This window comes from Malus sylvestris, chromosome 8 (assembly GCF_916048215.2).
Source record: "Malus sylvestris chromosome 8, drMalSylv7.2, whole genome shotgun sequence".
Classification (NCBI taxonomy): domain Eukaryota; kingdom Viridiplantae; phylum Streptophyta; class Magnoliopsida; order Rosales; family Rosaceae; genus Malus; species Malus sylvestris.
In genome coordinates this window covers 26702716-26939479 of record NC_062267.1, presented here as the reverse complement: position 1 = coordinate 26939479, position 236764 = coordinate 26702716, and the positions used below count along the sequence as shown (strand labels likewise).

At 37.9% G+C, this 236764-nt stretch overlaps 24 protein-coding genes, 2 long non-coding RNA genes, 1 other non-coding gene and 3 pseudogenes across 48 annotated transcripts; 16 read left to right on the top strand and 14 right to left on the bottom strand.

The window, feature by feature from the left end:
- Nucleotides 1-1099: 1099 nt before the first annotated feature.
- Nucleotides 1100-10104, top strand: LOC126631495 (receptor protein-tyrosine kinase CEPR2-like). The gene is made up of 4 exons (XM_050301616.1): nucleotides 1100-1714; nucleotides 2618-5319; nucleotides 5631-6040; nucleotides 7636-10104. The coding sequence occupies exons 2-4, from the start codon at nucleotides 2760-2762 to the stop codon at nucleotides 9994-9996; spliced, it is 5331 nt and encodes a 1776-aa protein (XP_050157573.1). The 5' UTR covers nucleotides 1100-1714; nucleotides 2618-2759; the 3' UTR covers nucleotides 9997-10104.
- Nucleotides 10105-10369: 265 nt separating this feature from the next.
- On the bottom strand, nucleotides 10370-14933 carry LOC126632127 (adenylate kinase 2, chloroplastic-like). Of its 7 annotated transcripts, none has more exons than XM_050302365.1 (6): nucleotides 13902-14932; nucleotides 12483-12611; nucleotides 11998-12144; nucleotides 11769-11827; nucleotides 11607-11681; nucleotides 10370-11028 (listed from the first exon to the last, which is right to left on the bottom strand). In XM_050302365.1, exons 1-4 carry the CDS (start codon nucleotides 14088-14090, stop codon nucleotides 11777-11779), a joined length of 516 nt encoding a protein of 171 aa, XP_050158322.1. In that variant the 5' UTR covers nucleotides 14091-14932; the 3' UTR covers nucleotides 10370-11028; nucleotides 11607-11681; nucleotides 11769-11776. The 7 variants fall into 7 exon arrangements, 4 of the variants coding, with proteins under 4 accessions (XP_050158322.1, XP_050158323.1, XP_050158324.1 ...); XM_050302366.1 differs by having other exon boundaries at nucleotides 11612-11681; XR_007626580.1 differs by having other exon boundaries at nucleotides 11612-11681; nucleotides 11952-12144; nucleotides 12483-14933.
- A 1252-nt stretch (nucleotides 14934-16185) lies between these two features.
- LOC126631876 (uncharacterized) lies at nucleotides 16186-23386 on the top strand. The gene is made up of 10 exons (XM_050302067.1): nucleotides 16186-16496; nucleotides 16583-16728; nucleotides 17659-17803; nucleotides 17888-18015; nucleotides 19298-19369; nucleotides 19658-19784; nucleotides 19874-19989; nucleotides 21138-21179; nucleotides 22099-22311; nucleotides 23083-23386. The coding sequence occupies exons 1-10, from the start codon at nucleotides 16370-16372 to the stop codon at nucleotides 23149-23151; spliced, it is 1185 nt and encodes a 394-aa protein (XP_050158024.1). The 5' UTR covers nucleotides 16186-16369; the 3' UTR covers nucleotides 23152-23386.
- A 319-nt stretch (nucleotides 23387-23705) lies between these two features.
- Nucleotides 23706-28538, bottom strand: LOC126631875 (probable alkaline/neutral invertase D). Of its 2 annotated transcripts, none has more exons than XM_050302066.1 (5): nucleotides 28341-28538; nucleotides 27257-27798; nucleotides 26440-26871; nucleotides 25166-25724; nucleotides 23706-24301 (listed from the first exon to the last, which is right to left on the bottom strand). In XM_050302066.1, exons 2-5 carry the CDS (start codon nucleotides 27638-27640, stop codon nucleotides 24006-24008), a joined length of 1671 nt encoding a protein of 556 aa, XP_050158023.1. In that variant the 5' UTR covers nucleotides 27641-27798; nucleotides 28341-28538; the 3' UTR covers nucleotides 23706-24005. The 2 variants fall into 2 exon arrangements, with proteins under 2 accessions (XP_050158023.1, XP_050158022.1); XM_050302065.1 differs by having other exon boundaries at nucleotides 27257-27702; nucleotides 28341-28537.
- Nucleotides 28539-29319: 781 nt separating this feature from the next.
- On the top strand, nucleotides 29320-39313 carry LOC126631494 (pentatricopeptide repeat-containing protein At1g71490-like; annotated as a pseudogene).
- Nucleotides 39314-43710: 4397 nt separating this feature from the next.
- On the top strand, nucleotides 43711-47180 carry LOC126633422 (uncharacterized). The gene is made up of 3 exons (XR_007627054.1): nucleotides 43711-43887; nucleotides 45535-45720; nucleotides 46839-47180. It is a non-coding gene; the product is annotated as an uncharacterized LOC126633422 (long non-coding RNA).
- A 2111-nt stretch (nucleotides 47181-49291) lies between these two features.
- Nucleotides 49292-53064, top strand: LOC126633419 (vacuolar protein sorting-associated protein 60.1-like). Its single transcript, XM_050304011.1, has 8 exons — nucleotides 49292-49461; nucleotides 49538-49679; nucleotides 50071-50222; nucleotides 51042-51135; nucleotides 51832-51903; nucleotides 51998-52109; nucleotides 52351-52511; nucleotides 52801-53064. The coding sequence occupies exons 2-8, from the start codon at nucleotides 49611-49613 to the stop codon at nucleotides 52852-52854; spliced, it is 714 nt and encodes a 237-aa protein (XP_050159968.1). The 5' UTR covers nucleotides 49292-49461; nucleotides 49538-49610; the 3' UTR covers nucleotides 52855-53064.
- A 5081-nt stretch (nucleotides 53065-58145) lies between these two features.
- LOC126633418 (putative methylesterase 14, chloroplastic) lies at nucleotides 58146-68679 on the top strand. The gene is made up of 5 exons (XM_050304010.1): nucleotides 58146-58696; nucleotides 65933-66172; nucleotides 66256-66399; nucleotides 67076-67210; nucleotides 67933-68679. The coding sequence occupies exons 1-5, from the start codon at nucleotides 58451-58453 to the stop codon at nucleotides 68203-68205; spliced, it is 1038 nt and encodes a 345-aa protein (XP_050159967.1). The 5' UTR covers nucleotides 58146-58450; the 3' UTR covers nucleotides 68206-68679.
- A 47-nt stretch (nucleotides 68680-68726) lies between these two features.
- LOC126633416 (regulator of nonsense transcripts UPF3-like) lies at nucleotides 68727-74970 on the bottom strand. 3 transcript variants are annotated; one of them, XM_050304007.1, is made up of 14 exons: nucleotides 74694-74970; nucleotides 73579-73685; nucleotides 73215-73310; nucleotides 73034-73132; nucleotides 72777-72856; nucleotides 72408-72485; nucleotides 71949-72072; nucleotides 70776-70861; nucleotides 70167-70650; nucleotides 69876-69974; nucleotides 69623-69741; nucleotides 69474-69529; nucleotides 69146-69281; nucleotides 68727-69056 (listed from the first exon to the last, which is right to left on the bottom strand). In XM_050304007.1, the coding sequence occupies exons 1-12, from the start codon at nucleotides 74831-74833 to the stop codon at nucleotides 69488-69490; spliced, it is 1554 nt and encodes a 517-aa protein (XP_050159964.1). In that variant the 5' UTR covers nucleotides 74834-74970; the 3' UTR covers nucleotides 68727-69056; nucleotides 69146-69281; nucleotides 69474-69487. The 3 variants fall into 3 exon arrangements, with proteins under 3 accessions (XP_050159964.1, XP_050159962.1, XP_050159963.1); XM_050304005.1 differs by having other exon boundaries at nucleotides 72408-72506; nucleotides 74694-74966; XM_050304006.1 differs by having other exon boundaries at nucleotides 69474-69526; nucleotides 72408-72506; nucleotides 74694-74960.
- A 762-nt stretch (nucleotides 74971-75732) lies between these two features.
- Nucleotides 75733-84277, bottom strand: LOC126633420 (agamous-like MADS-box protein AGL11). 2 transcript variants are annotated; one of them, XM_050304013.1, is made up of 9 exons: nucleotides 84049-84277; nucleotides 82273-82504; nucleotides 78185-78266; nucleotides 77361-77422; nucleotides 77026-77125; nucleotides 76875-76916; nucleotides 76746-76787; nucleotides 76103-76260; nucleotides 75733-75980 (listed from the first exon to the last, which is right to left on the bottom strand). In XM_050304013.1, the coding sequence occupies exons 2-9, from the start codon at nucleotides 82452-82454 to the stop codon at nucleotides 75977-75979; spliced, it is 672 nt and encodes a 223-aa protein (XP_050159970.1). In that variant the 5' UTR covers nucleotides 82455-82504; nucleotides 84049-84277; the 3' UTR covers nucleotides 75733-75976. The 2 variants fall into 2 exon arrangements, with proteins under 2 accessions (XP_050159970.1, XP_050159969.1); XM_050304012.1 differs by having other exon boundaries at nucleotides 78185-78269; nucleotides 84049-84273.
- Nucleotides 84278-96567: 12290 nt separating this feature from the next.
- On the bottom strand, nucleotides 96568-101751 carry LOC126633414 (putative pentatricopeptide repeat-containing protein At1g02420). 3 transcript variants are annotated; one of them, XM_050304004.1, is made up of 4 exons: nucleotides 99096-101751; nucleotides 98303-98351; nucleotides 97357-97541; nucleotides 96568-97281 (listed from the first exon to the last, which is right to left on the bottom strand). In XM_050304004.1, the coding sequence occupies exon 1, from the start codon at nucleotides 101599-101601 to the stop codon at nucleotides 99952-99954; it is 1650 nt and encodes a 549-aa protein (XP_050159961.1). In that variant the 5' UTR covers nucleotides 101602-101751; the 3' UTR covers nucleotides 96568-97281; nucleotides 97357-97541; nucleotides 98303-98351; nucleotides 99096-99951. The 3 variants fall into 3 exon arrangements, with proteins under 3 accessions (XP_050159961.1, XP_050159960.1, XP_050159959.1); XM_050304003.1 differs by having other exon boundaries at nucleotides 96568-97541; nucleotides 99096-99179; nucleotides 99262-101751; XM_050304002.1 differs by having other exon boundaries at nucleotides 96568-97541.
- Nucleotides 101649-104487, top strand: LOC126631493 (12-oxophytodienoate reductase 2-like). The gene is made up of 4 exons (XM_050301614.1): nucleotides 101649-101731; nucleotides 103605-103745; nucleotides 103844-103974; nucleotides 104285-104487. Exons 1-4 carry the CDS (start codon nucleotides 101649-101651, stop codon nucleotides 104485-104487), a joined length of 558 nt encoding a protein of 185 aa, XP_050157571.1.
- Nucleotides 104488-107086: 2599 nt separating this feature from the next.
- On the top strand, nucleotides 107087-108094 carry LOC126633421 (glycosyltransferase family 92 protein RCOM_0530710-like; annotated as a pseudogene).
- Nucleotides 108095-112435: 4341 nt separating this feature from the next.
- On the top strand, nucleotides 112436-114613 carry LOC126633417 (12-oxophytodienoate reductase 2-like). Its single transcript, XM_050304008.1, has 5 exons — nucleotides 112436-112619; nucleotides 113057-113197; nucleotides 113308-113438; nucleotides 113527-113703; nucleotides 113858-114613. Exons 1-5 carry the CDS (start codon nucleotides 112462-112464, stop codon nucleotides 114448-114450), a joined length of 1200 nt encoding a protein of 399 aa, XP_050159965.1. The 5' UTR covers nucleotides 112436-112461; the 3' UTR covers nucleotides 114451-114613.
- An 8028-nt stretch (nucleotides 114614-122641) lies between these two features.
- Nucleotides 122642-124481, bottom strand: LOC126631492 (uncharacterized). The gene is made up of 4 exons (XM_050301613.1): nucleotides 124405-124481; nucleotides 123920-124119; nucleotides 123497-123825; nucleotides 122642-123328 (listed from the first exon to the last, which is right to left on the bottom strand). Exons 1-4 carry the CDS (start codon nucleotides 124479-124481, stop codon nucleotides 122642-122644), a joined length of 1293 nt encoding a protein of 430 aa, XP_050157570.1.
- Nucleotides 124482-124611: 130 nt separating this feature from the next.
- LOC126633628 (small nucleolar RNA R71) lies at nucleotides 124612-124716 on the top strand. Its single transcript, XR_007627115.1, has one exon. It is a non-coding gene; the product is annotated as a small nucleolar RNA R71 (small nucleolar RNA).
- Nucleotides 124717-130905: 6189 nt separating this feature from the next.
- LOC126631262 (agamous-like MADS-box protein AGL12) lies at nucleotides 130906-139453 on the top strand. 2 transcript variants are annotated; one of them, XM_050301434.1, is made up of 7 exons: nucleotides 130906-131426; nucleotides 131633-131720; nucleotides 136305-136366; nucleotides 137083-137182; nucleotides 137258-137321; nucleotides 138424-138465; nucleotides 139135-139453. In XM_050301434.1, exons 1-6 carry the CDS (start codon nucleotides 131245-131247, stop codon nucleotides 138447-138449), a joined length of 522 nt encoding a protein of 173 aa, XP_050157391.1. In that variant the 5' UTR covers nucleotides 130906-131244; the 3' UTR covers nucleotides 138450-138465; nucleotides 139135-139453. The 2 variants fall into 2 exon arrangements, with proteins under 2 accessions (XP_050157391.1, XP_050157390.1); XM_050301433.1 differs by having other exon boundaries at nucleotides 130912-131426; nucleotides 137280-137321.
- On the bottom strand, nucleotides 134619-135443 carry LOC126631263 (uncharacterized). The gene is made up of 3 exons (XR_007626344.1): nucleotides 135249-135443; nucleotides 135073-135128; nucleotides 134619-134974 (listed from the first exon to the last, which is right to left on the bottom strand). It is a non-coding gene; the product is annotated as an uncharacterized LOC126631263 (long non-coding RNA).
- Nucleotides 139454-140128: 675 nt separating the features above from the next.
- LOC126632472 (suppressor of mec-8 and unc-52 protein homolog 1) lies at nucleotides 140129-149589 on the top strand. Its single transcript, XM_050302898.1, has 16 exons — nucleotides 140129-140353; nucleotides 140750-140960; nucleotides 142358-142510; nucleotides 142899-142947; nucleotides 143492-143575; nucleotides 144330-144433; nucleotides 144733-144819; nucleotides 144908-144961; nucleotides 145430-145525; nucleotides 146579-146706; nucleotides 147081-147207; nucleotides 147299-147358; nucleotides 147494-147601; nucleotides 147793-147893; nucleotides 148281-148332; nucleotides 149248-149589. The coding sequence occupies exons 1-16, from the start codon at nucleotides 140325-140327 to the stop codon at nucleotides 149344-149346; spliced, it is 1542 nt and encodes a 513-aa protein (XP_050158855.1). The 5' UTR covers nucleotides 140129-140324; the 3' UTR covers nucleotides 149347-149589.
- A 3143-nt stretch (nucleotides 149590-152732) lies between these two features.
- LOC126632474 (GDSL esterase/lipase At1g71691-like) lies at nucleotides 152733-154352 on the top strand (annotated as a pseudogene).
- Nucleotides 154353-154765: 413 nt separating this feature from the next.
- On the bottom strand, nucleotides 154766-156966 carry LOC126632473 (GDSL esterase/lipase At1g33811). The gene is made up of 5 exons (XM_050302899.1): nucleotides 156663-156966; nucleotides 156420-156544; nucleotides 156050-156298; nucleotides 155560-155818; nucleotides 154766-155251 (listed from the first exon to the last, which is right to left on the bottom strand). Exons 1-5 carry the CDS (start codon nucleotides 156934-156936, stop codon nucleotides 155025-155027), a joined length of 1134 nt encoding a protein of 377 aa, XP_050158856.1. The 5' UTR covers nucleotides 156937-156966; the 3' UTR covers nucleotides 154766-155024.
- A 1243-nt stretch (nucleotides 156967-158209) lies between these two features.
- On the bottom strand, nucleotides 158210-160156 carry LOC126630916 (uncharacterized). The gene is made up of 3 exons (XM_050301056.1): nucleotides 159756-160156; nucleotides 158862-158976; nucleotides 158210-158438 (listed from the first exon to the last, which is right to left on the bottom strand). Exons 1-3 carry the CDS (start codon nucleotides 159981-159983, stop codon nucleotides 158365-158367), a joined length of 417 nt encoding a protein of 138 aa, XP_050157013.1. The 5' UTR covers nucleotides 159984-160156; the 3' UTR covers nucleotides 158210-158364.
- Nucleotides 160157-162243: 2087 nt separating this feature from the next.
- LOC126633213 (pentatricopeptide repeat-containing protein At4g28010) lies at nucleotides 162244-166977 on the top strand. 2 transcript variants are annotated; one of them, XM_050303783.1, is made up of 3 exons: nucleotides 162244-164621; nucleotides 165006-165065; nucleotides 166380-166977. In XM_050303783.1, the coding sequence occupies exon 1, from the start codon at nucleotides 162397-162399 to the stop codon at nucleotides 164596-164598; it is 2202 nt and encodes a 733-aa protein (XP_050159740.1). In that variant the 5' UTR covers nucleotides 162244-162396; the 3' UTR covers nucleotides 164599-164621; nucleotides 165006-165065; nucleotides 166380-166977. The 2 variants fall into 2 exon arrangements, with proteins under 2 accessions (XP_050159740.1, XP_050159741.1); XM_050303784.1 differs by having other exon boundaries at nucleotides 165006-165069.
- A 247-nt stretch (nucleotides 166978-167224) lies between these two features.
- On the bottom strand, nucleotides 167225-168789 carry LOC126633214 (glucuronoxylan 4-O-methyltransferase 3-like). The gene has a single exon (XM_050303785.1). The coding sequence runs from the start codon at nucleotides 168623-168625 to the stop codon at nucleotides 167741-167743; it is 885 nt and encodes a 294-aa protein (XP_050159742.1). The 5' UTR covers nucleotides 168626-168789; the 3' UTR covers nucleotides 167225-167740.
- A 3974-nt stretch (nucleotides 168790-172763) lies between these two features.
- Nucleotides 172764-179086, bottom strand: LOC126632509 (nuclear pore complex protein NUP96-like). Its single transcript, XM_050302935.1, has 6 exons — nucleotides 178828-179086; nucleotides 175891-178479; nucleotides 174547-174670; nucleotides 174105-174253; nucleotides 173372-173469; nucleotides 172764-173212 (listed from the first exon to the last, which is right to left on the bottom strand). Exons 2-6 carry the CDS (start codon nucleotides 178417-178419, stop codon nucleotides 173017-173019), a joined length of 3096 nt encoding a protein of 1031 aa, XP_050158892.1. The 5' UTR covers nucleotides 178420-178479; nucleotides 178828-179086; the 3' UTR covers nucleotides 172764-173016.
- A 4120-nt stretch (nucleotides 179087-183206) lies between these two features.
- LOC126631847 (putative methyltransferase At1g22800, mitochondrial) lies at nucleotides 183207-194096 on the top strand. Of its 4 annotated transcripts, none has more exons than XR_007626477.1 (11): nucleotides 183207-183495; nucleotides 183679-183759; nucleotides 184310-184388; nucleotides 184981-185122; nucleotides 185217-185286; nucleotides 186112-186176; nucleotides 186275-186353; nucleotides 186512-186642; nucleotides 187454-187518; nucleotides 187628-187717; nucleotides 193729-193861. XR_007626477.1 is itself a non-coding variant. In XM_050302026.1 (11 exons), exons 1-11 carry the CDS (start codon nucleotides 183337-183339, stop codon nucleotides 193840-193842), a joined length of 1032 nt encoding a protein of 343 aa, XP_050157983.1. In that variant the 5' UTR covers nucleotides 183208-183336; the 3' UTR covers nucleotides 193843-194096. The 4 variants fall into 4 exon arrangements, 3 of the variants coding, with proteins under 3 accessions (XP_050157984.1, XP_050157983.1, XP_050157985.1); XM_050302026.1 differs by having other exon boundaries at nucleotides 183208-183495; nucleotides 186512-186599; nucleotides 193729-194096; XM_050302027.1 differs by lacking the exon at nucleotides 193729-193861 and having other exon boundaries at nucleotides 187601-187717.
- LOC126631848 (uncharacterized) lies at nucleotides 189135-224925 on the bottom strand. The gene is made up of 2 exons (XM_050302029.1): nucleotides 224086-224925; nucleotides 189135-189442 (listed from the first exon to the last, which is right to left on the bottom strand). Exons 1-2 carry the CDS (start codon nucleotides 224536-224538, stop codon nucleotides 189338-189340), a joined length of 558 nt encoding a protein of 185 aa, XP_050157986.1. The 5' UTR covers nucleotides 224539-224925; the 3' UTR covers nucleotides 189135-189337.
- Nucleotides 195333-198931, bottom strand: LOC126631845 (lysine histidine transporter-like 5). Of its 3 annotated transcripts, XM_050302022.1 has the most exons (9): nucleotides 198864-198929; nucleotides 198700-198741; nucleotides 197764-197954; nucleotides 197159-197542; nucleotides 196629-197028; nucleotides 196397-196502; nucleotides 196139-196230; nucleotides 195949-196017; nucleotides 195333-195801 (listed from the first exon to the last, which is right to left on the bottom strand). In XM_050302022.1, the coding sequence occupies exons 1-9, from the start codon at nucleotides 198897-198899 to the stop codon at nucleotides 195703-195705; spliced, it is 1419 nt and encodes a 472-aa protein (XP_050157979.1). In that variant the 5' UTR covers nucleotides 198900-198929; the 3' UTR covers nucleotides 195333-195702. The 3 variants fall into 3 exon arrangements, with proteins under 3 accessions (XP_050157979.1, XP_050157981.1, XP_050157980.1); XM_050302024.1 differs by lacking the exon at nucleotides 198700-198741 and having other exon boundaries at nucleotides 198864-198931; XM_050302023.1 differs by lacking the exon at nucleotides 198700-198741 and having other exon boundaries at nucleotides 198852-198920.
- LOC126631846 (uncharacterized) lies at nucleotides 213739-229047 on the top strand. Its single transcript, XM_050302025.1, has 3 exons — nucleotides 213739-214185; nucleotides 220818-220963; nucleotides 228228-229047. Exons 1-3 carry the CDS (start codon nucleotides 213924-213926, stop codon nucleotides 228903-228905), a joined length of 1086 nt encoding a protein of 361 aa, XP_050157982.1. The 5' UTR covers nucleotides 213739-213923; the 3' UTR covers nucleotides 228906-229047.
- A 206-nt stretch (nucleotides 229048-229253) lies between these two features.
- LOC126631844 (probable serine/threonine-protein kinase At1g09600) lies at nucleotides 229254-235143 on the bottom strand. Of its 3 annotated transcripts, none has more exons than XM_050302018.1 (8): nucleotides 233704-235143; nucleotides 232907-233191; nucleotides 232307-232624; nucleotides 231815-232042; nucleotides 231572-231669; nucleotides 231040-231139; nucleotides 230662-230949; nucleotides 229254-229856 (listed from the first exon to the last, which is right to left on the bottom strand). In XM_050302018.1, exons 1-8 carry the CDS (start codon nucleotides 234133-234135, stop codon nucleotides 229728-229730), a joined length of 1878 nt encoding a protein of 625 aa, XP_050157975.1. In that variant the 5' UTR covers nucleotides 234136-235143; the 3' UTR covers nucleotides 229254-229727. The 3 variants fall into 3 exon arrangements, with proteins under 3 accessions (XP_050157975.1, XP_050157976.1, XP_050157977.1); XM_050302019.1 differs by having other exon boundaries at nucleotides 230662-230946; XM_050302020.1 differs by having other exon boundaries at nucleotides 233747-233885.
- Nucleotides 235144-236764: the final 1621 nt, after the last annotated feature.

Below are 236764 nucleotides of genomic sequence, written 5' to 3'. Positions count from 1 at the left end.
AAACTGCAAGTGGTTTTTTAATACAATGATGAAAAAGTGTTGAATTCTTGCATAACGATATATTAGTTTAAATTCCATCGGTAATTAATTTAACAAAAAAACAAAAAAAGGCATAAAACTGATACACCGACGCATTAACGGGTAGAGATGCTCTAATGACAAGTCCTTATAAATGATTATCTCGCTGGACCATGTCGAACCAAGTAAGAGTGTCGCATCTAAATTCCAAATTTGTGTCGGCACTCGCTTGTTCGAATTAAATTCAAATCTTATGTGGGTTGAATTTCAATTACTAAGCATATCTCATTTCCGTATAATAATCACCAAGTCACACTTTTATATATAATTAAGGACTCCTTTAGTAATTAATCGTTTTTAATTTACATTTTTGTACTTGAGATATATGGGAAATATATTTTAGAAAGTGGAGATGAAGAAATGCTCATAGAATTGGTGTACAAAAAAATAAAAAGTAAAAGTAAAACCAAATTATCTATTTTGTAGGACCAACTCTACATCGAAGTTCAACAATCCCAATCGTCTATTTTGAAAGCCTCGATTCATAGATATCTTTGCAAAAATTCAATTCAATTCAAAACTATTTGTCTATTTAATTATCACAATGAAATTTCATTGTTTCTTATAGAACAAAGTATTCGTCGATTTATTTGAACTCAATTAGATATCTCAAATATTTCTAATTTGACTAATATTTTGCAAGAACAATCTAAGAGGTGCAACTTGAAAAATAGACGATTCAGATTGTTGAAGTTCAATGTGGTGTGGGCCTCACAACTTCTCACTTTGGTCGTTGAAATTAAAATATATAGAAATGGTCATCATACATCGTGTGATCAATTTTTGTCAGGTACTGTTTGTGTTTAATTTTAAATAAAAATATTTAAAATAATTTTTTACCGCAAAATATACGATAAATGGACACGATTCATGAATCTCTGTGATCCTCGCAAAGATGATCCGGCAAACATCCGGATTCCAATCATATCATGTAACAATAATTACTTTTTCGTGGTTTTGGAGGCCCTAGTTTCCAAATGTTGTTCATAAAGCATTTTTGTCTCTGCTCTCTCCATTATGGCCTCCCTCCCTCGCACCAGTCACGTAGATACACTATTACTCATCTCTCTATATCTCTCTCTCTCTCTCTCTCTCTCTCTCTCTCTCTCTCTCTCTCGTCCTTGCTTATCTCTTCTGCCTTCTCCACCTTCCGCTGTCTGTGTCGCTTGTTTTTCTCGTTTTTATGTGCTTAATTTCCTGAGTTTTACAAATACATACACACACACATAAAATTATTTAGTGCCTAGGTAGATGAAGGATTACTGAGTGGTGAGTGGTGAACTTAGCAAGCAAGAAACATGTGGGTAGTAAGGAAGGGAGTGTCAGATATCATCTCTCCAGTCTCCATCCATATCCATGGACCATCACCATATGCATGCACAACACCTGTTCATATATCCCATCACCCAAATAAACAAACAAACACAAAGTAAAGTTATATCATAGCATGCTCCTTCTGTTTGCCTTCTCTTCTGTATAATTTATTCCCCAAATTAATCCCGTTTGTTTGATACAATTCCCACCTGTTGTTAACTGGTCCTTCATCAGATGTGATGAGGCATTGGCTGCCGACACTTGATGCTAATTCCTCCGCCACATGATCTAGCACTCACTTGGATCTGATCGTCATCATCAGGTACTCTAATCTAATCATCTCTCACCTCTCTCTAGGTTAACTCTAAATATTTTTTGCGATTCTGTTGGATTAATTCTTTCTTCATTTTTGTAGTTTCTCAATTTATGAATGCCTTCTGCTTGATTAATATTACTAGATAAGCTAAAAACTACTTTTTGATTATTCAAAAAACAAAACAAAATTAATCCAAAGCCTAAATAATTTATTTTTATACTGGCAAGAAAATTTAGGAAATCCAAAATTAAGCTATTTTTCTGGCTCAAAACATCAAGTTTTTTTAACTTAATAACTTTAATTAATTAGTTGCTACTTGCAAAATATGACAGTATTGCTTTCTTTTAGTTTTAATAAATTAGTTAAGGCCTAAGTAAGTAATTCGATGAAATTAAAGCATTGGTTCTTGAAGTTTGGCGCAATTGGAGCTTAGTTTCTAAACTAAAGATCAGTGAGTATTGATCTCGGTCTTGTCACAATGTGAAACAGTAACTCTTTTGTGTTATAGGGTTAGAACTTTCATCCAAAATAAATGGTTTAAAGAGGCAAATAAGGGGCGGAAATTCTAATGGAATTATCCAAAACGACCATTGCTCCGCTGTGTGACAAATGCATGGACAAATCTCAGGGACTCAAGTGAGAAGTTATGTTAATCTCAGGTCTATATTTTTGGTTAAAAAGTCTTGTTATTAGTAAGTGTTACACTTATCATCTATTTATACCGTCATTTGTATCATCTCTCTAATAAGTGTAGGTTCGTCAAAATATGTAGGTTCCATTTCTATTAAAGATAAAGAGTTGGTACAAATGGTGATATAAATAAATGGTAAAGATAGCGTTTTTGTTAATATTATAAATTAAAAGAACAATGCAGTCGGGGACAATGACCCGTGGGCTTTTTCTGCACAGCTGTTTCCTTACGCTTCTTCCGAACTGGTTCAAGTTCAAAGAATGGCATCGGCATGGGGTAGCGGTGGTGGTCGCCAAATTTAAAGCTCCGTCGTCTCTAATTGACCATTTTACCCCTACTACATCCTATTACTACATTCCAATGGCATTGTACTTGCTGCTGCCGACTGTGTTCCTCCTCTGTTTGCTTTTCCCGCCATGCATGCCTCTAACGGTCGGAACTGAAACGGAAGCTGAAGCCCTCCTTGAGTTGAAGAGGCAGCTCAAAGACCCTCTGAATGTTCTCGATTCCTGGAAAGAGACCGCAGATCGGTCGCCCTGCAACTTCTTCGGAGTCGCCTGCGATCGGATTAGCGGGAAAGTGATTGGAATTTCTCTTGATAACAAGTCCCTCTCGGGTGAGATTTCGCCCGCCATTGGTGTTCTTGACAGTCTCGCCACACTTTCGCTGCCTTGCAACAACATTACAGGAAAGCTTCCTGCCCAAGTCACTCGTTGTGCCAATCTCAAAACTTTAAATCTCACCGGCAACAAAATGGTGGGAGCAATCCCGGATCTTTCTGCCCTCGGAAAATTGGAGATTCTTGATCTTTCTACAAACTCCTTCTCCGCGGCATTCCCATCATGGGTGGGGAATCTGACTGCGTTGAATTCCCTCGGGCTCGGGGAAAATGAATTTGATGAAGGTGAAATCCCTGAGGGGCTTGGAAACTTGACCAACTTGACTTGGCTCCATCTGGGGAATTCCCAGTTCAGAGGAGAGATTCCGGAATCTGTTTACAAAATGAAGGCACTGGAGACGTTGGATATGTCGAAGAACAAGCTCTCTGGGAAGCTCTCCAACTCGATTTCCCAGCTGCAAAAACTCAATAAGATCGAGCTTTTTCAAAACAATTTGACTGGGGAAATCCCACCAGGGCTCGCTAATCTCACCCTCCTAAGGGAATTTGATTTCTCATCAAACAAGTTTTATGGGAAGTTGCCTTCCGAGATGGGAAATCTCAAGAACTTGGTGGTTTTTCAGTTATTCAGGAACAATTTCTCCGGGGAATTCCCTGCTGGGTTCGGCGATATGAAACACCTTGTTGCAATCTCAATTTATGAAAACAGATTTTCCGGGGATTTTCCAACCAATTTTGGCAGATTCTCACCTTTGGAAAGCATTGACATATCCGAGAATCAGTTTTCAGGTGGTTTCCCAAGGTTTCTTTGTGCAAAGGGCAGGTTACAATTCTTGCTTGCTTTGGGCAACAATTTTTCTGGGGAGCTGACAGACTCTTACATTCGATGTAAATCTCTAGAGAGGCTGAGAGTCAATCAGAACCGTTTGTCTGGGAAGATTCCAGCTGAGTTTTGGTCACTTCCCTACGCAACAATGATTGATTTCAGTGATAACGACTTCAGCGGAGAGATCTCCCCCAGCATTGGGTTTTCTACCAGCTTGAATCAGTTGATATTGAAGAACAATGGTTTCTCTGGTTATCTTCCGCAACTTGGGAACCTATCAAACTTGGAGAGGCTCTATCTGAGTGGTAATAAATTTTCCGGTGAAATACCTTCCGAAATTGGTGCTCTAAAGCAGCTGTCATCTTTGCATCTTGAACACAATTCTCTGACAGGATCGGTACCATCAGAATTGGGATACTGTGTTAAGTTGGTGGACGTGAATCTTGCTTCGAATTCTTTAACTGGTAATATCCCACGCACGTTATCACTAATAAGCTCTTTGAACTCTCTAAATCTCTCGCAAAATAGCCTCACGGGTTTGATTCCTGAAACTTTGGTGAAACTGAAGCTAAGTTCTATAGATTTGTCGGGGAATCAGTTATCCGGAAGAGTACCATCTGATCTTCTGACCATTGGAGGAGACAAAGCCTTTGATGGAAACAAGGGACTCTGCATTGATCAATATTCCAGAACACGTACAAATTCTGGGATGAACATGTGTACTGAAAAGCCGAATCAAAAAAAGGTGCTTGAAAATAAACTGGTTTTGTTCTCGATTATAGCATTGGCGTTGGTTGCTGTTTTTGCTGGATTACTGCTGGTTAGTCATAAGAACTTCAAGCTTGGGGAGGCAGTTGACAGAGAAAATAATTTGGAAGCAGGGAAGGAGAAAGATCTGAAATGGAAACTTGCGTCTTTCCACCAGTTGGAAATAGATGCAGATGATATATGCGATTTGAAAGAAGAAAATTTGATTGGAAGTGGCAGTACAGGGAAAGTTTACCGCATAGATTTGAAGAAAGGTCGTGGCACGGTAGCTGTCAAACAACTCTGGAAAGGAGATGGCATGAAGCTTTTGACTGCAGAGATGGACATTTTGGGGAAGATCAGGCATAGAAATATACTGAAGCTATACGCTTGTTCAGCAAATGGCGGATCTAGTGTTCTCGTGTTTGAGTACATGGCAAATGGTAATTTATTTCAAGCGCTTCACAGGGATATTAAAAGCGGGGAGCCCGAATTGGATTGGTGCCAGAGGTATACGATTGCTTTGGGAGCAGCTAGGGGCATTGCTTATCTGCATCATGATTGTTCACCAGCTATAATTCATAGAGATATTAAATCCACCAACATTCTGCTCGACGACGACTATGAGGCAAAAGTTGCTGATTTTGGAGTTGCAAAGATTGCAGAAAGCTCTCAGAAGGGTTGTGATTACAGCTCCCTCGCTGGCACACATGGCTATATTGCTCCTGGTGAGTTTCAAATCTACGAAACCACATACATTTATCCTTCCATTGTTATGATATATAATTATACTTCTTATCTTAAAGAATGTATCGGAAACTTGTTAGTCATTTCACATATGTTAGCGTTGGTTTCTTGCTTCAACTATGCGTTAAGCAATTGCTCGGTGACAACTTCTACAACTCTAGAATTTTGATCTGCTCACCAGATTTGATGCTGCTTTAATTTATTTTTTTTTGCCGGTTTAATTCACTTGGGATTGTATCCAAAATCTTCACAACCTGCATGTGCTCAAACTTTTTGAACTAATTTCCTGCAGAGCTGGCTTATACTGCTAAAGTGAACGAAAAGTGCGATGTGTATAGTTTCGGTGTGGTGCTGCTCGAGCTAGTAACTGGCAGGAGACCAGTTGAAGAGGATTACGGTGAAGGAAAGGATATTGTTTACTGGGTTTCAACGCATCTGAGTGACCGTGAAGCGGTTGTTAAGATTCTAGATGATAAAGTGGCACATGAATGTGTCGAGGACGACATGATCAAGGTCTTGAAGGTTGCTGTTCTCTGCACTACCAAGCTACCGTCCTTGCGCCCGACAATGCGGGATGTTATAAAGATGCTTACGGCTGCTGATCCTTGCACTTTCAGGTCCGGAAACAACACCTGTAACGACGAAAACGTCAAGGATTTCTCACCCAGTACTGATGAATTGTCTCTTTTAGCAGTAGCTAGCTAATTGCAAGGTTCAAAAGGTAGATACATAGTGTTAATTTCTTCGTTTTATAATGCTTGTCATGTAAGTAGAGAATTTAAAATCATATATATGCTTAGTAAATGTTCCGTTATGTTTACGGGTAATGCTAGTGAGATCAATTTTGTAAACTAAATTTTGTAAATCATTTGGCGTGGTTGTTGATGATTGAATTATTACTTAAGTGTTGATTAACGTGTTTATTTCTTATTTGGTAACACATTATATAATTTACAAATTTGGTTTAAAAGTTGGTCTATCTAGCATTAGTACCCTAAGTTTAATAGTGTTCTGCCTTGCATCACCAAAGATGATGGTGGTGGTGGTGTGTGTGTCGTCTTACCTTGTTGTTCAATAAAAAAAAGTTGAGATTTCAACATGAAATTAACTCGTGATATGGGGAGTAATTTGGTTTCATATAAGAACATGCAAGGTTCTTTATTCTTGGATGTAAGATTCATACTCTCAACACGTGGAACACCTATCAAACCTTAAACGTGAAACATGTGTGACTATTAAGCTTCACAAGTAGACAGGTTTGCTCATGTGTGATGCCCAACGCTCACACGTGGTCCACGTCACATAATTTGTGTTATCCACGTGTAAGATCTAAAAATTTGTTACACGTGAGTGTGCTTGTTAAGTGTATGATTCTTACATTGGAAGAAGGACCTAAAAGCATCTCCAATAGACTTTTCAAATTTGATTATTTTATTGTTCTTTATTCATCATTATATTCATAAATTTTTGTCTTCTCCCTAGTCGCTGTGTAACACAATATTTGATTTTGTAAGAATAAAAAACTTAGGCTGAAGAGTGAGAAAGAGGTCTGTAAATTTGTAGAGAGAGAATAAGCTACTAAGTTTGACATTTACCTTCGAAGAGATTGCTGGAGCTTGATTTGTTGACGTGATTTTACATATTTAGTTGAAAAACAAAATTATAGAGTTTGTTCGGATGTGATTATCTAGAAATACATTAATATATTTATATCAAAGTAGAAAAAATAAATTGATTGCAAACTCTTTACTTATGAGATTCAAATCTAGAACCAATAACTTATAAACGTAAAAATTTCACTCAACTGTAGTACTAAACGGCTCTCATATTTTATTACTTTCTTATTTGTAAATAAGATTAAGTTTTGACACTTAGTCGTCCTACCATTCTTAGCAGGATTAAAAGTCTTTCCTGCTTCTTCTACTAGCTCAGATTAAGTCCGCTTTCCTATTTTGAACAAGCTTAGCAAGCAAGACTATCCTTTGTTGAGTTAGACGTAATCGAGTCTCTTAGTCACACGCTCGAAGAGATTTTTCAGTGTGATGGAAACACGATCTGGTTTTTCCATCGCTCCCACTCTGGTCTCTCTCACTAGAATTAGTCTTTGGTCCTCAAAAACTCCCTCTCTCAAAACCGTGTGATGATTCTGGTCTTGGTCTTCTCACCCCTACTCGTCCACCTTCTACACGTTTAAACTGAAGTTGACACCACAAAATTAACCAATCCCATGTCTTTAATTCTCCTTCTGCTCCTTCCTCTCCAATGAAATTTTCTGCATCCGCCGCCCAATTATTTGACTATCAAATATCTCTCTGCCGACTATGGCTGCTGCTTCTTATTCTTTAATCCTTCTCCTCATCACCTTCTCCTTGCTTACTTTCCTTCCTCACTCACTCTCCTCATCCACCGTGTCGATTTCCGAATCTTCTAATCAGACATTAATCTGCGCACTCATACATCCCCAAAACCAGAAATCCTTTCTCAATTGTACTGGTTTTAAGTTTCCTACAACTGCAAGTGGCAGCAATGGGGGCAGCGGCGGCGTTCAAATTCCTCTCGACAAGAATGCTTCTTCTTCCTTCACTGCTCTAGTTGCCGGAGATGGCTTCTTATGCGCCTTGAGGCCCCCACCATCTTCTTCCTCCTCCAATACTAATTCTACTTTGAGTTGCTGGAGGTTCTCTGCTAATGGCACGCACTTGTCCCACAAGCGCATCTACCGCGGTCCACCTCTCACGCAACTTATTGCCGGAAATTCTCACGTTTGCGGACTTATTCAGAATGGGACGACTAGTACTAGTAGTCGCCTCCAATGTTGGCAATGGCATTGGTTTCGCAATAGCACGATCAGTAGACACGAGTACGGATTTTCAAGCATTGCGGTGGGAGAGAAATTTGTATGCGGGGTATCACAAATCGGAAAGGTTACTTGCTTAGGAAGCAATTATATAGTGGTTGGGAAGGAGCCTAGAGCTAGTGGCAAGAATGTTTACAAAGCAGTGAGTGCTGGTGTCGGTCATGCGTGTGCCATCTCATCGGTCGATAACAGTTTGGATTGCTGGGGAGAAATGAAGGGTGAGAAACCTCAAGGGAGATTCACATCTCTGGCCTTGGGAGAAAACCGCAGTTGCGCTCTCCGGCCTAATGGAACAGTTGTTTGTTGGGGGGAAAATAATTTCAGCTTGCCTGAGACTCTGAAAGGTACTTACTTCACCGCAATTGAAGCAAAACGCAGCGTCTTCTGCGGAGTTTCATCATCCAACTTTTCCTTATATTGTTGGGGCAACCCAATTTTCGATGTCTCAAACAATTTCATGGTATTCGGACGTGATGTGAAGCCGGGTCCATGTACAGGTGAATGTCTATCATGCGGCAATCCGTTGCCAGTGCCCGTGCCCTTGCCATCGCTGCCACCAGAATCAGGAAGCAGTAAGTGGAGCAAAAAAATGATTGCTTTTCTTGTAGTGGGTTGTGTTGGGTTCTTAGCTTTGGTGGTGTCGGTATGTTTCTTTGACTTCAAGTATTGCAAAACTAGAGTTGGAGGATCCCGTGTTCATGACTCAGGCCCCTTGGATGAGCAGCCCCAGTTACAGGCCGAGCAAGGCGCAGCAGCAACGGCAGGGCCACCGGTGTTAGAGAAGCGGCTAAGCCATTTGGTGAGCATGGGCGCCAATGGGGCTTCCTTGGAGGAATTTCCACTGCAACTACTACTCGAAGCCACCTCCAATTTCTCTGAAGAACACAAAATCGGAACAGGCAGCTACGGCTCTGTCTACTACGCCACATTAGATGACGGTCGCCAAGTAGCCATCAAGCGTGCTGAGACGTCAGTCTCTTCATCACACGTTGGTAGCTGCACAAAGCGCCAGCAAGACCAGGACAATGCTTTTGTAAACGAGCTTGAGTCCCTTTCACGTCTCAACCACAAGAACTTGGTTCGATTACTTGGATTCTTCGAAGACGCAAAAGAGCGAATACTCGTGTATGAATACATGAACAATGGCTCCCTCCATGACCATCTCCACAAGCTCCCACATTCGACCTTGCTCTCATGGGCCAAGCGCATCAAAGTGGCTCTTGACGCAGCCCGGGGGATCGAGTACCTGCACGAGTACGCAGTCCCGCCAATCATACACCGCGACATCAAGTCATCCAACATACTACTGGATGACACATTGCTGGTCAAGGTATCCGATTTCGGCCTATCTTTAATGCGGCCGGAGGATGAAGAGTCGCACCTTTCGCTTGGTGCAGCAGGCACATTTGGGTACATCGACCCAGAGTACTACAGGCTTCAACACCTAACGACCAAGAGCGACGTCTATAGCTTCGGAGTGGTGTTGCTTGAATTGTTATCCGGTTACAACGCAATACACAGAAATGAGAACGGGATGCCAAGAAACATTGTCGATTTTGCCGTGCCGTACATTGTGAGCGACAAGATACACCGGATTTTGGATCCAAGAATTGCAGCTCCAACGCCGTTTGAAATAGAGGCAGTGGCATATGTTGGCTACTTGGCAGCGGACTGTGTAAGTTTACAAGGTTGTGACAGGCCATCCATGACTTACATTGTAAGTATCCTGGAAACAGCGTCGGCTTATTTTTTGGAAAACCCTACCCTCTCTCCTTCCAGTTCCACGACTGAATCTACGTGACGATGTAATGGTGCGACGGCATCATCAATTGTTGTTGACCAAAAATCATTCATTTTCTTTTCCTTTTTCCAAATTTTATGCATATATTGGACTTTTTTATTTCCTTAATTTTTTGGCATTTGCTGGTTTAGCTTTGAATGTTATTTTTTTCTTCAAGAACAGAGTCAAATTGGAGGAAAAGTATACAAAATACAACGTCTGCAGCTAATATATCTAGTATAAATTGATAAGAAATACCTAATAAATTAAGACTGAAAAGGAAGAAAAAGTATAATAAATACCTAACATGATGCTCACAAAAACAAATAGCGTGGTGCTATCTACAAACCCATTTTTACCTCTCACACCCTTCTTGGCAATCGGATCAAATGAATTGGAGAATATCAAAAGATAGAAATTAACAAGGAATGTGTGGGAAATGAAAACGCGTATGTGGAAGACAAAAACGGGTGTGTGGATAACACCACCCAAACCAACAAAGCTATCAATCTCTTCAATCTTCATTACTTGAACAAAACAAAACCCTAAACCCTTCTTATCTTCGTATCTTTGAGTGATGCAACTAGGTTGTACAGAAGATATGTTTAATTAACGTGTACCAGAAGAAAAATTGGTTGCAGATGGCCTTGCTAATTGGAGCTATAATTCGGATCTTGGGTATCAAGCGACCGTTGTATAGAAAAAACAAAGAACAATATTTCTCCATATTGCTCCAATTTTGATTCACAATATCCTTAAAAATAACTGTGGTCCAACAGATAATGAGTGTAATTTACTTATTTTCCTTTTTTTTGGGCTGACCTTTCCACAGGGCATGTAGAAGTTGTGTTTTCCTTCGCGGGAGATTGCAAGCATATCCCAACAACCAAATTGTGCACCAATTACTGACTTGGAACTAAACTTGTAAGGATAGAAGCACTACACCTTCTATGCTGCCAGAGATTCCCAAGTCGCCTTTCTTTTCTCAACAAGTCTCGTCAGCGCACTGTCGATTTCGGCAAACACATCCTCCTTGGTAACACTTCCATTAATCTGAAGCAAACAGAAGTACGCTCCAAGTTATATAACACAGTGAATGTCGATAATCCACAATCAAATTAATACAGTATTTTCATCATACATTATGCAATCTCGTCCAACGGTTGCCAGCAGAAGTTAAAATATAAAAGGCAAATTACACCAATAGCACCTGGATTTTAGGTCTTGTTACAGTTTTCCACCCGGAAAAAGAAAATTGAGTCACCCAACTCAGTTTAAATTTTATTGCAATGGGCAACCCACAACTAACTTTATTCTTCTTGTCTTCCAAAAAGTTGCATGTACTTCGCACATAACCCTTTCAACAGTGTTTGTACCAACGTATCAGAACTCAAAATACCCTTAAAAAAAGGCTGACCTGCGAATCATGCGCAACTTTTTGGAGGAAAAAATAGGAGGGGGAAGCACAGTGCAGCAAAATTCTAATTGAGGGGGCAAAACTCACTCAACTCTTTTCCAAGTGGAAATCCAAAACAACAGCTATAGTTCAGATTATATAAATACACACGTTAGACAGGGAAGGGGAGAGAGCGAGGGAGGGAGAGAGAGAGAGAGAGAGATTATATACATGCCTTACTTGTTATGTCTTCATACAATGAAAGTACAGCCTCCACATTCTGATGATGAGTGTTAAATCACAATTTCACCTTGTTGAAGTAAGATTATATAAATACAAACATTAGACAGGGAAGGGGAGAGAGAGAGAGAGAGAGAGAGAGAGATTATATACATACCTTAGATGTTATGTCTTCATATAATGAAAGTACCGCCTCCAGATTAATCGCAATTTCACCTTGTTGAAGTAAAATAAAAAAATAAATTTAGTCGCTAAGGGGCAATACTTGATTAGAAGCCTACACAGACTGTCAGATAATTAAGAATAACTAGTGAACAAGAGAAAAATGATAATCGATCACCTCGAAGTCAAAGTATTCTGAGTTGGAAGAATGATTTAAAATGTACCGTTTCTTCTGTATTGTCAAAACGTTGGGTGAGCCTTGACACTATCTCTTGGGTCTCTGGAGGAGAATACTTCAAATGGTATATCTTTCCAGTAATTGGATCTAACCTTCTTCCAACAACTCTCTCAACAAGAATATCTTCTGGGACCTGCAATGATTGTCATGGCTTATGAACTTACAAAAAAATAAAATAAAAGAACTAAAATATGTAACGATGCTTCTTCAAGATAATATCCTATATATGTACAATGTTCCTGAACAATAATGAAACACCAACAGCAGCAATTATTTTTATAAGAATGAAAAGATCCGGCTTAAAGCCTAATTCCTTAAGAGCAATTGCTTGCTATGAGCTCCTAGGGTACCCATCCAAAAGCCAACCTTTTTCTTGAGAATCTGGCTGCAATAGGTGGTCTTTCACCATCTACAGGATTAAAACCAAGAAATCATCACTAGCGTAGCATACAAATAATATATTTTCCCTACCATGACAACTATTTCATCTGGAACCAATTTTCCTTGTTCCATGTGCTCCCTTGCACGCCTTCCATTTTCACTCCCAGATGCAATTTCCGCTCCAAGTAAATCTCCAGCAGCGACATGCACTAAACCATACTGCAGATAGGAGGATGACTCGATTCAATCTGCTTTTCGTCATGAGAAAATCATGACATAAAGTGGCAAGTAGTAACATAAGTAAACAATGGCATACATTCATTAAGATTTGAAAACTTCTCCGGCCTCAAATTTTAGCGTTACAAAGGTACACACATTACACATACAATCATCCAAAATCAATCAATTGCTTTATGTGCATATCTATTATATCTTAGGCAAACAAAAACCCCTGATATCATTACTCTTAGCGGCTCTGCCTTGCCACACCCTACAACCTATTAAACAATAATAAAAAAAACAAATGAAATAAGAAATTGTGGTGGGAGGGTAAATGAGTACCAGGAAATTGGGAACTCTGCTGGAACGAAAGGGGACTACGGTTTGCGGGCGAGAGGGGGAGAAGGTGGAAGCGAAAGAATATTGGGAGGATCGAAGGAGCTTGAAAGGCTTGGACTTTGAATTGGAAGACAAAGAAAGATGTGCACAGGAGGGTTGAGGAGGAGCTTTGTTAGGCTGTGCTATGGCAGATGCCATTGCTTGGTGGACTACACTTACATTGCAAGCCATTCTCTCTCTTTCTCTCTCTCTCTGCGGATGGACTTCACTAGGGGTGAGTTCGGTTCCAATTGGTTCGATTTTTTGCCGAAATCGAAAACCAAACTGAAATTACTGTTCAGTTTGGTTACTGTTCAGTGCCCTTCGGTTTTTTGTTCAGTTCTGGTTCGGTTTGGGCTCAGTTCATTTTTTTTTTACCTGAATTTAAAAAAAATTATATACTAAAACAATCCAAGAGAATATTGTAGCACTTTGAAACAGCTGTTGAATCAAACACCAAACACTAAAACAGTCCAAGAGAATATTGTAGCACTTTGAAACAGCTGTTGAATCAAACACCAAACATTAAAACGCATACGTTTGATTCATAAATTGCTGTGTATAGGTATGTTAAAACAAAAATTTGTAGCGTTTCCGTATACATTTAGCTGAAGAATTGGTACTAAAAACTGCCAAACGATACTTACTTTACAAAATTATAATCAATCAAACAAAAAGTAATAGCAAAACAGACTACTGCAGAAGAGACACAATTGAAGCATCAAGAAAATCGACAATGGAACAAAGAGGATTCAAACGAATAAAATATCAGATATGTGCATTGATAAGGACACAATTAGTAGCAAAAACTATGTCTAATAACAAAATGGAATATCTGCTATTGATTCAGTCATGCAAAACAAAGGAAACCCAGATCATAAAACTGCAGTTTTGTGTAATCCAACAACGAACCAGAACCGCCCAGAAATCAGATATCACATTCCAAGGCAGCTGAATCGTGAGCTCAAAAGTAGAAAATAAACAGAGCCCAGAAACGTTGGCATGCATTACATTCCTAAACTTCAATGCACACTCTGGCTTCCCACCCTTCCAATACCCACCATGCATTACATTCCAAGAAACCATATTTCTCTCAGGCATTTCATCAAACAACCTACATGCAACCTTCAAATCACCAAATCCAGATATTTATGTACAATCATCCAAACCTACAACTCAAGTCAGAAATATGAAATTACATAAGTTTATGTGAAATCATCCAAAGCTCCCATCTTTTCTATTAACTAAACTGAACGTTTAAAACCCTAAAAAATTAGGAATTATGTGAAATCAGAAATTGGGCATTAATTAAAATCCTAAAACCCATCAACATTGATTCCTAAACATCAGAACCATGGTTGCATCATCGCTCACTTTGCCTCTCATTTGCCTCTCCATTTACAATCTCAACCTCTCTCACTAGAACTCTTCTCTTCTTCTTCTACTCCCTATCCGCTCTCCACCTCCTTCAAATCCAGCTTCTGCTGCTCATCAGGTTCTCCATCCCCCTCCTCCACCTTCTCTTTCAAATCCATTTACAGTGGCTAAAATGTGGCACCCCTTATTTTTTCCCACGACAGCAGCCCCAATTATAGTATGAGAAACAGAACAAGCATCAGAACCATGGTAGATATATCCTCAAATCTGCGGAGGAAGGACAAAAAGAAGTGAAAGAAAAAGTGGAGAAGAATTCATGGTAGTAGGACTGTTCATCTTCTTTGCTCATGAAAAGAAATCTTAGGGGAGGGTTGGATTGTTGATGACATTTTGTATTTATGCTTCCCACCTTCAAATTCATCAAAATCCTTCATTTACAAAAATCTTAACAAATCTTTGGCATTCTCACTGATTTATATGGATTTTTTTTTAAATTTTAATTGACTACTCATGGATTTAGATGTATTATTCAAAATCCCTCAAATCCTAATTTGACTAAATCATGATTTTCAAATCTTTTAAAACCCTCTTTCAAACTTCTTGACTAAACTCTGATTTTAAAGTCTATTAAAATACTATCAAATCCTAATTTGACTACACCCCTTACTAAAGTCATCTCCAACTGGGCAACCAAAAGGGCCAAAAGGTAGTTCTTTTTTATACAAAACTCAGCTCCAATGAAGAGTTGGGTCATAAAAATGTGAGACTTAGCTGGCCAAAATATAGCCAAATAGCCAGAGGACTGGCCGAACATAGCTAGCCAGCCAACCCTGAAAGTTGAGCCCAACTGTGCTGCTAGTTGACATCATGTAATCTTTTTTTTTCTAAGATGAAATTTAAAAAAAAAATTCTAATTTTTTCCCTATAAATATATGAGTCATTCCTACATCATTTCTCACATTCCCTTCATCCTTTCATACTATCTTAACTCATTTTAATGTCTAAATTATTAACGTGCAAGTAAAATTAAAATATTTAATAACATGAAACTTAAAAAACATTTAGCGATAAGTGATTCTCAAAATATGTTTGGAAACCTTATTTTAATAATGTAGTTTAATTCAACTAACCAATAAAATTAAAGAATAAACTTAAAATAATAAATTATTAAGAAGACAATAGCTCCTTTAGTTGAAAATTGTATATAAATATAATCTGATACTTTTTGTTAAAAAATAATTTCTTGCGAAACTATATTCTGAACCAGAATTAAAAATAACTCATTTAATTAAAGATGACCTAACTTTTCCCGACGAATCAAGCTGGACGAGGTGGGTCCGAGGATACTCACGAGGGTGAGTGTGTGAGTTAGACGGCGCCGTCGGTATCAGAAGGGGAACTCAAAACGCTTTTGCCCTCTTTAACTTTGGGGTGTGCTATTCACATACCATATTTTACTTCTCACACCTCCTTAATAATTTATATCCATTGATCTTCTTCAATTCATCCGATCCGACAGTCGAAAATAAAAAAAAAATATGTGAAAAGTAAAATGGGATGTGTGGATATCACATTCCTTAAACTTTTGTCACGTGCAAAAAGACTGAATGACCCTGACAACAAATTCATGTACCTTTTCCCCGGGATTGGATCCCCTCCTAAGCAATTAGTAGGGATCCTTATGATTCACTAACATGAAGCGTTGGATTTTGATCCAACGACTACAAATAAAGAATTCCTCTAAAGTTATAATAATTATAGCCGTTGAATTTTAATAAAATTCAACGGTTAGTGGGGGTCATGAGCATCCACCATTTTTTGCTCAGGAGGGGATAAAAATTCCCCTTTTCCCCTCCTCCGTCGTCAGTCCGTCAGTCCACATCATCGAGTGGGTGGGCGTGGGGAGTGACAGAGTCAGTAGCTCTCTCCTCTCGGCCACGTCACGTCTCGTCCCGTCCCGTCTCGTTCGGGGCTTTGGAATTTCAATCTCAATTGGAATATAAATGGGATCGTCGAGATTGAGACTGTTCGCGAAGGCCATTTGTGATTCCGCTCGTCATCGTCATCGTCATCCTCATCCTCATCGCCATCACAGGATTCTACATCCAACTCACGCTCACACCCTCAGCGGTAAGTTCTGAACTTTTTACTTTTTTTACTTTCTTTCTTTCAACCCCGAATTTCATTGCTTCGTCCAACTGGGGTTGCGGTAGCAGAGATGCATAGCTTGTCGAAAATGGAAGAAGAAAATGGCGAGGTGAAGAACAAGGAGAAAATTACCCGTCTTCTTTTCTGCGGATCACATTTTCCTGCTGCTGAAACCTACACAAGGGAGTATTTGAAAGACTACCCCTTTATCCAGGTCATTTTCCTCCTGCATTTTATCGTCCGCTCCCCCCTCCGTCGATCGATTTTATATATCTGACAGTGGCTGGCTCGTCGTTTCTGTTGCTCATCTTGTATTATACTGTAACTTTAGTCAATGTCGTATATTAATCTCGTCGGATTTGAAGAAGCAGTCCCTTGTTAAGAAAGAATCATCACAATGTTTTATACCGGCGAAACCTGATTTGTGATTTTGTGATTTCGTTGATTTTGTTGATCTGTTAGGTTCGATTCAGTGTGTCATGGTGGATGTAGCCAAAGAAGTATATATCTTGCTGTTTTTGTGTTCTTGTTTTCTATGTGAATTGTGTTGTTTGCGCTCTGAATTATTTTTTAGTTATGAACTGTTTGACTGTCAATTGTCAGAGCTATGAATACCAGGCTTACATAAAAGGAATGTAACAACCTGATCATGTGTGCATTTTAAATTAATAGGGAGTTTTAACGAAACACTTCCGGTACTGTTCACTTTTAACGAAAAACCACATTTATACCTTTCCCTAGTACTATTCACTATACATTTAAAAAGGACTTTTCATGAAAAGGGAAGTTTTTTTGGATTTTTTGTTAATTTTCCTAAATAAATTACTAGTACGTCTATCTATAATCATGCCAGTCCCCAAAATTACGTCTAAAATGTTAATATATGCTTGAGTAAACTTCTGTACATATATAATATAAATATTATAGATAGATGTAAAGTTTTTCTCAAGCAAATTGTAACTTATAATCTATCTATGTATCCATATAACAATCTCCCGTGTTTATTCTGCATCTATGTATCCATCTATCAATCTCCTGTGATTATTCTGCATATGTTCCACTATCTATCTTAGGGCTCCTTCCTGTGTATGTTCCATCATCGATTTCCAGTGCTCCTTCAGTATTTCAATTTTCACTATTGTAGGTAGATGATGTTCCCCATAAAGATGTGCCTGGTGTTATCCAGAATTACAGTATGTGTATCGTGAAGATGATGAAGTTAGATTCAGATATTCTCTCCCGTGCAGAAAAGATGAAGCTTGTACTGCAGTATGGTGTCGGCCTGGAAGGTCATTTTCATGTGGTTCAAATTGTTATAAAAAGAGCGTTTGTCTTAGGTGTCCATATTTACAATTTAAATTTATTTTCTTTAGGCGTTGACATTGATTCTGCAACTAAGTTTGGAATCAAAGTTGCTAGGATTCCGAGCCATGTAACTGGAAATGCAGCCTCATGTGCCGAAATGGCCATTTATCTGATGTTGGGCCTCCTACGAAAGCAAGTAAGTTAGGCTTAAACTTATTTTTAATAAACTTTTTTACTACCCTTATGATATTTCAAAAAAAAAATTCTAGGCATCATAGTGTTGATTCTGTTGAATGCTTTTGTCATGTCATATCCTTTCAATTTGATCATCCAAGGGGCCTCACTAATTTTTTTCCTTCGAATTTGGTCATCGCTTTTTTTTTTACAAATTTGTGAAATTCTGTGTTTGCATTCATCTCGTAGGGAGGGTTTAAATAGTTGCAAGAGTTGCCAAGCGGTAGCTAAACTTAAGGAATTTACATAAAGGAAGTAATCCTACAGCTAGCAATACAAAGAATGTAGACATAATTGACTATGAATTGATGATACAATTAACCCACCAGTACTAAACATCAAAGTACAGTCCAAAACTATTAACTATGCATGAGAAAATTTAAGAGAGTGCTGCCTTCCTATATGCATGCACATCCTGAAATTCCAATGATATTGATACCTACAATGATATCCCAAATCTAACTGTGTACCCCATAATCCCTCCAATCCACCCCCTAAAGATCGGCCAAAACCATCTTTTTTCTTTCCCTCCACTCCACATTAGCTAGACAATAGCCATCACACAGCAAGTCCACATTATTTTGACCTTTTTCTTCTCCACAAGAAAATTTATTTAAAATAAATGAAGCTTTGTTAGGAAAATGGTTTTTGAGATTAACCTTGGAGCACAATTCTTTCCAGTTTGAGAGTATGTTTTCAGTGCAATATAATCAGTAGAATTCTTGGATTTCTTAGAAAGGCTCGTTTTATTATCCTTTGAAATATTGCCCTGTTTCTTGTTATTATTCTCATTTATCTATCTTTGAAAGGATGTTTGGTATGGTGATCAGTCCTTCTAATAATAAAGCAGTTGTGTTGTCTTGCTTCCTTTGGTTCTTCTCGGACTATTTCTTGAAAATTAACATTTTGGATGGATTTAAATATATAAATAATTTTTGTGAAATTCATCTTTGCACACTATCTTTTGGCATCTTCATGTCATGAAATCTATTATGTTGAGACGGAATTTTATGAAATATTCTCTTCTGTTCACATTCATCTTGATTGGTAATTTGGATGCTAGTCATGTATATATTGCAATATTTCTGGCTTTTCTTGCAATTTATTTCTTATTTTATTTAATAAACATTTATTGTTCCATACCAAAAGTATACTTAGTGGCTCTCTTGAATTTAGTTTTTTTATTCTATTTTATTTTATATTCTTGTCTGCTCATTTTATCTGTAATTTTTCTACCATTGTAGAAGGAGATGCAAATTTCTATTAAGCTGAGGAAGGTTGGGGATCCAGTTGGTGAAACACTACTTGGAAAAACAGTGAATCTCTCTCTCTCTCTCTCTCTCTCTCTCTCTCTTCTGTGTTCTTTTTTTGTTCTTATAGCGGTTTTCAGATAGAAACTTTCTAGAATGCAGATTGTAGTTCTCGTGTTTTTCTTTTTTACTCTTATTATTATTCTTATGAGTATGCTCTTCCGCTAGAAAGTTTCGACACTTTACAGATTGAGAAGATCTGGAGGTTATGTTTAGCGCTTTGCAACTTGAAGTGTTGATTTACTCATGTTCAACTCAGTTTTTAAACTTGGGTTTCTTTGCTAACGCATGCAGGTTTTCATTTTAGGATATGGGAACATTGGAATTGAATTGGCAAAGCGCTTGAGACCGTTTGGTGTGAAAATTATTGCCTCCAAACGGAGTTGGGCCACACAGTCACAAGATTCTTGCCAATCAAATGGTATGTGAGGAGGCATAAGCTAGAACACTGAATTGTGATACTGAAGCATACAGCCATATAAATCACGGTTATATGTTCTAAATTTTCAGTTCAAAATTGTTCCACTGAGAATTTGGTTGATGAGAAGTGTGTCCATGAAGATATCCACAAGTTTGCAAGTATTGCAGACATCGTTGTTTGCTGTGTGCATTTAAACAGTGAAACAGTAAGATCATTGGTCATTTTTATACCATGTTTTCTGCAGTGGATGATGATTGTTCCTGTTGCACTTGCACCTTCTCAAGCACTGTGTCAACATGTCCAAATAAGTTTTTCATTACGTTCACTTGAGATCCAAATTGTGATCATTTGATATGGGCCAAAGACTGCTCTGGTACAAATTTATGTGGTTGCGGGAGAGATTGTGAAGGAAGAGACAGAATAGAAACCAAAAGGAAAAGACAAGATGCTGATAAGAGCACAGAAAAAATTATAGTACAAAGGTTGAGAAGTGAAGATAGAGAAAAAAGAGAGACAGTGGAGGGTTAACTCAGTTCTTTATTGTCAAATTAATATGCTGAAGTCCCCAGAGTAGATGAATAACCTGTAAACTCTAACAAAAAAAGCCCAATTTATATGCCCAAACAGAACTTTTCTTCTTGCATGTGTCAAAGATTATCTCATTGCTGAATGTTGACCTCATGTTACATTAAAGTATGAGCATTTGCAAGCTTGCAGCTTCAACCAATACCCCTTCTATTTTAGAAGAAGCGTATGCAAAGACTGTTAATTTCAGTTGCATTTAACTTGATTAAGAATGAAATAATTAGTACTTGAGAAAGGTTCGATGATAGGATCATTAAATGCCTGACCCAGATGGGATCATAAATGGTTTGATGTCTTCCTTGGTCATTTTTCCTTTCCACAAAACGGTTCCTCATCGTGGTCCATTCATAAGTTTCCAGTTAAATTTTTTTTAATGTCATCGGTTTCTCCCTCTTGTTTTGTCTCTCTCTAAACCTCGTTTTTCATTTTTTTTCCATACTCTTCCTCAATCTCTGTTCTCTCTTATTTTTTTCTATTCTCCATCTGTTGCATCTTCTGTTTTGTATTCTCTCGCTCAGATGTTGGTGATGTTATATGCAATCTGTGTCTGCTGCTTGTTAATTATGCCCTTAAACATAACCTCTATACTTTTTTCCTTTTCCTGTTATAATTTTTAGTTATGTATATAGCAAGAGTTTGTCAAATTAGATTTCCAAAATCGAATTGCATTCTATGTGAGATGGAAGTCAATATGAATTCAATTCCACTGCAGAAGATTCAGTGATGCTCAGTTGTCTGACTCCTACTTTTGCATACTTTGTGTTTCAGGTTGGCATTGTAAACAAGTCGTTCATATCTTCGATGAGAAAGGTTTGGTTTCAATCCAGTGTAGTTTGTTTGATAATCGTACTTCGTTTGCAATGACAGAATCATATTAGCAAATATATGATGTGTGAGTTTGTAAACACGAGCTTACAACCATAGATGTGTGTAATATATAGATCCCTTCTTTATGTCATAGGAGGCCTCCCACTGAACCTAAAGTACAAGTTTTTATCTGCAACCCTATGCACGAACAAGAGTCTAAAGAAATGAGGGATTAAAACTCTTAAATAATCAGGTTTCTGTTCAATTCAGAGCTTATAGAAATTTTTGGTAGAATTTCCAGCAGCCTTTGGTGCGATTATCCCAAATCTAAATGGCTTAAGCTCTTGCAAATGGTGGTTAAACCAACAGACTTATTGATTGTATCAGAGTAGGAGATTGAGTTCGGGTCCCTGCAACTGGAATATTTAAGCATAAGTTGAACTTCGTATATTAGGCTTTAGACTTAGCGGTACAAATAGAATATGAAAGCGTAACGTCAAAAGGGTCTAGTTGGAACCTCCTAAGATAAGTTGAATTTGACATGTTGGGCTGTAAAGGCAAACCAACAACCTTTATCATTTCATCAGAGCAGTCAAAACATCCACATTTTAAAGTCAGTTCTCCACGTGCGCTCAATATTATTACCCATTATAATTTATGTTTGGCTTATTCAGCCATACATAAGGAAATATGTGGAGAATATTAAATTCAAAATATTGTTCAAATGGAAGGACTGGCTTCACCCTTGCTCTTGAGTTCTTGAACATCTCATTAGTTGAGCTTAGAAGGCAGCTCCTTTTAAGCATTAGGTGTTTGGGGTTTGAGAGAAATTGGAAGACCTTTGTTGGGAGGGACAGTTTCGGTCTTAATTTCCTGTTATCGATTCTTGCTGTTGACCCTCATGTTTCTTTTTTCATTCTAGGGTGCCCTTCTGGTAAATATTGCCCGAGGGGGTCTCCTGGACTATGAAGCTGTTTCGTATAGCCTAGAGTCTGGCCACTTAGGTGGTTTAGGGATTGATGTTGCTTGGACGGAGCCATTTGATCCTGACGATCCAATTTTGAAGTTCAACAATGTTATCATCACACCTCATGTGGCAGGAGTTACAGAGTATTCTTACAGATCCATGGCCAAGGTAAGCAACCATTGACAAAACAGAATCAGCTCGCTCATTTTTAGTTCCACTACACTACTGTATGTCCAACAGCGCCATCATCTAGCGATCATCTTGTCTGAATCAACTATACTAGGCTACACCTTGCTATCAATACCTCCGGTGTCACATATGTCAATACTTCTGTTAGATGAGACAAGACGTGTATATAGGGATTGGTGATGGATATACACATCTTCTCTTTGATTATTTGGCTACTATTTTTGGTGTGGTCTTCATGCACAACCAAGTGACAGGATAATTCTTTTCCTCTACTGTCATTTGGGATCGTTTGGTACGCATGATTGGATTGGAATGGAGAACACTCGAATTTCAAGGTATACTGAGGGTGGAAGTGAATGGTTTTTCATTTGGAGGCGATTAAAAGTGGATTAGCTATGAAGTAAATTCATCCCATCTAATCCTACCATTCTAAGGAGGATTGGAATGGATAAGTTTTCTTCGCAAGTACTCCATCTTCTATCCTCGAAGCGGTCATGATTTTATCATTTCTCCTGTCAACATAATACCTTTAATTTAGTAGGTTACCCATTCCAATCCAATCAGGTGCACCAAATGAGCGCGTTGTGTCTTGGTCGATGCTTCTTAGGTTATAGTATGATCAGGATCTTTGTGAGCTTAGTTTGCAACCGTCAAAGATTATAGCTTCCTTTGAATCCAATGCTTATGATACGTATGTTGTCTCATCGGAGCCTGACTATCTTTTGTGGTGTGGTGGCTCAACAAATGCAGGTAGTTGGCGATGTCGCCATTCAACTTCATGAAGGGAAGCCTTTGACAGGAATTGAGTTTGTCAACTGAATCAGTTTAGTGAATATGGTTGATATTTTATTGCCAAGCTTTTGATTTGGACATCCATTTAAGGAGCGATTTTTGAGTGCCCGGAGCTGCCCTACACCACGTGTTATTGTACCGTTAGAGGGAGAATAAATTGGAGGGAATTTGTCCCTTAAAATGATCGCTTATCGATTTTCTACCTTCATAGTTTACTTGATATTTTCCGTAAGTTATTAAAATACATTTCATTTTTTTTTCATTAATCGTTAAGGACTAACTCCTCACCGTGGAGTGAAATTGTATCGTATGTTAGTTAGAGAGGTTGGGGGACTACTACAATCTATAGATTCCCCATCTATATTTTCTTCCACCTTCCTCCCCTTCCTTCCATACTCCATGGATGTCGTTGCCCTTCATCTCTATCACACATTAAATTCCGTATTTAAATTTGATTTTTCTTTTAGGTTAGCCAAACAAGAAAATTCGTAAATTTTAAGAATTAAAAATTTTGTCAAATCAATTTCCATCCAATTTGGAGTGTTCCTTAATAATCTAATATCCGCATCCAAATACAGTAATAGTATTGAAATCGTCCATGATATTATATTCAATACAATCCGAACAGCTCCTCTCTTGAGCTTATTAATTTTTTTAGGAGCCATTGCAGCGTTCCATCGAATTTTAAACATAAAAGGCCAAATGTTCAAATTTATTTGAAAACAATAAGCAGTCTCAGCACAGCAGATACAAGGGCTTACTACAAAGACAAACTCCCGAAAGAATTGTGCAGTATCTCTCACCTTTTGGTTTTCCTCTATCTTTTTTACTGCCATTTTGTTTAGCTTGTTTTTTTTTTTTTTTTTTTTTTTTTGGGCTCCTCAGCAAGTCCAAGACGACGATCTCTTAATAACGGGCTTCATTTGCTTGTCCTCTTCGAGCGAAATCATCCCCAAGTGTGACGGATCCTCTAGCAACATCTTTGCAACCAGATATCCTGCTATCGACCATGTCTGGTACTTCCTTGCTTGTTTACCAATATATCTTCCGAGTTTCCCGTCATAATATTCTGGCCAAGCATCTTTTAGCAGACGACTCTCAGCAAGCTCAATTGCCCGTCTTGCGATTTGTGGTCTTCCCGTTTTAATGCACGCAGCAGTTAGCATCCATAGAAGCACTGCACACATGAGAGCGGAAACAAATCCAACAAAGAAACAAAGAGAGGTTGAGAAACATCGTACACAATTGTTTGGTGTAATAATATTATACAGAATCTTTCCAAACAACGGTCTCTGAATCAAAACACAACAATTTGATAATCCCATTAGGTTACCCTAATGTTTAAATGAATGCTAAGCAAGGGAATCGAATATCTCAGGCACGAAGCCTGCTTGGTTCATTTACAAAATTGAAAAAATAGATAACTGAGTGAAATATACAAATACAACCACTATTTTCACAATAATTTTCCGAAAAAACAAACTTGAAAAAAAGAAAAGAAATATCAAACTTACTTTCTCGGGATGAATATTCAGTTCAGAAAGTAAAGATTTGTAATGAAACAAAAGAAGGCTGCCATTTTATACTACTTGAACACTGTATTTAAAATGTGCTTTTCAAAGATCATCCACGCAGAGAACTCTTCCATTACGTAAAACATCCATAGTGTTTCAGATGAATGAATGAATGCAGGGAACCTTCCATTCCTCAACAATGGAGTACGTGTAGTACTTCAGATGAATAAATCAAAACGCAGCATCCCAATATCCTTAATGTAAAAAGATGATAAGATGTACCCATGAAATAAGATGAAGGCACCCACCAAGGAAGAACACTTTTGGTCAAGTACAAAAATCAAGTGCATCAAGTTGAAGGGAAGGGAAATTTGACAGGGGTATTAGTAAAGAGAGGATGATTAGAAATAGTGTTAATCAATTATATGGTATCACAGTAGGACCGACTGACAGAACATTTACCATCACAACTATTTTTGAATTTTAACTGCAGCAATAACATAGAAACTTCAAGTAGAGGGGCAAACCTGGCCAAGATCCTCCATTATGGTAACTCCATCTGGTATTCTTGGGATCACAACCAGTTACGATTCGCCACTCATGACTTTCTATTGCTGGATAACATATTTTTAATGGCATTTCTCCAACCAACTCTTCCCAACGAGATTCAATGAGATCCATTATAGCCATTGATTGCTCTGGGGTTGCAAGAGAAGCTAGAATTGCAACACAGTTACCCAAAGCAAACCATCGAAAATCCATCCTTGCAGGACTCACATTGCCAATAAAGTAGCCACCACGGCATGGCATAAAATCAAATACCCAATCTGGGATGGAATCAGGAATGACATTGAACTTATTTACAGCCGTGTGTGAGTACTCTTCAGTCTTGTAACGGTATATGTCATTTAGTTGTTGGAAATCAAGCCAGAAGTAACCTCGCATGTGGTAACTTAAGGCATGCAAACGCTTAACAATTCGTTCTATGAATTCTTTTCCTTCTCCATCAGGTTTCAGCATTGACAAGGCACATCTCAATGCCATAAAGAACAAAGCTTGGATTTCAATAGGATAACCATAAATTCCCTGGATAACCATATAATGTGTAAAATAAGATACGATTTTTTTTTTTTTGAAGTACCATAATATTGAAATAAAGCAATCAGGCAGACAAGAAAACTTGAAGTAAGCTATAAACCTTCATAAACGTGAAGACTAACGGACAAGAATTATCCTTTTTCGTTTTTTCTCTTACTAAAAATAAATAAATAAATAAAATCACTCATGAGCTTCTCAACCTTCATCTATTGGGACTACAAATCATATTCACTTTTATTATGGGTGGAATTTAGTGGGCTACCCATCCATACATGTCAGTAAATAAGGCATTAGACACTAACAATAGAACCACAAGAACATGACTTTTGACGCTTTAAATATTTACAAATTTCTTTCTATGCTTGCGAACTGATTAAAGCCACTTTTAATCAATGTCAATGCAGCTATCATTGTTGTCTTCAAATAAAGAAAGCAAGCATATACTGCTAATAAATATGAGCCTAGGGACCCATAAATACGAGCCTAGCCACATTTAAACAGTGTATCATCTACTTGAAATTAAAGCTAGCAAAGAAACCACAGTTGCAAACCTGTAATTTTATAATGGTTAGGGACAGAAAGACTAAAGCTTAATGACCTTATGATAGCCTTAAAAGGACTTCCCAAGCTACTTCTCATGTCCATTGGTAATTAAGTTTCTTTTCAAAAGAAGAGATTCTTGTGAAAATGAAGTGCAACATACCATTCTACGATCAATCATGGAGCATCCATCAGCACAAAGCAATGTTGGGAACGTGTCAAAACCTTCTGACAGACATAGAGTCAATATAAGCCTCATTCCTTTTTGACAATCTTCTGTTTCCGCAAGAGATAAATCCCCAGTTGACTTTGTATATGCACGGAGCAGTATAATCCACCAAAAACCAGAGTCAACAGGAGCAACTCGTCCAATTGCACTCTCTCCGAAATCTGCAATAATTGTATCTGACTTTCGGATAGGGTCATGAAGAACTTTGAAGCTTGCTGGCATTGCACCTTCCCCGAGCTTGAACCTGTCTATTCTCTTTTCCCATCCTTGAAGCTGCAGGGTCTTCAAGAGGAAGTTTTTAACTATCTCTGGCTCACCATTCATTAGGAAAGCCAGAGCACTTGGTACAAAATCTCGGACAAAAACCTAAACAAAATAACAATCATGTCAAGATTTAATGCTCATTTAACTGAACACTTCAAACTTATATGTTTTAGAGCTTTGTTTGCCTTTCCCCGAGGGTGTAATTCATTTTTTTGTCCAATCTTTTGCCAACATTGAAGAGAACAAGCGACATTTGCAGAATCAATAAGTTTCTCAGCGTCATCACCGCACGAGTCTAATTAGATATTTCTACCGATAGCAGATACTAAAAATGTCTATCAATATAGAGAGCGATCCAATTTTCCGCAAGTTGATTTGCTTGCCAAAATTATTAATCCAAAAACAGATAGATTATTGCATAATCTCACACATAAATTGAAAATAAAAACAAAAGGCAGGCAAGGGTTGAAAATTGTGAAAAGTTTACCTGATCATAATTCAAAACTTCCTCAGAGGCATGATCGTATGCAGCAATAGTGCCCACAGGCTGGTTACGAAAGAAGACCAAAGAGCGGCGGAGAGCTTCCCATGCCTCGGCAACCATAGGGTGGGGCTCGAACGAGTTGCGAGTAGAGGAAGCAGGAGTGTCAAAACCAGACCTTCCACCGGGGGAGTAGGTGCTGTCCATGTTGTCCAAGCCGACTCTTGTGAGGCCAATGGAGAGCTCACTCAGTGACCTCTCGTCGAAGGACCTCTGCCTCTCAATGTTGAGCCTGGGCTTGTCAAGAAGGCGCGAGAGGTCATAGTCATCCATGTCCGAAATGGAGCAATGCGAGCTCACATTTCGTAGCCCAAAGTTGGTCCCTTCCATTTCCTTTGTCTGTTTCTTCTTCTACTTCTTCTTCCTGTTCTTATTTCTTCCTCAACAATCGACTGAATCAAATCAAATCAAATCAAATCAAATGACTTACTTCACTCTCAGGTCTCAACAAATCTGAAAAATCTTTGTGTTTGTGTTGTGATCGACTCCTACCAAACCAATTTATATCTTATTAGAAAAACAACAACAATCAGACCTTATCTCACTAAGTGGGGTTGGCTTTATGAATCATAGAATGCCACTGCGCTCGGTTTTTAGGCCAAGTCTTCCGATAGTTATATCTTATAAGAAAAAGCATACAATTTTCATGAAATCACCTAAAAATCTTTCAGAAATAAAAAAAAAAAACAAAAACACAGAGAAAGAAAGCAGCTCCTGTGAGTACTAATACGTAAAATATTATTAGAATAATTAATCATTTTTTTTTATAAAATGGATACAAAAATATGCAACAAAACCAAAAATTCCAGATTATATAAACATTCTCTAACCGATTAAATCATCACAGCAGAGAAAATTAAACAAATATAAGCTTCTTACAAAATAATAATAACAAATAATGGAAGATCAAGATCAACCAGAAACATCTAGCATTAACAAATCGACAAATTCGTATAAGAAAAACCAGATCTGAACCTTCTCAGCAAAAAAATGCAAATTAAGGAGAGACAGAGAGAGAGGGAGCTTATACCTCCGAGAGAGAGAAAGAAGTCGGCGGCGGCGGAGGAGTCTCCGTCAGTGTGATCGGGCGATCGCCGAGATTTCGCCGGGGACAGGTCGGAAAGATGACAAATTATTATTACTCCAGTATTATTGGACGAGAGGTGAAGGAGAAGGAGAAAAGAGAGAGAAAAAAAGAGAAAGTCGTTCCACTCCTCCAATTTATAGCGTGGGAGGATAGCCGAGCAGCAAGAGATGGATATCTCAGTTTTTTAACTTTTTTAACTTTTTCTTCTTTTTTTATTTTTTTGTTTTAATTTTACAGCGGAAAAGGACAAAAGGAACCGGGAATGTAAGAGAGTACACCGGGAATAGCCGGTGAGAAAGCACGGGTGATTTGCCGACGTGGGGAAAACGACACCGTTGTAGCCCGTCAGTGTCTCTGTCTCTGACCCAGCTTTGGACTTTCCCCTGCCCGCACTCCGCAGGCACGCCCGCCATCAACTTGCATTATCCGTTGGTCTTCTTTCATTTAAAACATGCATACCAATTCCTTCCCCACTATTATTCATTGTGGTTAGGTAAGCTAATTAAATATTGAGAAATAATTTAATACATGTTGAATATGACGGAAAGAGATCATGTCCGGATCTCTCCTTCCAAAACCTAAGGATCAAGTGATCTGTACCTTTAAAAATTTAATCCAACGGCTAAAAATTATTATAATTTTTAAAAGTTTTTACGAACTTATCTGTTTGTAGCCGTTGGATCAAATTTTAAAGGCTCAGATCATTTGATCCCTATGCTTTGGAGGGAGAGATCCGGAGAGGATCTCTTTCCGATTATGACAGCTTCAATAACTTACACAATTCGGATGATACAATTTTTTTTTGTCGAAAAATGACATTTATTAAGTGGAAGAAAGATTATAGGCCAACGCAAAGAAAGACAAAATAATCCAAATACGTTGAAAAATTTCAAATACAAAATAATCCAAAAACATTGGGAAAAAATTGGATGTAAGTTTTGGAAGGGAGCTGCAAAAGTCCATTGATGCTTGTAATGAGTGGAATTTATTTTGTACATGATTCATTGGTCACCATTTATGAGAAATTCTAACTTCTCGACGTTGCTCGCCGCTAATCCGACAAAATGGCCACAAGTGATTTAGTTTCTTGGAATGCAATGATCTCTAGTTATGCCTCCCAAAGGCATGTGGACGGACACATTTGAGTTGTTACCATTGCTAGAAAGTGCTTAAGGATAGGTATTTTCAGGGGTGCACTTGAGTTGCTTTCTCAAACGAGAATTTGTGGTATTTTATTGAACTCGGTAGCATTGACGATTCGTTTGAGTGCTTGTTTGCACATTGGAGTCAATAAGTTAGGGAAGGCAATTCATGGTTTTGCGATTCGTAGTTGTTGTGATGGGTATGATAATGTTAACAGTGCGTTGATTACATTGTATTCCAAGTGCAAAGACCTTAGGAAAGCGTATACTTTGTTTGAATTGATAGAAGATAGCAGTATAATTACTTGGAACTCCATGCTTTCTGGTTATTCCTGCATAGATCGAGCAGATGAAGCTTCATTCTTATTTAGGGAGATGTTGTATTCATGAATTCAACCTAACTATGTTACTATTGCTAGCATCATTCCCCTCTTTGCTCGGGTAGCAAATCTTCAACACGAGAATGAGTTCCACTGCTACATTACAAAGCGTGTAGCATTTGATGATTGTTTATTACTGTAGAGTGCCCTTATGGACATGTATGCCAGATCGGGTAGGTTTTTATAGGCTAAAAGTGTATTTGATTCAATGTCAAAAAGAGATGGGCTCGAAAGAGGGAAATAGATAGGGCCCTGTAAGTTTTTAGTTCATTGCAGGGGAATTTACACAAAAGGGAAAGAGGAATTCTCAACAAAAAAAGTGCTATCTGAACTGAACGCGAAAATCGTTTTCCATTAGACGGTTGTTCTCATAACTCCACTTTCGACTTGGATTATATATCCAAAAAGGTCTGTCTCCTAAAAAGATTATTCTAGAATAAATAGGCAATAGTTAGGAGAGGTGCGCCAGCAGCAAGCAGAAGCAAGGTTATTAGATACCTCAGGTAGAATATATCGATTTTTTTCTAGATTAGAATTTTTAAAAGAGGTTTATGGAATTATATGGGTTCTTGTTCCTATTTTGACTCTTGTAGTGGGAATCAAAATAGGCATACTAGTAATTGTATGGTTAGAAAGAGAAATATCGGCAAGGATACGACAACGTATTGTGCAACGGGGACGAATGCTAGGTTAGAATCCGATACTAAACTTTTAAAGGAAATCATGGTGGCATACGAATCACCTTATCTTGATACCATTGCAAGTGTAAAGACCAATCCGCATGATAGGTCCCCATAGGTCTTGACACAAGGTTAGAATTCTAGCTCTTCCAGAGTGGTATCTCACTGAGGGCTCGTACCCCCTGGCGAATGAGGCCTTCTTTGCCTTCCAACTAAGCTGCACATGAAAGGCCCAAAGCCAATCCCAGGGAACAATGAGCTTCACAGGGTATGCATGTGAAGACCATTTCTAGTCTATTCGTGTTAATGAAATCCATCCCGTGAAACACCGGCTAGCCTTCCAAGCTAACTATGCGGGTTCGATTCTCGCTACCCGCTTTTACTTCATTTTTTTTATTAAATTAATAAGAAATAAGAAAAAATAGAATTAAATATATTAAGATTTTTATTATTTAAAAAATTGTGAATATAAATTAATGTAATGCATCATTGAGCGTTTTCTCCTTGGCAAAGAGAAATTTTACCATTCCACTATATCGGCATTATATATATTTTATTTAGTATTTATAATATTTTATAAATTATATATTTTATTTTATATATAATAAAATAAATTGTTGATGCACAAAACCGGAGGGGTCTTGGAACAACGTAAATCCGACCGTGAATCTGCATGAATGTAAATAACACAAGATGTATCGTGGTTCACCCCAGGGTTTGGGCTACGTCCACACTGATATTGTATTTCTCTAAGAGAATTGTGAATGAGAGAACCTCTATAATGTAATAGGGGATGTGAGAGGGTTAGGAGTTGGCATCTCCCAATTGTGAAAGTGAGGGGTCATTTTATAGAATAAGGGTTCCTCATTTATTACATATTTGCCCCTCCATTTATTACATAATTACATTTAAGTCCCCGAGTATTTATATGAGATCTAAATACAGAGGCCCTAAGTATGGTATAAACAGTAGTCCCCTAAGTCTTCAGTCAAGAGAGTCTTTTGGCTGGAGACTTGAAATTCAGTCCATGTGTGGGCCGAAGTAACCAGATGTCGTCTAAAACTGATGCTCGATATGAGGCGGTGCCCAATCTGAAATGATGCTCAACTAGAAGTAGCACATGTTACGAGGCTGCTCTGCTTGTGGCTTATGTTGCCTTGGTTGGCTCGGCTTGTGGCGTTTGAAGGTGAGAGAGTCCTTTTTATAGAATAAGGGCTCGCTCCTCAATACATAAATATGGGCTAGAGTTGATGTTTGCGGCGAGGCGATTGCTCAGTAGGCGGTGATGCTCTCTAATGATGGTGAGGGAGTCCCTTTTATATAATAAGGGCTCGCTCCTCAATACATGAATAACGGGCTAGAGTTGATGCTCTCTAATTATGGTGAGGGGGTCACTTTTATAGAATAAGGGTTCGCTCCTCAATACATAAGTGATTGGTGCTTTCTAATGAAAATGAGGGAGTCTCTTTTATAGAATAAGGACCCGTTCCTCAGTACATAAATAATGGGCTAAGTCCCCCAAGTGTTTTTCATGAAGCCCAGTTGAGGCCCAATATATGGTACATAATGTAGTCCCCCAAGTCTTCGGTCAATAGAGTCTGTTGGCTGGAGATTTCAAACTGAATCCATGTATGGGCCGAAGTGGCGGTTGTTCGGAGGTAGTATTTGTATACCCTGTACTGAAGCTTTGTAAGTGAAGCTTTGAAGCTGGAGCTTTTGTAAATGAAGCTTTTGAAGTTAAACCTCTGTAAATGAAGCTTTTGAAGCTAGAGCTTTTGTAAATGAAGCTTTTGAAGCTAAAGCTCTGTAAATGAAGCTTTTGAAGCTAAAGCTCTGTAAATGAAACTTTTGAAGCTAGAGCTTTTGTAAATGAAGCTTTTGAAGCTAGAGCTCTGTAAATGAAGCTTTTGAAGCTAGAGCTTTTGTAAATGAAGCTTTTGAAGCTAGAGCTTTTGTAAATGAAGCTTTTGAAGCTAGAGCTCTGTAAATGAAGTTTTTGAAGCTAGAGCTTTTGTAAATGAAGCTTTTGAAGCTAGAGCTTTGTAAATGAAGCTTTTGAAGCTGGAGCTCTGTAAATGAAGCTTTTAAAGCTAGAGCTTTTGTAAATGAAGCTTTTAAAGCTGATTAACATGAGTGATGCTCATGAATGTTTATGTTGATTGACATGAGTGATGCTCATGAATGTTGACATGGGTGATGCTCATGAATGTTTATGTATGATTGAATGAGTGATGCTCATGAATGTTTATGTATGATTGATATGAGTAATGCTCATGTATAATTTAAGGTACTGGGCGTACTTTTGATCACCTGGTTGGTGGTAATAGCGGCAGGTTGCCGAATAATTTTGGAGTACTAGGCGTACTTTTGATCACTTGGTTGGTGCTATTTTGGGCTTATGGGCCTTCACCCTCCACACAACATTCCAGCCCATTTATTTTGGGCTTTGCCGTTTTTTATTTTTTATTTTTTATTTTTTATTTTTTATTTTTACCCTTTAATAGGGTTTATACAAATATCTCCGAAAGATATGAAAAATAAATTACATCATTCAAAAATAAAGAAAGTAAAACACATCATTCTGGTAGGGTGTTTATTCATTGCTTTTGCTTGTGTTTTTCTGCTGCACTCTCTCTGTCTCTTCACCTGGCAGACAGAAGGAATCATAATAATAGGAAAATCTTTTGCTTTTCTTCTTTTCTTTTTTCCTTTTTTCTTTTCACTTTTGCTTTGCTCTTTTCTTTTTCTCTTTTTCTGAAATATTCTTTAGTAACATCATCTTTTTCTTTTTCTATTCTGTTTCCACTGCCTTTAGACCCATGGAGAGACAAAAGAGACAGAAAAGCTGAAGCTCTCCGCATGATCCTGGAATTTTGAACCAAAGCACTTTGCCCAACCATTTTCTTTGCTGCTTTTCTCAGTTTTTTTATGATGATGATGTCGGCAAAACCTCAGTCCCTCAACACCTACAGATTCCCCAAAAACAGCTTGCTCTACAATCCCTCCTTGATCCAACCCACGGCCCGGGTGATCTTCCGGGTCATGAAAGTTTCCCCCCGTTGCGGCGACTCGTGTTTGAACAATCTCGTTGCCCGCGAACATCCCGTATGCCTCGCGGTAGTTCAAGGTGTACCAATGCGTCGCGTATTTTGAAACAACGTAGGGGGATCAGGGGTTGAACGACGTCGTTTCGGACTGAGAAGGCGGAGGGTGCCAGTGGCAACGACGTCGGTAGTGTAATCCGGGATTTCAAACGAGACGACGACGTGCGATTGGGCTGCGAGGTTGTAGACAGCGGCGTTAAACGGAAGAATTGGATTGAGCTGAAGTCGACCGGGGACTTGAATTTTATAAAGGATCGGTGAATTGGATCGGATCTATATGAGAGGTTTGAAATCGGGTATGGTTGAGGGGCTGATGGGAGAGCGGTGTCGGAGTGCGGTTTTGATGAAACCCCGGGAAAATGAGAAGTGAAAGCAAAGCACGAATGTATCTAGCCAGATCTTATGTCCTCAGCTTTTCATGGTTGTAAATCTCTCCATTCACTGTGACAACAAGCGACTTATCCTCGTTGTAGAGAGGTCGATCACCAAAGGCAGGGTCAATGATGGCCAAACTCTGATGAGCCAAAAAACAATCTCTATGCTGGTATAACTCACTCAAGTCAGGTCCACGGTGCTTCAATCTGCACGAAAGCTCAAGAAGTTTAGACCATTTTGGCGAGATTTTTCCTGCGGTGTTGGCAAACACGTCACAAAAAATACCGATATTTCAAATGGATCCCTCAAATACTCGATATAGCCTCTTCTCCGGTGGGCTTGAGCTCTCTTAAGGGCTTATGTTCCCTTTAATGTAGTCTACTGCCTTCACCTTTGGAAACATGCAAAAATGTGCTCCTGCTTTGCTTCTTAAACAAAGAGGCATAATAGAGTGCCAACCGTCATTTGGTCTTGATTTCATGCTGAAGGGTGGAACCAGGGATCAATAAAAGCCTTATCCAGATCTGTTGTTGGAAGAGTGATACTTATCACCGAGTGAATGAGCCAACGCACCCACCGCCGAGATGCAAAGCAGAGAATAGAAGAGATGAACGTTGAGGTGGTGTGTGGCTGAGATCCACACATTATTTTTCTTCTCTCTCCTGGTCCTGACAGAAATCAGCAAATGAAAGCTGGCGCAGATTCACGACGGAGGTGAAAAAGATGAAAGAGAACCGACACAACTTTTCGTATCGATTCCCACAAACGGCACCAAATGTTGATGCACAAAACCAGAGGGGTCTTGGAACAACGTAAATCCGACCGTGAATCTGCAAGAATGTAAATAACATAAGATGTATCGTGGTTCACCCCAAGGTTTGGGCTACGTCCACACTGATATTGTATTTCTCTGAGAGGATTGTGATGGAGAGAACCTCTGTAATGTGAGATGGGATGTGAAAGGGTGAGGGGGCTTCAGGCTTAGGAGCTGGCTTCTCCCAATTGTGAGAGTGAGGGATCCTTTTATAGAATAAGGGCTCCTCATTTATTACATATTTGCCCCTTCATTTATTACATAATTACATTTAAGTCCCCCGAGTATTTATACGAGATCTAAATACGGAGGCCCTAAGTATGGTACAAACATAAATAAATAAAATTTCATTTTTTTAACTTATGTTGTTATTATTATAGTTATACAATAATAATACAAGATGCTCAACCATTTCTCAAGACTATATAACTAATAAATGCTACATTCACTAGTAACGAACAGCAGGAATCGCATAAAAAATTTCACAATAAAGTTTGCCAATCCACCGGTGAAGATAAAGGTACATCCTAAGAAAGAAACTCTAGCTCAACAAAGGGCCATATAAGTGCGCTTAGCACATTAATCAGGCTGTGAAGTGAAGGTCACATGGGTTATGAGACGCGATTAAGTGTAGGAATTAGTGCTGGAAGCCCTTGTAGTAAGCATAAAATTAAAAGTAGCCCTAAGCTTATTCAAAGTAACTTATACTTCCATGATTGCAGGATATGAAGTCCAGGGTGCAGGAAAAGCTGCACTGAAGTTATTCGAAGAAATGAACTTGTTACATGTTGTCGATGCACAAAACCGGAGGTCTTGGTACAACGTAAATCCGACCGTGAATCTGCATGAAATGTAAATAACACAAGATGTATCGTGGTTCACCCCAAGGTTTGGGCTACATCCACACTGATTGTATTGTATTTCTCTGAGAAGTGAGGGAGAGAGAGAGCTCTGAGAGTGAGAGCGTTGAGAGGGTGAGGAGCCTTAGGAATTGGCCTCCTCCAATTGTGAGGGTGAAGGGTCCTTTTATAGAATAAGGACTCCTCACTTATTACATATTTGCCCATTCCTTTATCATATAATTACATTTAAGTCCCTCGAGTATTTGTACGAGATCTAAATACGAGACCCTAAATATGGTATAAACAGTAGTCCCCCAAGACGGGTTGTACATTTCATCACCTGGTTGGTGGCATGAATGGCTAGTTGCCAAATGATATTGGAGTACGGGTTGTACATTTCATCACCCGGTTGGTGGTAATAGCGGCAGGTTGCCGAATAATTTTGGAATACTGGGCGTACTTTTGGTCACCTGGTTGGTGGTAATAGAGGCGGGTTGCTGAATACTTTGGAGATCTAGGTGTATTTTTGATCGCCTGGTTGGAGCTATTTTGAGCTTATGGGCCTTCGCCATCTACACAACATTCCAGCCCATTTATTTTAGGCTTTGCCATTTTTTTTTGTTACCCTCTGATAGGATTTATACATATTACCCTCTGATGGGGTTTATACAGATGTCTCCGAAATATAAGAAAAATAAATTACATCATTCAAAAAGAAATTATCGCCATTATGTCTGCTTCTTTTTATCTTCTTTTGCTTTCTGCTTTTCTTTTCTGCTTTCTGCTTTTGTTTCCACCATCTTGAGATGATGGACCACGAAGGCTTGTAGCTATCATCGTCAATATTTTGGTCATGGAGAAGATATAATAATAAAAGTATTTGGTGGTCGGTTAAAAGCCATGATCAAAAGAATCTTTCCCAGTAGATGATGTCAAGAAAAGAAAACCCACCAGAGACTGTCTGTAAACCGAATAATCATACCTCATCAAGTTGACTCGGAGGTGGAGACTCAGCTCACTGGACAACTCGTACATCTGACCTAGACCTAACTATCAAGCTCCTTTTGCAACTGCACATCCTTCACTGAGCCACCCATGGAGAACAGAGTCTTCTGAATTCGGAAAACTTACCCGCCCATGAAGATGGAGCTCCTTTTGACAATAGCATAGCATCGATGATCATCCTAGACCGCACACATTATCTCAGCCACAACCAGCAAATCCAAAGACTGCTCTGCTCTGCGACTCCTTCAGCTTTTGTTTTTTTTTTTTTTTTTGCGTCCTGGGCTGGGCGGCCCAACCCTGTTCACCGCCCTTGATTTTCTCAGGTAGGGCATAATTGACGGTGAGGACTCGGCCGTAGAGCTCGACGCCATCTATATTGTCCATGGCAGCGGTAGTGTCCTCCCTATCTAAAAACGTGATGAACCCAAAAGAGCGGAGGTGACTTCATCCAGCGGCGTCTTTACGTCCTTGATGCCCTCAAAGGGTATGAATGTCGCGTGGAGTATCGACTTGTTCAACTTTTCTGCCAATCCTCCGACGTACATCGTGTTCTTCTACACTACTTACTGCGTCTTTCCCCCAATCTTCACAGTTCAATATTTTTTGGTAAATTTGCAGATTTGAGATTTTGGATTTGCAGCGAGTTTAGATCTGCGATTCGGAGGATTTGGTGACGGTCCGACCGAGTGAGGGCGGTTAGCTGAGAGACCGTTTGCTAGGAACAGAGTTTGAAGTAGTCCACCTAAATCCAGGAATGTAAATGCTCCGGTGCCGGAAACCAGAACTGACGAGATGAACATTACGGCGAAGCATATGCACACACTCTTTTTGGTGACCATATTCTCCAAAAATCTAGATTTCTGGAGACGAAACCGACGTCGGAGTTGTGAATTGAAATGCAGAAAAGCTATGGTTTGTAGATGACAAGATGTACGTGTGGAGAAAGCAACGGGCACGGAGAGATAGCAGAAAAGGTTTGGAATGCGTGCTGCGTGACGTCCTCGGCGATATTGACAGTGTCGAAATCTTCTATGGCGGCGTAGAGATAGGAGGGAGCCTTGGCAAACATGTGACCGTGCCGTTTTGCAAGCTGTCCTCCGAGAAGAGCTCCATTGGTGGAATTTCTGGGGAGCGTGAAGGAAGCTAAAACGGTGGCCAGGGGACGAGAAGGGAGTCGAAAGAGGAAAAAGCAGAGAAGGTGATAAAATAGCCATTGGTTCATAAAAAGGTTTTTGAGGGGTTTGTGTGGGGTAAGACCAGGAGAGTATGTGTTTGTTCTACTTACCCATTTCTGGGTTTCTAGAGAGAGAGATGGGACTAGGATTTTGGTTTAGTGTTTCTATGATTTTGCAGATTCACGGCGGAGGTGAAAAAATAAAAAAAGAACCGACACAACTTTTCATATCGATTCCCACAGACAGCGCCAAATGTTGATGCGTAAAATCAGTAAGGACTTTAGTACAACAGAAAGTGTTAAGTTTGTGACCTTCACTAGATTGCTCTGGTTACTAGTATAAATAAGTATGTAAATGGATAGAGATATGGAAGCAAACACAAGATCTACGTGGTTCACCCAGATTGGCTACGTCCACGGATTATAGGAGTTCTCATTAATTGTGAAGGGTTTACACAAGTACATAGGTTTAAGCTCTCCTTTAGTGAGTACAAGTGAATGATTTAGTACAAATGACATTAGGAAATATTGTGAGAGAATGATCTCTATTTATAGAAGAGAGTTTATAGTTTCATTCTAACATTGACACGTGTCGTGTTGTGATTGACTTTTGATGTTAACACGTGTTGTGCTATGATTGGCTTCTGATGTCAACACGTGTCGCGTTGTGATTGGCCTCCTGGTTGGAGTGAAACTCTTCTAGGTCCTTGACGGTATAACGTTGACCGGTGCTCAGTAGTTTCAGGATTGGTCAAGTATGGTACAAACACATGTAAAACCAGATCACGTAACAATGGTTTCAATCCTATCAGCTTATAGCCATTCCGGTCTAGTAATCCAAGGCCAAATATTGTTTGAAAAGATCCTGAGTGTATACAATATAATTCTCGATATAGAGCACTATGCGTGCATGGTTGATCTCTTTAAGAGGCTCGATCTACTAACAAGGCAAATGATATTTATCGCAAAGATGCCTTACAAGCCAGCTTCTGCTATGTGGGCTACTCCTATCAAAGCATGTCGGTTTCATGGAAATGTAGAGACAAGAGAATGAGTAGCTAAAAAACTGTTAGAAATGAAACCGAAAATTTTTGGTTACTATGTGTTAATCGATAACATGTATATTATTGTTGGTTGTTGGAATAACCTAACGAGACTGAGGGCTTTGATAAGGGACTTGGGTGTGAGGAAGGCGGTTAATGGGGGCGATGGATTTTCACCCTTTTTGGTGGGGGAGGGACACAACAAATCAACTAAGAGATGAAATTTATCTTTTGTTGGATGGTTCAATGGAGGTAATGAAAGATACTGATTCTGTTGTCGATGAGGATTTTAGTTCAGATTATGATGTTTTTGAGGATTACAATTCAAGAAAGAGTCGATTATACTTGAAGAGATAAGTAAAATAGAGAGTATTGTTGGAGATCATAAGTTAAATTGACTGGCTAAATTAGGTTTTTGACATTATTCACTAACTAAAATAGCAAAAGTTTAACAATATTGTTAAACCACCTAACTTCGCCCCGCTTGATGGTTTATAGTCTTAGCTGACAATGGTTTGAAATAATGTCAACCTGAGTGAATTTGGAACCTCTCCAGACTTTGGTATAACGAGCCTAAGGACCAAGAATCCGGGTCTTCGGTCTATATGAAAGAGAAATCGAAGGCTTTGATATGTGTGAAGTGGGCTAGCAAAATGAGTTTATGGGAACTGTCAGATTCAATTTGAGTGGTTCGAATTCTCTAGTCCTTAGACTTGAGACATTAAGATCCAAAGAAGATCTCTGTCCGACCTGAGTGATGTGCGTGGCAGCGGTTCGGGGTCAAAACCGAGGCTTGATGTCTACTCCTACTTTCTAACAATGCTCTTTTTTGCCATTGCCCCCAAATGACAACCCTCGTTGCCACGACCAAAACACACCCCTCACCCATCTAGGCACCACGGAAATGCATTGGCAAGAAACACTTTCATCAAAAACGTTTTCAGTAACTTTAAAAGCATTTCCAAACGAGTCCGATTATCAGTTTTGTGAATTATCTAAAACTACATTAATAAAAGGGTAAATTGTAGCAACGGTCCCTTAACTTTAACTCAATTAGAGCAATAGTCCCTCAACTAAAAATTCATTATCATTGGTCATTTAACTCATCGAAACATGCAGCTATGGTCCCTCAACTAAAAATTCATTACCATTGGTCCCTCAACTTTAATTCAACTGGAAAAATGGTCTCTTAACTTTAACCTAATTGGAGCAATAATCCCTCAAACTTTAACCCAATTGTAGCAATGGTCATTTCAATATAACTTATTTTGACAAAATTTTGACGAAGTTGACGAAAATGACCATAACTAAACGTTTTGATGAGTTGAAGGACCCCAATTGTAGCAATGGTCCTTCCAACATAACTTATTTTGACAAAATTCTGACGAAGTTGACGAAAATGACCATAGCTACACATTTTGATGAGTTAAGGTACTGTTTGGTACGTGGGATGGGACGAGACGCAGTGGGATGGAACACCCTTGTCCCACGTTTGGTGCGCTAAAGACAGTGGGACATGTTGTCCCACAAAACAAGTTTTGGCTGAATTTTCGTTCCACCTCCCCCCTGGAACGATTCGTTCCACCCCCGTGGAACACAAAATTTTAACATTTTAAGACAAAAATGTTCATTATCTTTTTCAATATTTACACCATCCAAATCATAAAACAAACCCTAATCCATCTTCTCTGCCGCTGCCTTTCTTTTCCCGTAGCCTTCATTTTCATCCTTGTCCTCTCTTCATCATCTCCCGTACCCACCGATTGCACCCAGCCAGCAGGCAACAACACGGAGCCACTTCTGTCGCGCTGTAGATTTACCCAGATATCTCAATTTTTTTTTATGCTCATTTTGTGTTTCGATTGAAAGTTTTCTGGGTTTTTGCTATATCTATTTGTCATCAGCTTTGATTTTTTTAATTACTGAATCTTTATGTTTGTAGATATTAATTTATTTAATCTAAATCAATTGATGACCCAACTGCATTTCTTAGCGTCTAGGAACTGGCGATTCAAGGTCTAGTATCCCCTACTAGGACCAGACAAAAACCCACCTCCCAACTTTGAACCATCCATCTTGCCACACTCAATCACAATGCCCTTCAAGTTTTCTGGGTTTCTGCTATATCTTGCGAGGTTGAACACATGGTCAATATTCTTAGTAACCTTCAAGCAATTATCCATGACCCTGAGGTCAGCAAGATGGAATTCATGGCAAAACATATCTTTAGTCATGTGCTAGTAGGGGTGGGTTCGAAAAACCGAAGACCGAAAAAAAGGGGACGGAAAACCAGACTGAAAAACCGAACCAAAATTGTCAAATCAAACCGAACCAAATTAGGTTGGTTTGGTTTTGGTTTTTGAGGTTCGAAAACCGAACCAAACCGAATCAAACTGAAATATATTTTAATTATAAAAAACACAAAAAAAAATTATAGCCAAGGAGGTTCGAACCCCTTCCCGCTTTGTTGAGTATCTTTCACTTAAACTAGTTTGATAGCAAGTTTTTTCTTGCTAATACCGTTATGAGTAACATATTTATAAAAACATGGATCATAATTGTTTAATAGGTTATCAATTCCCATCTTTCATCCCAATCCCAACTTTTCTTTAAGACTTTAACCATAGCCTCTTCGTTCCCAATTCCCATCTTTCATCATCCTCTTCTCTCTCTCTCTCTCTCTCTCTCTCTCTCTCTCTCTCTCTCTCTCTCTCGGTCTTCAATCACTCTCTTAAACTTTGTCTCTCATTCCCAGGGACGACCATTCTCAGTCTTAATCTCTCACACCTCACCGTCAACTTCTTCTTGCCGTTTGGAGTCTCAATCTCTCACACCTCACCATGAAACTCTTTGAATCTCAAATGTTCCGTCCATTATTTTATATAGTTTTAGAGGTTTGGTTTGAATGTTTGCTATCTGTGGTTTAGGGTTTTGATCGATGAAGGTTTTGATAATTAGGTTGGTTGTGTGCGTTAATGACCCCTTTTTTAACAGGTGAATTAATCGAAGAGATCTCTACTAGACCTAAAGCCTATGAAGAAGAAGAAGAAGAAGAAGAACCTTTTTTAACAGGTGAACCAATCAAAGAGATATCTACTAGACCTAAAGCCTAAGAAGAAGAAGAAGAACTGTATAGCAGGATACCTTTTAATGATTGCAATTCAATGGTTCACTATCAACATTACTGATATGAGCCCTAACTAAACCACCTATTACTAAGTATTAGATTTTATCACAAAATGTCTCGATAATATTAGAGATGAAATCCTTCATATCTTAATTATACATTTTTTTTGTTACATGCCGATGTGGAATCCTATTTTCCAACACATACCAAATCTAAATGTGAGTGACTATAAATTTCTTAACAAGAAAATTGAAACATTTTAGTTTTCTTTGGAGAAGTATTTAGTTATGTCTAATAATATAAAAATATGTGTACAATTTTTTGTCTACACCGTATTACCAGCACGAAACATCACAGTAGTGTTGTACCTGTACTCTTTCCTACCCTAACTTTCTCACTCTCTCTTAATCAAATAATTCTCAGTAAAAGTTTGAACTGAAAGTAAATTTTGATATAAATAGACTAGAACAAAGGCTAGTAAGTAGTCAACAAATTATTACTCTTGTTGTTAATTTCTGTGAAAGAATTAAAAAGGTGGATGTAAAAAAACGAAAAACAAATATAAATGCATCCAGAAAGATACTAATTTATAACTATTTCTCACATTTACACCATCAATCCCAAGAACAAAAAAGACCCTGTTTTTTAACAGGTGAATTAATCAAAGAGATCTCTACTAGACCTAAAAGTAGAAGAAGAAGAACAACAACAACAAAAACAAAAATAAAAAAAATTGAACCAGGCTGAAACCGAACAAAAAAAAATCGAAAAAAAATTGAACCGAACTGAACAAAAGTTTTGGTTCGATTTCGATTTTGGCAAAAAACCGAACCATTTTAAACCCAACCCAACCCTATGTGCTAGTGTAAAAAATATATCATAGATAAACATATAGGTGTTCAAATATGAACAAGTTCGAGAAAAAAAAAAAACATGTCCATTCCCGTTCAGTCCCATGCGTAAACATTGTATCAAACAACAGACAGAACAAGAGTAAGTTAGTCATTTAATCTTTTGGTTCCGTTCCGTCTTGCGCGTACCAAACGCAAAACGGAACAACCGTCCCGTTCTGTCATGTGCGTACCAAACTTAACAAGGAACATCTGTTCTGTTCCATCCCGTCTGCGTACCAAACGGTACCTAAGGGACCAATGATAATAGATTTTTAGTTGAGGTAGCATTGCTTCAATTTGATTAAAATTGAGGGACCATTGCTACAATTTACTCTTAATAAAACTTTATTTGTCAACCAAAATAGAGTAACAAGACAATTTTGTCTTCTACCACAAAACAAAATCATGGACAGTAAAGTAAATTCACACAAACTAAATTTTACAGTTTTTTTTCAAAGTCTCACCCAAAGGTGATCCTAACATCCTTTAATTTTGAAAAATAAAATATAAAAAACAAAACTTCTCTCTCTAATCCACATTTATTTTTTCTCCCTTTCTCCTTCTCATTTTAAAATAAAAATAAAATTTATTTTCACATACAAAGTGTGGGTTATATGCTAATTAATTTATAAAAAAGAAAAAAAAAACGTGTTTTCTTTCCTGGAATTCAATTTAATGGTAAAATTGGAATATTTGGTGAACGGCATTGCGGGGGCAAAGTAGAATTTTCCCACAATACTAATCCAAGGTCTGTTGTCTATCTAGGGGGACCCTCCCTACACACTGCATCTCGCCGTCTTCAGTCAGCTGCCGTCCGCCCCTCTATCTCCATCTTGCGACTGAGTTCCCTCCTCTCAATCTCCATCGCCACCGCTACCGCAACCACAGTATCATCTGCTCCGTCTTACTTGGTAATCAAATACTGTAATTTTCATTCCTATTGTATTTATGGATTTCGTTTGATTATTAAATTTTGTTTCTCTGGAAAGGGAAAAGAATAAACTGAATAGTTTTCAATTATTAATTTTGAAAACAGGCAAAGCAATATATATCTTTTTGTGATGATTACTAATATTAATCGGATTCAATATGCTTTAGCGTTAAAATTTACTGGTATGATTTGGGTCTAAAATGATATTGTATCTGGTTCATTTGCTTTTTGTTCTTGTTTTCGGTTTCGGTTTGTATGCTTTTGGTTAATTGTTTGTTTGGTTTCTTAATTCGAATTTACGGATTCATTTTTAAGGTGTTATGGGTTGATGATTATTGTACATTTGTGCAATTGTTTGTTTGTGGCCTAAATTGGTAAAAAATTGAAGAACATAAAACAATGGGCTCAGGGCCCCAACCGATCAAATCGGCCAGGTGAAGTTGATCACTTTGCCGATAGGTTTGGTTCGGTTAGGTTGTTAGTTTGCTGCCTAAGTCAAACCAGACCTGATCATGTTTAAACATTGGTTCAGGTGCGTGGTTTGGGACTCGTACCAAACTAATTCACACCTTGCCCAGACTAGTTTCTGGGATGTTGCTTGTTTTGGTTGATTGATGTCCAGCATCTCCCTCTTCTAAAATCCAACTGTAAGATTTGGATTGTTCGCTGACGCTATCTTTCTCTCTCTTTACCGTGTGGATAATAAAGAACAGAACATAACCTACTTAATTGAAAATACCAAACTGTTTCAGTTGGCGGCAGTGAGAAACAAATGAATGAGCAGTCATCCTTATGGTGATTGTGTTACCAGTTTAGTTATATTCAAGTGCTTTTATAGTGTCGTATTGAAGTTTACAATTTTACGGTTTAATAGCTTATGAAAAAAGTGCAACATGCCTTAAGAGGTCCTGGACATAAATCATTATTCATAGACATCGCCCTTATGTCCTCTTCCATATAACCTTGGCAAATGTGATTGTATTTCTAAGTCCTCGAGTTTTTTCGTGCAAACTAACATCCAACAAAAATGATATCTGAATCGTATCGTGAGACTTGGGCATCTGCAACTCTATAGCCAGCTCTTCTTCAATTAAAATAGAAAAAAATTTGGTGTGCATTTGATTATTAAGGTTTCTCAGTTAACCCATCATTGCCATAGTAGCAGCGAAATGTTCTGGATACCTAGCTAAATAGAAATCAACCTTCTTTCGATTTTGTGAACTGGTGAGATGATCCTTTCAGCAGAGAACAACGTACTGTTTGAGATTGGATTGTAAGTTTGACCATTAATTACAGTTACATAGAACATTGGACAGAATGCTAAAAATAAAAAAACAAACTGGAAACAATGCTTGAAATTAGTAAGTTATAATGTTAGATAATAAATGTACTCATGTTATATTCTCATTCTTCAAAGGCTGGAACCTTTTAAAGATTTGATGGGATTCTGTAGTTGCCCCCTTATTATCTGGTCCCTTGATTGAATATAGTTTTGATTTTATTATATGGTCCTAGAAAGTGGGAATCTGTAGGCTCCAGAAAATATCATGTTTTATCTTTGTTTTATATTTACTTTTATTGTGTGTTTCTTTGGACGTTTGTGTTGAGTGTATGCATTTGGTTGAAGAAAGTGTTACAGACTCTCAGCTAAGCAGAGGAATGGCATTGATGAGGGGAGAGCCACTAGTGGCAAAACTGGCAGCCTTGGCTAAGTATGTGGTCTTTCCTGGAGCCATGGCCGCAGCTGTCATCTATTCCCCTCCTGGTTACGCTCTCAAGAACGATCCTAAATCCACCAAATAAGACTAGCTCGGTCAGTACCATTTTCTCTGCAAGAGTCAGGTGTTTTTAATTTCTCTTGTTATGACTCTGATTTTATACCTCCATTGTGATTTGGATGATTTTGCAAGTTAGTGCTTTTTTGGCTTTACCTTTCACAACCTTCAATCATTTGTGTTGAGATATTACCCACATATATGCTTCATTATATATCGTTAAGGGCCTCCGGATGTGCTCAAGGTATTATAGGTTACGTGTTTTGTATGCATTGGATAAAAGAGAAACTGACCACTTTTAACACCCTCTGATGATGGGCATTTGATGTTGCTTTGGGACTCTCTTTATGTTTTCCTTGAGAATGGTGGTTATTGATATCAGAGGTGTACTTTGCCTCAACAAAAGCACAGGAGGAACCGAATTGGATGATGTCATAGACTAAGAAGACAATGAAAACAGTGAATGAATGATGTGCTTAATCACTTGGGAAAATGACTCTGCGTCACTGGCAGGGCAGGTGAATAACTTGCAAAACGCTGATTGAATAGAAATACAACAAGAAAGCCTGGGGTCAGCTGTATGAATCATATAGAACACCACTGCTTTCAGCGCCAAGTCTTCCATTAGCTCCAAGTACTATATGTCTTTTCTTAAAGTCTCTGTTCAAGTATTCCTAGATCTTCGTTTATCTCTTTTGCCTTGAGCCTCTGTCTCATAATCACATTTTTTAACCGGAGCATCTGTTAGTGTTCGTTTCACATGTCCGAATTTTCTACTCGAAAGAGAACCTAAATAGGATTTATTGCTTCAATTCAAGATTGAATTACATTATCTTTCACAGACGTTTTTTGTTACAAGAGAGAATAGTACCGATCCAAGATTCCTAACTAACAAAACAGCCAGTCACTAACTATGCTGCTGTTTTGGACAGAAACTAACTATGCTGCCAGCTGCTGAGGCGGCTTTATTTGCATAAGCAATCGGCATGTGACAATATTCATTTGAAGTTCTAAACAACCAAGACAACTATACTTGTATTTCTGCCAACATTAGTGGCACTTCTCCTTTAACGTTCTTTTTATTGCTTGTGGACATTGATACAATTCAGAAACTAAATGCCATACTGTTACTAATTGTGAATTTCCTTTTGTACAGGGGCCTACTGCATGGAAGGTGATGCTAGAAGGACCATAACTAAATACGTCTCTCCCTTTGTTCAAATTTGGTATGTAATAATCTGGGCTAAATAGTTGCTCAATCTGAGGGGTGTTTCCTGCTTCCTTTGAAGAACTTAGACCGCAAACTGTTTGGATGTACTTTCTCATTGTGGTTTCCCCGTTTGGAACGTACTCTCTACAAAAAACGCTTTGGATTACAATAATTTTTAGATAACGGCAGAGTGTAGAAGTGCTGCAAGCGATGATAGGCTCTCTGTAGACTCTGTTACTTGTCAGTGTTACTCTTAATTTGAATTCAAATGGTTACAGTTTTCTTTTACTTTTTTATTTGCGGGGAAATGGGATATGAACTTGGGACGCTGAAAGAGAAATACCACTAAACCAGTATCGAGTTGGCAATATTGTGGTTTTGTTTGAATCCGAATGCTTGGCTTATAATTGTGTGCGCTGTTAGGGACAGATTCTCTTCGGTTCTCACTGTTCGGAGTCTAAAGAACTGCTGATCCTAAAAACTACCAAGCCTACGTGGCGCGCAAGCCGAGTAATTAATAAGCTAATTATGTCATTCGATTGTATGCGGGTGTGCCAACTCGTCGGTCGAGCTCGACCGGGAAGTAAAATGTGTTGATGTTGCGTTGGGTGCGCTGCTGACTTCCGAATCTTGCGACTGCGGCCGAGGAAGGAACACGTCTTGGCCTTCGGATTCTAGAGCCTGAAGGCAAGGCTACTAGTTCTGCGAAGTTCACAAATCGTTGGCGCCGGATTCGGCCATAGTGATTATATTCGTAAGAGTATAAGCACGTTGAATCGACACCAGAGTATAGGGGCATAGATACTCAAAACGGATATATGTCTTGATGGTAAACGTGGTTCGGGCGTCAGAATGCCGAACTCTAAAGCCTACTTGTGAGTATCCATTCATAAAACAACTCAGCGTTTAATGTGCCGAGCCCTGGTAAATTGTGACGCCTCACTTCGCCGAGAAGGCTAATGAGATGATCTCTACTAATAAGGATTCGAAAATCCTTCTCGACCGAGACTTAGATAGATAACCAGTCGGCCTCGACGCAATGCTGTTTATCCAAACTGAAGGTGCTTCGCAATCGGCTGATTCTACGACAACAGTGTTCTTTATCCAAACTGAAGATGTTTGCCGGTTGCCTTCACTGTTTATCCAAACTGAAGATGTGTTGGAGAAAAAGAAACTAAAAATCTCAAAGTTATTGAGAGGTTTCGCGTAGAGCGAGGGTTTGCGCAGGACGATTTGTGTGTTGAATTGGATGAGATTTGAATGTTGTCCGCTGCACTGTATTTATAACTCACCGGCAGCCTTAAGATTGTCTTCGTAAGCAGAATAATAGGAATATTATCTTTCAGATATGCGCGATCCCCTGCGACCTGACCTTGACGACTTCATAGAAACCAATTGAAACTCAAATTCATAGAATTAAGGCTGATCTTTGGCATCTATCTGTGGCATTGGTTCAAGCAAGATGAAACCTATCCCATCACCCATCCAAAAGGCTATTCGTGGCAGACTTATCCCATCATAATTCCATTAAATCACATTTACCAATTGAATCCCTGAGACCACGTGCATGCACCCAACTTAAAACTCTAAATTCTAATTGATGAAATAATCCACATATTCCAAGAAAAGTCACGTGCAATAACCCCATCCATAAATTCCAAGTCAATTTGAATTGTACCACCCACTTCCATATTAGAAATAGGACACGTATGGGATTGCATGCACTTGGGGCTTGATACGATGAGCCCATTCGAGCTAAAGACGGATTAGATCATCTTTTCTCAAAACAACCGACTAGATATATCAACTATTAGGTTTAAATATCCTAGTTAATATTAAGAAATAATATCATGATTAAAATCATCATACTATTTCTCTATAATAACTAAAAGTAATTTCAACCACTTGTCATCCAATGGTCTAAGATCCGCTCATTCAACGACCTCGATTGCTTGAGTCGATGATGTAATTTTGGGCCCAAACATGAATAGGTAATCCAGAGCGCTCAAATTGAATTTGACGGTTTCTATTAGCTCATTCTGCTAGCTCACTTTACACAAACCAAAGGCTCATATCTCTCTCTCTCTTAAACAGTATGGATTGACTAATTCTTAAGCTTCAGACTGAAAGGTTTCTTGCATTTTTACAATTTAAACGTTAGCACATAACATTATTTTGGACAGAAAAGTGATGGAATTCAGAGTGTAAAGTGACAATATTTTTATTCGAAGCAACAAATGAAATAAAGTTTGAGTTTGATGAGGCGTTACGAAAATAAGCTTAATAAAAGGTTATATGAGAGGATTGACACAACAAGGTGGGTTGAATATTTGGGTTTGATAGAATTGGGCTGATTCGGGGTGACCCGACCCGTTTGTTTCCCCAAAGACGTTGCAAAGAAATAATGGAAAGCCAGCATGCTACCGCGAAAGATCCTCACTTTTCCAGCATCGAGAGAGATGAAATCCCAAAATTAATTAGTTTTTTAGGGCGGAGATTGCAGCAATTCAACTCAAAGTCTCTTCTCCCTTCGTCTTCCTCGGTTTTCCAGAAAGTTGCCATTTTCTTGGTAAGTTTAATCTGGATCTCTCTCACGTACTCTCTCTTCTAATCACTCTGTCTGCGTTGGCGTTGTTTGTGTTCAGTTGAAGTGCTTTTGGTGGAATCCGTCGTCGTCGGTTCAGAGGCGGGCAACAAGTAAAGTAAGGGAAGGGAGAGATGAAGAGGGTCTTTGGTGTCAAGAAAGACAAAGAGCCCCCTCCTTCTGTTGGCGATGCCTCCGATAGGGTTTGTTTCCCCTCTCTTTCTCCTGATTGATTGTTGGGTTGGGTATCACATAATTTAATTAGGGTTGGGATTATCAGCGTTTTCTATTTGTAATTATTTCGGGATTGGGGATTGGGGATTTCAATTTATTGCTTTAATATGTTTAGGTCTAATTAAACCAAAACGAATAATAGTAAAAATTGGGTAGTTGTAGAATCGATGGTTTTTACTCTAATCAAGAGCTTGAAGGTTTAGTCAAATCGCTTTCACCAGCTTCAGAATCGATAGCTCTTGTAACTAAACGCCATGCTTGGTTTCCGAGAAACTGCGGTTTCAATATTTAGCTTTTGTAGTTTCGTTTGGTATTCTTTCTGCCACAACTGTTGAGGAAGTAGACATTATTTTGTAACAGATCAATAAAAGAGGCGAAACAGTCGATGAAAAGATCAAAAAGCTTGATATGGAACTGAATAGATACAAAGAGCAAATCAAGAAGACAAGGCCCGGTCCTGCACAAGAAGCTGTTAAGTCTCGAGCCATGAGGGTTCTCAAGCAGAAAAGAATGTAGGTTCCCTGCCCCTTCCATGTTACGGGTTTATTGCTCCCCTCCGTGGTTTATCTCATATTTATTGCATGTCAATCGTTCTTCTTCATTCATATGAAATTTGCAAGGATTTTGAGATTGGTTTATTTTGACTTTGGGAAAAGCTAGGGAGTGACAATGATTAAACATTTCTATGACTTAAGAACGGTTGGGACTTGTGAGTGAACTTTAAGCTGTTAATTGAAGACAATTATTGAAAAAAAAAAAAAAAGAAGTTAAAAAACATGATGAGCAACTTACGGGTGCGCAATAGTGCTAGAAGAATGTCAAATAGAATACAAAGTAAGCATGCATGAGTCTGTACACACACTCAGTTTTCCTGGAGTGTCCTGCAGCTAGAAATCTGGCATAAGTTTACGGCATCTTTGCATGGTCTAGCCTCAATGAGAAAAAGAAATCTGTCAAATACAAACAATTATAGCATCATTGGTTCGTTATGTCCCGTAGGTTAGGTTACAATCTGCATGTGAGGACATTTCTGCCTAGTGCATGCCTTTTTTCAATATTAGTAGGCCATAATGGTAGATTTGCAAAAACATTGCGCTAAATAGTTTTTTTTTTTTTTTTTTTTTTTTTAATTGAAAATTTTAAAAATTTTCACTATTGATGATATCATTTTAAAATTTTTCACTGAATGATGAGATCGTTCTCTTTGGAATTTAGAATTATTGAGGTATCTGTTGCAACTTGTAAGGAATGGGGTGAATATACTACGTGAATCAATTTGCATTATCCTTTTTTCTTTGATGATTTGTGTAATTCATTGAGCTTCTGGACAGGTATGAAGGACAACGGGACATGCTGTATAATCAGACATTTAACCTTGATCAAGTTTCCTTTGCTTCAGAGGGTATAAAAGATGCTCAGCAAACGGTAATGTCTTGTTCTGTTAAGTTCTGTGATTAACACAATGTTTATTCATGTGTTGGATTGTTTTGATTTTCAAACGTGAGGATACGAGAATAATGAATGACATAGCTCAACAAATGACATTGTGTGATGAACTGCTTTCATTGTATTGGTGAAGCCCTTTAGCATTAAAGGCTTTTGGGGGGGGGGGGGGGTAGGGTACCCAGTCAGTTGTGATTATGACATGTATTTAGATGGATTAGATGCCTTCTTTCCTCTCAACAAGAAGTACCTTAAAAAAGAAAAGAAGAAGAGATAGGTAGGATGCCCAAATTAAAGGGTTAATTATTGATTTACATGCTGGAGTCACTCTATTCTACATCAAATTTGGTTGCAATGGGGATATACTAAATTCACCTTAAAATTATTGGTTTTCCTTGGTAGCGCCCCAAGGGGCATGGTTCAAGGCTGTTGAGGCGGAGCTTTTTCTGTCCCCTGATTGGAACCTGCTGCCTACCTCATGAGAGGTAGGAGATGGACCATTTGTGTCTGGGGAGGGTTTTTTTTTAGCTTATAACTATGTGATTGGTATAAAGTCTGGATTCCGTTATATTCATTCCTGGTATCCGTTTAGGTTTCAAATTGTAGATGCAATGGAGGCATATTTTCTGCCGTAAGAATACTTTTGTTTGGAATATAACATTGATATGTTTTACACAGATGACAGCTCTGAAGTCTGCAAACAAGGAGCTCAAGGGAATGATGAAAACCGTGAAGATTCAAGATATTGATGTCAGTAGTCTCTTTCTGTTTTTGTTCTCTTGCTTCCATACTAGCTACGTTTGAAAGCATATCTTTCTAACATGTGAATGCTCGATTGTTGTAGAATTTGCAAGATGAAATGATGGACCTGATGGATGTGAGCAATGAAATTCAAGAGACCCTTGGCAGAAGCTATAGTGTTCCTGATGACATTGATGAGGAAGATCTTATGGGTGGTAAGCTTAGAAATCATTTGAGTTCCCAACTATTGAAGGAAATACTGGCTTCAGAATTTCATACATGTTCGAAATCTTTCTGATCGATTTTGGACAACCAATCTCTAGACTATAGGCTAGGGGAGACCTTGTTCATCTTGTGCGCTGTTTAGTGCTAAGATCTATTTTGGTCACATTCAAAGCATCAACATATATGATTCTGTTTCCAATTGTCTTACCGTATTCTCAATTTGGCGTGCAGAGCTGGATGCTCTAGAAGCAGACATGGGTACGGAAACTGAAGCTGATGGGGTTCCCTCCTATCTCCAACCTGATGCTGAACCGGACTTGGATGCGGAGCTCCGCTTGCCTTCAGCACCCACAGGACAGGCAACAGCTCCGGCTGGGAGATCCAATGCCCAGGTATATGTGCCTTGATTTTGTTTGCTGGATTGGATGCTTACTTTGTGGTTAGAATGCCAAACGATCAGTCAAACTCTGAACTTTGTTTTTTACTTCATAACGTTGATGAACAAAAGAGGCAAGTCTTTGGCCTTGGCTGCCAATGATTCTGCATTGACATGGGTGGCGGTGTCGGTAGTTGCACTTGCATGTTATAAAGTTTCTTTTACAGTACTCACTGGATTGGCAGCATGCTCCACATCATTGTTTTCCGCTGTGCTAATTCTTGTTTAAAATCCAATGCTGGCAGGCTGAGGACGAATTGGGTTTACCAGCTGTCCCTCGGGCAACACTTCGCGGTTAGGGTTTCGTTGGCTCTATCATTTGCGCATGTGGGACGGGAGCTGGATGAAGAAGTAACAACGCTGTTATCAACATATTGTGCAGAAGTGAATATTCATTCAACTAGTGTTCAAATTCACGTATATTGTGGTTAGCTATTATACATGAACAGTTTGGTTTTCAACTTTTCATAATAAATACGATTGAGATTTATGACGATTAACGAAGATAATCACACATAAGTGTACTTGTCTTTGATTATATTCCTTCTAAAAAGCAGCGAAACAAGTACATTTCAGATCAATGGTTGTCGCGTCAATTTAGGCTCGAATCGGTTTGGTTCTGAACTGGACCGTACTGAGCCACCAGAAGTGGTGCCATAAATTCTCCGGCGGCCACCGTCGTTATGGCTGAAATCTTTTTTCGATCACCGGCAAATTTCATGTCACTATTCGATAGGGACTTAAGGTGCCGTTTGGTACGTGGGACGGGATGAAACGGAGTGGGACGAGGCGTTCCGTCTCACGTTTGGTGCGCCTAAAATGGGTGGAATGCGTTAATCCACGGGACGAGTTTTGGGTGAATTTTCATTCCACCTCACCCCCTTGAAATGACTTGTTCCACATCCGTAGAACACAAAAATATAACCTCTCCGTCTCCTTCTTCTTCCTCCTTGTTTCTATCCGAGGGCATCTTTGCTCCCTCTCCGTTCCGTTCCGTCCCGTCCCATTCCGTTCCGTCCCGTCTGCATACCAAACGAAGGGAACGAATGTGCAACTTTTTCATCCTCAATAGTAGTATAACATTACGGTTGGATGAAGAAATTTAAGATTACTAAGAAATTTTAAAATGACGGGATTTTATTTTCTAGAATTTGTGAATTTTCTTATTTGATTAACCTAACACTCCGTTTGGATGAAGAAATATAAGATTATCAAGGAATTTTAAAATGACAGATATTAATTTTCCATCATCAAAAGTAGTATAACATTATGGTTGGATGAAGAAATTTAAGATTACTAAGAAATTTTAAAATGACGGGATTTTATTTTTTAGAATTTGTGAATTTTCTTGTTTGGTTAACCTAACACTCTGTTTGAATGAAGAAATTTAAGATTATTAAGGAATTTTAAAATGACGGATATTAATTTTCTAGAATTTATGAATTTTCTTGTTTGGTTAACTTAAAAAACAATGGAATTTGTTATTTTTAAACTCTCACTCATAGAAATTGGGAAATTACACCTATTTACATAGAATTTAAACTTGGAATTGGAGGTCCCAAATTTCAATTTTTTTTTCCACGCGGAAATTCTAAATTTCTATATTTCTTAACCCAAACAAATATTGATGCATGACAATTTATAAATTCTAAATTTTGTCAAAATCTCAAGTTTATTTCCCTTATCCAAATTTAGTGTAACTCACACAACAAAACATAATTGAAGGCAAAAAGGTTGCACCTATTGCTAATTGTAAAAAGTCAATTTATAGTCAAATTTAACTCCAAATGTTATATCATCCAAATGCACATCAAATAAGAATTAAATATGTTGATGCACAAAATCAGTGAGGACTTCGGTATAACAGAAAATGTCAAGTTTGTGACCTTCGCTAGATTGCTCCGGTCACTAATGTGGATAAGTATGTAAATGGATAGAGACAGGGAAGCAAACACAAGATGTACGTGGTTCACCCAGATTGGCTACGTCCACAGAGTAAAGGAGTTCTCATTAATTGTGAAGGGTTTACACAAGTACATAGGTTCAAGCTCTCCTTTAGTGAGTACTAGTGAATGAATTAGTACAAATGACATTAGGAAATATTGTGAGAGAATGATTCCTATTTATAAAATAGAGTTTCTAGTTTCATTCTGATATTGACATGTGTCATGTTGTGATTGGCTTCTGATGTCAACACGTGTCGCGCTGTGTTTGGCCTCCTGGTTGGAGGGAAACTCTTCTGGGTCCTTAACGGTATAACGTTGACCGGTGCTCAGTAGTTTCGAGATTGGTCAAGTATGGTACAAACAAAATATAACTTTTATAGTCAAAATGCAAAGTCATTAGAGATAAATTGAGTAAAATCTATATGGCCAAAAGTTATATTTGACTCTTAACTTTTCACTTACATTGGAGACTGAATGACCCTATCTTTTTAGGTCCATTAGAGCATCTTCAATGGAATTCTTGAATAAGAACAATCATCATATAAAATGAGTATAAAATAAACATAGGGATAAAAATGAATCTCTAACACTATGTTTGGATGAGGGAAATAAACTTAGAATTTAGATAAAAGTCAGAATTTATAAATTGACATACACCAGTTCCCTTGTTTGGATTTATAACATAGAAATTTAGAATTTCTGCGTGGAAAAAAAACTTTGAATTTGGGGCCTCTAATTTCCAAGTTTAAATTCCATGTAAATAGGTGTCATTTCCCAATTTGTATGATTGGAAGTTTAAAATCAACAAATTCCGTTTTCAATTCCATTATTTTTTTAAGTTAACCAAACAACAAAATTCACAAATTCTAGAAAATAAAATCCCTTCATTTCAATTTCAGTCATTTTAAAATTCCTTAATAATCTTAAATTTCTTCATCCAAACATAGTGTAATGGATCAAAAAGGGAGTCCTAAAGTATAGAGACTCACTGGATACATAGTGTATGTCCTCATATGTAAGGAATGTATAGGGACAACTTTGAGTGGAAAACTGAGCCCACAATCTTGATTGTAGTCTTTAATGCTTTTAATTAATTAAAAAAATGGTTAACATAAACAAAAAAATGTGCATCTTGAGTGGAAATTGTACCCACAATCTTGATAGAAGATTTTTCTTTTAATGCTTTTTAATTAATTAAAAAAGGTTAATATAAGCAAAAAATGTGTACTTAATCAATTTATCACGTAAAATTGTAAAAACTTAAAATTTAAAGATTCTACTATAATCTATACAAAAAAGAAAATGATTCTACTATAAGAACTCTACCATTGGAGACAATATTCTTTTAGGGACACAAAGATTCTCATTAAGTCTTTAAATTAATACTCAAAAGTGGTGGTGGGAGTCCCTAAATAGGAACTTCTATTGGAGATAATCTTCTGACTTCCTCATATTAAGTCATATATAATTGTAACCTTTTAGGTCCATTACGAGCTCAAACTATTTGGTATATGACGCAATAAGGATCAAGGGCCTCAAAGAGACAGGGGTAGTAACCTGAGAATCACTCAACTAGGGGTAACAGAATCACTCGACGTCGCTAATCGTGGATTCACTCGACACAACCAAACATCACACTTCATTTAAGGAAGGAGAAAACTCTCTTCTTAGATTACTTGTTTTTTTAATTCACTAAATCACTTCTTAATCTTACATATGGAGCCCTTTAAATAAGAAGATACATGTTCATTGATACAATAGATAATTAAAACTAAAGAAAACCTGTTACAATGCAACCTAATTAAGAAAGCCTTAATCATGTTCTTTGAAGAATGAGAAGTCACATCAGCCATCATAACTATTTGTGGTTGTACCAAATTATCATTCACTGCATCATCAGTGTATTAGAATATCTTCAAAAGAGATGTAAAAAATCTTACATACTATCTTGATAAACAAAAGGTGGTTTTCTGGTCCAAAAAAAGATGCCAAAATCTTACATAGATTGATATTCTCCATTTTATTGCCAAATTTGAAGGCATTGTCAATATTATTAATATTATTATTTTTAATGTTGGGCCCACATATTTCTTTATTTTCTTCACTTATTGATTATTTCTATTAAATTATGACCCATTTAATTTTATGAAAACTAATTAAAAGAGCTTGAAAATTTTGAGTTTTAATGATAAAGACAAAATAAAGGGTAAAGTGAATAGTACCATGATTGACTTTTTAGTGTAAACATGTGGTTTTTCGTTAAAGTAAACGGTATATGGAGTTTATTTGTTGAAGTTCCCCTTAATTTTAGGGAATTGTTATTAACACTCCAAAAATCACATTCTACACTCTAAACTTTTTATATTTGGAAAGAAAAATACACTTGCAAGGAGTATAGAATGAGATTTTTGGAATGACAATAACATTTCCCTAATTTTATATATAACTAAAAAGAATTTTAATTTGACAAGAGATTTTATAAATTGTTAAGTTGCCACATAAGCTATAAAATCTAAACTATATATTAATAGAACCTTAATTGTCAACCAAAGTTCCATAAAATTACCATTCTATTCTTCTAATCATAACTGAATAGAAATAACAAACATGATAGTAATGTAATTTTACACTAACCAAATTTTACTTTTTTTTTAAAGTCTCATCCACATGTGATTCTAATATTAAAAAAAAATCCCTTCGCACTCTCACGTTCTCTCTCATTCTCTTCCTCTCCTTTCACTTCAAATATATATAAAAAAAATTATCCTCATACACTTTTTATGTGGGCATATGCTAGTAAAATTTAACATTTTAAGTTGATATCTCTATTAAGATGCTCAAATATAACAGGAAGAGTTCGAAACTCTCTTTTCTTTTTAATTATTATAATAGTTTCGAATCGTCGCTCCTCTTTCTTTAGATACCTGTTTTGGTAGAGTAGAGGACTTAAAATCCTTGTGTCAGTGGTTCAAATTCACTTTTAAATGGGGCGAAGAAAACATACTTTGGGCAAGTGGTTCAAGTAGCTCAGCTAATAACCGGTAGTATACTTTGATTGTGGGCTATAGCTATCTCTTAAAAGGATGAGTGCTGCAGATCTGGCTAAAACAACGGATACGTTCTAAACCAATTAATTCATAACTTATTATATCACCCCCGATTCACTTCACTCCCTAACTAAGGCTACTCTCGGTAGGCAATGAAAGAGATATTCAATCAACCAAGCAAAAAACCAATAATTTCATATTCAATTAATAAATAATTTTATTGTTGACTTCAGAGAAGAGAACGGAGGCATTCGCAGCATAAGAGGACCCACCGAGTAACGCTCTTTCTCACCCCCTTTCCCCCTCTCTCCGCCCCACCCTTAATAATAATAATTTAAAGAAAATATTTTCTTTGTGTGTTTTTTTGGTCAACATGCATTTTCCGTTTAGTCCTAGTTTTGCTTATGAAGTCATCTTGTTTACAGCAGTTTTTATCAATAAATAATTGACAAACCAACTTTTAATAACTACGAGGCCACGTCACACACGGCCCACCTAACAGCGAAGTGAAGTTATCTTTTTACCAATTACCACTCGGTTCCAATTAATAGCTCTATTTCCGTTGGAGAGAGAGAGAGAGTAAGAGGAGAGAGAGAGAGAGAGAGAGGAGAGAGTATTTCATCGCACATTGCACAGCACACGTTCTTCTTTGTTTAATCCCAACCAACTTCTCTCACCTAATCTCTCTCTCTCTCTCTCTCTCTCTCTCTCTGAGTAAAGAAGAAAAAACGGATAGAAAGTTCATCAGCTTTGGTACCAAAGACTGCATCTTTACGGACAGACAGTTGCATCTTGCTTCACCAAGACATCATTTTCCAGGAAAATGTGCTGACTTTCTCCCATTTGCTGGGGAAATTCGCCGAAAACGAATCTGGGTTGTGCTTAGAATTGCTGGTCCGACAATGGGTAATCGATTTATTTGCATGTCAAAGAAGGACACCAAAGAAGTAGGATCGAGAAGCAAGAGAATGAATCGCTCGCAGAGGAAACTGGTCGCGGAGGAAGACTTGCTGCACAGGCAAGCTCTGTCTATGGTTCTTCAACAACATCAATCGTCGCAGAGGTTCGACGGATCCATGTCCAGGAGGATTGGGGGGTCCACGAGCTCCAGGAGACTCGCCTCTGATCCATTGACTAATGGGAAGCAGGTTGATTTCCACTTTTAACTTTTCATGGTTTTGATCTGTGATGAAAGTGTGTATTCATGATTTGATTTAATCAGCTTTTTGCTAAAGCTAAAAAGTGCTTAATCATATGTGAAAATCAACAGTTAATCAATCATCAAGTTGAAGAAATAAGTGGCAAAAGTAGGGAATTATTCTACTGCTTTACTATGATGGTTTGAAAAGTGCTTATTAAAAGTAGGTCTACTCTATGTGGATTGTGCTCTCATAGATCTTGAAATTTAATTATTCTACTGCTTTTCTTTACCTAGAAGAAAAAGTGAGTTTCAAGACTCTCACTTTCTCTTGATAACCATGCAACTTTTACTCATTCTCCCTGCATTAGCTAGTTGAGAGCAGCGCGTTTATGGTATCTAACCAAAATTAGTGGCACTAAGTGTGATTAGTCTGCTAAACCCTGGGGGAACTCGAACGAAGAATTCAGATCCTTCCGTTATGGACCAACTGAGTCCCATATTTTCCCCAAAGTTGCTAGCACCATACTGTTAAACAATTTTACCTCCCTTTTCAGGAGAGCGATATTTGTCTATAAAAACAGAAAGCAGTTACGTTTATATATGGATTGAAGCTGTCCTAAAAGATTTGGCTGTATGTCCCGGGATCGTCACTAAGCAAGATTCTGGAGGCACCTTTTTATAAATTGTGTGCCCTCTGTATGATGTATATTAGGTTCTGTCGGAATGTGTACTTATTGAACACTGAGAATAGAGTTGTTTGTATTTGAAATTTTGATAGCCGTGACATCGTCTGGTCTTTAATGCGTAACGTGTTTATGTTTTGTTTTGTGGGTTTCAAATTTTACACAGCGTAAGGTAATCCATTCGTCCTCTTCTAGAACTTAATAATGCATAACATGGTTTTTTTACAACTCTCAAAAGATATAGAGATGGGAAAAAGGATTTACACATGGTCTTTATAGATTTGGAAAAAGCGTATGATAGGGTCCCAAGAGACATTCTTTGGAGGATTTTAGAGAAGAAAGGAGTACGAGTAGCATATATCCAAGCTATAAAGGATATGTATGAAGGAGCAAAGACTGCCGTAAGAACTCATGAAGGACAAACCGAAAGCTTTCCCATAACTGTAGGATTACATCAAGGCTCATCCTTAAGTCCTTACCTTTTTGCGTTGGTAATGGATGAGTTAACAGGACATATTCAAGATGATATTCCTTGGTGTATGCTTTTCGCAGACGATATAGTGTTGATAGATGAAACTCAGGAAGGGGTAAATGCAAAGCTTAACCTTTGGAGAGAAGTGTTGGAATCTAAAGGTCTTCGCCTAAGCCGATCAAAGACAGAATATATGGAGTGCAAGTTCAGTGCAAATGGAGGCCAAAACGAGTTAGGGGTGAGGATCGGAGATCAAGAAATACCAAAGAGCGACCGTTTTCGTTACCTAGGATCTATCTTGCAAAAGAACGGAGAATTAGATGGAGATCTCAACCATAGAATACAAGCTGGATGGATGAAGTGGAAGAGTGCATCCGGCGTGTTGTGTGACCGCCGTATGCCACTGAAGCTCAAGGGAAAATTTTATAGGACGGCAATAAGGCCGGCGATGCTGTATGGCACAGAATGTTGGGCGGTGAAACATCAACACGTACACAAAATGGGTGTAGCGGAGATGAGGATGCTTCGTTGGATGTGTGGGCACACGAGAAAGGATAAGATTAGGAATGAGGATATCCGGGGTAAAGTAGGAGTAGCCGAAATTGAAGGAAAGATGAGAGAAAATCGGTTACGGTGGTTTGGACATGTGCAAAGAAGGCCTACTGACGCTCCGATTAGAAGATGCGACTATGGGACAGAGGTTCAGGGCCGAAGGGGTAGAGGAAGACCTAGGAAAACTTTGGAAGAGACTCTAAGAAAAGACTTAGAGTACTTGGATCTAACGAAGGACATGACACAGGATCGAGCACAATGGCGTTCTAAGATTCATATAGCCGATCCCACTCAGTGACTTGGATTTTCCAAGTCTCCAACCAAGAAGTTTTCCTCACTCGGGAAATTAAGGGAACACTACCCCAACCTACATGCTCCACTCAGAAAGTTTCAACATACAAGCTTCAACAAAAGAAAATTCAAAGAACTTAGCGAAGAAGGCTTTGGTGTATTTAACACAATACGTTGAAATGAAGGAAAGCTTATTTATTGATATCCCCGATAAGCTACAAATATGTACATATACATGAGTCAAAATAAACACACAAGAGGGAGCCTTCACAAAGGTTGCTTAGGAGAAGTCTCAGCAGTCGGTAGAGCCCCAGAAAGAGAAGGCACCGGAGGGGGATCATTTGGAGCCTCAGTACTGGACAGAACCCTAGAAGGAGGAGGCATCAGAGGTTGATCATTTGGAGCTTCATTACGCGGTACAGCCCCAGAAGACGAAGGCAATAAATGCCTTTGGAACAAACCCACAAATCTCTGATGATCAAGTAAAACCTGACCATCAGTTTCCTTCATCTGGTCAAGCTTCCTCTTCATGTTTGTAGCATAGTCATGTGCGAGCCGGTGCAACTGTTTATTCTCATGCTTGAGCCCTCTAATCTCCTGTTTGAGACTCATCACTTCAGCCGCCAATGATTCAACTTGGCGGGTTCGAGCAAATAGGCGTTGGGCCATATTAGACACAGAACCTGCACACTGAACACTGAGAGCCAGCGAATCCTTAACAGCTAACTCATCAGACCGTTTGGAAAGTAGTCTGTTATCTTTGGGAGTGAGAAGGTTCCTGGCCACCACCGCAGCGGTCATATCATTCTTCATCACGGAATCCCCAACGGTAAGAGGACCAGTTGGGGAGACGAAGGATGGGCGCCATATGTTGTCTGGAGAAGGCGGGGCTGCCTCTTCAACAAGGTTCAAGTCAAAACGACGGTCGGAGGGGCCAGACATTTTCAAAGGTGTTGAAGAGAGAAGAGGTCGGACAAATCAAGATCTTAGAAGTGCAAGAATGAAGCTTCTACTGGTGGAGATTCAAGTGTGCTTTGGAACTTAATGCCAGCCTCTATAAAAATCTGCACTCGACGGAGCTTCAGAAATCAAAGAGGCGCCTGCTCAGAAATCGAAGAGGCGTTTGCTTTCTCAAAAGTTGGGCTGCTTAGAGATCACGAGGGTTGATCTCAGAAATCGAAGAGCCGTTTGCTTTCTCAAAAGTTGGGCTGCTCAAAGACCACGAAGGCCGATCTCAGAAATCGAAGAGGCGCTCGCTTTCTCAAAAGCTGGGCTACCTAGAGACCACGAGGGCCGATCTCAGAAATCGAAGAGGCACCTACTTTTCCAGCCTTGTCAGCACCTGTCACACGCACACTCAGCTTTGCGGAAATTATGGGCATTCTGTCAAAGACTTCTGGGGAAGTAGAAAACACATGAATCTTACTGTTCAATCACCCACTTCCCACACGCAACAATAGCTCATGGGTACCACAGATAACTTTGCCAAAGTTCTCTGCCAAAGTTGAGCACGTGAAGCTTGCAGCTCTCACTACATCGCTCTGACCAAGAAGGGTAAAAGAATAGCAAAGAAACAGCACTAACAAAGTTTAGACCCATAAATTTTGAAGGTCTAGCTACCATATTATTACCCACAAGGGTAAAGGAACAGTACCACTGCTGGATAATTGGAAAGTCCATGTATGTCAACCTCTGTGCTTCGTGGTAAGGTAGACTAGCAAACATGCCCAACCTTTACTCACATTCGAGAAAATACTCCCAATAAGATTGCTTGCTCCAAAATCGAAGAGGCACCGTCCTCCGAATCTAAAGAGCCAGACTCCCAACATGACTACTTTCTTAAAAATCGAAGAGAGGGTAAAGGAACAGTACCATTGCTGGATAATTGGAAAGTCCCTGTGTGTCAACCTCTGTGCTTCGTGGCAAGGTAGACTAGCAAACATGCCCAACCTTTACTCACATTCGAGAAAACACTCCCAACAAGATTGCTTGCTCCAAAATCGAAGAGGCACCGCCCTCCGAATCTCGAGAGCCACTCTCCCAACATGATTACTTTCTCAAAAATCGAAGAGACACTGCTCCCCGAATCTCGAGAGCCAGACCCCCAGCATGATTGCTTTCTCAAAAATCGGTGAGGCACCGTTCTCCGAATCAATCGAAGAGGCGCTCGCTTTCTCAAAAGCTGGGCTGCTCAGAGACCACGAGGGCCGATCTCAGAAATCGAAGAGGCACCTACTTTTCTAGCCTTGTCAGCACCTGTCACACGCACACTCAGCTTTGCAGAAATTATGGGCATTCTGTCGAAGACTTCTGGTGAAGTAGAAAGCACATGAATCTTACTGTTCAATCACCCACTTCCCACACGCAACAATAACTCATGGGTACCACAGATCACTTTGCCAAACTTCTCTGCCAAAGTTGAGCACGTGAAGCTTGCAGCTCCCACTACATCGCTCTGACCAAGAAAGGTAAAAGAATAGCAAAGAAACAGCACTAACAAAGTTTAGACACATAAATTTTGAAGGTCTAGCTACCATATTATTACCCACAAGGGTAAAGGAACAGTACCACTGCTGGATAATTGGAAAGTCCCTGTGTGTCAACCTCTGTGCTTCGTGGCAAGGTAGACTAGCAAACATGCCCAACCTTTACTTACAGTCGAGAAAACAGTCCCAACAAGATTGCTTGCTCCAAAATCGAAGAGGCACCTTCCTCCGAATCTCGAGAGCCAGACTCCCAACATGACTACTTTCTCAAAATCGAAGAGAGGGTAAAGGAACAGTACCATTGCTGGATAATTGGAAAGTCCCTGTGTGTCAACCTTTGTGCTTCGTGGCAAGGTAGACTAGCAAACATGTCCAACCTTTACTCACATTCGAGACAACACTCCCAACAAGATTGCTTGCTCCAAAATCGAAGAGGCACCGCCTTCCGAATCTCGAGAGCCAGACTCTCAACATGATTACTTCCTCAAAAATCGAAGAGACACTGCTCTCCGAATCTCGAGAGTCAGACCCCCAGCATGATTGCTTTCTCAAAAATCGAAGAGGCATCGTTCTCCGAATCTCGAGAGCCAGATACCACAGACCACTTTTTCAAAGTGCTCTGACAGAGTTAAAACATGTGAAACTGGCAGCTCCCACTACCGTGCTATGACCAAGCAGGGTAAAGGAATAGCATTACTACTTGTTGTTAGGGAGACTCCTATATATGTCGACCTCCATCCCCAACGGACAGGCAGACCTGCAAAAATGCTCAACCCTTCATCATATCTGAGAGGGCACTCCCAACAAAGCCTTTCGAAATATTCAGCTTTCTTTCCCCCCGATAATACCTCTGCAAACAAGCTATACTAGAGCAAGAATATCTCATATCATCAGGGTTAAAAGCAAGAGTATCCCATATCATGCTTTTTCCCTGTTTTTTCTTTTGGCCTTGTTTTTACCTGCAAGACAAGGAGAAAGAGAGCAATCAGTCAGCACTTGGAATCAAGCTTCCAGCCAGGAACTGACTGCCTGGAACCCCTTACCTGATTACTTACCTGGCATTGCTCTCGAGTACTCATCTTCATCATCTTATGTTTCCAGGGAAGATTCCGCATCTGCTTGAGGAACAGATAGGGCAAGTGCGAAGGATACAAGGAAGCATGTGGAGACAAGCGTAACAGCACACGTGCCGATACATCCATTACTCTGTCAAAAGCAAAAGTATCCCATATCAGCAGGGTGGAACGTACTCTAGATTTGATGGACTTGTTTTGTCCCTCAAATTCTTCAGTCGGCCTTATACTCTGGAGGAAACCAGAAAACCCTCCAGCTCAGTTCAAGAATAAGCCTGTGGAAAGTTACTTCTTCAAAAGCAAAAGTATCTCATATCATCTCTTCTCATCTTTCTTCTCTTTATCCTTCATGCTGCTGCAAGATGGGGAGAAGGTGAACAATCAGTCGGAGCTCTGATTGCTTACCTTGTCTGTCACCTCTTTCAGCAGACCCCCTAGCTCGGCGACTTGGGGGACTCCTACTACATGGTTTGTATCGCGCTTGACCAAGCCTGAAACTACAAGTAAGCTTCAAGTGAAATTGATACATTACCTTGTGCATCTCCACCAGTTAAAGATACCACCCCTGGATGGAGGAAGAGTACTTCCAGAGAAGATGCCACATCTACCTATGAGACAGATAAGGCAAGTCAAGACGACACCACACTCCGATACTTAGAAGTTTCGTGATTACGAGATCATTCTCCCACAATATTTCCTAATGTCATTTGTACTAAATCATTCACTCGTACTCACTAAAGGAGAGCTTGAACCTATGTACTTGTGTAAACCCTTCACAATTAATGAGAACTCTTCTATTCCGTGGACGTAGCCAATCTGGGTGAACCACGTACATCTTGTGTTTGCTTTCCTATCTCTATCCATTTATATACTTATCCACACTAATGACCGGAGCAATCTAGCGAAGATCACAAAAAGCGACCGTTTTCGTTACCTAGGATCTATCTTGCAAGAGAACGGAGAATTAGATGGAGATCTCAACCATAGAATACGAGCTGGATGGAAAGAGTGCATCCGGCGTGTTGTGTGACCGTCGTAGGCCACTGAAGCTCAAGGGAAAATTTTATAGGACGGCAATAAGGCCAGCGATGTTGTATGGCAGAGAATGTTGGGTGGTGAAGCATCAACACGTACACAAAATGGGTGTAGCGGAGATGAGGATGCTTCGTGGGATGTGTGGGCACACGAGAAAGGATAAGATTGGGAATGAGGATATCCGAGGTAAAGTAGGAGTAGCCGAAATTGTAGGAAAGATGAGAGAAAATCGGCTCTGGTGATTTGGACATGTGCAAAGAAGGCCGACTGACGCTCCGGTTCGAAGATGTGACTACGGGACAGAGGTTCAGGGCCGAAGGGGTAGAGGAAGACCTAGGAAAACTTTGGAAGAGACTCTAAGAAAAGACTTAGAGTACTTGGATCTAACGGAGGGCATGACACAAAACCGAGCGCAATGGCGTTCTAGGATTCATATAGCCGACCCCACTTAGTGGGAAAAGGCTTTGTTGTTGTTGTTGTTGTTGTTGCTGTTCCTTTCTTTTGGTTTCTAGTCTGCTTCCTTTTCTAATTTTTACAGTCAAGAAACTTCTGCCATAGCAATTGACTACCACGAGGACGAGGTCATGCACCAGTTCATGTTCATCCTCCCTTGAATTGTTGGCATGATTACTGATTTCATATATTTTACAGGGACCAGAATTTTTGGAGAAGCTTACGTCAAAAAAGTTCGTTCTTGTACATGGAGGAGGATTTGGGGCATGGTGTTGGTACAAAACAATTGCTCTACTAGAGGAAGCGGGATTGCTTGCAATCACTTTTGATCTCAAGGGTTCTGGTATTGATCTCACAGATACGAACTCTGTAGCTACGCTGGAAGAGTATTCGAAGCCTTTGATTGACTATCTACAAAATCTTCCAGAGGATGAAAAGGTACAAGCTGATATGTTATTCATTCCTTCACTGTAAGCATGTAATATATTGTCAAATCTTCAATGCTTATTACTTTTGTGCAGGTCATCTTGGTTGGTCACAGTAGTGGGGGTGCCTGCGTATCTTATGCACTGGAGCACTTTTCACAGAAAATTTCAAAAGCAGTTTTCATCTGTGCTACTATGGTGTCTGATGGCCAGAGACCCTTTGATGTGTTTGCTGAAGAGGTAAATAGTTAAAAATGAACCAGTTCAGGCTAAGATCAGTTAAGCATTTGTTGTGCATGCCTGAAAATTGTAACGATTCAGCATATGCCATGATCACTTCTATAAAACACCACATACTTCATCCTTTTTCGCAAAATTCCTAGGTGATTGCAACTATTTTGTCCCATCATGTGCGTTGAACATTATATTGTTGAGAATTATTGAATCCATCCAGCAAAATTACTTGCATAAGAATTCCAATTGAACTAACAAGCTTATAATGAATTTGTTGTGTGTGGTGTCTCTGTAAATACATATATGGTAATGTTGCAATGTATACTTGCGGAACCTCCGCACACTGAAGGGGATGTTTGCATCCTTTCACCTTTGTTCTACAAAAATTCTCTTTATATTCCTACGAGTGATGAAGGTTATTGAAGTAACTTAGGAGAAAACTAGTTTTTCCTTTTCAAGGAAGCCATTTTCTTCCCCTTATTGGCATGTTGCCGCTTTATCCTTCAGTAGCAAGCCTGCCTCTTTCTCATGGGTTAAATTAAATTACTTGCATATTTCATTCTTTCCATTTACCCATTCTATTTGCTTCTAAATTTCGTGTTGGGGGTGCAGTTCGCTTAAACAGTTTCATTTCTATATGCTCTCCGATTTCGTGTTCTCAAGATGGAAATCTGTATTGCAGCTTGGTTCTGCAGAACAATTTATGCAAGGATCAAAGTTTTTGATTCATGGGAATGGGAACGAAAAGCCTCCTACAGGATTCATGTTTGAGAAAGAGCAGATGAAAGGGTTATACTTCAACCAATCTAATACGAAGGTATGTTTCAAGTTTCAACTAAAGTAGTCTAAGCTTTTCGATGTTTATATTATCTCGGTATTTTTTTTCTCATTGTAAACAGCATTTGCTTAAGTTTTGCAAATATTGCGAGCAGAATATTATTCAGGCTAAATGACTGTAATTGGAAGTAGGATGAAAATATGCAAACGGGAATGAGAGTGCAAGTGCAATTTTTTTAACACGTTTACAAGTTCACAGTACCTCCAAAATGTCAACAAATGTTTAACCGCTTTTTGTAATTTTTATTACGCCTTAGAGCTAGTTTGGTATTCTCTCTTCATATTCTGTGAAAAAGAAAACCATTGAGCTTGGAAGAGATGTTTGGTGCTAGTGCTAGATCTTTTTTTGTGTAGTCCAGAGCGGAAAGAGAAAAGACGAAAATGCTCTGATTCATTAAGTGTAGATAGCTCTCTCCTTACAGACCTTAGATTGCACGTAGGCCATTGTAATCTCCTGCTTATATGTAGCTCAGTAACTACGAGTCGATACCTTATGGCACGATTATATAAGCGAGTCTTGTTCGTACTTTATAAATATTTTGTAGCTCAGTAACAATGATTAGTCTCCATTAATGTTAGACAATAAGATATAGGATGTGTGGTTTTACTGGAGTTTCTTTACCGTCGTAGAACCTTATGTTTTTTTTTAAGTTGATTTAACGTGCCATTACATAATTTTAACGGAAGTTGGTTCATTTCCAGGATGTTGCTCTGGCCATGGTTTCCATGAGACCTATCCCACTAGGTCCGATCATGGAAAAACTGTCATTGACGCCTGAAAATTATGGAACTAGCCGGCGGTTCTTCATTCAAACACTAGACGATCGGGCACTTTCACCAGATGTCCAAGAAAAGCTAGTAAGGGAAAACCCACCGGAGGGAGTGTACAAGATAAAAGGGAGCGACCACTGCCCGTTCTTCTCTAAGCCACAATCATTGCACAAAATGCTGGTGGAAATTGCTCAAATTCCGTAGCTTCTTCACAAGTATCACAAATGGGATTCCTTTATTTTACCTTCCAGTTACAGAACAAAACATAGATGATTGAATAGTTCTCTACGAAGTCGAAGGCCGTAGTTGTATGTAGAACACGGCGGCCGAATTGGATCCTTCAATTTCTTTTTAGTTAGTATATAGATCAAAAGAAATTTTCTGGTTATTTTTTAGATGTCTCATGGTTTCATTGTGTTAAGTTGAGGGTTATATTCCTCGTTCTCATCTCGTCATCGCCGAGCATTACTCGCCGGTGGTGAGTTGAAGCTTATGCAGGACGGAGCTGCCGCTTTAATTTGTTTTGAGCTTGGATTGATCAGGTTTTAATTGCAGTTGGCTTTATAGAGGCTAGAATTTAAGTTATTTTCAACACAATTGGTGTTTGGTTGTATACCCTCAATGTTTGAGTACATCTTAAAGTGCAAAACCGAGGCTAAGCCCACCTCCTTCTCTTTAGTGTATATAATATCGTTTGTTCAAAAACAAAAAACAAAAAGAACAAGTGCAAAACCAAAGCTCATGATTTCTCCTCACGAAAGTATTCCTTATTACATGGTACCTATGATTCATCGTCGTCGTTCGGTACATAGAGGTGGATGTTCTTAGACACTACCAGTCCGCCAAGTACACACAACAATCGAACTGGAGTAATTTACGTGATGAAATTCGTCACCATTTAAACTATACATATGGCATAACGATAAAGTTGTAAACTGAAGATAAAAAGGCAACTATCTCCAAAGCTTTGGTCGCGTTTGCAGCGGTTGTAACTTGGAGCATGCTGCATTCCTTCCATCCGGCACAAATTGGATCATACCACAAGAAAATTTGGTCTGCAATCCCAAAAGGTAAATAAATAAATTCATGTGAGATTGCAACCCAGGGTTGAGAACCACTTCAAAATAATAACAAGTGGACATACCGTAATTTGGCACAAACAAAGCTCTCCTTTTACGTATGCCTCCATTTTCATGATGTCTTCAGTCGCCTTAAGCCACGATAACGGAGATGATTGCCTTGAACATATGACGAATAGTGTTCTGACTGAATAACGTGATCTGCTTTGAACAGGGTAGCAAACCATTATAATCTACGACTACCAATCACAAATCACAAATAAGCTATAGAACCTTGATTGAAAAACATATCCACCCCGATAAACAGTTGCAATAGCCATAAACTATGCATTTGATCTCATACTTGAGATGTATGTAGGACAAAACAAAAGATGCAAGTAATCAAGCACATACCAGCCTTGGATGTTCTAAGAACCCGACGATGATTTCTGAACCCACACTTGTTTCTGCTAGTGAACAGTGAAAGATTCTTACTACGTTCAGATAAAAGGAAGGTTAAATAAAAATAATATGGTAATCAACATGGCAAGAGTGATGCATACCTCAGAGGCACCGTGAACAGTAGCACCTCTTTTAGATGGCTTCCCCTCACCTACATTTTGAGAACCATCATCTTTCATACTATGGGCAGTTCCACGGCGACCAAAATGTCCATGTGAACCTAGACAAAGTATAAAAGTTGGTTTAGCAGAATTTTAACCACAAAAAACAAGTGTTATTTTAAAAATATCAACAAATAAATGACATGGGGTAAGTTCAGAGTTGTTAGTATCTTGCTTTGAAGATATAACTAACCATTCTCTACATGAGAACTATTACGTCCACTTGTAGGATTTATAACTTCCCCAGTCTTGCTTCCATAAGAAGAGTCATCCTTCCCTTCTCCATAAGGACCTAGAAAATCATGCACAGATTGTGAGTGTATATTCCTAGATGACAACTATCCAAAATTCCCCCATAAGACTAGGCTGCATTCATGCATTGAATTTTGGCCCGGGATGATTTAACACAAAAGTCATGTTCCTAAATTAGACCATTTATAGACTCACAAATGCCTGAGCATCCATTTACAGAAACAGCCCATACCTTCAATAGAATCAGAGAGCAAATGAGGGCGTTGTAACCCGGAGGATGGTAAATGCTCATCACTAGCATGTGAACTATCAGCACGACGAAGAGGAGCCCAAACACCACGATCAGGTCTATCCTTGTTTCGTGTATTTTTTTCTTGCCTCTCACTAACACTAGTTGTACCATGCGTGTCCTTCTTCGAAAATCTATCAACTGTTCCCCTCTTTTTATCCCCTTCAGAGCTCATTGAATTTAGTTCATTAGTAGAGCCATGACCATTCAACCCTAACCTTGCATTGGAAGGCCGAGATACTCGCTTAACATCTGCGTTCAGACTCTGAACTTTTTGCTGAGGCTGAGTTTCGGTTGAAGTTTGACTTTGGCGTCCCTCATTGTTTGAAAGTATGCTTCTGACCAATCTTCCATTAACCTCACGCCTTTGGTTCTGCTTCAGAGCATGTGAAACAGGAGAACTTCCAAGTTGTGACATACCCTCAGCCTGGGAAAAAAAAAATCACAACCTAGTCAAAATGATAAAAAGGCTGATATAATAATAGATCATGTCCATGTGATAAATTGAAAAACAGTATAATTATCCAAATCAACAGAGTCAATAGAACTTACAGGAGGTATTTCACGTTCTTTTCCTTTAAGAAGTAGGATTTTCTTCTTTCCAGAGTCGGAAATCACAGGGATTCCTGAAACAGAACCTTCATTGACAGAAATTTTAAGTTAGCAAACATAAAAACGCAGCAGAACAATATGAAAAATGACGCATATATTTTCTCTTTCTGGTAGCAAACATAAAAATGACGCATATGTTTTGTACCTTATTTCGGTTCTTTAAAAAAAAAAACATTTCATATAGTACTTTTCATATTGGAAACTTCAATTACATGATACATTACTTATCATTCTGCACTAAGTTAAATTTGCAGAGCTATCAAACTATTCTTTAGTTTAGGACTGTTCAAACTTACAATCAGCAATAAACACAACAATACTCAGAGGTAAATGGGAAAGTATCATCAAGAAAAATACATGGAAAACTAATATTAGAGATTTGGGACTTGTTGGAGAGGACGCAAGTGGGGATTCAAAGGGAATACATGTTTGCCATCATCTCAAACTAGGGCTGTAAGTGGCTTCAATTCAGCATGGATAAAGCATAAAGCGAGGTCTATATTTCAGCCAGATCACTAGAGTAATATCCAAATTTGGGTCCACACAACAGTTTTGAATAACTGACAACCGCATTCAAATTAAAGTAAAGTCCAAGAAAGAGATCAACTTCCAATGTTTTGAAACAATGTTTTCATCTAAATAAATGATTGCTCATATAATATTTCATTTAATATAAACTTCATCATTTAAAATTTAAAATCAAGTTCAGATCTACATCTAATGATTCTAATCAAGTTTACATAATCCTCATTTTGACCAAACTATAATAGGATTCAGAAACAAATTTGAGTTTGAACCGTCAGACTTTTTCTGTAATATATTTGAACCTAATTGTATTCAACCAATCTTTGATCTGGCCATTGAAAGCCCTATCTACATGACTAACCACTCAGGAAATTTGGGATTAGGTATTACTTCACACACTAATCGCATACTATGAGATATTATCATTTGCAACCAATGATACTGCAAAGAGTGACCAACTCGGAACTAAAATTAGAGGCACAAATTCCTTCATGCACATAACAACAGAAATTCACCAGTTGTTTTAAATTGAAAACATCTCCTAGGAAAAGAAACAACAAAGATCAACAGAAAAAGAATACTAAGTACCAATTTCATTTTCTAATGTTTCTTTTCCACTAGAACGAGCCAACTGATCCTCTCGCCTGGGCACCACATTGAAAGTGGACTTCTCCTTTCGACTTGTCTGTTTAGTACCGTCCTTCATTATGTACTGTGTCAACAAAAGGTCATTTACAATTCTGTTAACTTCTATACACATACAGACACATGTGGTCACAGGGTTAAATAGAAGAATTGGTAAACATAAATAAAAAACAACAAAGGGTCAAGGGTATATTTTGCCTCTACAAGGAGAAATCATAACTGAAAGGAAAGGTTCGTTGACAAAAGATGCCCTCAAAACCCCTCTTTACAGGTGATTATGAACATGCTCTACTGCAACTAAAAGCATGAAAAAACTCTCTACCCACCACCACAAAACATATTTTGCATGTTAAAAAGAATTTGACAATCAATTTAAAGTATACATATAATGGAGGCACATGCCTTTTTCTTCTCAGAGACTCGTTTTGTAGAAGGTGAGCCACGTTTGCTAACAGAGCCAGCCCCGACTCTTCTTCTAACCTTCCGGACAACAGGTGAAACCTAGTATCAAACACAATATTCAATACCTCAAAGGAACTGTAGATGAAAATAACAAACTAGAATGTATCTGGAGAAAGGATAAATGTTAACAGAAAAATGAAGAAGTAAAAATATTAGCTGTAAATAGTTAACAGATAATTTTATTTTTTTGGGACTGAAGCGATAAGTTGTTAAAAAGATTACAAGGAATTCTTAGTCTATTTATTATTTAGGGCTCTGTAATGTATTTTCAACACAAAAACATACAGAAAAACAGTGTAGTGCCATTACCTGAGTCCCACTTCCAATAGCTCGTTTCTGCCGAACATACTCCATGAGGGGTGTAACAATAGGAGCTTCTTTTGCACCACCTAACAAAATAACGGAGAATTAGTTCTCAATCTTGAGCAAAACAATTTGTACCGATATTCCTTCAGTAAAAATCTTTCCTCAAAACCAAAAAGAGAAGAGGGGATACTTTCCAGACTACCAAAATTGTATTTAAGTCCTAAAATGACATACATAGTGTCAGTAAATGCATAACTAACCAGCTTGTTCTGCTTCCTTTCTCTCCAGCTGTATTTCTGCACTAGGAAGATGCTCAACAGGCTTTGCAATATGTTTGAGGAACTCCAAATAATCAGGATCTACATTCGTCAAGTATATAGCAGTTAGTTGAATAATCCCGATAATGTTTTAGAGTACTATCAAACTAGTCTAACTTAGCACCTTTATATATAGTCCCTTCACGGCCATCCCTTTTTATACTAGGTTTTGGGACACGCTGTGAGGGTGCATATTCAACTATAGCCTTGAACTGAGCCCCTGGAAAAGAGAAAATATATTTAGTTTCAAGCTTCAAAAACAAAATAAGAATGAAATTATAATACCAAGGTGCACATATTCTTTTACATTGCAAGAATCAAGCAATACCCAACCAGTTTCTTGACAGGAATTTCTTTTTTCTCTCTTTCAAGTTTAGTATATAAGAGAAACAAAGAAAAATTCAATACATCAATATCACACAAACTCATTAAAACATTCATATATAAGAATATACCATGGTAAATAAACATATTTCAGTGTTAATTACCCTTCTCATTGACAAATATGTGTCCATCAAAGAATTCAGCAAACTCGAAAACATCTTCGGGTCGCTTGAAGTCTACGTAGGCCCGAGAATACCTCTGGTTCTTCTGACTGCAACATTATTTCCAAAGAAAACTATTTAAATGAGAAAACTCCTTCTTCTCCATTTCTTTGCCAAGAAACAAATAGGAAAACACAGATTCTTGCAAAACCAAACTTCCCCATCTATCATGAGTTCCACAAACATGTGATTCCACCAAAATTGATATATCAACCTGGCTACTCAAATTAAAACTTAAATAGAAAAAGGGAACTGTTATTGGCACACCAAAAATCTCTTTGTGCACTCCTCACAAGTGTATTTTTCTTTCTAAATATATGAAGTTTGGCGTGCACAATGAAACTTTTGGAGCGCTAATAACAATTTCCAAGAAGAAAAAAAAAGCAAAATTCAAATATTCAGTTTCCTTCTTGCCTGACGATTGTTTTTAGCAACTGAAAACAAAAGGGAACAAAACCACTTTCGACATTTATCTATCGAGATTAGACCAAGTATGAGAGTAGGAACTCTATGAGGAACTCACTGCCTATAAAACCCCATACATCCATAATACTGATTTATTATTGTTATCAACACAGTCACAGATCAAAGCTTAGTGGAGAATTTATTCAAATAACAGATGAGTCATCGAACGACATTCCATAATCATAACCAAAAACTCAACAAAATTAAATAATTAGCCATTCTATAATGCAAAAACATTTTTTGTTTCACAAATTTATCCTTTTCTCTTCCCCACTGAGCAAAAAAAAGAAAAATAAATAAACATATCACTACATAATAAAATAAGTTCAATCTCCCCAATCCACCTCAAAAGGGCCGAAAAATCCATGCTTTCAGAGGTATAAAAATGAATAACCACTTAAAATGCAACCCCAAAAAATGCCAGAAAAAAGCTCCAATTAAAAATAAAGAATCCACAAAAAAAAAAAAAAAAAAAAAAGCATAAATGAAAGCCCCATTCAAATTGAAATTACAATCCTAAACCTAATTTTTCTAAGAAACAGGAATAATACGAAAAAATGATTAAGAACTCAAAGGAATAGAAAAGGCATAACCTATTTTTTCCTGGACGGAAGCACAGCCAGTTGTAGCGGTCGGCGAGCAGGTGGTCGATTTGGCTGAAGAGATCGGACTGAGACAGAGACGGAGGCAAGTGCCGAATTAACACCTTCGTCCTCACCAATGGCTCCTTCATCTTCTTTTTTTCTCTTCCGATTTTCTTTTCCTTCTTCTTTCTACCCTCCTCCCCCTCCCTCCGTCTTTTCTTTTCTTTTTGTTGGGAAGTTTTGTGGGTTTGAGAGAAAATTGAGATTGGGTTAAGCTGAGAACCAAGCCCAGAATATTGGGATTGTGACTAGTGTAGTGTACAATGTCCAACCCAACTCCGGAACATGTGCAAACTCAGACTAGAGAAAAACTTACGTGACATGAGTCGCGTGCCATGCCAATTAAGCAAATATATTTAAGTTTTTAGGGCAACTTTTTCATTATCATCATCAAGTGTCGTAAAATTCACACTTTCATCCTTAAAGTTTTATTTTTATCTCATTTCATATCGAAAGTTACATTTTTCTCTTAGATTCATACTTTCGTTAGGTTGACCGTCAAGAGCTTCACTAAGGCGTGATGTGGCGCCTATGGACGATGATCGTGCCCCAAGCGGACGATGTCTATGCAGAATTCTTTTTTTTTTTTTTTTACAAAATTAAAAAAAAAAAATATATATATATATATATATATATAATATAAGTTAAAACGTGTTGTAGAAAGTCGTAGTTGCACAGCTGCATCCTTCGTGGGACAAAAACTTTGCAGAATTCTTTTTTTTTTTTTTTTTTTTTGCAAAATAAAAAAAAAAATATATATATATATATATATAATATAAGTTAAAACGTGTTGTAGAAAGTCGTAGTTGCACAGCTGCATCCTTCGTGGGACAAAAACTTTCCAATCTCAATTAGAAAAGTTTTGTGGGTTTGAGAGAAAATTGATATACTAGTTCTTGCTAGCGTAGATAACGCCATGAGAGAAGCTGTGAGAACCTCTCTACTTATTTCATCTCATGTAACGAATAGTTCATCATCACTGCCATAATTAAGCTAATTAATTTAAACTTATTGAATACCAGATCATAGTGTAGTAGTAATTATTCTGGGTAGTACTGGGTACTAAACCCCAAAGTCATATTACAATCCTTACAAATACATAATAAAGCTAGTAATTAGAAAAGTTGTTCAGCATAAGAGAAGATATATCATCATTATTATCTGGATATAATTAAGATGATTGAGGTAGCATTTCATGCATTTGAAGATTCTGCCTTCAAAAAGCTAATTAGTTACCTGCACGTAAACACAACAAAATATTAAACTCAAGAAGTCAAGATACAAATTTTCTGTTTTATTAGTAATTCTGTAAGAATTAAAGTATATATGTAAGGAGAAATTAGTAATTTAATGATTACCCAAGATGGAGGTTCTTCTTGTCTTGCTGTGGGAAGGTAGCTCCTCCACCCTCGATCATATTCTGGCTAAAGAAATGGCGAGAAGCTAATGCCTGGATTGCATTCATCTCTGACCCAGAAACCATGTTTGCTTGTTGAAGCCTCTCGACTTCTGATACCTGATCATATATCCATCGGAAAATTAAACATCGAATATATATATATATAGACCCTTTATGTAAAGGGATTCTGCTTTTTGAAAAAAAAAAAGGTTATTACGGGGTATAGGGCCAACTCCACAGCGAATTTCAACGATCCGAACCGTCTATTTTGTTAGTCTCAATTCATAGATCATTCTTGCAAAAATTCAATTCAATCCGAAATTTTTGATTTAATGAGCTAGTAAATGTTGGAATATTGTATGTACATTCCATTAGTTGAGAACTTATATATATATATATATATATATAACTTAAAAGACTGCATGCATATCAGTTATTTTTAGTGCTTTAGTGGTTAAACATGCATGTACAGATAGCATCAGCTGATCGCACAGATGGGAAAGTACTTTCTTCATCTGATGATTAATTAGTTTCGGCATGCATTTTGATCAAACCTACTACTTAACGTATACGAATGCTAATCTCTGCGCATAAGCATTTACCTTAGTTCGAAGATAAACATTTTCGTTTTCCAGCTCAATCTCCTACGTACATAACAGAAATAATTGAGGATCGTTAGGGCATTCACTTCACAGAAAGAGGGCAACTCTTCTTAAAAGTAAAAGGTTTACCTTTTTCTGGAAGTACTCAATCTCTGCAAGCAGCAGTTCATGCTGTTCTCAAGCATCAGGTACAAGCATACCAGGGAAAATATCGTATAATCAATTGCGAGGAGAGGAAAATGAAGATGGCCAATTTCTGAGTGAATTAATTATTAATTACCTTCTTGGACCTGATTCTAGTAATGCCTCGTTCAAGCCTATTCTCCACCTGCTTTAGTTCTTTCACAGTCAGAGTGCTCAAGGCATCTCCCATTAAGTGCCTACAATTAAGCAAACAATATTTGTATTCATCCATCATATATACATATTACTGCAATATACTACCTCGAGGTGCAAGCTAGGGCAATTCTATAGAGTGTACTTTAACTTTAAAACGTGCTGTGCCATTCTTGTTGTGTGTGGTAACCTTAAATTATATACTAAATGTAATAGTACTCTTCCAGTTCCATGTACAACTTAAGGATTGATGAATATATAGTGGAGATCGAGGATCACCTGTTAGAGTTCTGCAGCATTTGAATCTGTTGCCTCAGTTTTGCCGATTCCTGTTGATAATACTGCATATCGAGACCAAAGCAAACAAAATGCATGCATGAATTGTTAGGTTCATATATATCCAGATCTTTATTTCAAACCTTTAGAATAAGTGACCCAAAACATAAATTTCAACTCTGCACGTTGGATTGTTTCAATTATGAGCCGTTTAATAACTTAGTTTTTATTTTTTACTTTTTTGTAAACTGAAGCTCATCTCATAATTACTTTCAGTCTTCCATTTTAAAATGAAAATAAAAAACTAAAACTTGAAAACTCAAAAACTAGCTTTCAATTTTTAGTTGAAAACTGCAAAAATGAAAGTATTAACCAAACAAATTTTCAGATTTTCAAAATAAAAGCTGAAAATGAAATGGTTTTCAAACAGCCCCTTAGTTTTCAAATTAAGAAATGAATCACTTTACTTAGATTGTAAAGAGAAACTTATTTTAAAAGATCGAGGGGGAAACCTATTTTTGATTTTATTTTTCATGTGAAACAGAAATCGCGGTTGTTACAAAATTAACCGAAAAGGCATGCAGCAAGTATTACTGTCAATTTGACAAATGCATTATCCAAAGTAAGTTTTAAGTTCTAACCCATTAAGTAGACGAAATATAAATGTATCAAACTTCAACAGAAAGTATATACAAGGTTTATACATGTGTGTATTTATATCTGGAATATACAGAAAAGGCATGCAGCAAGTATTTTAATATACACACACATATAAAATATCTGGTTCGGCCTAAAAACCAAAGTTAAAAATACATAGAGAGATATACCTGAGCGTTAATTTCAGTAACAGAGGATGATCCTGTGCTATCTGAACATGCCTTCTTGTACCTCTCTATGGTGTTTCTTATGCTGCTGCAGGTCAAAATATTTAAGTTGTGAAGTGTCAACAGGAGATGCAGATGTGAAAACTCAACTTCTTTTTCAAATAAATTAATTTCAGATGAATCCACAAAAAGGAGCTAGGAAGTAAAAAAAGAGTTGATGATCCAAAGAATAATTACTGTACTGCATATCGATTCATAACTTTGAAAAATTCTTTCATGCTATGTGGGATTAATAATTACTCGTACTGTATTGATTCATAATTTAGAAAGTTCTTTTCATGCTACGTGTATTGGATGACCCAGATTAGTTTGAATTATTATTGTAGTTCCGTGAATTTAGATTATTCAATATTCTTAGCATTTAATGCTATGTAGCACTGAAGTGACACCCCATAATTTTTTTAAGGAGAAACTAGGAGATAGATATATAGTTGGAAATTGCATGTTAATTTTAAATGAATAAGGTGATATATATGACCACATATATAAGAGTTGTCAACGAAGTTCAGCTTATAGACTTTTAAGAGTGATTTCAAATATATAAAATAGGGATGTGCTATTCACACATCTCGTTTTACTTCTCACACACCCCTTGATAATTTTTGTCCGTTGATCTTCTTCAATTCATCCGATCCGACGGCCGGAAATTAAGAAAGTGTGTGAGAAGTAAAATGGGGTGTGTGGATATCACATCCCATAAAATATTATTAGATACTGTAAATTTCTATTCCATGACAATAAATGAAAGGTCATCTTTAATCATGGATGATTAAACGTAACCCTTGACTATATACTTTAGCCCTTCAAAAATTAATATTTTAATAAAATGTAGGGTTAAATTTTTCCAACTTCAACCATACATGGTTAAATTTTTAGGAAAACTAATAAAAGGGCTTGAAAATTTTGAGTTTTAATAATAAGGACAAAATAAAGGGTAAAATGAATAATACTAGGTTTGACTTTTTAATGTAAAAATGTGATTTTTCGTTAAAATAAACAGTATCATGGGTTTTTCATTAAAACTCTCTAAATTTTTCCATCTTAACTTGAGATGCATACGTTGGGGCTCCAAGGGGCTTGAGGCTTACTATGTACTCTATCCTTAACTAAATTTAGTCCTATTTCTTTTTAGCGTATTCATTTTAGCCCTTAGTTCAAGACGAAGTTTACCTAAATTCGGACTATTAACACTTGGCTGAAGACAACCTAAATACTAGGTAAAAGAATCCTCACCGGATCCGGATCCTTTTCTTGAGGATCCGAGGGATCCCGTGATAATGATTGTTCATCGTACATTGTGTGATCAGTTTTCGTCAGTTTTCGTTAAGTACTATTTATATTTAATTTCAAATTTTAAATTTCAAATAATTTTTAATCATACGATGTACGATGAACGAATATATTCACGAAATCTCTTGAATCTCCAAAAAAATAGATCATGACACGCTCTAGAATATGATTCATTCCCATCACATTTGGTTTTGTTCAATAAAAAAACTTTAATTGCAAAAGTAACCTCATGCGATTGCTATGTGTCAAACACTGAAGAGGGGGGGGGGGAACTGAAGGTTTTGTTCAATAAAAAAACTTTAATTGCAAAAGTAACCTCATGCGATTGCGATGTGTCAAACTCTGAAGAGGGGGGGAGGGGGGGGAACTGAAATTAACATATATATGTTCGTGGAGATGGGACATGAGTGAGAGAGAGGGCTAGGGCACACAGCCTTTAGGGATAATATATCATATTAAACAGGACAGCACTATATACATGGGAAAACGACGGAAGAGGGTCCTCTCAAGATTTATTTTACGCAGGATTTTAGAGATTTTTACATTTTAATTATTTATCATGTAATTAATTTTCGTTAGATACTTTTTATGTTTAATTTTAAATAAAAAAATAAATAATTTTTAATCGTATGATATATGTTAAATAATTAAAATATAAAGATCTACATAAAGTGAATCCGTATAGGATCCAATTCCTATATACATGCATGGCATGCCTCTCAAGTCAGTTCAATCGCTTTTGTGGAGGGCAATAACATATGCACTGGCCACCACGCAGCCATAGATGTCAAATCACAAACAAGACACTTCATTTTTCTGGCTTTGAGAAAACCTTCTTCTTGTTTAATTAATATTTTTCTTTCTTTAAAAATTAAGTACGGTACGCCGAACTCCCCATTATTCATGCAAACTTGCAAAGATTGATATGCACATCTCTTCATTGGATGCTATCTATATATATTAAAATTAAACGATTTGACATATAAACGGGAAATTTATAACATATATTGAACATTCTTGAAATATATATACAGCCTCTTCGAATTTTTCTTGTTTTAATTACCTCTTCCTAAATTACTTGAGATTCATATTCTTTTAGCAAAGTGACAAGTAAATACATACATATTTATGTTATTAAACTATAACTATTAGAACAAGGAGATCCAGTAGTATGTATGAAAGTTAACCCCTTAGAGTGAATACTAAAGTGAAAAGTTGAAGAAAATAATGTGCATGCGTGCAGATAATTAAACATAATTTCTTCACAAGAACATCAGAAATATATATGGACATGATAGATAACAATGCATGCAGATGCAGTCAGCAGAGTTATCAGTTCGACATCAACATCAACAGTCGAAAAAGAGTATGGGTGGATCATGGATGGGTCAGTTAACTTGTTCCATTCATAACCCCCACACTCAGCATCATGGCACGTGCACGCCACGCTTACATTATCAAAATAGAAACCCAGAACATAAAACACAGAGCTAAGAGATTCATATTCTTTTTGCAAAGTGATAAGTAAATACATACATATTTATATTATTAAACTATAAAATATTAGAACAATGAGATCCAGTAGTATGTATGAAAGTTAACCTTTTAGAGTGAAAACTAAAGTGAAAAGTTGAAGAAGCTTTCTTCTAAATTAGAGTACTGCGCTCAATAGCTAGATAAAGACAAACAGAAGGGTAGGAGGGTTTGAAAGCCAGAAATGGAAAGTTAAGACCGTCGACACGGTATCATGATCGCAATGCATGCCACAGCACAGACAGAGAGATTGTAATAGATTTGCAAAAAAATTTGGGTGCTCCGGAGTATAGGGTACTCTGGGTGTTTTAACCACTAAATCTTTATTTTTGTATTTTTAAACAAAGATCTTATGTTTAAAACATTCAGAATATCCTCTCGAGTGGATAATCTGGAGCACCCAAAAAGTCCCATAGATTCGTAAGACTAAGGATGAAGAAAAGGAAGTACCAAACGCACCCAGCACTGGATTCTTGTGGAACAAAGTAGGTCCAAATCAGTGCAAATGTTTCCTTTTCATTCACTTTTAGGTCTTTCAGAAAACTGTGACTACATTGGTACTATAAGTAACATATATACAACAGTACCACAAACACACATAGGAGAAAATTTTCATTGTGACGGAAACACAAATGGTACATTACGTGTTTTAATAGGAGTGGTGAGAAATTTTATTTTTTAAGTTATTAACTTTTTAGCACACATATCCCACTATTTATATAGTGACACGTAATGTACCACCCAGTATACCGCAGTATACCGGTCATACTAAAAAATCTCTCCCCACATATGATGTTGGATTTCTACTCATGCAACTCTATCATTCCCTAAACTATTATAATAGTTTCAAACTCTTCATCTTCCCCTAATATTAATAAATTTAAAAAAAAAAAAAAAACACATAGAGAGAGAGCATTAACTTAGATACATTGTGTGTTTCTTTTCTTTTTAATGCAAACCCACATAGACACAAAAGCTAATTAATAATTGAGTGTATATTTTGACAAGAACATAATCTTCAATATATATGTTGCATAGGGACGAGTGATATTTATTAATGACTTAGCGATCGAACGCATAAATTGTAACCATAATGTAATTAATTAATTAATCAAAGCATGCATGCAAGTGAAGAAAATAATTTATTAATTGATAAGTGAAGTGAAGTTAAATAACAGTTAAGGATGAAATTAGTTATAGGGTATTACTTGTTGTTAGAGTACTCGTAGAGACGGCCACGAGTAGAGAAGACAATGAGGGCAACTTCAGCATCACAGAGAATGGATAGTTCATATGCTTTCTTCAGCAGCCCATTTCTTCGTTTGCAGAAGGTCACTTGCCGATTCGTCGTGTTCTCGATCCTCTTGATTTCAATCTTTCCCCTCCCCATCTTAATATCTGATTACTTTGATCAGATCCAAGAACGAACCAACCTTCTGCCTGTATACATAAATGAATTTATACAATATTAATAAATAGGAAATGTATTGTATCAATTTCCTATAGATCAATGCTGCATGATTAATTAAGACAACAAGAATTAATTCAGAAGAAAAGAGCAGCTAGCATATGTATATGACTAAATAGAAACTAAATTGCTAAATAGAAAACCCTATAAATCACTTAATATAACAGACTGAAAAATAATTAAAAAAAATAGAAGAAAATCCTCTTTGAGATATCTCCTTCTCTCTCTTCTCTAGCTAGCAAGGGGAAAGATAACTAGTTGCAAAATTAAAATTCAGCAGAATGAACTCTGTACATACAACGATTAAGGAAACATTTTCTAATGGGGGTTTGATCAAATACTGAAATTAAAGAACTTAACCCACAAATGCTAACCTTAATTGATTTGACAATTTATTATGCATGACCTGACTAAAATGAAAACCCAAGAATTATTAATTCAGAGGAAAATGATTTGGATGTGTGTGTGTGTGTATATATCATGTAGAGGAAAAGAAGAAGAAGAAGAAGATGGTGAATCGGGTGATGGGATAATCTAAATACTGTAGATATTATTAAGGATTAATGCGTCAGAGGAAACAAATAACAAAAGAAAATAGATCAAGGAAATCAGACAAAAAGTTGACGAGATCTAGAAGTAGATCTCAACGGAGAAGTATGTAAGGTTGTAGACCACTCACAAAAAACCAGTTTGATTAATGCGAAGACCAAAAAACTAAAAAGCTCAAAACACACACACACACACACACACACATATATATATGCCCTATACACACTCTGGTACCAGAATCTACAACATGCTAGCTGAACAAGATTTTGGTAGTCATGCACCATTGATAATGGTGCAGCACCCTTTATTGGGAACTCTCTCTCTCTCTCTCTCTCTCAACCTTATGAGAGACACACCGTAACTAAACATATATACATATATATGAGGTGGACATTGAGCTAGCTAGGTCTGTGAGCATTAGCTAGATCGAAGTTAGATGAAGAAAACTGAGGGTGAAATCAAATTCAAAGAACGAAGATGAAGAAGAAGAAGAAGAAGGTTTTGCAGATTAAATAGAATTTACACCTATATATTTTGGAAGGCCAAAAGCCTAAATTTATATAAAAACGAAGTCTCAGTTATTTGGTTCTTGATATCATGTCCAATATGTACGAAAGAGTAATTAAAAAAGTTGACAGAAGAAAAAGAAAGTGAAGAAAGTCTGAAAGATGAAGCAACAGATCATGCATATGATCATATATATTGACCAAAAAAAGATCATATTATCATATATATCAAGAACACTAAAACCCAGAATTTCTATGCAAGATAAAATAAATAAAAGAGGAAGAGAAAATTAGCAACAACAAAAAGCTTTGGAAACACAGATCTATGAAATATGATATGATGAAAAATAATTATCGTAATTGGAAAATAAATTTGTTTTATATTTTTCCTTGGAAATGATGAGATGATTTTGTTTAAAAAAAGAAGAAGAAGCTGAGCTAGGTATCAGAGAGATCTTTACTCTAGGTTCCACTACTCCGTTGGATCTTCACCTCAGCTTTCGGAAAACTTCTGATCCCAAAGAAGCCAAAGCTTATGGGCAAGTCCTCTTTTCCACGCCAATTATAGCTTCTTTCTTACCTTGTCCAACTTTGATAGTTGTGTCTGTGTGTAAGTCGAGAGAGAGAGAGAGAGAGAGAGGGTTGGCCTTTTCCCGAAATGAGATACAAGATGTGGTTGTTTGAGCTGATTTGAACAGCTTTGCAGGTTCAAATTCGCTCCATAAACTGCAAGTTTTATTTGTTCAAATGTTAGTTGTTTATAATTATTTGGTGCAATTATTAAGAGCTAGCCTGACTAAAATGCCCTTCAAGAATGGAGAACTTATATCAAACGGATTCACTATTATCGTGACGTACATCTTGTTTCAATAAAACAATAACATGTGTAAGTTTTCAACACATAACGTTATATTATTGAATCCAAACATTACATGACAGTGAATCCGTTATATATAAATTATTCTCTTTCAAGAATATCTTTCTATCAATCTATGTTAGCTATATAGCTAGCTAATTAACTACTCATCACCTGTATCTAATGCTTGTGATGATGAGATTAAAGTGTTTTCTGGCGATCGAAATATATGTGGGGGATTCCAGAAAGTGCCAATGGAAATTTATTACCGTTTGGCAGATTAGGGTATGATGCTTTCCACGTACGTTTGCACTAGGCTTGTCAACAAATAGAAAGGAAAAAGAAGTCATTTCGAATACCACATCTAGTTATTAATTTTGTCACAAAAATCTGAAACCTCAAGTTGCGTAGTATTTATCGAGTTCAAATTCATGACAGAATAGTCAATTTCTCTCAACCATTTTTATTTCGTCATTAATCGAGACTTAGTGGAAAAGTTCATCGAATGTCTAAGTGTGTGGTAGAGCTATTCTCATTGCCTGCTTGATATGATTTGCTGCAGGTCTTGGTCAAAACTGTAGGTTCTTGATGAGAATTGAAGATCAAGAAACTAGGGTTTAGATATGATTGAGGAATTTTGGGTCCAAATTTAGCGCGGCATGACAAAGAAAGAATATCAAACGATAATGTTAAAGAATAATAAAGTTGTAATCCACTAGAAACTATGAAAAAACCTCAAAGTTAATTGATAGAAATTATGAAAGAAACAAGCCTAGCACCCTAAAAGTGGTATTTTTAATGCATGTTACTCTTAAACATTACAGGAGTTCAAATAGGAAAAACATTATAAAAAATAACAAATACTGAAACATCCTGATGAAATCTTTTGACAAAAAAAATAATCCTAAAATCTTAGAATCCTAATAAAACATTATAAACAATAGAATGCGGCCGAAAAACCCCATGTCATGGCATAGCGCTTTGGGTCTATTTAGTGGGCTACATGAGATTGAGTTTTTGAAATAGAATTGAATTGGCAGGAATATGTAAGATCGGACTTGTACTCATGTATAAGTATAAGTTAAATAACTCACTCTATTGTGGATTCATAACTCATCATGTCCAATTCTATCATTCTCCCATTTTGACACAACAAACAATGGACTAGTAGTATTCTTCTTCTTCAATTTTGCATTTAGTCAATGCGGAAATATTAATTACCCAAGTATATTGATCAATAAGAGTTCACTTAATACTTTGGATTAATGGTATTCATTTTTATTTGTAAATAAAAAAATTTTAAGTTTGATTATTGTCGAAACTGATTTCCAACCAAATCATTACACTTTGACATTCACTAGAAAATGGGACGTACACTATGAAATGGTTCTCGTGGTTTTTACGTGAAATCTAGTATGACGAGATTGCAGTATAAAACTCCATAAATAATATATATATATATATATATATATATATATATATATATATATATATATATATATATTGGCCATTTTACTTTGATCTACGAGCGAACACCCATATACCATTTTTGGTCACAAGCTTCCAATTATTGTGGGCTGCCTTGTATCATTTTTGTTGAGTAGTTATTAATAGCTAGCTTAAATATGCTGATTGGTATAAGATCCCTATCCTCCATAAATGGTGATCCATATATAATACATGATTGGTTGGTTTACTGCTCTTGATCATATGCTTACTTCATACCTTCTAATATTTGATATATTATTATGTACTTTTAATTTCTACTCATACATACATACATATTAATTATTCAAGCACTTCATTTAAAAATAAATAAATAAATTATTTGTATGTATAAATTATTAACAAATTCGTGGTAATTAATTTTCACCATCTAATGATATAATGGCATGCGGACAGTGAGAAGCCCTCATGATAAAATAGCCACTGTCACCATCTAATGATATAATGGCATGCGGATTCTATTAGTCTAATTGACAAACACTCGAGAAAAAGAGAGAGGGTGTCTGTTAAAGGGCCTCTGATGCAATGGCAAAGTCATGAATTATTCAATGGGTGGGCTAAGCTAAAATTATTACTACAAAATTAAATGCTCAATTTTTTTTTTTTTTGGCGTACATAAAGCTATATAGTAAACTTGAAAGTAATTATTTGGAGTAAGAAATTTGTAGTCTGTTTTCTAGGCTTGTAGTCTTCAAACTTTCTAATGAATAAAATGAGGAACAGTAACCGTGTGTGGTACAAAAGTTTTAATTTATCACTATTATGGCACGTTTACGTAACCGTAATCAAAATAGAGGAATTGAATTGAGGAGACGATTACTGTTGAAGTTGTTTACTTAAATGTTCTGGAATTGGAGTATGAATGAACTTTAGTTTATATAAGTTGTTTACTAATTCAGATGAATCGAAATATAAATCAATAAGAATATTGAAATGCCCTTATTATTTTTTATTTTAAGAAGAAAAAAAAAACATTTCATAAAAGTAATTTATTAAAGACAAAAATAAATTGCAATAAGTAGTAAGAAGAAAAGAGGTCAGAGCCCTCTTTGGTTCTCAAAACAGGACGGTCTCCGTCCTCAGGGATAAAAAAAAAAAATGTTCTCCGTCCTCTTTGGTTCTCAAAACAGAGGTGCGAAGGAACCCATATCTCTCTCTCATTCTGGGTTTTGTTAGAAACTTGATTCTCATGATTGTTTTGATTTGTATCATTGTATGTGGTTTTGTATTTGTTTGCACCGCCATTGCCGTTGGAGCTCACCGTGAGTTGATAAAGATGAAATTGCAGGACTCTGTGATGGGTTGGAAAGGTGAAGTTGTTGGGGTACTTTCGGATTAGCCAAAAATCACGAGGGTCGTTTGATAAGTGGGTTATGACAATTAAAATAAAATAGTCTAAATAATTAGTATTTCTAAGCTTAAAGAACTAAAAAACTCTCTATGTTATAGTCCAACGGAGTCTTGTATTTGGCTCCACCGGTACTCTGGTGCCTAAGTTAAAGATAGTTTGTGAGAAACTAAGAAGTTGAGAGTTTTGAACTACGCATGATACTATTTAATAAGAAGTAAAATACTTTATTAGTATTGACCAGTAAAAGGCAGGAGAGCAGTAACCTAACCAGTTATGGAAGGAAGTTCCACTTGCCAAGTGCAGGGCCACGTGAACATCTATACGTTTTAGGAAACCTTCAGCATCTGAATGTATGGAGCTTTCACGACCTTCATTTGTTGGTAGGGGTTCGTTTCTTGTACCTCTTCTTCTCTCTGTCACTCTCTCGCCAGTTATACTGAAAACGACATGCACTCATATTCACAACATGCCATTCGGATATGCGATTTTTCTACCGTGTTCCGGATAATTTGAACTTTTTAACTGTTAAATCTTAATAAAAAAAATGAAAAATTCAAGATCTAACATTTATAAAATCCGAATTTTCGGAGCTGTGTATAACTTTTGTTATGTTGTAGATATAACGGAGTTACAAGTCTCTTATGAATTTTTTTTCTTGATTCGGCTTTGTTTATGCTTTCTTCTTCCCTTCTAGTTTTCCTTTCAAAGTATTCTGATTTGTAAATGGAGAGTATAACTGACTGAATGTGTCTAGCACCAATAGCCACACCCACACTACAAAAAAAAAAAAAAAAAAAAGAGTCATTTGTGACCAACTTTTTCCGAAGGCCTACAAATATTCTCGGAAAAACAACTGTTTCCGATCAAAAAAATTATGCTTAGTCGGAAATATACCTTCGAAAAAGAGTTACATTGCCGTCAGAAATAGCTATTTTTTTGTGTGTTTTTCAACCACGAGCTGGTGGCCCAGTGGTCGGTTTTGCTGCTTTATATTTTGGATAAGTTCTTGCACATCTTCGTCCTCAATTTGTAGAATCGATGGTCAAGATGTACAAGTCAGGTTTTTTTGTTATTAGGATAGGTGAATTATTCTAGATCCATCCCCCGAAAGAACCGGACATGATAATTTTTCATCATCCAGCTCGCAACTTAATCGATCCAAAATTCAGTTTACAAGAGACTAGAGTTTTGGTTCGGTTTGGTTTTACCGATCCTTCGAATATTTGGAACCAATTTTGACTTCCGAAAGGATCAGTTACTAAAATTCTTCAGTTATTAAACTGTCGACTTTGAGCCAACTTAGAGGTGCAAGTTGAAATGGTGTTTTCGATTCCGAATTTTTGATGTGAATTTTTCGAAAGTATTATGAACTTATTCTGATAAAAAAAACTTCCAAAATATTCCCATTTTTATAGTTACTTAAAAAAAAATTATATATTTTATAATCAATTTTTTATATTTTATTGTTAGTTTTGCATACTAGTATACAACAAAATTAATTGAATTTATATATAAGTATATATCAAATATTAAGAAAGACCAATAAATTGCACTAGCCTTCATGCACGTGCTCACGCGTGTGCAGAAGCCATTTTTTGAATCACGGCGTGCTACGCGCGACTTACACATTTTAAATGTATTTATATGCGTAAGTTGACAAAAGGAAGGTCAAATATTTGAAGTAAATGAATAATTTTAGATCATGCTAGAAGAAACCCCTCATAAACCAATTAAAGCAGCTGAATTCACATAATAAAATCAGTCTCTATAGAATTTACATTAAGAATAGAGAAAATAATATTTAATAAACAATTGATTGAATCACATTATTGCTAGCCCATTGTGAGGCTAAGCTCACCCTCTTCCCTTAGTATAGATAATATCGTTTGTTAAAAAAAAAAAACAATCATTTGGCAATAAATTTAATCACATTACTATACGCGTGCAAAATATCTTTTTTATAACCGGCATTACACGCCTCTTATGTCACATCCTGGCCCGGGCCGGATCATTTCCCGAGCCCGTTCCACCACCGTAGCACAATATTGTCCGCTTTGGGCTTACCATTCCCTCACGGTTTTGTTTTTGGGAACTCACGAGCAACTTCCCAGTGGGTCACCCATCCTGGGAGTGCTCTGGCCTCATTCTCGCTTAACTTCGGAGTTCCTACGGAATCCAAAGCCAGTGAGCTCCCACAAGGCCTCATGATAGGTAGGGATGTGAATATACATTTAAGGATCACTCCCTTGGGCGATGTGGGATGTTACAATCCACCCCCCTTAGGGGCCTCACGTCCTCGTCGGCACACTTCCGGCCAGAGATTGGCTCTGATATCATTTTGTCACATCCCGGCCCAGGGCGGATCACTTCCCGGGCCCGTTCCACCACCATAGCACGATATTGTCCACTTTGAGCTTACCATTCCCTCACGGTTTTGTTTTTAAGAACTCACGAGCAACTTCCCAGTGGGTCACCCATCCTGGGAGTGCTCTGGCCTCATTCTCGTTTAACTTCGGAGTTCTTATGAAATCCGAAGCCAGTGAGCTCCCAAAAGGCCTCGTGCTAGGTAGGGATGTGAATATACATTTAAGGACCACTCCATTGGGCGATGTGGGATGTTACATCTTAAGATATTTTGAACGTGTTTAAAAATAGAGAAAATAATATTTAATAAACAAATTATTGAATCACATTATTGCTAGCCCATTGTGAGGCTAAGCCCACCCCCTCCCTTTTAGTGTAGATAATATCGTTTGTTAAAAAAAGAACAATCATTTGACAACTTGTTTAATCACATTATTATCTGCGTGTGAAATACTTTTTTTTATAACCGGCATTACACGTCTCTTAAGATATTTTGAACGTGTTTAAAAATAGAGAAATTGAATCACATTATTGCTAGCATATTGTGAGATACTAATTATAAATAAAAAAAATAAAAATAAAAACTGTACCAAAAAATAAATTATTAAAAAAGCATTGTTAAAATGACAAAAATGCCCCTACCTTATTTGATGCATTATTTGGGAATACCTTTTAAATTTTTTTTTTGTCACCTTTGAAGTTTTTTGTCTTGGAGGCATTTTTGTTCAAATTTTTTTGTTGATGCTCGGTGACACCAAAATCACTGTTCACCTTTTGTGTTCTCTTTATATACAGATGTGCAGAAAAATTAGAGTATATTCAAAATCTTATAAGATAAACAAATTTCCGAATTATATTCCAAAATTACTCCAATTAAGAAATATCCAAACTTGCCGAAAATTCCAAATTTGAAATTCGTGACCTGATCCAATCCTATTTCAAAATTTTGGAACGGAGATTGATAACATTGTATCAAATCCGATCCTTCCAAAAAAACATCCCTAAGCAGTCCAGTTTTGTATGTCGGTTTCGGGTTTAAAATTTGCAGCCCTGATAAATACACCGAACGTCCATCAGCTTCATTTGCGTGGGAATACTAATTTCTTGTATACCAGTCCCCTGCTAACATTGTTCGAAAGGTTCAAGGTACCTAGGCTAGCAATTACTAGTTTTAACATTGTTCTTTCATCTCTCTTGCACAGAACAGAAGAATCCGAACATAGCGGAGGTAGGTTGAATCGAAAGCCATCTCTACCATCATCCCCACGCAGACCCCCCAACAAGAGCACCAAATTCTTCGAATATGAACGATTTGAACGTGGCCCCAAATCTCCGCTATCAATTCATGTATTCTTCTGCTCTAGAATCTTTGCAATCAACATCGATAACCAACATATAACATATTTGCTGTTATTCAGCACAGAAAATAGGTAACAGAACAAAAAAAGACAACAGCCTAGCAAGAAAACTAATAGGTAAGTTGTCAAATTCTGGACAATGGATCGACCAAGAAACTCTATCTCAACACAATCGCGAGACATCAACACTTCTGCAAAATGATCTCTATGTTAAACATAACGCATAGTTAATCAAGAGTTGACGATATCATATTACATCAATTCAATCTGCTTTATTCTGCACTTTCAGAAGTACTTGACTCATAATGGGCTAGCAATAATGTGGTTCAAAATTTGCCTTTGGCGAGAATCGAACTTAAGACCTCTCTTGTGAGAGGAATACTACTAGACCCTAGTACTAAGTGGTGTGTACCACAATAAATTTTGTGGTCAGTAATGCACTCAAACCTGAGAAGATGGACTTTGTAACAACCTATGTATTCCCTGTACAGTTTCCTTCTAAATTGAAAACAATATTAACACTCTCACTCACCACAGTTCTCCCACTCAAGAATCTAAACACCTTCACGATAAAGGTCTCTGGGTATTGTAAAATGTTTTCGACACTCACAATAAAAAGGTCTGCTAGAATCTATATATAAGTGTAAAAGAGGATGTTTAACTGATTCCCCTGCTTGCTTACACATGCAACACCAGTTTACAATAACATGCCGTCTCTTGATAAAATTATGAACAGTCAAGATTCTCTAATGAAATGAAAATCTACTCGAACAACCTCTGAACGACTACTCTCCAAAGAATAGTGATCAAACCCCACAGAGAGACGAATAGTAACACTTGAAACCAAAATTTAGCTACCCTCAAGATCATTACATCATGATCTCTCCCACATGATCTAGGGGTTCATGAAACCTTACAATAATAACATCTCTCGTCACCAGATCATTCATATTCTGAATGATAATAGGATGCAACTAACGTAATATTAAATCTCAAACCCAAACCCTACATATACAACAACTCACCATCACATGTTTATCAGTAGCCATATTGTAAACCAGATAAATGGACAAGACATTTCAAAAGAACATCAGCATGCAACATGCCAAAAGCAAACCACTCTACGATTACGGAACCACAGATTTTAAAGGCAATAAATCAAGAAATATCTTCCCATCCCTCTCAAAATTCCATCCCAATGAGGGTCTCTAACCAAATCGTTTAAAACACACGATTGTGTTGTAACTTTAGTCTGAGAAATTAAAACACAGGGAAAAAATAGGAAAGGCTTGGGAAGAGACTATCAACAGGTCTGAAATCCCAGAGTGCAAAAAGCATACAAGCAACTTAAGTATCACATACGAAACAATTGACAAGAGAAAGAAATAACTTTAATTCAAAAAAATATTCCATTGCATGATATTTCATAATGCCAAACATCACCAGTAGCTGCCACTAGAAACTTTTTCTTTACCTAGATTACAACAGTCTATGAGTTCATTATCGCATTCAGCCCCAGTTGATATTGTTATTACTTCCGATTTCAGAAAAAGAGCATACCCCTCTTGATAGCAATTTATCTACGTAGAACACAACCGAATCGATCCTCACCAGCTTATTTTCATATATGTTACCTCTAGATTGAAAAATTACCTTGATTCTGTATTCCAAGACTCACAATCCAAGACATTCTCCATTCCTGACATCCTGACCTAGACTTGCTCATTTCATTGACATGTTTTTGACACACGAAACGTTCTTTTATCCTTTATTCATACAACATCTATCTAACCTAGGAATAAACATCCTGAATTCTTCTTCACAAATGCAGGTTGACAGAAAAAATAAAAACTTCGTCTCGCATGCTTTAAGATGCTCAATACTCACCATGTTCAGCTAATACCACAGATCTAAACTTTGAGAGTTAACATACAAGTGAAATGGTGTCAAACACATCAAGATCAGATAGATATTCGACATTCGGTCACTTAACGCTGCAATTCACCAGACAAATCCAGATCTGAGACTAGCCATTGTATTTGTGTGACATTATCTTCCTTTCCATATATTAGCAAATGTAAAAAAAGGTATCAACAGAAGATTACAGAAGAAAAATATGGATTAATTACCCAATAAACACGATCAAGGCCGCTACAACACACAATCATATATTGTAAAATTTACAAACCAACCAACCAACCTGGAGGGTGGATTGTGTTCATTGGGATCAATCATCAATCCCTAATGCCAAGCTCAACCTCGAGTTCATCGTCGTCTTCAAAGAGCTTAAGAAGACGGGCGTGTTGCTCTTCTCTCTTCTTCTTCTGCCATATCTTGAACAAGAAGACGCAGAAGCCGATGACAGCCGCCACTCCCAGCAGCACAATCACTGCCTTGAGGGCCGCCGACCCACTTGAAGCTTTGTCTCCGTTCTTGGGAGTTGAGGGCTCGTCTGCCGAACCTAAATCGAATAGGAGGCTAATGGACAAGAGGAGGAGAAATGGGATTTGCAGCTGCAGACATCGTTGGCAATGGCGGCTCCGAAGTCCATTCATGTCGTCTGTCGTGTTTCTCGCGGAACCCAAATAAAACAACGACGGTGAAGATGTCGTAAAAGTACAAATACAAATACAACGTTGAATTTTCAACTGCAATTTGGAAGTGGACGGGGAATGTTCTCCGTTGTTTCCTTCTAAACTTCAAACACTCCAACCTAATGAATGTAACGGGTCACTTCGTACAGATGTTCCTTTTTACAATCAGAGAAATTTTTTTATTACGATGGGAACACAAGTGATACATCACGTGATTTTATAGAAGTGATGAAAATTTTTATTTTTTAAGTTATTAAATTTTTAACACACATATCCCACTATTTATATTATGACACATGGTGTATCATTCTGTGTATTGGTCACACTGAAAAATCTCTTTTACAATTCGAAGTTCTAAAATGTACAAGTGTTAAGTGAGAATTTTTAGGGGATGTAATTAATTTGGATTTCAGAGGATTTTAATAGATTCTACAATTCTATATGGATTTTGACAGATTATTATGGATTTCTAATATATATATTTCTATGAATTTGTAAGAATTTCTTTCATGGGTTTCTTAGGATTTCTTTTTTGACTCCTACAACATAAATTTTTTTCTCAGTGCATAATCTGAAAAAGACATAAACATATATATTGATATGGAAATATAAACCAATCAAATATGTCTTTGTTTTTTCCCTTTCTCACTTGAATTGTGATTTCTTTACGAAAAATAATTTAACTAATCAAAACAAGTAGTGCTTCTTAAATCAAATGTCTCAAAATTAATCATTTTTCCTCAACAATTGATTAGTTCATAATGTGTTGTTCAGTCTAAGTACAGCTACCAATATAAATACGAATATAAATAAGCTTTGGAAGATGTTTGCACCCTTACACTAACATGATTACACGAAAAAGAACAGAAAGCTTGAATTGGCAATAAGATTCTTAGTAGTAATTTCCAAGAGTTCAATTAACAAGGTAAAATATTAACACCTTTAGATAGAATGCATAATCATTACAAGAATTGCAAGTAGCCATTAACACCTCCCATCAAAGCATTACAAGAAATACTATTACATAGTCCAAAATAAAGGAAAAAAATTCAAAAAATATTGTACAATTAAAAAAAATTCACGTTTGCAACTGGGATGGTGACGGAAGAACGTGAAAGGAAATCCAGTTGACAAGTTCTATGTCTGGAAGAAAATAGCGAGTGAGAAAGAAATATCAAGTTGCAGAATGGAGAGAGAGAAAGAGCGAGGGGGTTGAAAGGAAATCCCTTCTCAAATCCTACAAAATCTCTTATTGAAAGAAATCCTTCAAAATTTATGAATTTTTGAATACCTATAGATTTGCATGGACTCTATAAAAATTATTTAAAATCCTAGTTGACTACACCAGGATTCTAAAATCTTTTAAAATCCTTTAATTGATTACCCATGTATTTGAATGGATTTTTTTTTAAATCCTAGTTGACTACACCCAAGGTTATAAAAAATGTTAGGCGCTAGTTGGGCGGCAGGCTGGCGCCTAACGCCTAGGTGGCTAAGTGGGGTCTAGGCGAATGACTAGCCGGATTTAGGTAAATTTCTTGTATGTCTTGTAACTAAGTGCATATTGACACTTACAAAAAATTATACTTGTATGAAATCCAGAATCAAATTATTCTTCCCAAAATGCCCTTCACCTTCAATACTCTTTTCCATCGCTCCTGCGCTTCACCTTCATCGCCTGCACCACACTTTCCATCTCCCCATGTAGCCATGCCTTACTCCCCTGCCACTGCCTCACAAAACCTTACCCCCAAATCGGATTCAAGAATTTATCACCCAAACCCTAGATAATAAACCCACAAATCCAGTGAAGAAATCACTTAAAACCTAGAAAATCTTGAAATTGAAATACTTGGCAGGTAGAAAGGGTGGTGATTATGGGGTAAGTTGAGTGGGAAAGATGAAAGCGAGGGGGGAAAGGGGATGAAGGAGTTTTTTATCTTCTGCTATGGAAGATGAAAGCGAGGGATGGTGATTATGAGAGTCTGTTCGCTTGACTCACCACCTCACCATTTCCAGCATATAAACAACTCCCTTTCTCTCCCATTTTAACTCTTCACTTTAATCAATGTTCTAAAACGCGGCCTAGGCGGCGTCTAAGCGCTAGACGGCAATGCTCCGTCACGATTATCTCGAAATCGTTTACTAAATCAGCAAAGCTATTAAGCGGCGTAAGTCAGATGCCTAAGCAGGCTAAACGGTCACTGGGCGGGCTAGACGGAAGCTGGACGATCTGGGCGGCCTAGGAAAATACGATAGCCTACCTAGAAGCAGGCGGACACTAGGAAATCTGGGCGATGTGCGTCTTGCCGTCTCCTTTAGGTGTGACGATGGTCTATGAGAGAGAGAGAGAGAGAGAGAGAGAGAGAGAGAGAGAGAGAGAGAGAGAGAGAGTATGAATATGCAATTGCAGATATGGTGATAAGCAGACGACGACAATGGTTTTTGTTGAATTTGCAATTCTTAGTATATTGTAAATTTACTTAAATCCGCATAGGCGCTAGGCCCTAATCCGCCACCTAGCGTTTTTTAGAACCTTGACTTTAATCAAATTAATAAAAATAACTAATGAAAATGTTATTAAAAAAATACGGGAAATAAATAAAACAAAAGGAATAAGGGCATTTTAGTAATCATATTCATTTATATTCCGATTCAGGTGAATTAGTAAACAACTTATATGAATTTTGTTTCATTTTACTCCGATTCCAAAACATCTTCAACTGGAATCCGATTCTGACTCCTCCTCAATCCAATTCCTCTATTTTGATTACGGTTACGTAAACACACCATAGGTCTCTCTCATTTCTCTAAAAGATGAGAGATGTCTCCCAAGAAAATCAGAAGCCTCTCTCTCTAGAAACCGAAATAAGTCTCATTTATCTCCACCCTCTCTCACATCAACACAAACCTCATACCTGAGCCCAACTCACCTATTTCAGCCATCACAGTTTGCCAACGCACAATGGTAAAACACATTGATCTCTTCTCTACTCATTAATTTCTTATTTCCAACATACTACAAGTTTTCAAACTTAGACTTAGATAGGATTTTTACTCGGAACCTTTATAAATCCTCTATAATGTATTATCTTATAAACTTAGTGAATTACTAATTTAGCACGTTATATCAAAAATATTATTTAATTAATTTGTCAAGCATTAAATTATCGAGGTTTTATTGTAGCCTAACTAATTGAATGGATTATTACAGAAAGCGGTTTTTTTTCCCTTAATTTAAATACAACATGTAACCTCTTAGTACTACGGTCTAATAATATTCCTTTTCATTTGTAAGAGAGGTCTTATGTTCAATTCTCGCTAAAAACGAATTTGAATCATATTATTACTAGTCCTTGAGGCTAAGCCCACCCCCTTAGTGGATTCAAAAAAAAAAAAAAAAGACACAACATTTAAACGACAGACTTGCCAAAAAAAAAAAAACATTTATATGTTAATATGGGGTCAAGTTTCCCATCTAGCCTTGCTCTCCCAATTCAGGAAGACGGAAATCACCGGTTGGCTGATGCCTCTCATCCATCCATGGAGGGCACGGGGCATTGCTTGCTCTGTCAGGTTCTAAGTACGTACTGTCTCGCCTGCTTCCAATGGATGCAGGTACAAGTGCCTCGGCGCGCGGAAAGTTGTCTCACTGAGCTTTTGTACTGCTTCAATCATCACAGAAAAGCAGTTTTAGAAAATGACGCATAGCGAATGGGACAGAGGACCAGGCAGCTCACATGTAGATCTCCTATGCCTCATACTTTCGTCTGAAGGTGCCTCTGGCATTCCGCTGCATATGCCGGAGGAATAACTGCTCGTGCCTAAACATCCAGAATCGGCTAGTCCTTACTATCTCCCCCAAGGGACATGGGTGGTGAAAAGCTTTGTAGGATTCTGTTAAACCTGGATTTCATACTCCTTACTGACAAAGAAGAAGAATAGAGTCAAATATACGTACAAATTTATATTTTCGACAATATGAATGCAAATTTCAAAATCAGAGTTCAGAATTCAACATTTGGACGGGAAACAAAAAAATATTTGATCGATCATTTTGGCACATCCTCTGTTCATGCCAATGCCATATAAAGCTAACTTTCTTGAACACAAACTTGTAGGATAAGCAAAGTTAGGATTTCAACTAAATCATGTTAATTACATTATGACACAGAAAATTGCAAGTTTCACTGAGTTAATTTTGAGGAAATTAAGAATTACAAGCATGAAAAACTCAACTATCATTTTAAGATGACAGTCCACTAAATTGAATATATCATGAGCAGAGAAGTGATCTGTTATCTGCCAGTTGTGGCAAGTTAGTGATAGACAAACCAAAAACCAGAAAGAGAAAAACTTGTTATGCGGCAAAGATGATGGTGGATATGTAATGAAAGCAATATGGGGTTAGGATTCATAAGGCAGGCGGGCCAAAAGCGACAGCAGGTTAAGGGATGCATGCCACAAAATTCAGTTTCCAGTAACTGGATGACGGCATAATCTCTAGTTACATAATCAAAATCATTGGCCAAAAGACAAATCATGCATTTCAATCAATACTTATCCGCAAAAACAGCATGAACAAAATAATTCCATGTTAAAAGGACAATTTCAAAGTGTGCAGAAGATAAGAAACTCATTCCACCATAAAGGGAAAACACTGGAGAGGGAGAAAGGAAGGCTTACCGGAGTCAAAGGCATTTCCACTGTCATCTTTCCCATCTCCTCTAAATAACTGCAAACAAACCAAATCTTTTTAACCAAACCAACCCCAAAAGTCAGAAATAAAACTATGTGAATCTCTAACAATAAATCAGCAAAAAGATCAAATGGGTATACAATGAAATGGATATGCCACGAGATGATAAAACAGTCCATTTCACTTTAGCTAGGGACATCAGGAACGCCATTTTTTTTCGTCTGCATGTTAATTGACTAGCTAGCTGGACTTCAGATAAACCTTCTTCAACAAGCCTAGAGTTTCCATTTTCTCTACGACTTACAGTACTTCTAAGTTCTAACAGCTAGTATCATAAGAACTTAACATATTTACTGCAAATTTTCAATTTTTTAATAAGATCATGGACCAAAATGTAGTCAACTTACCCAATTAAATATTTACATAGATCATCCTCTAATTGACGGTCGCACTTGGTGCGATGGCAAGTGCCTTCGCCCATGAGCGGTAGGTCTCGGGTTTGAGACTTGGGAGCAGCCTCTCCATAAATGGGGGTAAGGCTAGCCGACATTCACCTCTCCCAGACCCTGCGTAAAGCGGGAGCCTTGTGCACTGGGTACGACCTTTTTTATCCTCTAATTGACAGAATTGAAATTTAAGGAGTGAATGATGGAAAATTTTAAAATCAACAGCAAACCCTTAAAACTGATGAATGCTGCTAGCCTAATGAGTGCAACTGTGCAACAGCGGGAAAAAAAACATCAAAACAGAACCGAACCAGCAATAATATCAAATCCTCACCTGTCTGGACAAACATAGTCCAAAGATCTATTAATATTCACTGAAATGTTTCAACTTGAACCGCTCAGCCTCGATCAACTTCAACTTCAGAATGCAGCAGCCAAACTCAAAATTAAACTAAATCAAAACCATCTGGAGCTACTCCAGTTTGATAAGAAGTCATTACCTACATCATTTAATCCATCTCCTCCACCACCCAAGCTTTTTATGCATCATCTTCATCGTAAATAGGAATAGGATTCTCTTCAACCTTGTGTCCTTGTAATGATATGGGTCATGATTTTGCTGGAGAAATTGTCGTACACCCATTGCAAAAGAAAGAGGGCTGTTTTCGGCCTTTTTTAGGCTTGAAAGAAAAGATGTTTTGGTGGTCCTGGGTTGTATCTGTGGCATATATATTTTAAGGACTTGTTTGCATTTGGCTAAAAACCAAGTTATATATCCAGATGCGGATTTATTATACCCTATGTCGCATCTCTGTAAAAACCAATTCTCTATTGGATGAAAGGGCTTATTTTTCAGACAGGTAACATTGTGCGCGCGACTTCTTTACAAAGTAAGAACATTGCAGCATAAACTGGCAACTTTACTCCTTTCAGACAAAAAAAAAACCTTCACAATCCACCTTCTGCGTACAGTAGCTAATGAATAACAGACACTACACAAATGTACCTGGACAAGGCCCAAGCAAACAAAAAAGTATGAATGCCTAATCCACATTCTTAGCCCTTGTTGCTTCCCAGGGCAAGCTTCTGTATCCCAATCATGTAAAGCACATTTTTTGATATATCAATCAGAAACATTTCTGCATCAATATAACACCGAACCCAAATCATGATTAGTTACCCACATACTTTTATATTGGATATGATTGTAAACGCGAAGTATTCATTGAGCTCTTTGAATTCTCAGGAAGATGGATTGAAGCACCGAACACTGCCATTTTCTCGGTCAAGTTCTTGAGGGCCTCATGCTTGTTTGCCAGTTCCATAAGCACCTTGATCCTTCTGAAGGAAACGCTACTAGGCTTTTGCCCCTTTTCTACCATCTGCAAGAAGCACCTCTCTGCTTCCACTAGTTTTCCCAAATCACAAAGCAAATCAAACAGCACGTCAGATACCAATATATAAGAACCGAAACCCTTCTCAATCATATCATTCCACAGCCGCAATGCCATATCCACCTTTTCCTGTCTCTGAAACAACCTGATTAGGAACATACAAGACTGTGTACTTGGTAAGCACCCAGCATGCATCATTCTCCCATACAAACTCCAAGAGCTTTGTAAGTCATTTGACCAGAAGAAAACCCTGAAGAACAAATTGTAAGTAGTTGCATTCGGACTCAAACCCTTACTCGCCATTGCATCCATCAACCCATAAGCATCACCAAGCCTCTTCGCGATGCAAAAATTCCTAATGGCCGCATTGTATGCAGCAGCATCTGGGTAGCACCCATACTCCATCATTTCCTTCAATAGATCTCCGGCTTTATCGGGCTGACCAACCAACCCCAATCCACCAATGATACTAGTATAGGTGATCACATCAGGTGATATATCCTGTTCTCGCATTTCCTCTACAATCTTAAATGCCTTGTCTACTTCTCTATTCTTACAATAAACATCAACCAAACAATTGTAGGAAACGACATCAGGTTTCACACCCATCTGCCTCATCTCCTCAAAGAACCCCTCAGCTTCCTCGGATGTCTTCCACCCGGACAGCAATATATTGAAAGTTTGCAAATTGGGCTTAAAATTTTGCTTGAGACTGTGATACACATTCCTAGCATCCGCCATACTCTTCTCCTGACAAAGAGTCCTCAACAAGGAATTGAAACACATTGTATCGAATTCAGGCACGAGCTTCTTGAACTTCCTAAAAGACTCAACGGTTTGCCTAACGGAGCAAACCTTAGCGATTCTAGCTAACACAACCATTACAGTGCGCGGGGTTATCAAATTTCGATCCTTATACTTAATGTCAACTAAGACCTCCCAAGTTTTGTCGAACATTCGACTTCGTCCTAGAATGTAAAGCATTGTGTCCAAGGAAAACTGAGTGTGGTAAAACCCTCTTCTGTTGCCGGTGTAATTGAAAAACTCCAAAGCCTGTGAAGGGTTTCCATGGCTGAACCGAACCCGTTTGAGAACCTTATCAATCAAATCATTGGAGAGAAAAACCCCACTCGATTTCAATGCCTGTTTCAAGTTTTTGGAACCAGCGGGGCAACTGAGTATGCGATAAACAGCCTCGACGTCGGCGGCGGTGGTTGAGCTGCCGCTTTCAGAGCAGAGAGAGCGAGAGAGAGCAAAACTAAAGGTGGGTACTTTCGGTTTTGCGAGGAGACGTACCTGAATAATGCCATCGTTCGACTTCCTTTGAAACAGCGTTGAATTGATACAACCACCCACCACCCACCCACCCACAGCCGCGAGGAAGACGACTGAGGTAGCAGAATGTCGAGCTGTGTATGCTGGCAAGGAAGAGAAGCTCAGTCTCATGGAATCGTTTATATAAAGGTTGTAAACGGAAGTCGGAAGGGGAAGAGATGGAGAAAATGATAGAAATCAGACGGAACAGAGACGCAGCTCAATCAGATTCGGAAATGGGAAGACCAGAGGAACCGAGGAAGTGAGAGGGAAAAGGGTTTGCGTTCTGGACCTGGGCGCGCGCGGCTACAGTGATGGGCTTCTATAAGCGGTTTCTTTAGCACCCATCAGAGTCATCCGACGGTCTAATTTTGTTCGCGTTATTAAGGTTGGTAAAGGTTGGGAATAAATTAGTTGCAAATTTGATATTCGAATTTAAAACTTATTACTTATAAGTTAAGAGTAATATATAGATATCTATCATACTCATATTGTATTCAATTGAGAGTGATATATAGATATCTACCTTGCTAATAAGTACAAAATAACCGTGTTTTCTTTGCTAACAAGGTAAACAAAATTGTGGGTCAAATCCAATTTAAGAATTACTGTAAATTTACATGCAACGACCGGCTTTTTATTTCACACATTTTCCTTTGTTTTTCTTAATTCCTTCTTTCTCCTTCGTTTTTCCTTTTTAACTAAGAAACAAAAACTAAAAAGCGAAACTGTTATCAAACGAGTGTTAGCAAACTATGTTTGTTGCTTGTGTTTACAAGTTGAGAGTGATATATAGACAGGTCCTTTATGCAAAGGGATTCTCATATTTTTTTTCTTCAAAAAATAGGGATTAGGTATGAGGCTCACTCCACATTGAAATTCAACGATTCAAATCATCTATTTTCTAAGTCTCGATCTATAGATCATCCTTGCAAAAATTCAATTCAATCTGAAACTATTTGCCTATTTAATTATCAAGATAAATTTTCATTATTTCTTATATAACAAAGTATTCATTCATTTCTTTGTACCCAATTAAATGTTTTAAACATTTATGATTTGGTTAATATTTTGCAAAGATGATCTATGAGATACAACTTAAAAAATAAACGATTCGGATCGTTAAAATTTGATGTTGTGTGAACCAACAAAAAAGCACCAACCGCATTTCAAAAATCACGAATAGTAATTTTTTATGTCTTGTTCTTACGGATAGAAATAGAGAAGTCTATGGGGTCCATAAAAAGGAGGGACAAATAGGCTTTGCCATGCCCTATAAGCAATAGCGCAACCTAAAAATACGAGTCCAAATCGCAGCATCGTTCTGCAACGTTCTCCAAGCATTCTTAGCAAGAAGAGCCGAATTCATCGGATGCATTTGTGACTAGTAACTTAACAGTTTGCATGACATAAACTGGCATAGATGACGTGATAGATTGAATCAAAGTAGTTCTACTAGCTTAGGAGGAAAAGGGATTCTCTCCCGATCCCTTCCTCCTAATTCATTAAGTCCAAGGATCCGGACAGTTGAAATTTGATTCAATGACTATAAACAGGGGCCCACTTTAAAAGTTATAATAACTTTAGTTGTTGGATCAAATTTCAACTGTCCATATCCCCGGACTTGATGAATTAGGATGAAGGGATCTGGAGATGATCAATTTCCGCTAAGGAGCACAAATGAGCTTTTTTATAATTAAAAAAAGAAAAATAGTAATTTTATCTTGTTTATAAAATAATACAAGTTTTACACATTAAAATAAACACAAAAGAGTTTAAGTAACTTCATCAATTAATTAATTAATTGTTGATATAAAATAGTACAAATACAGATGGTTTACAATTCGGCTTTTTATTTCACACATTTTCCTTCGTTGTTCTTAATTCCTTCTTTCTCCTTCGTTTTTCCTTTTTAACTAAGAAATAAAAACTAAAAAGCGAAACTGTTATCAAACGAGCGTTACAAAACTACGTTTGTTGCTTGTGCTTATGGTTTATTTTTTGGTTTTCTTCTTTAGAATTGTGTTATCACTGTTAGACTAGATAAAGATCATACGGTAAACGGATAAAGTTCCCCAGTCACATTCTGTCTTGCATTACTTTGTATAATTGACAATTTTCTTATTCCTTGCCAGAATTGTTTTGGCACCATTGACCAGACAGAGATTATACAACAATGTTGCTCAACCACATGCTATCTTATATTACTCTCAGAGAACGTCGAACGGGGGTCTTCTGATAGCTGAAGCCACTGCAGTTTCCAGCACAGCTCTAGGGTAATTTAACAAGAGTAGCTTTATAGACTAACAAACATTTGGGGGTGCTTCTTTCGTTTCAAAGTTTGATGACATTCTTGTTTCTTTAATATTCGAAGGTACCCGAACACACCTGGTATATGGACAAGGGAGCAAGTTGAAGCATGGAGACCCATTGTTGACGCTGTTCATGCCAAAGGTGGCGTTTTCTTCTGCCAGATTTGGCATGCTGGGAAGGTTTCTAATACCGGTGCGTTTCTCACTTTTACGGTTTTACCATGGAATGCTTTGTCAACATGATTACATGAGTGAATAATTAATAAACCATTGACGAAGTTTGATGTATAACATAATGGTGTACGCATCAGACATAATGTACGAACTAGCGAGTGATTATCCTGACACTTCTCTGCTTATATTTTTTCTTTGAAAAAATGGTGCAACTCTTAATTGTATAGTAATTCGCAACAAGGCATTGTAAGTCGAAAGAGTATGCTGCTGTGGATGTTGGTTACTTTCTTTAGACTTCAGATTGTGATTCTCTGTCTCCTTGCTTACAGGTTATCAACCAAATGGGCAAGCTCCAATATCTTCTACTGATAGGCCGAGACGATTAAATGACATTGATGATGCCGAATTCACGCCTCCAAGACGATTAAGGACCGATGAAATTCCACACGTTGCCAATGATTTTAGACTTGCTGCAAAGAATTCTATTGACGCTGGTAATGTTTATCCTACGTTGGCTAAAATCTTATGTTGAAATGCGCTTTTTTTTTTTTACCGTTTGATTTCTATTTTTTTTATAAATTTGAGAAGATGAGTTTTTGAGTTTTAATTTACGGCCATCAACACTGAAAGTTGAGAAGATGGGTTTGGGGGGTTAGGGTTTCGTTGTGTAGGTGGTGGCGAAGCCTCACCTTGGACTTAAGACTCCTTTCTTGGTTGAATATTTCAACGGAAAAGAAGTGGTTTTCCAATTTGAGAAGGATGTGAGTGTTCTCGACCACAAGTCATCTCTAAGTATACATCATCTCCACAGTAGAGCTTGGCAAGCTCATCCTCCACTGCTATGGGCCACACAAATTGTCCATCACCATTCTCTATACCTATGGTTTCTTCATCGATACCCTTAGCATCCCCGCCTAATTGCCTCATATCACAATATCTGCATGGAAAGAAAAGTTATTATTAGTTTATTTTCTATGATGTTTTAAGTATAGACATATGAAAGCATGTACTTTATGCTTATGCAAATACAAACATGGGGACATGGATATCAAGAAAGTATATGGAAGATTCATAAACAAGTAGTTACTTCACCAAATTATTCAATTGGGATTTTATTTTTTAAATGAGTGTAAAGATAAATTCATATTTCGAATTGGGTTTGTGAGGGTAATTTAGGTATAAAATTGGGTTTAAAGAGATATTAATTCTTTTATTAAAAATAATATGGATGTAGAGGATAAATTAGATGTAGAAAAAGATTAGTGGGTTCAAATAAAATATCTCTTTTGGTTTTGGTGATTCGTATAGGTATATATGTGCTTGTATAGATCAGCTGACCAAGTTTGGATTTAGACCTTAGATTGTATCCAGGTCTTCCTTCCTAGAATAAAATGTTTGTTGTTGGATTGATTTAAATGTAGCCAGTAAGTCAGAGAATGGTTTAAAATGTTTTGACTTCTTGTTGGATTGGTTTCAGATTCATTTTAAAAAATAACTTTCAAGTAAAAACAATTGAACCGAACCGGAAAAGCAGATCAAAATTAACCGAACCAAATACAAAAAAAAAAGGGTAAATTATATTTTACCACATTTGAAGTCTATTACAATCTCATACAATATCTTCAAAACATTTCACTTTCATACCTCAAGTACTATTTTATTTCAATATAATACATCCGTTACATTTTCCATCCATTGATCCGTTAAGAGTTGACATGGTTGCCATATTCGTGCAGAATAGCTGCCAAATTTGTACCACGTGACCAAAAAAAAAATTTTATGCATTAAAAATATTATAATAATTTACTCTATAAAAAAAATTTTAAAATGGGTTTTTGAACTTTAATCCTTCAAGAATATTAAAATTAAAAAAAAAAATCTGGTGTTAGATTAAATATTCATTTTAGTCCCTAATGTGTCCTTAATTCAAAATAATTAATGTGCATTTTATTTAATGTCTCCCATTAAATATTTAAATTTATTAATACACAAATTTTAATTTATTTTTTGACCAAAAAAGAGTTTTTTAATTTATTAATTTTATTTAACATTCTTCAAACTAGAAAGACTCGATTAATATACCTAAATGTTAGTACCGAAATGTCTGTACCAAAATATATGCACCAAAATGTATTAATATTAAATTAATGTACCTAAATGTGTGTACCAAAATTATGCATCGAAAGGTTAGTACTGAAAATGTATTATATTGAATTAATGTACCTAAATGTTTGTATCGAAATGTATGTACCGAAATGTGTGTACCTAAATGTATGTACCGAAATGTATTATAATGAATTTAATATACCTACATGAAGAAGATAAAGTACATCGAAATATATTGTACAACAAAAATTAGTTTATCTAATTGTTCATAACAAAATATATTACAATGAATGAAATGAAAATAAAAATTATAATGAAATAAAATTAATACATTACAAATTAGAAAGAAAAAGATAAATAATTAAAAAATCAAAATATAATTAATAAATGAGATTATTAATGTATCAAGGACTAAAATTAGATTTTGATCTTCTTCATGATTTTAATAAAAAAGTCATCTTTGCCAAGGATTAAAATGAAGTTTTCTATTTTAAAACAAAAAAGAACTTTAATGAAAAGCATTTGGCACTGTTCACTTTAACAAAAAATCATATTTTTACACTAAAAAGTCAATCCTGATACTATTCACTTTATCATTTATTTTATCCTTATCATTAAAACTTAAAGTTTTCAAACCATTTTAATTAGTTTTTAAAATAAAAAAACCATATTCCTTCCCCGACCCCTCCCCCTTCCCTGCAACCCAAACCCCTCATCCCACCCCACCCCCACCCCCACCTCCCCCTCCCCCACAACCCCCCAAAAAACCCAGCTGTTCACCTCTCCTCCCATCCAAAAAAACCACCACAAACTTCTCCGACGCCACCTCCACCATCTTCTCCCTCAGCAGAGGTCCGCCGCGCCCTTTGACCAAATCGAGATTTGGGTCGATCTCGTCGGCGCCGTCGATCGCCAAATCGATCTTCGGGTGAGCACCGAAAGGGGAATACCCAACTGGCGAGCTTGGTCCTCCGTGCGCTTGGAAGTCGGGACTCCAATAATGTCCTTCAATTCGTCGGATTTGAGGAGCTCCAGTCCACGTCACTCTGCCTACCGTGGCCGCAATTCACAATTCCAAATCCCATCCAGTCCAATCCAATCTGAAAAAGCATGAGCTTTGTGTGTGCACAATGCTGTGGAACTAAGCACCGGCGATCAAAGAGTGGATTATGTACCACTCGTGGCTCGGCGTCGAGAGGTGGTTCATCTACGATAACAACAGCGACGACGGGATCGACGACGTCGTTCGAGAGCTCGATTCGCAGGATTACAATGGCAGCAGGTAGAGCTGGCCGTGGATCAAAACCCAAGAAGCAGGCTTTTCCCACTGCGCTTTGAGAGCAAAAGACGAATGCAATTGGGTCGGATCAAAACCCAAGAAGCAGAACTGATTGCCACAGCTTTGGCCTGTCCGGGCTGACCTCTCAATCCTCGCTGGGAGTCACGGTCGGGTACACATGCCGGCTGCAGAGCCCGGAGCGGCACAAGTCGATCGTGCGGACGGAGCTGCTCGACGTGACTCTGCTCAATGTGGTGCACCATTTCCAGCTGAGAGAGGGGAATCGCGGTGATCAACCACTACAAGTACCAGGTGTGGGAGACTTTCAGGGCAAAGTTTTTCAGACGGGTGGCGACATACGTGGCGGATTGGCAGGAGGATCAGAATAATGTCGTTCAATTAGCAGGATAAGGTGCGTGGCGGTGGAGGCATTGTGGGGGGAGAGGAGGGATAGGGAGGAGGAAGCCATTGGAGAGGTGGAGGGAGAAGTGGGTCGGGGGAATAGAGGGCGGGGGTTGCAGAGAGGTGAGGGGGAAGGAAGGGGATCGGGTTTTTTTTTTAATATTTTTTTTATAGGATAAATTATTATAATATTTTAAATGCATAAGAAAACTATTTTTTTTGCCGGCATAAATTTAGCATTTACGTAAGTGCAAATGTAGCAGCTACATCAGCTTTTAACGGGTCAATGAGTAGAAAATGTAACAGATGTATTATATTGAAATAAAATAGTACTCGAGGTATAAAAATGAAATGTTTTGAAAATATTGCATGAGGTTGTAATAGACCTCAAATCTGATATGATAAAATGTAATTTATCCAAAAAAAAAATCTAAGTGAACAAAATAGTAATTTCGATTAGTATTTCGGTTTTAATAAAAAAAACATACATGGGCCGAATGAACTGCTGTTAAAATGTTATTAACATTTGTGAAAAAATAAACTTATTCTTATCCCTATGTAAAGTTCAACCAATTGATCCTGGTTGTTCCTTTTGTTCTCAAGATGTTGAAGCCATTTGACCGCATTTTTCATCTTCAGAGGATTAGAAAGGATAGTACACTTTTTGAGCATGTGAAACACCTATCGAACGTATGATGCCATTATAACTATGTCTTAGTTGTAAGAGAAAATCTCTTAATTAAAAAGGACATAAAACAAATGTATCTCTCCTTTTTGGTCAAAAATCTTATCCCTCCTGATCCTATCAATTTGAGAGGGATTATAGAAATTTCCTTAATATACTATATTGGATAATAATCAACAATCAAGAACAAAAATATGTATACAGGAATAAATTTAGAATGTACTAATAAACAATAAATTGCAACTAAGTATATTGACATAGTATGAATAAAATGAAACTCATATTACATGAAAACAACACTGGAAAACTTGACTTCTGACAAATGACTTTGTGGTTCTCTCAAAATGAAGAATGATTTTTGTATATTTGATTGATATGCAGATGTACGTATACATAATAATCATAAATCTATGTGTGTGGCTTCATCTTTTTCCCATATCTTTTCAAAGGTTCTCAAACTTCATTTGAAAGAATGAGTTCTTTTTAAGCCCAAATTTGCTCTTCATGGTCCATTTTCCCAATCATTTTATAATAATTATAAAATGTAAGCAACTGCTGATGGTGAGCAATATGAAACAGTGAGATAGAATGTAGGGGTGGGCACTTGAAACCGAAAGCCGAAATCAAAATACGAACCAAATTGAACCGCATTGAACAGTTTGGTTTTGCGGTTTCAAAATGGTTTCGGTTTGGAACCGAACTGAATAGGGGAAAAACGGTTTGGTCCCTCCGAAATCGAAATCGCATAATTTTATTAAATGTTAAATTCTAGAGTAAATTACATAGTAGCCCCTCAGGTTTGAGGTCAATTACAACCCCATATAACAACTTTAAAACATTTCACTTTCATACATCCAGTGCCATTTTATTTCAAAATAACACCTCTGTTAGATTTTTCATCCATTAGTCTGTTAAATGCTGATATGGCTGCCACATTTGTGCCACGTGGCTGCCAAATGTGTGCCACGTGGAAATATTTTTTTTTTTATTACCCTATTGAACAAAAAAAAAAAAATGAAAACCCATAATTTCATCCCGTGCCTCCCTCCCTCCTTGCACCTTTCATCTCTCCCTCTCCATGCCACTTCCTCCCTCCCTGCACCCTTCATCCCTTCCTCACCATGGACCAAACATTGCAAATCCCTACAATTCCACGTGCCATGGCTTGATACAAAACTCAGCAAATCCAAATCCAAAAACCCATTTAAAAAAAAAAATTGAAAACCAGAAACCCATTCCCCGGACCCTCTTCCCACTTTCCTCACTCTCTCTCTCAAACCCCAAACCCCCCAAATCCAAAACCCACACAACTCCGCTGGGTCACCACCGCCAACGCCTTCCTCCTCGGCGGTTTGACCCTCCTCCCACTCTCCTCACTCTCTCTCTCTCACCCCAAACTCCCCAGATCCAAAATCCACACAACTCTGCCCGGCCACCACCGCCGATGCCTTCCTCCTTAGCGGTTCGAACGGCTTGATTGGTTGAACCGGATGCTGGAACGGCGGCTTGGGACCTTAAAGATTGGAACTTGCGGGGGCGGGGGTGTTGGTGGTGGGTGGATGGAGGAGGCTGTGAGGAGGGTGAAGGAGGAAGGACAGATGAAGTGGAAGGTGAGTAGTTCGGTGGTGTTGGGATTGGGAGTGGGGATGAAGATGGTGAAGGGAATGATTTTTGGGAGGTGGAATTTGTGGGATTAGGTTGCAGGGAAAAGGCGAGGCTCGGGTTGGGGGGAAGGAGGATTTAACGGGAGTGGGTCGTCGGGGGTGGGGGGTGGGATTTGAAGGGAGTGGGTCGTCGGGGGAAGGGGGATTTGATGGGAATGGTTCGTTGGGGGGGGGGGGGGTGGGGGGGAGGAGGAGGTTGCTGCGCTAGGTTTCTGGGGGGATTAATGGGGAGGTGGGTTTGGGATTAATTGGTTTCTGGTTTTGGGGGTTGCGGGTAAAGCTTTCAGGGTTTTTTTTTTTAATATTTAGAAGATTAGATTTAAAAAAAAAAATTAAATTTTTTTTTTGCCACGTGGCAGCCTCATCAGCACAAATGTGGCAGCCACATCAGCATTTAACAGACTAATGGATGGAAAATCTAACGGAGGTGTTATTTTGAAATAAAATGGTACTGGATGTATGAAAGTGAAATGTTTTAAAGTTGTTGTATGGGGTTGTAATTGACCTCAAACCTGAGGGGCTACTATGTAATTTACTCTAAATTCTAATTGGTTATTTCATTGAGTCTATTTAGTATGGACTCAACCACATCATAACATGGCCACATAATCTTTTTCTTTTCTTTCTTCTAGTCGTAGTCTGTACTCTTTCTTTCTTTTACTCATTTGCTGCTCAACTTCATTCTTCATCTCTCTGTCTCTCTGTGTCTCTCGGTCTCCACTCAAAAAGATGATCTCGTCACACTAATCAATCTTAGCCACTGAATCAAATAGATATATCTCTATATATTTAAAGATATATTGCTTTAGATATATTCAAAGCAAATTGTTAATGGCAGTCAGATAGATATTTCAAACAAACAATACCTACTGCTTTAGATATTATTCACATGCACCGAATGGCAGTCAGTCAGTCAGTCAAAGGTTTGAAACTTGAATGATGCAAGTAAGTTGAATGAGTGCAATAATGTATGTGGTATGCATGCATGCTTGGTTGTGATTGAAGCCATGCTTGATTGAATTTTAATATTGTATGCATGCTTGAACAATGCAGTAATAGAAGACATGCACAATGAAAAACAAATAGTAAACGTTGCTCATAGAAGAGAATTGAAATGTATATCAAAGGAAAATGAAATGAAATACAACTAAGTAACCATAATAGTTTTCTCAAATAATGAAACCAAATCAAATTCATTTAAAACCAAGCCGAACCGAACCAAATGGTTTGGTTTCATTTTGATTTTAGCCTCAAAACCACACCGAACCAAACCATAAAAACTTGCGATTTTGGTTTTGATTTCACCCAAAACCATACCAAACCGAACCGCGCTCACCCTTGAATGAGATTTCTACTAAAAAAATCCAACATACTACCCATCTTCAACTTTTGAAGTTTGATATCATTTTTTTTTAATATTTTTTCTTCAACTGGATAGAATGACACACATAATTTAAAAGCCTTTTTCACATGTAAGTTGCCGATGACCAAACATTTTAAAAATGAAGAGTAATACTAAAAAGATTAAATTTACATATAAAATTTGTAGACAAAATGATATGTAACCAATATGAATAAGCACGTTTATTAACGTTTAAGTCATAATCCCATCACCAATTTTCATATCATTTAATTTATAAACTTTAGTCTCCCTTACTGTAATCATTTAAAAAAGGGATTTGGATCCTCTCCTGAGCCAATGGAGAGGATCCTTCTGATCAGTGATCATGGACGGTTGAATTTTTATCCAACGGTTATAATTATTATAACTTTAAATGGACCATTTTATTTGTAGTCGTTAGATAAAAATCCAACAGTTCATAATCACTGATCAGGAGGATTCTCTCTATTAGCTCAGGAGAGGATCCAAGTCCTTAAAAAAGAACTACTTATTCACACTACTCTTGTATTTGTCTGGACGTAATCTTGGTAATGATATGGAACCTACTTTTAAAAGCCAATTTGACCACGTCATAAATGTTGACTTTATTTAAAAATGACCCAGAATTATTTAGGATTACGTCTTTTGGTGGAGAAGAGATATTCTCCAGATCTCTTTCACCAAGATCATCGGATTAAGTGATTTGAATTTTTGAAATTTCATCAAACGGTCAAAAATTATTATAGATTTTAAGAAAATAAAATAGGTAGGCCATTAAATGAAATTTTTAAAGTCCGAATCACTTGATCCGATGATCTTGGTGTAAGAGATGAGGATCCCTTCTTTTTTTGGTGTATAACTCCCCGCGTGATTGCAAACGTCACCAAAACCCTCAATGCCATATCACCAACCACCAAAGCCAAGTGTTGCCTTTCATAATTGTCTTAAGTACGATTCTGCCCTTTCATAAGGCTAAGCTCTCAACCGACATGTCTTCCATTCATTTGCAGCACAACCAAAAGCAAAAGCAAAAACCAAGTGCAAGATCAAGATTAGGTCTGACAACGGATATGTCTGCTCAACCAGCACCTCCCACAATTCCTCTCCTTACTCCCTACAAACTGGGAAACTTCGATCTTTCTCATAGGTATTTTCTCTTCTTCTTCTAAATTTGTATGTCGGGTTATTTTCTTGGTGGATGAATTTGCCATAGTACGGCACTCCTCTGCTTAAAGAAAGCCTAGCAGCGTTTGTGGAAATTCCCACTTGGCTAACAAGAAATAACTAAGAGCCGGTTCGATATCTCCCATATCGCTTTTAGTTTCGTATTTCACCTCTATCTCTAACTAGAACTAAAAACGAAAGAGTAATCATACATGTCCCAATTTAGTTCGAGCGGTCGTCGCTTTGTATAACAAGTTAACTGGTTGTTCATCAAATGAAGTTGTTTGTATGCATTTTGATCGTCGCAAAAACCTTCATATAGTCGCGAAGAGGCATCTTATAGTAAGTTGTTGGACTTGTGAATTGGTAATGTGTTGCAATCTGCATTCATACTTCATGATTTCTGTCCTAAATTTCCAGGATTGTTTTAGCACCGCTGACTAGACAGAGATCGTACAACAATGTTCCTCAGCCACATGCCGTCTTATATTACTCGCAGAGAACGTCAAAAGGGGGTCTTCTCATAGCTGAAGCTGTCGAAGTTTCGGATACTGCTCGAGGGTGCGCAAACATATGATACATTTCGAGTAGTACTACTGTCTGCTTTCTACATTAATATTTGCAACGTCTGATAGGATGACACTTTTGTTTCCTTAATATCTGATCTGAAGGTACGCGGATATGCCTGGTATTTGGACAAGGGAGCAAGTCGAAGCATGGAAACCTGTTGTTGACGCTGTTCACACTAAGGGCGGTGTCTTCTTCTGTCAGATTTGGCATGCCGGCAGGGTTTCAAATAGCGGTGCGTTTCTCCCTGCCCTTCACCTTCAATGATCCCACATATTGTGTTGTGTTCAGGTTGTGATTCTAACTCTCCTCTCTACGAACAGGTTTCCAGCCCAATGGGCAAGCTCCAATCTCTTGCACTGACAAGCCACTGACCCCCCAGCTACAGTCTAATGGCATTGACGTTGCTGAATTCACGCCTCCAAGGCGATTAGAGACAAATGAAATTCCACAAATTGTGAATGATTTTAGACTTGCTGCACGGAAGGCTATCGAAGCTGGTAAGCAATCCTTTATTTAAACATGAAATGGTAAAATTTGCACAAACTTCAAATTGGTTTAAGCTTAATCTGCTAAATGTAGTAAATTAAGGGAATACAGGAAGGTACTTGAAGAAATGCATGACGAAAATGCTTGTCTGATATGTATGTATAGGCTTTGACGGGGTTGAAATTCACGGGGCCAACGGCTACATTATTGATCAGTTTCTTAAAGACCAAGTGAACGATCGAACAGACCATTACGGTGGCTCTCTAGAGAATCGTTGTCGATTTGCTCTGGAAATCGTTGAAGCTGTTGCTAATGAGATAGGAGCAGACAAAGTTGGACTTCGATTATCTCCATTTGCCGACTATATGGAGTCAGGGGATTCGGATCCTAACGCATTAGGCCTTTACATGGCGGAATCCTTGAACAAATACGGGATCTTGTACTGCCATGTGATTGAGCCAAGGATGAAGACACAGGGAGATATAAGTGAAAGCTCCGATAGTCTTGCGCCAATGAGAGAAGCATTCAAGGGTGCCTTCATCGCTGCAGGTGGTTACGAAAGGGAAGATGGGAACAAAGCCATTGCCGAGGGCCGTGCAGATCTTATTGCTTATGGTCGTTGGTTCTTGGCTAATCCGGATTTGCCAAAGAGATTTGAGCTTAACGCTCCCCTAAACAGGTACAATCGAGATACGTTCTACACATCTGATCCGGTAATTGGTTACACCGATTATCCATTCCTTGAAACCACGGTTTGAGTATCCAATTAAATGTGGAAGCTTGAACACTTGTACTTTTATACCTGTATACCTGCAGTGATGTTCTTAAATGTTTATCCTGTTACATTGAACATTCTCAGTTGGTTAACTTGGTTTGGTGTATTATGACTCGGCAAAAATATACATGCTGTTTTATCAAGAACACGCAAAAAGTTACTTTAACAACAAAGTAAATTTAGAAACATGCATCAATCTCTTTAGACAAATCTGAATCCCATCCGATTTTGTTCCTCCAATGTAACAATAGCATTTGGTAATGTACATGGAATTTGTACATGTATACATATGCACTTGCATTTTGAAACCTATTTACATTATAAACTAGTTTGACCCTTTGAATTATTATCTCAGTTGAAATTGACATTTTGAATTATTTTATTTTTTGGTAAATTAACTTCCTGAACTATTTAAATTAGTCAATTAACTCATCACCGTCATATTCGATGAAATTTTATCGTCTTTGCTGTTAAATATTGGCACGTGATTGTGAATGCAAATTTCCGTTGTCTCTTCCTTTGACAAAAAATGCACATGCAAAATAATAACACATTTGATTATGGCCACGCGCCACGATGAGGGGGGGTGGGCTTTTGGCCTAAGAATCTCGTATGTCAAAGTTATAATTTTGAAAATAATGTATTTAGAAGTTTGTGGGTAGCAAATGACTTAGCATTTTAGTGGGATAAGAAGAGTATTTATAAGAGAGTGGGCGGCCCTTAGGGTGAGGAGTGGCCGGCCTTTTATGGTGTACTTGGGTGACAGTTGCAAGATATTATGCAAAATAATATCTTACAATTAACATGGCAAATATTCCTAATTTAAATAGAAAGTTTTGGAAGATACTGATAGGATTTTTACTACTCATGTGCACGGGCTTAAATCTCCTATTTTACTTGCAAGAATCACAAGGTTGTTGTAGTATAAACTGATCTTGCAAGGTTGTTCTCCACAGAGATTATTAAATAATTCGAAACTAACCAAATAACAATTAATTATTGTAAAGTAGAAATTGAGGTGATTGATTTTGTAACCTAATTAAAATAAAAATGAAATTAATTAATTAAAATAAACAATCTGCAATATTGAAAACTAGACGGAAAAGAAAACAGTTTTGGGAGTAATCAAATTAATAAAACATTAGGGTTCCACCATCACCTAGCAATCATATGAACTTTTACCAATTATTTATGATCTACACATGCCACTTTGAAGGTTAGGTTTTCCTAATTTATATTCTACTTGGAACTTCCAACATAGAACGTATATCTAACTTGCAACCCATCCGGACGTTCGGATCAAATCTGAACATGAAAGACTCATTATGCTTTATGAAAACCCTTTGAAAAACCATGCAATCCTTAAGACGTGGTGTTCATCCTAAGTGAAATTACAATTATTAATCATAAGAAGCCATCGTCAATTTCAGGGAACCTTCCAACCAAAATTGCATCAAATTACTTTTTTAAAGATCCTAATGGTGATCAGGCATTAAGACAATTAGATAGTTTTTATCCCGGTGATTAACAATTCAAAGTACACATGCAATCAATCATAAGCAATTAAATAAAAATCACATATTCATGCTAAGACTCAAGGTTTCGCCCTAGCAAAAGAAATTAGTTCCGCATATTCATAATTGAAATCATATAAAATATATTCAAGAAAAGGATTAAAAGCACCTTCAAGTAAAAAGTCTCCAAAACCCTAACAATTCTCTTTGTCTCCAAAATTGCATAAAAGAAAGCGTAAAGAAATATGGTAGACGGCCAAGCAATATATCTGCTAAGCCTCCACACAAACCCTAGTCCCCCTAAAGACAAACATAACCCTAAATTAAAATAGTAAAAATTCGTCCAAAATCTGAACAGCCACGTTTTTTACCCATAAGCTGCTCCAAAACTGGCCCAATATAGCTGGATCTAATGTTTGGAATATTCTGAACACTTCTCCAGAAGGCCACAAACCCATTCGATGTCATCTTGAGCTCCAAAAACGCAATTTAAGCCCAAAAACGTCATTTTCCAGCACTGCGCACTGCTTCTTTATTTTATCGCCAGAAAATAACCGCTTGGTGGAAAAATCTCAAATTTTGATACGATCAAGAAAAGTGACTCACGAACGTCCTCCAACTGGAATTACTCCAAAATTCTTCCATTTGGTCCTGTTTTTCTCCAGAGGAAGTCGAAAGTCCTATATTGAAAATACAATTCAAAGTATCAAAATTCTTCCAATATATTAACCAAAATACACTAAGATTAGGGTAAAATATATAATATAAAATCTACTCATCAAATACCCCCAAACTTAGCTTTTTGCTTGTCCTCAAGCAAAACAAGACTCAAACAAAAATAAAAACTTAACAAACTAGACAACTAGCTAAAAGTCAACCAAGACAAAACTTCCACCTTCAAGTTGCAATCTATAGCAAATTTTAAAAACTAGAACATCTTTTCAAAAGTTCCAACTAATCCCACCACAGAGTCTAAGCCATTTAGAATCAATTAGAAAAGAATTCACAAACTTCCTTTGGTGTAAAGTGAACCAACATAGTTAAAGAGACTCGACTAAAACCCTTACCTCTCGTCATCTTTATTCATACTCGACACATACTAACTTCACATATATATTTTTCTTTTTCTTTTTCAATATTTTTCCCTTTTTTTTTCATGTATAACATTTTTTTTCAGTAACAGTAGTGGTCGTGCAATGTCGGTTCACTTAAGCTTTCGATCCAACCCATGTAACGTGCTTTAGGTCAATGACTCCCAAACCACTAGGGCTTTAGGGCACTAGGTGTAGAACACCATTAAGGACTTATTAACCCGAGCTGAAAAGGCTACGAAACCAACTAACCACCCTGCCCCATGCCAAAACTCTACCGTTTGACGTGAGAATCACTGCTGATTAGGCAGGACTAGCCCGGTTACTAGGCAAAACCTCGGGTGAGACAATTATTACTTTATTCACAATAATAACTGACTTTACTTAAAACAAAAATTAAAAATAAACTTAGACTAAAAGCAAGTGTTTCAATCTCACTCCCCACAAACCATGTTGGTGTGATGTGCAAAGTTCAAAGTATAATTCATGAATTAGTGTCTAAGCAACGATAAATAGCAAAGACTTTAATGTGGGATTAATCTTCACCATGTCCATTTGTTCTAACGTTTAAAATAATCTATGGATATTAACTTAAAAAGAATGAAAATTTTTAAACTGACACAAAAATTAAAAACCTAAAATGTTATGTCCCACCCCCAAACTTATTACACACTTTGTCCTCAAGGTGTGGAAAATAAAAGAAAATAAAAGAACAATAAAATAAAACACAAAAAACTCTAGCGGACAACACTATAAAAAGAAATAAAAATAATAATAAAAATAATGATCAAATAAAATAAAATAAAATAACAATAAATAACAAACAAAACAAAAATCAAAGAACAACGAACACCTGACTTGTATGCGAAACCAGCAGGGCATGCCAGGTTGTGGATTCCTTTGCTTGTAAGGCATGCAGCTGGCATGCAAGTGGAAAGGATGTCAGTCAAGCAGACCACGCGCCAAGCCCATGTGCACAGCAGGCGTGCACCTAAAATTTAAAACATTGGATCCCCTTTTGAGAAAGGCATGCAGCTAGCATGCAGATTTTAAAAAAAAAAATTGTTAGTCATCAAACCCAGAGCCCAAATGGCTCACTCCCCTCTCTGCAAACCGTGTCCTAGGGAGCATAAAAACTGAGGATGCACCCACGTGTCAGGCATCAGGCAAGGGATTTCCATAGGATTCGAATGGAACGGTTAAGATCAACTTTACTGTTCTGAAGGCTTTGTAAATCGCGAGTCTCTCACATTTCAATAGAGACTGAAAGAAGTCTTTCATTTCTCTCATGGCCCCCATTTCATCTCTGCATCACTCTCTCTCATGGCGTCTCAGAAACGCAAGATCAGTCTCTCTCAGTAAACAAACGGGAGAGAAGCTCTGTGTGCTTTCATCCCTCTTCATACAACCATTCCATTTTATTTTATTTTATTTTTTATTTTTCAGCCCTCTCTCAGTTTCTTCCACATTTGTCCCTCCTTCTCTGTTTTTTCCACATTTGTCCCTCCTTCTCTGTTTCTTCATCCGCACGAAACGTTGCATCCGTGTTGCAACCAACAACCCAACTATCGACACACCTCCATGTTTCTCGAACGCAACCATGACGACATGAGTGGAAAAGTTGATGTTTAGGAAGGTAAATCCCTGCTCAAATCTTGTGGTTTCATTTTCAGATTTATGTGTATGAGTGAAAGGCGGCGAGATCTAACACATGCATGACATTTTATTGGTGTGAGGACCCCCAATAGTTGCAAATCCGAGCCGATCTACACCACGCGCTTGTCTCTGCGGAAACCTGAAACCCTTCAGCTTTTATGTGTAAGTTGTGTGTGGGCACATGTTCTCGATCTGTTGATGTTGAAGGTATAACACGCATCCCTGCAGACCTAGAATGACTTTCACAATGTGGTGTGTTTTAAGTGATACATAACCTGGATCATGAAAATCAAAGTGTCATTAGTCTTTCTGTTGTGAACTGTGCAGGACAACAATCTGGTCCCGGAACAAAGGGAGAAAACAGGACAGCTCAGACAGCATAGATCCACCTCCCATACGAAGGTAAAACTAGTCCGGGGTTAGGATGAGTCTGATCTGTAAAAATGATAGTTATGTCCTAACATGGGTTCATTGTGTTGCTCTGTGTGCAGGGAATGTGGAGCCATGATAGAGCCAAGGAAACAGAAGTAAACACACAAGCTCAACGGATGAAAACAGAACAGGCCGCATGACCCAGATCGGTGCATCTGGGAGGTAAAATTTGAATCCCTGCAAGTGTAGTTGTTGTAGATCTGGTAATAATAGCTGTACTCAGTTCTGTGGTGTATGGATCTGTGATTTAATTGTGCTTTCTCCATGCATCGCAAAACTGAGCTGCAGAAAATTAACTGCTCTAAATTCTGTGTCTGTGCTGGATCTGCAACAATCACCCCCAAACTTGCATCTGTGAATGACTTTTTATGTTGACTGCTTTAAATTTCCAGCATAGGGTAGATGTGGTTGATGTGAACGTTAGATTTGCTGTTGGGTGCAGGATTCCAGCATAGGACGCGCTTTATTTTTCACGTTCGCAACCTACAATTAACCAATATGCGTTAAAATAAAATTAAATAAACTGGGTAAATAAAATCAACCTGCAATTTTTCATTTTTGAATTTTTCGTTTTTGTTTGTTTGTTTATTTGTATTAAAGAGAAAATCAAATGAAAATTAAAATTAGGAAAAAGTTTAGAAAAATTGGGTTGCCTCCCAATTAGCGCTTTATTTTAAGTCTGTAGCTAGACGTTGCCGAAGTCCGGTGGCTAGATCACTGGTTCCTTCAGAGTCAAAGACTCGTATGCAGTATCAAAGGGCAACTCCACGTATGGTTTCAGCTTGTGCCCGTTCACCTTGAATGCGTTACCTTGAGCTTCATTAGTTATTTCAACTGCCCCATGAGAAAAGACTTTAGTAACCAGATATGGCCCAGTCCAGCGAGATTTCAATTTCCCTGGAAACAACTTTAGCCGTAAACTGAATAGCAACACCTTTTGCCCTGGCTGAAATTCTTTCCGTAAAATTTGACTATCATGAAATGCCTTAGTTCTTTCCTTGTAGATGCGAGAACTTTCATAAGCACCCTAACGAATTTCCTCCAGCTCATTTAGCTGCAATTTATGTTGTTCCCCATCTGAGTCGTATGAAAATTTCAACTCTTTAATTGCCCAGTAAGCCTTATGTTCAAGCTCCATAGGTAGATGACATGCTTTCCCATAAACGAGTCGAAATGGTGACATCCCTATAGGAATCTTATAAGCTGTCATGTAGGCCCACAATGCATCATTTAATTTTGAACTCCAATCTTTACGTGTTGAACCAACTGTTTTCTCCAAAATGCGTTTTAATTCTCTGTTTGAAACTTCCACTTGACCAAATGTCTGTGGATGATAAGGTGTAGCCACACGATGATTAATTCCATATTTTGCCAACAAATTAGCAAATGGTTTATTAATAAAATGCGACCCCCCATCACTAAGAATAAAGCGTGGAATTCCAAAATGCGGAAATATAACCCCTTGGAGGAACTTCAGGACCACTGATCCTTGATTAGTTGGTGCTGCAACGACCTCGACCCACTTAGAAACGTACTCCACAGCAACTAAGATATATTGGTTCCCATGGGAAGATGGAAATGGTCCCATGAAATCAATACCCCAAACATCAAATAATTCAACAATTAAAATACTTTGCTGGGGCATCTCATTCCTCTTGGACTGGTTGCCGACTCTTTGACACCTATCACAAGCCTTGCACCAATTATGTGCATCTTGAAAAAGTGTAGGCCAAAATAACCCACTTTGCAAAATCTTCTTTGCTGTCCTTTTCTGCCCAAAATGTCACCCGCAAGCAAAATGATGAGCAAACTTTAAAACACTTTCCTGTTCAGCTTCAGGAATGCACCTGCGAATAATCTGGTCTGGGCAATACTTAAATAGGTATGGCTCATCCCAGAAATAATGCTTGACATCAGATAAAAACTTCTTTTTCTGCTGAAACGTTAAATCTGGATGCACTACACCTTTAACCAAATAATTAACAATATCAGCAAACCATGGTGTACGGAATTGGACTGCAAATAGCTGTTCATCTGGAAAACTCTCCTTTAATGGTAGGGAATCCTCTTCGGAAACTGTGGGAATAATTAATCTAGATAAATGGTCAGCCACCACATTTTCACAACCCTTTTTATCTCTAATTTCTAAGTCAAACTCTTGCAATAAAAGAATCCAACGTATTAATCGAGGCTTAGCATCTTTTTTAGACAACAAATATTTCAAAGCTGCATGATCTGTATAAACAATCACTTTAGCCCCAACTAAATACGAACGAAAATTTTCCAATGCAAAAACAACTGCCAACAGTTCATTCTTTGTGGTTGCATAGTTTAGTTGTGCATCATTGAGGGTTCGACTAGCATAATAAATAACTTGGGGAAGCCTATCTTTCTGCTGTCCAAGAACTGCTCCCACTGCATAATCTGATGCGTCACACATCAATTCAAAAGGTAAGCTCCAATTTTGGGCGGCTATAATGGGTGCTATAGTGAGGAGTGTCTTTAACTTCTTGAAGGCCTCCAAACAAGCCTCATCAAAAACGAAAGGAGCATCCTTAGCCAATAAATTACACAATGGTCGGCTAATCTTGGAGAAATCCTTGATGAACCGTCTATAAAACCCGGCATGGCCAAGAAAAGATCGAACACTTTTAACAGTTGTTGGGGGTGTCAACTTTTCAATTGCATCTATTTTAGCTTTATCAACCTCAATACCCCCGTTAGAAATCAAGTGGCCTAGGACAATTCCCTACTTAACCATGAAATGACATTTTTCCCAATTTAAAACCAGGTTGGTCTTAATGCACCTTTCAAGAACTAGAGATAAATTCTGTAAACATTGGTCAAAAGAATCCCCAAAAACAGAAAAGTCATCCATAAATACCTCAACTACATGTTCAACTAACCCGGTAAATATGCTCATCATGCAACGCTGAAACGTGGCAGGCGAGTTGCACAAACCAAATGGCATTCTTCTATATGCGAAAGTCCCAAAAGGACAAGTAAAGGTTGTCTTTTCTTGATCCTCAGGGGCAACTGGAATCTGGTTATACCCTGAATAGCCATCCAAGAAACAATAGAAAGCACGACCAGCCAACCTTTCCAACATTTGATCAGTGAATGGCAATGGAAAATGATCTTTTCTAGTTCCTGCATTGATCTTTCTGTAATCAACACACATACGCCACCCAATAGTCAAGCGAGTTGGCACAAGTTCATTATTATCATTCTTCACAACTGTAATACCAGAACGCTTTGGCACCACTTGAGTTGGACTAATCCACTTACTATCTGAAATGGGGTAGATCATCCCAGCATCTAAAAGCTTCATAACTTCATTACGAACAACCTCTTTCATAATTGGATTCAAACGATGTTGAGCATCAATGGCAGGCTTTACTCCATCTTCCATCAAAATTTTGTGCATACAAATTGAAGGGCTGATCCCTTTAATGTCAGCTATAGTCCAGCCAATTGCGTCTTAATAACTCCTTAAAATGCGCAACAATTTATCTTCTTCTGTTGATGATAAATCAGCAGCAATAATAACTGGCAACGAAGAATCTGCACCCAAATAAGCATATTTCAAGTGTTCTGGAAGCACATTTAACTCCAGTTTAGGTGGCTGTACCTTGGAAGGCTGCAATAGCTTTTTGGGTTCCCCCAAACTCTCAAAAACATGCCTCCAACGTGGGGGTTGAAAAGGAACACTTTCCAAAGCTGAAACATACTCAAAAACCTCTTCATCTTCTGTATTTTTATTCTCAAACCCATGTAACACATTTAACAATGGATCAGATGTCAAACGTGGCATAATTTCAGCATGTAATAAGCTGTCAAGCACATCAACACGCATACAATCATGCACATCACTTGGCCTTTTGGTAGCTTCAAATAAACTGAACACAACAGATTGATCTTGCACTCTAAGTGTAAGTGTTCCAGCCTCTACATCAATTAACGTTCTAGCTGTTGCCATAAAGGGATGTCCCAAAATAATCGGTGTTTGCATATCTTCATCCATATCCAAAATTACAAAATCTATATGAAGGTAGAGATTATCCACTTTAATAATTAGGTCTTCAATAATACCCCTTGGATAAGCAACTGAACGGTCCGCTAGTTGTAGAATAACTGATGTAGGCTTGATTTCTCCTTGTCCCAGTCTCTGAAAAACAAAAAAAGGCATTAAATTAATACTAACACCTAAATCAATTAAAGCACGTTTAAAATGAGAATTTCCAATTGTGCATGAAATTGTAAAACTCCCTAGATCTTATTTCTTCGGGGGCAACTTGTGAAGCAGAACAGCGCTGCACTGTTCTGTAAGAATCACTTTCTCAAAATCAATGAGCTTCTTTTTCTTTGTGCAAACATCCTTAAAAAACTTGGCATAAGACGGAATGTTCTTGATGGCATCAATTAACGGCAGATTAATCTGAACCTTAGACAAAGTCTTCATAAAATCTGTCAATTGTTGATCTTTAACTTTAGGCTTCAACCTTTCAGGATAAGGCATAGGTGGCTCATACACGCGATCCGCAACAATATTTTCTGCACCATTTTCAGAACTGTTAACTGGCTGTTCTGAATCTTTCGAATTGGCAGATTTTTCAACATTCCTCGAATCTGTTTTTGGCTGTGAAGCCACCCGCGAGTTTTGAACTGTTATCAAAACTTTTGCCGGAACGTAGAATTCTAACTGCCTTGCAATCTGCACCTCCCCTTGGATTAGGTTCGGTTTGGCTGGGAAATGTACCTGGTGCCCTTCTAGAAACCTGCAAAGCAATCTGCCCCATCTGTTTTTCCATGTTTTTCACTGTTGCCTGTAGATTTTGAATTTCTTGAGTGGTAGTATTTGCCAATTTTTCAATTGTAACCTCCCAAGCAGCCTTAGGTGCAGCAGGTTGTTGTACCTGCTGTTGAAATTGAGGCCTAGTGTGCTGTTCCTTGTCCCACCTTAGATTAGGATGATCTATTCAACCTGGGTTGTAGAAATTAGAATACGGGTCATATCTGGGGCGCTGGAAATTGTTAAATGCATTAACCTGCTCTGCTGTAAAATCTGGAGAAACATCTTTATATGGGCAGCTCATAAAATCGTGAGTTATCATGTTGCAAATACTGCAAGCAGCTTGTAAGGGCTGCTATACAGCAACCTGTGAACTTGGTATTCTCTGTAATAACATGTCAAATTTTGCATCAAGCCTTTTCTCCATTTTTTCAATTTATGCTGTAACATACGAAGAACCAGTAGACATCTCAAAAGCTGACCTAGATTGTGGCTGCTCAACTGCCCACTGTTGTGTATCTGCTGCCATTTTTTTCAAATAACAAACATGCCTCTTGTGCATTTTTATCCTTGTACGAACCTCCGCAAGATGCGTTGACAAGGGTTTTTGTAGTCATATTCAATCCTCTGAAAAATATATGCATTGGATTAGTGTTAATACCCGAATGTGGACATTTTCTAATCAACTCTTTGAACCGCTCACACGCCTCATGAAACTCTTCATTTGATTTTTGGGCAAAAGATAAAATCTGAGTTCTCATGTCAAGAGTCTTAGAAGCTGGATAATACTTGTTTAAAAATTTTACACTGAGTTGGGCCCAAGTTGTAATGCTTCCAGATGGGAGTGTGATGAGTCATCTCCTTGCTTGATCTTTCAGAGTGTAAGGAAATAAACAGAGCTTAATAGATTCGGCCGAAAATCTTCTCACCAAAATATTTTTGCACCCCATTAAAAATTCTGCAATGTGCATGTTAGGATCATCAGATGATAACCCATGAAACGTAGGTAGAATATTCAACATGTGCTGCTTTATTTCAAATGCAGACCTTTCCTCCACTGTCGGATAAGTAATGCAACTTGGTATATTTGTGGTATGGGCTGTCAGTGAATCACCCAGAGGCAGATCTGCCTCTGGAATAACGAATGCCATTATTTTGTGCTGTGCAGGTCCGCAGAGAATAAGGATTGCAGAAAAGTCTCCTGCAGTGAAGGAACTCCCTGCAAATTTTTCTCCCGGCGTCTCCTTCTTAAATTCTGCTCAAGTTCTGGATCAAATGGAATCAACTTTTGCACTGTTGAACGGGTGCTGACCATGCACATATTGTTAAAATCTGCACTGCTGTACTGTTGTAATCTGTAAAAATAAAATAAAAACGAAAATTAATTTTTTTTTTGTTGTTTTATATGTATAAACAGCAATAACTAATTGAAAATATGATTAGTAGGGATTATTTTAAATAATCCCCGACAATGGCGCCATTTTCTTGATAGGATTTTTACTACTCATGTGCACGGGCTTAAATCTCCTATTTTACTTGCAAGAATCACAAGGTTGTTGTAGTATAAATTGATCTTGCAAGGTCGTTCTCCACATGGATTATTAAATAATTCGAAACTAACCAAATAACAATTAATTATTGTAAAGTAGAAATTGAGGTGATTGATTTTGTAACCTAATTAAAATAAAAACGAAATTAATTAATTAAAATAAACAATCTACAATATTGAAAACTAGACGGAAAAGAAAACAGTTTTGAGAGAAATCAAATTAATAAACACTAGGGTTCCACCATCACCTAGCAATCCTATGAACTTTTACCAATTACTTATGATCTACACATGCCACTTTGAAGGTTAGGTTTTCCTAATTTATATTCTACTTGGAACCTCCAACATAGAACGTATATCTAACTTGCAACCCGTCCGGACGTTCGGATCAAATCTGAACATGAAAGACTCATTATGCTTTATGAAAACCCTTTGAAAAACCATGCAATCCTTAAGACGTGGTGTTCATCCTAAGTGAAATTACAATTATTAATCACAAGAAGCCATCGTCAATTTCAGGGAACCTTCTGACCAAAATTGCATCAAATTACTTTTCTAAAGATCCTAATGGTGATCAGGCATTAAGACAATTAGATAGTTTTTATCCCGGTGATTAACAATTCAAAGTACACATGCAATCAATCATAAGCAATTAAATAAAAATCACATATTCATGCTAAGGCTCAAGGCTTCGCCCTAGCAAAAGAAATTAGTTCCGCATATTCATAATTGAAATCATATAAAATATATTCAAGAAAAGGATTGAAAGCACCTTCAAGTAAAAAGTCTCCAAAACCCTAACAATTCTCTTTGTCTCCAAAATTGCATAAAAGAAAGCGTAAAGAAATATGGTAGACGGCCAGGCAATATATCTGCTAAGCCTCCACACAAACCCTAGTCCCCCTAAAGACAAACATAACCCTAAATTAAAATAGTAAAAATTCGTTCAAAATCTGAACAGCCACGTTTTTGACCCATAAGCTGCTCCAAAACTGGCCCAATATAGCTGGATTTAATGTTTGGAATATTCTGAACACTTATCCAGAAGGCCACGAACCCATTCGAGGTCATCTTGGGCTCCAAAAACGCAATTTAAGCCCAAAAACATCATTTTCCAGCACTGCGCACTGCTTCTTTATTTTATCACCAGAAAATAATCGCTTGATGGAAAAATCCCAAATTTTGATACGATCAAGCTAAGTGACTCACGAACGTCCTCCAACTAGAATTACTCCAAAATTCTTCCATTTGGTCCTGTTTTGCTCCAGAGGAAGTCGAAAGTCCGGTATTGAAAATACAATTCAAAGTATCAAAATTCTTCCAATATATTAACCAAAATACACTAAGATTAGGGTAAAATATATAATATAAAATCTACTCATTAGATACCTTTTGAATAAAATCCATAAGGGATTGATGAGGAGTGATGAGATGAATATGGAATAAATTCCATATTGACCACCTTTGATTCTTCCTTGATTGAGTCGTTATTGTTCGTTGCATGCGTTTGGGAATCCCGGTGTTCCTCGAGGTTAATCTCGTATTTTTCACCCAAAAATTCACATGTCGTCTCCATAATTTTTTGCTCCACAATGATCAGCACATGATTCAATCTTGAGGGGTAAACTGTGCTAGTATTTGATGGAAAAGTTGATGAAATTTCATCAAATTTGACAATAAGGGGTTAATTAACTGATTTCAAATAATCCAATGAGTTAATTTACCAAAAAAAATAATTTAAGGAGTCAATTTCATCTGAAATAATAGTTCGTGGGTTAAACGGATGGGTTGCTTATTTCAACAAAAGAGAATCAAAGAAGAAAAAGGTTAAAACCATCTTCAACACCTTCAGGAACTAGTGCGTCAAAATCAATTATTACAGTCCATTCCGCAGTCTCTCCCGAGTTCCTGACGTATATTTCTTACGTATTAATCGAAGTCCATAACCTCTCTGCTGGTTTTGTTCCTGGGTCCTCCTGTACAAGTTCATGAGCACCTTAGAATAGTTAAAGTAGTTTCTGCATCAACCGAGGAGAACATAGGCTTCTACTTAAGGCAATAAAATTACGTGTGCAGAGAAAACCCCGAACCGATAAAGCAAACTTGAAATGAAAACCCCTAACCAATAAAGCGAACTTGTAAATTTATTTTTCTCAAATTTGAAATGATAGAATCTCTATGACTCAAGAAGGTAGAGTCCCAAATAAGTTTGCGGCTTTGAATGGAGGAAGGTTTGCCAGTCATGAGGTGAGTCGTGCATGCTAGTATTAGGATACCAATATCAGTAGCCTGCATGAACTGGGCTCTAACAAAAAGGGTGGAATGTCTGTGCTATTGTAATGGTGAAGGCACTTGGCTAGAGGTTGCCAGCTAATGTCGCAAGCCGTGCACCATATTGGTCCTCAGATACAAGCTTAGTACTGTTGGAAGTGTGTCCTAAAGTCAATCATGAGATGATATTTTCATACATTTCTCATATTAAACTCATTTAGTTTAATCAAAAGGCAAATATTATTGTTTAAATCCGTCTTATTAAATGTTATACGCCAAACAATAAGTCCACGGTTAGGAGAAAGTACTAAAGAGTATAATCAAAATTAGGAATTTGAGTTGCATGAGTGGCATGATCTATTTTGTGTTTAGGGTCAAGAATAGTAGGAGAAAAGTGAGAGAATGAGCGATCAACGAATTTCCACAGATCATGACCTACAAGAAAGAGCTTAAGCCGACGAAGCCAGAAAAGATAGTTGGATTCGGTTAATTTGAGGAAGTGAGCAATATTTGGGATTTATAGGCGAAGAGGACGACACAGACATGCGGAAGCTATTGTTTGAGGAATGATCGACTTTAACAAAGAAGACACAAGTCTAATGGTATTACTCTTCACATGTAAGGAAGGGGTCTTATGTTAGATTTTCACCAAAGGCGAACTTGAACCACATTATTACTAACTTATTGTGAGGCTAAGCCCCACCTCCCTTGATGTAGATAATATCATTTGTTCAAAAAAATAAAAAAATAAAAAATAAAAAAACCAAGGAGGGGCAACACACAATTAGGGTTTTGGAAATAATTGGAAAGTCTAAACTATATACATATACGATGTAGAATTTGCAATTCTCACTGCTACCAAGTGTGTAACTGTGTACAACATGGATAATTATAAAGAATCTACAACTTATACACATTAAGGGGTAAAGCTTCAGAATCATTCTTAAATTAACCTGTCTTCTGTAACATAAAATCTAGCCATAAGAGCTAAACAGTTGATATTCACTACTTTGATTTTTACATATATATAAAAATTTATGTTTATCCAATTTTGTGATAGAATTACGGTTGATAATGAATTCAACATTGATGGGAGAAAGGGGTATGAACTTATAAGTAGTTGAGTTACTCCTTATATTTCCAATTAGTTTTATGATGGAACTTCAACTTTCTTCATGATATCAAAGTCAGGTTGTCCTACTCCCACGTATGAAGTTAGATGAAACTCCACGACACTCCATTTATGTTGTCCACAAGTGAGAGAGCGTGTTGAAATTTCGTCACACGTGAAAGAACACAAATGGGCTGAGAACATTTGCCACACATAGCCACTATAAGAACACACGTGAAACAACACAGAGAGCGTGTTGAAATTTCGTAGCATGTTGAAAATTTGCCACACATAGCTTTCCGGCATCTTTCCATCTCTTTTCTCACTTTAGGCTCTAGCTTTTATAATATTTCAACTTGAAAATAACAGATCATAGAGCACGAGACGGACCGAACGTGCATGCGACTGTTTAAGGTTTCACCTGTATTCTTTTTCAAGCATTTCAAGCTAAGGCCGAAAATGATGATGGAATCTTGGCTTACTGGTTCACACGAATGGCACAAAGGTTTAGTTAATTGGAAAAATAAAAAGAAACTGTTTTGTGCATAGTGGCATTATTTTAGTCTTATACTTTAACTTTTGAACTTTTGAAACCTATTAAGTTGCTGGGTGAGTGTGTTAGCAAAAGATTTCTGGAATCAAGCTTTACACTGCAAAAGAACAATATGCATCCACGCGGCGGCTATGTAAGCCACTTCATGCAACCTATTTGATCGCAGATGTCATAGGGAAATCTCTTTTGTATTGTATTGAACGTGAGGGATTTGACAGGATTATTCTTGGCTTCTAAGCTAAGATGAAGAAAAATAATAACAACTAAATTCTTCGAAATTAAAAATAAGTTCTAGGGAGACAGTGGAGAAAGCTGACCTGACGTTTGGAGTGTTTTTTTTTTTTCAAACAAAAAAAAATGATGGAAAAAGCAAAATGTTTAATGGATTTTTACAATACTCCATAAAATGAAATATTTCGATCTAACGATTAAAATACTCAGAACATAAAATATTCCAGAGCACTCCAATTTTTTAAGGATAATGCTATGTATTCACACACCGTTTTTTATTTTTCACACACTTGTTAATTTTTGTTCATTCTTCATTGATCTTCCTCACTTCATTTGATTCGACGATTGCAATGAGGATGAGTGTGTGAGAGAAAAAAATAAGTATATGAAAGAAAAAAATAAATGTGTGAATAGCAACCACTTTTTTAACTGTATAATAAGCTTGGAAGGCTTTAAACCATGCAAGGGTTTGTCACAAAAACAAAGGCAAATGGGTGAAGAGAAGGCCAAAGGGATGTGGAAAAGGAAGCGGCAAAAGCTAACAACCCAACATGGGCAGCTCATTGGTTCATTAGAGAGATTGATGAGCATCACATGAAAAAAAAAAAAAAAGGGCTTACAAATTGCATGCTGACTAGACTTCAACTGTCCCACAAATACACTTTTCCTTCAGCTGAGAGACTGTTGAATGGTCATTGGTCACCGAGGATACCAAATCCAGTGCTGCAATGGCCATCCAATGTGTTGGCCTACCAATGAGATGAGCGTGACATACTATATTTCACCTTTTTAATAGAGAGTGATTCTAGAATTTAGAGAATTGGATGATTTAGTATTGACATGTTTACAGAAGTTAGTGTTTTAGAGTACAAATAAGTTCTTGGTTTACAAAACAACGAGATGAACAAGTAATTCTAATCTAACCCTAAAAGTTAACAGAATTCTTAGATGAATTCACCTAACTAGTGAACACACTAATTAATGTAGGAATAATCAGTTTTAATGTGGTAATTAAAGATCTAGCTTCCAAGTAACGTGATCCAATAAATGTAAGTAGCGAGAGACTTTATTAGTTTGCGTTTCACATATAAGTAGTAGGGAGCCTGCAGAGAAAGGTTTTGTTTGTGCTGGATTCACATACTATATATTATAAGGTATTGACTAAATTAACCATTGATAGACAATGTGGGGTAATGTGATTAACTTTGTGAAATGGGGGGATTGAAATTCCGTTGGAGACAGAGAGCATGATAGAATAAAGAGAGATGATTATGTGAAAGGTTAAACTAATTAAATGATAAACAAAGCTCGGTGATTTGTGAAAGTAGGTGCGCATTATTCTTAATCATCGGTTGAAGATATAGATTGGAATCCAAGTAAGCTTATATAAGGCACTAAGCTCTTGATATTTAGAGGCAAACCGTACGTCAGTTCTAAGTTCCGAGAGAGAAGGATTGCAACAACCTCGAAGCTAGTTCAAACTAGTGGGAGGTTGTCTGCAGAGGAAATTAAACAGCCACCAAATTTCTGTATCAGCCATATATACACTTTAACTTTTGATATATCGATTGGTCGATATGGCTCGTGGAAAGGTTCAGATGAAGAGGATCGAGAACATGGTGCACAGGCAGGTTACTTTCTGCAAGCGCCGGGCAGGGCTTCTGAAGAAGGCTAAGGAGCTGTCTGTGCTGTGTGATGCTGAGATTGGAGTTTTCATTTTCTCCTCCCATGGAAAGCTCTTTGAACTAGCCACCAAAGGGTCTCAAGCTCTCTCTACCTATTTCTGTATAATAATAATGTATCTGTATAATGTTTAGCAGATAGTTTCAAACGCCCTATAATTAAGTGGTGTGCATGTACTCTTACAAAAAATTAATAGAATTGGAACTAATATTGTATTAATTTTAAGAAATCTAGCTTTTCGATTAACTCTGATTGATATTGCTTTGTTATTTATTATGGCAGAAGCATGCAAGGGCTTATTGAGAGGTACATGAAGATGAAGTCCACCCGAGCACCTCAGACAGAGCAAACCATGGAAACACAAACTCTGGTACAATACGTCTTTCTGTTTAATTTGTCACTTCTTTTCCAATTTATGTCATTTATTTGTTTCATCACACTGAATAATTCTCATATTTATTTTTATCAAAAAATAATTCTCATGTATATACACATAGTTCTAAGGAGAACACACACACACACGAATATTATTGTGTCATTCAGAGACGGAGCTAGAAAATTCTCCTAGTGGGGGCAATTCGAAAAACAACTAAGAGATCTTATTGTAGAATGGCTTATACCCAATATGATAATAGGGGTGATTTCAAATAATGATGTATCACAATCTCAATGTTACAAAAATTTCAAACTAGTAGTGGAAAGTGGCAAAGTGATGAGAAAATTTTTACTACAGATAGGCTGGGGAGAGGGGTTTGTAGGTTTGAATAACAGAACAAGAGCACTTTTGCTCATATAATATTTGATATGGAGTGAAGTAGAATGAATGTATGTTGGATATTAGATACTATATTTATTTCAAAGATAACGTGTATATATTTTATAACTGTATTTTGCAATTTAACAAACGAATTACTTGAGTGAGGACATCTGCCCCAATGAGCCTTCATTGGCTCCGTCCATGCCATTCATTATTATTCCTAAAGCTAGTGCAGCATCAGATGCTGGTTATGAATGATTCTTACAAGATTACAAAAATTAATTAAATGCACAACATACACGCTTAGCTAGAAAAATTAAAAGAAAAAACATATACAAAATAGCACATATATACATGATAATGTTCCTCAAATCACAACTTCTTTTTGAAAGGCCAAACAATATCAGACACCTAATTGCAGGAATCTTGAATATACAAATAAATACAAACTAAATATGCACACATATATATGCGAGTACAGTAAACTCAAGTGTTAACTAGTATTTTAATACATAGCTAACCACTCATGTTCATGTATGCATGTATATATGACATTACGTACGAATACATATTTCTAATTGGATAATGCTTGTGTTCCTTCGGGGGGAAACCTACTTATTCCTTCAATTTTAATTAACGTACGTAGTAGAAACTTCATAATTGCAATTGATCATACTCTTTACACTACAAGAATTGTAAGTATTAGAGGCAATTTTATTGGCATCTATTAAACATTATTAGGGGCATTTATCATAGATTTTCGCCCCCAAAAAGAAGGAGTGGCGAATAACATAATCGCCTCTAAAAGTGGCGTCACTAATACTATTTACGCACCTAATTATGATTATTTCCGCTCCTACTGCTTTAGATGCCATGCTGGCAATTGAGCAATAATTAAGCAATTAAGCAATTAAGCAATAATTATGATTATTTCTGCCCCTATTGTATTATTATGATCTCTACTAATTAATAAAACCTTTTTTGTCAATCAAAAGAAGGTGAAAAGACAAATTAATCTTCTATCACACCAAAAAAAATGATAGGCAATAATGTAATTTTACTGGTCCAAATTTTACTATTTTTTTATTGAAGTCTCATCAACAGGTGATGTTAAAATACCTCCAATATTTAAATAAATAAATAAAACCCAAAACCAAAAACCCCCCACTCCCCCCGTTCTCTCTCTCTCCCTCTCTCCTCATTTTCTGAAAAAATATGTTCATACACATAAAGTGTGTAGGCAAATATTAGTATTTATAATATTAACAAATATTAAATTTTAATGCTATAAATAAATAATTGGACCTGTTTTAATTGAAAAACGTTTTCATTCCCCATAAATGATATTATTAATAGGTTTATTTCCTGTTAAATTTTTGGGGAAACTTGATATAACTCCAATTTTTTGAGCCAATAATAGGAATAGTCCAATTTATTAGAATAGGTCCAATTCTTTAAATTTAATTATTTTATTATCAATAATGATCTCTTAAATGAAAAAATTTATTGTAAAAATCAAATTTCTTCCTAATTATCTCTTTGATTATTTCTTTTTATTTATTTGTTTGTTATTTCTTGTTCTTCCTCGTGCTTTAACCCATTTATAGATTTTATTTTAATTTTAATAATCAACCTATATCACAGGTTAATTGTATTTATCTACCTATATGACAAATTTTTTTTTCATAGTCAACCTGTCACAAATTAATGTATCTTGCTTGTAGGTATATTATGTTTTTTTCTACCTTTTAGTTAGGTTTTATATCTCACTTATAGGTATAATATACATTCATATATTTACTACTTGAGTTAGGGTATAATGTTTTGCAGATAGATTTATGTTAGTATATTAATTTTTTTGTTATAAGATATTAATTAGATATTTTGGAGTTGAAAAATGCATAATATTAAAAGATTTTAATTGATTTTAATATTTTTAGAAAATATAAAATGAGTATAAAAGAAATAAAAACATATAATTTATTAACTGGACTTACTCCTAAAAACTTTCTATGTTTTTGGACTTGGATCTAAAAGCCCCTAAATTTTTTTGGTTCAAATATAATACATCATCTGGAATCAATACCATCAAAAGTAGAATCAAAATTTACTATTCATTCAAAACTCTTTAGATATACAAGATTAAACTTCGATCGACACATGATGGATAAATACAAATAAAAACCAGAAAGTAGTACATAAGGGACTCTAGCAAAACTTATATCTAATCAACACCCGGTCTTTTTTTTTTTTGTCAAAGGATAGAATTGTATTAATTATCAAATACGAATGAAAACATTTACATCTTCTCCTGGAACATTAAACAAAAATTGAGGTCCTAATTCATCCCAATCATAGCTCTCACCATGCTTAAGAACGTATGCCACCATCATATAGGCTACACGATTGCATTGTCAAGGGGTAAAGATAAACTTCACCGATTGGATTGGAATGACTGCATTATATTCCAAATATCAACTAAATAGACCACCATCAACACATCAGCTTGCATCAGACTCCACCTCCAGTACCTCCCCGGACGCATGAAATCCCCTTAAAACACACATCTGCAGCCCATGTCTTATGGCTGCCGCCTCAGCCATATCTGATGACAAGAAGTACTCCCCACCATTTCCTCCCACCATCTTTGGAATTCCTGCAAAGTCGCGCAGGACCCAACCTACTCCACCTACCTTTGTTTCCTTCTGCCATGCCGCATCAGTATTTAATTTTAACCTGCCATGCCACAAAGTCGCGCAACACCCGGTCTTTTGATTCCCAACAACAAAATGATGCGTCTCCCATGATCAATTTCTACAAATACACCAAGATGATGCTTCTTCCATGATCCATTCTTTGATCTATTTCTGGGTAACAACATTTTCACACAAACAAGAAAAACAAAATCATATAAACAGATAAAATTAATGCATTATAATGAAAACACTGTTTGAGTAGAACTCACATGAAAAGAAACGAGGATAAACATCTACCCATCGCAATACGAATAGCATACAAAACCTGCAAAACAAACAGAAAAATCAAACCTAATTCATCCAATCTGGATTCATGATGAAATTCATCATCCAAGAGATTTATAACCAATTTCACTTCAAATTCTTCACACCCCTTCAAATATACCTGCTAAATAGCAGATCGAGAGAAAAAATATTTAATCAAACAATACTGAAGGGTAGCAATATTAAGAAGCAATGGAGAAGGAAATAAGAGAAAAAATATCTCGAAAAGAAAGAGAGAGCAGGACAAGAAAGATTAAGGAAAAGGGAGATGGGGAAGTTTGTGCCGTGAAAGGAGGAGAAATTAGGGGAGATTGATGTGCGGTTATCAGAGAAATAGGGTTTTGATGATTTCTTTTATTTATTACGTTAAGGAAATATACAAAATAATTAAATATAAGGGCATAAATATTCACATCCGCTCCTAATGGAAATTATTAAATTTGGAAAATATATGTTGAATTTAGAAATGTATATTAAATTAAAAATATATATATTAGAGGCTTTATCCGCCTTTAATATCTAAATTTTAATAGACGCATTTTTAACGCGTCTAAAAGTAGTAATAGAGGCAAATATTTATTTCTGCTCCTAATGAAGATTAATAGAGGCAAATCCACATATCCGCATCTAATCTAATGCCCCTAATAGTTACAATTCTTGTAGTGTTATCATCATCTAAATATCATATTTACAAAACAGCATTCAATCTAGAGATTATTTAGATATTCATATGTATCTAACAAATGAATGGTTCATGATGAGGAATGCTACTTGGCAACAAAAATGTCGATTGCTTTGAAATGCATGGATGACTAAATGATTTCCAAACTGAATAATTTTTTGCAGATATGATTTTTAGATAATAATAAAGAGTTTGAACGATTGTAATTATGAAGTTCTTATGGTAAAAAATATGTTAATCATAAGTGGGGGACAAACAGGTTTTTTCATGAGTGAACAGAAGTATTATACTTTGTAATTAATTAATGTATTTCTTACTTTATGTTATCTTTCTTCTCATCTATTAGGGAAAGAGAAATGAAACCCTACATGGTGCATCTACGATAATTACAATCCTTTTGATTGACTTAGGGCATATTTACATGGATGCCATCTACGATTTTTTTCTTCTTCCTTCTAAACCTAATTGGAATTCCCTTATTGTATTGGTATATAGGATGCGAAAAAGGAGATTAACTGGATGAAACAGGAGATTGAAATACTACAAAAAGGTCTCAGGTATTACAAAGTAAAATTATATGATCTTATTTATTATGATGACATCAATATATATAGAACTTATATTTGCATGTGATTGTATCCATATATATTTCTAACAATTATATATGACAATAATATATATAGAGCTAAATCCATTTAATATAAAAAAAGTATGAAGGGGCAGGGGGAACTATTACATTAATTTAGAGAAGAGAAAGTTTTGAACCCAGAACACAAATACAATCAATATCTGGTAAATTTCAATGTACCAAATTGTAATTATGACCCTTATATAAAGCACTCCATTTCTTGAACTATATCGAATAGGTTTTCTGGAGTACAATTAAATCTAGCAGAGTCAAAAGTCTAGTTATTTTGTCACTCAGTACTACGGTCTGATGATATTTCTCTTCGCTTAGAAGTAAGAAGTCTCAGGTTCGAATCTCGTGGATATGGCGAATTCCATACCAAATTAGGCTGCCCATTGTATGACTTAGCCGAACTCCCCCTCCTCTTAGTGTAAAAATATCGATATACTAACAAAAAGTCTAGTTATTTTACCAAAAAAGGAAAAAGGCATGTGGTTTAAATTAATTTAACTCAAAGATTATGAATCGGAGAAGCAAACTTTCAAACATATCATACGTAGTAACAGGTTAATTAGGTATGATTAGTTTGGTAATGGTTGTAATTTTGGTTTTAAGGGAATTGGATTACATCTGAAAACATTATAGGTATATGTTTGATGGAGGTGCCGGGACAATGACTTTGGATGAACTACAAGTGCTTGAAAAACATCTTGAAACGTGGATTTATCATGTCCGCTCGGCAAAGGTATCGTTTTTATCCATCACTTACATTATTATTATTATTATTTATCACAATCCATAAATTACCTCTAAGCAACAGTTAATTCATGTTATGTGTGCAGATGGACATTTTGTTCCAAGAGATCCAGCTGTTGAGGAACTCGGTAAGTTTGCTCTCCAAACTCCCAACTTACTTTTTGATGAGATCATGCATTGGTGTTGTATTGTATATAATGCTGGAGATGTTAGTACATACATCAACTTCATTAGATAAGATCCATCAATGTTCCAAAACAGTTTGGCACAATATAGTTTCTTTCCGTTCTTTTTGCTAAGTTTTTAATATTATATCAATGAGAAGGGGAGCGAGCGGGGATGCAATTGGAGATGTCTACCATAGTAGTTTATAAGTTTAATTGGATCGACACTTTGATTTATGTTATTAGATTAGAGCCCTCTGTTTATAGGAAAATAATAATCACACTGTTTAATCATGTTCATTGGTTTTACTTGATTGATTCAATTCAGTTATTATAAATAAAGAGGTGAATAGGAGAAGGAAAATGGTGCGTGGTTGTCATTTCTCTTTGAATAAGCATAAGATTATAGAGAGGATTTCAAAAAAATAACTCCAATTATGCTCCTATCACCTCCTAAGGTGGGATACCTCTAAGAGCTCCTAAATCTAAGGAGGGAGAAATGAGCTCCTAGTGGGTTTATGTAATTAAATGCTCCACTTTTAAGTGTTATTATTTATAAATAATTAAATTCCTATCGACTCATAGTCATTGTGACTTTCTAAATTATGGAGTAAAACTTTGTTAGACAGCTTCAAAAATAACTTCTCTCTCTTTTTAGTAAATTGAGCTATAAAAAATAGAGAACATGACTGGAGTTGCTCTCAAATCCCTATATCTAGTGTTTTAGAGTGCACTATTTCTTTTCACTAATGTTGCCTAACTCCCTTGGTACTTGAAAATCACTGGTCCAAATGCAACACCAAATTTTTTTTGGAAGAGAGCTCTTCATGGCCTCCAAAGTTTTTGGCACTACAACTTGACTTCATTTGTTTTTTGTTACTTCATGAAGAATAAAGCTAGGAATCATTATCATATCCATCAAATGCCACTTGAGTGGGCACATTCATGGCCTTTATAAAATTTCAACTTTTAATTTTGGATAATTGATTGAAATTTTATGTTTATTGATAATATTGTTGCCTTGCTTTTTTTAATCTTCTCAAATAATTAAATTGATATTTTGAAGGAAGGAATTCTGGCAGCTGCAAATAAGTATCTTCAAGATAAGGTAATCAACATTCTTATTAAAGTTTATGGTAAATTGTAGCTATTATCGCTAATTATTAGCAAGTTTTCAATTTGTCCGCCAATTCAATTTGTTGAAATTTGATCATCTGCCAATTACCCTTTTTTGGCAAGATTTATGAGTAAAAATACCCCATATATTGTATATACTTATCTAACTTTTTAACTGAAGTTCTATGTTTAATTTAGAACAAAATAAAAGAGGCTGATTAAGTAAATACATTGCGGGTAGTTATTTTTCCCCAAAATAATAAAAAAAAAAAAAAATTCAGACTTTGACGTCAAGACCAAAGTGACAAAGTGTTAAATGATTGGGGATAAATTCAAAGAGTAATGTTAGGAAGATTATATTTGTAGATAAAATTTGCAAATTAAATGATATTTCACTAATAAGAAATGAGCACGTCTATCAATAGAAAATGAGCACGTTTATCAACGCTTAAGTAATACTCTAATTATCAATTTCTATATCATTTTAGTTTACAAATTTGTCTACAAATTTAATCTTCCTAGCATTACTCAAATTCAAAATACCAATCAAGGGGCAAAGCTAGATATAATTAAAGCATTATTGTTACAATTACTTTTGTAAAAGTACTAAATTTTACTTTCTAACTCATTGATCTTAAATATATTTATTTATTTTATGCAGATTGAAGTGAACACTGGACCTAATGACTTTATGCCAATAGCAACTGACAACACATATCCACTAACCATACCAAATGGTATATATGAGTTTTAGAGAAGTAACTATGCTTTATGTAATGGTTTAGTATTCTTATTGCCAAGTGTGTGGTGTGGTTTAAAAAATTTCATAAATAAATGTTACTAAGAATCATCTAGCTATCTATGGCTGACAATATGGCATGTACATTGTTGCATTGTACAATATGGTATTGCTATTGAAGTGCATTGTAAGGTAATTTAATGATATGCATAATATTATGGTGTGATTTGTTATTGAGTCATCACTACTCTTTATTGAATGTATTTTATTTTGTGTTGATTAAATTTTACCCTCTAAGTTTGGTGGTAATTTTGAGACTAATTGTCACAAGGTTTCAGAATTAGCATTTTACACAATAAGTTTTTAAAACTGTATTAATTTAAAACTTATATATGATTAACCGTTAGGTTTGCTGGTAAATAGATGATGTGGAAATTGTCTGTAAGGACATGAAAAGCTTATTGACCATTATGTCGACAAATTGATCGCTAGGTCTGCTGTTAAATAGATGATGTAGAAGTTGTGATCAATCACAAAATGGTTCGATAATTCGCCAACAAAGTGTATTTATACGGAATGTGGTATACAATCTTGCTTAATTCCAGTTAATCATGGTGATTTTTAATAGATAACAACTTTAATAATGATAAATTTTTAGTACTTTGCGCAAAATGAAAACAAAAAAAATGACAAATGTTTAAGAAATGCATGATAAAGAAAAAGTCTCTCACTTACACAATACATTACAACAATATCTTGAAAATCATAATAAAAAACAATTAACGCAAGATATTTTTAAGTGTGCGTAGCGCCCATGATTAAAAAACCCTCGCTCGCAAGTGTATAAAAAGACATTTATGTCCATGTCCCTGTCAATTAACATAAATTAATTTTGGGGCCTAAACACAATTACAAATACTGTGTTTTACACTACACTCCATCTCCCTCCCCTTCCTTCCGCCTTCTTGAAGCAGCCCTCACCCGCCCGAACTACACCAGTTTCTTTACCCCACCCGACTTTCTCTTTCTTCTTCTTCTTCCCAGACGGCACTGCAAACCCTACTCTCCCTGTCTCTCTCTGAATCATTCCCCACTGAAACTTCGTCGGCGAGATGTCCACCTTAGAAATTGAAGCTCGAGAGTACGTTTTCTTCTCAAATTGCTCGATTTTTTTTTCTTCTCTTTAACGTTGTATTGCACACATTCAAATCCTATGTTTATGTTTTTCTAGGGCTCAATTCAAACTCTGGTGTTATTTTCTGGGCTGACAAATGGGGGAGTAGAGCAGAGCAGGGTTAAGTTAGGTTAAACTGGGTTTTGTTTGTTTTTTTTGGTAATCATTGGATTCTGTTTGTTTCAAAGCAAAACAATGTCTGGAAAATTCTGGGAAATTCTACTTTTTTTCGGATATGTTGGCTTTCGGTAACAGGGGTAGAGACGTGTTTGCGAAAGATTTAGTGAGACTACAACGTTGTACTGTTTGAGTGTACTAGAAAATTCGATGTCGTAAATCTGGTTTGTTTTTCTCCCTTTTCAGTGTCATCAAGATTGTGCTTCAATTTTGCAAAGAGAATTCTTTGCACCAAACGTTTCAAACATTGCAGAGTGAGTGCCAGGTATCTTTGAACACTGTCGACAGCGTTGAGACGTTTGTTTCTGACATTAATAGTGGAAGGTGGGATGCAATTTTGCCTCAAGTGTCTCAACTTAAGCTTCCCAGGAACAAATTGGAGGATTTGTACGAGCAGGTGTGTAACAGTACTTACCTTTTTTATATGTATATTTCAAGCCTGGTTTTAGTCCTTTCACTTTCCGATGTTTACACAACTGTTCAACTTTTGCTGCTGTGACGTATGAACAATGTTGCTTTGCATATTCTTCAACTTAGAAGCTCAGTCATGATATATAATGCTTGATATCAGTGTTATTTCTATTGAATATGATTCATGTAGGGCTAGTCTTTTTTGTCTCTGTGTGTGTATGTGTTTTCTAATATACATTATGGTTTATGAGGGTGAGCCTTGGCGCAACGGAATTGTTGCTCATTTGTGACCAAAAGGTTGCTCCTTTGTGACCAACATCTCATGGGTTTGAGTCATGAAAACAGCCTCTTTGCAGAGCAAAGGAAAGGCTGCGTACGATAGACGTTCCTCCCCCGACCCTAGGAAAGCGGGGAGCCTTGTTGGCTTGGGGTCGCTTTCTTATACATTATGTTTTGTCCGATGTGTCAATACTATATGAGAGAACTTCTCCTTGTAGGATGCATAATATTGCTACCGAGATTAGAGTGATCAAAGGCTCAAAGTGTAGGATATAAGTGACAATGCACGTCTTGTTTAGTTGTATAAAATAGAGAGTATATTTCTGATATAGGAAAGTATTTCAAGTGTCACATCCCATGTATAAAGGCATATTAGTGAGGAACTAGTTATGACTCATTTGAGAGGAGAAAGTAGCTTAAGGTATTCTGAAGTCAGCAGTAGAATTGTATTGATAGTGTAGGGTGGAAACATATTCTGTTTAATTTGAAATATTGAATATGAAAATTGTTCAACAAAAATGTATGCGCGCATAGAAACATACCACAGGCCAAGCCATTGTCTAGATGCTCAAATAACATTGTCAAGTTCTTATTTCTAGAACCCTTTGCATGACAGATGGATCAGATCAGTAGTGATGTGAGACGAGCCAACAATTTTAAAATTTCTACTACTGTTGGGACAAGTAGCGTCTAATTCTGTTGGTTATAAACAGATTCATTGTCATGAGAATGAATGACACTAAGGGAATTCAGATCATTTTCCATAAACCAAAGTTGTGTTTATACTTGTTTTATTTGTTCATAGTGGGGTTGGATACTTTTTCCCCCTATATCAGCGTTGTCTTTGTACTTCGTACATATGGATTTTTTCAGTTGTTAATATGGGTTGCAGAGTTGTGTCTTCTTTTTTTTTTTTTGGGTAAACTAGTTGTGTCTTCTTTAGCCCTAAATGTTAGTATGATCGCTGTGATACCTCTGCCAGATTCAGTTTGCTACATTGCTTTACTTCTGTGAAAGTTAATTTGAATGGACTGACAATGAAGTAATTTTTGTATGTTTTCTTCTGCTCACGGTATGATCTTTCCTTTCTTATGAATCGTGTAGATTGTACTGGAAATGATTGAACTTCGAGAATTGGATACTGCTCGTGCTATCTTAAGACAGACTCAGGTAATGGGTGTAGTGAAGCAAGAACAACCCGAAAGATTCTTGCGACTAGAGCACCTCCTTGTCAGAACATATTTTGATCCAAATGAGGTATGAAAATAGCTTTGGTATAATCATTTGACTCATTAGTTACTGTATTATTGGTCATAGTAAGAAACAATTTCTACTTTTCTTTCTTTATTGCGGTCTACTATGGGATGAATTCCTGCCAAAAACATGTTAGTCAGTTGAAGGTTCCCAAACACCTGATGGTCCCAAAAACCTGAAGCTCACAAACACCTGAAGGTTGCAAACCTGAAGGTCTTAAACAACATTCAGCACTCCAGAACTAATGATGCATCACATTATTGGTCTCAGTAATGCCATCAAATTAGATTATTTGCTACTAGTTCATTCCACTGTCTTGGAGTATGTTGTGCTTTCACTTCAATCAGTATGATGCTTTATCAGAAACTTAAAAATTTGTTATCTATAACAGGCTTATCAAGAGTCAACCAAAGAAAAGCGGCGTGCTCAAATTGCTCAAGGTTTCACTCCATCTCTCTTTTATAATTAAACTTTTTATTATTTCCAGTAGGTTTTTAATCTCAATGAACACATCAGGTATTCTCCTCTCTATTATTAGAGATAAAATTTATCACTAAAGGAACATAATTACCAGAAGAAAAAATAAACTGCACAATTTGGATTGGCTTCAATCTTCAGATAACGGTTCAATTCATAGTTTGGGGAGAAAAAGTTTGATATGCTTGCCGTTTGAAGACTTCTAGGAACTGAACGCTCGTATGGTCATACAATGGCATAATGCATAAGAAAAGCAAAGATTTCTTGTTACTGAATTTTCTGTTCAGCATTTCCTTTTATTTATTTTTTATTGTACCTGTTTATAGATTTAGACCAGGCCCTAGGTATGGAGAGTTTAAATGTGAGATACAGTCAGAGGTGTCAGACTTTGAAATCTGACAAAAAATGTAGATAGCAAAGGAAAAAATCTGAGTAGTTGTTATTGAATTTTATTCTTTGAAATTTCTGTTGTCTTTGACGAGTTCTATTTTCTTTTGAATTTCTCAGCACTTGCTGCGGAAGTTACTGTGGTGCCACCATCAAGATTGACGGCTTTAATTGGTCAGGCTCTAAAGTGGCAGCAGCACCAAGGTGAACTTTTGCATCTGTTATTTTGTTTTGTTGGTTATTTGGTATGAGGTTCTCTTTGAAAATTATCCTCTTGCGGATATGTTGCTTACCATTCATTTGTCCTTTACTATTTTTCCCTCCCTCCCTTCTATTTTCTTCCTTTCCATAGATGGGTACTTTTTATTTGTTGTAGATACCCTTTATGGCTTTAAAATTCATATTCACTTTTATGCATGGTGAATTTTTAGTGCCACTGAAACCAAGTTTTATCTGTCCACAAGAAGTTTTCTCCGTATATGTTAGGTGAGGAAACAGAGATTTTTGTTGTTGATTTAGGTCCGACATATTGCCATTCCGTGGAATAAAAATCTCAGCTGCATGAATCAGATGGAATCCCACGTATATATCCATGTAATATATACGTTGTGGGATGGTACTTTCTCAATATTACATTCCTTAGAAGTATGGAATAGAAATCCCAGCCTCCCATCTGTACTTCTATTCCACCTAGTCAAAGGAGTTGATTCCAGTTAGTTCCATAACTCTATTTCCATTCCAAGCTAACTAAACATCCAATTTTGATGGAAAAGGAAACAAATTCCTATTCCTACTGCCAAACAAACGAGGCTTAAGTTATCAGTCTTCTATTGAAGCAGTGGAATTCTGGTTCACTTCGTATTGGTTCTTTCTCTATCAAGATATTCTAATTAGATTCCCTTTTTAATAACAGGAACGGTCACTTATGTTGTTAAGTTTTTTTTTTTTTATTATCCAGGATTGCTTCCCCCAGGAACACAGTTTGACTTATTTCGAGGAACAGCTGCTATGAAACAAGATGTGGATGACTTGTATCCAACAACTCTTTCACACACAATAAAGGCAAGGAATTTATATGTAGCTATATATCATTTTGATAAATTGTTCAGTATCCTTTATTGGTTTAGGGTTCAGGGTTCTTAATGCTGGATACTGAACTTCGTTTTAAATCAGAATTTAGGAACTGAGACTACAGTAACATCAATCTTCCATGGTAGTTCTTTTAGCCATGCATTGGCCTATGAAGAAATTTAAATAGATTACAAAGATCTTACTAATGTATATAAAGTAGTGGCCTGATTATTTGGAACAATTTCTTTCTGAATTTCTGATCTGTTTTTTTTGGTGGTGTTTTGCTGCAGTTTGGGACAAAAAGTCATGCAGAATGTGCCCGGTTCTCACCAGATGGGCAGTTTCTTGTCTCTTGCTCGGTTGATGGATTTATTGAGGTATATATGATTAAGATGCTTTTGTTAACATGAAATTATTTGGTGTAATTTGAATGCCTTTTTTTGCCAATGCTTGTGTCACTTCTAGGTGTGGGATTACTTAAGCGGGAAGCTCAAGAAGGATCTTCAGTACCAGGCTGATGTGAGCATTTATTTTCTTTTCGAAGTCTTATGCATTCTACAACAATAATATATATATATATATATATATGTGTGTGTAACCTGGGCACTGACCTGCTTGTCATGTCTTTATAACAAGCATAAAAATATACATTTTCATTGCAATGGTATGGTTCATTAATCGTAAAGTTGGACCATTATGACAGATCATTGGTTCTGAACAAGAAACATGCTATTGGAAGTGGGGATAATGTTGTGTTTTTTACCCTCTAAAAAATTCTGGATGAATGCAATTTGGGAACTGGCCTGCTTGTCGTGTCCTTTTACACACGTGTGCCTACACACATGGACCATCACTCAATTGGTTTTTTTTTTGCAACTTGGATTTAGTTGTCAATGTTCTGCACCCTGTATGACAACATTTTATTGTATCATTCATCTAAGCGGACTGTTTTCTTCTGCATTTTCTGATGTGCTGTCAATATTGCAGGAAACTTTCATGATGCACGACGATGCTGTCCTCTGTCTTGAATTTAGCCGAGATTCAGAGATGATTGCATCTGGGTCACAAGATGGAAAGATCAAAGTAAATTATGCTCTTGGATGCAAGAGTCCTTTTCTTGTTTTTACTACTAGAAGTCTAGAAGTTAAATTCGCATACATTTTTCTTATGTTTTTTTTCCCCATTAGAAACCATCGTATGACCATATATATCTCCAAATAATCAGAGTCCTTCAATCTCTACCTGAAATTTACTCCCACACCCGTCTGCAAATACTTTTCACAGTCCAAACCAGTGCCCTCTAGTACTTATTGGAGCAAATCTTGCCATCTGAATATGGGGACAGCTGCTCTATTGATTTTAAAACTGATGTTAGTTTGAGGTAGTTACCTTTCTATCAGAGAGTCCTTCATATGATTCTCCCACTGCTTTGTAACCATTCATTACTGTGTAACCTTATTTTCACATGTCAGCGGCCAAATTTGGTGTGAATACGACACTTTTAGGAGTTCCGGAAATCGTAGTGAGTGACAAATGGAGTTTCTAATGTCGGATTCTGGCTCTAATTATAGTTCTATTAGTAGATCTCCAAGTTGTAGGTTAAAGTGCATTACTATGTCATTGCTAGGAAAGATTGATCAACAGCCAAACATTTGTTTACTTGATTCATCTCTTGTTATGATCACATGTTGGTAATTGTTTCACATGGGTGTTCTATATGTGGTATTGCTCACTCTATTTAAATATCTGTTTTGTTTTGTGTTATTACATTTTTTGTATGGGGTGTTTGTGGGGTGTTAGCTCATTTCAAACAGATGTTCTGTTTGTTTTGTGATTTATTTGGGTGTGGTTGCCTCAGGTCAGATTTTATTGTATATGATGACATAACTCATGCTTGTTTTTGTTGAGGTTTCAGAGTATGCTTCCTTTTTCTTGTTCAAGATAAGGCCCAAGTTCAGTAATTATGATTTGGCATCTTACTTGAAGCTAGAAGATAGTTTGCAGTATTTTTTTGTAATTTTTTTTGTTCCTGTCCATATTGCTATTTAGCATATGTTGATTAAATTCAATTTTGATATGTTGTACAATTTTATTGAATTTGTTTCTGATCTTAATCTGTCTAAATTCTTCTTACAGGTTTGGCGTATTAGGACTGGGCAGTGCCTGCGCCGTCTTGAACGTGCACATTCACGGGGTGTCACCAGTGTTTCCTTCTCTCGGGATGGAAGCCAGTTACTTAGTACATCATTTGACAGCACTGCAAAGTATTTTTTCACGTCTCTTGTTGGATATGTTTCCTAGATTAGTACATTAGTTATTACTTTATATGTCAAACATATATTCTTATCACTAATATTGTTTCTTCAACTTCAAGTTTTGACTGTTCCTACGTTTTCATTATCAAGACATCCATTGAAGTGTATTAGTTATGTAACAGTTATGCATCACTCATTGTAACATGCATCTCCTAGGTTTTTACATTTATGTTTTGGTTACTATGATTTAATGTAAAAAAGTGCATTATTGGCTCCCACACGCACCTCCTTTTTTTGTTTATATATATAGGAAACCTTTTTTTTATTTATTTATTTATTTTCTTTGCTATTATTTTAAAGACATCTGTTTATGACTGATGCAGAATCCATGGCCTAAAATCTGGGAAGATGTTGAAAGAATTTCGTGGGCATACATCTTATGTAAATGATGGAATCTTTACTAGTGATGGAGCTCGTGTAATTACTGCATCTAGCGATTGCACAGTCAAGGTAAGTTTCTTGTGATATTTATTTGTATCTCATTGACGCTGTTGTTGTGCACCGTGTATCCATTTTCTGAGGCATAAATGTTTTTTTTTAGGTCTGGGATTTGAAGACTACAGACTGTCTACAGACATTCAAGCCACCTCCTCCTTTAAGGGTATTCCTTTTTATTACTTTAATTAATATTTTATATATCATGAGCTAGAGGAACCTAGCTATATTTCCTTTGAAATTTTGCCTTTTCTTTTATTGTTTCGGTATCTAATTTGTGGGTTTTTGTTTTAACTGTTAGGGAGGTGATGCTTCTGTGAATTCTGTTCATCTTTACCCAAAAAATAATGATCACATCATTGTATGTAATAAGACGTCATCTATTTATGTCATGACACTTCAAGGACAGGTATATATTTTTCACTTGAACAGAACTTAGTTTTTACATATTTTTGTTCAAGGTGTTGCAATGTATTTAGCAATCCATTTCTTAAAAGTTTGTTTGGATATTTTCATGTTTTAAAGCCAAAATCTTTTGTTTCATTGTTAAGTGCTTGTGAATTTATTATTATTGAGCTTTGTCTGATTATTATGGCTTAGGTTGTGAAGAGCTTTTCATCTGGTAAAAAAGAAGGCGGAGATTTTTTGTCAGCTTGTGTGTCACCAAAAGGGGAATGGATTTACTGTGTTGGTGAAGACAGGTAAATAAAATGTCAAATTTTCATCATGCTCATATTTCACGTGGTTATGTTAGTATACATTCTTAATATGCATGTTTCCGTGTCTGTTATGTGTGTAATCTCGCCAAATTCAAAAGATCTCTTATACACTATGCGGTGTTGTTCCTCGTCTTCAAGAGAACTATTCTGTTTTCGTAACATCATTGGATGGATGAAGTTTTTCTTTTCTAAAATGGCATCTCAGAGATGCTTTGGCCTCCTCACTACAGTGAGCCATTATCTGTTATTTGTTTTTCCGCCAACGGGTACCTGCCAGTTGGAACAGTTAAACTAAAAAGACCGTGCTACCTGCTTTGTTCTTTTGATCATCAGCATGAGGATACTTACCAATACTTCATCTATGTGCAGGAATATGTACTGTTTCAGTCACCAATCTGGTAATTTAGAGCATCTAATGAAGGTATGTATTTTGTTGATAAAGATTGAGTTGGTACTGAATTAGGGCTTTATAATGCTATACCTGTTGCATATCTGGAATCAAAATAAATATTGACAATTTTGTTAGTTGTGGTATTTATCTTGTTGGAGATTGAGATGGTACACAACGAGGGCTTTAGAACGTAAATACTTGTTGCACATCTGGAATCACAGTAATCAAGATCTAGTGATGATTTTGAAAAGACAACTGACATGATCTAGGGATGATTTTTCCTTGGTTGAGTTAAATTGGTGTTTTCAAACTTCATTGAGACATGGATCTTCTAGTATTTCTAACCAGTTTTGGTTGCTTCACTGATCGAGATCTGATTGCTCAAAGTGTTGCAAACGTCTTATTAGATTCCTTCTGCTTGGCATGAAACCCTATATTCCAAGGTGTACATTGATTAAGTTGCATACCTTTTTACAAATAAGGTGTGAAGGAGAAATATCAGTTCACTAGTTGATGACCCCTTCTATGCCCGTCTCATGTAAAAGACTAATAGGGGTATCTGGTGACATCTTTGTTATATATACCTATAAGCATGCATGACATCTTTCTGAAGGTCTACTCGTCCTAAATATGGCGAATTTAAGACGGTCTGTTTTGATCCCTGAATGGCTCGTACATTAGGAGGGATAGGATAATTGCAATTCTTGCCACATTCTAATTCCAGCTATTCTGGTCACGAGACCTGCACGATTCACATCCGTAGGTGTGTGCATGTGTGGACGTCTGGGATTGCACTGTTGGTTGTTTGCCAAGAGCTGACTGCACATGGATAACGCTCTCTATTGTGTTTACAAAATGCTCTTTTGATGGTGGTTTGATTAAAACCTAAAAATGCATACATGAATGCCGAAGAGTTTATAAAGTTCTCTCTCTTGTGTTATGCAGGTCCACGAAAAGGAGGTAATTGGCATCAGCCATCATCCTCACAGGAATATTGTCGCTACATACGGCGAAGACTGCACACTGAAGTTATGGAAGCCTTGAAGCTCTGTTGACCTGTATGTAATTTTGTTTCTGGGTGAAGTTTGGATGTTGACATGCATATTTGGGTGGTATTTGAGAAACGGAATGAGGGCTGCATTGTATGCAAGTGTGGTGTCTGCAAAAACTCACCAAGACTTGGAGCCGATTAGGGCATTGGGTTCGAACATTTATCTCGTCGATCAATCATGCTTGGAGATATTGTATAGCTTTTTACTAAGCAATGTCAGTAATTTTGATTCATAACGTGTACCTCTAGATTCTCCACGCAACTGCCATTGATTCAACGCAGAGGGAGCTTGAGCTGCCGCTTCTTCGTATTGTTCTTCAGCGTAAATTAGAGACAGAGAGTGAGAGATCGTGATTCATGAGAGGACGGAGGGCGGAGTGGCCCAGAGTGAGTGAGAGGGCGGAAGGCAGAGGTTAGAGGGCGGGGAGAGAGAATAGGGCAGAGTGAGTCGGCAGAGTAAGAGGGAATAAACTATAAACTCTCTCAGTATCTCAGATAGGGGTTTGAAAATTAAGAAATTAACCCTCTTTAATGGGTGATTATTTAGGTTTCGTGGGTTCATCCAAAATCAACAGGTTGCTAACGGGTTCTCTCGTTATGATGCCAGCCCCTTAAGGCTTCACTTGTTAATTGAAATTTTACCAGCAAATTGAGTCGTCTTAATGGCTTAGGTACATTTTGAGAGCAGATGTAAAATGCTCAAATTTGAAGGAAAATCACCACCCGTTAATTAATCCAGCCCTTTAAGTCTTCACCTGTTAATTGAAATTTTGCGAGCAAATTGAGTCGTGTTAACGGATTAGGTGCATTTTGCCAGCTCTATTCCTAGATTGGAAGCTTGGTTTAGGTTAAAGTATAGATGGATAGTAATGTAAGTTGCAGTAGGGGAACAACAAGGTTCATGTTGACTGTTGAGTCAAGTGACATACATGAAGAAAGAAACGTCAACTTTATTCTCCCCAAGAGAATCAAATTCTATTCTTTGTTTCTTGGGACAGAAGTCAAAGCACATAGGAATGCTGCCCTGCCCTGCCCAGCATGCATAACCACCAACTGTCCCACAACAAACTTGGAGTTAGGAGTTGCATGGTAACCTGCCAACCTCTGAATCCGCCATCAACACCACCAATCGATCAGCTCTCCTTTCCTCTCTCTTTTAAGACTCACACACAGAGCTTAGTTGTGAAAATATTTAATCAAGCACGGTTGAAACACTCGGGATACCGGATACCTAGAGCACTCCAAAAAAAATCCAACTTAATTCCAAGTTTCTTTGAAAAATAAAGTAAAATAAGTACTTCTTGTGTGACTGCGTACGTCTTGGTTGGTCCTTTCCTTTGTGCGCTAGGTTTTAGGAGTCTTGCATTGCAAGTTGGGTTCGAAACTTCCACGAGTGCTAATGCACTAGCTCAGTCTAGAAAAATAGTTTTATGTCAAAGAGTAATGCTAAGGAGATCACATGATAAGATGATATTGTATTAGTGTATCATCTGAAGTGACAAATAATTTATAATATTAACTTTCAAACAGATAAATTCATTAGTTGACGAAAGATAATACACATCACTTGGCATGTCAGTACATTAATATGATATAAATATATGGCATCCCTAACATTTTCCCTGTTGAAAGATTTGACGTGTTAGTGGGAGATTTTAAACTTTAATATGAAAATATAAATTTATCATTCCGAAATTTGTCACTAGAACAAAAGGTTTTGCATTTTAAAATAACTGTTATTGGCACTCTAAAAATCTTATTTTGCGTTCCTCGTAAGTTTATTTTTATTTTGGATTGCCAATAACAATTTCATGTCATTTGCATCCTCAGTTTTACGTCTTCAAAGTAAAATATTCTTTAGAACGCAATGAACGTAATTTGCTATACAAAGAGCATTCGTGCTGTCTTGAACTTAAGCAAGAACTTACGTGCACGACAATACATATTTAATCTCTAACCTACCAATTTATAAGACGGATATATCATCGTAATGATGGCAAGCTCAAATCCTTAAGCTTAATTAGTTAAAAAGTTGTTAACATGTTATCAAATATCAATCCGGTGAGTACTTGTGCACCACCTACCACTTAGTCCTACGATCTAGTGGTATTTCTCTTTACTTGTAAATGATATGTCTTAAGTTCGATTCTTACCAAATGTGAATTTGAACCAAATTATTGCTAGTCCTTTGTGAGGCTAAACTCACCATCTCTCCTATTCAGTGTAGATAATATCGCTTATTAAAAAAAAAAAATTTGTGCACCACCTAATTAGGTTTGGATATTAATTCGTTGCATAGAAATGACTATCAAATTATGAGAAATGTTAATGAAAATTTCTCACAAGTGGGACTCTCTATAACTCTTTGCCGTCTCATAGTTTTGACGTAATGTTTTATGATGTTAGCACAATAATTAACGTTAAACTGTGAGGTGACAGAGAGCCCATAAAAAATCTCACTTTGAAAGAGTCTCATTAGCTTTTCTCTCAAATTATGTGAGTGAGAGAGAGAGGTAGAAAAATTTCAAGAATTTAGAACAGCGTTAGGAAATTAAGTTTGGAAAATGAGAAGGATGCTTGGGAGAGTAAATTTGTATTTAATTACTGCAGACGTGCACAGGTGAAAACATTTATCACATTCACAGCCACCACCTTGCCATGCGTATGAAATCATCACTGCATGCTATCTCCTCTTGCAAATTCAACACCACCACCATCTCTCTCTCTCTCTCTCTGTTCCCGACCTTACCATCTCAACATCAATTTTCAGTCATTGATGGCTAGGCACCTTCTATAAGTAGCTTGGTGCCAAGACGTGAACTCATGACTCATCATCACCATCAGCAGCTGACGGTGGTGGTGGGAGGAGATAGTCGTCAGAAACGTTGCCAGCCATGTTTGTATTTGGAGACTTACTGATTGAAAATGGCAATAACAACGACCTTCCGTCATTTGCCAAGCCCAACTATTTCCCTTATGGTATTGATTTCAATGGCGGTCCTACTGGTCGTTTTTCCAATGATTACACCATGGTTGATGAAATATGCATCTCTCTCTCTCTCTCTTAATATTGACATATATTTCAGTCAAAAAGTGTATTTATTTTGTGCTTTTATTTTATTTAAGGTAGAGTGTACTTGATTTGCTTAGAATAGACCAATTGGGTTGGTACAAAACTCAATTTTTTGCATAAGTTTGTTATGTGTAAATATTTACTAATATAGAATAGACCAATTGGGTTGGTCTATGTTCTTAATCTCTGAAATAATTTAGTAATCTACTCGTTAATTACACATAAATTAAAATGATATAAGAGCCAAGCTTATAATTTATGTATATTATGAGAAATAACATGAATCGTCTCATGTATGTGGTCCAATATCCTAATGGACAAGGTGATGTGTTTCTATATATTCATACATTCCGAGTTTGAAACTTCTTTACATTCCTCATTAGGGCATAAACCAGGCAGTATTTCCATTATATGAAAAACAACTTAAACATTATTGTCATTTTTCTATCATTTAAAAAAAAAATAATAATTTGTTCCTCCTGCAGCTGACCTGCTAGACTTCCCTTGATTTCTGCTCACTCTGAAGCTTCTGGAGATCAAATGCTTCATGGAGTCAACTATGCATCTGCAGCGGCTGGATTTAGTAGAACCATAAATCTGTTTATTTATCTAACTCAATATTTATTTATTTATCTTAAACTTTGCATGGATTTAGTAGAACCATAAATTTGCATGCAATTGTTTCACAGAAAATCTTAAATTTGTAGCTAAAGGACTTGAATTATTTTGTCACAATTGTTTTCTGCAGGTGGGAAGAATACATTTTGGTCAACAAATAAGGAACTTTCAGAATACACTTGATCAGATAACAGACAATCTTGGTGCCGATGATGCTGCTCGATCGATTGCCAAGTGCATCTTCTTCGTCGGAATGGGCAGCAATGACTACCTAAATAATTACCTTATGCCCAACTATCCAACTAGGAATCATTACAATGCCCAACAGTATGCTGATCATCTCACTGTAAGAACTTCGCCTCCTAAACTAGAACCTCCATATGGTTGGATGTATGACAAACTTACATTGCGTATTTGTATCGTTATCACTCATATAGCTGGTACAAGTTAGGGGCACTCCGCCTACTGTAAATTGGTTTTGCGTTGGATACTCTTAACTTTATTAACATCACATGCATAACTTCTACTACAATTACCTAAGCATCCTACTAATATATGTGATATGTTACAGAGACTTTACAATCTTGCTGCCCGAAAATTTGTTATTGCTGGATTAGGGAGACTGGGCTGCATTCCAAGTATTTTAGCCCAAAATTCAAGTGGAACCTGCTCGGACGAAGTTAATCGCCTTGTTCTACCTTTTAATGCTAATGTGAAGACAATGATCAACAATCTTAATACCAACTTACCTGGTTCAAAGTTCATTTACATTGACATTGCTCGTATGTTCGAAGACATGCTTCTCGATCCTAGAACATATGGTATTCCTTGCTACTATTTACCCTCAGGTCATTCCTTTTTGAAATTGAAGTTCAATTATATTAGCGATTACAATATTATGTGAAATTTTGTTTGTAGGTTTCATTGTTGCAAACCGCGGATGCTGCGGTCTTGGGCGTAACAGAGGCCAAGTTACATGTCTTCCTCTCCAAACACCGTGCCGAAATTGAGACCAATATATCTTCTGGGATGCATTCCACCCGACCGCAGCAGTGAACATCATAATTGCGAGGAAAGCTTTCACCGGGGACCGTACGGAGGTTTATCCCATGAACATACAGCAGCTTGCCACTCTTGACATCGAAAGGAACCAGTAGAAAATGTGGTTGTTCAAGTTTAGCATTTGGCTCTATCTATCTATTTTGTTTCTACTAATTGTTCGAGTGCTACAGAAAAAACTAGTTGTTCGAGTGCTACAGAAAAATGTTACACGTCAAAGAGTTGATGCATGTACTTCTACTACCACTATTGGTTTAAAACTTTAATTTGTTGTTTTGGAACTGGCTAGTAGTGGTAGATTATCCTTCTCCTCTCATTTATTATACATTTATCCTCCTTTTTTTGTTTTTCATTTTTTGTTTCACCTCTCTTGGAGAGTTGGTAGATTTCTTACCATGATATTTTGAGATCAATAAAATAGTCAATGGGCCCTACGGTTAGGCTAACAATTATAATTTTGGGTTTTAACAAATGACCTTCTCAAAATTGTCCTCATTGTCAAAAGCACTTAAAGCACTATTTTAAACAAGAAAAATAAAAATTATGAATCCGATTGGTATTGCACTTAGACATTAACAATTGACAACGATGATTTGTACAGAGTTCCGCACCAACTTTAGCAAGAGGGCTCCACTAATTATTAATTTGATTGAACATGAACATAGTTAATCTTCTAGACTACATTTATTGAATATATCAAAGTTGTAAGAGATAATTCAGGGAATACTTCCTAGCTTCAGAAGATAATTCAATTATATATTTCCACTAATGGTGATATAACCGCATGAATTGACAACACTTTCACATTATTAAATTAGCAATCAGCTGGAAAGCATCAAAGAAATTGATAATTCATGAAATTAATCAGTGATGAGGTTGTTGCATGGATGAAGTTCCAAAAGCCTTATATTGGCTTGGCTTTCAAAGCATTGCCAGTTGTTGAATATTGATTGGGTAAGCATATGATTGTTGATTGGAACCACTGAATGATGCCTTGCCCAGCAAAATGTTTGCTACCTCTGTTGGATGGAAGGCATCCCAAAACAAGTACTTTGTGCGATCCGTACAAGTTTGCTGAAGAGGTAGACAAGTTATCTGCCCATTGTTCCTTCCTACTCCACAACAACCCTTGTCTATCACTTCAAACCCTGCACCATTGTTTAAAAATTGCAGCAGCGTTAATCTCCACATCGGCAATTTGACAGAATACGTACATTACTGCTTATGAATGAATGGTTTCGCTACTAATACATGAATGGTTTCGCTACTAATACACTAATACATGAATGGTTTCGCTACTAACACTATCGGGTTATGCAAGTGATTAAGTTGGGGCAATACCGGTGTGTTAGTAGTGGTTAGTTGGCCCGACTTTGAAATCTTGACACATGCAGCGTAAATTTTTGATATGATGTGAAGCGAAAGAGATGGCCTTATATAGTAGAGAAGATATTACCGTTAGCAGTGGGATTTTGAAACAGATCAAAGGTGCTTTGATAAGAATCGAGGTAGACAAATTTGGCCCCAGGCAATTGACCACCATTGAAGTTGTCAACCAGTTTTTTGAGGCCTGAGTTGAAAATAAGGATAGCCTTGTTGATGTTTTCGTTGCAGCGGCTGCTGTTGCTATTGAACCTTGCTAGTTGATATGGTATGCAACCGATTTGGCCAACAGCAGTTACAATCACCTTCCGAGCTCCCAGTGAATATAATTGCTGTAACCAAAAGAATACATAACAATAGTTTATAAGTTTAGTATTAAACTTGTTTTCTACGTAAACGTACCCCATTGAAATTAAGTTTTATCATATCAGTTTGTAGTTAGGGTTTAGGCGCATTAGCTAAACGCTGCTCTCTTTCTTCGTGTCCAAGTTAAAATGTAGGACAATTATGTAGGAAGCTATAGGAACACTGTAGATAGAAAACGGATCCACCAGGTTAATTACCGTGAGTTGGCGCGAGTAGTCCTGAAGGAGTACAGCAGCATACGCTTGCGTGGTGTAATCGGAGCTAGATGTATAGAAGCTGGGCATAAAATAGTTGTTAAGATAGTCATTACTTCCCATCCCAGAATAGAAGATGCATCTGCTAAGATAGGTGTTGAGTGCATTGGCATCTCCTCTAAAGAATCTTCTCATTTCTAGCACTGCATTCCCAAAGTTTGCAACTTGTTGGTTCATGGACATGTGAGCACCCTGCAAAATCTCTCTCTCAGTTTATCATTCATAATTTTGAGTTTGACAATTTGTAAGGTTAGTAAAAAAGTGTTCTTACTTCCCTCAAAAAAAAAAAAAAAAAAAAAAATAGTGTTCTTACTAGATTGTCTCCCGTTTCCTCTCGGATACCAGCTGCACCGGATGCAAAATTGGCTCCCCTCAGCAGTGCATCTCCGCGTGTTCTTGAATAGGGCGGAATATAAGTTCGAAATCCAAGAAGCTGAGCTGCAAGTGCAAGTGCCACCGGAATATATAACATACATTAGCTTATATTTTGATGTAAACTAAACGAAGTACGTACGTATTTGTTACATACGAATGAATATATATATATGTATATTACCTAGGACATCAACATAGGTTCTACCATTGGTGAAGCGGCCAGTTACACCAAGAGGGAAGTCGATGCCATAAGGTCTATAATTTGCCCTAGAAAGTGTTATTATCCCATTGTTGTTCCCATTGTCAACCAACGAGTCACCAAAAATGAAGAAACCAGGCACTGGGGCTGTGGACTGCGGCTGCGACCAAACTCTGCCACTCAAACCCTGCAGCCACACAACTACTATAACTATTGCAAACAAACCCAAGTCGCAGAATTTTCTAGCCCTGCTCATGTTTTGATATATTAGTTGGAACCCTAACTTCTGAGAGACTAATTATACAATTGGTGCATGCAGTTTTGTATATATATAGAGCCATTTTTTGGGGGGGAGTTTTGACTTTTTGGTTTGGCTATTATGCGATTCATGCAATATACGGTTCGTGGTTGTGAGAGTGAGCAACTTTGAGCTGGAACAAGTAAGGAAGGATCAACTTTTAGTTGGGGTCATGTGTATGCTTCTATTTTTAGCTCTGCATCAGCGGTGATGGTCATGATCACTAGTATCTCGTGACCAATCGGTTGCTTGCTAACAATCCATCGTGGCAACTTCATCTTGTTCGATTTTTATTCTTGAATTCGACCTATAACCATAAAGAGTGATGTTATTTAGACGCACAAACAATATTGACAATATACAAGACTGTTGATTATTCTTTCGAACTATTTTTACACGACAAACAAATACTTTTCTGCCGTTAGATTTTAGAGAATTTCATATGAATTTTTGTTAAGTGGTGTATTAATGTAATTGTTCTGGATGATGAAGAACTTTTTGAAGCACAAGTTGACGGTGTGGAACAAGATGAGAATTCCAAATATATCAGTGCCTAAATTCATGGACGTGGTGAGATAGAAAGATAAGTTTGTCCTTAAAAATGTTTAATCTCCATGAAAAATAGTTCGGATGGGTGGGGATGAGGTACTTCGGTGGTATTTTGTAGTTTATTTTCGACTGTTAAAAAACTACTCACTACCAAAATAAAAGATGATTGAATCTCTACCTAACATAGTAATTAATTCCTTTAATGTTGAATGTTTGTAATGATAATCAAATGTTTAAACCAATTATATGTTATGTATTTAAGTTATTATGATGATCTTTAAATAAGAATATATACGATTTGGATCATTAAACAATGTTTCAAGATCGCCCCAATCATCTTTAACAAACGACATATTCTCCAATGTGATATCAAGTTGTTTATATGAAGCAACACTTGTACTTCAAATGGAACCCAACGAAAGGATATTGTATGAGTAGTGTGACGCCTTATATATACAAAAGGATATTGTGCATCAACAACTAAAATGCCTTGTCGCTGTACTAGCTCATAATCTACCGCTCTTTTGGGAACAATGTCGGGCCTTTTTTTTTGCTTGAAATTTACTTGTAAAAAGCACATGATCAATTGGAGACATAAGATGAGTGGCTAGGTTGGCCAACGGGTCGTATTTGTTGTGTTTATGTCAAACTTGTTATTCTAACGATTGTCCTGGCACCCAAATTATCTTAAAGGGCTTTAAGAATTCAAACCCCAACCTGACTCGTTAAAATTGTGAGATCAAATTTCTCAATATTAGGACACAACATTCAAAACTAAACAGATTCAAAACTAGATTACAAAATGTTATAGCTCAACTCTAGATTCCTTGACATGCATCAACGAACTTTACGAACTTTTTCTTCCTGTCCTAGCCCAAGTGACTTTTGCGCATTTGCAATACCTTCAGGATCTGCAATCAAAGAAACCAAATGAACTGGATGTTACAATGCCAAAGTTTTATCGTATGCCCAAGTTTTCAATTAACCGGCTTCCGAGTGAGGAATCAGGCGTAATGTATATGCATATCCACAAAAAGTTTTGACTCATAATTTGGTTCAGAAGTATTGTTCGTCAATCATGAGCACGAAAGTTTACCCTCCCGTATTATAATGAAACTGAACCACAGTGAAAGAAAACTACTCTCACTTAGTTTAATAAGATATAAACAGTTTAAATCTACATATCACCCTTCTAGTACTAGTAGTATATAAACATAGCAACAGCATTGCCACCTCATTGCCACTACTGAACCAAATTATGAGTCGAACTTTTTGTTATCTATGCTTAATGCTTCATCAACTTGGGATCCACACGGTGAAGCAGATATACGTACCAAAGAACTGTGTGAAGATACGAGTGAAGAAGTTCAAGTTGCGGGAGACATTGTATGCCATGGCAGGCGGAAGAGGTTTCACGACAGTGTCAATGCTAAACACCCGTTGAAGGAACTGCAAACCGAGTTTGTCATGCAAACTTGTCAAAGAACCGATTCATATTGCAAACTAATAAGATATAAAGAAAAATAAGATGGAACCATGGAAATTATGTCTAAGAGATCAAACATAGAGAACCAAGAAAATATTGATGTAAAGGCAGATAATCTAAAACACATAACTGAGCAGCTGCTAGATAGTCAATTTAATACAGAATCCACAGTTTCTTAGACTCTATTTTAAATTACTGAAATAGACGCGAAACACTGACAAAGTCATTTTTTGGCCTAATGTGGGGGAAGGAGAATTTGAACTGGGGACCTCTTCTACCAAAGTGGAGAGAAATGCCGCTAGACCAATTTAGGATATCACTCAATAAAAAGGCGACCTCAACCCAACGAGGCTCCCCATTTTGCGAGAGCGGGGGAACGTCTATCGGACAATGCCTTACTCTTGCTTTGTAAAGAGGGTGTTTACACAACTCTAAGCCGTGTCATTTTGGTCACAAAGAAGCAACATTTCCATTGCGCCACCGCTCCCCTCAATATCTCTCGAATAAAAATAAAAATAGGCAGCACACAATAATCACGCACAACCCAGAAAAGTAGAAAACTAAAAAGTTTCAGAAATTACTGCAAAATTGAAATTTTTAGAATACCGAAACAAATTTCAAATTTTCAATTGAAATACATTTTTCTGTCCCTAATTCCAAGCAGAGAAATAAACGAAACCAACCAAATTAAGAGACAGTTTGAGTATTGATGAAATTGGGAATTGGGTAAACTTGAACGGACCTGAAAGTTGCGCTGGAAGCTGTATCGGAGCTCAGGGTCAATCTCAGTGAGAGAATCTTGATCGTCTTGGTCTTGAGAGCGCTTGGTTTTCTTGCGAGGGACGTGCATGGTTGGAGTCGACCCTGGCTGGCTCGTCACTTTCAGCTTCCCTTCTGGGAATTCAGCTTCCGCCTCTTCTTCCACCCTCCACGGAGCTGATGACATCAATTGCTTCTTCGTCTTAGACATGGTCGGCACTCTCTCTGTACTGCCTTGGCGGAGAGCCTGAGGGGAAGGAGAAGACTTTGATTAATGGAAGAGGAGAGGGAGCGTGTGTTTTGGATAGGGGTCGCGTTTGTATGTGGGTGGAGTTGCGCTCTGTTCGACCACTAAGAATACCTTGTACTCGTCTTAGCGGCGGCTAATGGTGGTTCCTTTTTTATTTACTGGAACTTTAACGAAAAGCACCGGTACTGTTCACTTTAACGAAAAACCACATTTTTACACTAAGAAGTCAATTCTGGTACTATTCACTTTACCCTTTATTTTGTCCTTATCATTAAAACTCAAAGTTTTCAAGCCCTTTTCATTAGTTTTCCTTTTTTATTTTTATGTCAAAAGTTGGGGGCAACTGTCTCATCTACAAGGTCATCTCTAACCGAAAGGTTCAGATGGTCAAAAATAGTTCGAAAATTATTTTCAACTAGTCAAAAGGCTCGTGAGCCCCACTGCACAAAAAATGACTAAAGGGCCAACCCAAACCAGCGCCGGGCCAAGCCACATGCTAAAGTCATATTAATTAATTTTATTTTTTTCGGGGCCAAAATTTTCTAAAAATTATTTAATTATGGGTTTAGATTTTTTGGTCCGAGGAAGTTGATTTGTTCAAAGTTGGGGTGTTCATTTTATAAGCATGTTTCCTACGTCATTCATCTCCCACGGTCGATGTGGGATAATTATAATGGGTGTAGATGAAGCTGTAGTTCCTTTCATAAGCATGTTCCTTTCATAATTTATTTTAAATATTTAATTATATTTAATTTGTTTTAGTTTTTAAATTTAAATAATAAATTATGTTTGGCCCTATGGCCCTCAGTTGGACATGGTAAGAAATATGGCCATGCACTGTTCATTAAAATATTAATTTCTTGGAGGGCCAGAGGGCTAAAACGAGCCCTCTGACCAGTCTTCGGTTGGAGATAGCCTAAATGCTTTTAAAATAACTAAATGTGTTCTTTTGGTGAGTTTTTTTTTTTTTTTTAAATTAATCTTTAGTAAAAACACAAGTGAATTATAAAAAAGTACTTAAATTGTTTCCTAAAAGAAGCACTAGAAGCTTTTGAAACCCAAAACTATTTTCTAAAAGCGTCAAGTGTTTTCGAAACCAAAATTATTTTCTTTAAAAGTGTTTTCAGTCATTTTAAAAACACTTATAAACAAGGTTAAGTTCATACTGATGTAGTTTTCGTTTGATATATAATATAATCAGGTGGCTTACATTGTACATAAAACTTTTAAAGCTTTAAGGAGTTTAAACGTGTCTAAATAAGATCATCTTCAAGAGATTCTTTAAATCTATTGGAACGCTAGTTTAAAGAGCCAAACTCATAAAAGTCATCTTCAAGAGACTCTTTAACTTTAACTTTTAGCATAACTTAACAAAATGACTCTTCAAATTTAGTTTAAATTTATGCTATATAACAGTTCTGTTAAAGAAAAATAATATATAATGGTAGTGACGTGTGCTTTAATTAGGCATATTGTGTGAGAGAAGTGAGTGAGTAAAACGTAAACACAAAATAGCCATGGCAAGATCCAACAACTCAAGTGGTTCTACAAGTCTCCAAACTCCTATCTTTGGTCGAGAAAATTTCCATTTTTGGGTAGGGAAGAAGATGAAAAACATCTTCATATCCTTTTTGTCTATGGAGCTATGCACAATGAGGCTTTGAAGTTGGTGTGAAATTATCTAGGAAGACTCAATGAAATTGTTAATCAAATGAAATCGCTCCTCTTTGTTTGCAAACACTGAATTTTTTTTTAAGTACATCAATATTTTACATTAAGGAGAGGGAGAGTTCGGCTAAACCACATAATAGACAACCTAATTTGGTATCGAATTCGCCATCCATAAGATTTGAACTTAAAATCTCTTACTTTCAAGCGGACGCTGAAACTTAAATGAAAAAGAAACATGCCACTTCTTTTTCTCTCTAAAATTCTTAAATTTATACAAAGTATAGTTTTACAAAAACACCCCCACTTTTGACAATTGATTTTTATTTTTGGAGTTACAGGAAAATTTAACCATATGGATAGATAGATAGATAACAGGAAAGGTTAAGATAGAGAAAATCACACCAATAAAAGGTTTTAATCCTAATTCTGTAGCTGCTCCTATGCGTCAAAAGCCCAGCCCAAAGAAGGCCCAATCGTTCTGTATGAAAGCCCACCCAAAAACTCACAAGCCCTGCTCCACTCAACAACAAAAATCAGAGACAAAAAATGTCCAACTTTTCAACGTTTCTCTCTCTCACAAGAGCTCGGCATGCTTGCTTTAACTCCATCAACAACAACATTTTTGGTGTGCGGCGGCGGAGGCGGAGGCGGAGGCGGAGGTTAAGGTACCATCGTCACCAATCCTCAGAGTTACGTATTCAAAATGATGATAAAGCAACTTCTTAAACTGCACCCTAGCTGTAACTTCCCCTCCCATGGCTTCTGCGTTTACTCAAAGCACTTCTCTTCACTCTCATCTATCACTTCTACCTCTGATATCGAAACCCAATTGAGGTTTCTCTGTGACAAGTCCGACCCTCAGGTTTCGGAGGCGGTTTCGGGTTTCCTCCGCGCCGTCGATACGAACCGCTTGCCTTCTGGGGCAGCCTGTAATTTGCTCGTGCACACTCTCACAAAGTCGAAAAATTATGAATTGGCGTTTTCGGTTTATAGTAAGATGACCAATGTTGGTCTTCGTCCGAGTTTTATATCATTGAGTTGTTTAGTAGCTTGTTTTGTTAACTCCCATCACCCCGAATTGGCACCCGGGGTGTTGGGATTGTTGTTAAGGCGTGGATTTCAGTTAAATGCGTTTGTTCTGAATCTTACATTGAAGGGTTTGTGCGCTAACGATGAGGTTGACAAGGCGATTGAGTTGTTTCGTGTAACGGGAAGAAATTATGTAACCCCGGATATTGTTAGTTACAACATTCTTATAAACGGACTTTGCAGGGTGAAAAAATTGAAAGAAGCAACTGAGTTGTTGGTTGATATGGAGTTGTTTGGTTCTGAGCCGAATGTGACGACATACAGCACTTTGATCAACGGATTCTGCAAGGATGGTCGAGTGGATGAGGCGATGGGGTTGTTGGAGGAATTGAGGCAGAAGGGTTTGGAAGCGGATGTTGTAGTGTACAGTACCATTATAAGTGCTTTTTGTGATAAAGGGCGTTTCGATAGAGCCAAAGAAATTTTTAATGAGATGTTAAAGAAGGGTATTCCTCCGAATGTGGTTACATATAGTTGTTTCATAAATAATCTCTCCAAGATAGGGAAATGGAAAGAAGCCACCGCGATGTTAAATGATATGATAGAGTGTGGAGTTCTCCCTGATGTTATTACTTATACAGGCTTACTTGACGGGCTTTTCAAAAGTGGAAGGGCTACAAAAGCCATGGAGCTATTCAGTCTAATACTATCGAGGGGTGAAGAGCCTAACACTGTAACATACAATGTTATGATTGATGGACTGTGCAAGCAAGGCTTGGTGGATGAGGCTTTTAAGATTTTTGAAATGATGAAGGGTAAGGGTAAACAGCCTGATGTAATTACATACAACGTGTTACTGATGGGGCTTTCTTGTCGCGGGAAGGTAGATGAGGCAATGGAACTTTTCAGTATGATATCAAAAGATGAGAACTTTCTTGAGCCAGATGTTATCACATATAACATGCTAATTATTGGACTCTGCAAGGAAGGCAATCTTGATAAAGCTATGGATATTTATAATACTATGGTTGAAAGGGGCATTGCAGGTAACTTAGTTACTTATAATGCTTTGATAGGTGCATGTCTAGAGGAAGGATTTGTGGGCGAGGCCATCAAATTCTGGAGACGTGCACTTGACCTGAGATTGGTTCCGAATGAAATTACTTACGGTGTCTTGATCAGTGGATTTTGTAAGACTCATATGCTTAGGTTTGCAAAAGGACTCTTTAGTCAAATGAGAGCTTCTGGGGTTAGTCCTACTTTGATTGACTACAACATTTTGATGCTATCCTTGTGCAGGGAGAGTAGTGTGGAGCAAGCTAGGATGCTATTTGATGAGATGAGGCGTACATATTGTGTGCCAAATGTGGTCTCGTTTAATACAATAATTGATGGAACTCTAAAAGCAGGAGATGTTGAATCTGCTAAAGGCTTGCTGCAGGACATGTGTAAAATGGATTTAACTCCTGATGCTTTTACCTTTTCCATATTAGTAAGCCGGTTCTCGAAACTTGGGCTTTTGGATGAGGCTAAAATGATTCTCATGAAGATGATTGATTGTGGTGTTGAACCTGATGCCTTTGTTTTCGATTCTTTACTAAAGGGCTATTGTTTAAAGGGTGAAACAGAAGAAATCGTTAATTTGCTTCATCAGATGGCAGACAAGGGTGTTGTTCTCGACTCAGAAATAACTTCTACCATCTTGGAATGCCTTTGTGAAATCTCAGACAATGTTGATGTGATGAAGATTCTCCCAACTTTTTCCCAAGAAACATCAAAAGGAGCAAGCATTACCTGCAATGAGCTGTTGGTGAAACTTAGTAACTCTCATCCAGAACTTAAATTGTCCCACGAGAGACCTCCAGTGCCCAGATAAACCTGCCGCTTGTTCTATCTTATGTAAGTCTTGTAGTCTTTGGTTGTCCAGTTCTATAGAATGAACTGTTTATGCCACTTAGGATTCAGTGCCTACGGATATCATGTTTTTATTACATTCTAGATTTTCCTCCTCCGGTCTTGTCTGTAATATGCTATATAAAGTAACATATACGTGTTTATTCATTTATGCATTGTTGGTTTAGTTTTTTTATTTTTAAAGGATACGGTCTAGTAGATTTAGGGGTACGGGTAGGGTTAGAAGGAGGAAAAAGAATGTCGGGGTTTTGGCATTAGGGCAGCATGCATCTTTGCAAATTCTAAATGTTGTTCTGGAGAGAAAAATCTCAAATTAGGTGATGTATAATGAACCTTGGTTGATGATTTCTTTTGATTATGTATGTGCAGGATTAGTTAGCTGGGAAACTAGAATCGGGAATTCCTGAGCAGATCTGCCACATCTTACAAGTAGGTATTCAAAAGGATTTCATTTGATTCTTGGAACTGAAATATACATCAGGAATTGTTATTTTACCTTTATCATAGTTAAACAACATAAATACAGTAAAGCTAATTAATTAATGATGTAAACAGAATCTGATAGATAAGAAACCCAACTTATAGGGTGTGAGTTAAACCTTATTAGCTAGGTGAGAATCACTCCAATCCCCGTTAGGGCCTAGATTTCTAAAGGGAAATCAAACGTGCCTTTCGTCGATTTTAGAAACTGATAATACTTCAAATAAAATACATCTAGCCTAACTAGACCTACAGGACTAGACTTTTTATAATAGTAACGACTACCGATTTAAATTTGGTATTTCAAATTTCTGGTGTGCTGGAGTTGGAATTCGATTTTAAAGCTATAAAACACGCATTTCAATCATTTTACCTCTCCCATTGGAGATGCTCTGATTACTTTGGTTGTTGGTGCCACTTGATTGCACTTTTTTGGTTGTTGCTGCCATTTGGAAAAAAGGAATGTCTGCACGATCATGTCAGTTGTGCGTCTTCCTGATTGTTCGCACGATGTGGAACATAGATACTCTTGAAAAAACAAAACGTTTTCTTTAATTTGTTGTGTATACACAGTTGAAGAGCATTTTGTTTCATCGCCTTTCCTAGGTTTACTACTTAGTCAAACTTTATGCCAATTTCTTGACACAAGAAAAGGAGAGAAATTATGTGAATTTCAAATTGATGCTGCTTGCGAATCAGTTTGAGGGACAATCCAACTGGAAATTAGGTAGTTATTCTTCTGTTTGTCCAAATCCCTTTGTGAAACCATACGGTACAATTCTTGAGGATTTGTCCCGTGTGGTGTATTATCAACCAAAGAGAAAATGGCATTTCTCTTATTGTAAACCCAGATTTAGTTATAATTCAAATAGTTTGGGATGCGATAAAATGCCTTGATAGCCATCATATTTCACTAAGTGCCATGCTGAAGTATACATAACGTAAGTCTTGCTTGCATTGTACAAGTCTCTTATACTTTTTCTTTTGATGCTTATGATACTCGATGCTCATTAGCGAGAACAAAAGCCACATATTGTCACCAACATTTCATCATTGTTTCTTATCTACCCCCGGCTGGTACTCCTCTTTATAATTCAGTTGGAATTCAAGCTTTGGTGTGGTACGAAATTAAATCATGTGAAGAAATTGACTACAATGGCGTCAAGAATTCACTATTCTGTGTGCTAAGAGTTTTCTGTCCATAGCATTCCATTTTCTTTTAATCATTTTCATATAATTCCCCTCCCTTTCCTATGACCGCAGTTTTAACCGTGTAGCATGGAATTCATTGGTCAAACTGAAGCTGCAAGGTGTGATGAGATTCTGATAACGGTGTTATCTGGGACTCAAACCCATCGCTGGAAATCTCGATGGAGTCATCTTCCTTGTCCCTTCACATTACAGATGTTGTGAAATTTGTTTGAGGAAAGCTCATGCAGGTTGCGCAATCCAGAATTTTGTTACGAAGTAAATACCAAGCATACAGAGCGCCGGAACTCTTTGTGATCTAGATTTGGGCTCGATCTTCGGCCTTGGTCACTGTAGAATTGAGGGTGTCTTCCTTCTCCGGGTTGTTGCTGGATTGGAAAACTGCACCGAGTTGTTTGTTGTTACGATTTTTGTTTTCATTTATTTTAGGTGTAATTAGGCATATTAGAAAGTTTTATTTTTGTTGTAATTTCAAACTGGACTCCTCAATACTGGGGCCATAGAATTGCTGAGTTAAAGAGGTTGCTTCTTGATACGTTCCTCGCCGGAAATTAGGGGATTTCCTAACACATTTGAGCGAATTAAGAAATATGTAGCGGAAATATGAAATTTCGCACACATAATTCCTCAAACTCTTCTCTCTTCGACGTTATTTCCCTCCCTCTCTCTAGTCTCCCATATATTATTTTTACACCACCCTTTTTTGGTTGGAACCTTTTGTTTTTATTTATCCTTATTTAATGACACCCCTTTTTAAATGATATATTTACCTTTACTTTTATTATCTTAGATGGAGATCCAAAAACTTAAGGATAGGGGTCAAATTGGCCAATTCAAAATGGTTCATGGAGTAAATTAACAAAATAGTTTGGTGGTAAATTGACGCTCACAGTCCAACATAAGGCAACATTTTATACTTTTTATTTTATTATCTATTTAATAAAATTACTTTAATCTATAAGGGAAGGATTTAAACACCGGTGCAAGCGGCACTGCCCGATCAAATGGACTAATTCGCATCTCTTAAAATACAGACCTAATTTTTACGAAGAAAAAAATAGTAATGATAAACACTTATTTTTATAGTCTCTCTTACACACTCTTATTTAATTTGATCATTGTTTTCGTTTGATTATTTATTCCGATCTTTTTCACCAAGGTTATCTAATCAAATGATCCGGACCTTTAAAATTTAATCCAACAACTAAAGTTATTATAACTTTTAATAAGCTTCTGTTTTTAGCAATTTGATTAAATTTCAAAAATTCGGATCACTTGATTAGATGTCTTTGGTGGAAGAGATTAGAAGAGAATCTTTTTCCCTACTTTTTGTTTTGCATTAATTTAAGACAAAAATATTTAAAAAGAAGAACACTAGTAACTTTGTGAGAGGTTTGTTCGAGGAAGATCATCATCTAAGGGCAGAACGGTCTACCTAATCGAGCCCTGTGACTGGGAATAGTGAAGTGCCTGATCCTGCCCTCCTGCTCCGTCAAGTACCCCTCACAGAGAAATGCCTTGGAGAAGCTGTCCTCAACCACTCTATCCACATCATGCACAAACACATGAGCTTCCCCCTCCTCCCTGTTCCTCCCCAGCAGCCCCGCCGTGTATATGGCGCTCATTCTTCCCGGAGCTCCGTCGAAGTACCCCGTCGGCGCATCCACCATGATCAAATCCCACTCTATATCGTACACATCGCTCGGCAAGTTCTTGAGCGCCAACTCGCACTTTGAAAACCTTGGATCCCCGACAGCCCTGCACTCTTCCTTCCTTCCCATCTCCATGAGCTTGTCCGCTTGGTGAACCTTGGTGTCGTACTTCACGTGGTAGGCCTCCAACCCCGGCAGCTTCTGTTTGATCTGGTCGATCCATGAATTGTCTTCTTCGAGGAAGATGGTTCTTCCGCCGTGGTTGAGAGCCGTCCACATGAGGCTGTCAAAGCCGAGGCCGAAGACTAGAAAGTTGCAGGGTGATTTTTGGGAAAGGACCGCGGCGGAGACGGAGACTTCTTTCATGGTTTGTTGTGGGGTGACGTTTGTGGTCGCGTAGTGGATGATGGCGTGGGCGAGGGATGGTGGGGTTTTGGTGCATGTTGGGATGAAGGGCTGATCGCACGGTTGTTGTTGTTGGGGTTTAGAGGTTGAGATGAGATGGGATTGCGAGGAATTGGTGGATGAAGATGGTGGTGATGATGAAGAGAAGGTTGATCTGGTTATGAAGATGGTGAGGAGGAAGATGAAGAAGCAGCAGAGGAGGATGACCTTCAGATTGATGCCACATTGAAGTTTGGACCTCATGGTGCTTGATATGAGAGAGGAGGCGCCGGGGGATGGGGGTGGTTGTTGGAGGAGATAAAATTGATATGGCTGTCTGAGGTTGTGTTGCTGAAGGTGGGGAAGTGGTGGGGAAGAAAGAGAGGGGGAGGAGGGAGCTATATTGTTTGTTTCTGCTTTTCAAGGAAAGGTTAGCAAGCAAGTATACTTCAGTTCAGCCAAAAAATAAAAGTTGGTATACATTAAATTAAGAATAATACTTTGCAGATCTACATTTAAAAATTATTTTTATAAAAAACTTTTCGAATCACATATCGTTTAATCATTTAAATTTAGGGAACTTTAACGAAAAGCACCCGGTACTGTTCACTTTAACGAAAAACCATATTTTTACACTAAAAAGTCAATCATGATACTATTCACTTTACCCTTTATTTTGTCCTTATCATTAAAACTCAAAGTTTTCAAACCTTTTTTATTAGTTTTCCTTTAAATTTATCATACAAATCAACATTTTTTCATTGATATATTGCTCAATACGTATATCGTTTTTTATTTAATACTAGCATATAGGCACTCACAAAACGTGTGAGAAATTTTTATTTTTTTATTTTTGAAATAGTAGGAGAGAGGAAGAGAATGATAGAGAATGTGGGAGTGTGAAATTTTTTTTTTTTAATTAGAGATATATTAGGATTATATGTAGGTGATGTTTTGAAAAAAAAAAGTAAAATTTGGTTGTGTGAAATTACATTTCTGCCTCATATTTCTTAGTCATGTTTTGTCTTAATTAGAGAATTAATTTGATAATTTCATAGGATTTTGATTAACAATACGTGTTTTATTAATTAGTAGAGATATTTAGATATCTAAACGATATTTGAATAATCTTTTTAAGAAATATCTTCAAATGACTGTGGCACCCTGCTACTTGAGAATTACTTGTCTCCTTGCACCCAGCAACAGAAGTAATGATGCATATTAGCACATCCAAGGTAACGTAGTGTGTTACCTTCAAAGATGCTACTAAAATCAAATTATGTTGCTCATTATGTAACTTAGCCGAACTCTTAATTCTCTTTATGAATTAAATTTTTAGCCCGAGACTATTAAAAAATGAATTTATGATAATTTTTTCTTAAAGTAATAGAAAAAAATTATGTAGACTATCCTAATTTAATTTTATGAACATTTTAACCTAACAATATTTAGATTTTGATAAATATTGAAAAAACACTAAACTGACATCATGAAACTCGTGAAATACTATGAAAGAATATGAAACACATAAAAAAATTGAATTACTTTAGCCGTTTGATTTAAAATTTGGACTGTTAGATCTTCTTTTTTTACCATTAGATTTGATCATATTAGATCTTAACCGTTGGATTCAATAAATTTATAAATATAAAACTTAATAAAATACACATATATGATAGGTCAGCCCCACTAGTCAAAGAAGAATTTGGGCCTAAATTTGCCTCATAAATAAGTTTTGGGTTAAAACTCATATTTGTTTGCCTCAAAGGTTGAATCAAATTGGGATAAATTTAGAAGATAAAATTTGAGTCTTACTCCAAAAGTTGAAGTACGTCTAAAGGTAAAGGGTGGGGAAGGCTCGAACCCGAATAAGAAGGGCCACAACTGTACTTAATTTCTACTATGACTCTAGCTCTCCTCATACTAAATAAGTTTACAATTTTTTTATTTTTTATTTTTAAACAACCAAAATTTAAAGGAGTGTGATATCCACATACCCTTTTTTACTTCTCACACACTTTTTTAATTTTCGGCAATCGGATCAGATGAATTGAAGAATATCAACGGACATAAATTAACAAGAGGTGTGTGAGAAGTAAAAATGGATGTGTGGATAGCACACCCCAATTTAAAACTAAAAACTAAAATGGTGTCAAACAAGCTCCCGAGTTTTTTTTTATTTTTTTTATTTTTTATTTTTATCACCACTCCAACTATTTTTCAACATAAGTCCCCCACACTATTATCATTGTAGTGGAGTTTGATCACCAAGGTTGGCTAGACCCCTCTTAGAAAGGCTAAAAGCGTTTTTGAACCTAAAAACTTCCTAGTGTTTTTTAAATCATACAAGTGACGTTATTAAGAAATTGATAAATACTTCTTCATAAAACACTTTCTAAGTCTTTCAAGTAGTTTATTCTTTTATAATACCATAAATTTTGTGAAGAAAAATTTCTAGAGTCAATAATCATGGATATAATTGCATGAATGGGACCCGGGTCATATATGTATTACGTACCGTCTTTTTAAAGAGTAATGCTAAATTTATCACATATTTGTGTCATCATTTGTACTGATTTCTAATAGAGGTAGGGATCACCAACATATGTGAGTCCTAATTCTATTAGATTAAATAGTACAAATATGTAGTAGGAGTAGCATTTTTTTTAGTACGTTGATATTTTTACACTAAGGAGAGGGGGAGTTCGGCTAAGCCACATAATAGGCAACCTAATTTGGTATCGAATTTGCCATCCAAGAGATTCGAACATAAGACCTCTCACTTCTAAGTGAAGATGAATACTACCAGATCGTAGTAGTTGGGGGGAGGAAAGAGAGAGAGACAGGCAATGATTAGTTATTATCTTGCCACCACTGCTAGTTTGGTTGAAATATTCATCTTAGAAGTGAAGCAAGATGGGTTGGAGGCTTGATCTAGACGCAACGGCCACCGCTGCTAGTTTGGTTGGAAGAATAACATGGTTGGTGTATCGATGACTGCTGTTTGCTTATATATTTCTGACTTCTTTTTCTTTTATATAGGGGAAGATGTGATGCTTTTGATTATCAATGTAGTAGTTATAACAACTTTGTCTAATTGCGACATATATTGAATAGATGTAAGACTGAGATTTTTTGGTTTACTCAAAACATGAGTTGGTACATTACGTATTATTATAACATATGGTTTATTGATTTATGTTTTGAGTATAAGAAAAAAAATTTAGTCCATTAAATTTAGTTAGTGATATTCTCAATTGAGATTTAGACGTCTGTGTGAATAATAGAAAATGGGTAGTACTATTTACACATCCATCTTTATGTTTCACACATTCTTGTTAACTTTTTACTATTGATTTTCTACAATTTATTCGATTCAACTTTATTTAGTATGAATTTCTTTTTTGGATAGTGCGTTGCTCTTTGCACTTTTTTTTTGTAACATATTTGTATTTGTACACTAAGAGAATGAAAAAAATAAATTATTATCAAACTCCACGCTATAAAAGTCAGAGTTAAGATCACTCATTTACAAATTAATAAAACATTATTAAATAGTAGTAGTGAGTAACCACATTATTAAGAGACCTAGTAAATCCACGTATAATACACATGCGAGTACATGTGTATGTTGGAAACTATTTTTGAATCCTATACACTTTTTCTTGTTCTCAATGATATAAAGAAAATACATGATTTTAAACAATTTGAACTACAAAGTCCTTAGAAATATTATTGTTCTTAAGGCTCTTTGATATTTTCAATCTTGCGTAAGAAATGGGATTGGCTAGCAGTTAAGACCAGTGGTAGATTTAGGCATTTTCTTTGAGGAGTTGTAAGCAATCACGCTCCATATTTCGAGTACATTGAAAAATCTCTCCCATCTTTGGAGCCAACAAGCATTCCACAAAACAAAAAGGCAGCAATGTTACTGAGAATTATATAATTGATCTATTCCTCCTTTTATGTTTATGTACGAGACCAATTTAGATTTATATTACTTACTCTTGATCTATTCCTCCTTTCATGATCATGTACGAGAACAAACGGACATACATAGCCCCATCAATTCATTTGATCAGATAGCCTAAAATTAAAAAGGGTGGAGAAGGTAACAAACAAATATCATACCCTAAATAAAATATGATGGAAGGCTACGGCGGAGGGGTGGAGGATAGTGGCGTGTATTTGATAATTTTTTAAAAGAAAAACTAATGAAAATAACTTAAAACCTTTGAATTTTAACGATAAAGATAAAATAAAAGGTAAAATAAATAATACCATAATTGACTTTTTAGTGTAAAAATATAATTTTTCGTTAAAATGAACAGTACCGAAATTTTTTCGTTAAAGTTCCATTTTTTAAATTTAAATGCATCTCGTCTTGACGGTAATTGTATAATAAGGTAGAAAAGACAATACGCATTACAATTTTTACTTTGGTGTACGGATACAAAATTATGAGTTCGAACAAAATTTCCTGTAGCTTTTGTACTATAACATTAGTGAGATATATGCATATCCAGAATAGACCAACTAGAGTGAGTGAAGACTGCTGCTGAAGCAAAAATAACAAAATAATCACGCTTACAACAAGTGCCATGAAAAAGCACTCAAGCGCTCAATTTTCGGATGCCATGCCAATAGGGGGAAACCTATGTCGTAGCCTCCGAAAGAAAACATGTAAAGAGAGACACTGCCTCTTGCAAATGACTCGAGCGTTTGTCTTCAGGAATGGGAGCACTAAAAACGGTGTCAAAGCAACTTAACTGAACATCTCGTGTTGGTCCCTCGCCAATGTCGGATAAAAGCAAACTGCATATCTCATCCGCCATCTTCGAATACACTACCCTGTTTGGTAAATATGTCAATCTCATGATAACTGTAGAGCCAGCTACGAACAAAAATTAAAAATACCAGAGAGTACTAACAAGCATGAGTTGGCTTAACAAAACCAAACAATTTTGCCTCAATCCATGCAAAAGCTCAGTCAAGGGTTGTTGAACGTACCTCACGTCAATTGGTAACCTGACACCCCAAACAGCCAAAGACTGGTTTAACTGACCAAGAAATTCCCTACAAGCAGAATTTCTGCTTTCAAGTGAATCCTGCAGCAAACAGAACATGGTGCTGAGCAATCATTGAGAAAAGAAAGCAGAATTTCTGCTTTCTGACATGATAAACATCCTGTTGCATTTTATCAATTACAGAAAGATTTAGCAATAAAAACGTTCTTCTTCTGCAGTCACAAGTCACAACAATGGGGCTATATATCGTCTTTAAGCTATTTCCTAATCCTACCTCTTGCTTATCTTGTTAGCTTCCTACTACCAAGATAAGTGCAATAGAAGATCCTGAAGTGCATCAGTAACTAGCACAATATCCACACTAAAGTCCTCAGCAATCAAGGCATGGATAACATTTCTCTCGCTTTAGATATATGCAATATTTTCATTTTAGGATGCTTTTACTTTATTTTCTGACTCTGAGCGAAATGTAGAAAACCTTTTTTGGTCAATCAAATGTGAAAAACCTTAACCAAGTATATCGGTCAAACTTCAGTATAACTGTACAACATATCTTGTTCAAGCCGCTGAATTATGAGAAAGTGAGATGTCGCAATAGGGAAAACCAAGCTTTGGTGCTTCAAACAATGCAATCAGTATTACTATAATGCAGGGTTGACTATCATGCAGATCTACAAAACATTTAGAATCTTATCATGTAGGATAAGCTGTCATACCAATTCATTCATGGTATCGTTCACTTCCTGCAATGAACTTCTAATTGAATAGAATGAAATATAAATCCCAGCTCCGAGGTCCCAATTTTCAATTTCTGATTTGTGGTCCTCCATGTAAGTTGCAAGCCTCCATATTTCTGAGTGTTCGACTGCATTCAGAAAGGAAAAAGGAAATTACATATCCCTATTAACTAAAGCAAAATCGAGGCCCAAATTTAAATTTTGGAAACAAAATCAGTTAAAAGTACATTGTCCCTAAGCCAATCAACTACCTGCTTATAAATCCAAAAGGTCGCAGAAATAACTGTTCTACTATATACACACACTTAATAACCGAATGAAAAGTATACTTTGCTATGACAGATTCCTCATCAGGGATCCTATTAGAGTACATCCTGAAACTTAATGAAACTAAATGGAAATAGAAGTTATTAAATCATACCAGACAAGAATAATTTGTGAGCAACAGAAGTTACGAAAATAGCATGCGCTCTCTGCCAATTTGCACATTCAAGAAAGTGTTCAAGAGCCTTCGCAAGTTCCCCATAGTAATTGAAATAAACAGCCTGCAATCCAGGAAAAATAAAATCATTCAAACAGCAGAATAATTAAGTCGGAAGACTGAATTCCAATTCCATTTCCAAGACTTTCAAATAAGCAACCAACCACAGACAAAATAAAGGAAAACACCAGACATCAAATTTTTCGCTCTTTTTTATTTTTTATTTTTAGTATTTACTAACTAGTAATTGCTGTCAATAAGATTTCAACTCAGCGCACATCAAAGTTTTGGTTAGAAACTTATATAGTGATCTTCTGATGAAAATGAACATAGGGAACTCCAAACCCTTGGATTCAGAAACTGGAAATTGAGAATGTCTAACCTTGTATGCATTATAATTATGACAGTGATCATCTTATTGCCTCCGTCAGAAATTTAGACCACCCTACGATGAATTTGTGCTCATGATAAAGGACAGACCTCCTACAGCCTTTATCAGCAATTCAGAACACTTAAATGATTTGTGTTGTATGATTTCTTGAGCATTACTTAGTGTATAGAAGTAGAAAAAGGGATGCTTAGATAAACAGTATCCCCAAACAGAATAACCGAGTGTTTGTCTTACTCTGTTACATGCCTGGTGAATCCTTAAGAAACTAAAAGTCAATAACAGCAGACTGGTAGCCAATAGATTTCTTCTCAAAGAAAGGCTGAAGCAGGGCATTTCAAAATCTTGTCTCATATTTGTTTGGTTTGTGAATTTAGGGTCTATTTGGATGGATGAAATTAAAAGAGGAATTTAGATTTTTTTATTTGAATTTATTGGTAGAAGTTCAGAAATATTAATTTCTGATTGTTAGTAAAATTCATATATGCATTTACTTATTTAACAAAAAAAAAAGGTTTTGAAATATTCAAGAGAAAAGGATTGTTTGCAATCCGACATTTTTTGACATGATCAAATTTATACGTAAATATCATGGCCATAAGAGAATTAATACTTTTAACTCTTGCATCCAAATGGATCCTTATAAAATTTCAAATAAGACGAAAAAGACAACGGAAAAAATAGGAGTTTTCAAGTATAAGGAATAACAAACCATTTCGAAATAGAATAGGGTTTCAAACTGAATAAATGGTTAGTCATTGTCAACAAGCTACTAAGGTCATTGTTTATTGGTAAACATGATTTATGTTCCAAGTATGATAACATAGAGGGCATCATAATAAATTTTGGTTATACAACTATACAGTGAATCAGTAAAATGGGAAAATATGACATACCATAGCCTCATGAAGCCATGCCTTAGGAATACCCAAGTCCTCAATGGCTTGGCGTTGTGATTCTTGAGAACTCCAGGATTCACAGTATTGGAACAAGATTTCCCGAATAAGATTAGAGTGAAGATATGGAAAATCTTCACAATGGGGCATGTGAAGGACCACATAGATCGCCCAATGACATTGCCCAAGACACAACAGCTGGGAAACAAATCCCATGTCAAGAACATGAAGATCCTTAGAACTGATAGCCCCAACTGATTCCAACACTGCACGCTGATGCCAGATCATATGGTAATCAAGTGGATCATGTGTTGACGAGAAGGCACTAAACATGGACTTCAGAAAGCCAACTTCACTTTCTTCACTGGCATGAAGCAGCATCAGATAATACGATAGGTCATAACGTTTCACCACATTCAAATCCTCAGCCTCTTCTACCAGTCCTTCATCAATGTAGACAGGAACAGGGTATGGAGCCTTACAATCATCAAGAAGATGTTGATAAGTGCGAAATATTTTGGGTAATGAAGTGTTAGGTTCTAATTGATACCACATCAACAAACCTAGAAACCTTTTCCAATCAATGTTAACATCATGTAAAGCACCATGGATATTACCAGCAAGCAACTCATAAAGCCTTATCCTGTCTTTCTCAATGAAGTTGAAATCGAGCCCATTGATCCTCCAACGATCAAGTTGTTGAGCAACATCAGTACGATTGACTATGGACCCACCGGCCTGACTCAACAAACAAGCCAATCTTACATCTCCCTGAGAAGCAGCAATTTCCACAGCAGCATCCAGCTGACGCCCACTCAAAAGTAATAATATATATTCCAGATAGCTGGACTCATTCAAGGAGCTTATCTTTTCTTGTACTCGATGGGAAACATTCTCTTGCAACCAACAGCTAAACTCTGCCCTCCGAATAAGAGGTAAAGCTTCCAGGTCGACTTGTTGAGAAGCCTCCTTCACATCCTGCACCATTTCTTCCTCACTATCAGCACCCAAGGATTTTGATCTTCCACCATTTTCCCTATCAGAAAAGAGAACTTTAATCAGTTCCCAAATCATTATTTGGTGTGTCAAAACCAAACGGGAAGATGAAGATAGGCCAGGAACTTCCAGCTGCTTCTCAATAATATCTACATAGCTCCTGCAAATCTGTGTAAGCATCAAGCGGTTGGAGACAAGCTTTTGAAACCTCAGGTTGAATGGTCCAAGTTCAATCTCCTTTGTCTGATGAGATATTCTCTTGTGAAGATCTAATGGAGAATCAATAGCCATGTCAACAAGTTCCTCCCTAACTTTGTTGTTTTCATCTCGAACAACACTGTCAATAGCAACCTTCTCTATATTGACTATGGATGACAGCATCTTTGGAGAACCGTTACTCCCTACGGGTGTTCCAGCATGCACAAGGATTCCGTTTGGGCCCCATCCTACTCGAAATGACCTACCCATAAACAGACCTGCATCAACTATGTTGCAAGAATGTTTTCTGGTTACTGGTGTTTCATGCTTGAGATCAAGCTGAAAACCTTCTTTCAATGTCTTAAGGGGCATGGCCTTATTTTCCTGGGCCATTAGAATGGCTCCAGGAGAATTTGAATCAAAACTACCATGCTTGTACTCAAGTAATGCCAGCGGGGTTTTTCGCACAGCTGGTGGAGTAGATCTCTGACTCATCCTCTGAGAAGCAAAGGATGGATTATAATGTGCAGGGATATGATTCAAATCCTCAGCCTCCGCTTCCTCATCATGAAACATCAACATTCTCATTTCTTTCATCTTTACTGGGTCAAGCCCAAGATGAGCAGGAAGAGAATGTGACAGCACAACTCCAGTGGGATCTATTTGGTTTTCTTCATCAACATCAGAAATATCACCATTGTTCATTTCCACAAGATCTTGGGCTGAAGCAGTATCTTCCATCATGATCTCTTCTTCATCATCTTCATTCAACCCAAATCTGCTGAAATGGTGGACAAAGAATTTCCATTCCCCGCTTTCTGGATTAAACGAAATAAAGCGAGCTCCTTGTCCCTCCACACTGTTCCTCAACTTTTTCACAATATTATCTTTCTGTCTCTTGTCAATATTTGACGGTCTTGTTTGTAGCACCAAAGTTACTTCAGCAGGCTTGTTAAGGCCTTGGCCAACCAAAGGCTTGACAGCTTCATCGTCATACACGATTACCTCATGTCTGTGGAACTTGACAATATTATCTAACTTCAAACACCTAATATCAGTCTTCCCAGGATACTTGACAGATCCATGACCGAGTCTCCCAACTGTGAAGTCCAACACTCGGCTACAAAAACCAGGATCTGCATATTCCCGAGCAGCCAATTCCTTCAAAGAGGGATGTGTATAGTAATCAGCAGCTTCTAAAGTTGGTAAATAAGTTAAGGATCCTTCAAGGCGACTAAAAGTCTCAGACAAAGAAATGCCAGCGTCCCGAGAGACCCTTCGTTTCTTGTGTTGACATGCTACTTGTGAATTAGGAGTTCCAGAATCAATGCCCATTCTGCAGGGTTGTAACAATCGATACGATGCTTCAAGTATAATAAAGTTCACAATAAGTCCCTGAAAATGTGGAACATAAATCGAACTTTAACCACGAATATTAAAAATTAGTACTCTCAATAGCACAGCATCCATGAAATATTGCCTACAATTCTTCCCCAAATAATGGGAGAAATCGTTACATCGACACCGTAAGGGTGTCCAGAACTACAAATTGACATGATGAAGGGGAAGAAACCCCAAAATTTTAAACCAAATTGGGCTTCTCCAAAACCCTACTAACACACAATTGCAAGACTAAATTACCAAAAAAAAATGCCCCAACTTCAGTGACCCAGTAAAAAACTAACACCATCAAATCAAAAGGAATCAAAAGCAATCATCAGTGAGCTCTGAGTAAACGCTTACACCGCATTCAGCTCCTGTTCCGCTCGGTTTCAGCCAAGTCAAGCATTTGAGACTACTCTCAGTTCCTTCATAATTTTGTCGGCTGCCATTTCAGAGCACAACCCTAAAAAATCAGAGGCCTGCAACTTCAATGGAGCACAGCAAAGAGAAAAATTAGTGGTCCTCCTAAGCGTTCGAAATAAAAGACGGAGAAGAAGTAAGGGGGTTTTGCGGCGTCGGAGAGGGGATGGCCTTTCCCTTTATCGCGCGCTTTGTCCAAACCAAGTTACAAAATCTTATGATATCGGAAATATTGTAGTTTAAAAACACGAAAATTTTAATGGAAATATCGTGATATTATCGATATCGATAAAAATTGAATAAAAATCACAGAAATTCTAAGAAAAACTTGGAAATTTTTATTGAAACTTTGCAGGATGTTTATTTAGTCAATTATCTATTAGTTTATCATAAAAAATTGGAAGGAAATGCATTGGATGATAGATATAACTGATTTAAGTTGATTATACAACGAGCTGGCAAACATTGTGAATGTAGAAAATATGTAGTAATTAATGAAAGAAGTTTAAACACACCATAATCATTTATATATAATGAATTAGTATAATATTTTACACTTTATACATTGCATGGTAAGATACATGAATGACTTAGCAAGGTCTAAAATATCGATGATATCGGAAATATCGGTAGTTCAAAAATACAGAAATTTCGATGGAAATATCGGGATATTATGGATATTTCCAAACCAAATATGAGTGTTCTAATTTCAGGTTTTTTTATTTAAATTTTGTTAGTCTAAATGGTCTCAGATGATCATATAATTCCTCAATTTGGTTTGTATTGATAAATATGATCTTTAACAATGCAGTCCTTCGTTGAAGATTCTGTCAATAATTTTATTAATGTATCAATCTAAATTTTTGCATCACCGTTTGGAGTACTTGCAAGGAAGAGAATAAACAATCATGAAATAAAGTACCGGTTTGGTATTGACCAAAAGTTCTCCAGTGTCAAATATTAATAATAATATGGCACATGTTGAAACTAAATTTTCGCACCGCCGTTAGTGAAGTACTTGTTCGGCCACCTGCAAGGAAGAGAATAAATAATCATGAAATCCTCGGGCTAGTCCTGACCAAAAGTTATTCGACAATCAAGTTAATAATAAAGGGTTTATAAAACTCTGGGTATGTATGCGGGACGCATAATATCAAATTAGTTTGATGAACCCTAAGAAGGTATATTTATAGTAGTTGAGAAAGAAACCCTTTGAGATAGTGATTATGTGATAAACTAGAAGAATCCTAATAATATTTAACATTAGTTATTATTTCTTCTTAAGATTGTAACTACATGTGACTCAAGTCAATCCGTGGGAATCACCAAGAATATAAGAAACCTTAATCGGATCAAGCTTCCATGTCTTATGGAACAAGTAGGTCATTCTCAGCAAGGCATGCAAGCCCTGCCTACCATTCTGGGGTCCATCAAATTGTGGTGGCACCGTTGATCCGTTTACACGATTCAGCCAAATTGAAATCGTTTAATCCATGACCAGACTACAGAGGCATACTCACTCCATTTCGCCTTACTTTGGTCACTGGTTATTTATGGATTTGGATCCTAGGGATCAACGCATGTGGACTATTGATAAAAAATCGTGCGTCCAAATTGAATGCTTTTTATATTTTAAAAGTAAAGTAGACCCATTTTACGTGAAAAATATAAAAAATGAAAAAATTGTGACCACACAATTTTTGATCAACGGTCCATATGCGTTGATCCCTAGGATCCTCAAGAAGGGGATCCGGCGAGTATCCAATTCCGGTATTTATGGCCCTAAATGTCCTTCTTGAAGATCTTTACCAAGGATCATATTTCTCATAGTGAGTCAGAGTAAATGTCGCCCAAAAGTTTTCATACATGTGTCAATCTGGCTTTGTAACCAAGGCTTGGTATAGGAATCATTCTTAATTCAAGTGCGAAGGGTGGAATTGGATCCTCTCCTAGACAACTGCTCGGGATCCTCCTGATCGGTGTTAGTAGGTCATTAGATTTTTATTCAATGGCTATAAACATGGGACATTCTTAAAATTATAATAATTGTAGTCATTGAATAAAAATCTAACGGCCCACTAACCCTGATAAGGAGGATCCCGAAGGTTTGCCTTGGAGAGGATCCAATTCTGTGAAGGGCATCAAATATTGTGTCGTTCATGCAAATTGATTGCGAGCAATCATGACGGTTTATGTCCTCAGTCGCATTGCGTGTGCACGAATGCCAAGACTTGCTTTTTGTGGTCCTAAGGCAAGAATTGTTAGAGGCAGATTCTTTGCCCTCCCACTTCTCGTGCCCTTCTGTTTTGTGTGGTCATGGTTAAGCCACATCAACATTTTATATTATTTTTTATAGAGATAATAAGACAAAAATGAATAGTAATATAAAATGTTGACGTGGCTTAACTGTGACTACACAAATAGGAGGGCACGGGAAGTGGGAGGGCAGAGAATCTGCCTTCAGAATTGTTTCATGGCACATATCTTGGGGTACGTCGTTCTAGATTCAGTGGTTACAATGCTAAAAAAATTGAAATTCTAATGGAATTAGTAAAAAGGCTAAATCGAAAAAATGATCTCTGTGGTCATAAAGTATTTGGAAGATAGTCTTTGTGCTAAAAAAACTCGGATTTAAACCCCTGTGATGTACTCCATTACCAAATTTAGTCCAAAAATGATTTTTCTGTTAACCATCTGTTAATACATGGGTAAAATTGTACTTTGATGTGTGCACCTTCTTCTTCCTGCATCTACCCTATGCAACCCCAAAACTCACTTCACACAAAAGGGACCATTTTCAGTTTTCCATAGACCTACCACTACAACCATGGCGGCCATCGTGTCTCCGTGGGTCAATGGAAAATCGTAATAGTTGATTTTTCTCATTTCCGTTAGGATTTTCTCAGGAAACAAACAGACGCTTACTCTCTCTCTCCTATCTCTCTCTTTCTTTCTCCATTATCCTTCAATTTTACGTTTCTAAGATTTTATTGCAATGTTTAACAAATTCGAATTTAAATTCAAAATTCATTGCACCGTTTGCAGGCCAAAAGTTTCATAACGGCATTCTCCAACTCGACCTCCATCACCAACAATTAATTTAGGTTTCACTTCTCATTCCTTCATCATAATTTCCCTCTATAATTTCTCCAAACCGAAACGTATTTTTTTCAGGTTAATTTTTGTTTCATCAGTAAGGAGATGACATCATCGAGCAAGCTATGCCTGGACTCGAACGAAATGTCATCGCCGACGCCAGCGGTGTATCATCGGCGGAGATGAATCCTCGGTGGTGTATCACCAACAGAGATGAATCCTTGACGGTGTATCACCAACTAAGATGAATCCTCGGCGGCGAGGGCCTAAGAGCCGAGTTTGGCCCACAGAGACATGGTGGTAGCTCTGTGGAAAACTGAAAATGGTCTCTCCTTTTTCTCTTGCGCGAAGTGAGTTTGGGGGTTGCGTAAGGGAGATGCAGGAAGAAGAAGGTGCACACATCAGAGTACAATTTTACCCATGTTTTAACATATAGTTAATGGAAAAATCACCTTTTTACTTAATTTGCTAACGGAGTACACCACAGAGGTTTAAATCTGAGTTTTTTTAGCACATGACTATCTTCCAAATACCTTATGATCACATGGATCATTTATCTGATTTGGCCTAGCCAAAAAATCATTACTCCACAGTATAACAAAGTTCAAGAACCAATACTCACACATTTTCAATTCAGGGACAAAAGCTCCAATTGAACTGAAATTTAGTGATTATTGATCTAATTTTTTCTAATATTTTTATCATCTAAATGGCAATATTTTAAAAATCTCCGTCTAGATGTTAGGCAGCTGGTCACTGTCCCGATTAATGCCTAGGCGTTTGAAAATTAAGAAAAGACACATAGACCTACTGAAGCGCTCGCCTAGACCTCCTAGGCACCCGCTTAGGTTGTGATTCACTTAGATATGAAATAGATAACTTTCATTTTTGTATTTTATTTTTTTCAATAAATTGTAAGAGATTTGTTGAATACTTAAATGAACACACATTATATGCTTGTTTCAATGTTTTCATTATGTTCCAATAACTCATAATACATATATTATTTTATTTTGTAGTTTATGATGAAATTATATGTATATAAGTATAAATAAACACTTAATTACACGAAATATAATAAATTTAATTAAATTTGCCTAATCCAGCTAGATGTCCGTCTAGACTCTGCTTAGGTGCTAGGCTCTAAGCCGCCGCCGACTAACGCATAGCGTCTTTTAAAAGCTTGCTAAATTGTTATAAAAATTAATTTTTTTATTAAAATTAATCACAGTCCGATGATCATTTCAAAATAATGAACGTTGTAATCCGTCCGAAGCACTTCGGTGATAATTGAGGGGGTAGAAACGGACATTGCATTTGATAAAAACAAAAAGTTGGAGTGGAGTTCAAAAAATGAGAGGCTTGTACCGGAGGAGCTCGCTATGGAGGACAAGAAGAGAAGCTCTGCACTCACTCTTCTTCTTCTCAAATGCTCTGTGTACCGACGCCAACATTGATGGGGTTCAAAGCTCCAGGATCAAGGTCTTCGATCGCCACTTCAGACGCAAACAGGTTCTAATTTCCTCTCTTTTCTTTTTCAAATTTCTGTAAAAGCATCTAGCTTTAGCAATTTCCAATTGGGTTGAGAGATGGGCATTCTGATAAATTATTGGATTAATTAAAGTTCATTTTTTTTCTTCTCAGAAATGAAAATAATAATAAAAATTGTTGTTTGTTATTGTTGTTTGTGTGCAGCTTGATCGAGCTGCTTGGTTGATGCGTTCCAAGGATTCTTTTGTTGATACTGTGGCTGAGAATCTATTGGATCGTTTGGAGGTAAAAACCCAATTTCTTTTTCAATTTACTTTAACTTTTTATGTTTAAATCTATTTGTTCTACTTAAGGAATGAATTACGATCAGAACAGAGAATTTTGCTACTATAATTTGTTGGCTTCATTACTGTTTAAAATCTATTTCTGATGGTAAGAACACTGCTCGTGACGATTTATTTAGTTTGGCATCTGTTTGACATTGCATATCTTGAGCTGTTCTATAGCCGATGAGCACGGTACGTCATCAGCTGTTCTCTGTGGTTTTCATAGGACTCTGGTGATTTGTAGAATGCCATTTCCTTGAGTGCCTCTGTGCTTTTGAAAGTCCCTGTGTACATCTTTCTGAAAGGCTTTTTTATGTTTCTGTCTATGGTGCTCAATATTCAAAGAAAAATATTTCACTTTGTATTTAAGAATATGTATTTGTTATAAGAGAAATGATAACTTCCATTGCAAATTTGCAATGTTAGGGCTTATTATTATGTCATTGCATTTACACTGCTAGTATTTTCTTCCCTCTTGTGTATAAATTTCCATGTGTATCATATTGAAGGACTGCAAGAAAACATTTCCAGCGGCATTATGTTTAGGAGGTCAATTGGAAGCTGTCAGGCGCTTGTTACGTGGTCGTGGTAAGAATTAGTTTTGTAATACCTTTCTCCTTTAGGCTTTCTATTAGCTTTAACATATTGTCCGACATGTAATTTTCATGGTTAATGAGATTAAATGGCTATTTCAAGCCTTTTGATGAAAATTATCTTATTACAAATGATGCTATTCAGGAAGTGAGTGAAAAGATTTTGTGTTGCCAGAGAGGTCCCGGTTGTTCCATGTTCTACATTTTCCACAATAAGATTCTATGTAGTCTCGAATCTGTGTTTTGTGCTGGTGATTGTCTAACTTAGCTTCCCCAGTGATGTTTAATAAGAAATAATGGTATGATTGTTATTGAATTGGTACCACTCACCAATCACCAATTTCCTACCATGTGCCACAGTAGCATCCATAAGTAGAGCCTTAACAGAAATGGTCTCTGTGTGTGTGCGTGTGTGACACAAGTGGACAAGTGGGAACAAAACAACCCAATCACACTAGTAGTTTCCAAGATAAGCTGACCAAGGCAAAAGCAGGGATATATATATGGTGGCATATTGTGATTCCTCAAGTACAGTCTTACTTAGCTTTTTTTGTTTTTGTTTTCATCTTTATTTTCGCCAATGCTAGGTGCCATTGAAAAGCTCATTATGATGTCTGCATCATCTGACATGGTAGAACTGTGTAGAAATGCTGAGCGTGAGTTACAAACTGAAAACATTGAAACATCCTTTATGGTTGGTGACGAAGAGTTTTTGCCCGTTAAGGAAAAGTATCTCTCTACATTTAATTTCTTGGTTTTGGTTATGTTCTATCTTGAGGGATTTTTAATTTTGATAAAATATCCTCTAATTTTATGTGTGAAGTTCTGTGGATCTGGTATTAAGCTGCTTGGGACTTCACTGGACAAATGATCTTCCAGGAGCCATGATACAGGTTTTTTTACCCTTTCATTGTTGTGTGCCTGAACATTCAAGTTCAATGTTAGTTTTGGTATTTGGATCTGTTATAACTCATGTGAGGGTGATGCAAAGAATTCATAGAACAGAATATAACAAAACACTTGTTAAAACTTGCATGTTTTATATTTATACACTGTGCTCTGAAAAATGCTTATTTATGTTATGGCTCTCATTTCATATATGTACCTTCAAAACTATATAGATGATTTTAAATTTAAGCTGTTAGAAAATTATACTTTTTTCTTTTACTTTACAAAGGATTTATTAGCTTTTGGTCAAATTCCTAAATCATATTGAAAAATCAAATTCAGAACTTTGCAACTTTCAAAGTAGAACTACATAAGCTTGCATTTGCTGAGAAAATACGAATTTATGAGACATACTCGTACATTGACCGAGACATGAGAAAAAAAATCTGCACGATTTGAATGAAACAGTATTTTTCAGTATATCAAATACCTAACTTATAAAAACATGTACAAAAACTCTTTCGTAATTGTTAACACCTTATTGAAAAGTTATATCAGTTACTTTTAAAGGGAGATATTCTGCTTATAGCATTGTAGTTTTGTTGGTTGATGATGAAACATGATTGCTGTTGCTCTTATGCAGTTAATTCACACAAATTTATTGGTGATTTTCATGTGTACCCTTAATTTTTTTTCTCTATTCATCTATCTGTGTTATATAATCCAGAATGTTATCATTGTCGTCATCGTCGTCATCGTCATCATCAGCATCATAGAGTTCAGAATGTAACTGCATGAAAATATCTAAGACAAATGTTTATATTTGACAGTGCAGATTGGCATTGAAGCCAGATGGCCTATTTTTAGCAGCGATTCTGGGTGGAGAAACCTTAAAGTTGTTTATTCTTTGTTTACTTGTCAGTTACATTGAAACTTGAAAGTAGTTTAATTTTTTAATTTGTTGATGATTGACTTATCCTTTTTTGTTACTAGAGAGCTGAGAATAGCGTGTACCGTGGCACAAATGGAGCGTGAAGGAGGCATCAGTCCACGAATATCACCTTTGGCGCAAGTATGTAATATGTTGCATAATTGCTTTCATTTGTCCACGAATATCACCTGAGATTGTTTTTGTTTCCATGCTCTGTTATTTTAGGTTTTCTGTAAAATTATATTATTGTGTGGTTAAAAATCAGCTTGTAAACCCTTCCACACATTTTCCTTGCTTAGGTGCGGGATGCAGGCAATCTTTTGACCAGGGCAGGCTTTACCCTTCCAGGTGTTGATGTGGACGAATTTGTAGTAAGATATCCAAGTGGTGAGACTTTATGGCTAATGCTTCTTGGACGTTCCATGTCTCAGTTATTATGTTTGCTCCTTCAATGTTCCATGTCTCAGTTAATATGTTTGTTCGTTCAATTTTAGGTTTATATGGTGTTTATTTAAGCTTAATTGCATGTTATCGCATGGGTGAGAAAATAATTATGGGCACAAAGTCCTTTACAATGAAATGGTGCATTGCACATGGAAGACAGAAAGTCCACTTGATGCTATCTAGAAGAAGTGGTAACTGGTGTTAGTATACTTATGCTGGTTGATTCTTAGATTTATGGTGCCCTATGTAGAGATTGAAAATATGGCTCTAATATACACACGCATGTAAAAAGGGCCTATATGACGTATTATAACCCACTTTGTATATGAAATTTATATATTTCAAAGAGGGTCTACATCTAAAACAGTTCGGTGATCCTTCAACTTTGGGGGCCTGTTTCATGTTACTATTTGCATATGGCTATGGCAGGCCCTAGTTTTTCTGCCTTGCATTCAGACTGTTTAAAAGTATTCAACATGCCTGGAAGGCAATTACTTGATTATCTGATCCAAACTTGGGGCCAACCTCTAATTTTCCCTGACTTTCAGCTCATTTTTCTGTTTGTTTTTAAGTTTTTAGTTTTTTTAGGTGGGGCAGGAAAGGGGGTGGGGCCTTGTATGCCAAAAAGATGACTGATTTAGGTAGCATTGAATTTAAAGTCCTCAGTTCTACAAACTTTATTCTTTTTTGAACCGAAGTATCTTTATTTTGCAATATTTTATTTTAATGAATTTCCTCTCGTTATCCCTGTATCCTAAGTCTTAGTAATTATTTATTTTTCTCTCCATTCGATGTAGCTCTGGATCTCATAGAACATTTGCGTGCAATGGGTGAAACCAATGCTCTGCTACAAAGGAACACTGTAAGATATATTTACTTTTGGGATAAACAACTTTGTTTCTTTACATTATCATTGTAAGATATATTTACTTCTGGATTGATAGGTGTGATATGCTTATAATTCAAACCAGATTTTAAAGAGAGAAACGGCCCTGGCCGCTGCAGCAATTTATGATTCAATGTTTGCAGCAGAAGATGGCACCATCCCAGCAACCTTCCAGGTGAGCACATGATAAACTCCCTTACAAGTGATGGCTTGAAAAATAGATAATGAAATAACCGTTGTAACTGGGAAGAACAAAAGGATAAAGGCCGGTGTGGACATTCTGGATGGTCTGGTTTTTCGTGCGTATGCCAAGTTGCTGACACCAGATGCCCGTCTCCCTTTTCCGGTTGACTGGCAGTATAATTTTTTTTTCTTCTTAGTCAAATGGCATAGGTTTCTTGCTTAGATTTTAGGTCTTAACACTCGTGCATTAAGACCTAAAATTTAAGCATGTAGGGTTTTTCTGTACCTTAAAAGAAGCAACCCCGTCGAGGATGGGATAAAAATCTAAATAAACTGATGAAAATGGGTGCCTGTCAAAGAAGTGTTACTAGCATTATGAAATATAACAAGCCGGTTGTCCGGCCAAGGGAGCCGGGTGAGCAAATGCACACCGGGACCAAATCTGGACATTAATGTTGATCAGAGAGTTTCTGTCTGTGCGTGTGTATATATATTAGAAAATGTTGTTATCTCATACTATATGTTGCTTACGAGACTATTAACCAAAACAATTGAACAACTGGATTCTTTGTTGTTGTGTTGTTTGAATTTGTTGTCTAATAATATAAAATGTGGCAAGAGAACACTTTCACATGCTACATGAAACTACAAAATGTTAAATGTAATTCACATATTATACGCTGTATTGAATGGTTTTTCAATACTTAACAAATTGAAAGTAAAAGTTTCCTTTTATAAATGACTGAAATTGGTGGTTCCGCTGGAATCCGTCATCTAATTTTTCATGTTGTATGCTTATCTGAGATCTAAAATTGTCCAAGAGGACGTGGATTGGACAATGCTAATTTTTCATGTTGGGCGGTGAAGCATCAACACGTACACAAAATGGGTGTAGCGGAGATGAGGATGCTTCGTTGGATGTGTGAGCACACGAGAAAGGATAAGATTAGGAATGAGGATATCCGGGGTAAAGTAGGAGTAGCCGAAATTGAAGGAAAGATGAGAGAAAATCGGTTACGGTGGTTTGGACATGTGCAAAGAAGGCCTACTGACGCTCCGATTAGAAGATGCGACTATGGGACAGAGGTTCAGGGCCGAAGGGGCAGAGGAAGACCTAGGAAAACTTTGGAAGAGACCCTAAGAAAAGACTTAGAGTACTTGGATCTAACGGAGGACATGACACAGGACAGAACACAATGGCGTTCTAAGATTCATATAGCCGATCCCACTCAGTGACTTGGATTTTCCAAGTCTCCAACCGAGAAGTTTTCCTCACTCGGGAAATTAAGGGAACACTACCTCAACCTATATGCTCCACTCACAAAGCTTCAACATACAAGCTTCAACAAAAGAAAATTCAAAGAACTTAGCGAAGAAGGCTTTGGTGTATTTAACACAATACGTTGAAATGAAGGAAAACTTATTTATTGATATCCCCGATAAGTTACAAATATGTACATATACTTGAGTCAAAATAAACAAACAAGAGGGAGCCTTCACAAAGGTTGCTTAGGAGAAGTCTCAGCAGTCGGTAGAGCCCCAGAAAGAGAAGGCACTGGAGGGGGATCATTCGGAGCCTCAGTACTGGACAAAACCCTAGAAGGAGGAGGCATCAGAGATTGATCATTTGGAGCTTCATTACGCGGTACAGCCCCAGAAGACGAAGGCAATAAATGCCTTTGGAACAAACCCACAAATCTCTGATGATCAAGTAAAACTTGACCATCAGATTCCTTCATCTGGTCAAGCTTCCTCTTCATGTTTGTAGCATAGTCATGTGCGAGCCGGTGCAACTGTTTATTCTCATGCTTGAGCCCTCTAATCTCCTGTTTGAGACTCATCACTTCAGCCGCCAATGATTCAACTTGGCGGGTTCGAGCAAATAGGCGTTGGGCCATATTAGACACAGAACCTGCACACTGAACACTGAGAGCCAGAGAATCCTTAACAGACAACTCATCAGACCGTTTGGAAAGTAGTCTGTTATCTTTGGGAGTGAGAAGGTTCCTGGCCACTACCGCAGCGGTCATATCATTCTTCATCACGGAATCCCCAACGGTAAGAGGACCAGTAGGGGAGACGAAGGATGGGCGCCATATGTTGTCTGGAGAAGGCGGGGCTGCCTCTTCAACAAGGTTCAAGTCAAAACGACGGTCGGAGGGGCCAGACATTTTCAAAGGTGTTGAAGAGAGAAGAGGTCGGACAAATCAAGATCTTAGAAGTGCAAGAATGGAGCTTCTACTGGTGGATATTCAAGTGTGCTTTGGAACTTAATGTTAGCCCCTATAAAAATCTGCACTCGACGAAGCTTCAGAAATCGAAGAGGCGTTTGCTTTCTCAAAAACTGGGCTGCTCAGAGACCACGAGGGTCGATCTCAGAAATCGAAGAGGTGTTTGCTTTCTCAAAAGCTGGGCTGCTCAAAGACCACAAAGGCCGATCTCAGAAATCGAAGAGGCTTGCTTTCTCAAAAGCTGGGCTGATCAGAGACCACGAGGGCCGATTTCAGAAATCGAAGAGGCACCTACTTTTCCAGCCTTGTCAGCACCTGTCACACGCACACTCAGCTTTGCGGAAATTATGGGCATTCTGTCGAAGATTTCTGGCGAAGTAGAAAGCACATGAATCGTACTGTTCAATCACCCACTTCCCACACGCAACAGTAGCTCATGGGTACCACAGATAACTTTGCCAAAGTTCTCTGACAAAGTTGAGACACGTGAAGCTTGCAGCTCCCACTACATCGCTCTGACCAAGAAGGGTAAAAGAATTGCAAAGAAACAACACTAACAAAGTTTAGACACATAAATTTTGAAGGTCTAGCTACCATATTATTACCCACAAGGGTAAAGGAACAGTACCACTGCTGGATAATTGGAAAGTCCCGGTGTGTCAACCTCTGTGCTTCGTGGCAAGGTAGACAAGCAAACATGCCCAACCTTTACTCACATTCGAGAAAACACTCCTAACAAGATTGCTTGCTCCAAAATCGAAGAGGCACCGCCCTCCGAATCTCGAGAGCCAGACTCCCAACATGATTACTTTCTCAAAAATCGAAGAGAGGGTAAAGGAACAGTACCACTGCTGGATAATTGGAAAGTCCCGGTGTGTCAACCTTTGTGCTTCGTGGCAAGGTAGACTAGCAAACATGCCCAACCTTTACTCACATTCGAGAAAACACTCCCAACAAGATTGCTTGCTCCAAAATCGAAGAGGCACGGCCCTCCGAATCTCGAGAGCCAGACTCCCAACATGATTACTTTCTCAAAATCGAAGAGAGGGTAAAGGAACAGTACCACTGCTGGATAATTGGAAAGTCCCTGTGTGTCAACCTCTGTGCTTCGTGGCAAGGTAGACTAGCAAACATGCCCAACCTTTACTCACATTCGAGAAAACACTCCCAACAAGATTGCTTGCTCCAAAATCGAAGAGGCACGGCCCTCCGAATCTCGAGAGCCAGACTCCCAACATGATTACTTTCTCAAAAATCGAAGAGACACCGCTCTCTGAATCTCGAGAGCCAGACCCCCAGCAGGATTGCTTTCTCAAAAATCGAAGAGGCATCGTTCTCCGAATCTCGAGAGCCAGACCCCCGACAGGTCTGTAATCTTCACACGCAACATCAGCTTTCCAGATACCACAAACCACTTTTTCAAAGTGCTCTGACAGAGTTAAAACATGTGAAGCTGGCAGCTCCCACTACCGTGCTATAACCAAGCAGGGTAAAAGAATAACATTATTACTTGATGTTAGGGAGACTCCTATATATGTCGACTCCCATCCCTAACGGACAGGCAGACCTGCAAAAATGCTCAACCCTTTCTCTTATCTGAGAGGGCACTCCCAACAAAGCCTTTCGAAATATTCAGCTTTCTTTCCCCCCGATAATACCTCTGTAAACAAGCTATATTAGAGCAAGAATATCTCATATCATCAGGGTTAAAAGCAAGAGTATCCCATATCATGCTTTTTCCCTGTCTTTTCCTTTTGCCTTGTTCTTACCTGCAAGACAAGGAGAAAGAGAGCAATCAGTCAGCACTTGGAATCAAGCTTCCAGCCAGGAACTGACTGCCTGGAACCCCTTACCTGATTACTTACCTGGCATTGCTCTCGAGTACTCATCTTCAACATCTTATGCTTCCAGGGAAGATACCGCATCTGCCTGAGGAACAGATAGGCCAAGTGAGAAGGATACAAGGAAGCATGTGGAGACAAGCGTAACAGCACACGTGCCGATACATCCACCACTCTATCAAAAGCAAAAGTATCCCATATCAGCAGGGTCGAACGTACTCTAGATTTGATGGACTTGTTTTGACCCTCAAATTCTTCAGTCGGCCTTATACTCTGGAGGAAACCAGAAAACCCTCCAGCCCAGTTCAAGAATAAGCCTGTGGAAAGTTACTTCTTCAAAAGCAAAAGTATCCCATATCATCTCTCCTCATTTTTCTTCTCTTTATCCTTCATGCTGCCTGCAAGATAGGGAGAATGTGAACAATCAGCCGGAGCTCTGATTGCTTACCTTATCTGTCACCTCTTTCAGCAGATCCCCCAGCTCGGCGACTTGGGGGACTCCTACTACATGGTTTGTATCTCGCTTGACCAAGCATGAAACTACAAGTAAGCTTCAAGTGAAATTAATACATTACCTTGTGCATCTCCACCAGTTACAGATACCACCCCTGGATGGAGGAAGAGTACTTCCAGAGAAGATGTCACATCTACCTATGAGACAGATAAAGGCAAGTCAAGACGATACCACACTCCGGTACTTAGAAGTTTCGTGGATACGAGATCATTCTCCCACAATATTTCCTAATGTCATTTGTACTAAATCATTCACTTGTACTCACTAAAGGAGAGCTTGAACCTATGTACTTGTGTAAACCCTTCACAATTAATGAGAACTCCTCTATTCTGTGAACGTAGCCAATCTGGGTGAACCACGTACATCTTGTGTTTGCTTTCCTATCTATATCCATTTATATACTTATCCACACTAATGACCGGAGCAATCTAGTGAAGATCACAAAAAGTGACCGTTTTCGCTACCTAGGATTTATCTTGCAAGAGAACGGAGAATTAGATGGAGATCTCAACCATAGAATACAAGCTGGATGGATGAAGTGTAAGAGTGCATCCGGCGTGTTGTGTGACCGTCGTAGGCCACTAAAGCTCAAGGGAAAATTTTATAGGACGGCAATAAGGCCAGCGATGTTGTATGGCACAGAATGTTGGGCGGTGAAGCATCAACGTACACAAAATGGGTGTAGCGGAGATGAGGATGCTTCGTGGGATGTATGGGCACACGAGAAAGGATAAGATTGGGAATTAGGATATCCGAGGTAAAGTAGGAGTAGCCAAAATTGAAGGAAATATGAGAGAAAATCGGTTCCGGTGGTTTGGACATGTGCAAAGAAGGCCTACTGACGCTCCGGTTCGAAAATGTGACTACGGGACAGAGGTTCGGGGCCGAAGGAGTAGAGGAAGACCTAGGAAAACTTTGGAAGAGACCCTAAGAAAAGACTTGAGTACTTGGATCTAACGGAGGACATGACACAAATGAGCGCAATGGCGTTCTAGGATTCATATAGCCGACCCCACTTAGTGGGAAAAGGCTTTGTTGTTGTTGTTGTTGTTTGTACCATTCGAAAACATTCAGGATACTGAACACCGATATAAACTTAAGTTGTTCGATCAACCAGCCTTTGTCCATCCACCCTTGCTTGTCTTTCGATTTGTTTTAGTCTTGTTAACTGAGTGTTCAAGCTGCTATTGTCTAGGATGTGTACGCAACCTATTCTAACGCAGTTTTGTTTTCCTCTCGTATGTTGTCCGTGCCATGGACTTGTCTCTTAAACTGTATCACTGAAGTTATTTGGAGATCTTAGTCCCACACTTCATTTGATCACTATCATATCTGTATTTGTGCACGTGTGTAACAAGCTGATCCAGAAACTCTGCTCTTATCGAACGAATGTGTCTGTGTGTTGTTGGATTTGCAGGTGATTTATATGACAGGGTGGAGGGACCATCCATCTCAGCAGAGGGCAAAGAGGAGGGGGTCGGCAACTGTATCTTTTCAGGACATCCAGAAGCAATTTGGAAGTGAGGATTGATCTCTTTATGTGCTCACGTTTTCTAAGCAAATGAAGGTCGACTGAGAGGAGAAAGTTGTACGACCAAAATGTGGGGTTCGGTCAATCAGAATATTGGGCGATTGTTTTATGAGAGTTTTAACGAAACACTCCAGTCTCCCGTTACTGTTCATCTATAACGAAAATGACATTTTAACCCTAAAAAGTCACTTCCGGTACTATTCACTTACAATACTTTTTTGTCATTTTGATTAAAAATCAAAGTTTTCAACTCATTTTCATTAGTTTTTCTTTGTTTTATTTCATTTTATTTTTATTGATAATTTTCTAATTTTTATTAGAAAAATTTGCATAAATACCACTAAAAATGAAATAAAATTGATTGTTCTAATGAATCTTACGTCCAAGTGTTGAACTAACCAATTTCAAGAACAATGTTTCAGAAAAATAACGAGTGTAAGGGTTATATGATGGGTTAAGAGTGTCTAATTAGTTTGACAATCAAAATTTAGTTTTTTACCATTTTAGTCAATTGCCCCAAACGTCCATTATCCTTGTTCAAGTTTATCACATCTTGTGCACTTGGAAGGATATTTAATGAATTCATAGGATGAGAAAGACCTTTTGAAATAGGAAAACAACTTACATGGAACGATTTGGATCCAATAATATGATATGGATTTGCATACTAAGTGACCGTAAACTCGTTTTAAGTAGGTGCGCTTGAAATGTATTGGGATGCGATACGACCCTAAAAAAACCTAACCATTAGAAGCATAAACACGTTAATGAAAAAACTTCTGTTTTACTTTTTCATTTTGCGTCAATTTGAACGTCAAACTGCTTGTCCAATCCTACATAAAGGTTTTTGGTAGGTCTCTATCCCATTTTGAAAATCACCCTAAATCTGAAGAGTTTAAATTGTATTTAATCACAAAATTCACGTCTTATTGTATCGAGTTAATATATGTGGAGTAATGTCTAGCTAGGATATTTGTTAGGGGTTTGGTTTATTCCATGTGAAGTGTATTAGTGTAAATGATTTTGCTAGGATAAATATCTAAATATTTTATCAAGTGGTTCATGTGTGAGGAGAGATTTTTCAGTGAACACAACCCGATACACCACGTGTCATAATACAAGTAGAGGTATAATACTTAAAATAAAAAACCATCTCTCCACTTATATTATGACGCACAATGTACTGGCCGTATTTCAGTAACATGAAAAAAAATCTGTGATTGTAATTTGATTGGTTCTTTGTATATAAACCTCATATTCAAAAAAATAATAACATAAGCTAAAAATATAATAAGATAAAGACGTAGCTTTAAAGCCAACCCTGCTTTAGGAGAGAGTATTTTAAGGGAGAAACCGTGGGCACTTCCCCATCCAAAACTTCACTGAAGAGTATTGATTTAGTAGACTTTATTCACACATATTTGTATGGACTCAAAGGTCAGAAAAAAAAAAAAACATTGATTCCAGAGCAGTAGCTCATCAAGCTTCAAGATATATGAGGAAATAAATTAATGAATTCTAACTGACAATTAAACTGAGTTCCAACATTTCATTCTTGCTTTCCAAAAAATTCAAAAACAAGAATACAGAAACACAAAACAAAAAAAAAGAATGCGGACTTTTCCATCTGTGAACCACAAGAAATTTTTAAGGTGTCGAGAACACAATCTGGTACACCAAGTGTCATAATATAATTGGTTGAAGATTTTTTTTTCAAGTTTCAAACCAATTGTATCATTACACTTAGTGAACTCGAACATGTTCCCACTTCTCGACACACTACAAAATCTCTCGTAAACCACATCTTGCAGACTATCTATTCGATCTATTCTAATTAAGAAGAAATAAAACGTACGAGCACTAAGAAAACATTTTGTAACTTTTGGCTTGTACAATAATCTCACGTGCTCCTCCTATGGGTGAAAAAATTGCCAGCAGGACGCCTACAACGATCGAAAACTGAAATCAAAGCACAAAATCAAAATGTAGAGTTTAGCTTTTTGCAGATTGATTATATTAAACTAAACAAAAATAAAATAACAATCTGATAAAAATAAAGAAAGATTATATGTCACTGAAAAGCTAGCTAATGTTTGCTGAACGTACCCACGACGCCCACCAATGTAAACTAAATCTTTTTGGTTTTTGTGTGACAATCCACATAACGCAAGGCATCTGCATCAAATTCAGTTCACCAACTTTAAATCGTACATACATACTAATTATTAAGATAAATACAATGTTAAATAATTTGTGGTGTTGTTTTTCGTCAGTTGAGATTGTATTATGAACTCACGTAATATGATGTCGAGGAGAATACTAAGCCTCCAAATAATCCTAACAATCCTCCAAAAAATGGAATGCACACTGCAATGAATCCTGCTGCGACTATATAAAAGTTTCCAAGAAAATCAAACATCATCAGAACACAAAAGATGTCACATATTTGAGCAAAAAGAGAAAGAGATCGGTCATAGAAAGAGAGAAATGGTCCTTTCGTTTCCTTTTTTTTGGGGGGGGTGGAGCGGGGGGAGGGTAGAAAAATGGTACTTACGTACGTACGCACTGCGAGCAAAGAGGCGCAATTGTCGTCCTGGTTTGAATGTTAAATTATTTACTAAATACGACTCGATCACATCAAACACAGGCATTGAAAATACCTGAAATATATTGAAGCATTAGCAATTAATTAAGTAATTAATTGATTATGTCATGACTGTTTTAATGGTATATAATATAAGCATGCTTTTACTAATTATATAGTGTGTGTGTGTTTGTTTAATTACCTGATAGCTTCCTATAACATGGAAAAACACCATAAGGTTTGCAACTGCGATGACCCAAGCAGGTTTTTCTAGTGAGAGGAGAACATCATCGTCTACAGTATTGCCAAAAGCCCAAAAGCCAGAGATTGCAACTGCAAGATAGCAAAATATTACGATGCTGTAAGCGACGACGACACCTCTCCACATGGCAATTCTTGAGGGTTTCTCTGGAGTTGAAGGGATTGTGGCTTGAATCTCTAAAGCCACGCTGTGTCCTGCAAAAGCAAATGCTATTGTTCCAAATCCAGTCAACATATCAAATACTCTGCTTGGTGTCGAATGAGATCGAAATGAATGATCAACATGCTCGTGGTGACGCACACCCGTGATTGTCGATGTCACAAACGCTATCATTGCATAACTGCATGCAACAAATATAATTTCATTAGTTTTTAGTTGACAAATAGGGTTCTAATAATATGTGGTTTAGATTAGAATCACATCATCAGGAATAACTGGAAATGAATAATTAACAAGGAATGAATATATACCCAAAGGACATGAATGCAGCGAGGAGAGAAATTGCTTTCAAAGAATTGAAATTGGGAGATTGGGAGATCCCTAATTGCAAAGTAGTGAAGAAGAGGATGAAATATGTTTGTCTAAAACCACCTATGCTTGGAATAACGAGTTCGAAGAATTTTTTCAATGACTTGCCACCAGTAACTGTATACACAATGGATGAAGCCACTTGCACAGTCACCTGCTGCGGCATAATAATCCAGTACCCTAGTTTTGGCCCAAAGCAGTGCTGCCCTAGTTCTGGGTATCGATCAAAACGCTGTCCGGGCACTATTTCATGCAGTCTTATCAGTTGCCAGAATGAGTAGAAAGTGATCACCCAGGACAAGATTATGGCTGCAATTCCAGGGCCCCTGAATAAATAAATATCAACGTATCATAAGATATTTTGTGTTCAGTCACACTCCAGAAAGCGATTTAAATATCAAGCGTTTGTATCTAGAAATTTGATTCAGTTTTATATATGTGGTGTATATTAGCAAGAACTAAATTTCTTACTCTAACTAACTAACTAACTAACTAACTAACTAACTAACTATATATATATATATATAGAGAGAGAGAGAGAGATTACCAGCCAAGTCCTGATAAAGCATATGGTAAGCCCAGTATTCCTGCACCAACAACAGCCGTGACATTGTGGAAAGCTGAGTACCACCATTTTGCATTCCTGTTAGCTGTGATGGGCAGCCAGTTATTTATGTCGAATTGCTCTTGGGCACTTCTAGTTTCAGCCCCTGCTTCATTTGCATTCGTAGTGTTTTCCTGGATTTTAATTGCATACATAGAAATATAAAGTAGGTTCATTCACGAACAGCAATCAAGATACAAATTAGAAACCCAAAAGTAATAAACTATGTTGGATTTTTGGATCGCCCCATTGGGTTTCTTTGAACCCACCGATGTGGAACTTTAACACTCCCCCTCATGTGTAATCCCATTTAGTGGTTCACATGTGGAGATTTACATCGGTAATTGAAACTTAAAGGTCAGGTCCTGTTCGGCCCACTTGTTTTCAATAGAACTCAGCGGTCATCTCTATATTAAGAGTTCATTCAGACTTGTTTCCTTATGGGTGACAAGCTCGTTGGCTTGCACACAAGCTCATTGGCTTGCACGGGCTCGAACCATGAGCTCTGATACCATGTTGGATTTTTGGATCCCAACAAGCTCATTGGCTTGCACGGGCCCGAACCGTGAGCTCTAATACTATGTTGAATTTTTGGATCGCCGGGCCCGTCCCACTCTAACGACACCGATACTGTCCCCAACTTAACCACCTGCCCATTCCGTCAGGTGTGGAGTTTTACCACAAAAGGTCTCAGTATTAGTTAAAGTAAGGTAACTAGCTATTGGTCTAGTGGAATGATGAGGGACTTTGGTTAAACCCATTGGGTTTCTTTGAACCCACCGATGTGGGACTTGAACAAACTAACTAGCTATTGGTCTAGTGGAATGATGAGTAGATATCACCCATCATAGACAGATCGATGAATCGGCATTCACATACCGGGCTGCTTCCTAGCGGATTAATAAACTCCGGGCTGCTTCCCTGGATTTGAATTTCATAGCAACATTAAATTAGTGTATTGTGATTAGCAAAGTACAAAAGATTTGCCAAAAATAAAAGAAAATGTGTATGTTTTGATGAGTATCATAAACATATGCACTTACAGCTTGAGCACTTCTTGAGTGATGTGGGTTGGTCATTGTGGTAGTCTGGTAGATTGATTAGCTAGCTTGCCAAAGAGAGTTACTGTCAAAAGTACACTGGGGGAGCTTAAATACTAGAATTTGGATAGAGTGGAGTGTGCTGTCTGTATCTTAGAGATCCTAATTTTTTGGGTCTTGAATTAGTCGTAGAGTCTAAACTACAGTGTTGTGGTGAGCTGAGCAGTACCCCGGAGAAAATAAAGGAACAACCAGATCAGCCTTATCTAATGTAATATGATTAAAACTAAGTATTAATTACTCCCTTTAGGAAATATATAATTATCGAAATCAAACATCTTTCCTATTTTCTAACAATTTGTCCATGATTTTTACTTTGTAAAGGATTTGTTTTGCAAAATTGTTAAATAATTACCACTTGCACATAGTTCTTCAGCATTTTAGAAGGAAAACCCTAGCTGTAATAACCAAATTAAAAGAAAGAAAAAGATATAGAAAACCCTAGACACAACAGTTTCTGTGGATCGATCTTCTTAATTTGAATTTTGTTAGATCACGAAAATCACTAGAGAAAGTTATACAAGAGAAAATTATACATATTATTATTTGAGGACTTATAACTCAACCACGAGATCAATCTCTTTCAAAGTCATCATAGGTCTTCCTCTACTCTTTTGCACTATGCCTTCCTCTCATAGTCGCATCTTCTAATTGGAGTATCTGTAGGTCTTTTGATTCATGTGTCCAAACATGCATCTTAACCAATTTTCTTTCATCTTATCTTCAATTACGGTCACTCACATTTTATCTTGGATATCCTTGTTCTTAATCCTATCTTTTCTTGTGTGCCATTCAATGAAGCATTCTCATATATGCAACTGTCACTTTTTACACGTATTGCTTTTTGATCGCCCAACATTTTGTCCCATCTAGTATTACTGGCCTTATTTTCCAACAAAGCGAAAAAAGAAAAAAAAACACTGATTTATTCATTTTTATTTCTAGTTTTGCGATGTCAGTTTCCAAGTCAAACTTTCATTTCAAGATTTGAGAGATTTCAGGTTTCTGTTTATTTTGGTTATTCTAGCCAGGTTTGTTAGGAGTAAATCAATAACTTTTTGAGGTTATCTTCGACCTATATTATAATTTTTATTATCAAATTCTGAAAATTTTCTCATGGACTCCAGATCGTTTCTGGGGTTTAACAAAGAAATTGAATAAAATTTCTCCAAACTTTCAATGTTAATGCATATGAATTTTTTTTCTTCATATTATTTGAAATTTTTGTACTACAGATACATATCATGTAGTGTCTTGATAATCCACCTACACTTCCAGACTATCCACTATGAAACATCTGACTACTAGCGGAAATAAAAAAAAGGCAGCCGGTGATACAAATGGCACTGACAAAGGCTAATGAATGTTGTAAAACTGGATATGTGCCAGTGACGAATGCAATTGCCATGAACACCATGCCAAGTGTGGTGTAAGTCAACAAAGACTCTAACATTTCATAGTCGACCAAATTGTCTTTCCCTCTAGTCCTCATTGTTCGGGCAAAGATTTTTCTGAAGAAGGCTCCTCGGACCTCAGCACAGCTTCCCAAGGGATTGGCACTTTGGATGTGTAGTCGGGCTCTTGCTTGTTGATGTCCTATAAGAAGATGACAAAGTTAGTCCTAAAAGGTGCTTTTGTGGGGCCTTAGGTGTAGGCCTTGAGGCTCGCAATTAAAACTAACTAAGTGTTAGGCATGCCACTGCTATCTCAATATAGCAAATGTAGAACAAGTATGTTTAGTCAATTATTTGCACCCCAAGTTACTCGAACTTCTTGTTATCAAAGGATTATCATGGATGGGTTAAGTCTACATTAAGTTCTTTTTCTCGCCTTGTAAACAAAGACTTTTAGTTCATAGTCTTGTATGTTTGAAAGAAGGGAGTCCTGATCCCCTTAAGTCAATACTTGGTTCTTGATTGATTTTAATGATAACATATTCATTAAACTAACCAGATCCAGATGAAAATGGAACTCTTATAATAGGAAAACTGATGGAAATGACTTGAATACATGTTGGAGAATATATCTAGTAATAGATCTATTAATTTAGAAAGCAAACAAAGAGCAAGATTTCACCTTGTTTGGCAAGGTTGAACTTCTTGCAGTCCATTCTCTTTGAGATTACAGGGTTTATATGCTAAAAAAGGATGGATGGTAAGCAAGTTTACACAAGGGAATCGATACTATGCCACTAAGGGAGGTAGCAGAGCTTTAACTAGGACAAGAGATAGCTTATCACTAAAAAGATCTGAGATCTGGGCTGATTACAACTTTTGGATGCAAATCTAGCTTAAGAGCATAGTTTGTATGTTTATTTGTTTGATTGGTTGAGTATTCTTGTCTCTGGGGCTACTTCTTCCTTTTATAGGCAAATTAGCCCTACTGTTATAGCTTTGTTCTTGCTTGAAAGCATTTGGAGGGTAGTGAGTCATCATCTTTTTACTTGTAATGCCACTAGAAAGTGTTCTTTGGCTGGTAGTAGGTTAGTCTCCATCACTTGTCACTTCAATGGCAAACACGTGGCTTGCATTTTGGCTGAGAATGCTTCAATTTGCTTCTGGGCTTGGTGCTGGGCTTCAGGCAAGTCTCCTTTAATTAGATATTCTTGGGCCTTTCTTCATCTAAGTCCAATGTTCAAATATTAACCCAAACAGTGCCCCCTTTAATCATTGTTGATCTGCAACCCGAGACGCTAATAATGATTAAATAGATGCTACACGCATTTACTCGACACTTGTACCATTTAAAACAGCCATTTTTAACTAGACCTTTGCACTAATCCACGATTATAAACGTTAACTACCCACTTACAATATAATCCTCACTTAAACCCTTTGGCTAAATGCCATAGCAACTTCAATCCTTCGAATTCCCAGAACTTCCCAGAAATCTCATAGCCTTCAGACTTTCCTATCTCGTTATTCAGTTCTTGACCCTAATTCCGATTTTCTTCCTTTTTTCTCCTCAAAATCATCCAATGGCACCCAAAGTTGCTCGAACTCAATCTTCTTGTGAGATTGGTGAGGGGATTTCCACCATGTGTCACTTGCTCAACGGCCTTCATCGCCTTCGGGGCAAGCCTGTATTGAACTTTTCTTCGAGGAGGGAGAAGTGCACTCCTTGCGACATGGATGGACTTTTCAGGTCCCTATTGCCTTTGAAAATAACATGCCTAAGGAGAAATGGTTCACCTCGAACCCATTTCAGGCCAAGTCAGGCATTTCATCTTCTAAATGGTCGAACCACCATCGTGGCTTCCCACTTATAAAGGATGAGGCATGAACATAATGGATAAATGAGCTCGAGCTCACCTTTAAAAGGAAATGGATGAATAACAAAATTTATGAGCTGATAATGTTGTCTAAGTTGACTGTGATTGCTAAGCCCAAGCTGCTCACTACTGCACTCCTCTTTTGGAACTCGGGCACCAATACCTTTGACTTTAGGATGGGCTCCATGTCCTCGACCATCTTTGACATGGCCCAAGTTTTCGGGCTAAGGTCTTTTGGCAAAATCATAGATGTTACCCACGATTGGGCTCCTCCCTCTCGCTCGACCGCTGAGAGCTCAAGCAGCTCTACCCCATTTCTTTAATTGGAGTATAACTCTGCGACCTTCAAGAGTTATGGAACTTCCTTCACGAGTTTTATCCCGTTTACCAAGAAGGAGTTTGGCCCCTCTTCCTTCAATGCCAACAAGGACCAAGAGCACATGTACTTTCTCATGTACTGGCTTTATAAACATGTATTCCCAAATAAGTCCAAAGGAGAGAAAGTTGAATGGATCCTTTTAGTGGAGGCTCTACATCCTATATGAGATTACCAATGGTGAACCACTTGAAACCAACCTAAATGGTCCAACTTGGATGATTCAACTTTGGCTTTAATGGTATTTCCTTGAGCTTCGGGCTCCTAACCTTGAATTCCTCGAGGGTGTTGCTCCTGCCCGAATTCTAGCCGAAGGTTCTCCAATCAATCACTCTACATTTGCTTGTCTTTATTTCTTCAAAGTCTGCATGACTCGGGCATACTTGGAATGTGGAGCTTCCATGCTGAGGAGATATCCTTAGTTCTCTGACCAAGCCTTCCAAGACGCCTTTAAAGAAGATGCTAATCTCTTTTGCTGAGAGAGGTTTATCAGTTGTATTCAATCAAGGGACCTAGCTTGGGGAGTAAGGAGTGACCGCTATGAGCGCGGGCTGGAGGTTTACCACCCCAACTTCTGTGCTAGACAATTAGGTTTTAGATAAGCTATCAAGTGCCCTTCTTCAACTCTGTTCATTGCACTACCTCCTATCGTCTTCACTTTCCATAATGGGTCATTTTGGGTGAACCCGCGAAACCCGTTAACACCTATTAGTGAGGACTTTTGTGTAATTTCAATAGTCCTACCACTCTTTCTCTTCTGCACAGACTTCTTAAGCCTCTTTACTCCGCCCCTTCCTCCGCCTCATAAGCCTTCTCACCACCACCATCCCCACCTCCAATACCAACACCAGCCTCCTCCAGTCACTAAAGAAACCCTAGACTTCCCCTCACAGTGAACTTCTGGGAAGAATTGACAACATTTATATGCTGATGATGTAACACAGCCAACAGCCCCTGCCAGGTTTCTCTGGGTGCGGCTTGGACTTGAAAATCGATGAGTTTGTTCTGTTTTCTGTGGTAACCTTCCAGCGACTTGGTTTGAGGTAAGAGAGAAACATATTACTACCCATTTTTCAATGATTTTCTACTAACATTTTTCAATGGAAATAAACTATCATATAAAACGGAACAAGTCGAAATCATCAAACAGATATAAAAAGAGGACAATGGCCATACCTGCTCTGCATCGGCAGGGGAAGACTTCAGTTCTTCCTTGGACTGTAGATTTATATTTCAAACAGAGTTGCCCATGCCAAGATATTATTGGCAAGCAGAGAAGTTTTCGGTTCCTAGTGTTCGTCTGGAGGAATTTCCGATGGGGACGTTTCCTAGCCGACGAGCACACAGCTCCCCAAGAGGTTGACACTGGTTGATATTGTCTGTCGGGTTTCTGCTTATTGGCGGGCTGTAAGAGAAGGACAAAGTTAATTCTGAAAGGTGCCTTTGTGGGGCCTTATGTGTAGGCATTGAGGCTCACAATCAAAATTAACTTTAGGTGATCAGGCGTGCCACTACCATCTTTAGCATGACAAATGTAAAACAGATGTTTAGTTTAATTGTATATGCTCGAGAGACCAAGTTAGCTATGAAAGGTGCCTTTGTAGGGCCTTAGGTGTAGGCCTTGAGGCTCGCAATCAAAACTTAACCAAGTACTCGAACATATACTGGTTGTTTCATTATTGCAGAAGTTTTACAACTGTTATACTTTAATCACCCGAGCCCGAAAAGCAGAACGAACCCAGATAAGTGCCTTTGTAGGGCCTTAAGTATAGGCCTTGAGGCTTCCTATCAGAATTAATTTTATACTCAAGCGTTTTGTGGCAATAATAATATAAGAGAAGTAAAACTAAGAAATAGGCTGATTACTTGCGCCCCAAGTAACTTCGAACTTCTTGTTATCAAGGATTGTCTTGGATGGGTTAAGTCCACATAAAGTTCTTTTTTATGCCTTGAGACCAAAGACTTTTGATTGATAAATCTTATATGCCCGAAATGTTAGAACTTAGATCTGGTTAAGCTATGAGTGCAGATTCCAACTTTATCTTTTGCATGGTTGGGCACCATTAAACCGACCAGATCCAAAAACCAAGAAGCCTTTTAATCATAAACTTGCTAGAAATAACTTGGATACAGATGGAAGTATACATCATATTACTAGATTTATGAATGAAAAGACAGAACAAAGAGGATCGGGCAAGGTTTCACCTTGTCGGGCAAGGCTGATCGTCTTGCAACTTCATCTCTTTGTAATTTACAAAGGGTTTGAGTGCTAGAAGGGGAGATTGGGAGATGAGTTTACAGGTCGATACTACAGCAAGATTCAGACAAGGTAGTAGAGCTTTTACAAAGGCTTTTAGTGAAGGTTGATCCTTAAAAAGATGAAGGCTTGGTGCTGACTATAGCTTCGTATGCAAATCTGGCTTGAGCAGAGTTTGTGTATTTGTTTGTTTGATTGAGTGTCCTTATCTCTGATTTCTCTTTCCCTTTTTATAGATGATTTGGCTTGGCTGCCTGCAACATCGATCTTGCCAGAATGCGGCTGAAGGGTAGTGACTCATCAGCTTTTTACTTGTACTGCCATTGTAAAGTACTTTTGGGCTGATTAGCTGGCTAGTCTACACCACTTGACTTCTAGGTAGGTGAGCAAGTGGCTCAAGTGATCTGCACTTAGTCAGGAAAATGGCTTATTCCGCCTTCTGGGCTTGGGCTGAGCCTTGGGTTTCCTTCATTTTATACCTTCTTCTGGGCTAACTTCCTTTTGAGCCCAAAGTTCCAGTTTTAATCCAAACAGTGCCCCATTCAATTAATATTCAAGCTGGAATTCTAGGCTCCAATATTGATTGAATAGCCGCATACGCATGAACGCCTGCTCTCGGAACTTGTGTCTTATGGACGGGATTAATGTAATCTTGCGTTTCTTGCTCTTCCCACGACCTTTAAGCTATCCTCTGATGTTCCTATAAATTATGGCTCAAATCTTCATTTTTGAACAAATTAAGCCAAAAGCTTCTTATGCCCAGCCAATAGATCATCTTCAACCTTCCCTTTTATCTCCCTCAGGCATTTTTTCTTCTAAAACTAGGGAAATGGGTTCCTCAGGACTCATGTGGAGTTTCCTAAAACATGAGAAAAATGATTTTCATCAAATAACTACTATCTCCAACACCTTTGGTCAAACACCCCGCTATCCCTAACACCTTTGGTCAGGCGGTTTCTTCGTTCTGAGCTTGTTTGAACTTTTACAAGTTTGGTCGAAGGATCACCATCCTGGTAGTTGCCCCGATAAGTCAGACTTCACCATCATACCTGGTGAAGGTTCGTATTAAGGGTCCTCTACCAGGCGTATCTTGGCAGCATAACCTGATCACTTGATCGGGTTTTGTCCATGAAGACACCAGAAAACTGGTCGAGACACCACTGCAACTAGAAAGAATCAAGCATAGCACATTGGAGCTGAATCTGATGTAAATTTCACCAATTTGTCGAAATGAATAAAACATCATTTTAACAACTTTTATCTTTCTGTTTTCTTGAATGGTTGATGAACAAACACTGCACTCCGGCACCCCGAAGCCTACTTTATCTTACATCTTCTTCAATATAACAATCCATAACATTCCATAATGTAAGACAATACCTTTTTAAGAATTTGACATTGATGAGATGTTTCTGCCAATTTCCTTCGATGTCCGCCAAGTAGTATCCTTCCTTGTCTAATACTTGACTAACAATGAAAGGACCTTCCCATGTCGGGCTCCATTTCCCAAAGCCCCTAAGTTGAGCTCCTAGAGGGAGGACTGCCTTCCATACTAAATCTCATTCCTTGAAAGACTTCAGCTTTACCTTTTTGTTATAAGCTCGGGCAACATCTCTTTTCCCTTCCTGAATCTGGTTCAAGGCCTTAATTCGGGCTACATCTAAGTGTTCAATCCCTTGACACATGGCTTCTATGTACTCTTCACTGTGTAACCCAAATTGATTTCCATGGGAAGAACCGCATCTTGCCCGAAAGTCAAAGCATAAGGAGTTGTCCCCGTTCCTGCCCTATTAAAGGTTCGGTATGCCCACAAAGTATTCCCTAGCTTTTCATGCCGTCTTTCCGGACTATCTATCACCATTATTTTGATAATGTTCATCAAAATCTTGTTGCTGGCCTTTGCCTGGCCATTTGACTGAGGGTAGTAGGGACTGGATTGGACCATCTTTATTTTGTATTTGTTTGCAAATTCTTCAACTTTTTTTGAAATAAAAGATGGCCCACGATCCGTGACTATAGTTTCGGGCACCCCAAACCTGTGCAGAATCTTGGTCTCAATAAATTTCTTGACTGCAGCTGAGGTTATGGTCTTTACGGCCGAGGCTTCTACCCATTTGGTGAAGTAATCCATCGCCATAATTATGAAAATATGCCCCTTGCTAGAAGATGGATAAATATGCCTGATGAAGTCCATTGCCCACCCTCTGAAGGGCCAAGGCTTGACCACTGGATTTAAAGGTACTGAAGGAACATGTTGGAGGGGTCCATGCCTTTGAAATTCTTCATAGCCTTGGGTATAAGACTTGTAATCTTCTTCTATGTCGGGCCAGAAATACCCATACCTCCTAAGCAACCACCTCATCTTCGTTCCAGCTTGATGTGCCCCACATATTCCCTCATGTACTTCGGCCATCACTTTCATAGATTCCTCTTGGCCTATGCATTTCAATAGTAGCCCATATGGAGTTTTCCTTAGTAGGTTATTCGCCCATAAGACATATTTAGTTGCTTGCTTTCTATTCTTATTACGTGTGGGTGAAGAAGGATCTTTTAAATGATGAATGATAGGCGATCTCCAGTCTTTCATCTCGGTTTCTAGAACCATTACATCTAGACTGAATCCATTTTCTAGGATAGAATGAAGATTTCTTATTTGAATCTCAACATCTACTCCATATTTCCTTTCTTGGATTGGTACTTTTGAGGCTACTTGTGCCATCTTGTTGGCCGCCAGATTGGATCCCCTGGGGACATGATTAACCGATATATTTGAATCCCAATAGCTCAACAATTGCGTGGCCGCCAAATAATACCCAGCCATGGTGATATGTCTGCACTTGTATTCTTCATTTAGCTGGTTTATTACTAACTCTGAATCACCAAAGACCTCTACCTTCATTGTTCCCAGATCTATCAAGAATTCCAAGCCAATTATTAAGGCTTCATATTCTGCCCGATTGTTGGTGCTCCCTTGGTAATCTAGGAGGAACGAGTAATAATGGTGAACCCCTTGGGGATTTATGATGACAACCCCAGCTCCAGAAGCCTTCTGAGTGCAAAAACCATCAAAATACAGCCTCCAAGGAGTAATCCATATGCCAGTTACTCTTTTTATTTCTTGTTGGACTCACTCTTCTTTGCCCGAGATGCTCTTGCCTGGTGGGATCCAAACACTAGTCACATCCAGGGTCCCCTGGATATTGATAATCTCATCTTGAGACTCTTGATGCTCTGTCAAGAAGTCGGCAATTGCTTGGCCCTTGACCGCCATTTGGGGTACATACTGAAAGCTGAACTCTGATAATGCTAGAATCTACTTCCCAATGCTTCCTATTAGCATTGGTTTTGACAACATATACTTTATCACATTTGTTTTGGCAATGATGTGCATGTGACAAGGTAACATGTAATGCCTTAACTTATTAGCAGTAAAATACAGAGCTAGGCACAATCTTTCTACTGGGGAGTATCTTGTTTCTACCTCAGTCAGAATTCTACTAAAGTAGTACACTGCCTGTTCTTTCCCTCCTTCATTGGTTTGGGCTAGTAAACTCCCGATTGATTTCTCTGAAGCAGAGATATATAATTTTAAGGGTTTTCCCATTTGAGGTGGTACCAACACTGGTGGAGAAGTCAAATAGGCTTTGATGCTGTTAAAAGCCTTTTGGTGTGGTGGTCCCTACTCAAAATTTTCTTTATCCTTCAATCTCAGCAGAAGAGTTAGCGGCTAAATCTTGCCTGCTAAATTAGCAATGAATCTCTTTAAGAAGTTAATTTTGCCTAGTAACCTCTGAAGTTGCACCTTGTTGGTGGGCGAAAGTGACTCTATTATTGCTCGAGACTTGTTCTTGTCCACTTCTACACCTCTTTGATGAACCAGGAATCTAAGAAGTTGCCCGCTCTCACTCCAAACGCGCATTTCTTTGAATTCATTTTTAGTTTATGGATCCTTATCCTTGTCTAAGGTCTGTTAGATGCTGCTATTCTGTTTTGGATTTCACCATGATTTCGTCGATGTACACCTCCATGTTCTGGCCAATCAAATCATGAAAGATGGCATTCATTGCCCTTTGATAGGTTGCACCAGTATTCTTGAACCCGAATGGCATGACTAGGTATTCATATGCTCCTACATGCTCGGGACACCTAAAAGCTATTTTGTGTATATCTTCCTGGGCCATCTTTATCTGATTATACTCGGCATTTCCATCCATAAAAGATAAGACTTTGTGTTTTGCCACTGCATCTATGGATAGATCAGCCATGGGCATGGGATATTCATCTTTTGGTGTAGCGCCATTAATATTTCTGTAATCAACACAACATCGTATTGCTTTTGTTATTGCTTTTCAAACGGGTACAATGTTGGCTAACCACTCCACATATTTGGCAGGTCTAATAAATCCAGCTTTTACTAGTCTTTCAATTTCCTCTTTGACCTTTTCTTCTATTTCTTTTAACATCATTCGTGGCGCTTGTTTAACAGGTTTATATCCCTCCTTGATGGGCATTATGTGTTCCACCAAGGTTGAATCTAAACCTGGCATCTCAGTATAATGCCAAGCAAAACAATCTTTAAATTATTGCAGAAGACAAACAATCTTTGCCCAATCGTTAGTTTTTAACAAGCCACTGATTTGTATAGGTCTTGGATCTCCTTCTATCCCTAAATCAATGACTTCCAAAGGATCCTGAACTTCTGGTGGTGGCTTTGGGTTTTCAGGCAAGTCGTCTGGCCTATCCAAGTCATATATGCACTCGGTCATTCGTATGGCCGCATCCAATTCTTCTCCGCAAAGTTCTTCTCTGCTTTTATCCTGGCTGGTCGGAGTTCCTTGCTACCATTCATGCTCTTCTTTTTCTAAGAGCTCCCTTTTTTGCTTTCTTCATCTCCCATACACCAACGATCTTTTGATCAGGTACCTGATTGCCATTACCTAATCCTTTCTCTTTTGTTCTGTCATTGATGGTGTTGGGATGATGCATGGTATATCCCATTCCTATCTAGTGAGGAGCATTTCTTATTCTAAGAGTTTTTGGGCCGTCACCTTGGTAGGGCGGTCGTTCTTATCTGCTCCTGAATATTGCAGAATTCCTACATTGGGATTGTAGAAACTTGCCTCCGCAACATTGGTTGTAGGGAGAAATGGCCGTGATTCGGCCTCTACCATTTCCCAAAAGCATGGTCCCTCCGTCCCTGCCTTATGGTAAACATCAACTTGCTGATGTAGAGTGCAGGGTATGGTGAGACTTTGATGAATCCAGTCCCTTCCGAGTAATGCTTCATAGGTGAAAGTGCAATCCCCCCACAAAGAACGCCATCATGATTTGTTTGGACCCCAAGTCCACTTCTAAGGGTAATATCCCATAAGTTTTGGTGATAGCGCCCGAGAAGCTCGAAACCGCGAGGTCCGTGGGAATGAGATCTTCTACACCTATCCCCATCTTCTTCATTTGCTTGGCTGGTAGTACGTTAACAGCCGCTCCGCCATCAATCAAAACCCTTTTGAAGGGCACCTCCTCCAAATGAGTTGCGACATATATTGGCTTAAGATGGTTGGCTAGCAACATGTTTGGGCGGCTGAATACCATTTTATTTGTATAAATCCTTAATGGACCATCCTTGGATGTCTCGGGTGATTCAGCTTTTCCCAACTCTCCCTCTCCAGTTACTTCAACATTGACATGGGCCATCATTGGCTCCGCTGTCAAATAGTCACCTTCCATAATGGTGGGCTGATCAGGCTCGGTACCAAACATGACGGATAACACATACATCATGTTGATATGAAAATTGCTAGGCTCTGGAAAGTCTTCTTTCTTGCTCCCAATTTGGCCCATAAACTCATTTAACCAAGCCATCGCATCTTCTGGTAGTAGTGGTTCTAGTGCCCCCTCCTGTTGATTTATGCCCGAATCTGGTATTTGTTTTAGCATTTCACCGAAATAATCCACCAATGATATAGAAAGGAGTCTCATTTCGGGCGAAACAGTTCCAAAACAAATAGGTTTTGTCCTCCATCCGGGAGTTGGCATCATTATCATATCTTCTTGAGCTTTCCTCAAGATCCTGTACTTCCTAGGGTATAGGCTTTGTGGTACATGGTTTCCTTCGCCTTCTGTTTTGCTATTAGCCTTTTCCACCTCTTTTTTACTCCTCCAGTGGAATTAACTACTTCCCCCGGATGATGTTTTTTCAAACTTTTGATTCTTGGAGGCTTCAGACGTCGCTGAAGTCTTTAAAGAGTTCATGTAGGCTTTGTGCTGCCTTTGGACTCTTCTAATCATGAAGGTTCCCATTTGTTTGGCGGGTTGCCACCATTTTCGCTAGAGACAGGCAGAATTACCCTTTTTGACAGTATTTGTTATCCTATCATTTCTTTTGACTTCTCTTTCTGTATGGCCATATTGATGATGCCCTATCTCCCCCTCTTTTGGACCTTTGGCCTCCTTGTCTTCCGCCTCCTCAGAAGCTTCATGATTTCGAAACACTTCTGATAAAGCTCTAGGTTGGGAATCCCCTCCCAACTGTTAAAAAACACTTCGGGAAGTATCTCTTTCTGCTGTCCGCCTACCTTTCTCGCGAGCTTCTTTTCTTTCTTCTTCTTCTTTCCTCCTGATCAACTCATGATCAATGAGGACACCTGCTGGCGGCATTTCGAGCTCACACTCGCATTGGCATCTACTGCACAGAACCATCCCTTTGATTATGGCTGTTTTTGGATGTTCGGGCAATTTGATCACCCCTTTTGTGGATTTGTCAGCCGACCTTTCTTCTTTTGTCTCCCTTGCAACCTTTCCTTTCCCCTTCTCGGCCCATGCTAAATTAATCATATTTACTGGGGCATCTGAAAAGGGATCTGCATGCTTGTCCACCATTGTTTCAACTTGCCCCTGATCTTTCTATAAGAATATTAATGGGCTAGGTGGATTTTTTACCAAGTTCATTTCTTTATCTGGCTGGCTGGCCTCATCTTTCTTCTTCCCCATCATCTTTTTCCCCAAGTAGAGGTAAAGATATGGGAATAGTTGGTCCCATAACCAGGTTTGTTTTCCTTCTGAAGCCTACAGAGGTGTTTTCCAATCTTTACAACATTTGCAACAAGGTAGTTTGCAAGTCTTCATTAATTATTTTTTCTGGAACAGCCGACCTTTTTAAATCTTCAGGTATTTTTGACATATTTCTTTGACAAGTAAGATTTGATCAGAGGTCCCACTGGGTGTGCCAAAACTATGTTCGTCTGGAGGAATTTCCGATGAGGACGTTTCCTGGCCAATGAGCACACAGCTCCCCAAGAGGTTGGCGCCAGTTGATATTGTCTGTCGGGCTTCTGCTTATTAGCAGGCTATAAGAGAAGAACAGAGTTAATTCTGAAAGGTGCCTTTGTGTGGCCTTAGGTGTAGGACTTGAGGCTCACAATCAAAATTAACTTTAGGTGTTCAGGTGTGCCACTACCATCTTTAGCATGACAGATGTAAAACAGATATTTAGTTTAATTATATATGCCCGAGAGACAAAGTTAACTATGAAAGGTGTCTTTGTAGGGCCTTAGGTGCAGGCCTTGAGGCTCGCAATCAAAACTTAACCAAGTACTCGAACATATAGTGGTTGTTTCATTGTTACAAAAGTTTTACAACTGTTATACTTTAATCACTCGAGCACGAAGAGCAGAACGAACCCAAATAGGTGCTTTTGTAGGGCCTTAAGTATAAGCCTTAAGGCTTCCCATCAGAATTAATTTTATACTCAAGCGTTCTATGGCAATCATAATATAACAGAAGTAAAACTAAGAAATAGGCTGATTACTTGCGCCACAAGTAACTTCGGACTTCTTGTTATCAAGGATTGTCGTGGATGGGTTAAGTCCACATAAAGTTCTTTTTTATGCCTTGAGACCAAGGACTTTTGATTGATAAATCTTGTATGCCCGAAATGTTAGAACTTAGATCTGGTCAAGCTATGAGTGCGGATTCCAACTTTATCTTTTGCATGGTTGTGCACCATTAAACCGACCAAATCCAAAAACCAAGAAGCCTTTTAATTATAAACTTGCTAGAAATAATTTGAATACAGATGGAAGTATACATCATATTACTAGATTTATGAATGAAAAGACAGAACAAAGAGGGTCGGGCAAGGCTGATCGTCTTGCAACTTCCTCTCTTTGTAATTTACAAAGGGTTTGAGTGCTAGAAGGGGAGATTGGGAGATGAGTTTACATGAGGGAATCGATACTACAACAAGATTAAGACAAGGTAGCAGAGCTTTTACAAAGGCTTTTAGTGAAGGTTGATCCTGAAAAGGATGAAGGCTTGGTGCTGACTACAGCTTCGTATGTAAATCTGGCTTGAGCAGAGTTTGTGTATTTGTTTGTTTGATTAAGTGTCCTTATCTCTGATTTCTCTTTCCCTTTTTATAGATGATTTGGCTTGGCTGCTTGCAGCATCGATCTTGCCCGAATGCGGCTGAAGGGTAGTGACTCATTAGCTTTTTACCTGTACTGCCATTGTAAAGTACTTTTGGGCTGATTAGCTGTCTAGTCTACACCACTTAACTTCTAGGTAGGTAAGCAAGTGGCTCAAGTGAACTACACTTAGTCTGGAAAAGGGTTTTTTCTGCCTTCTGGGCTTCGGCTGAGCCTTAGGTTTCCTTCCTTCTATACTTTCTTCTGGGCTAACTTCCTTTTGAGCCCAAAGTTCCAGTTTTAACCTAAACACCTAGATTCTTCTTCGTCGAAAAAATGTTAACAGGTGAAATGGGTGAAACAAGTGACCCGTTAGTTTAACGAGTTGGGTTTGGATAATCCGTTAACTTAACATGTTGAGTTCGGATGACCCGTTAAATTAACGAATCAAATTAAACCCGATCCAATCCAATAAGCACGACTCATGGCTACTCTCAACTCTCTCTCTCTCCTTTCGTTTCTGATTGGTCTCTTCCCGTTTTGTTTGTTTTCCAGTTCTTTTATCCGTTACCGATTTTCTCACCCCACTCTCTCTCTATCTCTCATCGTTTCCATCGTTGAGAAGAACAGTAAATTCACTCTCCCGACTCCTATTTTCTTCTTCCTGGAAAACTCATCTTCCGGCCAGGCCGCCATGGATCTGTGGTCCGTGCAGGCGAAGAACATCGGCAGAAGCCCTTTTCTACTCAGAAACTCGTTTTCTGAGAAACCCATTTCGTGGAATTTTGTAAATCTGCGGCCTTCCTGGGTTGGCGTTGAAGACGGGAAGGATTTCGAGATTGGGGGTTTGAATTTGAAGCGCAGGATTTCGTCTAATGGGTTTCGTTCTTCGGTTGTCAGAGCCATGGGGAAGAAGAACAATCATGGCAATTCGTCCAACTCTTCGTCTTCGTCAGGTTTGCTCTCTCAGCTGGAATTAAATTGAATTGCAATTTGCATTTGATTGGTCGCTGTGAATTTTGACTTCTTTGATTTTGATGTGTTTGATTTTGTTTTGCTTTGATTTGTGTATGTGGGGTGCGATCGCCGTGATATATGAATACTGTTTGACATTTGAAATTTTGAAGTTGTCAAGTTTGATTTTCTGTTATGGTTGGTTACCGGGGAGCTAGAGTGTAGATGTGGAAATCTACAGTCATAGAAAGCAGAATATCCCCCTCCAATATAGGATAGAGGGACTGGGTTGTCCCTAGGTCATATGGGTATCACTTTGGCATCAGACTAGGTTTGTTCCTTGCAAATCTTTATATGGATTGAACGGAGAAGATAAATTTGTGGTCTGAGCTGTTAAGTCGGTAGAACTAGAATAATAATTTGTGCACCCAGCTCCTATGTGTCTGAGAGTATAGTTTGATCCTGTTTAATTGGCTCGGTTGGGACAAAAGTGTGCTTGGGCTATAATGGTCTTTGTTCTTTCTCTTGTGTGACTGAGAAGTTTTGTCTCCTGGCTAGATAGTTGCATTTCACCCACATACTTCCAAGAAGGAATTGGGAGTAAAATTTGGAATTTGTTGATGCATGAAATTAGGTTAACTTCGGAACAATGTAAAGTGTCGATGTGTGACCTTCGCAAGGTTGCTTCGGTCACTAAGTAAAGATAATGTGTAAGGAGATATAGATAGGGAAACAAACACAATGTATATGTGGTTCACCCTAAGTTGGGCTATGTTCATGTGGGTAGATGAGTTTTCATTAATAACGTAAAGTTTACATGATATAGGGGTTTAAGCATATCATGAGTGAGTTTTAGTAGTGGATTAGTGAATCTTAGATCAGAAGAAACTTAATTGTGGGAAAATGATTTCTTTTTATAGTTGAGTAGAGTCCTTTGATTTCATTCGCAGTTGATGTGGAACTCTAGGAGTGTATTCTCGTGTTTACACGTGCGGTGTGATAATTGGTCTCCTGGTTGGAGAGAAACTCATGGGCTTTTGCAGGGGTGCCTCAGCACAAATACTTTAGTAGTAGACCCTGAAGGTATAAAGTTGACTTGTGCTCAGAAGTATGGGGGCTGGTGAGAGATGGTACAAACAGAATTCGTCCCTAAATTTACACTCAAGTTTAGAATTCATCCCTGAACTTACACTCAAGTTTAGTATTCCTTGAACTTACACTTAAACCTCTAGCTATTTTACTCTTGAGTACACTACACATGATTAAATGAATAGTTTCTTTTTTAAACCAGTTGTTTTCTTCTCCCACACCCTTTTTGAACTCTGTCACTATGCACTCCACGATAGAAAGAAGAGGTCTTTTAGCTCCACAACCGATTTCCACTCTTACATGTCAATTCTTAACCCCTTCATGATAACTGAATAAAGCATTCATGTAATCTGTTTATACCATATTTAGGGCCTATGTATTTAGATCTCGTACAAATACTTAAGGGACTTAAATGTAATTATGTAATAAAGGAAGGAGCAAATATGTAATAAGTGAGGAGTCCTTATTCTATAAAAGGACTCCTCACCCTTACAATTAGGGGAGGTCATTTCTGAAGCCTTCTCACCCCTCTCACATCCCCTATCATATTCAGAGGTTCTCTTCCTCACTTCTCAGATAAATACAATATCAGTGTGGACGTAGCCCAAACCTTGGGGTGAACCACGATACATCTTGTGTTATTTAAATTTCTTGCAGATTTACGGTCGGATTTACGTTGTTCCAAGACCTCCGGTTTTGTGCATCAATATTTGGCGCCGTCTGTGGGAATCGACACGTAAAGCTATGTCGGTTCTCTCTCAATATTTTATTTCACCACCGTGAAACCTTCACAACCTCACCACTATCCACCGTGGATCTGCAAAACCCACAGACACAACAATCCTCTCTTACATACAACCTTCAGAAACTATTACTGTGCTTCTTTTTGTATTAATATTGTTCGGAAAATTATGGCATCCTCAAGGACTTTTCTTCTTCTTGGCCTTGCCTTTGCCGTTCTCCTTCTCTCCTCTGAAATCTCAGCTCGTGAGCTAGCAAAGACCACTGCTCAAACCCAGGATATCGTAGAAAAGGCATGCGACTGCGACCAAGTTCAGGGCCATGAGCATGGACATGACCACGGTCACGGAGGGCATGGACATGGAGATTCTCCCGTTCCTCCTTTGCTTCTACCCAATTGATCAGGGACGGTCTGATTCAGACCACCTTTGAGGAAGTCACAAGGCGGAGAGGGAATTACGGAAGCACAACACAAAAGAAGAAGAAAGAGAAATACAGAGGGAAGAGAGAAGCAGCAGCGACAGCGAATTGGGAACGAAGGAGGAGCAGAGAATCTGCAAGATCTGCAACATCCCAAAAATGTCCCCCCAGCTCACCGAGGCCTACGCCTGCGTCCCGTCAACCAAGCACAACCGTGGGGTTCTGATCTCCGGCGACCCCAAATCCGACAAGCTCCTCTACGCCAATGGCATATCTGTAATTATCATGAACCTCCAATAGTCCTCTAGGGTCGGATCGATGATCTCCAGTAGCACCGCCATGAATGTGGCGCAGGGGACGAGTGTGAAGGCGATTCGTGCGTTGTGGACGAGTGTGAAAGCAATCTAGTATCCATCTGTGAGTTGTATGTATGGTGATTCAGACTTGGACTGGGTTCTGCTCGCATACACATGTCTCACCAAACGCAGGTTCTCCCTCAACCCAACAACCTTGAAGAAACATTCAGAAAAGCAACCATATGCAAAAGCTATCACTAATGGCTGCGCCAATTTCTGTGAACATGAGTGGGCAGCAATTACTCCACATACTTCAAGAATTTAGAGAATCTGGAGAAGAAATTGGATACTGAAGTTCTGTAAAAATTATATGGGTCTGGATTTTCCACATCCGATTCTTCAAGTAACCCTGTAAGCAGAATCCATAGCAATGAGCGACGGCGACAACTCTTCGGCCCTAAATCTCTCTCCTCTCTTTCTCTCTCTAAACTGAAAATGTCAGACGGAGTTTTAACGGTCCTCGACGGGAGCCATTTAGGGCCGTCGACCTTACTCTGCCAGAAGCTGACGCCAGCTTAACGGGAGCTCAGGTCCTTGACCTCGCCGTCTCCAAAGCCTTTTCCTCCCTCTTCGGCCTCTTGCTACCTTTGATCTTAACCGAGTCTATAGAGAGAGAGAGAGATGGGCAGAGGTAAAGTTGAGCTGAAGAGGATAGAGAATAAAAGTAACAGGCAAGTGACTTTTTCCAAGAGAAGAAACGGGCTGCTCAAGAAAGCTTTTGAGCTCTCAATTCTCTGCAATGCTGGGGTTGTCCTCATTATTTTCTCTTACCGTGGCAAGATTGAAAATGCTCCGAGGAAGTGTGCAATTGTTGGGACGGTGCAAATCCCACAAGCAAGGAATAAACATGCAAAAGCACGGGGACACTACTCGAAGCAGGGGTCATCCTTCAAAAGCTTCATTTCCGTCCATCATCTTGTCGAAAAAGAAGAAAGCAAAAGATAGACGCAGTGGAAAGCAAAAGGAAAAGAGAAAAAGAAAAAGTGGTGCAGTCATGGAGGGGTCATGTGCTCACAAAGAAGAAAAGCAAAAGCACTGACAGAAGCAATGCTATTGGCAGATTTAGATCAAAATCCACTGCGCCTACGCATAAAAAGAAAAAGAAAGTGAAAAGAGAAGGCAAAAGGGAAGCACATGGGGACACTGCAAAAGCAAGGAATAAACACCCCACCAGAATGATGTAATTTATTTTTATTATCTTTCGGAGACATCTGTATAAACTCCATCAGAGGGTAATTAAAAAAAAAAAAAACCGGCAAGCCCAAAATAATGGGCTGCAATGTCATGTGGAGGGCGAAGGCTCATATGCCCAAAAGAGCCAGACCCTCTATTATCACCAACCAGGTGACCAAAAGTACGTCCAGTACTCCAAAAATTATTCGGCAACCTGCCGCTATTACCACCAACTAGGTGACCAAAAGTATGTCCAGTATTCCAAAATTATTCGGCAACCTGCCGCTATTACCACCAACCAGGTGATCAAAAGTACGCCCAGTACTCCAAAATTATTCGGCAACCTGCCGTTATTACCACCAACCAGGTGATGAAATGTACAACCCGTATTCTAATATCATTTGGCAACTAGCCATTCATGCCACCAACCAGGTGATGAAATGTACAACCCATACTCTCCTTCATGCCACCAACCAGGTGATCAAAAGTACGCCCAGTACTCCAAATTATACATGAGCATTACTCATGTCATTCATACATAAACATTCATGAGCATCACTCATGACAATCATACATAAACATTCATAACCATCATTCATGTCAATATTCATGAGCATCATTCATGTTAACATTCATGAGCATCACTCATGACAACATCTATGAGCATCACTCATGTCAATCAGCATAAATATTCATGAGCATTACTCAAGTCAATCAGCTTCAAAAGCTTCATTTACAGAGCTCTAGCTTCAAAGCTCATTTACAGAGCTCTAGTTTCAAAAGCTTCATTTACAAAAGTTCCAGCTTCGAAAGCTTCATTTACAGAGCTCTAGCTTCAAAGCTTCACTTGCAAAGCTTCAGTGCAGGGTATACAAATACCTTCTTCGAACAACCGCCATTTCGGCCTATACATGGATTCAATTTGAAGTTTCCAGCCAACAGACTCTATTGACCGAAGACTTAGGGGATTACATTATGTACTATATATTGGGCCTCATGAAAAATACTTGGGGGACTTAGCCTATTATTTCTGTATTAAGGAGCGAGCCCTTATTCTATAAAAGGGACTCCCTCACTTTCATTAGAGAGCACCCATTACTCATATACTGAGGAGCGAACCCGTATTTTATAAAAGGGACTCCTTCACCTTCATTAGAGAGCATCGCCGTGAGCATCACTCCTAGCCCATCACTTATGTATTGGGGAGCGAGCCATTGTTCTATAAAAGGGACTCCCTCACCATCATTAAAGAGAATCAACTCTAGCCCATTATTCATGTATTGAGGAGCGAGCCCTTATTCTATAAAAGGGACTCCTTCACCTTCAATGCCACAAGCCGAGCCAAGGCCTCAACTGGGCCTCATGAAAAATATTTGGGGGGCTCTAGCCCATCACTTATGTATTAAGGAGCGAGCCCTTATTTTATAAAAGGGACTCCCTCACCATCATTAGAGAGCATCAACTCTAGCCCATCATTCATGTATTGAGGAGCGCGCCCTTATTCTATAAAAGGGACTCCCTCACCTTCAACGCCACAAGCCGAGCCAGCCAAGGCCTCAACTGGGCCTCATGAAAAATATTTGGGGGACTTTAACCCATCACTTATGTATTGAGGAGCGAGCCTTTATTTTATAAAAGGGACTCCCACACCATCATTAGAGAGCATCAACTCTAGCCCATAATTCATGTATTGAGGAGCGAGCCCTTATTCTATAAAAGGGACTCCCTCACCTTCAACGCCACAAGCCGAGCCAACCAAGGCAACATAAGCCACGAGCCTCGCAGCCTCGCAGCATGTGCTACTTCTAGTTGAGCATCATTTCAAATTGAGCACCGCCTCATATCGAACATCAGTTCAAAACAACATCTAGTTACTTTGGCCCACACATGGATTGAATTTCAAGTCTCCAGCCAAGACTCTCTTGACTGAAGACTTGGGGGACTACTGTTTATACCATATTTAGGGCTTCCGTATTTAGATTTCGTACAAATACTCAGGGGATTTAAATGTAATTATGTAATAAAGGAAGGGGTAAATATGTAATAAGTGAGGAGCCCTTATTCTATAAAAGGACTCCTCACCCTCACAATTAGGGGAGGCCATTTCTGAAGCCTTCTCACCCCTCTCACATCCCCTCTCATATTCAGAGGTTCTCTCCTTCACCTCTCAGATAAATACAATATCAGTGTGGACGTAGCCCAAACCTTGGGGTGAACCACGATACATCTTGTGTTATTTAAATTTCTTGCAGATTCACGGTTGGATTTACGTTGTTTCAAGACCTCCGGTTTTGTACATCAACATAATCAATGCTAGGGGAGCTATAAATAATTGAAATAACAAGAAGAAATTGTAGGAACATTTGGTACTCAATGCAGTTTTCTTTTTGTTGAGGGAATTTATTTTGACAAAGATGGTAACAGAAACTCTTTTGGAATCGATACATTGGTCCATATGCTATGATGATTTTTTAAGAAAAAAGAAATCTGTTGAAGCTAGAGCTGTGATCGAGACTATCTTTTCAAATGATTCTTTATTGGGGCTGTCTTTTCAAATGACTTTGGGTATAAAAGTTTTGCTTTTGTCCTCCATTTAATTCACCTTTCGGTAAAAAGAAATATAAATATGATAGATGTTAGTTCTTAGTTATCTATCTATCTGTGTGTGCACACTTAACTTATGCGCATCATGTCTTTATGTCTGTATGCCTACATGAATGTAGGTTTTTAGCTTTCACATATTACCTACTTTTACTGAGCATGGTACCAGTGGTTTACTTGTAAATTTCTCTCTTTTATTTGTTACAACTTATAGCTACTTGCATCACAAACAATTTTTTCCATTGGGTTTACAGGAAATGATGACCGATCTATTCCAGAAGGTGATAGTGAACAAGAAAACGATTCTTCTGAAAACTTCAATGACACTTCATCCCAGAAAAATTGTCAGATAAAGTCGGACTGGAGAGAGGTCAGAGCAAGGCTATATACTATGGAGCAGGTGAAGTTTTACTTTCCTGAAGAGCTAATGTCCTTTGAAACTAAAATGCATAATTATCATGTTCTAATGTAATACTCATCAATATATTTTCACTACTCTTCCCTTATTTAGTTAATCGTTTTTTTTTTTCAAGGTGATAATAAGACTTACTGAATTTTGAATCATCTTGTTATGGGTTAGTTCAAGTGTTGACCTTTTCAGTTTGTAGGTGATCGGTTGGTTTGGTTGGTTATGAGACCCAACTGAGCTGACACAGTTGGTTTCCCTAGGTTGAAAATTAAACAACACCACCCAAGGCACCATGCGACCCTCACACATACCCCTGATTTTATGGAAACCAAAACTCACCCACACAGGCCAATCATATCACAAATATCACACGACAAGAGTACACACAAAGCAAATCTCCAGCTTCCTCAACAATTGTGTACTGCTGGACCACTTTTCCATGTTTTTCGTTCGTTCTTTGTTAATAAATTTTTTTATTCTTATCAAAATATGTCTTGTTGGTGATGGATGTACATATCAAAAGAGTGAGACAAAAGAACAAGACTTGGAAGTGCCCAAGGACTAGATGGTGGAATCTAAAAGAAGAAAAACAAGCCATTTTCAAAGAGAAAGTAATCACCCAGTGTGTGTGGGATAGAGAGGGGGAAGCTAGCCAAATGTGGGATTCCATGGCTAGTTGTATCCGAAAAGTAGCAAAAGAGGTATTAGGAGAGTCCAAGGGCTTTGCCCCACACCAAAAGGAATCTTGGTGGTGGAATGAGGAGGTACAAACAAAGGTGAAGGCTAAGAAGGAATGTTGTAAAGCCTTATACAAGGATAGGACTGATGAAAATGGTGAAAGGTATAGAAAAGCGAAGCAAGAGGCGAAGAAAGCTGTGAGAGAAGCTAAGTTAGCGGCTTACGACGATATGTATAAACGACTAGATACCAAAGAAGGAGAGTTGGATATCTATAAACTAGCTAGAGCAAGGGAAAAGAAGACAAGGGACCTAAACCAAGTGAGGTGCATCAAGGATGAGGATGGAAAAGTTCTTGCTACAGAGAATGCGGTTAAAGACAGATGGAGAGGTTATTTTCATAATCTTTTCAATGAAGGACATGAAAGGAGTGCTTCTTTAGGGGAGTTGAGTAACTCAGAAGAGTGTAGAAACTACTCTTTTTATCGTCGAATCCGGAAGGAAGAAGTAGTTGTAGCTTTGAAGAAGATGAAGCAAAGAAAAGCAATAGGCCCAGACGAGATACCAATCGAAGTGTGGAAAGTTTTGGGAGAGACAGGTATAACATGGCTCACTGACCTTTTCAATAGGATTTTGAAAACGAAGAAGATGCCAAATGAGTGGCGAACAAGCACTTTAGTGCCTATCTACAAGAATAAGGGCGACGTACAAAATTGCATGAACTATAGGGGTATTAAGCTAATGAGTCATACAATGAAGCTTTGGGAGAGAGTCATTGAGCATAGATTGAGGCAAGAGACACGGGTTTCGGACAACCAATTCGGGTTCATGCCAGGGCGCTCAACCATGGAGGCAATCTATCTCTTACGAAGATTGATGGAAAGATATAGAGATGGGAAAAAGGATTTACACATGGTCTTTATAGATTTGGAGAAAGCGTACGATAGGGTCCCAAGAGACATTCTTTGGAGGATTTTAGAGAAGAAAGGAGTACGAGTAGCATATATCCAAGCTATAAAAGATATGTATGAAGGAGCAAAGACTGCCGTAAGAACTCATGAAGGACAAACTGAAAGCTTTCCCATAACTGTAGGATTACATCAAGGCTCATCCTTAAGTCCTTACCTTTTTGCGTTGGTAATGGATGAGTTAACAGGACATATTCAAGATGATATTCCTTGGTGTATGCTTTTCGCAGACGATATAGTGTTGATAGATGAAACTCAGGAAGGGGTAAATGCAAAGCTTAACCTTTGGAAAGAAGTGTTGGAATCTAAAGGTCTTCGCCTAAGCCGATCAAAGACAGAATATATGGAGTGCAAGTTCAGTGCAAATGGAGGCCAAAACGAGTTAGGGGTGAGGATCGGTGATCAAGAAATACCAAAGAGCGATCGTTTTCGTTACCTAGGATCTATCTTGCAAAAGAACGGAGAATTAGATGGAGATCTCAACCATAGAATACAAGCTGGATGGATGAAGTGGAAGAGTGCATCCGGCGTGTTGTGTGACCGCCGTATGCCACTGAAGCTCAAGGGAAAATTTTATAGGACGGCAATAAGGCCGGCGATGCTGTATGGCACAGAATGTTGGGCGGTGAAGCATCAACACGTACACAAAATGGGTGTAGCGGAGATGAGAATGCTTCGTTGGATGTGTGGGCACACGAGAAAGGATAAGATTAGGAATGAGGATATCCGGGGTAAAGTAGGAGTAGCCGAAATTGAAGGAAAGATGAGAGAAAATCGGTTACGGTGGTTTGGACATGTGCAAAGAAGGCCTACTGACGTTCCGATTAGAAGATGCGACTATGGGACAGAGGTTCAGGGCCGAAGGGGTAGAGGAAGACCTAAGAAAACTTTGGAAGAGACTCTAAGAAAAGACTTAGAGTACTTGGATCTAACGAAGGACATGACACAGGACCGAGCACAATGGCGTTCTAAGATTCATGTAGCCGATCCCACTCAGTGACTTGGATTTTCCAAGTCTCCAACCGAGAAGTTTTCCTCACTCAGGAAATTAAGGGAACACTACCTCAACCTACATGCTCCACTCACAAAGCTCCAACAAAAGAAAATTCAAAGAACTTAGAGAAGAAGGCTTTGGTGTATTTAACACAATACGTTGAAATGAAGGAAAACTTATTTATTGATATCCCCGATAAGCTACAAATATGTACATATACATGAGTCAAAATAAACAAACAAGAGAGAGCCTTCACAAAGGTTGCTTAGGAGAAGTCGCAGCAGTCGGTAGAGCCCCAGAAAGAGAAGGCACCGGAGGGGGATCATTCGGAGCCTCAGTACTGGACAGAACCCTAGAAGTAGGAGGCATCAGAGGTTGATCATTTGGAGCTTCATTACGCGGTACAGCCCCAGAAGACGAAGGCAATAAATGCCTTTGGAACAAACCCACAAATCTCTGATGATCAAGTAAAACCTGACCATCAGATTCCTTCATCTGGTCCAGCTTCCTCTTCATGTTTGTAGCATAGTCATGTGCGAGACGGTGCAACTGTTTATTCTCATGCTTGAGCCCTCTAATCTCCTGTTTGAGACTCATCACTTCAGCCGCCAATGATTCAACTTGGCGGGTTCGAGCAAATAGGCGTTGGGCCATATTAGACACAGAACCTGCACACTGAACACTGAGAGCCAGAGAATCCTTAACAGCTAACTCATCAGATCGTTTGGAAAGTAGTCTGTTATCTTTGGGAGTGAGAAGGTTCCTGGCCACCACCGCAGCGGTCATATCATTCTTCATAACGGAATCCCCAACGGTAAGAGGACCAGTAGGGGAGACGAAGGATGGGCGCCATATGTTGTCTGGAGAAGGCGGGGCTGCCTCTTCAACAAGGTTCAAGTCAAAACGACGGTCGGAGGGGCCAGACATTTTCAAAGGTGTTGAAGAGAGAAGAGGTCGAACAAATCAAGATCTTAGAAGTGTAAGAATGGAGCTTCTACTGGTGGAGATTCAAGTGTGCTTTGGAACTTAATGCCAGCCCCTATAAAAATCTGCACTCGACGGAGCTTCAGAAATCGAAGAGGCGCCTGCTCAGAAATCGAAGAGGCGTTTGCTTTCTCAAAAGCTGGGCTGCTCAGAGACCACGAGGGTCGATCTCAGAAATCGAAGAGGCGTCTGCTTTCTCAAAAGTTGGGCTGCTCAAAGACCACGAAGGCCGATCTCAGAAATCGAAGAGGCGCTTGCTTTCTCAAAAGTTGGGCTGCTCAGAGACAACGAGGGCCGATCTCAGAAATCGAAGAGGCACCTACTTTTCCAGCCTTGGCAGCACCTGTCACACGCACACTCAGCTTTGCGGAAATTATGGGCATTCTGTCGAAGACTTCTGGTGAAGTAGAAAGCACATGAGTCTTACTGTTCAATCACCCACTTCCCACACGCAATCGTAGCTCATGTGTATCACAGATAACTTTGCCAAAGTTCTCTGCCAAAGTTGAGCACGTGAAGCTTGCAGCTTCCACTACATCGCTCTGACCAAGACGGGTAAAAGAATAGCAAAGAAACAGCACTAACAAAGTTTAGACACATAAATTTTGAAGGTCTAGCTACCCCATATTATTACCCACAAGGGTAAAGGAACAGTATCACTGCTGGATAATTGGAAAGTCCCTGTGTGTCAACCTCTGTGCTTTGTGGCAAGGTAGACTAGCAAACATGCCCAACCTTTACTCACATTCGAGAAAACACTCCCAACAAGATTGCTTGCTCCAAAATCGAAGAGGCACCGTCCTCCGAATCTCGAGAGCCAGACTCCCAACATGACTACTTTCTCAAAAATCGAAGAGAGGGTAAAGGAACAGTACCATTGCTGGATAATTGGAAAGTCCCTGTGTGTCAACCTCTGTGCTTCGTGGCAAGGTAGACTAGCAAACATGCCCAACCTTTACTCACATTCGAGAAAACACTCCCAACAAGATTGCTTGCTCCAAAATCGAAGAGGCACCGCCCTCCGAATCTCGAGAGCCAGACTCCCAACATGATTACCTTCTCAAAAATCGAAGAGACACCGCTCTCCGAATCTCGAGAGCCAGACCCCCAGCAGGATTGCTTTCTCAAAAATCGAAGAGACATCGTTCTCCGAATCTCGAGAGCCAGATCCCTGATAGGATTGCTTGTTCGAAAACCGAAGAGGCAACACTTTCCCAACTACAAGAGCCGGATCTCCTTGGATAAAGCTGTCTGTAATCTTCACACGCAACATCAGCTTTCCACATACCACAGACCACTTTTTCAAAGTGCTCTGACAGGGTAAAGGAATAGCATTACTACTTGTTGTTAAGGAGACTCCTATATATGTCAACCTCCATCCCCAACGGACAGACAGACCTGCAAAAATGCTCAACCCTTCCTCATATATGAGAGGGCACTCTCAACGAAGCCTTTCGAAATATTCAGCTTTCTTTCCCCCCGATAATACCTCTGCAAACAAGTTATACTAGAGCAAGAATATCTCATATCATCAGGGTTAAAAGCAAGAGTATCCCATATCATGCTTTTTCCCTGTCTTTTCCTTTGGACTTGTTCTTACCTGCAAGACAAGGAGAAAGAGAGCAATCAGTCAGCACTTGGAATCAAGCTTCCAGCCAGGAACTGACTGCCTGGAACTTACTTACCTGGCATTGCTCTCGAGTACTCATCTTCAACATCTTATGCTTCCAGGGAAGATACCGCATCTGCCTGAGGAACAGATAGGGCAAGTGAGAAGGATACAAGGAAGCATGTGGAGACAAGCGTAACAGCACACGTGCCGATACATCCATTACTCTGTCAAAGCAAAAGTATCCCATATCAGTAGGGTCGAACGTACTCTAGATTTGATGGACTTGTTTTGACCCTCAAATTCTTCAGTCGGCCTTATACTCTGGAGGAAACCAGAAAACCCTCCAGCTCAGTTCAAGAATAAGCCTGTGGAAAGTTACTTCTTCAAAAGCAAAAGTATCCCATATCATCTCTTCTCATTTTTCTTCTCTTTATCCTTCATGCTGCCTGCAAGATAGGGAGAATGTGAACAATCAGCCGGAGCTCTGATTGCTTACCTTGTCTGTCACCTCTTTCAGCAAATCCCCTAGCTCGGCAACTTGAGGGACTCCTACTACATGGTTTGTATCGCGCTTGACCAAGCCTGAAACTACAAGTAAGCTTCAAGTGAAATTGATACATTACCTTGTGCATCTCCACCAGTTAAAGATACCACCCCTGGATGGAGGAAGAGTACTTCCAGAGAAGATGCCACATCTACCTGTGAGACAGATAAGGCAAGTCAAGACGATACCACATTCCGATACTTAGAAGTTTCGTGATTACGAGATCATTCTCCCACAATATTTCCTAATGTCATTTGTACTAAATCATTCACCTGTACTCACTAAAGGAAAGCTTGAACCTATGTACTTGTGTAAACCCTTCACAATTAATGAGAACTCCTCTATTCCGTGGACGTAGCCAATCTGGGTGAACCACGTACATCTTGTGTTTGCTTTCCTATCTATATCCATTTATATACTTATCCACACTAATGATCGGAGCAATCTAGCGAAGATCACAAAAAGCGACCGTTTTCGCTACCTAGGATATATCGTGCAAGAGAACGGAGAATTAGAGAGATCTCAACCATAGAATAGAAGTTGGATAGATGAAGTGTAAGAGTGCATCCGGCGGGTTGTGTAACCGTCGTAGGCCACTGAAGCTCAAGGGAAAATTTTATAGGACGGCAATAAGGCCAGCGATGTTGTATGGCACAGAATGTTGGGCGGTGAAGCATCAACACGTACACAAAATGGGTGTGGCGGAGACGAGGATGCTTCGTGGGATGTGTGGGCACACAAGAAATGATAAGATTGGAAATGAGGATATTCGAGGTAAAGTAGGAGTGGCCGAAATTGAAGGAAAGATGAGAGAAAATCGGTTCCGGTGATTTGGACATGTGCAAAGAAGGCCTACTGACGCTCCGGTTCGAAGATGTGACTACGGGACAGAGGTTCAGGGCCAAAGGGGTAGAGGAAGACCTAGGAAAACTTTGGAAGAGACTCTAAGAAAAGACTTAGAGTACTTGGTTCTAACGGAGGACATGACACAAAACCGAGCGCAATGGCGTTCTAGGATTCATATAGCCGACCCCACTTAGTGGGAAAAGGCTTTGTTGTTGTTGTTGTTGTATCAAAATATGTCTTGTCTTCCTTTCATGTATTTCATTTTCATTAGTCCTCTAAGTTGATGGTGACAGACAGCTCTGTAGAAGTTTTGATACCCTTCCATAGACTTCTTCATATCTGGTATTGGTCTGTGGCCTTTTGGTTATGAGGGCTTCAATCCATATATAGTGAACGAGTTTTCTTCCTCCTTATTTTGATTATATGGATCTCAAGTCCAATATTGAACAAATCTAATGGCTGGAGCAAATAAGTGCCCTTGTAAGGTTTTTGGTCCGCACACGATGTTAGTAATTCTAGCATCCATATCGTAAACATTTCTAATGATGATCCTTCATTATTGTCTTATGTAAACATTTCTAATGATGATCCTCCATTAATTGTCAAGTTTACTCTGGAATCTTTCAACAGGAAGAAAAGGCTGAGCCTGATGCTCAGAACCAAGGTGGGGAACCCCACCAGTCAAAACCTCTAGGCCTGAAGTGGGCTCATCCTATTTCCGTTCCAGAGACAGGCTGTGTCCTTGTTGCCACAGAAAAGCTTGACGGGGTTCGCACCTTTGAAAGAACTGTCGTTCTCCTCCTCAGATCAGGAAGCAGACATCCAGAAGAGGGACCATTTGGAGTTGTTATCAACAGGCCACTCCATAAAAAGATTAAACACATGAAGCCCACAAATCTTGATCTTGCAACCACATTTTCTGATTGTTCGTTGCATTTTGGTGGGCCTCTTGAGGCAAGCATGTTTTTGTTAAAAAGCGGGGGCAAGTCAAACCTTCCTGGGTTTGAAGAGGTGATCCCTGGGCTTTGTTTTGGTGCTCGTAACAGCCTGGATGAAGCTGCAGCGCTAGTAAAGAAGGGTGTTCTTAAGCCTCAGGATTTCAGATTCTTTGTCGGCTACGCTGGGTGGCAGCTGGATCAGTTGGCAGAGGAGATTGAATCGGATTATTGGTATGTAGCTGCCTGCAGCTCAAATTTGATTTTTGGGGCTTCATCGGAGTCCTCAGAAGAAAGTTCGTGGGAAGAAATTTTGCAGGAAATGGGTGGCCGGTATTCTGAATTAAGTCGAAAGCCGAAGCAGGATATGTAACTTAACTTATGAGCCTATTCGTGCTCACTAAACAACACCTAGTTCTAGGGTTTAAGCGAGTCGCGCAGTCCATGTATATGTTTAAGCCAATTGTACAGAAAGTTTGCTGGCTTTTCAAATTTGTACATCCTGTCTTGTTTAATTTCTTCTTTTTCCTTTCGTCCTTTCATTTTTATTTGTTTTTTCCCCCCAATAAAGTTGTGCTATTTATGGTTTTTGCATGCAAACTGTCGTCTACATGCACTGCAGAGGGTCTTCGTCTGCAAATTATTTAGAAATTACTGTTGAGTCTAAAGTTCAGTAGCGATCGAAAAAATAACTCGGTATCGATTGCGAGACAACCACAGATTGATTAAGATGTTAATGCACATAACAAGATATCGAGCGTTTTCTCTTCTTACAAGAAAAATGAATCATTCAGAGAAGAAAATTGTTATCTTACAATGTACATAAACAACATCCTTCCTCTGTACTGTACAAGGCGAAAGCAGCCCCAAACCTATATATTGTCCGGCAACCAACAAAAAACCAAAAGTTCCTTCTCGGTTCTAATTTACGCGGTACACCAGAATATCGTCCACCCCATTACATCGCTTTTCTGAACATATAACCACCTTCATCTTCGCTATGCCTCCATGCTGACATTTCTCACTGGTTTTCATGGTTAATTAGCAAACTTGGCTGGTGCAAGCAGCTGTATCTGGTGAGCACTGAGCAGATCAGCATGGTTATAGAAGAGGCAGCAGAATATCAACCGTTCAGGATCACCGAGATATGTCTTTAATGGTCATCATCAAAGGTTTTCATTGGTCCTGGTCTTTGTCAACGCGCTCGTGCTTTACGTACAGCCTGCTGGATTTGTCTTTCGTGCTCTTTGAGCATGTCCTCAAGATTTCCCCCCGGAGGCACCAATGGTCCAGAGCAATGGATTCTGTTCTTAGGTACATAGCCCTGAAACCATACAAATAAGTTAGTTCATTATTCACTATTCAGGACTACTGTCGTACAAGAAAATAATATTACAAACAGAAAAGAATCTGAAAAGAAGAGGAACGAAGAAAAGCGCGTATGATCAATATCACTGAAAGCGTGTGCATTCTTTCGTAAATTATGCTCCGTTGCTCAAAAACGTGTCTAAACTTATTTTAACCACTGTTCTAAAAATCCCCGCCTAGGCCCTTGTCTAGGCGCTAGGCGGCTGGCCACCGCCCCGATTAATGCCTAGGCGTTTGAAAATTATGAAAGGGCGCCTAGACCTGATAAGGCGCCTGTCTAGCCAGCCCAGACCCACCTAGACACCTGCCTAGATGGCAACTCACTTAGATGGAAAATAGATAATTTTCCTTTTGCATTTTATTGTTTCCAATAAATTGTAAGAAATTTATTGAACACTTAAATAAACACACATTATATGTTTGCTCCCCATGTTTTCATTATGTTCCAATACTTCATAATATATATGTCATTCTATTTTCTAGTTTTTGATGAAATTATATATATTTTAAGTATAAACAGACACTTATTTACACGAAATACAATAGATTTACTTAAATCCGTCTAGTCCGCCTAGCCACCTAGGCGCTAGGCCCCAGCTCGCCGCCTGATTAGCGCCTAGCGTCTTTTAAAACTTTGATTTTAACAAGCGGGGCAAAGATCAAGAGATCATTAGCTAACTCTACAATCCATGATTAGCCAAAAACTTTGAAAGAATAAAAGCTTAAGGAGGTGAAGTGAGTGACGAAAAACAGGTACTTACCGTTCTGGATTCTTTGCCAGCCACAGTTTCTTTTTTCTTACTGGAAGAACTTAATAAGTCTACTGCAGCTTGAGGCATATGAGATCTCTGCGACCTTAGCTCTGGCCTACTTGTAGAACCTGCTGTCTTATTCAATGACGATCCTACTGCGCTAGGGTGTACCATTGTACTACAATGAGAGTACCCATTTGACCTAGCTCCTCCATGTGGTTCCATTGCAAAGCCGGAGACAGTTTCTCGCTGTGACATGTACTTGTGACCTGTGGTTTTCCGGTTTCTCTGTCCCTGCTAAGTTTATGTTAGCCAAAAGAGTGAAGCTCCAAATATATAGCATCGACAATTAAATAAATGGTAGATCTGTCAAATTCATTTTTATACCTCTCCCGGAGCATTAAATTCTGGCGATGGTGCCTTGGTATCTCTTGAACCCCTTCTAACAGATTCAGGACCACGCCCTTTAAATGCATCGGCTTTTCGCCTGAAATTTAAGAAAAGAAGATGGATTTTTTAATCTAGGCTTCAGATCATTCTGCGGACTTATTTATCATTAGTTACAGCTTATCTGATATTATTTTCTGCTATAGGCCACCATGTCATCCACATATACTAGTATAATGAAACAAGTTGAGAAAACCGTCCATAAACCGACCTGTGTCAGCATTCCTAGAACATATATTTCTAAGTACCCATCACAGACTGCCTCAAGTACATGTTTAAGATACGCCTACCTCTGAACGTACTATATACCAATTTATTGTTTTAGGGAAGGATTTATATCAGGACAAGTGAAATATCGTAACTGAAACTGACAGAAAAGGAATCGAGTTGTTAATATTCTCTTTGGTGTACATATCTCTTCAATACGTACGAGTAAGAGAGTCAAAGAAATGAAAGCCTCTTAGAGAAGTACCGTTTTTCCTCATCCCGAAGCTTTGCATCAAACTCTTTGCTTGGACGATATTTTGGTAGATCTGAGGGATCACAAGGTAGAGGATGTGTACTGAAGAACTGCAATAAACAGAGCCAGATAAAAGATACATGAGCAATATTTACACGAACCATATTAGCAAATGAAATCATGGAATGTCGATAGTATTAAACACCATCATGAAGGCACATGGCTATAGTATTAAAAGGAGAAGCTCAAATTTACCTCACTACTAAGCGCTGAAGCAGCCGATCCCCGAGTCTCTGGTTCTATTGCAAGGAGTTTTTCAATAAGCTCCAAAGCTGAAGGAGGGACGTCTTTGAAAGTATCAGCAATACGACGCTTGTAAGGTTGTTGAGGTTTGAAACTAGTTGCAAGGGGTAACTTTGTTTTCTTCCAGAATTCCTCAGATGGCGAACCACAAAGCTTAAAAATTTTATGCATTTGTTCCACCTGAATAACAGCAACATTAGTTGCCAATCAAAACACTGAAGACTTAATTTTAGAACTATTACTATACTTAAGGAAAATTTGTATGAATAAATATATGAAACCAGAAGATTAGACTCATTTGTAATTTATTCTGGAAGGACTAATTATTCATGTCCAGTATTATTCACTTATCGGACCCAGCGGTGACGTAGTTACAGCAAGAATGAAGAAACTCATGAAACTAGGAATGAAAAAATAAGTTATCTTACAGATTGTCAATTTTACCTCTGTTCTGCCGGGCATGATAGGCTTTCCAGCATACATTTCCGCAAGGATACAGCCGGTGCTCCATAGATCTATAGAAACTCCATACTCAGTAGAACCAAGTAAAAGTTCAGGTGCCCTATACCACAGAGTCACAACACGACTGGTTAATGCCTGGTTTTGGTCAGGCTCATAAAAGGTCGCCAGACCAAAGTCGCCAATCTTGAGAGCTCCATTATTGTCAAGTAAAAGATTTGAACCCTTGATATCTCGGTGCAGGACACCTTGACTATGACAGTATTCAAGTCCGCGAAGCAGTTGTTGCATATAACATTTTATCTGCAATTCAAACACACAAGTTATAATCACAGAATATTTGGTTGCAGTGCAACAAGTACACTTTAGCTCAAAATTTATAGAAAGTAAGATATAAAACTATGATTTCACTGGAAGAAAATAGAACGTACAAACCAGATATCAGAAGCACAAAATTCAAACATTAGTAATTCTTGAAATACTTATTCGTTTTTGCAGCCAAGAAGTAATTTCTCAAAAAAGAAATAAATAGAAACTGGAGAATGGTACAAGAGAAAGGGATCCATATACTCGAAGAGAGAGTACCTGCGGTTCAGTAAACTTGATGCCACGTGTTGCTGCTAGACCAGCAAGGTCATGCTCCATATACTCGAAGACAAGGTATAAGCTGCATGACATTCTTGAAGTGACTAGACCCTCGAGCTTCATAACATTTGGGTGATCAAGTCTACGTAATATATAGATTTCTCTTGCCATAAAACGAACACTTTCTGGGTCCATATTTACGAATCGTACTTTCTTCAATGCAACGATTTTACCAGTTTCCAGGTCGCGAGCCTTGTATACACTGCTATAAGTTCCTTGTCCAATCTGCAAAGAAAGCATCAATTGATGATTAAAATACTTCACCCTAATACAAACACTCTTGTCTAGAGCGCACCTACAAACCCCATCTAACACAATAAATTACATAGCTACCAAGTACATATATAGCGTCAATTTGAGTCTACCGTTTTTCATATCAAATGTACAATCCACAAATTCAAAACATGCACATGATGCTATTCTATCTTAACTTCGCGCAAAACTGATATCCATTTAAAAGTAATTAATAATGCACGAATCCGAGCATAAGAATTCAACTTAGTACTATCTCCCGAACATGATAGACGCAGCTTTCTGTAAATATCATGACAGAATTACCGTTTCTTTTTTGGGTCAATGACAGAATTACTGTTTCAAATTTAGGCAAAAGCACATTTCAAAATTCATTAACTTGAAATACCAAAACTCAATAGGGAAACGACTAGACAAAGAGAGAATTGATGCAAACATTTAAAGCACTAATAAGATGCAGTAGGGAAGCAACAATTAGAACTAACTTTGTCTAACTTTTCAAAGGAGTCTGCCCGTCGAGGCACCCACCCTTTGATGGCATCTCCAGCAACCGAAGTTAGCCATGACGGCCATCCAGCAGCAGTTTGTTCTCCTTGTGCCCCATGCGGCATGCTCACTATCCTAGACATCACCGTTTGCCTTCCACTTGCTCCTAAACCCAGTGTTGCCCCTCTTTGATGGTCTTCATTCTTACTACCATTGTTCCCCACATTTGCTTTTGAGGCTGTTCTTGATGACCTGCGCACTGATACCTCAGCCCCATCACCACCACCGCCTACTTCTGTGACAAAGTCATCTCTCAATGAGGGAGTAGGAGCAATCAACTGAACCGAATAATCCTTCAACGGGCGTTCTGCTGTCTCGGATTGCTCCACCTTTCCCTCTTCCGATGTTGCTTTCGAGCAAAGACAGCCCATAATTTTATCAGCTCCCTAAATCCCCTGTTTTCTATTTCTTCCAAACTAATCACCCCTTTCCGCAAATTGTTTGAGTGAGAGCTTTAATCAAATAGGTTACCTGCATTTTCTGGGAAACCAAGAGTTTCCCTCCTCAATCCATCATTTCTCCACAAATTCTCAATCTGGGTATCCCTCTTTCATCCAAACAAAGTAACCTGAATTCACATATCTATAAGCATTTGATCCCTACCCACATACCCAAATTCCACAAAATATCAAAATCCAGGAAATGGGGAAGGAAAAACTCTCTCTTTCCCTATAAAAAAATGCAGCACAAAATTGGAAGGTGAGAAAATTATCCAATCCCAAATGTCAAAACTTGATAAACAAAACTTGGATGTTGTTGTATAGAAGGAAGAATGAATTAATGTACACAAAAGATTGGAGCTTCAGAAATGGGAGACCCAAAAATCCAGACCAGAAATCCCTGCACCAGAAAATGAAGAAATGAAGTGCTGGTGGGATGCAGAGGAGTTCTGGCTGGCTGGCTGGCAGATTTTTCTGATTCTTTTTCTTCTAATTATCAATTAATTCCCTACAATAATAAAAATAATTAAATTGATTTTGGTATGTTGATTGAGAAACCAGAAAGTAGGGAGGGGAGAAAGGAGAGGAGGACATGGATGGAAAGTCCCAAAAAAAATGAAAAAATGAAAAAAGAGAGGGAAAAAAATGAGGGTAGGGGGAGGAAGTGAGTTGCGATTTGGAGGTGGGCGGAGAGAGATAGAGATTTGCGTGCGGACATGGCCCCGAGAAACGCGAGGGACCGAAGGTTTTTGGGGTTTTGACAGGGAGGAGGGTCTGACGCTCTCTCCCTCTCTCTCCAGCTGAGCTGTTGTTGGAGAGACAGAGAGAGATGTGCGAGATGCATCCATTCACAGGTTCAGAAGGAAGATGTGTAGAGAGAGAAAGAGAGGAGAGAGATGGAGTGAGAAACGATGGAGTAAGTTGACGGATTTCGGTCTCCTGTTTGGTTGCATGATAGGAAAAGAACTGCATTGCATGCTTTAATATATCATGAGGACGATAAATTTTTTAATTGTGACAGGAACACGGGTGGTACACCATGTGTTTTTATATAAGTGGTGAAAAATTATATTTTTTTAAGTTATTAACTTTTTGACACGCATATCCCACTATTTATGTCATGACACATGGTGTACCACCCTGTGCAACGGTATGTGAAATCTCGTTCTTGGATTTCACTGTTATAATCTACGTATTTGTATTATTAATATTTTATATTATTTTTCGGAAATTTATATTAATTTATTTGAATTTTGGTTTTAATTAAACTAGTTATGAGGGTTGAAGTTTCGAAATTAATTATTTAATTTCCATAGACCTTTCAAGGTCATAATTTATATTTTCGAATAGAGCTTGATCTCACGAACGCGTAGGTGAAAACAGTTTGTGAAATGAAGTTATAACGAAGAAATTAGAGACGTTTTAGTTGTTGGGAAATAAAGAAATAAATGTTTAGAAGCTGCCCAATCATAAGAGAGAGCAAAGAGGGGAGAAAGGAGAGAGTGCAGGAGAGAAAAGGAGAGCAGCAGCACAATCATAAGAGAGAGCAAGGAGGGGAAATGAGAGAGACCCGAGTTGGGTCATTTTGTACCGGACAATCATTTTGGCCATATCTCCTTCATCCGACTTCCGTTGTTGGTGATCTTGGTGTCCATGGAAAGCTCTTGACGAGTCCTACATCCCTGTAGTGTTAGATTTCCATTTTTCTTTTCCATTTTTCTAGGTTGAAGCCACAAAGTGTCAAGGGTTTTCCGGCGAGTTTTCTCATGTTACGGTGATTCCGACAACGATTAGTGTCAATCACCACCACCAATAGACTCCCCTCAACCCCTGGAGCAAGGTCCAAGCATTGGATGAGGCGTCGGAGTTCGTTTTCGCGATGAATCGAGGAACACCTATTTCTAGGTTTTCCGGCGGGTTCAAGGGCAATTGGAGCTTTTCTCGGCCAAATTGGACTTGGCCGCAGGTATGAAACTTGCTCCACTCACTGAGATCTATTTTCCTGTAAAATTTGATAATTTTTTGAAATAGTTGAATTTTCCGGCGAGTCGGGACGGTCGACCGCCACCCCAGCGGCGCGTGACCAGTGGGCCGACTATGTCTTTTTAAGTCCAATTAGATGCCCTGAATTCATAATTGATATATGTATGAAGTGGTTTGATTGTTTGAACTTAGTTTCATTATGACACTTGATCACAATTTGAATCACCAATACAAACGTTGGATCGTCACCAAATCCTAATGCATTATAGAACATAATATTTGAGGATAATTGGAACTGACGGATCGGGAATCCGACGTACGCCTAAATTAGATTTCTAAGTTATTAAAATTAATTGTTAACCGCCACCTAATTCTAGCAATTGGCGGAGATCTGATCGTCGAATCGCAATGGGATTTTAATATGTTGTTCTTTGAGCATAATGTGGACCTTAGGAAGTTACAGATCTAGATTATGATGTGCGGATCTTTCAGATTAAATTGCTAGGGTGTGGACCCCACCATTGATTTTTGGTCAACGGGTCTTGAACCATTTGAATTACTAAAATTAGTATTACTA

What these genes read in the sequence shown, in the direction of transcription:
- LOC126632509 (XM_050302935.1), bottom strand. Translation starts at nt 178,419, where the DNA reads ATGGGCATTGATTCTGGAACTCCTAATTCACAAGTAGCATGTCAACAC. An exon ending in CATGGCTTCATGAGGCTATG is followed by an intron (nt 174,671 to 175,890) that starts GTATGTCATATT and finishes CCTGGATTGCAG; the next exon opens with GCTGTTTATTTCAATTACTA. An exon ending in ACGATACCATGAATGAATTG is followed by an intron (nt 173,470 to 174,104) that starts GTATGACAGCTT and finishes TGTTTGCTGCAG; the next exon opens with GATTCACTTGAAAGCAGAAA.
- LOC126631846 (XM_050302025.1), top strand. Translation starts at nt 213,924, where the DNA reads ATGGATCTGTGGTCCGTGCAGGCGAAGAACATCGGCAGAAGCCCTTTT. An exon ending in CAACTCTTCGTCTTCGTCAG is followed by an intron (nt 214,186 to 220,817) that starts GTTTGCTCTCTC and finishes TTGGGTTTACAG; the next exon opens with GAAATGATGACCGATCTATT. An exon ending in GGCTATATACTATGGAGCAG is followed by an intron (nt 220,964 to 228,227) that starts GTGAAGTTTTAC and finishes ATCTTTCAACAG; the next exon opens with GAAGAAAAGGCTGAGCCTGA.
- LOC126631495 (XM_050301616.1), top strand. Translation starts at nt 2,760, where the DNA reads ATGGCATTGTACTTGCTGCTGCCGACTGTGTTCCTCCTCTGTTTGCTT. An exon ending in ACATGGCTATATTGCTCCTG is followed by an intron (nt 5,320 to 5,630) that starts GTGAGTTTCAAA and finishes AATTTCCTGCAG; the next exon opens with AGCTGGCTTATACTGCTAAA. An exon ending in CTCTTTTAGCAGTAGCTAGC is followed by an intron (nt 6,041 to 7,635) that starts TAATTGCAAGGT and finishes CCAATTATTTGA; the next exon opens with CTATCAAATATCTCTCTGCC.
- LOC126633417 (XM_050304008.1), top strand. Translation starts at nt 112,462, where the DNA reads ATGTCTTCCATTCATTTGCAGCACAACCAAAAGCAAAAGCAAAAACCA. An exon ending in AACTTCGATCTTTCTCATAG is followed by an intron (nt 112,620 to 113,056) that starts GTATTTTCTCTT and finishes CTAAATTTCCAG; the next exon opens with GATTGTTTTAGCACCGCTGA. An exon ending in CGGCAGGGTTTCAAATAGCG is followed by an intron (nt 113,439 to 113,526) that starts GTGCGTTTCTCC and finishes CTCTACGAACAG; the next exon opens with GTTTCCAGCCCAATGGGCAA.
- LOC126631847 (XM_050302026.1), top strand. Translation starts at nt 183,337, where the DNA reads ATGAGAGGCTTGTACCGGAGGAGCTCGCTATGGAGGACAAGAAGAGAA. An exon ending in GCGCTTGTTACGTGGTCGTG is followed by an intron (nt 184,389 to 184,980) that starts GTAAGAATTAGT and finishes CGCCAATGCTAG; the next exon opens with GTGCCATTGAAAAGCTCATT. An exon ending in TGTAGTAAGATATCCAAGTG is followed by an intron (nt 186,600 to 187,453) that starts GTGAGACTTTAT and finishes CATTCGATGTAG; the next exon opens with CTCTGGATCTCATAGAACAT.
- LOC126633420 (XM_050304012.1), bottom strand. Translation starts at nt 82,454, where the DNA reads ATGGGGAGGGGAAAGATTGAAATCAAGAGGATCGAGAACACGACGAAT. An exon ending in CTAGAATCAGGTCCAAGAAG is followed by an intron (nt 76,917 to 77,025) that starts GTAATTAATAAT and finishes GCTTGAGAACAG; the next exon opens with CATGAACTGCTGCTTGCAGA. An exon ending in TTGAGTACTTCCAGAAAAAG is followed by an intron (nt 76,788 to 76,874) that starts GTAAACCTTTTA and finishes TTATGTACGTAG; the next exon opens with GAGATTGAGCTGGAAAACGA.
- LOC126631492 (XM_050301613.1), bottom strand. Translation starts at nt 124,481, where the DNA reads ATGGCAGCAGATACACAACAGTGGGCAGTTGAGCAGCCACAATCTAGG. An exon ending in GGTTTCTAGAAGGGCACCAG is followed by an intron (nt 123,826 to 123,919) that starts GTACATTTCCCA and finishes TTTTGATAACAG; the next exon opens with TTCAAAACTCGCGGGTGGCT. An exon ending in AGCTCATTGATTTTGAGAAA is followed by an intron (nt 123,329 to 123,496) that starts GTGATTCTTACA and finishes TTTGTTTTTCAG; the next exon opens with AGACTGGGACAAGGAGAAAT.
- LOC126632473 (XM_050302899.1), bottom strand. Translation starts at nt 156,936, where the DNA reads ATGAGCAGGGCTAGAAAATTCTGCGACTTGGGTTTGTTTGCAATAGTT. An exon ending in AACCTATGTTGATGTCCTAG is followed by an intron (nt 156,545 to 156,662) that starts GTAATATACATA and finishes TTGCACTTGCAG; the next exon opens with CTCAGCTTCTTGGATTTCGA. An exon ending in AGGAAACGGGAGACAATCTA is followed by an intron (nt 156,299 to 156,419) that starts GTAAGAACACTA and finishes GAGATTTTGCAG; the next exon opens with GGTGCTCACATGTCCATGAA.
- LOC126630916 (XM_050301056.1), bottom strand. Translation starts at nt 159,983, where the DNA reads ATGTCTAAGACGAAGAAGCAATTGATGTCATCAGCTCCGTGGAGGGTG. An exon ending in GCTTCCAGCGCAACTTTCAG is followed by an intron (nt 158,977 to 159,755) that starts GTCCGTTCAAGT and finishes CTCGGTTTGCAG; the next exon opens with TTCCTTCAACGGGTGTTTAG. An exon ending in TATCTTCACACAGTTCTTTG is followed by an intron (nt 158,439 to 158,861) that starts GTACGTATATCT and finishes CTTTGATTGCAG; the next exon opens with ATCCTGAAGGTATTGCAAAT.
- LOC126631875 (XM_050302066.1), bottom strand. Translation starts at nt 27,640, where the DNA reads ATGGAAGGGACCAACTTTGGGCTACGAAATGTGAGCTCGCATTGCTCC. An exon ending in AAGTTTTGAATTATGATCAG is followed by an intron (nt 26,872 to 27,256) that starts GTAAACTTTTCA and finishes TATTTTGTTTAG; the next exon opens with GTTTTTGTCCGAGATTTTGT. An exon ending in TAATGGAGGATCTTGGCCAG is followed by an intron (nt 24,302 to 25,165) that starts GTTTGCCCCTCT and finishes TCATGTGTGCAG; the next exon opens with TGCTTCTATGGATGCTAACT.
- LOC126633214 (XM_050303785.1), bottom strand. Translation starts at nt 168,625, where the DNA reads ATGAGGTCCAAACTTCAATGTGGCATCAATCTGAAGGTCATCCTCCTC.
- LOC126633416 (XM_050304005.1), bottom strand. Translation starts at nt 74,833, where the DNA reads ATGAAGGAGCCATTGGTGAGGACGAAGGTGTTAATTCGGCACTTGCCT. An exon ending in CTATTGGAAGTGGGACTCAG is followed by an intron (nt 72,507 to 72,776) that starts GTAATGGCACTA and finishes GTTTGATACTAG; the next exon opens with GTTTCACCTGTTGTCCGGAA. An exon ending in GAGTCTCTGAGAAGAAAAAG is followed by an intron (nt 72,073 to 72,407) that starts GCATGTGCCTCC and finishes TTGTTGACACAG; the next exon opens with TACATAATGAAGGACGGTAC.
- LOC126631876 (XM_050302067.1), top strand. Translation starts at nt 16,370, where the DNA reads ATGGGATCGTCGAGATTGAGACTGTTCGCGAAGGCCATTTGTGATTCC. An exon ending in TGGGCCTCCTACGAAAGCAA is followed by an intron (nt 18,016 to 19,297) that starts GTAAGTTAGGCT and finishes CTACCATTGTAG; the next exon opens with AAGGAGATGCAAATTTCTAT. An exon ending in TCATATCTTCGATGAGAAAG is followed by an intron (nt 21,180 to 22,098) that starts GTTTGGTTTCAA and finishes TTTTCATTCTAG; the next exon opens with GGTGCCCTTCTGGTAAATAT.
- LOC126632127 (XM_050302365.1), bottom strand. Translation starts at nt 14,090, where the DNA reads ATGCCTGAGAGAAATATGGTTTCTTGGAATGTAATGCATGGTGGGTAT. An exon ending in CTGATTTCTGGGCGGTTCTG is followed by an intron (nt 12,612 to 13,901) that starts GTTCGTTGTTGG and finishes TCCTATCTGCAG; the next exon opens with TATGGTTTAGTGCATGTCGC. An exon ending in TTGACAATACAGAAGAAACG is followed by an intron (nt 11,828 to 11,997) that starts GTACATTTTAAA and finishes TACTTCAACAAG; the next exon opens with GTGAAATTGCGATTAATCTG.
- LOC126631845 (XM_050302022.1), bottom strand. Translation starts at nt 198,899, where the DNA reads ATGACCAACCCACATCACTCAAGAAGTGCTCAAGCT. An exon ending in GCTGCATTCATGTCCTTTGG is followed by an intron (nt 197,029 to 197,158) that starts GTATATATTCAT and finishes TGTTGCATGCAG; the next exon opens with TTATGCAATGATAGCGTTTG. An exon ending in TACATTGGTGGGCGTCGTGG is followed by an intron (nt 195,802 to 195,948) that starts GTACGTTCAGCA and finishes CTTTGATTTCAG; the next exon opens with TTTTCGATCGTTGTAGGCGT.
- LOC126631493 (XM_050301614.1), top strand. Translation starts at nt 101,649, where the DNA reads ATGGAGAAAATGATAGAAATCAGACGGAACAGAGACGCAGCTCAATCA. An exon ending in AGACCAGAGGAACCGAGGAA is followed by an intron (nt 101,732 to 103,604) that starts GTGAGAGGGAAA and finishes ATTCCTTGCCAG; the next exon opens with AATTGTTTTGGCACCATTGA. An exon ending in TGGGAAGGTTTCTAATACCG is followed by an intron (nt 103,975 to 104,284) that starts GTGCGTTTCTCA and finishes CCTTGCTTACAG; the next exon opens with GTTATCAACCAAATGGGCAA.
- LOC126633419 (XM_050304011.1), top strand. Translation starts at nt 49,611, where the DNA reads ATGAAGAGGGTCTTTGGTGTCAAGAAAGACAAAGAGCCCCCTCCTTCT. An exon ending in TTGGCGATGCCTCCGATAGG is followed by an intron (nt 49,680 to 50,070) that starts GTTTGTTTCCCC and finishes ATTTTGTAACAG; the next exon opens with ATCAATAAAAGAGGCGAAAC. An exon ending in CTGGGAGATCCAATGCCCAG is followed by an intron (nt 52,512 to 52,800) that starts GTATATGTGCCT and finishes CAATGCTGGCAG; the next exon opens with GCTGAGGACGAATTGGGTTT.
- LOC126633213 (XM_050303783.1), top strand. Translation starts at nt 162,397, where the DNA reads ATGATGATAAAGCAACTTCTTAAACTGCACCCTAGCTGTAACTTCCCC.
- LOC126633414 (XM_050304002.1), bottom strand. Translation starts at nt 101,601, where the DNA reads ATGAGACTGAGCTTCTCTTCCTTGCCAGCATACACAGCTCGACATTCT.
- LOC126631848 (XM_050302029.1), bottom strand. Translation starts at nt 224,538, where the DNA reads ATGTCTGGCCCCTCCGACCGTCGTTTTGACTTGAACCTTGTTGAAGAG. An exon ending in TGAAGGAATCTGATGGTCAG is followed by an intron (nt 189,443 to 224,085) that starts GTTTTACTTGAT and finishes CTGATGGTCAAG; the next exon opens with TTTTACTTGATCATCAGAGA.
- LOC126631262 (XM_050301433.1), top strand. Translation starts at nt 131,245, where the DNA reads ATGGCTCGTGGAAAGGTTCAGATGAAGAGGATCGAGAACATGGTGCAC. An exon ending in TTTGAACTAGCCACCAAAGG is followed by an intron (nt 131,427 to 131,632) that starts GTCTCAAGCTCT and finishes TTATTATGGCAG; the next exon opens with AAGCATGCAAGGGCTTATTG. An exon ending in ATCATGTCCGCTCGGCAAAG is followed by an intron (nt 137,183 to 137,279) that starts GTATCGTTTTTA and finishes TTATGTGTGCAG; the next exon opens with ATGGACATTTTGTTCCAAGA.
- LOC126631844 (XM_050302018.1), bottom strand. Translation starts at nt 234,135, where the DNA reads ATGGGCTGTCTTTGCTCGAAAGCAACATCGGAAGAGGGAAAGGTGGAG. An exon ending in CTTCGGGATGAGGAAAAACG is followed by an intron (nt 231,140 to 231,571) that starts GTACTTCTCTAA and finishes CTTAAATTTCAG; the next exon opens with GCGAAAAGCCGATGCATTTA. An exon ending in CTGGCAAAGAATCCAGAACG is followed by an intron (nt 229,857 to 230,661) that starts GTAAGTACCTGT and finishes GTATGGTTTCAG; the next exon opens with GGCTATGTACCTAAGAACAG.
- LOC126632472 (XM_050302898.1), top strand. Translation starts at nt 140,325, where the DNA reads ATGTCCACCTTAGAAATTGAAGCTCGAGA. An exon ending in ATCTTCAGTACCAGGCTGAT is followed by an intron (nt 144,962 to 145,429) that starts GTGAGCATTTAT and finishes TCAATATTGCAG; the next exon opens with GAAACTTTCATGATGCACGA. An exon ending in AGCCACCTCCTCCTTTAAGG is followed by an intron (nt 147,359 to 147,493) that starts GTATTCCTTTTT and finishes TTTAACTGTTAG; the next exon opens with GGAGGTGATGCTTCTGTGAA.
- LOC126633418 (XM_050304010.1), top strand. Translation starts at nt 58,451, where the DNA reads ATGGGTAATCGATTTATTTGCATGTCAAAGAAGGACACCAAAGAAGTA. An exon ending in CATTGACTAATGGGAAGCAG is followed by an intron (nt 58,697 to 65,932) that starts GTTGATTTCCAC and finishes TATATTTTACAG; the next exon opens with GGACCAGAATTTTTGGAGAA. An exon ending in TCAACCAATCTAATACGAAG is followed by an intron (nt 67,211 to 67,932) that starts GTATGTTTCAAG and finishes GTTCATTTCCAG; the next exon opens with GATGTTGCTCTGGCCATGGT.